This window comes from Populus trichocarpa, chromosome 13 (assembly GCF_000002775.5).
Source record: "Populus trichocarpa isolate Nisqually-1 chromosome 13, P.trichocarpa_v4.1, whole genome shotgun sequence".
NCBI classification, from domain to species: Eukaryota; Viridiplantae; Streptophyta; class Magnoliopsida; order Malpighiales; family Salicaceae; genus Populus; species Populus trichocarpa.
In genome coordinates this window covers 11139546-11427903 of record NC_037297.2, presented here as the reverse complement: position 1 = coordinate 11427903, position 288358 = coordinate 11139546, and the positions used below count along the sequence as shown (strand labels likewise).

Genomic DNA, 288358 nt, shown 5'->3' with positions numbered 1-288358 from the left:
AAATGGCTAAACTTTCTGAATTGGACTAAAGTTGAAAGTTTCAAACTTCGAAAGTTAGTTTTCCGTAGAAGTTTAAATTGGGCAAAGAAGTCTGGAATTGTTGAATTGTCTACAACTCGTCACCTTCTTTCTATGATTGTTCTCTGAGGTCATATAAAACATGACCCGACAGTGTTTCTTTGGTGCGGATGAAGATTCAATACTGGTGCTAATCTTTATAGATAATTTTGTGACTCAGGTGAGCTTGATAGACAATTTTTCAAACAAGAAAGGAATGACAAGTCACTGCTACAGGATTGCTTACCGATCCATGGAACGTTCACTTACTGATGAGGAGATCAATGATTTGCAGGTATTTATTTTTAAAGGAAATTCATCCTTTTGTATTTCATTTTCCTGTGGGATATAGTTCATGATTGAAAACATATTTGCTATTGTGAATGCAGATGTCTGTGAGAGAACAGGTGCAAAGCAAGCTAAATGTCGTGCTAAGATGAGAGTTTCTTGCGCTACTAACCAAACGAGACATCTTGAAAGATGTATATTTCTCTGTGAACACAGCAACACTCGAATTTTTTTCTCTGTAAACTGTATTACTATGCGTTCCAAATTGTTGTTGCAGGAACCTACTCCGCTCACATGTAAAGCACTTCCTACATTTGGGTGTATTTATAAATCATAAAAAATTGTCATTTTGTGGTTTAATAAATCTATGTTAGTATCGTTCTTGATTCTATTAGTAGACGCATATGGATATTCAGCAGCCAATTATAACTTGTAGATGTAAAATCACGAAGCTCAGCGATGATGGACCTGTATCAGCTGATTCTTCGATTTTTGTTTGAATAGATTTGTTGTCTAATCCGAAGGCGTTCTACTACAATTTATTGATTTTCTTCTGATAGTCCAGCTTTCACATTCCTATTATCATAGGAATGAATGGCGATGAGTTTTTTTCTCTGTATACTGTATTAGTATGCGTTCCAAATTCTTGTTGCAGGAACCTACTCCCTCCCATGTACAGCACACTTCTTACTTCATTTGGGTATTTACTATATTAAGCGAAGCTGCGGGTAAGTTGTTTTTTTTTTAATATAAAAAAAATCATCCAATAATTGCAGTGTTTTTTTTAGTTGAAAAAATTTAAACAGTGACATTCACTTAATATGATTTGTTTTGTTTGACTTGATTGTCTTAGTTTCTTTCATAGCTGTATATCCCTTAATTATCTCTAAGATTTTTATTATTGTTATATATATTCTTACTGTTTCTATAATAGGCTTAGGATTAAGGGATCTTATTATGTTTATTAGACCCTAAAATTAAGGGATTTGATCATTCTTTATATATATATATATATTATATTGTAACTCTCTTAGTGAAAGATACACAACATTTCAGAAATTCTCTTGTATTATCTTGTCATGGTATCAGATCCAAAACTTTAAAATCAATTCATCTTGTGTCTAGTTCCTTGTCTGGTTCTTCTATTCTGTTTTTCTTGGACTTGATTTCTTAGTTCTTGTTTTTGGTTAAATCATATCTCTGGAACGATCTGAACATTTTTCTATTCGATTTAATGGCAAGAACTATTCTGCCTGGGCATTTCAATTTTAGATTTTTTTCAAGGGAAAGGAATTATGGGGTCATATTGCTGGGATAGATCCTGCACCTAACAACGAGAAGGAGAAGGAGAAATATGTGAAATGGGAGGTGAAGGATGCTCGGATTATGTCTTGGATATTTGGAAGTATGGAACCCTCCATGCTTCTCAATCTCAAGCCTTACAAATCCTTTAGAGAAACGTGGGATTACCTAAAGAAAGTTTACAACCAAAGCAATACAGTACGAAGGTTCCAATTGAAACTCGAGTTGGGTCAACTCAGTCAAGGCAGTATGTCAATACACGAGCTTTATCCCAACTCAATCAAGGCAGTATGTCAATACAAGAGTTTTATTCTTTCTTTGCAAATCTTTGGGTTGAGTACACAAATATTGTGTATGCAAGTGTACCTCTTGAAGGACTCATTGCTATCCAAAGTGTGCATGAGACTAGCAAGTGTGATCAGTTTTTAATGAAGTTAAGGGGAGATTTTAAAGCAATCAGGTCTAACCTGATGAATAGAGAATTAGTTCCTTTATTGGATATTTGTGGGAGAGCTTCTTAGGGAAGAACAACAGATCATTACATAAGCTGTCTTGGAGCAGAAAACTCAAAATTCTACTCCAATTCCTTCTACTCCAATTCCTATTGCCTACGCTGCTCAAGGGAGATCTAAAGGAGGCAGAGATATGTCTAATGTCCGATGCTATAGTTGCAGAGGATTTGGGCACATTGCCACTAATTGTACTAAAAAATTCTGCAATTATTGTAAGAAAACAGGGCATATCATCAAAGATTCTTCCATCTGGCCTCCAAAGAAATCTGAAACTGCTTATAATGTCTCAGTTGGTCCCTCAAATGCTCCTAGTCCTGGTCAGTCTTCTATTACTCCTGAAATGGTCCAACAAATGATAGTTTCTGCCCTTTCTGCTTTAGGCCTTTTAGGTAACAGAAAATTCTACACAATCTACTCTTAATTTGACTGCATATAGTGATGTAGATTGGACTGGCTGCCCAGATACTAGGAAGTCTACCACAGGCTGGTGTATTTTTCTTGGAGATGCCTTAATTTCTTGGAAGTGTAAGAAGCATGATTGTGTCTCTAAATCTTCTACAGAGGCTGAGTATAGAGCCATGTCTGCAGCTTGTTCTGAAATTGTGTGGTTACGTGGTCTTATTTCTGAACTTGGATTTCCTTCAACTGACCATACTCCACTTCATGGTGATAATACTAATGCCATTCAAATAGCTGTGAATCTGGTATATCATGAATGCACAAAGCACATAAAGGTGGACTGTCATTACATTAGGGAGGCCTTTACTCGAGGTGTTATCACTCTTCCTCATCTTACTACTAATCTTCAAATAGCTAATGTCTTTACAAAAGCTTTGACACGCCAACGACACAAGTTTCTCAGTAGCAAATTGATTCTGCTAGACTTACCCGCAGCAATTTGAGGGGGGATGTCAATATATTCTTCTTTCCTTATTTAGTTTCTTTCATAGCTGTATATCCCTTGATTATCTCTCTAAGATTTTTATTATTGGTCTGTATATTCTTATTGTAATCCTTCCTACAATAAGCCTAGGATTAAGGGATCTAATTATGTTTATTAGACCCTAGAATTAAGGGATTTGATCATTCTTGATGTGTGTTTGATGTGTGTGTGTGTGTGTGTGTGTATTGTAACTCTCTTAGTGAAAGATACACAAAACATTTCAGAAATTCTCTTGTATTATCTTGTCATTGATAGTCTAACGATCACCTGAAAAAGTGGTAAAAATTATATGAGTGGTAAAAATATAATTTGATTATAAAACAATTCTAGATGATATATATATATATATTAAGACAACAACATGGTGGGTTGATTAGAGTCAATTTGGGTTAATCTGTCATATCCGCGATTCAGGTCATGAGATCATGATAATCTCACATAAAACAAATTATGAAACTCAATTCCCAATCAACTGAATATTGAAAGATGAAATCGAAAAAAATATATTAAAAAAAAGATAAAAATTGACCCGAGTCTACCTGCCAAACCAAAAACTTGGGTTATAGGACCAGATAACCACATAGAAAATAAACCGAGATAAATTATGAAATCTAATTCCTAATCACCTTAATGTTGAATGATAAAATTAAAAAGAAATCAATTAAAAAAACACAAAAAACCCGAATAAACCTATATTAACATGTTAAATTCATGACCCAAGTCATGAGTTTGAGATAAACTCATAGAAAATAAATTGAAAAAATAACTCGAATCAATTGGTGTTAACATGCCAAACCTGTGACTCAGGTCATGAAATTATGATAATCCCGTAAAAAGCAAATTGAAATAAATTAATCATAAAAATATCGTCCATAATTCTACATCTGCTGTTACATATTTTAATTAACACTAACAACTCAAAGTCAATTCTTTACATAGTTATGCACATCTTCAACTAATCCATATTAATCATCTTTTCACCCAAGCAATCCTTTACAATCGCTACAACCCCAACACTTCAATTAATTCTTAACAATCTAGTTATCCCCTTATGAATTTTAATAATCCAAAAATTTCCTATCCCCTCTAATTAAATCTGGTAATTCATATAATTGCTGCTAATCTAGCTATTCTCTCATGAATACCAATAAATCCAATAATTTATAAAATTTCAAACAATAATTCCAGCAATTCATACAATTATCATCAATATATATCCTCTCATTTCTCATTGATATCTATCCCTTGAAGATGCTAATAAATTCAATAACATCTCTTCGTTACCAATATTTCTTATTGTTATTTTTCTCTTTAATTCTTTATCTCCATTTTCTTTTACACACACACACACACACACACACACACACACACACACACACACACACATATATATATATATATATATATATATATATATATGTAGGTATGTATGTCTATGTGTGTCCTACCTTTATGCCTTTTTAAATAATATTATATATTTATTAAAATATCAAAATTTTCATCTTTAAACTTGATTAGAACAAAAAAACCAAGTTGAAAACACAAACATCCTTGCATGCTAGCTTAATAATTAATGATTTTAAGGTAATTTTGTCATTTTACTATGTATAAAAATTGAAAAGATGAAGAAACTCCTAGATGACAATTTAATATTTTTTTGCTTTTAAAGGTAATTAAGTAATTTTTTTATGCTAAAAAAGGTGAGAATACCAATTTGTCTCAATTAAATCGCTAATGAGCAACAAGTCACGTGGAGAAGACGATATTACCCCCATCAACAAGGCCATTAGTTTATGTTAAGAAGGACAAGAAAATGAAAATATTGTTTCAATTTATATAGTGTTTTGTTTCTTGGTTTAGAGTGAATTCCCAAACTCTTTTAATTGTTTGGATAATAATATGGTGCATAAATAAAAAAACATTTAATGAAAAGATGTGATTAATCTATATATTTTAGGATCTACTAGATCATTGGCTTGGACTACGTCGCGGGTCTGATTAATTTTTTTTAACTTGAAAAAAAATATCTAAACATTGATAATGTTTTTTTTAGTAAAAAGAAATTAAAAGCATGTGGGAATTAACCTAATATGACCTGATAGCCTTAACGGGTTCAAAGGCAACCCAAATAACCGATATATACAAATATAATTTGAATGAAAATAAATATTTAAGATGATATTTTTTTTATAAATAATGAAACGATAACATATTAGATCAATTCGGGTTAATTGCCAATTCACATGCCAAGTCATAAAACCATGATAATCCCATAATAAGCAAATAAAAAAATTTATGAAAACCAATTTTCAATAAACTCAATGTTGAAGGATGAATTGAAAAAAAAAATCAATAAAAAAAATTAAAAAAATGACTCAAGTCAACCCAGGTTAACTTATCCGGGTCATGAGATTAAGATAACTCAATATAAAGCAAAATGAAATAAATTATGAAGCTTAGTTTCTAATCAACCTAGTATTGAAAGATAAAATTGAAAGAAAAAATCAATTAAAAAAGACACAAAAAAATAACTCGATTTAACTTAGGTTAACTCTCTAAACATCTGATCGAGTCATGAGATAGAGATAACTCCATAGAAAAAAAACCAAAACAAATCTCAAAGCCTGATTACTAATAAATCCAATGTTGAAGGATGCAATTGAGAGAAAAGTGAATTAGAAAAAGAAAAAAAAAACTTGAGTCAACTTATCAAACCCATGATATTTCGGGTTATGAGACTGAGATAATCTCATAAAAAAATTAATTGAAAAAATTATGAAATTTAATCCCCAATAAATTTAATGTTAAATGATGTAATTGAAATTGAAAAAAAAAAACTAAAAGAGCAAAAAAACACTATTATAGTGAATAATATTTTTTTGAAGATGAGTAAAGTAAAATCCCTTTCTTTTTTTTTAAATTTTAAAAGCCACCTATTTTTTTTTAAAAAAAAAATCATATTTTTTACTAACGAACATGAGTATTAGTTGTATATTACGATGTTATTAATATTGTATTAAAGATTTTTCAGAAACGAAAATTTATATTAAGAATATAATAATTAATTGAAAGTTTTTAACGCTTTTATATAATTTTATATATAGTAATAGATTATAAAGTATAGATTTGCTCACAAACAATATCTGCCCTGTCAAGTATCAAATTGTAAACAATAACGGTGGCGATAAATATTTATAATTTACCCAAAGGTAAAAAAAAACACACACACGAGAAAGGGCTACGATGATATTTGAAAATAGGATAAATATTGTTTTTTAAAATATTTTATTTAAAAATATATTAAAATAATATATTTTTTATTTTTTAAAATTTATTGGGTGTATTATACAATAGATGCTTATACTATATTATAAATGTCTAAAACAAAGGGATGAGTACGGAGTCACATAATTTATATATCTTGCTACAGCTCAACTCATCATTTCCTTTACTTACGCCACAAGTTTCTTCACGCTAGCAAGCAAGCAAGATCCCTTTTTTGACTGCTGCCTCCTAAAATATCAGATGGCGATGCATAATTGGTTATTTGTTACTCTCTCAGTCAAACACAGTGGAGGAGCCGCCCAAATTCTATGTGAAACCGATCTGACGTGCGACACTATACCCTCTCCTCTGCCGTCTCTTCCTCTCACCAACATCTTGTTTCAGCTTACAACTGTGCACTACTTTCATTTTCTTTGTTCGCCGGCATCTTCCGTTAAAATCGAACGAGCCTATATTTTAATATCCAGAGAGGCACTCGAGCTACAAAAACAATGGCAAAGGCAAACCTCCTTACTGCTAGGGTTAAACCCTTTAATTATTTTATTAATTTGGCGGAAATACAACAACCCTTACCTCTTTATTTTATTTTATATATATTTATATATATAAAGCTGTTCTACTATATATATATATTTAAAGGGAAGTTCCCAAACTAAGCTTACACTTGATTTCCGTATGTGCATGCCTTGCCACAAATACTTATAGAAAGTGACGTACGGCTCTTGCCGCCATTGTTGTATTCTTAACGAGAGATCATATATAGTTCTTCTCTCCAACAGAGAAAGTAAAGATTTTTGGGTAGCGATCAGTACTATATATATAGATGAGGAGGGTATTGTTTTTAGTGGCGGCTGTTTTAGCAGTTATTGGCAGTGGTAGTGCCGTTCGTGGCGGAGATGTAACTTACGATGGCAGATCTCTGATCATTGATGGGCAACGGAAGATTGTTTTCTCTGGTTCTATTCACTATCCTCGAAGCACCCCAGAGGTACTTTAGCTTACAAACCCTTCTATGCATGCCATAATTGTTTTCGTTTTGGAAGAAGAACAAGCTTGCCAGCGAGCTGATCACTGTATTTCAATGCAGTGCGTAGTTGTTCTCGTTGAAGATTAGAATGAAGAAATCATGAATATTGAAAGTTAACTTGTTATAGTGATCTAGTTAGTTCGATATCAATCACTTGGATAATTTCATTTCATTATAAGTTCACTAACTTGGAAAATCATAGTCAGTAGTCTAGAACAAAGGATTATCATCAAGTGACAGCAGAGCAATTTAGAACCGAACTAGTAGCTTAATTGATAATAGTCAAATTATAAAAAATTAATTAAAAAAAAACATTTTTTATCTGAATTTTATCACTTACATTTCTCAACCCCCATATAAGTGTATTATTGACTGAAAACCTCGAGTTTGCAGTCTCCCCCATCATTTAGATCAAGTGTTGGAACTCCTAGTTATGTTTTTTAGTTTATTTAAAAGCCTGTTTAATATATATTATAGTTTTCAAAGTACTTTTTATTTATAAATATATATAAATAATATTTTTTTATTTTTTAAAATTTATTTTTAATATCAGCACGGCAAACAAATTTCACGCATCCATTACATTATATGTTCTCACACAAACATTATATAGTTTAACAAAAGAAATCCAACACAGCTCACCAAGAACAAGATGTGTAGGGTTTTATTGCATTTGTACGCAAATGTTGTAGTATACATAGCAGTTGACTTTCTTTTCTTTCTCGAGTATATATTTTCTTAGTGTTGTTGGATCTCCATGAGAAATGCCCCTCTTTCACTCTTCCTAATCCATCCATCTATATCTTTTTTCCTGCACTTGAAAGCTCATCTGGGTAACATAGAAAGAGATCCCTCGAGATTCTCGTTGAGGCTAGCTGTTCTCCTTTTTTTTTTCTTTTTTTTTTATTAGCACACAAGGAAATCTGTCCTGCTGTGTGTAGCCATGTAAATCTACATTTCTAAACATCAGAGTAGTTTTTTTTTTTAATATGGTCGTTTTATTAATCAAATGATTATAAATTCAAATCTTACTAGCTTTATTCTAATTACGTAATATGAGTCTTATACAAGTTGTAAAATCAAGAAATTTTTATTCAGAGAATTTGTTAGAGAGCAATATAAAATTATTCTTGAAACTTCACCTAATAATTTATGATTATTTGTGGAATTTATATATATATTTTTTTAAAAAATAAAAAAATGTAGAAGGCCTGTTTTTCTTTTTTAAGATTTGAATGGAAAATATATGTAAATGAAAATCCCAAGTTTTGATCGCAGATTATCTCTTCAAAAGACAGCATTCAATGGTATTATTTCAACATGGGGGGCATCGTAATATTAATGGCTTGATCCAACGTTATTTAATATTTGAAGATAATTACAAGAAATGCGATGGTAAATTATATTATATATCTTATAATAATAATGTTGACGTTTTAATAAATTAATCATCATAATTGAGAGTTGGATGTAAATGATATTTGGCCGGGGATTTGATCCATGTAGCTGCTACGTACGTACGTTCATCCGAAAATAATTGTATAATCTAATGTTATGTTCCTTACATTTTACTCAAGATCAATTAATTACTCCTTGCAATATTAAAAATAACTAGATATATAATTTCTTGTAACCAGTGTTGACCATTCTCAATTTATTATTTTTTTCTCCAAACCCAATTCTTTTCTTATAATTTTCCCCATCTTACCTGTTTTTCAAAAAAAAATAAAAAAAATGAATGCTGCTAGTTGTGTTACTAACAGTAAATATTTGCAGATGTGGCCATCTCTGATAGCCAAAGCCAAGGAAGGAGGACTGGATGCCATAGAAACCTACGTGTTTTGGAATGTCCATGAACCACAACCTGGTCATGTCTGTAGCTATGATCCCAACTCCTTAATCCTCTCTTAATTACTTTTCGCATTCACTGATCACTTGTTAATCTTTTTGTTTTTTGTTTTTCCTGTGTAATATTGCAAAATATTGCAGTATGACTTCAGTGGAGGGCATGACATAGTGAGGTTCATCAAGGAAGTCCAGGCACAGGGCCTCTATGCGTGTCTTAGGATTGGACCCTTTATTCAAAGTGAATGGTCTTATGGGTAATAATAATAATCATAATAATTAAAAAATATATATATAAAAAATATAAGTTAATAGACGAAAGATTATTATTGTGTTGCAGAGGGCTCCCATTCTGGCTGCATGACATCCCGGGGATTGTTTTTCGATCTGACAATGAACCTTTTAAGGTAATAATTCTTTCCTTGAGATCACTTGTTGTATGTATCTTGGCATGGCATCCTGACATTTATTCCCAAGGACTAGATAGACTAACAGTTTACAGGGTTCAAAGTGTTGACGACAATATTGTAAGAAATACCAGACTGTACTGTGTGTGAGTAAATACAGATGGAAACTTCCGTCGGAAAAACTGTTAAATCTGTGCATGGTAGTGTGTGAATAGCTACAGTATATAAGGGTTTTTTTGTTTTTAAGGCAACTTATTTAATCGATGGCATGGCAGGTATATATGCAAAACTTTACTGCAAAAGTAGTGAGCATGATGCAATCAGAGAATTTGTATGCTTCACAGGGAGGTCCAATCATACTATCACAGGTTCAATTTGCAATGAAACTATGTGAGTGGGTATGTCTGTTGAGGATTATTAGGATCTAATGTTTCTCACTTTTATAGATCGAGAATGAATATGGCACAGTACAGAAGGCTTATGGTCAAGAGGGGCTAGCATATGTCCAATGGGCAGCACAAATGGCTGAGGGACTTCAAACTGGGGTGCCATGGGTTATGTGCAAGCAAAATAATGCTCCTGGTCACGTGGTTAGTCTTCTTTTTCTGCAAACTAGCTTGCAAGTTTCAGGAAACTGTAACTTATAGGGCACAGGTTCTTCTGAATCCCTTCCTTGAACACATACGTACATTTTTATAACTCAGTGTACTCTATATCACAATGAAGAAACATTAATTGAGTGTAGTTTGCAGATAAATTCATGCAATGGAATGAAATGTGGACAGACATTTGTTGGTCCTAACTCACCAAATAAACCATCAATATGGACAGAGAATTGGACAACTCAGTAAGTATATGTTTATGTACTGATGCCTTATTCTTCCCCTTCCTTTGACGAGCACTATAGTTGTTCAACTAGGAAGGTATACAAGAGATTTTCTCCGAACTGATTCCCATGTTTCTCTTTTAGCTATCAAGTATATGGTGAGGATGCACCACTGAGATCTGCAGAGGACATTGCATTTCATGTTACATTATTCATCGCTGCAAAGAAGGGAAGCTTTGTAAACTATTACATGGTATTACAGTCCTCTGATAACTATATATATGTTCACAAGCTATTTCCTCTCACATTTACATGAGTCTCACCCTGCAAGTAATATCAACAAGCATACGAGATGAAATATATGTGCCAGCCTGCTGGAAGAATTGATGATTTGTTCTCGGATGCACTTTAGACCATGAAATAATTTCTGCTAAGGCCTAATTTGCCGTTTCAGTATCATGGTGGAACCAATTTCGGGAGGACAGCCTCTGCATTTGTAACAACTAGTTATTATGATCAAGCCCCACTTGATGAGTATGGTAAGCTTTCGCATGCTTCTATACCTCCTTTCGTAGTATTTTCTGTGTTGTCTAACAGAAAATCTTACCAGGCATATCTTTGATGAAATTTAGGATTGACTACACAACCAAAATGGGGCCATCTCAAGGAGTTGCATGCCGCAATAAAACTATGTTCAACGCCTTTGCTTTCAGGAGTGCAAGTTAATCTCTACCTAGGCCCACAGCAACAAGTAAGGACATCAGAAAGGAATTCTTAGCATTTTTCTTTCTTTTGGATGCAAAACAGAAAAGATTTTGTACTGTTGAAATTGACACATCTGAATAGGTGTATCAAATTTTCGGTGAAATCTCATTGGCAGAATGCCATACGATTCCCATAAATCAGATGGTTCATGAAAAAATTGTGCAGAACAGCACAACTCTACAGAGTAATCAGTATTGTATTGTGCTGCCATATTGTAGGCCTATATCTTTAATGCAGTATCAGGAGAATGTGCTGCTTTTCTCATAAACAATGACTCAAGCAATGCCGCATCTGTTCCCTTTCGAAATGCTTCATACGACTTGCCTCCAATGTCAATTAGCATCTTACCTGACTGCAAGAATGTTTCCTTCAATACTGCAAAGGCAAGACTCATTTCCTGACCCTGATCCGCAACTGAACACCTTTTAGTACTGGCTGAAACGTTTGTAATTGTTAGGCTTAATTCTTGAACCTCTTGAATCTTGAACAGGTCAGTACTCAATACACCACAAGAACTATGGGAAGAGGCGAGGTTTTAGATGCTGCAGATGTGTGGCAGGAATTCACCGAAGCAATCCCTAACTTTGACAGCACCTCAACAAGATCAGAAACGTTATTGGAGCAGATGAATACCACGAAAGATTCATCTGATTATCTCTGGTACACATTCAGGTATACCGCAATCAATTTTACATTAATTATGAACTACGTTCTTTAATTATGAACTACGTTCTTTGACTGAACTTGAAATGCTTGAGAAAAACTATACTGGTCTTGTGATCAACTTTGATTACAATTACCATACACGTTCACATTTTAATCCAACTCAAATGTAGGCCTCTTAATTTAAATCTGAAGTAAATGCTTAACTGAAAAATGTTCACAAATTGTCTTGTTTGGATTACTAATTTTTGGAATTGTTTACATTTTTTCATCAAAAGGTTTCAGCATGAGTCATCTGACACACAAGCCATACTTGATGTGAGCTCTCTTGGCCATGCTTTGCATGCATTTGTCAACGGACAAGCAGTAGGTGAGCTCTATTTCACCTATGCGAAAGAAACGAGTCAGTATTTAGGAATGGCCAAGTATACATTTGTGAAAATAAATTTTATTACCCAAGAAAGATACCAACACATAATTTCTTAACTATTACTGCAGGTACAGAGAATAAATATTGATTAACTTCTTGAATCTGGAGTTTGCTCTTTTATGTGAAATTCTTCCCTCCTTACTGTCCAAAATTTAGCATAACAAGCAACTTATAGATTTGTTGTGTTTCAGGATCTGTTCAAGGAAGCCGTAAGAATCCAAGGTTCAAATTCGAAACAAGTGTTTCTTTGAGTAAAGGGATTAATAATGTCTCCTTACTGAGCGTGATGGTTGGAATGCCGGTAATATTCAAATTCCACCTTCCTCGTACTACCAGATTTTACAGTTAAAGAAATTACTTCTCAACATGCTAAAGAAATTTCAGTGCACCTTGAAATTTATTCCAATGGTGTAAAGGATTCAGGAGCATTTTTGGAGAATAGAGCTGCAGGACTGAGAACCGTGATGATTAGAGATAAACAAGACAATAATGACTTCACCAACTACTCATGGGGATATCAGGTACTGTCTTCTGCTCTTTCCCTGAATTCATTTTTCTTCTTTATTATTCCTGCATGACTTCTTATAATTTAATCATCTTAACTTCAAATAATGATTTTAGACTTGTTCTGCTCTCACCACTCATAACTACTTATCTTTTGATGCAGATAGGATTGCAGGGAGAGACATTACAAATTTACACAGAGCAAGGATCAAGCCAAGTTCAGTGGAAAAAGTTTTCAAATGCTGGAAATCCACTTACATGGTACAAGGTAACCAATTTTTATTTATTTTTTTAAAAATAGAACTTAGTATCTCATTTATATAATGTATAAATGTTTCATGTGATAGTTCTCATTTATTTCTTATCTATTTTGTGGATTGTTTATATGCCAGACTCAGGTTGATGCACCTCCAGGGGATGTCCCAGTTGGCTTAAATCTTGCATCCATGGGAAAGGGTGAAGCTTGGGTTAATGGTCAAAGTATTGGTCGATATTGGCCCTCGTATCGTACCCCGAATGGATCAGCACAGACGTGGTACGTGATTTGTAGTCTCAGATGCTTTTGGTACACTGTCAAAGTTAAATTTACTGCTGAAGATGACATAAAGAGGCAGCCATGGCATTTTACAGCATTTTTTCTGAGTGATCCTAAAGTTCCCAACTCAATTTGTCGAAATAATTGCACACGTACATGTTATAAACACCCTCAGATGTTGTGTCTGAAAATACTCCATGGGAACTTGGTAGCTGAGCTTCCTTGAAGCTAAAAACAACTTGCTGAAAAGATGGTCACCATTAAAATAGCTTGTAGAATTGCTTTTAGAATGTAGATCTCATTTCCCTAAGTGTAAAGCTCCTGAATGTTACCTAATATATATGCCTAACCACTTTTCATCTTAGGTATCATGTGCCAAGATCATTCCTCAAACCTACAGGAAACCTAGTAGTTTTACAGGAAGAGGAGGGTGGGAACCCTCTCCAAGTATCCTTGGACACTGTCTCAATCTCACAAGTGTGCGGTCATGTGACTGCTTCTCATTTGGCTCCAGTATCTTCATGGATAGAACATAACCAAAGATATAAAAATCCTGCGAAGGTCAGTGGAAGAAGACCTAAAGTACTGCTAGCTTGTCCTTCAAAAAGCAAGATTTCACGTATTTCGTTTGCAAGCTATGGAACCCCACTTGGTAACTGTAGAAATTCCATGGCTGTTGGAACTTGCCACTCCCAAAACTCAAAAGCTGTTGTCGAAGAGGTCAGTTATTTCATCACAGTATTTGTTTTCATTATCGCATCAATCAATGCTCAAGAGTTTTAAAAATCAAGCTGTAAGATGTTCGAGACTCTGGTACATGAGCCTTGTGCATTTTATCTTAATATGCCTTCTTGCATTTGATGTTCATGTTAACAACTCAAGCAAGCTTTTTACTTCTCTATGCAACTTTCCAGGCATGTCTAGGGAAGATGAAGTGTTCCATTCCGGTATCAGTTCGGCAGTTCGGTGGCGATCCGTGCCCCGCAAAAGCAAAATCGTTGATGGTTGTTGCAGAATGCCGATGATTGATATTGCCATATCATTTAAAGCTTTGAATGATTCTTATACATAGTTCGTTTTGAAGAAATTTATTTTTTGGTTATCCCATATTAATGTTGATGTGAATAACCGAAGGAAGTGATATCATTTAAAGCTTTGACATTGTTTGAGGCTAACTGTTTATATTTCCTTAATGGTTTTTAATTCATGACTGGTACAATGTTGCTATTGTTGAATGGAAGTGCAGCAATTCATTGATGAACATGGTGATATATCCACTCCTCGTACTTCAACTTTGAGTCTTTTTTTTTTTTTGTAATAACTTTAAGTCCTTCACAAATCACAAACTCGTATTTTTCCCCATGTTTAATAGAAGACAGGATTCAGGAGCATATGTCTTAAGAGCATCAAAAGTGTACCCCATCTGTTCTCGAGAGGCCAAAGCTGCAACATTACCTCCGATTGCCTCAACTTCCCTAGCAATGCACAAATGATTCCTGTTTCTAGTACTCTTGAATGCCATTCTTTCAAGTAAAGCGTGTGGCTCTGCATGAAATGGGCTCTCATAGACAGAACCGCAATCAAGATACAAGCCTATGGAGGCTGCAGGATTCTAATCAACCAAACAAAATAAGCTTCTTTAAAACTGCAAAACAAGAAAATGAAATTATTAATTTCAACTCAGGGAAATTTGGAGTACAGGTGGGAAAAAAGTCACAGCATATACTGATCATGCTTCAAAGTATATCATCAAACAATTTCCAGAACTTTTGATTTAGCTTTCCTGGTTCAACTTGATCAGGGCAATGAAGGTGGGAAGGAAATACCTGCATGCGGTACTTCCAAGGGAGGAACAGACCTAGCCAGTTCTCCAGTCAGCTAGCTTTAGCCTGATGAGGATGCCTCGAACCTACAGTATTTGGAGTATCATACTGGGAAATCCCAAGCCTTACAGATTAAAAATAGCAATTTTCTCAATCATTAAACGAGAATTTTATTTACATTAAAAATCAGTGAAGGCAGCTGAAAAATTAACCCAAAAAAAAAGAAAAAAACTATTTCTAGTCTATAACATTCCAGGGACACCAAGCCTTGCAGATTTCATCGGAGGAAATCCCAAGCCTTGCAATTTCTCGGGTTAGAATCAGTATCCAGAATCCCACAGCTTCCTGTAAGTCAGTTCTACGGTATCAAGAATCTCGTGATTTGAAGTTTGCTTCATTCTTGCTAAAAGAATAGGATGAACTTTATTTCCCCAAGATGCAGTAATACTTGCAATAGTTGAGGCTGCTCTTCTTTGATAGAGAAAATATCATCCATTGAAATTCAGGATCCAATCCCAAACCAATACGGCGCCTTGCCAAAGCATACAGGCAATTGGTCATCACCAAGAAGCAGGTCATCTATATTGCCACAAACAAATTGAGGACCAACTTTGGGGCCATCACGATCATCCTCCTCACCTTAACGGGCTAACAACCCAACCTGTAATAGGATTCTGCTTGCGAACTCTAACTTTTCTATGTGAACCACTTTGCAATCGTGCAAGCACTGAATATGTAATTGAATCAGGGATTAAACCTTGCTGTTTGAGTTTTGCATACAAATCAACAGCTTCAGCAGTCCTTCCACTCCTCTCAAGACAGTCAAGTAAGATGTTGTAAGTTACAATATTAGGATAGCAACCTTCAGCAAGCATCTCATCGAATAACCTGCAAGCCATTTCAACTTTATCTGTTTTTCCAAAGCACTCTATGAGAGTGCTGTATGTCACAACATCAGGATTCAATCCTTTTTCACACATTTCCTTAAACTTCATGTGAGCTTCATCAAGATGACCATTCTTCCCAAGGCAATTTATCAAAGAATTATACGAGCATGTATCAGGTTTATAATCACTATCTTCAAGTTCCTCAAATATTTTAATAGCCTCGTCAACTTTCCCTGCCCTACCAAAGCTTGAGATCAGAATATTGTAGGTGAATGTGTCAGGCAAAGGACCATCTTGCTTCATCTTTTCATAAAGATCATGAAGAGGAGATATTTGTTTTAACTTGCCAAGTGCACTGAATACTGTATTATACATGACTGTATCAACACTTACTCCTTTCTCGTGAATTTTACCCAGCAGGTCAATGGCCTCTGTTGTTTTACCAGCACTGCATAAACACTCCAACATGGACACACATGCATCCCTATCCCCCCTTTCATGGCAGTTCCACATGTTGCAAAACAGCCTGTGAGCTTCACTTGCATGGCCCAATTTTTTCAGAGTCCTTACAAGATATGCATATATTGACCTACTCATATATTTCTTTGACACTTCCACAACCTCATCCAGCTTATGAAGTTTCCTCTCTGTAGCCAGAAGATGGAGGATGACGCTATATGTAAATTCACTAGGCCGGCACTCTTTCTCCACCATCTTCAAGAAAAGAAGAATGGCCTTATCCACCATCCGGGCATTAGCAAGTGCCTGGATCATGGTGTTATAAGCAATTACATTAGGAGAGTAGCCCTTATTCAACATTTCCTCAAAGAGTTCCAATGATTCATCAGGTTTACCAATCTTTCCAGTCATTCTAATCATAATGGTATACGTATATTCATCTGGCTCACAATGCTTCCTTTTCATGTCCTCAAAAACCTTATAAGCATGGTCAACCTGTCGAAATGCTGCATATCAGCTAATCAGCAAACAATCATCAAACAGAGCAGCAATGCTGCAATTCACACAAGCACCGGCCACATGCACAATAAATTAGCTTTATCGATTCAATTTCTCTATGTTAGTTATAGCATTATTCCTTTTCTTTAAAACAAAGAAAAACCCACAAAAATAAATTCACAAAAATCAAACCTCGCTATCTTTGACCAAGGCATCCAAGAGCATATTAAAAGCAAAAATATCAAGCATGTGGCCTTTCTTCTTCATCTCCAAATAAACCGCAAAACCCTTTTCAGTATTGCGTGACCTCAAATAAGCTTGAACCAAGCACTTATAAGTATATCCTGTCATCCTCAATCCCCATTTCTTTATCAGCCCAATACACTTCTGCAGGTCCTCACTATTCTCATAAAAACCAATCAATATATTAACGGTGGAGATTGACCCACGAACCCCATTCCTCTCCATCTCAGATACGATGGACCTGGCGAGGTGGAACCTATCGGGGAGGTTGGATTTGGAGAGGATGAGGATGATGCGAGAGTAGGTGAAGCAGTCGTGGTGGAAATTAGGGGAAAGGGATGGGCAAAAGTGGAAGAACCTGAGAGCGAGAGACGGGGAGTTCAGGGATTTTAGAATCTCGGAGGCTTCGTTGGGAGTGAGGGAAATGGAGAGGGCGGAGAGGTAGTTTTGGAGGCAAAGGAAAGGGTCGGTGGGGTCAAGGAGTTTTTGGGGAGATCGGTGGGTTTGGAGGAGAATTTGGGTGGCTTCGCAGATGAGTTGACGGCGGGGGATTGGGTAGCCACGGGAGTCGGAGGGGAGAGGTTGAGGTGGGGTTACTTGGGCTGAGACTGTTCTTCCCGTTGGTGATGTTGAGGTTATTTTCGCTGTATATTTTGTTCCGTACCGGCGGATGAGTATGGCGGTGGTTGTTGTAGGGAGGAGGATCTGGCCGCGGTAGGTTTTCAATCTCATGGTGGTGTTCCTTAGCGGAGCAGGGAGCAAGGAGCAGGGAGCAGGGACTTGTTAATTATTCAAAAAAATAATGCTCTATAAAGCATAAACCTTGCGGTAGGGTTTTTCAAGCTTATAAATTTTTAGTTTCCTGTGAAGTGATAAAATATTATTAGAAGCTTTTTCTTTAATAAATTATTATAAGTATCGATAATAAAAATTGATAAATTATATGTATAATTATTTTTCATTATCAAGTAAATTCTTTAAAGTTTATCCATCCTTTTGTTAATAATAATTATATTGTGAGTTTTTGGTGTGGCTTAGGCCTATAAGAGCATCTACACTGATGCTCTCAAGTCTCAATTGAAGCTCTTTAGCTGGAAATAGTTTATTTTATTGTAATGTTTTTAAAAAATATATATAAAAATAGATATTAAAAGTATGAGGATTTTTTTAATGTTATTAAACCCAAATAAAAATATAAATTTTTAAATTTCTTAACTTGGATCTTTTTCTAGCATGAGTTTCCATTTAAACTATATAAAAATTAACTCGATGTGAATTGATTTATTTAATAGGTTTAAGGAAACTTTTTAAACTCGTAATCCAGATTATGAGATCGGAAATGTCTTACATGGAAAAGCGATGAAACTCAATTTCCAACAAATCTAACATTAAATGATGAATCATCACTATTATTATTATAACTATTACTAATCTCATCGTTATTATTATCATTACTATTATTATTACTATCATTATAATTATTATCATTATTACTATTATCAATAAGTAATATTATTATTATTATTATTATTTCTGTGATCGCTATCACTATTATTATTATTATCATCGTTCTTATTATTATTGTTAATACTACTGTTATAATAATTATTATTATTACTACTACGATTATTATCACTTTAATAATATTGTTAGTATCGTTATTATCATTATTATCATTACTATTACTATTATTACAACTACAATAATTACTATTATTATTATTATTATTATTATTATTATTATTATAAAAATCATAAACTTGATTTGAAGGATAAAATTAAAAAACCATAAATATTTTGACAAAAGAGTAAAGGAAACAAATAAGAAATTAAAAGAAGAAGGACCAAACTGAAATAAATATTATTACTATTGAAAAAAATCATAAATTGGATTTTAAGGTTAAAATTAAAAATTATAAAAATTTTGACAAAAGAGCCAAAGAAAAAAAAAACACAAAAGTAGAAGGACCGAATCAATAAACATCATATACACAAATTAGAATTGAAGGACTAAATTGAATACAAATAAAACTCTAACAAAAGAGAAAAGGACTAAAATAAATAAATAAAAACTAAGAGGATTGATTCTGAAACACTAACACAAATCAAGGATAAATTTAGTTTTTTGGAGATAGGACAGAAAAAAAAAGGGAAAAAAAAGAAGGAAAGAGTTACCGCTGATAAACTGACTTTTTTTAGATGACATACGCCACCTATAAAGGAAAAGAACATGGTGAAGAACAAAATGATACGGTGAAAATATAATTTTTACCCAGGGGGACTCCATATGCACTCTCATTCCCAAAATACATGGCTCCTCTCACTCACTAACTTGTGCAAGATAACTTTTTCAACTAAAAAAATAATAATAAAATGGTAAATTATGTTATCACCCTCGACAAACCTAACAACTACCAAAAAAAAAAAAACCAAAATGAAAATACAAATATACCCCTGTGACAATGACTTAAAATTTTGTAACTCCAAGGTTAAATTTGTAATTTTACTATATATCAAAATGTGAAATGCCTGAAAAGACCCTTAACCAGAGTTAAATGATTTTTTGTTTTAAGGGTAGAAAAGTAATTTTACTATGTATAAACATGATAAAAGACAATAAAATCTTTGAACAATTATTAAATGATAAATTGACCAAAGAAAAATATTATTTTACCCCTATAAAGACAACATTTTAATAGTTTTTCAATGGTAAAATCATCATTTTACTATTATAATCCATAATAAACAAAGACGCTATGCATTTTAGATTTTCTTTTAATGTATTTTACCAGACCATTGTTGTTCTCTCTCTCTCTCTCTCTCTCTCTCTCTCTCTCTCTCTCTCTCTCTCTCTCTCTCTATATATATATATATATATATATATATATATATTCAAGCTTTGTGAATAGTACAATACAATCAATTTACAGAATTCATAGTAGCGGGAAAAGAGAAGATTATAATGTTGCATGCGTGAAAATAAAAGAATGGAGGGCTTATAGAAGGGCTTTTGTTTGGGGTGAATCAATACACAATAAATCACTCATAAAAAGGCCAAACAAAATGCTTGTTTTGTTTACTCTCTCTTTGAATCTTCTCCATCTTAGACTTCATTCAAGGTAAAAGTTATCAATTTGTTTTTATGTCTTCCTACAACTTTCACTTCTTCATCTTGGTTGGGTGTGAAAATCCAGTCCAATAAAATGAGCCAAGTAATGGCTTTCTTTGTCTCAACCATCATATTCTTCTTTGGGTCTCTCAACTAGTTCCTTTGGTGTTTTTGCTAGATCTACCACCAAGAAATCCATTCATGACTTCTCTGTGAATGTTGTAATTATTTTGAGAAACTTTTTTTATTGGTTTCTGTCCTCAAGATTATAGTGTTTGTGGTTGTAAGATTTGAATTTTTTATTCATAATTGGCTATGAAGTGTAAAGTGTGAAATGACTTTCTATTTACTCAAATTCTACACATATTGACAAACAAAATGGAAGCATTGGAAAGCACATGAGAGATTCCTCTTGTTGATCTCATAATCTTCACTTATAGAATGTAATAACTAAAGTTTTTATTATTGAATGATTTCAATGTCAAGATATTTTCTTTATGCTTTATTATATATTCATATAAAGAAATTCCATATGGATTTTCTTTAAATCGGTTAAAGAAAGCTATTTTTTTTTATTGAGTTGAATTCACCATTCAATACTTTTTATTGGGTTTAGGGTTTGATTAGCTTACGGGTTAGAAATTTTAAAAGGGTTGTTGTATTTTTTTTTTATGATTATGATAGTTGAGGTTTTGGATAACTATTATGACATAGTATGTGTTCTTATTTTTTAAGCACAATCCTCATAGAAATGTTTAGGAGCAACCATTTTTTCTTTGAATTTTAGCTGCTATTGCACTACCTTAATCTTGTAAGATTATCATATATTATGTTTGTGTATCATAGATGAAGTCTTCAAAGTTTGAATGTTTGTAAGATTGGTTCATAGTATTTGAGATAAATAGCTTATATCAGGTTCTCACTTCTCTAATAAAACTAGAATTTTCATAGAAAGTAAATTGGTTCATAGTTTGTAATGATCATATATTTATCTTAGTGGAAAGCATGGTTGATGCTAGTAAAATTAGTGGTAAAGTTGCTCTCTTAAATTAGTGTCTTGTAGAAGTTCATAATAGGCATACTCACAAATCTTGATAGCATGACATTGGATCACATTCATAACACTCTTAAGGTGAGAATGGTTTAGATTCTTAAACATATCTCATTATTTTGGTTGGATATTTTTAAATTAAATCACTTAAAATAACATGTTGGTCCAGATATTTTGCATAGTGAATCCTCCTTACGACAAGTCAATCTAATAGTTCCAATGTTTTGTTTTTATCAAGTTTAGTTTCGGAAGAGAAGTTAAAATTATGAAATGAGGATGTAAAAGTTGGTATTCTTGTAATTCACCCATCAACTCATGAAATAATAAACATTTCTATTCTTGTCTCATTATAGTTTTAGTGTTCAAATGTAAAAGGACCAATAATTCAAGGTGATAAAAGACTCCTTATCATTATTGTGCATAGTTCTTTAACCAGACCATATAATAAGTGTCATGGCCATCTTTTTGTCTACAGTTCTTCAAATATATAGTTGCTTAGTATATCATTAATATCTCTAAGATGAGGAATGTTAATTTTTGAATGAAACTTAAATTCATTGAGATAGAAGATAAAAGTGGCTTAGCACTTGATAGTCTCTTTTTCATGAGGATGTTAGATTTTTATACAATTATCATAGCATGTTAGAGTTCACAAGAGTTTATCAGACTTTCTTTTCAATATTAAGTGCACATTTTATATTAACATATTTCCATGTTCTACATAATTTGAGCCTTAATTGTTCTTCTAGAATAAAAAAACCTAAAATGCATGTGGCGTGTTGATCTCACTCGTAATGGTTCTTTTGTTGACATGGTTCTTTTACCTAGTGGTGGTGTGATGGGAACTTCAGGCACTTTGGTTTAGAACATGTTTGTTTTTGTGTTTTAAAAATATTTTTGATTTTTTTTATTTTTCTTTTTACTTCAAATTAATATTTTTTTTGGTGTTTTTATATCGTTTTGATGTGCCGATATAAAAAATAAATTAAAAAAATATTATCTTAATGCATTTATAAGCGAAAAACACTTTGAAAACACAATCGATAGATAGAAAGGTAACAAAGAAGCAAGTTAAAAAAGTTAATGGTGGCACAAGTTCTTATGTTGGATCAATCTTAGAGGATTACAAAGAATATAAAATGAAAATGAAATGTAAGAATCTGAGAATTTATGGGAAAAAAATGTTTTAAAGAAAGAGAAAGCAAAAGCAAAACATGACATGGCAAAGATAGAACAAGACAAGATTGATATTATGAAAGAAGAATTTTTATTGAAAAAACAACAAGATAAAAAGAGAATAATGTTGATAGACACGAAAAGCATGCCTCAATATTTGGCTGAATATTATAAGATACGTCAAATAGAGATATTAACTAAACGATGTATTAGTAGTTTTAATTAGTATGCATTATTTAAATTTTAATTATTTCTTTAAGTGTATGCATGTCCTTTAAAAAAAACATTATACTATAATAAAAATAATAATTTTCAAAAATGGATGACTAAATAATTAGAATTTTTTAACATAATTTGGAAGAAACTAACAACTTGAAATAACATACACTTGATTTTTCATCTTAGATATAATTTGATTATGAAAAATTAATAATAAAATATTCATGACTCTTTATTTTAAAGAGCATGAATGTGATCATATTATTTAGAGGGCTAGCTAAAATGACTTTTTAGCTATTTTAGCTGAAATCCAGCTAAAAAATAGTCGGTGACAATGTGGATGCTTTAAGTATTGTTACAAGACCCATCTCGGTTCATAATTTGAATTAAGTTTCGAATCATAAGTTAGGTGGGTTAATCCATGGATTGATGGATTAACCTTAATTTATTGGGTTTTTATTAATGAAACAATGTTAATTTAGATAAAAAAAATTAAAATGATATTATTTTAAATAAAAATTAAAAAAGTCATTCAGACCTCACCCATATATATTTTTTTAATCGAGTCACTCGAATTATAGATTGACCCGCTAGGTCACTAGAGTTTGATCGGATCAATTCTTTAAGTTATTCAAAATCAAACCTGACTTAGATCAGACCACTAATCGGAGAGTCACTGGATCAAACCACCAAGCTGAGTTTGATAAGTATACTTATAAGCCGAAACAAAGGAGTTGTTCGGTAATTAAAACATTTTTTTTTTCCATTTCTAGTTTTCTTATCTTTTTCTAGTTTTTCTTTTTATAATGAAGAACCATAAAACATGTCCATTTCTTTAAGTTTTAGAATATTTTTCTAACTTGGAAAATTGGAAAATGTATTCAAACTATATTGTTTTTTGGTTGGAGAAAAATGGCAAAATAAAAATTGTCTTCAAATTTAATATATTTTCCATAACATTCTTTACATTTTATCATACACAAATATATATTTTTTCTCATATTAAAAGTATTGGTTATTATTTATTTATTATTTCTTCTCATGTAGTTGAATTTCCAACCAACATACACAAACAAGAACTTCTGTGTGGTAGGAACAAAACTACCTGTGATGAATAATGAAAAAAAAATGAACTAATTTATGGAGAAGCTTGAAGATTAATCCAATCTAACTAATTTATCTTCTTTTTCAAATCTTCGATTATCACTAATAATGTTACTAATAAAAAAAAAACCATTTTGTATTTAAATATAAAAAAAAAAGTTTAACAAAAATAATTTTTTTTCTCTATAATTTTATTTATTATCTTTTTTGTAAATATTTATTTTTATTTATATATAACTAAATAAAAAAAATTTCCATAAAAAAAATTATTAGTTGAACGGGCTAAATGGTTCAAACCAAAGCATTGTTTTGAAAAAAAAAAATTCTTTTTTTTAAAAAGTTAATGCATGTTCCTAACTGGATATAACTAATGAACTCTTATTTAATTTAATTTAAAATATAATTTACACTAATAATCAAGCAAGTATATTACCAAATTGACCTGCCGGGTCAAGTTTAATTAACACCATCAAGACATTTTACACGGCGGCTCACGGGCAGCTAACTAGTTATGAGTGTACCAAAACTATATTTCCTGCTCCAGCTAGCAATTAGGTGAGAGTGGATATAGTTAAGAAGAGACAGGATTTCCGAATACCGCGTTGGTGATGTCAATTTCGTGCGAGGAAGGAACAATGAATTTCTTCTTTGCTTCCTGTAATAAAACACAAAACAAATAGATCAAAGAAAAACTAATTATTCTTATTATCCGAAAAAAAGAAAAAACTTATTCTTATTATCCGAAAAAAGAAAAAACTTATTCTTATTATCCGAAAAAAGAAAAAACTTATTCTTTGGTACGAAGCTGGTAGAATACTTGCAACGTGCTATTATTATTTTCCTTACTTTACTCCATTTTCACATTTGATTCTTTTTATCCCTTCTTCCCGATGTAATATTCATAAGATATTATTTCTACCAACTTCGAACCTTTATCTAAGATAATAATATAAATTATATTTTAAAATTTTATTTAATAATTTAAATTTAGAAGATTCCTTAATATGGTATTAGAGTTTTGTTAATCAGCTGATTATAAATTCGAATCTCAGCACCTCAATTCTATTTGATAAAAAATAAGCACAAGGTAATGTAATGTAAATATGTTCAAATTCCTAGTTAAAAATCTTTCATTTAAAAAATTATATAACAAAATAATATAAATTAAATTATATATTAATACTTCTCCTAACAATCTTAATTACTAGGTTAGAAGTTTCTTTGAGAATGCCTACCACACAACACACAACCTTTTTACTTTTCGAACCTCTCTCTCAAGCATAGTTTTGAAACTCGGTCCGGCCCGAAGGGTCGATCAGGGACCCAGCCGACCTGGGACATGAACCGGGCCGGGTTGAAGAAAAAAAGGAAAAGAAAACACTCGGTGTGAGCTGGCAAGACCCGGTTGCAAACCCGTTGACTTTTGTTTTTTTTACTAAAATGACGTTGTTTTGATTTAAAAAAAAAAAGAACTGACCCGGTCAAAAACCAGAACCCGGATCTTTGACCGGGCCGGCCACCGGACCGGGTTTTAAAACCATGCTCAGAAGAGTCCAAAAGCCCGAGTCAATTTTTCACGCTATCTTAAGTGGTTTAACAAAAGACTTTTAAGTCAAATTAGATTAAAGATTGAAATAGAATAAATAAAGAATTCAAAATACCATCACGATCGTAAAACTAACTTCTCATTGGCTATAAATAAATAAGCTCATTCTTTGGTAAACTAGGGACAGGAGATGATTGCTAGGGCTAATTAAATCTTTCACTTTTCTGCTCTCTTCCTGGCTTCTTGTAACTACAACGCCTTTGAGTAACCATAACTCTCCTACAATATATTTGCGCGTAGTAATCAGGCCAGGGCGGGTCTAAGCCTATATGGATACAAAATCCTTGCCCAAGCCTGCGTGCTAGTAGTTGAGTCTGGGTTTACCTCTCAGGCTGCCTAGTTCAAATGCATTTTTTTTATTTTTTTTAAATAAGGTAATATTTCATTTTTTTTTAATTTTGGCATTTTTTTCATTTAATTTTATCCTTTTACTTTTGATTATTATTTTTTATTTAGTCCTTTGGAACTTAATTAATTCTAATAGATAAAGTGAAAAAAGTGTCATTGAAAGATAAAAGTAAAAACGCGAGGACCACAATGTAAAGCGTGAAGAGAATTCGTGATCATTCCCCAATTATTGATGTTTTTTTTGTCCAAATATTTATTTTGTTTATTTTTCTATTCTCCATTGAGAGAAAAGAAAAAAAGTTGATGGAAAACAAGAGAAGAAAGAGAAAATTATCGCTTATCAAGATTTCGATGGTAAAAAAAAAAACAACAATCTTGGTATCAATGAGATCCTTTCAAAGAGAGAAGTTTGATGGTGATATTTTTAAAATTTATCTTGTCGAAAAAAATAGATCGAGGTTTGGGGAGTTTTATGATTTTAGATTGTTTTTTCTATTTCTATATGACTTTTTATTATTTTAAAGCCACAAATTAGCTTATTGATGTTTATAGAGTATTTATATGTATTTTTAGATAAAAATAGGTTTTTTTGGTACTAAAGTTGAATAACTAGCTTTCCAAGGAGTTTCTAGCAACTTAAAGTGGACCGAACTAGGGAGCTGGAAGACACATGGTTTGCTATCAGACGACACATTGTTCACTTTGTTTTTTGTTTAAAAACATAAGGGGAGACACTTAGAAAAAAAAAAATACATATAAACAAGGCCAAACGCGTGAGCTTGGCCTTCTTTTGTTTAGGGCAAGATGGATCTAACCCCTTTCTTTTTTCTTTTCTTTTTTTTGCAATCTAAAAAAATCATTTAAAATGATAATTCTCTCCCCCTTCAATTTTGACATGGTTCTTAAATAATATTACAGGTTTTCATTAAAATGTTATCAAATGTTTTTCAATTATTATGTATCTAATATCACTTAAACTCAATATAATATTTTTAAATATATTTTTAGCATGATTCTATTATATTTATTAATTTTTTAGCCTTCAATCCCATACGAAATATGGACACATTGTTTTGATAAATATTTTTAAACTTACTTTGACAACAATTAAATATTTTTTGTTTAATGGTGACTCTAGTTAAAAAATACTTTTACTAAAATAATCAAGAGATATGTTAATAATAAAATTGAATTTAGATTTGAGATAGCTTAGATTTTTAACGAGCCTTTATTTTAAATATTGCTCTCTTTTATTAGAATAGTGTGTTCCTAATAAAAAAAAAACAATACTATTGCTTTTAAGAATATTAAATATTTTTTATATAATGATATTATCGATTGTTTTATGAATAATTATATATTAGCATGATATACGAGATTTTGATAATAATTGTTTAGTAATATTGAATGAGAATAAAAATAAAAATATTTTTATTTATTCTAATTCTTTTTATTTTTTAGCAAATGAAAAAATAGTGAATAAAATATATTTACAAGAAAATGTGGAATTATAATAGATTTTTCTTTTCAATACAGATTAAATTATTTATTTTCTAACAATAATTTTAAAATTCTATAATTAAATTAAAAAAATTAAAGAATTACCCACAATATAAGATCATATATCTTAATATACATTATCATTATCTCAACTTTCCTGTTCAATTATTGATTGAATAAAATAAATTATTGTCAGGCACCTATAATCTTCGCTTTTTTTTATTGAACACAAGTGTCAACTTTTTAATTTGCAATTAAAATTCTTTTTGTGGTAAAAAATAAACATTAGTAACGTCTACTTCTTTTTTCTAAGGAAAAAAATTATTTCATCATGCAGCATGGCATAGAAAATCAAGCTAGTGTAGTTTCAATCATATTAGTTTATAACAATTATCTCATCAAAATAAAATAAAATAAAAAACTATATAACAAGTATTGTGCTTTACTAATATTCTTTTAAAAAAATAATTATTAAATAAATACTTTAAGTTCATGAACATTAATTTAATGGTGAATTGTTCAAGCCTTAGAAACTACATTGATTGGTCGAGGCCATTATAGCCACAAAATTTGAGAAATTTTACATTTTAGTCTTTAATGTTTGTAAATCTTTTAATTGTACCTTTTAATTTCGTATATATGTTATGCTCTATAAGAAAATAAATTATTTTCTTATTCATCCTCCAAATTCAAATTTCTATTTTAACCTCTGGCTTTGATAATGCAATCGGATCATCTCTTTCAACTTCAAAATCAATGGCTTCAATGCAAACTACAACAAACAAGCAATTGAACAACACCTCACCTCATACGAAATTTTTTTTTTAAATCGCTGCTATCTTAATGTTTTTTTTAGATTACATTATTTTTTATTGATCCGAGCTAACCCCCTCAATTCGTCACGCGAGTCATTGACATGATTGGATTTAATAACTTTATTTTTTCAAATCAAGTTTTTACAAACAAGCAATGGAACAATACCCCACCTCATACTAAAACATTTATTTTAAGTCGTTGTTATCTTAATGTTTTTTTTGTTAGATTACATTGTTGTTTTTTATCTGAGCTAATCCCCCCAGTCCGTCACGCGAGTCATTGACATGATTGGATTTAATAACTTTATTTTTTCAAATCAAGTTTTTACAAACAAGCAATGGAACAATACCCCACCTCATACTAAAAAATATATTTTAAGTCGTTGCTATCTTAATGTTTTTTTTGTTAGATTACATTGTTTTTTTTTATCCGAGCTAACCACCCCAGTCCGTCACATGAGTCATTGACATGATTGGATTTAATAATTTTATTTTTTCAAATCAATTTTTTTTCATCTAATTATATGATTAAAAAAAGATATTTGAAGGGAAACAATTGGAAAAAAATTTATGAAAAAAATATACCATGAAAGGTTGCACAAAAAGAGAGTTTATTAATATTAGGAAAAAAAATTTATAATCTAAATCAAAGTAAAAATTGAATTATGCTTCTTGAAATAATATCAATTTTAATGAATTTATTTACATGGCTTTCAATTAACATTTCCAATACCTAGCTTGAACTAAAAAAAATCCAATATTTCAAGAATACGTAGTCTCACCTTAATTTTTTAAAATATTATGATAACAACATTTTGGATTGAAAAGAGTCAGCCTAACTAGCCCATAAAACTCGTGACATGAGTCATTGCCTTGCTCAGGTTTAATAAATGTTTTTAGAATCCACATTTCATTTATTTATATGACGCTAAACGTAGACATTTATAAGAAAAAGTGATAAAACAAAATAAGAGATAAAAAAATAGTTTTATTGAACTTAAATTTAAATCCATGTAAAAAAATATAAATGCTAAAAATAGGCCAAACACTTCAGCCTAGATGGGTCAGCACGCTTGGTCTATGTAATGAATAGGCTACATGTGTAGGCTTGCCTAGACTTTTTCTTCTTTTTTCTCCTAGCTCAAAAGGTGAATGATACGTTGTCTGTTTTTTTTTTTTAAAATCAAACAAAACATCATCTTGAAGCCTAGTTTCCGACCACCACAGAGATTGTCGAAAAATCAAGGCTAATCATTTTTAGACCAAGAAAACAGATTTTCAATCTATTTTCACCTAAAAACACTTTTATAAGGTATAAAAATTAATTTCTCAACTTAAAACACCTCAAAAATTGGTCCACAAATACAAATACAAGTCGGGAAACTTTTTTTTGTCAATTTTGATTTATGTTTTCTTGCCAAATAAAAGGCAAAAAAACAACAAAATAAAAATCTTCTTGTTAAATAGAACTTGTTGACACCAAGAACAACTTGTTTCATGGTTGAAAATTGATCAACTATCAACTTTCTCTCTACTTCATCCATTTTCAATGACTTTCTCTCACATCCCTTATACCCAGGGACTTAAAAATAAATAAAATGATATTTTGAACCCAAATAAAAATTACAAAAATTGAAGGATAAAGATGAAAAATGCCAAAATACTAAAAGGAAAAAAAAAAGGCATATCTTAAACAATAATAAAAATTCAGCGGTTTTACATCTAATATCAAATTTGATCCTTGAATTGAGTGATTTTGACAATTAAGCATAAAAAATCAAGACTTTTTTATGATATATATCTCGAGAATTCCTAATAGAAAAGGCATAAAAAAATAAAAGAGGAGGCATTATTTTGGTGAACAATGCATGTGAAGAAAAATTCGAAGAGTTTTAATTTTTATTTTTACAAGTGTAATGTTCTCAAGCTCTAGAGCAATTGCTAAGCAAAGCAAAGCAACCCAAGGGAGATTGATTGAGTCGCACCACTTATATTGGGCAAGAATGACGTTGGGTTCCCAAGAAAATCTTCCTTGTCGAAATTTGTATGGAAATGGTTAAGATTTTTGTGGCTCTCAATTACACACAACTCAGAAATCATTTTTTAATTTTTTTAAAGGTAAGGTATACTATATTCTTTTATTTTTAGTATATTAAACTTAGGTTCTTCTATTCATGAGTTTAAAGTGTTAAATAACATATTTATTTTGTTTTATTTATTAAGACTAAAATGATATTTTTAATTTAATTTATGTATAAGTTCTTTGTATTTAGATTAAATGTGGTACTTTTTCACAAAATAAACAAAGAAGAATTATAACCTCCTTTTCTTTTGTGTTTGTAATTTCTTTGTGTTAATTGAATTATTTTAACATAAAGGAGATCATTTACACTCAAATCCATTATTTTCAAAAGATTTTTTTTATAATCACTTGTAAGATTTCAAAAATTCATCTCACCTAAAATTTTAAGTTATTAGGTGAGATCGCAAGATATAATTTATATATTTATTTAATATATTCCTTCAAGTGAAAGTCTTTTAAACTTAAAACTTGCACGAACTAATATTATCTTGTACTTATTTTTATCAAATAGAATAGAAATGATGAGATTTGGACTCGTGACCGTTTGATCAATATACAAGGCTCTTATATCATGTCAAATAACTATCTTACTTAAGAATTTAAGTTATTAAATAAGATTACAATATATAATTTATATAATTGTCTCATGATGATAAAACCAAATGTGTTGCTACCATTTATGAGACCAGAAATTAAGCTTCAAATTGGTAATTAAGGCATAAAAAATGTACGAGTTCTTGTTGGTAATTCAGTTACACCATTATAGCCTTCATCTGCACGTCCTAACTAGTGCACATAATACGTGGAAAAGCAGCACCAAACCCTAATCTTCCAAAGACATTTTCCTCTTCACATGAAGTGTCGGATCAATCTCTCAATCAGCACATCAACCATTATTTCAGCTAGAACAACCACATTTCATTTCATCTAGGTTTTTGAAAAACACCAAATTCCCATGTCCCTTGTGAGAAATCCAATTTTTCACTCTTTCACTGCCCTCTTTTTCAAAAGTTAAGAGAAGAAAACAATAATAATAATAATAATAATAATAATTGTTATTACTATCTCTCTTTTCTCTTCTTGTTTCTATGTCTAGATAGACGAAGAAAGTAGAGGCTATAAATAGGGCAGAAGAGTCTTGAAGTCATAATAAGCACTCCCACTTTTTTCAGAAATCTAAACATTTTTCCGAAAGCTGAAGTGGCCGGAGATTAAGCCTGCAGGTCTGTGCTCCTTTCTTCTAAAAATATGCAAATGTTCTTATAAATGCATGGTTTCGTGCATAAATAAGCAAAGATTTTATCATAGATTTTTCTGCCAGTGAAAAAAACTCAAAACAGAATCTTCTTCTTTACCTTACATATGAACACCTCTCTCTCTCTCCCCCCCCTTTCAGTTTTTTCTCTTCTTCTCTTTGCTTCAGTACCCATTCCCTAGATTTGCTTCATTTAACGTTATTCCCTTTTGTTTTCTTTCCCTTTTCTTCTGTACAAAATCCTGTGTTGTTTTGACCTGGTTTCTTCAGCTGACCTTTTTCCCCTTCTGTGTTTCTCTTTTGTACTAAAAAAACATTGAAGAAGCATACAGTTAAGAATGAGAGGGAAGATTCAAGAGAAGGGTTTCTTTCTTTATTTTTTCCATGTGTTTTTGAAGCTCTCTATCTTCAGTTCGACTTCTAGATCAGCTGGTCTTAAGTGATGCGCTTGAGGTTTTATTTTTTGAGGCAATTAATTCATGTCATTTTCACTCCAGCCACATATACAGTCATCATCAACATGGCTGGATAAATACTTGAGATGAGAAACAGAAGTGACAAGAAATGGGATAGGAAAATAATTAGTAACTAAATCTTGTTTAACTCATGCTAGATTCTGCTCTGATTTTCATCAGATGAGGGTGTGCATCCACTTTTCTTGTAGCCCTTCTTCATATTTCTTATTGTGGTTTAAGTCTCTCTGAACCTAGATCTTTTGAGCTCAACCTCTTGCTCGAGATCTCCCGGCCCCGCCTCTATTTCCTCCCCTTTCTTAGTCATTCTTCACAGATCTTCATTAAACACCTTAAGCTTCTAATATATATATAAATTTCTTTGTAGCTCTTTTTGACAATTTCTTAAACATTTTCCCTCACCTCATAGCTTCTTCTTGAAATCAAGTTTCGTTCTTTGTTTTTTTGGGAGATTCTTGTTAGCCTAGCTAACTACTTCATATTTCTTAGTGATTTACATCTTTCTGCACCTAGATCTTTTGAGCTAAAACGCATTGCTCAAACTCTCCCCCGTTCCCTTTTCTTAATCATTTTTACACATCCTTCTGATATTTCTTTCTTTAATTTGCAGTTCTTCTTTGCATTTTTATGGAACATTTTTCCTCGCCCCACCTTCTTAAAATCAAGTTTCTTTCTTTGTTTTTGGGGGACAATATTGTAGTGTGAACTCGTTGATTTATTTCGTCCAAAAAAAAATTCTTTGACTATATTTAGCATAGGAAAAATGCAAGTGAAATTCTTGGAAACAGCTTTGCACTTCCTTAAACTGGAATAATACACTCTCTTTTGTTTTTATTTGCCTAGCTATTCCATGCTTTTTTTGGTAGACATGAAATGTAAAAGTCAGATAAGCTAGCTATTAGGTCAAGAAAATTGCTTGATAAGAGCATATATAATATAGAAGCTTCTTTGGGTTGTGAAAGAATTGATCTTTTGTGTAGACATGGGAAGAGGAAAGATTGAGATCAAGAGGATCGAGAACACTACGAATCGTCAGGTTACTTTCTGCAAGAGAAGAAATGGGCTGTTGAAGAAAGCCTATGAATTATCTGTCCTTTGTGATGCTGAAGTTTCCCTCATCGTCTTCTCTAGCCGTGGCCGTCTCTATGAGTACGCCAACAACAAGTAACTTTACCTTCCCTAAATCTTCATACCATAGGGTTTGTTCTCTCTTTTTTTTTTCGATCCTGAGATTTTCTTTTTTCACAAATCATTAGGTCTTGTTTCTTTTGTAATACTATACGTGCATTTACTTCTTTTATAGAAGAAGAAGAGACAATGAAGGGTGAAATATTAGGAGGGTAGATCCTAAATCATGCAAACTGTCCGTGAGTTTTGGCTTTTCAAGGAGTTGTTTGTCAGATCAGAACATTTGACTAATTAGATCTTAGTTGGCTGGAACTCATATGTTCTTTTCTTCTTTATGCTGATATTATCTCGAGTTTACAGAAAGTTTAGCAGAGGAATGGGAGCATAAAGCCAAGTTTTATTTATAATTCTAATAAGAGGAATGAGAGTATAAAGCCCTTCTTTTTTAATAGAAATGAGAGTATAATTAAAGCCATACCTTTTATATATTATATCAAATAAGAATTTACGATATAAAATATCTAAAAATAATTGATTAGTTCATGATGATTTATGTCCATATTCATATATATACGGTAGACCTCCAAGAGATATTATCTCAGCTAATATGGATTCAACCACATAGTATATTTTATCCTTTAAAAAACATATATTGAGGAAAGAGGAGAATCTCATGCTATATAAGCAACTAAGGCCGTCGTTACTTAGATGTAGAATAGTGGCATCATCACTTTCTTTCTACTCCATTTTGGTGGTATATCTGCAATATCTAAGCGCATGCTTTCGTTTCATGATTTTTTCCGCCTCAAGTTCCTTCAAATTTATCAAATGGGATCTAGTGATAATAAACATTTTGGCTGTTTGTAAACTGTAATCATGATTTTCATATGAAAGGTGCTTCCTAAATTTAGGTTTGCCCTCTGCTATTTTACTATTTATAATGACCATTATGTTCTAAGGATGATAGTGATTTGCATATATAGATGCATTATAGAGGCTTTCCATCTTGGAAATTATGCAAATGTAAGTATGCTAGTTGATTGAGTCCATGACAGGTATTCTCTTTTATTAGTCATCTGCCATGTTTTTTCAATCCACCCTGCTTGTTTAAATGATCAATAAGGGTCTTAAGGTTTCAAAGTTTAATTAGGGCTTCCATGAGCAATTAGTATAGTTATATTATTGAGAATTATAAATTGACTAGATGCTAATTAGTAATTTATAAGATTAATTTAACAGCAAAAACTATGTTTGGTACGTCATTTAAAACATTTGCTACCTCGTTGAAGAAAAGTTAATAACAAATTTATCAACAACACCACATAATACAGTACAATAATAATAATAAAGCATAGTATGATCAGCTGCATGCATGATGAGGCTTTGCCAGGGATGAAAAGAAAGCAACGTTCTTTCTAAAACTCTTCTTCCCATGGATCTAGACCTGGGATTGTAAAGCAAGCCCTCGCTATTGTCTTGATTCTCTTTTCTCCTTTCTGTGCTGCCCTATTAGAGGTTCCATAATGTATAGCAGTACAGACACAGAACTTTGAATGATTAAGCCTGATCCTTTCCCATTCCATTGCTAGTATGGGTTCTCAGTTTTTCATTACCTTCTGTTTCCACTTTGAGCTTTCGCTGACAGCATGCAGCTTAGACTTTTATCTTTTGACAGGACTCTTGTTCATTGTATACGAGAGAGGTTTTATAACAAGTCAGTGAGGACAAACAAAAATGAAAGCTCAAAGTGAAGACTAACCTAGACATATTTTAAAAGTTTCTTTAATGATCCATTCTATCTTTCTTCGCTTAGATTCAATTGTGGGGGTTGAATATGCTCTACCAACCAAATAAAAAAAAAGAACCATATATGGACGAAGTAGAAAGTAGAGCACTTTTAGGTCCTTGTGAAAAGGCACGTGGGGAGATACATTTGCCATTGTCTTTCCTACAAAGAAACCTGAACTGAATTTGATCAGTCCCATGATAACCTTTTTGTTCAATCTCTTTTAGTGTCTTCATTGATCACTCCTCTAAAGTTTAAATACTTAAATCAAAAAACAAGTCGTGGTTTAATTGATTGCAGTCTATGGGCTCTCAAGCTGCTTAAAACCCTCCCTCCAATGACCACAAGAGAGAAATCATTCTTCATCTAAACTCTTCTTTCACTTGCTACAGAACTATCTATCAAAAATAAATTCTTACTTTCAACTCACAACCGGACATGTAACTAAGAAAAAGATGCCAACTAATGCAGTACTGGTTTGGCGTCCAGTTTACGTACAGCTAACTCCTTTCTCTTCCTTCAGGGGTGTAATTGATTACAGTCTTTACTTTTCACAGCACAGTATTTAAGCAAATCTCTGATCGTTTTCCTCTCCCGTTGATTGCAGATCCCATCTCTTTTTGGTCTTCCTGTTTCTATTTTCAGCTTTGAAACTTTCCACATCTTTTGCTTGTTTCCCATGTTTTACTTTCGGTATTCTCCTTGCTTGTCTTCTGTTTTTCCTTTCTTATGTTTGGGTGTAATAAATGAAGCAGAAAAGTAAAAACACTGCTTTTGCTAGGGTTTCTTCATCTTAGTGATAGAAAGTAAGAAGTCAAGGCAAGGTTTTGCAATAGTTAACTGGCACGTCAGGTGCAAGAAACTACAGGAATGGAATAATATATTGTTTCTCTGTGCATATGAACTGAGCTGTCTTGGAAAGTTGACAATAACATTAGCTGATGTTTCACTGCTGTGTGATCTTTATATCTTCTCCACATAGAATGATATACTAGGTTTGGGTCGGTTGACTAGGAAATCCTGTAAAGAAACCTTTCCATGCACTGCTTTTCATTATTATTTTTCATGTGATTTGATTTTCAATTTTAAATTAACAATAGGTCAAGTTGTGTATTTCATGCACGTGAATTAACATGGTGAAAACAAATCAATATGTTCATGATGATCAGTTTGAAACCCTAATGATGCTTCGAAGAATTTGAAACAGTGATGATGTAAAAACTAACCATGCATCTCAGGCCTCTTCTTTTGTGGTTTAAACTTAGAAACTTCTTCGTTTTTGGTAGCAGTATAAGATCAACTATAGATAGGTACAAGAAGGTCAGTTCAGATAGTTCAAATACTGCCTCTATCACAGAAATCAATGCCCAGGTATGCTTTTTGTTCCTCCTCTATTCTAATGTTTATCAATTTTTCCAAGTCCTTGAATTTTTGCTCAATTCATTTCCTGACTTACTTTTTTCCTGTATTAAATGGATGAAATATAGTATTATCAACAAGAATCAGCAAAGATGCGTCAACAAATTCAGTTGCTACAGAATTCTAACAGGTACAATCTGCACGGTACAAATTTACATTATTAATTGATTCAGTTTTTGTAATAAAAAATTAAAGGTAAACTTTTTAAGGTCTTAACCAATAAAACAGACAACTGTCAAACTAGGGGACAATTGTTTATTCTTGACGTTTTCTTAACGAATATATATATATATATATATATATATATAATACGAGAGATTTATTAATCAACTTCTATAACTATTAAGAGGATTAGTTAGAAAAGTACAAAAAAAACTTAAAAGAGTCAGAAAACGTGCTAATTAACAAAACTAAACCAATAATCAAAATCAAGCATAAAAGACCCTGAATAAAAAAAAATCCAAATAGTTTGTAATATAATTTTTCTTTTTATGAACATCATCAAAACATACAAAAAGAAGCCTATTGCATGCATTAAAAATATCATTGAATTCAGTTTGTAAACGTCAAGGCCACATAACATTTTCTCTTTTAATCCAAGTAATGGCATTGTAAAAATTTGATTCAACAACTCATTGATTTGTAGAAGCATAGTAGCAGTTAATACTTAAAAGCATAGCTTACATAGTTTCATTAAATTTCATATTATTTGTTGAACAAGAAAAAATACAAAGGAATTTTCCTCTATGATCTTTGAGAACACCACTAATTCCTCAAGGTCTTGGTTTATTATTTGAAGACGAATCAACATTCCACTTCAATGTACCTATAGAAGGAGGTAGTCAAGGATAATCATTTCTCATATTTGTCCTTAATTTTATTTTGGATAATCATCAAGAGTATATTGAAAAGGCTATTAAAACAATAGCCAAAGCAAAATACAGGGACAAGATTAAAAAAAAAAAAAGGAACAGACTTAGGAAAAAAAACAAAAAAAAACAAAACTGATCTGCTAACAAAAAACAAAGAGACCACCTAAGATTTCTTATTACACCATAATTTGATGACATCGGAATATCTTAAGAGGTCATTTCCTGTATAAGTGAAGTTTGAATCCAGAATATGCAACCAAATGGTAACCCGATAAAGGATGGTGGAGAAACAACCAAACAAATTTATAGTTCCCTCCTCAAAAACAATTTTGTTCCTCGACAACCAAATACTCCAAGTAGTGCTACTGAAGATTAGTTTCAAGCTAATCTTTGAAATTTACCCTGCACCATTCCAGGCCATTGCAGAAGCAACGAGTCTAGAGTGCTCGACAAACAACATTGAATACCTCACTAATCCAAAACTTTCATCCAAACACTCCTAGAAAAGTTACAGTGTATAAAAAGGTGCTATAAAGTTTTCAAATCTGATTTGCAAAAGACACATAAAGCTTGTGGGGCTGGCAAAACATTCCGGTGATGGAGAAAAGCTTTTGTACTAACTTTGTCCTGAACTGCCAACCAAAGGAACACCTGAACTTTCAAAGGGGCCCCTTTAATCCAGACATTGGCTTCAAAAACTCTGTCATTAGTAGAAGAAGTACTATCAATTAGGGTGCAACAGGACTTAACTGAAAAACTTCCATCAGAATTACATGGCCATATGATTTTGCCTATTAGTTCATAAAAAAAAAAATCATTTGATGAACGAAGTAAATTTGACTCGGTATAACAGAAACTCCCATCATTATATTTTGCTTAAATAAAAACTCGATGAAAAAGAGAATAATACACATCAACCCACTCTGTTTATTTCTTATTAAAAATCAGATTATTATAGTCATTAATTCCAAATAGACCAAACTATACCAAAGAAGAACAAACACCACACCTTTTTTTGCATAGGTTCTTATATTATTCCATTCCATAATAAGAAAAAGTCATCAAAAGATTAAGGTAAGATCAACTGTTGTCTCAACCAATTTATCACCCAAGACCACGACTTCCAAATCATTTTATCGTAAAGTAAAATATGAGTTACAGTTTTAATTTTTTATTTTACAAAAAGAAAAAAAATTAAATCATTACCTTGAAACCTACCTTTTAGATACAAAAAATATTTTGTAAACCTATCTTTTGCGAGCACCAAAGTTTATCTTAAATGAATTTGCACAATATTTTTTTTTTTTTGTGGTAATAGTCAAAAGTTTTATTAAGAAAATGGCTACAAAGATAATATCTTAACTTATATTAGATGAATAAGCAGAGGAAAGGAAACAGAGAAAAGAAAAACATAAAAACTGTTGCATGAAACAGAACGAAAAAAAAACATAAGAAATCAACTCCTCCATACTGAATATTCTTTATATTAAGCTCCAAAGAGCTAGAATCAAGCCTCAGCCATAAAAGCCTCAGCCATAAAGCAACACTTTGACGCACCATGGAGAAACAAATTTGGAGGTTAGGGGCAGTATCATTAAAAATGATGTCATTCCAGCAGAGACAAAGATTTCATACAACACATGAGAAAAGAAGCTACCATGAGAGATTCTATTACTTGCCTTTAACTATGAAAGACCATTGGTAGCACATATCATCAACAGATTTTGGAAAAACACTTCAAAAGCCCCAATTAGAAAGCAGTTTCATCCATATATTCCAAGTGAAATGGCAGTGAATGAAAAGGTGACTTGAAGATTCCAAGCTTTTATTGCATAAAGCGCATCTTGATTCCTAAAAGGTGAGGTAGTCATGCTGAAATAGAAAATCTCTTGTTGTTACTTTGTCTTGGACAAGGAGCCAGAGGAAAAGTTGCACTTTTGGTGGGGTTAGTTTTATCCAAACAGAAGATTGGAATAGTTTAGCACCACCGTAGAGCAGTTGGTCCATCATTTTAGAGGAAGATTTTACACTGAAGAGGTCATCGTTGTTGAGAGTCTAGATTTTCTTATCCATCTTGCGGCAGAACAAAGGGTTGGAATCCAACAAGGATGATAAAAGTGATAGTTGTTCTTGTTCAAAATGAAATAGAGGTCTGCGCCATTGCAGGGACTAGAGCCAGATTTCATTGCTCCATCTACCCATGTCAGCCACCAAAACAGATTTAGAGGAAGACAAAAGATATAGCCTGGGGAAGGCTGTTTTAAGAGGGTAGTCACCAATCTAGTTGTTTAGCCAAAAGGATGTTAAACTGTCATTCCCCACTATGAATTTGCAATGATTCGTGAAGACATGGTGAATGTCGGTGTGAACAATGGACATAATATCCTTCCAGATCTTGAAGGGTTGGTTGCAGAAAATCAGGATCCCATTCTCATAAGCTGGATTGTACATCAAAGAGATAATTATTTTCCATAAACCTATACCTGGGGAAGAGAGTCTCCAAATCCATTTTAGCAGCAGACTCTGTTTTTTGATATAAGGGAGCCTACACCGAGGCCTCCTTGTTTCTTATCGCATACCACTAGTCTCCATTGGATTTTGTAGAAAGATCTCTGCTTGGTACATCTGCACCACAAAAAACGTCTTTGGATGGATGAAAGAAGCTTGCCTACCCCTTTCGGTATCTTGAATACAAACATAAAATATATAGGCAGTGAAGTAAGGACACTTTTAATATGACAAAGATGTCCAGCCATGCTTAATAATCTTTATTTCCACATATGAAGCCTTTTACGAAACTTCTCTATCACTGGCTTCCGTGTGGAGATACGGGATGGATTGGCTCCTGGTGGCATGCCGAGATATTTGTTTGAAAGGGAGTCTGATCTGCAAAAAATAGATGCAGCCAAGCGCAAGCATAACTGATCGTCAACAATGATACCAATAATGGAGCTTTTATGGAAGTTTATGTGAAGGCCTGAACTCATAGCAGACCATTTCAGAATTCTTTTAACTTGAACTAACTGATCAATATCTGTCGGGATGAATATTAGCGTGTTATCTGCATATTGCAGGTAGATTTTCCTGATGTGAATTTGCACAATATTAACTGAACATGTGAATTATGATTCAAAGTTTATAGCTTAAATGAATTTGTCAGGCTATTCCCTTTCCATAATCCGTCCCATTTTAGGTGTAATGATATCCATGGCATTTAGAAAATGTACCAAATGACTTTACCAAGATTTTTGAACCCATACACGGATTAAATGGTCCTTTCATCATTTACACACTTCATCACAGTATGGTGCTGCTCACGCTTTCCCTTTTTTCTTGTAGGCACTTAATGGGAGAAGCCGTGAGTAATCTGTCGGTGAAGGAGCTAAAGCAGCTGGAGAATAGGCTCGAAAGAGGCATGACTAGAATCAGGTCAAAGAAGGTATGAACTTGTACAATTGGAAGCAAATATAGGAACAAATTTCTTGTCATTGTTGCTTAAAATTTTACGTCTTTCCTTTCTTTTTGACATGCACATAATTAACATGTACATCAGTGTATCGGCTTTCTACATATTTTCTGTATCACAGTTTTTTATATGTCCTCAATAGTTTTTGTGCTTTCTACTTGTCTATTGCAACAGCATGAATTGCTGCTAGCTGAAATTGAGTATATGCAGAAAAGGGTAATTCCTATCTTGCTCTCACTTTCATATTTTGGAAACTTTTTTTCTCTGATTTATGTTCAAATTGATTTAAACACCTCTTTTTAGGAGATTGAGCTGGAAAATGAAAGTGCCTATCTTCGAACCAAGGTATGGCAGAAAACTAAATTCTCTCATGTTTCAAATGTAGTTGAGGTTCTGTTGATTTTTGTTTATCCTTGAAAAATATAGCAGCATTTGACTCAAATGGCTAGCTTGTACTTTACTCTTAATAACTTCAGATAGCGGAAGTTGAGAGGCTTCAACAAGCCAACATGGTCACCGGAGAAGAGCTGAATGCAATCCAGGCATTAGCAGCCTCTCGCAATTTCTTTGCTCCTCATTTTCTTGAGGGTGGAACTGCATACCCGCACACTTATAACAAGAAGATTCTCCATCTTGGGTAATCATCCTTTTCCATTTTCTCTTGTCATTGTTTTGCATTCTATGTTATCTATTACTTTTTCACTTATATTTGAATTGAAAAACAGATTTAATTACATGATCAAATGAGAACGTGTTTCACTAGCTGAAAAGCGTGCCTCCTTAAATGGGATGATTAAACGTTGAATGTTGACTTGATATTGTTTTCTGCATTATTCATGCAGGTAAGAAACTGGAGAACTGATGTATTTTGATACATATGTGCAATCCAGAAAATGAAGACAGTACGATATTATCTGATAGTGTGTGCCCTAGTTAAGATCAGTCCTTGAAGTACTGCTGGTCAATGTAAGCTGGATGTGTTCTAGCTAGATAAGATATCAACATTATTAATTGGCACTGCTTTAATTTGTATGGATTTTTTGTATGAACTCTACTAAATCACTGTTGAAAGGCAGTGGTTATGCTAGTTCTAGTCTGAAGGATTTCTATCAGATAAATAAAGTTCATATATAGATATAAACATGCATCGTCTTACTTGCGAAAAGAAAAACCTTTAAAAGGGCACATTATTTTCACGATAACAAATTTTGTTTTGAACTTTATTTATCTCTCATCAAGCTGAATCAGTTCTATTCGTTGCTATTCCTCAAGATTATAACCATTTCTTCGCGTAGCAGATTTTTCTGCAATTTGGTTTTCATTATGCTGTATAAATAGATGGTTTGTTGCTCAATGAAATTAATTAATCCTCTGCAGACTCGAAAATTAGCTCTCTCTCTCGTTATCTTTAAACTCTGGTTAATTTGATAAAAAACCAACATGCACAAACTAAAACTAATCGAAGAATACCACGTAGTCTGAGAAATGAAAGAATATGTAGCATGCACCGACCATTAACTACGAACGAAGATAGGGCAAAAATGGATAGGGATGGAAAACTACCGATCGATATCCACCGGCTCACTGGAAAATGGGGTAACCGAGACTTGCCATGCGAGAGAGCATGAATCCAAACCAATACGTAATGGGAGAGAAATGGAGGGTCCTAAACCGGACCCGGCCCAACTCACTTCCATTGCCATTCAAAAGTACGAGTACAAGAAACTCCACAATGTTCCAAATTAGTTTGATTCGGATGGTAATGCTTTTTTACCATTACATATTTTTTTCTGTAAATTTAAAAAGTTTATTGTAATTATTTAATTAAATAAATTAAGAATTATATGTATTAATAAATAATAATAAATTTATTAATTATAATATAAAAATTAAATGAAAGCTTAGCTAGAAAATATTGAATATTGAAATTAAATCTTAAAAATTTTAATTGGTTTAAATTAATAAAATTTAATTTAATTTAGACAAAACAGGAATTTACTCAAAATCAAAATAACATTAAATAAAATATCAAATTCTAATTAAATTAAAAATAAAAAATTCAAATGACAATAAAATTAAAGAAAAAAAACATTGTTACATTTTCATTATATATTATATAGTTTACCAATTTTTCGAATCCACACTATAATGGTTAAGTGAAAAGTAAGAAAAAAGAGAGACGGAATGAATAAATAAAAAGGGTTAAGAATTGTTAAATAAAAAGCAAAGAAGAAAATACTTGAATGAAAGAAAATAAGATGGTTCACTTTTATATACACAATGTTTCCATCTCAAATATTTTAAAGGTTTTTATATATATATATAAACAGAGAAACTCCACAATATTATATCCACGTCCCACATCCACTAAAGGTGCTTTAACCACCATAAATGAGCTTTAACCACCATGGCAATCTTCAACCATAGTAAAATTCTTAAAATGAGCAGGAAATATATATATATACGATCAATTATATTATATATGTATTACCAATAAAATATTGTTCTTACAGTTAAGGTAATACTATATTCCTATAAAGGTGAGAATACAAGTTCGATCCCTAGAAATCGCTTATTAGGAGGAGTAGTCACGAACCCCAAACGAGACTAGCCTCACTCTTAAAAAAAAAAATGTGAGGATATCCGGATAAAAATCAAAAAAAAAAAAATATGTATGTATTACTTGGAACCGTATCATTTCAGGCATCATGTACTATCACAAAGAAGCATTTGCAGCGAGAGCACTGCATGCATAAACCACAATATAAACACCAAACACAATAGCATTCTCGTACGTTTTCAATCAACTGAACATGGTCTGTCGATTGTGTCAGAGAATGGCACAGCCTCCCTTCTTACGGAGCTCCTCCTGAGCCTTCTCTAGACTCTCTCTTAGCATGCGAATTTCTTCGTTTGATTTCCTTTGCTCTGATTGTGCATTCTCTTCTGCGCGAAGTCGAGCGGCATGCTCTTCTGCCAGCCGCCGCTCAAGATTACCGGTTGCCTCTTTAAGCTTCATCTCAACCTACACGTCAACATAGAAATCAAAAAATAATTGATACACTTGTGCCCAGCCAAAGCCAAAATAGACAAAATCTATGTGATTAGGGGTTTCCTTCTTTTCAAAATGCTTTCAAAATAGCTAATCTAACTTGTAGCCACTTAATTTTCACTGCAGCAAGATTTCATTATCTGTTCACAACAACTGCGTTATTCATTAAAATCATGAGTATCTATATACTCTCTAAATCTTGAGCTATGGTAAGTGCATTGTGAATTAAATCAATGGCAGCATGCAGTTTCCCAGTAACAAGAGTTCATAAAATGTCAGATTGAATAAATCACACACAAGGGTGTACTTCCTCTTTTTTCTATGAAAAGCAGGAGGATTCAAGAATATACTACAAACAAAATTATAATGTTTGTAATCATACAATTACAATCTGAGAATTTGACCAGTACCATTAAACATAGAATAAGGATTTCCTGAGGAATAAATGAATCTTGATTTTGCTGAGAGAGATCTTTTAAAAACATAGGAGGCACATGACCGTTTTAAAGACTAACTAAATCTTCAGATCCTACAAACAAGAGAACATGGGAAGCCTGTGAAAACAAGGGAATCGAGCAATACCATCTCAGTTACTCGTTTCAGCTGTTCTTCATATTGTATTTGCATCTGCTCTTTCAACTCTGATATTTCTCGTATAGAAATGTTCCCTTTCAAGGAATTAACCTCTTCTTGTTGATCACGGAAGTTCATTTCCCCTTTCTATCATATCAATCAAGTTATCCTCCCAAAAATTTTACAATGAAGTACAAAAACATAGCCGAAGTTTACAAAAAACTAACCTGTATTTCAGCAAATAATTCATCACTGTATGGTTGCCCAGCATTCTGTTCTATGACCCTGTTTACAAGGGAGAGAAGCTCCTGCATCTGCTCAGCTCTCTTCAATAAATCTTTAGTTTTGTTATCGAAAAGAACTCGTCGATTCTCACACAACTTGAGAACTTCCTGCAAAAAAAATTTCAATAAATTTTCATGTATTTAAATAAACTACAAAATTTTGCATGAGTTATCCTGCATTTAATCACTATAGGTAAATATCCGGCCATTCACTCAAGTGCAGAAACATTCCATCTCTCACCTGAATAACAATCTTACTTTTGACATTGACAAAATCTGTTGGTAGTATCATCATTATTGTTGACAACAAAGAAAAAAATTAACTTCAAAAGATGCTCATCTGACAGACAATTTTTCAGTAAACTAACTAAACTAGTTCGCTCATTCAACCAAATGTCAGCTATTTCTTAAACTAGTTAATAACATTTTCAAGGTCTTAAAGCATGATCAGCACTCGCCAGCCAAGACTTTTTTGTATAAGGCTGCCCTGCAAATTTTAAGCTTTGCATTTATACTTATTTTCAACTAATAATCATGTCAACAACATAACGTCACACCAGCCTGAGCATTTGGATCTGCACGATTTAGCAATAGCTCAAATCTAGTAAATCCGTCTTATCTCTAACTTCATAACAATTTAAATTAAAACTCAATAGCACTAATAAGCAAGTCGATGATAAGGAATACAATGGAAATAAGTAAGCTTGCGCTAAACTCATTTTCAACCATGTAATAGGCATAAGTTCTTAAGTTGCAATAAAAAATCTTATAACTCAGAAAGGTGGCACACCAACCAAGAGCATTGGGATCTATATGATTTAGCAAAAGTACACATGTTATTTAATTTCAATCAATAACGAGTCAATTCTTGTAGCAACTTTACTGACACTTTTGGAAAACCAAATCAAAAGTATAGATTTAAGTAACAAAAGTAATAAATTTTTGCACAATATTTATTATAGTTCCCACTAACTAAAAGAAAGACACAGAATCATGACTAAATAACACAAGTGAAATGACAGAATGCAGAAAAACAAAAAGAAGAGTGAAGTTAAAGAAAACTCTGGGAAGATATTCAATAAGAAGATAAACCATTTAGTAAAATGAATATATTCCTAGAACTTTTAATTAAAATTCAGAATCTAATAAATTTCCCAGCTTTATAAAGATAGCATCTTTAAATTTTAGTTTGTTGAAGGGCAGCTGTAATGCATAGTAATCTTTAAATTTTGCAAACTTGAACAATAACTCTCTCTGGAGACCAACAAAGAGGGAGAATATGCAAACTTTCACCTCTAATCAACATGGAGTTGTATGCTACAAGCTATCTTCAAATCCAACATACTAAAGACACCATTAATCTTCCAGACAATAAAGAGCTTAAGATCTTGAGATACCATACTTGCACAACTCAAACAATAAGCCAAAGTAACAAATGAAATCATACTAAGTTTCCAATTGATAAATGTAATAGGTGAAAAAATAAAAACAAAAACAAAATGAGTAACCTTTAAAGGTTGTGGACACTCGCGGCCCAAATAATCTTCTAATGTCTCATCATTATCTTCAAGCTCATCTCCCCCAGTGAAGACTACAATCATGTAGTCAAGTATCTTACTTCCAAACAAAGTTTGTAAGCTGCGAAGGGCTGCTTCTTCTTCCTGTGAAAAGCGGGTCCTAACTGAGAAGACTACAAGGACTGCGTGGATCCCATCCTTTGCCATATTAATACATTTGACAATTTCTCTGCCAACAAATTCAGATCCAGCAGAAAAATCAAAGAGTCCTGTAATGGCTAATTTGTTAGTTCTTATGCACCATGAAGCCATATACAAATTATGCGGTACATAACTAACAAATAGGATGAAGTGGAATGATTTGCTAGGACCAAGTTTTTTGGAAAATGTTAAGATTAATTAATCTTAACATTTTCCAGAAAACTTGGTCCTAGCAAAATAGCTTACTGTCCATACCAGGAGTATCAATGACATTGATAATTTGACCATCTCCCAGTACAGTACTCTGCAATTCACAAGTACTGGTAACACCAGATGAGCTAGCTCTTGACTTGAAGGCCTTTTTTCCAAGAATACTGTTACCGGTTGCACTTTTTCCATTGCCTGTGCGTCCAACTAAAACAACTGTTCGAACCCCATTGGATGGTGAAGCAAGCTCCCAATCATCATCTATTGCACTTCCACCCATCATGCCAGATCAGATTACCTACAACATATAAATGTTTACACGGTCTGGTTGGAGAATTTCATGTTTTTTTAAAGTAACAACGCAACTAATCATACAAAGCTTATTCTTAAAACAAGCTTCTTATGTTCCATTACCAAGCAAAACTTATAGGACTATCTATATCCATAAAGTAATTATACTACAAAAGCTGCTCCACAATTACACAGAGACAAGAACAGTACTTTAGCATGCCACTAAGGCTATCAATCCAAACCCCAGGTGACATAAACAGTGCTCGAACCGTGGTTTGTTACACATCAAATTCATAAGCTCTTCCGATAAATTAAACATTAATGACCAAAAATACATAATCACAAAGAGAGTGAGATCTCCATCAATATAGCCCACAAACCCAAAATAAACCAAAGAACCATGTAGACCTGGTTAGGAAATTTCAAATCTCATTTGTGATTTCATAAAAAATAAAACCCAGATAATAAAAGATTCAAACAAGAAAAAGGTAAAGTCTTTTCCTTTTTTCTTATACACTGTTACCTCTGCAACCAAACCAAACGAAGAGAACCCACAAGACAAAGAACTCCAAAGGCAAACATAACAGTGCACCTGTAAGAATAGATTTGAAAACTTTGATCGTCGTATAAGATAAAAGGTAAGGAGATTACTTACTTAGTCAGTAAGCGAAAGGAAGAGACAAGAGAGAAGATAAAGAGTCTTTAATCTAATCTATTGAGCTGTGTATGTAGACAAATTACTAGTCTGTAGAAGACCAAAGACTACAGGGACAAGGAAAATTATTGTTATTTGTTAAGAGTATTTCTCTTTAGTCCCTGGATTTTGGACCTAATTATTTACTACTCCCTTTTATTTGAGATCTTATAACTTGATCCCTTTTCTTAAAACCATAGTTTTTAAACTCAGCCCAGTCCAAGGCCCGAGTTCCAGGTTTTGACCGGGTCATGATTTTTTCTATTTTTTCTTCAACCTGGCCTGGTTCTAGCCCCGGACCGGCTGGGTTCCAGATCGACCCGCCGGACCAAGCCGGATTTCAAAACTATGCTTAAAACATTACTCAATGAGTGTCAAAAGAATTGAAGGTTCTCAAACATAAATGACTAAGCTATAGTTAATTTCAAAATCTAGGGACTAAAAAATAATTTGCTCCATTTGTTAAACATGAAGATATTTTTTTAAACTTGGATAAAATGCTACAATTAATGATTTTTATATAGGATAACCATGACTCATATATATAATATATTTATATTTTATAAATTTTAAGGGGTATAATTTAACTGGTCAGGTTTTAAATTTATTTTCTAGAGATCACTAGTTCGAGTCCTACAAATCTTAGGGCCACTAGAAATTTACATGGTCATTAACCTAAATACCCACGGAATTAATCGAGGTCCGCGCAAGCTGACCTAGACATCTACATTAATAAAAAATATATATATATTTATATCTTACTTATTGAATAATAATAATAATAATAATAATAAACGCTTGATGGTAGCCATTGAATGGAATTTTAAAAAGAAATCATGGTGGACAATATAATAAGAGCGTCTGCTGGTATTATAAAAGTACTATTATAATTTTATTTGAACATAAAATAAAAATCAAATGGCATTTTTAAAAATACAAAAATGACCAGACCTAGAAATCAAGCAAAAATAAAACCTGTGGAATATTATCCTCTCAAGCCGAACCATAAATTTAAATGAAGCCATGGATGAAGAAATTAAGGAATTGGTTTGGACTTTGTCAAGAAGAGGATGAAAGACATATAAATTTTTTAGGGATCTGTTTGGATAATCTTTTTTATAAAAAAAAAAAAAAAAAATGGGAAACGAATGGTGAGGAGACCTGGAAACAAAAAGGACATCATTGCCTGCCATACACCAATGAGTTCCTATCTTCTAAGCCATCTCTTGTTGTTTCATTATACATATTCATTTAAATCTTTGCTCCCTTCTTCATTCTTTTTTTCTTCTTTTTTTTTCACTTCTATCATCCTCTTTTTTTTTTTTTTTTTGCTCTTTTTATCTAATATGTTATATAATATTCCAGGGTTAAATAAAAAAATTAATTTTATAAAATATAATTTTTTTGATGTTCTTTAATATTTATGTTATTCAAAATGAGTATAAAACATAAATTTGATCCCTCAAATTTCTAGAGTCTTTTTTTTAACTTCGATCATTGAATTTGTTTTTTGTCAATTTTAACTTTCCAAGTTATGTTAACATGATTCTATGTGTTAGAATTTATTTTGATTTGCATGCTTTTACTTATCTAATATGTCATAAAATATTACAGAGTTAAATTAAAGATTGATTTTATGAAATATAATTTTTTGTTATTGTTAGAAAAATTACAAGATCATGGACAAAAAATAACATAAAAAACATAGCCCTTTTTTCTCATTTATGTTTTTCAAAATGAGCTTAAAACATAAATTTGGTCCCTCAAATTTCAATCTTTGCTTATTTTATCCCTATTCTCATATGTTTTCATAAATTGATTCTAAACTTTATTTTTTTCATATTTTCATATTGAGAGAGGAGAGATAATTTTTTTGAAAAAAAATAAAGGAGACTATATACTAAATAAGTTGAGCACCTAAACTAATTTAACTATTCACTCCTAAATTCACCACTTTTTTTTTCTTTTAGGTCCTTCAAGTTTTTTTGCACTTCGGTCACTAGACTTTATTTATTTTCAATTTAATTCTTGCAAGTTATGATGGCATAGTTGTATGTGTTGGACATATTTTGATTTGCATTAGGGATGATCATTTTTGTTTCGGTTCGGTTTTGGGCAAAAAAAGACAACCAAACCAAAAATTTAGTTTTTAAAGGTTTTGAACCGAACCGAAAATCGATTCAAACCAACTAGTTTCGGCTTCGTTCGTCTTTTTTGTTTCAAAATCAGTTCAAACCAATATTACTTTTGACTTGGTTTGATTCAATCTTTTTTGTTTCAAAATAGATTCAAACCAATATTACTTCAATTAAGCTTTTTTTTATTGGGCCTCGCTTCTTAGGGTTCTTGTAGGATTTTATTACACTGGACCTAATTTATATTTACTATTTTTGGGTTTTTCAAGGTTTGTTTTGAATTTTTATAATGGGCTTGAGTTATTTTATTACAAAGGCTTGAAAATCTCATAAATAATTATATGAATTTTTACTTTCAGCATGAACATACACAAGTGCTCCAATTCATCCAAATTGATAACAATAAAAATAAATGAAATCTAGAAAATTGCCTTGCATGAAAAGATGACAACAAAAGCTTTCATCCAACTATTAACCATCTCTTTACAAATATCCCTCATAAACATATCATAAGTATAGTTTTTGTCAATTTGTTACACAATCAATGTCCCTTACATGACTTGATGTTAATTTTGCTATTGATGGATAAATAAATAGCAAGACAAAAAAATGTCAACCTTCTATCAATTCTTGCATTTATCATATCAATCATTCCACTAAATCCAAAATATATTTATTATTTACTTATTTCTTTTCTGTACTTGTAACTATTTCAAGCTAGCATTACTGATTTTTAGTTGGGTTTACACTAACAGTTTTTTGTATCATTCTTTATTAACTTTTATTCGTCATTTCCATCATAATTTTTCATTATTATTTTTTCATTCTCAAAACACATTTATTTTAAATCTTTTTTATTCTTCTATTTGTCAAAACTTGTTACTGTTTTCGCCGTTATTATGAGTTGTAAACTAAAGTTCATAATCCTTATTCTAGCTTCAACTACACCTTTAAACTTATTTATGGAGGTCACCCCTTCCATTACATATCAACTTTACTATTATTTTCATCATCAATTCATTTCCTTTTGTTTTGAGTTTTCATTTTTCAAGATCTCGTTACTTTCGATATTATGTTTATGCAGGGGTTTACAGATGTGGTATCTCTTGTCTAGAATAATTGAACAAGCACAAAACATCACCCTTCAAGTATATTTCTAAATCTTTTATTAAAAAACAAATCATCAAGAAAATTATAAAAAGATAAAGAAGATCACTTTAAAGACCCATAATCCATAAAATTTTAGCAAAATTCTTCTTACTACAATAAAAGGCTAGTATTGTAGAGTACAATCACATTTATGAAGATCAAATCCATGTGCAAGAAAAAAAGTAAAATATATGAAGATCTTATCCAACTCATGATCATATAACGACTCTTCAAACAACCGTACAAGTGGTTCAAAAAAAGATTTGGATTTTTTATACCTGTTTGTTTTTTCAAATGAAAATTTACTTCTTATACCTGTTTGTTTTTTCAAATGGGTTTAGTGCTGGTTGAATCAATTTAGTTCAATTGGTTCTAGATTTTTAAAACCAAAACCGAACTAAATTGGATTTTTTTTTGTTTTCTAATCAATTAATTCAATTTTTTCTCTTAGTTTGATTTTTTCAGTTAACTTTATTTTGTTTAATTTGTTTTTTTACTCGCTTAATCTGCATACTCTTGCTTATATAATATGTTATATATATTTTGATGTTAAATTAAAGATTGATTTGAAAAAAATAGTGTGAAAGTTAAGTGTTGTTTGATATTGTAATTAAATATATTTTTGAAAAGTTTTGAATTGTTTTTTAGTTTTAAATTATAAATTGCTTTAATATGTTAATGTAAAAAATAAATTTTAAAAATATTATTTTAATATATTTTTAAATAAAAAATATTATAAAAAATAATTTTTAACACGCGTTCAAACTCCTCGAGTCTCCATGCCGTTACATACTCAAAGAGATGAGCAGTGGAAAAACGATAATAGCAAAACATTTCAGCTGAAGTTTTACACTAGTTTTTGTTTTTTAGGGCATTTATAGCCAACTTCTCCTTCACCTCTATCCCACCTACTCTTCCTCTCAAATATTCCATTAAAAAACAAATTCATTAAAGAATTTCTCTGCTGTGGTAGAGAAGACTATCATTTCTTTATCTTTTTCTTTTTTTGCAGGAAAACATGCTACTTTCCATGAAAATTTCTTGACCCTCTCTGGCTTTCTGTCAAAACTACCTCCAAAGATTTCTGGATTGTTAAAAAACGAGGTTTTGCAATCATGGGTAATTTAATTTGCATGACAAAGAAGGACACTAGAGATAATAATCATGGATCAAAAAGCAAGAGAATGGGTAGGTCTCAAAGGAAGTTGTTGGCAGAGGAGGAGTTCTTGCATAGACAAGCTCTTTCTATGGCACTACAACAGCACCAATTGTCTCAGAGATTTGATGGATCCATGTCCAGGAGGATTGGTTCAACTAGCTCTAGAAGAAGAAATCTCTCTGATCCTTTCTCTAATGGCAAACAGGTTGCTCACTTGCTCTTTGTAAAGACTCTTGTTTGATACTTTTGCTTTTACTTTGTTTCCTTTTCTTCATGTTAAACTGGTGAGTTAATTATTGTTCCTTACATGATTGGATCTAATATGGAAAGTAGATGGTGTAAACATGATTAATTATGGGCACAGTTGAGAAAAAGGTCCCCCAATCATGAGTGCAAGCAACCTTGTCAACAGTCAAGTTTCATGAATGCATTTGTTTAAAAAGACGAAGGGGAAAAGGGATTCTTTTACTTTTGTTTGTTTGATTGATTTCTTTAAAAGTGCATCCGGAAAAGTATGTTTAGTTAATTCCCTGCGCTCTTCAAGGCCAATAAGGAACCAAAAGAGGATTCGACTTTTTCATTTTTTAATAGTTAATGCTAGCTGGGGCTACTGTGTTTTTTTTCTAGTCCACTCTTAGTTACTAAGAGTACAGAATCTTGAACCAGTTAACTATGATCTAAAGCTCTAGTATATCTATTGGGAATGGACTAGACTGTGCAACTTACGCTAATAGGATTAAATGAGATTCTAAATGAATCCGAGTAGTTGGGAAGTTAAGAACTGTAACTTTTAGTTACTAAAGTGAAGCATAAGATATGATAAATGCATAAGCTATGGAAAGAAGCGAAAATTAACGAGGAAATGTATCAATTTCTGAATGTTGTTGTTACAGTTAAGGTCCTTCTGAAAAATTATCGTCACGGCTCCATGTTGTTGTTATCATCACGGCTCCAACATAGAAAAACCTGTCGTGCAGCTTGTGCTTGCACCTGGAGAATTCCTTATTCTGTAAGGAAGGTAAATGAGTTTTTTCCAGGAAAAAAAGGGGATAAAAAGCTGAGTTCTTGTTGATTAGGGTTAAAATTCAACTGCCTAGCTTAAATTATCTTCTATTGTGTGTTCAAGACAAAAATAAGCTTAACTGTGGTGTACTGTTTTTATTGAAACATAAAAAAATTCTATGCAATGCATTTTATAATTCCCAGTACAACATCTGAAATCTATTTTGATGATCCATAAAGTGTTCTCCACAGTTTTTTGCAATTAGCTTTTCTTTTAGCTTCTGTTTGTTATTTCCTCATAAGCAATGTGTCAGATAAATAGCATTCTGATCTGTCATAGTTATTGACCGTCACTGGTGGTCTTCTTATTTTCTTTTCAACTTAACAGGGTGCTGTCAGATAAGTTCTTAATTGTGTTGTAAATTTTTTCCTAGGCACCAGACTTTCTGGAGAATATAAGGTTAAATAAGTTTGTTCTGGTGCATGGAGAAGGTTTTGGAGCATGGTGTTGGTACAAAACTATTGCTTTGTTGGAGGAAGCAGGATTGGTTCCTATTGCCATAGATCTAACAGGATCTGGTATTGATCTGGCAGATACAAACAGTGTCACAACATTGGCAGAGTACTCAAAACCATTGATTAGTTATTTAGAAAACTTGCCTGAGGATGAACAGGTAAGTGATAGGCATCTTATCCCCGTCATTCCTATTTACCTTCCATGTACTTTGCCAGTCTGTTCTTTCCTATATTTTTTTATGTAATACTATTCATGTGCAGGTTATTTTGGTTGGCCATAGTACTGGAGGTGCATGTGTCTCTTATGCACTTGAGCATTGCCCCCAAAAGATCTCGAAAGCTATTTTTCTCTGTGCTACAATGGTGTCTGATGGTCAGAGGCCTTTTGATGTGTTTGCTGAAGAGGTATAGCATCAAAGCTTACTTGCTTAGTCTATGTGAAAATCTATTAAGCTCAATTAAATGCTGGTCCAATTAATAAATCATGATGGTTTGCTACCATGCTTGTCATTGATGAGTCTTGAACTTACTGAGACAAATAGTAATTCTGCCATGCTACTCATGGATTTTGAAGGAGATGGGTTAATCAGAGTTCAATCTTTTTAATAATTGAATGTGAAAAATGAATCTGAATGGGTTCAAATCATTGTATTTGTCTGCAGCTAGAAGAGAAAAAACTATATAGAATCAAGAAAGCCAATTGAAATTTGGCTTCATCCTCGGGTCCTAAGGCCAAAACTGTAAAGCTACCTTTGTTACTGAACTGTTGACTATTCAGGTTTGTTACCCTTACTATGGAAGAGAAAGTTCGGAGATCTTTCATCATTTATGCTTTGTATGCATTTTTGTGGGGTTAGATGTCATACCCTATGGATTTGCATGCGTCCTCTATTTTGTGATGACCAAGATTCTTACATCTGAAACTTAAACTGCAGTTTGACACTATGTTATCTAGCTACCTTTTATCTATCTTAAGTGTCTTATGTGAAGATCCCATCTCAGATAGGAAGCTTCCTAATCTGCTCCTTGAAACTATTACTCAAACCTGACAATTCCAGACTAGTTAAAGGATGGGATTGCACACTCTAATCAGTTCCTAACAGAGCTAAGAGCTTCTATAAAAGGCCTGGAATTGTTGTTCTTGTCCCACTGGAATGCGGTTACGAAAAGGAAAATTGTGACAAAACCTTTTACTTTCTAGCTATCCCAAGACCATTACAGTTGCACCAAGCAATGACACTTTTTTTATATATATTAAAAAAATGATTCTTTTGAACACTTTTTGTTGCTTTCGATTCTGAGTTGGATCTAATAACTATAGAATTTTATTGCAGCTTGGATCTACAGAACGTTTTATGCAAGAATCACAGTTTCTGATTCATGGAAATGGTAAAGACAAGCCTCCTACAGGATTTATGTTTGAGAAACAGCAAATGAAAGGTTTATATTTCAATCAATCACCAACAAAGGTATGTTACAAATCAATCCAATCATATTGCCATTGTTTCTATAATCATCCAGCCACTTTTGCAATGTATTTTATGGAAATCCATTCTGATACCTTGACACAAATAAATATGGGAAATAGTTCTCAACATTGTATGGCATCCATCTGGCCAACGTTTCCAGCTACTTTGGTTTATAACAAGTTGCTCCTTGTTGAGTGGAAGCTTACCATAGTCTGCAAAGAACTTGAATTGTCTCTGCTCTCACTACAATATGTCCATTGCTAGAGCAAGTCAAATTCAATGAGGAATATTGGTTACTTTCAGGATGTTGCGTTGGCCATGGTTTCAATGAGACCCATTCCGCTTGGTCCCGTCATGGAGAAGCTATCATTGTCCCCTGAAAAATATGGAACTGGCCGGCGGTTCTTCATTCAGACACTGGACGATCATGCTCTTTCACCAGATGTCCAAGAAAAGCTAGTGAGGGATAGTCCACCAGAAAGAGTCTTCAAGATTAAAGGAAGTGATCACTGCCCATTCTTTTCAAAGCCTCAGTCCCTTCATAAAATATTGTTGGAAATTGCTCGAATTCCATAGATTATATTTCAGAAAATTGAGTTCCAAGCCTTTTACAATGTGAAGGTCCAGTATAGTAGGTAACACTTGGGCCATATGCCTACTGTTATTTATCTCCTTTTCAGGTATGTTTACAGGAAGGTAAATTTATCAACTTTTTTCTTAGACAAATCTCAGTATCATTTATTTATTATGACTGAAAGGAAGAGGGTTCCTCTTCATATTTTTTGAAGGCTGATTATGGTCATTTTTACTAGTTTGTGAAGGAATTTGGTTTGATCCTCTGTTTGCTCTTTTGCTGGTGGATAAATAAAAAATAAACAAAATAAATAAATAAATAAATAAATAAAGAGTGGACATAACAATAGTTTCCCTCAGAACTAATAGTATAAGCTAGATAGTATGTCCACTCTATGTAGTGAGGTCATTTTCAAAATTTATTTGTATTTAATTATATAGTAATTAAAATATATATTCTTATAGATCTGAAACGAAATTATGGAGAAAAGAATGTATTTTTCAATCAATTTTTTTAATTTATGTATTTTTGTTTTGTTTTGAAGAAAGCATGTTTTATTTATTTATTAATGCCCTAGTTTTTTCAATAAAAAACACAATTAAAATAAATATTTATAAGAATTCAAATTATTTATATTGAGTAGAAAACAAAAGTGTTTCTTTAGTCAAAATTCAAAAACCCCCTTTTATTATTCATGTTTTGTTTTTACAAAAATATATTATTTTACTACTAGCATTATTTTTTAAATAAAAACTTATTATAATATGAAAAACAAGTTATAATAAAAAAAACAAAAACAAATGAATAAATAAATAATTTAAAAAAGTTATATAAAAAATCTATATTAAATAAATAATTTATTCTTATTGAATATTCAGAATTTTCTTTATTCATAATTACCATAAAAGCTCAATAAAAAAAAAAAAAGAAGAGAAAAATGAAGGGCCAAGAGAATCAAATATAGACACACTTGGCTTTTTTTAAAAAGTCAAAATACACCAAGACTTGAAAGGTGAAGCCCACACACCTACCATTAGCAAAAAATGCATTTAGGCTTTAAAGGAAAACATTGGATGACATGTCGTTTGTCTAAGTCATCCTTTACAACAATTTCAAAGGTGGTAATTTATTATTATTTGTTATTACTAGAAAATTAGGGTTTAAGTTTTTTAGCCTACAAAATCTAAATTGACTTATTTTTACCTATAAACACAAAAAAATCTTTCATAAACACATTTTCATTAGTACAACTCATATCAAATTAAGTCAAAATAAATTTTTTATATTTTTTTTATGTGATTAAAAGCTCAAACTATCTTTATTGAAATTTTTTTTTATGATGAATAAAGTGACATCAAGATTAGAATTTTTGGTAGTAGAATATGGCCAATCAAGAGTTTTCTCTCTCCTTCCTCCATTTTCAGGGACTAAAAAGTGATAGAAATAAAGTTTCATTACCAAGTTGTAAGTGCTGAAATTACAAGGACCAAAGTGTGAAATAGTCTCATTAACTACTTTAATAAACCGTGCAATGAATATGAGCACAGAGTAAAGCGTTAACGTTAATTTTCTTTGATTCCATCTGTTGTCAAGTGATGGTAACCAAGACTTGGATGAATGCCTGGGAAGACCTGATGGAGAAGAAAATAGATCGTAACCTTTCTTACCATCAAAACCCTCATAGCGGCTTGAGTATTGCTCCAAGATCAGCGGCGAGAAGCTTTTCTATTAAATCTTACGTTCATATTTATAATTGTAAAGCACAACCAAGTAAAAATGTTCAATTATGTTCTGCAAGTTGAAATCAGCATAAGCATCTGACAATAACCAGGCAGCATTCTTTCTGGCATCCCAGAGCCCGATTGTTGGAAACTGAGGCTCAAAGCAATCAGCTAGGACTCTGTTGTAGCGTGCTTGCAGTTGCAGCAGAAGACAATGAGCACCAAACCAAGATTAGCCCTGAACCTTGCATAGCTGCTTGAATAGCAGAGCAACCACAAGCTGCAGTCTACAGATCAAGGCAGGTGCCAGTATCCAGCCTAACTCATAATCTCTCCAAACAATGAATACATGGAACTGGTAGTTACCATGTAGTGTGCAGCACGCATTGAAATCATGTGGTTCCTTTAGGCAGGAAGTGCTTCTGAACATGTATCCGAGATTGAATCGTCTGATAGAAAGAATTCCAGCCTCATACAGTAACTGCAAACTCCAATAAGGTGTATAGGACTTTGCAATGAACTGTAACATGCTATAAAGGGCTAAAGCCTGTTCCAGGGGATGCAAATGGCAATTCTAGATTACCTGAAAAGTGAGCAATCAGTTTTAATCAAAGGAATCTAAGGTGGACATTACATATCAAGTTATTCAAATGGTAATACAACTCACTGCAACTTATCAAACGTTAAAAACACACACACACACACACACACACACACAATCCCTCGCAAGCTAACTTAAGAAAAAACATTCAGAATACTTTAGAATACTAACAGTGTCTTCTGAGATACACATGGAAATAGAGATCACAATTGCATGAACCATGCAGACTGTTTCATAGTTCCAGTCCAGTAGTCTTGACTGACTACTGGGAACTTTGTATATCAGGGCATTGGTTGTGGGTAGTATCTACATCTGCAGCAACTCAACAAATGTGCATCGCCAGACAACATCAGCGCTTTTGAAATATAATCACCACCACTTTTTTTGAATCTGTAATGCCAATACTTATCATCATTACAAATAAAAATAAATGTTAAGACTATATCTTCCCAGCATTTCGTTTTTTCCTTTCTGAGAGAGTACGTGAAAGTGTCCTCATGTAGAAACTGGAAATACAAAAGGTATATCTTCTTTCATCATTAGTTTTCGACATTTAGCTAGGTGAACAATTTCATTGAACAGTTCAATGCTGTCAAGGCTCTATCTATTCAATAAACTTTCTTGTGCATGTTGTTCAGAGTTCCTCTTTGATTTTCAATAAAAAACTAACAGGTATCTTCTGTATGATAGCTAAAAATGAAACATAAAAATGGTATTCATGAAGTGGATATAGATATAAGCTTACCAGATTTATCCTGATGAGTGATTTTAACAACCTTAGGACTTCTGAACCCATACGTGTTTCTGCAAACCCAAATACATAAATATTCCACCTCTAGATTAGTCAACTCTAAATATCCAGGTTTTGAAATTTCTTCAGGGCCCAGGCAGTTGTTGAAGGAAGAATACTTTTTTATCAGCCTCTCACTAGCTTCATGCCTCTGATACTGTTTAGCAGCAGTAGAAGCAGAACTTCCAACATTAGATGCGAGGCTCAACTGCTGCAACATGCCCTCAGTTTCCTGGGCAATAAAATGCATTATTGCTAGCATCAGGAAAGATGAGACTACATTTTTTATTCAGTCCATCAGAATCGTAGTTTTCAAAAAAAAAAAAAAAAGGAAGTCCATCAGAATCGTCCATGCTGAGTGGTTTGGGTGCGTGCGCGAGCGTGTACATGAGAGCATGGGCATAAGTCACAAGAAGAAAACGAAGATCGTAAATGAATCAACAAAAGAGAAGAGAAAAGTATTTAAAAGATTCCCTTTTCATTTAAAAAGCAGATTTTTTTTTTCCTTTCCGGACTCAGCACCCAGAGAAATTTTAGAAACAGCACCTTCAACTCCAGAAACTGCATATAGAAAACACATACACACTACAGATCCTGAAATTTCTTTCAGACAACAAAGGGCTATATCATTTCCCAGGCAACTTGCTTGAAACAAAGTATCTTGTTTCCTAATAGATTGCGTTCTTTCTTTATTTCCCCTGTCCATTTATTGTTTACAATAAAAGCCAAATCTAATTGTTCACAGGACAAGTTTTATGGAAACGCCATCCCTGATGGGAATAAAAAGAATACTGTTCTTAAGAATTTGGTAAATCACTTAATCCCCCCCTTCCCCCCCTTTTTCAAAATTTTTTATTATATATTTAGCAAAAAAAATTAAAATATTACTCATATTAAACTCAATAGAGACCATAACTTGAGTCGCGTGTTTGACATAATTTTTAAAGAAAGGTTTCATGTTTAATGTTTTTTAAAGCATGAGGTTTATTTTCAACTAATCTTTGTGATATGTTTCATGTTTGTTTTTGTATGATTGATTTGTTCTGATTTATTTTTTACGAGATTATTACGATTCCATGACCTATGTCATCGTAGCGGAGCAAGAATTATGCCATCCACCTGCAATAACAGAGGAGATAATATGAAGTTGCAGAAGAATTATGCCATCTTGACTTAAACTTCAAGATAATTTATTCATTCAGTGTGAAAGCCAACAACTAATCATGCTATCAATCAGTTAACTGCAGACTAAATCATGACAGAAAAACAAGGTACAACAAGCACATTTAATTCCTAACACTGATAACGTTTGCTTGAAACAGATTGTGGCTATAATTCTGGAAAAAACCTTCTTCGTAGCAGAGCCTCGTTTGGTACTACTTGAACCAGAATTGGTCGGAGATGCTGACCCAGCTCTTTTCCCACCCTTAACAACAGCCGAACCCTACAGCTGCCATGGATGTAGAGTTTGTTATGATAACATTGATATAAACCTAAGAGGAAATGGAGATGATTAAGAAAATCGCATTCTATCACTTTCCTTGTAATTTAAGATATCCTGAAATAACAAATTTCACTTCCTTTGAGCATTTATGATCATTACTAGCAGTTGATAGTCAAAACTTAAAATAATAATTTCAAGCTTGCTAGTATCTCCTTAGATGGATAGAATCTTTCACAGATGGATGCATTTATTCATAGTTAGAAGGGAAGATATTGATCATAAGATGTCGTCCAAATTTGAGTCGCATTTCTTATGCAAGGCTTGGTAAGAATATCTGAAAAATGCCTTCCATTTCAGGCTTTATGTAGTTATACTGTAGACGATTTGCAGAATCATCTGATTTTACTAAATAGAAAGAAAGTAGAAGAAAGTACATTTAAAATGCACCTTGTTTCCACCCTTATCAGCTCGTTTCTGACGAACAAATTCCATCAAGGGTGTAGAAATAGAAATAGGAGTTTCTTTTGTAGCCTCTGAGAGCTCTTTAAGCACAAATTTCTTAAGCAAATAAATCCTCGTTGTTAACCAATAGTTAAAGAAATGGAACATTTGGCCACATTTAAAGAAAGCGAGCATTCTCACTGACCAGATTCCTCTGCATCTTGGATTTCAGCACAAGGAAGATTCCGCGCAGGTTTAGCAATAAGTTTGAGGAACTCCAGATAATCAGGATCTGGTTTTAGAGAGAATTATAATTATAATTAACCATAAAAACTCAAGTTGTTTGTATTTTTTTTAATTTTATTCTTCAATATAATTTGAGTGAGAGTTAAATTTTATAATTTATTTCGATTTACTTTTTATAGTGTTATCTCGGATCTATGATCCGGGTCGCGGATTTGACAGGTTAACCTGGATCGATCCAATATGCTTCCATCTTCATATTAAAAAAAAAAGTCATCTAGAAACTTTTTTGGTCAAACTATATTTTTATCAGTCATCTAGATCGTATTTGAACTCGTCAAGTTGATCGGGTCATATTAAATCAACTTTCACATGGTTTAATTTTTTTTCTACTGGAAAACATGTTAGCAATACCTGGAAATATTTTTATGTTAAAAAAATTAATTCGACCCTCAGTATAGCGCAGACCAATGATTTCGTTTAATTTATTTTTCTTTAATTTCATCATTTAACATTGACTTAATTGAAAATTGAGTTTTATATTTATTTTGATTTACTTTTTATGTAGTTATCTCAATCACATAACTCAGGTTGCAGATTTGACAGATTAACTTAGGTTGACTCAAATTGTTTGTATTTTGGTCTTTGTTTTAATTGAATTATTTTTCAATTTCATCATTCAATATTAAGTTGATTAAAAAGGGTGTTTCATTTTCATGATTTGATTCGATTTGTTTTTTATTGGGTTATTCTAGTTCTGTGATTTGGATCGTAGATTTAACAAGTTGACCTGGATCAATCCAATATATTGTCTTTTCAATATTATTCTTTTATATATATATATATATATATATATATATATATATATATATATATATTCTTGATTTTTTTTAATCAAACTATGATTTTAATAATTGTTTGAGTTGTTTTTGGTCTAATTCAGTCAATCAGATCACATCAAATCAATTCTTAAACTATTCAAATTTATTTTTACTAAAAAACAATATAGTAGCAACACTTGAATATATTTTTATATTAAAAAATTCAATCTACAAATTACATGATAATCATCTAGTACACATTAAAAATAGTTGAGTGATAATCATTAATTGAAATGTGTCGTTATATTTGATAATTGTTTTGGCGGCTTTTTATTGAAATACAGATTACGTGTCTTTGTTTATAAAAATGGGATGATGAGAGCACGAAAATAAATTTGATTATTTTTTGTTCCTTCTTCTCTTTTGCTATTTTTTTTTTAATATTTGATGTCTTCTAGAATGATTATTTTCTATAAATAGAATAAATTGTTTGATTTATGATTCTCATATTATTATTTTATTTTTTTTAATATATTTTCCATGAAAAAAAAGTCATGTTTATTTTCGCATTTCAAAAGCATTTTTTTAAAAAAAATTATTTTTTTATTTTCTTCAAATTAATATATTTTTGGTACTTTTAGATCATTTTGATGTGCTGATATCAAAAATAATTTTAAAAAAATAAAAAAAATTATTTTAATATATTTTTAAGTGAAAAGCATTTTGAAAAATAACGACAATCACTTTGCCTGTTTGGAGTGTGGTTGTGGTTGCTTTTCAAATAACTTTTCGTGCCACACTGCATCAAAATAATATTTTTTTTTATTTTTTTTAAATTATTTTTGACATCAGCACATCAAAATAATTTGAAAACACTAAAAACATATTAATTTAAAGTAAATAAAAAAATTTTAAATTTTTTTAAAAACACTTTTGAAATACAGAAACAAACAATTAGCCTCGATTGAGATTGAGTTTTGTGTATCAGACCGATCAAAAAATTAAAAAAAACTAAAAAAAAATTAATTTTTATGATTGAGTTCTTTATATAAATAGGTTGTAGAACTCAACCACAAAAGTTAAAATATAAAGTGTTTGGCTATGCAAATCAATCATATGTTTTTTTGTATAATAAAGTGCAGTATTTCTGGTATGAAAAAAGAAAAAAAGAAAACTGGACTGAAGCAAAGAATGAAAACCCTATACACCCGACGTAGTACAACGCCATGCATTTCTCTCGTTTTACACTGTTGGATGTCTGCGAAGATGGCTGGCAAGAAGACCTTTGAAAAGAGGGCATGCCATCTCCAGATTTTATTTCTTGCTATCTCCTTGCGAGAACAGAGGACTCGAATTGACATGGACAGATGTTTAACAGCAAGTAGTAACAAAATAAATCGAACTGCATTAAAGATATACCCATTCATCACCATTTCCTTGACCTGCTTACAAAAATAATCCTCCTATCTGGTAGAGATTGCATCTATAAATGCCTAAGCATGTCCTTAGGGATCTATCTAGCCATGAAAGCAAGTGCTTCCATTGCCCAGCTAACTTGGTTTAACCTAGAAAAATAATTACACTTTTATTCTTCAAAACTTCAGTGCAAGTTTACTGGTAAGCTTTGTGCAGCTTGAGATCCCAACCGATGACCGGCCGCCTCTTGCATATCACACAAAAATCGTGGGCCTGCTGGCATGTGTCAGAAACAATATTTACATACCATGTCTTTCTTCAAGTGGAAATAGCCTCAGGCCAATACTTCACAGCAACCAACAACTCTGGCATCTGCCCAGCCCAGATGAAAGGACATGGCCTTTTCTTGGACATCACGTCGCCAACACCTGGCCACTTTTTCATCCCTGTTGCCCAGAAATAAGGGAGCAACTGCCAGCCAAAGACTGGCTAGAAAAGTTGAAGTGGAAAGGACGTCAGTTTTTTGTGCCGGTTAACAGAACAGTTCCTGGAAAGACCACATTATGAACTTTGCAAAAACATCAGACTCCAAAAACTCAATATGAGCAGCCCGCCCAATGATTGTGTTCAAATTCCTGCCATAGGCAGAGGTATCAAAGTTTACATCACAGCGCAAGAACAGTCGATGCTCAGATGTTGGTGCTCGCAACTGATCCAAGCAATTATTCAGCATCTGCAGAAACAGCCTACCCTTTTTTGAGTGGTCCATGGAAGCAGCATGGCACAGTTCAATTCTGGCAGAATGATACGGTACATAACCATCCTGAGAAAATGGTAATAAACTAGTCTTTCATCACAACTACCATATGTTAAATTGATATCATACACAAAATGGAGTTTCAAGGTATATTTAAAGCAACTAATACTGTAGAGTGTAGATAAGATTTTGAATGCAGAGGCAAACTTAATGAAGACTGAAGTATGAACCTATGACTCTGATGACACTGTTATTTCAAGAAATAGCCTGTCGACAGGTATGTTTGGGTCGTGCAGAGTCGAGAAAATTCCATTCCTTGTTCAATGCTGTTGCCTTTTGCCAATAACAAAGATTGCAATTCTAAAAGAAATGTGATATTTTGTTGAAATGGAATAAATCACTCCCTTTCTGTAGTATTAGGACTGTTAAATGTAAGTACAATTTCAAATAAAATTAAAAGTGATTAATTTGGAATTGGCAAACCAAACAAGGCCTAAGAATTCTTCACACGGAGCCTGTGCTTTCATTTCCTTTTAACACAAGTCAAATATGTGCTTTCATAGTTATTTCAAACATCTAAGAAATCCAATGTATCTTTCAGTGTTTTTGTTTCTTTCATCCTCAAGCATACATTTAGCCCTTCATACTGCAAAAGAAGACCAATTCATGGTGCCCCTTATTTCCAATTGACCAGTAAATAGATCCCCATTGCAAACAGATTTTAGTGTAAGAACATTTATATATCATGTGCCTATTGTTAGCAAACAAAAGAGAAATGGCTAAACAATTGGAGACCTTCAAGAAGTTTTCTTTTGAGGCATAGCATGACATACCTGGGGTGAAGATAGCAGTACTATATGCCTGAAATTCTCCAATGTCTTCCGCTGAAAGAACAAAATAAACAGTTTTAGAACTCAGTCAAGAAGTAGAAGTCAGCATCTGCTATGATTTCACACACAGAGGCTGCTTGAAGAAATGCAAGTTGTTATTTTTCAGATCCTAATCATCACTTCTTTTTCTTATTCTTTTTATAGTGTAATCTCTCTCTATAATCAATCAAAGAAACAAAATAAGATTCTTAGTACCTCACAGAGTTTGTACAAGAAAGTGTTTTGTAGATTTGGGTCATCTGTGAACATAAGCTGATGAATGCACCGCGTTCCCTTAAGTTTTTTCAAAAGCCACATCCCAGAGTTAAACAAAGAGTTTGAGCTGTAGAGATACCCCAAATGTGGCCCAGATATAGAAACATATGTGTGAAGGTATCTTAGGTATGGTTCCATTATGCTCTCTGTGGCAATACAAATACAAAGCAAGTGTCAAATTACAGATTAATAGAAAAGTATGGCATGACATTGCATTGCATTGATTATATTACCTGCTAATGCTGTTCTTATGATGATATTTCCAAGAGAATGCCCAACAAAGCTAAGCTTGATATCCCTTAAGAAACCAGATCTTGAAACTCTATCCATTTTCTTTTTAAGGAAAGAGATCACTTCCTGTGCCAGCCTTAGTCCCATTTCTCTGAAGTCTCCAGATGTTTTGTCTTCATTTGCCTCTGACATTAGGAACTCCATCTTGGGGTCTATCAAAAGCCACTGATTGCGAACAAGGCGTAAATCCAGATGGTGTCCCTGGTGTGTTGTAGGTGTGACAAACAAAATTAAGCCAATTTATGCATAAAACTAGAACACAGTTCACAAGAGGAATAGAATAGACTTCATTACAGATTGTCCAGGAGCACAGGACAATCAATTGCAAAAACAATGAACGATATAAGATAAAATTTGTTACCCAGTATCTGAATAATATAGAATTCACTTCAAGAACAGCTTGGTTTTTGGTTTCAGAAGGTTACAAATATGTGGATGAAACAGACTCAAACAATCAAATAATTCATGCATGAAACTATAAACCAATAAATTCATGGTAACAGATTCAAATCCTTATGAGAAAAAGATAATCTATTTATAAAGTTTAATCTACAAAAACAATTTTCATCCCATGGTTCCCAATTATCTGAAGGGAAGAAGTGAATCAAATTGTTAGAAATGAACCCAGGCTAAATTTACACTTTCAGATGATGGAAGCCAAGCCATTACTTAATAGTCTAGGTCAAGCATTTAAAATAAAAGTAAAAAGCTCAAGTTTTGGAAATTTTAAATATTTGCCTCGGCTAAAAACTCAATTGACCAATCAAAGGCACTTTTTTATGGTGCCAACAAAAAAGAAGCATTAACTGTACAAAGAAAGGAAGATTCGACCCGAACACACAATCAAAATTCCATAACAATTGCATCCCATTTATCACCTCTATTATGCCAACATCAAAACTCTCTTTTGGAGAATTTATTCAAATACCTGATAAACAAAAAAATTAAGGAAATTCATTCTAAAGAAACAATTTGAAGGTGCAAGCTGCAAAGCGTTAAACTAGTTAATTAGCAATGAAGCAGCTCCTTAGGTGTAGCAAGGATAGAAACAAAATTCAATCAGCAAGTGATAAAAAAACAGGTTTTCAATTATTTGGTAAATGGTGTAAAATCAATTAAAGCACAAGTTTGTACATTGGATTGTAAAGTAGCTAGCTACATGGGTTGGGGGGAAGGACAAAGAGCGAGCCTTGCCTGAAACCCATGCACAAAGATGACAGCCTTCAATTCACGACCATTTTTTGGTAGCACACCGCCAGATTGCTTCTTACCAGCTTCAGCTTCAGCTTCGGCGCCAGGTCCACCGTGCAAGCTATGTGAATCTACCAGTTCCAAATTTCTAAAGTAAGAATTTTCACTGAGAGTACGCCGTGGAGCATTAGCTACACGTTCCACGATCATGATAGGAATTCGTAGTGGATCCCCAAATATGTACATGTCTTGAATTGACCGATTATTAATCTGCATGGAAACAATACCAACCCTGTGTAACACCAAAGAACAAGACGACTGTAACAAATCATTCAAAGTGGGAGTAATACTCACCCTCATTTGGGCAATACTTCGCCGATGAAGGTCAGCACGTGTAGCTGCACTCTGGGCAGGCTGTGTAGAACAGAAAATAAAAATTGTGACTTGGAGACTATGGAATTAAAAAAATAATGGTGTTTATTACTGAAAGTCAAAAAAAGACTAATAGTCTATAGAAGAGAAAAAAAACAGGAAACGAGCAGAAAAATAAAAACATTTACATTCAACACACTTGAAGATCTTCTATGGCCATGATAGAAGGAATCATCAGTTCCACTGCTTATGTACTGATGAGGCATATCGACCTTAGAGTACACCATCCATATTGACCACTCAGCTCGTCGATCTTTAGTCCACACATCACGCAGAAACTCCAGTATTGTTATTTTGTTTGCCCTGGAATGAAGCAAAAAGGTCAGTAGTTAAAAAAGTGCAGATAAAGTTAATGAATCTGAATCAACCAATCATTTTACTAAATGCAACCAACAATAAGCATAAATCAAATCCCTTATAAAGGAAGACCGATAGGTTATCATAAAAATTTAAGAAATCACACCAAAAATAAGAATCACGGTAGTTGCAAGCTTGTCCATCATAAATTTCACAAATTTCATCATAGGAATATACTATCCATTTTAAAAGCACACCAAAAATCAGTGTCTTCACTGTTCTTCAACAAGCAAACTGTACTGTCAGTATTGAAGCATTTAAGAAAATGCAAGGGATGAAGTACTTTTTTTGGTTAAATAGCTACGGTCAGTTGTGATGTACCTAAAAGAAAGGTCACGTCAACAACTTGCTAAATGAATCATATCCTTACTTGGAAGAGGAAAATATAAAAAATTCTAACTCAATGTGTCAATTTGGTGGAAAAGCAAACCTGTGGAACTGCAAAAAAATCTTCCATAAATACGATAGTTGAGCACCCAACGAATGAAAAATGTTTACAACAACAGCCTTCGTTGAAATGTGGGGCAAATTATCACTTTGAAAATCTGCAGTGCCATTTGCTTTCTTTCCAAGAAGAGACAAAAATATTAAGTAAATAAGAAAGCACTCAAACTGATAGTAAAATCAAAATTTGTTAACTATAAAAATTATAGGAAGGACCTCAAGACCATTATGTGGCTTTCCTTGTCCTGAAACTTCACCATCTGCAGTACCCAGATTTTCTTGCATGATAGAATCAAACATCCTCATATCATCCATATTGGAAATAAAATCAGATAAATCAATAGCATGTCCAATGCCTTTGCTGATTTTTTGTAGCTCTTCAAGCAATGCATCACGGGAAACCAACAATGCTTTAACAAGCATGATCTTTTTTGTATCTAAAGAAGCCACTTCACCTAATGCCTGGCCAATCACAAAATTAAAATTTCAATCCATGAAAATATCACAAAAGCTGAATAAAGCTAAAGAACAGGCTCCTCCATACTGGATAACTGCATGTTTCAAATCTAAACATGTGATTGCATCTTCAAACCTTTGGGCTTCAGCCACGCAGAACTTTTAACTTTCTTAAGCTGTATTTTCTTTAAAGCAGAAGTTTTAGAATTTTTCTCTTCAATCATCTTTTGCAGGAAAAAGACTAAACTTAAAAGGAAAAACATGTGTTACATGCTTACAAGTTGCATAATGGTTAACTATCATTTAAGCATCCATTGAGCACCGCTTGTTTCTAGGGGTGTTTCTTATTTGGGTGAATCTAGATGTTTCCTTCTCGTTGCACTTGGGAAGGAATGAACTTGTAAAAAGATCTACAATATCTCACAAAATGCAATTTCTGGATACCTTTGGAAAAAGGAATCGAAGAATACTTTGTCGATGGCAGATAAAGAATTATGAAGTTATTCTAACACATTTCATTATTGAAGCAATTTGGGAGCTCCTATTAGTATTTTTTTAACAAAAACCTAAGGAGTGACAGAAAGCTCTACTCCAAAGTTGAACAGGAAGTTGTCACAGCCAACCCACTCAACCAATTGCTTTTCTGGACAGTACACCAGTTCTAATTAGTAGGACTAAACCCAGGCTAAAGTAAACTGCAAGTTTTGCAGAAAACAGTATGCAAATTTGCACATATGCACATGCATGTATGAACAAAAGTAGTGCATTCACTCAAATATACAGATGCTTGTGCAAAAGTGTTGCAGCAAGTAAATACCGTCATCATAAATCAGATGAAGCAACATCTAGCAATTTAAACAATAAGATAATGCATGAAGGCACAAAGCTAAGTAGAGTGGATAAGAGCATGCAAAAGATTATCCATTGTGTAAGAGCATACTTGGCTGATTCCATCACTAATTTTGCCAGCAACATCTTGACCATAAGAACCACTGCAAGATACAACTCATCAAGTTATATTAGGCAACAAGAGTCAAAATGTGATCATGACCGGGTTGCTTAATTAGATGCCGGAAGTGTGACAAACCTGGGTACCTTCATGAAAGAACCAGCTGTCATTAGACTGGTGTGCACGCTTGCATCAACTAACACATAATGAAATGCATCAAAGTGTACAGGGCAATATGAATGCAATCCCAGAAGAGCTTTAGGAGGAATTCGAAATTCATGGACCGAAACAGAAGAAGCATTCGGATAAGCCATAACCCTGCACAGTGTGCCTATCAATCAGTAGAATATCTTAATTTAATCCAAAAACATTGAGTGGGTAAGATAAAACAACAAATCATTTTATTCAAGAATCAAATAACAAAATCCCTCAACTTACATGTTCTCTGTTATGGGAGCTTGCATAAGCTCAAATTTCAAAATAACAGCAGAGGTGGATGGACCCTGCAAATTGTACACCATATCAGTTTGAAGACCATAAACATCAGCATCAGTAAATTTTAAGCTGGCATGTACAGCACCAAAATTGTAATAAACATATGCAGTGAAGATATTAATGTATTTTCATTAAATCCCAGGTTAAAGGAGTGGTGATGTTTTGAAGAATCAGAAGGAAATAATATTTTTCACCCCTTTTCTGGAACAGCTGATGAAAGTTTTTTGCAAGCAGTTCCTCAATCTTGTTAGTTTTAAGAAATGCAACATTCCAATTCTTTCTGATACAGACAAGTAATCCATGGGTTTTTAAGCCCTGTGATCTCCAATGACCTTCTCAGGAAAGCCACAAGAAAGAAAGGGCAATGATTTCAAAAGACAGAGTGCTAGTCATCATGAAAGCAATGATGCAATATCATAATGTAGGTGGTGGAGTTTTGACATGTACATAGAAGAAACTTTCACAGGAACGATTCTCTGTCACCAGGCCTCTTCATATTGGATGCAGACCAGCTATATATACCAACCTTGATAGGCGGTATCAAAAACACTAAGCAGAGCAGGAGACCATACATAAAGATACTATATTCTGTTATATTATAGTAAATCCTGTTTTCTAGAGCTCTTTGTTTGTCTTCGAGTTGGTTTCACTTCCCTTGACTCAGGCAACATTCAGCTGCATTTTCTACTCTAATTGTAACTATATGAGTTAAGAAGGAAAGCTTATTGTATAAGGCACGTGAGCTTCACGCTCACACACATACTGAGAGATGGAGAGAGAGAGAGGAGTATAGATTACCTCATTTTCACCGAGAGGTAGAGTGAACGAGATCATGATAGATAAACGAATATCTTGTCTTGCATATTTAATCCGAAAAGGCTGTGTCAAGAAACTATTATCTGTATCATCAATCTTCCATATCCCATATATGTTTTCACCACCCAGATCAGGAGCTGTGGCTCAAGTAAATATCATTTCTTTCTTAGCTCATACCATAAACAATGAGCACAGAAAAAACTCACAAAAGCTAATTGCATCTCTAAGCAAGAACAATAAGAACACCAAAGCATATAAAATATGAAAACAAATGACTGTTACATAGACATCCTAAGAAGCTCCTTCTCAAAGTCACTAAATTTGCCCAAATAAACAAGTTTTGTATATTATTGCTCTGTTTATTTTTGCGTTTCAAAAACATTTTAAAAAAATTTAAATTTTTTTTATTTTTTTCTTTATTTTAAATTAATAGTTTTTATATTTTAGATTATTTTAATTCACTAATATTAAAAATAATTTTTAAAAATATTATTTTAAAACATTCACAAATAAAAAAAAAACTTTAAAAAACAACCTCAGGTTTTCATACACCCATGTCAATACATTATGAATGAGAATTGTGGTTGATCAACCAGCAATATAGCAAAAGTTCACACCTTTTTTCTCTAAGTGAAATATTCTATAAATATGGGGAAAAACCCAAAACCCAGAGACACAAAAACAGGGAAATTATGAGTTTATTGAGGTTTGTAACGTGCACAAGAATTGTGGTTGATTAGCAAGAAATGTAGCAAAAGTCCCCACCTTTTTTTGTGACAGGCAAACTTTTTTATACCTACAAAGAAAACCTAGAAACAGAAACGAAGAAAATAGCAGCATGAAGAGTTGAATAAGCTTTACCTTCATATTGAACAACCCTTGCAGGGGTTGCTAAAGACGTATACCCTCTATCTTCCCATCTCATGCTGATCTTTATTTGATACCATCTAAACACCCAAAAAATAAAAGACAGCCCAGAAGAGAGGTTTTTTAAAAAGGAAAAAGAAATATAAGAACATGATTGAGAAGAAATGGAGAGAGCATTATTACCCTTGTTGGAAAAGGTCGAGGTTGTGAAACCTGTGAATGCAAACAGCAATTTCTTGCACAGTTTCAAACATGGCAAATCAAGACAAACAGACTGTTTTCTTTGGCCTCAGCTTATTTAAGATTTAAACCAATTGCAGAGCATTGCTTCTTTTAAGACGAAGAAGAATGTACCATTCCCTTTCTTTGTTTTGTTTTGGTTTTGTTTGTTTGCTGTCCCTGTTTGTATATGTTTTTTTTCTTAAAATCAACTTCCAAAAATGGATCCAAGATGATAATGATAGCATTTTCAAATTCCGAAGAAAAGTACGGATCAATTATTAATTCGAATAACCTAAAGGATATCAATGACTAATACGAAAAAATAAATATATATTAATATTTTAAAAAGATATTCTTTAAATATTTTTTAAAAATTTCAATAATTTTATTTAATAATAAAATAAAAAGTGAATGAGAAATTGATAGTGTCATACAAAAAAAAATGAAAAACATTGGAATCTTAATTACTAGCCAATCAAACATTGAAAAGTTGAATGGAAAAATAAATCATTTAAAAAAATAACTTGAGTCGGCATATTAAATTCATGACTCAATCGTCCCAGATAACCTGTATAAAATAATTAAAAAAACAATGAAGATCAACTATCAAATAAACTAAATGATAAAAGGAAAAAATAAAAAATAATAATAATTTAAGAAAAACATAAAAAAATTAAAAAACAACATATAAAAGAACTGGTGACCTTTTAAAAGACATTAAAAAATTAAGTAAACTCGCTTTTAATTGACTAACTTGAGACTTAAAATTTGAGATTAGAATAACCTCATAAAAAACAAAAAAAATTAACGATGTTCAAGATCTAATAATCTAATGTTGAAAGATGAAATTGAAAGAAAAATCAATTTTAAAAAAAATCTAAAAAAATATTGAAGTTAAATTGGGCTAATATTTAAAACTAGTGACTCGGGTCATGAGACCGAGATTATCCTATAGAAGGAAAACAAGAGAAAATCATGAAAAAAAATTTAATCGTCCAAAATTTAAAAAAAAAATAGTAAACAAAAGATTGAGAACCAAATTGGATACAAAAATTAAGTTAAATTAAATATTAAGGGACAAAATTAAAAATAAAATAAATCAACAAAATGATAAATAAATAAAGTGATCAAATGAATGGAGACCAAATTAGATACGAGAATTAAATGAAATAAAATATTGAAAGAAGAAATTGAAAAAAAAATTAAAAAAACATTAAAAGAAAAACAAGTAATAATAAGAAAAATGAAGACCAAAATTAATACAAATACAAACTAACAACATACATTTAACTTTTGGAAGGGCTAGCGAGAAATCTGAGGCAATGAGAGAGAAAAGATGGAGGAAAAGAAAAAAGTCTATTAAAGCTTGTCGCACCTATGCGGCGTTGCGACAATCATCCTCCTAGATCGGGAAAAGGTCGAGAAATGGTTTGGGAGGAAATGATAAGAAATTCTTGTCATTTATCAGTAGAAAGAGGGAAAGGGAGTTGCCACTTAGTATTTTGATCACTAGGGATCCTAACTGGTATCAGAGTCTGGGAAAAGGAATTAATTGCGTAAAGGAAAGGTATTAGCACTCTAACTGGTTTAGAGAATTTTTGAATTTCTTGAAATTTTAGCGGAAAGCAGATACTTCGATATTGGATCAGTATCTTACAGTATAAGTTCACAATCTCAATATGAAGTATAAAATTAAGAAAAACATGCGAGGTACCCACAAATAAATTCAAAATGGTCCATGAATAAGGGAATTTTCTGAGGTTTTTTAAGGACATGTTTGGCTGAATAGTTTAAAACCAAATGAAAGATATAAGGGTGTGTCTGTCAAACACACCCTTAGCCTAGGGGCTGGGCTGCTTGGGCCTAAAATCCAAACTCAGTCTAGATAGTTGGGCTTGTCGAAGGCCCAACAAAACCTTAATTTTTTTTAGAGGTAAGGCTGGACCCAGCCCAGTCGTGTAGGCTGGGCTGTAGGTCCAACCCAAAAACACCTACCTAGTTACTGGGTTAAGCCAATAATCAGGTTAATTATTTGGCTTGCTGCAGAACGTGAATTAATTCACGTTCTGCATGCAAGTGAGGCAAAGAAGATGACTTGCAGAAAGGAGAAGAAGGTTACATGGAACGAGGAGGCGTTGGTTACTAATGTTGGCAGTAGCTCGCGGTGGTGTTATTGCGGTGGCGACTGGGAGAAATGACAGTGCTTCCAGGTGCTATTTTGAAGCTAGCAGAGTGAGAGAGGGTTGTATGGCTCACGCTTTCAAAAAAAAATGAAGGAGAGAAGCTAGTTTTCTAGCTAAGGTTGTATGCCTTTTTCTTTTCTTTTCTTTTTTTGTTTTCCTTTTTTTTACTCTCTTCTTTTTTTTCTTTTTTGTTTCCTCATTCCCCTATTTTTTTCTTCACCACCTCTCTTCCTAGTGAAATGGGGTATTTATACAGACAAAGGGGAGCTTAGACCACCCTATCCCTGTCCAAAGCACGCCGAAGGGTAGGGTGTATGGGCGGCCACTTTGCAACCACTCGAGGGCCGCCCAAAAGACATGTTTCTCTGCTCCTTTTCGGGCATATTGGTAGGCCATGAAAGGGGCGTAAGTTGTGTTGTGGTGTGGGGACATGAGGAAAGAGAGAGAAAAAGAGAGAGTTTTGAAGCACGCTATAAGGGAGGGCGGAAAAACCCTCATCCCCTGACTATAAAACCAATCTAGAGGAAGAAGATGGTACACAATACCATCAAAAAACATCGTTTTGTTCTTTCTTTTTTATATAATAATAACCAAAACGACGTCGTGTCACACAGAACATGTCATTTCATTTAAATGAAACGATGCCATTTTGGCATTTTAAAAAAAAATTAGCATTTAGAAATCCCTATCTCTAAATTAGTCCTTAATTTTTAATTTAATCAATCAAGTCCTTGATTGAGGTTTTGATTTTAAGAATCAATTTAATTTCATTCCTTCCAAGCTCAAATATCAGTTCTAAAGTTTGCCGCCTTTTTCAATTTGGTTCTTAGTTTTGAATTTGTGCATTTTGACACTCAGTTGATCAACAAACTTTCAATTTCTTCAATTTGACCCTGATTCGATCAATTTCAGCTCCTACATTCATGATTGTTTTTTAATTTGGTCCTTAGTTTTGGATTTCTTCAATTAAGTCCCAATTGTCCATCAAACTTCAATATTTATGCAATTAAGCCCCTGATTTGATCAAATTAACTCTTACCAATTGCAGTTCGACACTTAAACTTTAATTTCTTCTAATTAAAACCTAAATTGACTTTAAAAATCAATTTTTCATGCAATTACACCCTCCATAAATTCAATTAAACCTTTAACAAAATGTAATTGAGTCCTCAAATATCCAATTTTGAATTTCTCTTCCTCAAATTAAATTTTTTTGCCAATAAAGCCTTCATCAGTAAAAAATACGTTGTTCAATTTCAATCTTTGTATTTTTTTTATCCTCCTCAACCAATCTTTGGCTATTTTCTAGGCATTCTGGTATCCTCTTCCCACTTATATATTTTTTGGTTTTCTTCGAATAATTTTTTTATTTTTTTTTTGTATTTTCTCTTTTTCCTTTTTTTTGTGGGGACCCCAAAAATTGTGTAACAACAAAGCTCAACCATTGTTCCACTATGAACACGCGTTTGACCACTGAGGAAAGGATGGTGCGACGCCTTCAACGCCATCATAGATGGTGGAGTTCGGCTGCTAAGAAGAGTCGCATACATTACCTAAAGAGTGTTAATGCCTCCTACTCGTTGTACGCACCAACTACTTTTATAAAAATAGTTTCATTACTTTTAAAAACCTAGATGAACCTACTTTAGCTGGTGAATGGGTCTTGATAGAACTAAAATCAAGAAGTTGAGTAATTTGGTCATATCTTTTATCAATCAGTACAACCTGAATATAGAAGTAGCCCCTGGAATAACCTTATAAAATATAGAGAAAAGAGCTAATAAAATTATTAAAGAATATGTTCAAAGATGGCAATGAATCCTCATTCAAGTTAATCCTTATTTATTTAAAAATGAAATTATCTCCTTCTTTATGAACACTTTTAATGCTTTTTATTTTAGACATATAATTTGCAATACTTCAAAGCAATTCTTGGATATAATGGTCATCGCTAAAAGAGTCAAATGAGCTCTAAAGAAAAGAAAAATCAAAGATATGAGGGCAACACCTACAATTATTAAAGAGAATATGATCCAAAGATTCTATGAGTCAATGACATTTGAGAAAATAGCATAGAAACTTGATCACATCATCCAAATATTTTTCATCATCAAACACCTCAAATTACATCCAATAGTATACCTATTTTAACCTTGTAAAATGCTATATTCTACCATAAAATTCAACACATTCACCATCCTTATTTTAGCATGAGCATCATACTTCTAGAACACATAATATCCAAGTTGTAAAAGAAAATTCTATGAACAATCATCTTCTTTTTTAGTTCCTCTTGTTAACATTTATCAATACCTTATGAAAGCTCATCAAATAGTACTTTTACCACTCAAAACTTTTTAACCATTTTTTTCTAAATGTTATAATAAAAATACTAAATATAAGTATCTTGCAGAAGCTGTGAGTCATTTCATAAACCATTGTCAAGGGTTTAAGAAGTTTATCAACAATTTGATTTAGTATGGATGGTTGTCGTGTAAAGAAAAAATGGTGAGTATATTGAGCTAGTTGAAAAGGAAAATCAGGGTATGATTTTATCTTAATGATAAGCAAATTAAGAAGTTGATTAAATAAAAGAAAAATAGGTAAAATCAAGAAGTTCAAAGTGGCTTTTAATAAAATGAATGAAGATATCATAGCTATCAGGAAATAAAAGCCTAAACTTTTCCAAATATGGTCTCCCTATATGTTCAAAACTTTATTGTTTTGGGACTATATCACATCTTTTAAATTGTGCTCTTTTCTTTTATGTTCAATTATTGTTTTCAAATTAAGAAATGCTATTTTGGCATTTTCATCTATGATTGAGTAAATATAATAATGAATCCATTCAAAGTCTCTTAAAATTAGTCAAGTCCTAAGATATGCCATGTAAATGCTAGAAGGAATCTTTCTTTTATGAATCCTAAGATATCATTTTCCAATCCTAATACACATTAAATGGAAAAATCTTGTTATCTTTATATTTTGAAGCCCAAAATGAGTTGTCCTCTCCCAATAAACATAAAAGAGTAAAGTTTTGCTAATCTCTCATTTAACCCTAAAATTACCTTTTTTGCAATAAACTTTAAGAAAGAAAAATCTTGCTTAAAATAATAATGTTATACCCAAAATAATATCAAATGTTTGGTGACTTAAATAATGATAAATAGTAAGTATTCACGTAATGGTTCAACTTGTCCCACCACTTTTTCCCTCAGAATAATCTCATTGTTTCCTTAATTAATAATAATTCTTAAATAAGGTTAAGATTTATCAATATGAGCATATTTAGTTTTGAGATGAATAAGGATCATATTTGGTATCCTTTTCATACATAAAAATATATCCCTTGTTGTTCCTTTTTTAGCCTTAAATATTTATTAGATAATAATTCATTCTAGGATCACCCCTCATTCTAGGGCATGTTTTAGAATTTCTTAGTCAATGAAATTCTCCAAATAGAAAGAAATGAGAAAAAAGATGAAAAAGTTAAAAAGTGTTAAAAAAAAAGCAATAAAATGACCACAAGTAAAAACAAATGTGAAAAAAAAGGAGAAAAGCTTTGAAAACATTCTTGATGATAATACAAAGCCTGATATTGAAGATAAAATTCAATGACAAAGCATGATAATCAAGATTATAGTGCGATTAGTTGTTAAAATGTCAAAATTAATACGACAAGCCTAAAAGATATCCACATATAATAACTAATCATGTTTTTAAGCTCTTAAACATCATTTAAGCCTCTCTTTCTCTCTCACACACCTCATTCTTTTATAGACTTGAGCTGTAGACCACATTACATGTTTTAAAAAGCCTTTTTGATAAAAAAAAAAAAAAAAACTTGTATATAATGATATTTGCCAGTCTCTAAAAATAAAAGAAATATATTTTTCAAGCAAAATCATGACATGTTTGTGTGCATCATTCTTTATGACATTAATAAATGGGAAATCAATATAACTTAAGCAAAATGCTTCTTTTTTTAAAAGCCAAATCTCACTTTTAAAATCTTAGTTTTTTTTCTTTTTCATAATAGCCTTTCATTTGTCATAGATGTAGCATGTACGTGGCGTCATGATGAACATCCTCCTGGGCCTAAATCTTGGTTGTGAAAGGGTGGAAAGAACAAAAAATTCTTGTTTTTTATAAAAAAAAGGATTGAAGTCATCGCCTAGTATTTTGGTCACTAAGAACCCTAACTGATCTCAAAATCTGGATAAAGAGACTGGTTGTGTATGGGGAGGACGTATCACCCCTAGTGCACCTTACCTAAGGTAAACTGCATTGTTTATTTGTCTGATATAAAGTAAGATATTGTTGTGTTTTCTAATTGTTGGTATTTCTAATGGGTAAAGTCGATCCACCCAATAGAATGGGCCTAAATTTATAAATCAAACCTAGCCATTCTAAAGTTAAAACATATTTTTTGCATCTTTAATACCTGAAATATGTCTTACATTTAAGTTCATAATTCTTGATATTGAAACAAATAAAATAATTTTTTTGAAATGTAGGCCAAGTTCTCATGGATTTTGAGTTTTTTTTTCAAAATTATTTTGGCAAAGAGGTTTTTTACAAATTGGTATGGTCCAAATATTTTGAATAGAGCCATGAAATCAGTCATGAGGGTTAATTTTATGAGTTTCAAAGGAGTTGCCTCTTAGCATTTTGCATGGCACACCTTAGGGTTTGATCATTTCTACCATTACATTTATCCAATCATGAACAAGAATATAATGCCAAGTTATTACTATCACAAAAAAAAAAAATTGATTTCAAAACAACTAAGAGATAGAAAAGATATGTTTCACTAAAAAGATGAGATGCAATCCCTAAACAAAAATGCAGAATAACAAAGTTCCATAACAAAATGATTGAAAATGTAACACCTTTCTTAGATTAGCTTCCCTAATAATATGTCTTATCAGCGTTTAGCTAAAGATGATCCAGTGACAATGTAATATATGACATTATCTTTCACAAACCTAACTTATCCCTTGCTTATAAGCTTACAAACTTGATATTATGAATTTTTTATTAAGTAGCCAAGGATCCCATTAGGATATTCACATTTCTCATTTGGACTATAACACATCAAGAATAATAGTTGTATAGGATATGATGAAATTAGGGTAATACACTCAGTGTTTAGAAGATATTGATGAACATCTTTGAATGGCAAAGGTATATCAGGTTTGACAAAAGTGCATGAGTAGTTGGTGATGTGAAAATAGGCAAATGTCCAAGATGGATGAATGAGATGCTAAGATATGGAATGATTTTGATATATATTTCCTTAATGGAATCCTTTTTTTATTCATCATCTATCATAGCATTGAATCTTATTATCAGATTCCTGATCCTTTCCACTTTCAAGCCTTACTCAACTCTTTCTGTAACAGTCATCATCTTTATGAATAAGTTGATAAGTTACTGATCAAGTAACCAAAGCATTTAAAATGTAATGAAGGTGATAATGAGTACTTTTTCAGCTATAAATGAGTGAATTAGCTATTTTGTGTGACCTTAGAACATATTCTCTAACCGACTCATCCATATTCTATGAAAGTTAGATCTAGTTGTAGCCTTTTTAAAGCGATGCTTAAATTTTTTTAAAAGACGCTTATCATATTTCAAAGCCAATCAATCTTTCATACCAATGAAAAATCAAAAAGCTCAAATTGTTCTTGGCATTTTCTTCTTGGATGATATTCAAGCTAAAAAAAAAATAAGGATGTTTGATATACCTGGTTTGCAGCAACTTACAATGAATTTTGAGGCAAGACAACATAAATCTATGATGAGCTCGGGGTGTTGAGGCTAAAATTTACAAACTTTAATTAACCAGATAAGCATCCTGAACTCTCTTATGAGAAAGGAATATGGAGGGAAAAAGAGGCATGAGATTTTCATTATTGACTTTCATTAATGAGGGCCTCCTTTCAAAATGAATGGTTCATCTCTACAAATTGGTTAATTAGGCCATCTCCCATCTTAGAAATTATCTAGCCTCTATCCAGACCAGACTCTCTTATTTGTCACTTGTAGATCTTAGCAAGGGTTGATGTTTAAGGGTGGGCTTATAGTTTTTTTTGCAAATGAAAGACATGTAACGTTGTAATGTTGTAATGCTAATAAATATAACATGCATGCAAAAAAAATGTAAATTAAATACGGGTTTGCCCTTTAAAGGGTGGCAATGGTCGTTACTTGGTGTTTTAATACACCGACGAGGGAATTCATATTCATTTTAGTCAATTTATAATAATCTAGACTCTTGTAGAATCTATATGATGACTATTTGCAACCCAGAAATCCTAGAATTTAGAATGATAAATGCCGGGCTTTTTTTGATGCAATTTATAGATGGTACATACAGCCTAAGGATAGGTTGTAGTCTTTAAGTGAACATGGATAGGTTTTCTACATGGTCTCAAAAAGGTGTTGTATATACCCAGTTACAGTCTTTGTAAAGATAGTATGGGGGCATTACGATGAATGGTTACAGTACGTATGCACACCATTACAAAGCAGGCACTCATATATGAGTTGGGTGTTTCACGTATATGAACCCTAATCAATAGTCATAGAGCAGGTTATTAATCCCCCACCTAACTTAAAAACTTGTGTGTGCTCTCAAAAAAATTAAAACAAATGATGCATAAAGGAATTAATTACACAATACATGAATAATATGTACAAAAATTAAAGCATATAAACAATATGTACAAATGGCATATTGAAAATAAATATAGACCAAATAATTTAAAACACATCAATCAGACAAACAAACAAAGCTTTGTCCATAGGGGTCCCCAGCGAAGTCGTCATTTTATCACACATATGCAGCAATCATCCTTCTAGGCCAGGGTCTTCATTGTTAAAGGGTGAAAAAAATAAAAAATTCTTGTTTCTTATATAAAAAAAAAAGGGGTTTGACTCGCCACCTAGTATTTTTGTAACTAGGAACCCTAACTGGTCTCAAAGTCTGAATAAGATAACTAGTTGTGTATAAGGAGGTTGTATCCATAGTACACCTTACCTAAGGTAAGCTACATTATTTATTTGTCCGATATAAACTAAGATACTGTTGTGTTTTCTAACCATTGGTTTGTCTAATGGTTAAAGTCAATTCACCCCAATAGAGTGGACATAACTTTATGAGTCAAACATAGTCATTGTAAAGTCAAAACATATTTTTTACATCTTTAATACTAGGAATACGTTATACTTATAAATTCATAATCCTTGATATTGGAACAAGCAAAATATTTTTTTGTGGTATTTTTTAGATGTAGACCAAATTCTAATGAATTTCATAAACTGATTATTAAATTCAAAAATATCTGCAAAGATAAAAGCAAAACTATTTGTTGAGTCTCCAATTCCATCATTCAACGATGTGTTTATTAGGAATTGATATTTATAATTTGTTTCAATTTGTTTTATTTTGTGTTATTATGGTCTCATAACCCGAGTCGCAGATTTAAAAGGTTAACCCGGGTTGATCTAGAGTTGTTGTCTCAATGTTTTTTTTTTTAAGATGTCTTAATTATTTTTACTCAAACTATATTTTTACCAGTCTTCTAGTTTGTTTTTTGTATTATCGAGTTGATTAGGTCACTTCGGGTCAACTCCCACACAGTTTAATTTTTTTTCTACTATAAAAATGTTAGTTATACTTGGATGTTTCTTTCTACATTAAAAAAATTATTTTGACCCGCAGCATAGCACGAGACAACTATCTAGTAGTTACTAGATAATAATATTTAAATTTTAAAATTATATTTAGATACTTAATATTGTGTTTGAAATTTAAATTGTATAATTTTAAAATAATTTATATTTTAATTGGAATTATGCATGTTGAATTAATATTTTTAATTTTATATATATACCTTAAAACAACATGCCAAAGTGCTCCAAAATCAAAATGTATCGTTTTAATAAAGAAAATAAAACTCCAACTAGAACAAAATTGACTAAAATTAATAATGAGAAACGGATAGTGAGAGTTTTTTTTTTTTATCTTTTATCCATTCAAAATTATTGTGAAGCCACTGTTTCTACAAAAGCAATAAATTCAAGTTTTTATTGTGTTTAATAGGGAGATAGTAAATTAATTATTAGGTTTCGTTTGTTTTGTTTCATTGAAAGTGATTTTCTGAAAATTATTTTTCAAAATTTCTCATGTTTTTTTATTATTAAAAAAATTGATAAATAAAAAATATTTTTGAATCAAAGAAGAACTTGACTTTATTTTCAGGAAAATATTTTTTTTTTATCTTTTATCCATTCAAAATTATTGTTAAGCCATTGTTTCTACAAAAGCAATAAATTCATGTTTTTATTGTGTTTAATAGGGAGATAGTAAATTAATTATTAGGTTTCGTTTGTTTCATGGAAAGTGGTTTTCTGAAAATTATTTTTCAAAATTTTTCAAGTTTGTTTATTATTAGAAAAGTTGATAAATGAAAAATATTTTTAAATCAAAGAAGAACTTGACTTTGTTTTCAGGAAAATAGTTTTTTTTTTATTTTGAGCAAAATACACTTTTCAAAAATTATAAAAAATTCAAAACATCATGTCCTTTATTGATTATATTAAATTTGGTTCTTAATATTTTGATTGCTACATATTTTGTTTTAAATCTTTTTTATTATTATTTTTATATTTATTTTTATTTCATCTCTTAGAATTTGATTTAATTTTATTTTTATATCAACTTTGGTCTTATTATTATTTTATTTTCTCTTATCTTTTTTTTAATTGAGATATTTTTATTTATCAAATTTGGTTTCCATTATTTTGGTAGTTATTTATTTTATATGAAATAATTTAAGAAATTAGTTCTTTTTAATTTCATCCTCTTTTAACTTTTTATTTGTTAGGTTTTGCCCCTAATCTTTTTATTGTTATTTCTTTTATTTGAAGTAATTTATGAAATTAAGTTTTTTAATTTCATCGTCTTTTTATCTTTTCATCTATCAATTATAGTCCCTATTCTTTTAATAAATGTAAGAAAAAAAAATATTAATAAGTTATTTTTCAACTTATTTTTCATGGTATAACCAAATACCAAAAAGTTTTTTTCAATTCATATTTCATGAATCTGCCAAACATCTAAAAATAATTTATTTTTTAATAATTTATTTTCTATACAAACTACTTCCTAGATACGAAAGTTTAAAACTAACATGAGAAAAAAGTTACTTTTCCATCAAGATTGGTTTCCATTACGTTATAGTTAGTATTACCACTGCAAGCTACTTTTTTTTATTTGAATTTACTTATTTATTTATTTTTAAAATAAATCACACTTTTTTTAAAAAAAAATAAATAAAGCATGCTCTGGATTGTTAAATTTAATGTTGAAAATTATTATTTTAAAGCAATCTCCCTGTTATAAATTATATATATTATTTACACGGCAACAATAAATAAAAGATTTATTTTTTTATTCAATACTAAGTTCATACTTATTTAAAAACATGATCTTAAAATAATTTTGTTTCTTTTCTTTAATGCAATATATAAATAAACAAGTTCTTTCCTTTGACGAGCAGGAAACAAAAAGAAAGAGGCAAAAAATTCCAGAAAAGAGGGCAACATTATGTCTAAAAGGTATATATTTGCCTTTGACGAGAAGGTATATCTCAATGAGCGCACCCCTTCTTAATCTCTTTTAATTTCCTCCTTGGATATTTATTGCTCATCTCTTATGACTAGTTGTTAATTTTAAGGCCAATATATGTGTTTTGATATATCAAATCATATTTTAAAATAATATGCATTGATTTTTAAATATAGGTTTAAGACAATTTTAGATATATGGTTTGATAATTTAGGAATGTTAATGTGATAAGGATAGCTTGTTTAAATGGTTGCTAAGTATGTTTTGATGTTTAGATTAGCTACTAGATCTGTTTTGATTTTATGTGTTGATATGTAATTTACCAAAACCGTGATGATAAGTTGTTTTTGGTAAGTTGCAAAGTTACAATGAAATAGTGTTTATAGCTAAAGAAAAGCATTTCTAAGATTTTATGGATAATGTGATTTAGTTGTGGCATTGATTCTTATTCTTGTTTTTTTTTTGTTCTTGATGGTTTAAGCAAGTCACGACAAGTATGTTTGAGCTAAAGTTGCTAGGTTTAGGTCATTTTCTGGGGTTTTAGTTATTTTTTGGGTTTGAGCTAGTTCTAGGTTTTTCTAGGTTTTAATTTGAGTGTTTATAGATCTATCTTAAAAAACCAATATTTTGGTCTATCTTGTATGCTTTGGTCAAAGCCTACACCTATACACTCTCATTCTTTGGCTTTAGTTTGTCCATTTCAGGCTTTGCTTTGATCACTCAATCCTTAATACCTTTGACTATCTAGGTTTAGGTTTACAATTGTCGAGTTTGATTCATGCAATTTATGGCCTATTTTTTCCATTTAATGCATCATTATGATTTATTATTCCATGTCCCCTTGATTTGGTGTAATCTAGTCTTTATTTTCAATTGGATTTCTGGGCTCATCCGTGTTATTAGTGTTCTTAAGAGGATTCAACCAACATTTGTCTTCTTCTTCTTCTTTTATCTTCATTGGTTCTTTTTTTAGTGTGGGTTGTGTTTTTGGGTCTTAGATCATGCTAGGAAGTCATGTCCAATGGTTGGGCCGAGCCTTCTAAGGCTTAAGGCTTGTGTTGGCGAGATGAAAATTTACCAAAGAACGTTTTTGGTTCCTTAAGACATGTTTGGTAAACACGCCCTTAAAGCAAATTTTAAGCCTATATTTTTCTGCTAAGGGCATGTTTGGCAAACACGTCCTAACATTTTTGTTTCAACATTGTATTTTTGTGTTTTTATGTGTTTTGCCAATTGCAGCATTAATTTAGTTTTAATTATTTTTTAGATTCTTAAAGGACCATTTTGTATTTAATATTTATAATTGTGAACTTATAAGTAAAATGTTTTTTCAGCATTAAATAAACCGGCTTTTTTTTATAAAAAAAAACAAAAATCCTTCTTTCAAAAATATTTATGTTTTAAAATTGCATCTGGCCAAGTTTCTTCAAAAACAAATCACATTTACATAAAAATAAATAAAAAACAAAAACAAAAAATATAACATTATTTAGCATTAAAATAATTTTTATATTTGCATACATCTTGAATTTAATAACAAGTTTATTGAAGTCATGAAAACATGACCTAAATTTCAAAAACACAAAAAATATTTATTTTTAATATCAAATATTATGAATTTATACGTAAAATGTATTCGATATTCCCGATATTAAAAGAGACAAATATAAAAAATATATTTTAATTTTAGAATGGTTAGACTTGACTTGGAAAGTCATGGTTCACCTTACTGAGATAGAACTGCTTTAACTAATAGACTAACCAGTTATTAGAAAAATATAAGTTTTAATAATACTCGGATAAATAAGTAATGTAATTTATTTTAAGTAAGATTTACCAGAGATGATTATGGTTTCCTTGTTATTTCTCCACATCAACTAAAAATTTTATTCAAGAGTATGATTGTTGCGACCTCCCAGCACGCGATTAATTGATATTATTTGACATGATTAATTGGATGGTGCAGATCATCATCATCATCGCTTGATATTAGTTGACATGATCGTGCGATTTCGTAGAAACAATTGAGGAGAAGTCTAGCCGGCCATACACAATCTCATTTCTTTCATTAATATGTAATTAATCATTAACAACACGGGCCCACTCCCACCAGTACCTTTCATTTGATACAAACGGTGTTGGTGAAGCTTATTCATCATTTCCATTTTCCACCAAATTCAAACAACAAATGCAACGTGCATGGATTATTATTATTATTATTAAGTAACCTTTAATTGATCTAATTATTTTTCTCTTACATTTGTACATTTTCAATTATTTTTATTAACAAATCAGGCTTAACATTTCGAATTCGTTTAGGAACGCGGTTTGCACCGCTTTCTCCAAAAATTCAATTTTTTTTGCTAAAAATTAATTTTTTTGTGTTTTTTGGATCATTTTGATATACTGATCTTAAAAATAATTTTTAAAAAATAAAAAAAAATCATTTTAATGCATTTCAGCACGAAAAGTATTTTAAAAAATAACTGCAACCACATGCTTGAATCCCATATGTGTAGGGTATATGGGACTTTACAATGTGTGGTTTGCTGTTCAGTGTTCATCAAAATGATTGAAATCTAGATTGTTTTTTTCAATTATTAGAAAAAAAGATTAGACATGAAAAAAGACATGTTTTAATGCTTATTAGTAAATTGATGATAGTAAAACGGTAATGGTGAAAATAACAACAAGATAGTGTTATGTTACTAACAAATTAAAGTGGAGTTTACCGTTGTGATTTTGGTAATAATATTAATAAAAAGTTGATGTTAGTAAACATATTATGAGTTGGTAGTTTCATATAAGATTTTTCTATCTTTATATCACTCGAGTAGCCTTTAAATAGGTTTGTAGGTCAAATATGTTTTAATAAAAATACATAAAAGTTTTGCTAATGTGTTTCTTAACATACAAAATTAACTGTAAACTTAAAATTTAATGTATATTAGACCATTCTTTTTATATATTGAAATGTTGACATATTAGATGATACTTTAAAAAAAAATACATTAAGACGGTGACATATCAGATCGATCTAGACCAATCCTGACTAATATACAAAACTTGTGACTTGGATCATAAGATCGTGATAACTCTATAGAAAATAAAACGAAACAAATTAGAAAATTCAATCCTCAATAAACAAAGGTATGAAGAATGAAAATAAAAAAAATATTCAACTTTTAAAAAGAAAAAAAAAACAGCTCGGGTCAACCCAGGTAAACCTTCTAAACCGGTCACTCGAGTAAACTCATTAAACCCGTAACTCGAGTACAAACTAGTGGTATATTGTCATAGGCAACCAAATATAAAGCTTACACTCTTAAAAATATATGTAATAGTGCGAGCAAGGATCTTTTTCATGCAGAGTATCTAACCTAAGTTTATGTCTGTGAACCAGAATGAAAGAGGGGGGTTTGATAATAACGAAAACAATTTTAAAAAAAAACAACTAAGAAACACTCAAATTAAATTATCGAAATCAATCCAAAGAACAAACCTTTGTCTAAGTGAACATCCATCATCAGGTCTTTTATAACTGATCATCAATGCATATATATATATATATATATATATATCAATTTAAACTTTGAATATTCATCATTATAACTATTTTCTTATCTCTCCTTAGTTTTAGTTCATTAGAAAACAAGTAATCTAATTAACCCTAACTACTAAACAACTCAAGACAAGTGCTAAAATTTAATCTAGTAGTAGCCTTAAAACTTAGAGAGATTGATGTAGTTAAACAACACAACCACAAGCAGTTGCATTTAATTTAGTTGAATATTCTTCTTAATAATTAATGATTTTTAATGCAACAAATCATTAAATCTTAGTTGCTTCACATATTAGAGAGATCAAATAGTTACGGATTTGATATCTAACATAACAGTAGATTGCAACAAATAATAAACTAGTAGGTCTCCTTGTAATTAAACGAGACAATCATGAAAAATAGACACCACAAAACATTCAATACTTAAAGCATAAATTGAACAATGAAACCAAATTAGATATCACAGTATTATTGATTCTGAGGCTTCTATTTCCTTCGACCAAATCAAATTTAGTTACATAATACCATCATGAATCACGAAAGAGAAAAAGAAAATAGGGAAGAGAAGAGAAACAAAGAAGGGAGAAGAGAAAGGTTTGATCTCCATTTTCTTCTTTTACATGTTTTTCTTCCTCTATGGAAGCCTACAAAATCTCTTAAAAATAATCTTAACATCATCTTCAACAATAATCACCAAATTTGAATATTTAATGAAATTATTAAATAATAAAATAAAGTCTCAATATAATAAGGAAAATGACATCTTTAATTGGAATTCATGCACCAAGTCTAGATGCTTCTGAAAATAAATCACATTATATTATATTTGCATGCCAAATAATGTTTCAGCATGTTAGCAGTACAGGTGCAATGGCTTTATGCCTAATTTAAACCTCAATTCAGAAAGAATCTCTCAAAACTCAAAATATGAAAGTCATATAGCTATTTCTTATGGTTTTATAGCATTTTGAATCATAGAATAACTTAATAAAAGGAAAATAAAAAAGAAATCATGAAGTTAGATTCCTAACCAACTAAATATCGAAAGTCAAAGTTAAAAAGAATTTTTTTAAAAACCCAAAAAAATAACTTGATTCAACTCAAGCTAACTCTTTAAACCCGCAACTCAGTCGTGAGACCGAGATAATCCTATAGAAAAAAACTAAAAATAATTATGAAGCTCGATTTCAAAACCAGCCTAACATTGAAGGATGAAACTGAAAAAGAAATCATTTAAAAAAAAAACAAGAAACCTAAGTCAACTCACCAAACTTGTGTCTTAAGTCATGAGACCGGGATAACTGCATAGAAAAGAAAGCAAAAGAAAATTATGAAGCCTAATCTCCAACCAACCCAATGTTAAAAGATGAAAGTTTTTTTAAAAATCAATTCTAAGGACCCAAAAAAAGATTGAAGTCAATTTGGGATATTCTTCCAAACTCGTAACCTAGGCCATAAAACTGAGATTACCCCATAAAAGGCAAATAAAAAAAATTCATGAAGGCCAATTCTCTTTCAACCCAATGAAGAGAGATGAAATTGAAAAAAAAATCAATTAAAAAGGAATTAAAAACAATTAGCAATTAAAAGAATAAGAACCAAATTTGACTTATAAAATGATAGGATCCCTTGTTATTTTGGAGAGAATGAACGTGGAAACCAATGAGAGAAGAGAGGAAAACAAGAGGAAAATAGAGGAGGAAAAACAAAGAAAAATGAGCTGCCACATGCCTCCACTAACAACACGCGTCACACCACCAGGATGACCTCACCAAGACGCTTCAATAGTCGCCAGGGATGGAGGCGTTATGACATCAGAGGATATCGCACACGCTGTTAGGATGCAACGAATTCCTTCACATGCAGACACGTACGATGCACACACCACCTCTTTGTCATTACTCGTTTGCCATAGTCCCTGCAATTATTGTCAATCTCAAATTTGGTCCCTAAAGCCTTAATTTTCTTAGATCAATTAAATTAAATTTTATTTTGTAAAATTGAGCATCAACCATTTGTCATAATGTTTTCTTAACATCATCGAATTCTCATTTTTAGGCAACCAAATAAAATTGTTGAGTCTAGTCCCAAATAAACTCAATTTTAAAGGATCAAATTGAAGAAGAAAAAACCTGATTCACCAAAAAAGAAAAAAATAGGCAGATCTTTCTTATGCTTTTGTAATTCAGTCCCTGATTCTTTAAAGAAAAAAAGGGTTAAATATTTGTCTATTGTTAAAATTCAGTCCTTATAACATGAAATTGTTTTAAATCAATAAAACTTCATTTAATTTTGTCAAACCAAGCATTGATCAAGCAACCGATTTTTTTCCTAATGCCTTAAGATCTCATAAGTCAGGTAGTCAAAACAAATTACCAAGTCCAATTCCAAATAAACACAACTTCAAAAGAAAAAAATAAAAATAAAAAAACATTGAGGGATCAAAATAAAAAAAAATACTTTGAGTTATTATTATAATCTACAATGCAATAAGTATATGTGAACAATCGTACTTTAGTTTTTTTCTTAATAAGAAAAACCAAGTTTATAACGCTTATGTTTTGACAAGTCTCCAATTAATAAGTCTTTTCATTAATAATATTTTATTAAATCTAATAGATATATTAATAAAATATTCAAAAAGTCCTTCATCCACTTTACCTAGTGAAGAAAAACATAAAATTAGAATAAAGATTTAAAATGTCTCTTAGATTAATTACAAATTAAACCAACTTTTCATGTCTTTGTTCTTCCAAGTTTTAGATTTTTTGTCATATTATTTTAGAATAGTTTTATTTATTTGTTACACAATTTCAAGGTTTTGTTTTTTAATTGCTTATTCAAGTTTCTTGTGTATCTGTTTTCCATTAATATAGATCGTGAGTGTTTAGGATATTCTATTAAAAGATATGTAAGATTTTGATAAATATGATTTAAGGAAGACCCGAGGCTTGAGAAAAACATATAATTCTATTGGCTTTTTTTTCCCTTCTAGAGGGATCTATTAGAGAGTTTTGCAAATAAAACTAAAACTCATCAATTTATTGTGGATTGTGCACAGTACAATCCATAATAAAATGAATGATGAGCCCTTTAATGAAAAAAAAAATGAACACACACTTAGAGGTAAAATTGTATTTTCACATATTTATTGCATAGTGTAATTACGTTCATTCACTTGAAAAAAAAACCAACACAGCTAATGTTTGAGGGGCGTTTTCACATTTTCACATTTTTTGTGTAGTGTAATTATCGTATAGTCCTAGGAGTTAACTTTTTTTGCCTAAGATCAAGGGGTACTTTTGGCCTTTTAACATTGGTTTTCTTGCAATTATCTCGTGGGGTCAAAGGTGTTCTGATCTTTCTATAATTAAAAAAAAAAAAGTGGTTGACGCTTGCAGAGCACGCGCCTACAAGTGAGAAGCTCCCGTTTTTTTTGGGTGGCGCAAGGGGGACCTCTCAGTGGTCGTTGGTAGCCTTTCGGGGCACTGTCCAAAGTAGCGTGCCCTCTACATGGTGGCCAGCGCATGTCGCCATTCATAGCATAGAGCTTCGGCGACAATTTTTCTCCCTCCCCTTTTCTCTCTCCTCCACCTCGAAAGGTGTGTTGGCCTTGCAAAATTGCAAAGTGGTCTTCAATTTTTTAATTGTATTGAATTTAATTTATTTGTTTTTCAATTTCATCACTTCCCATTTGATTTTTTATGTTTTTTTTTTATCAAATTCGATCTTCATTCTTTTAATTCCTATTTATTTTGTTTTTAATCTTTTTCTGATTGGATTTTATTTTTTGATTTAATCCCCAATCATTTGATTTTAATTCTTTTTTTTTGTTGAATTCGATCCCCATTCTTATAAATACAATTCTTTTTATTTTGAGTTCTCTTGTTGATTAATTGTTTTATGGCAATTTTGTCTCTTATTATTTAATTTTATTTAATTTTCATATCATATTTGATGCTTATTTTTTTTATCATGCTTTGAAAACTTGATCCAAGAGTCAACCCCTGTCATGTCCCAAGTCACGGATCGGGTCAAATAACCGGGGTTACCGGAGTTAATCGTATTTTTTTTATCGTGCAGGAAGTAAAAATGACATTATTTTGATAAAAAAATCAACGGGTGTTGACATGATTTTCCCCTAACTAATCGTTTAATTTTTTATTCAGCTAAAACGTAAAAATATTTTTTTTTTATCTTCTGTATGGTCTCATAATCAAAGTTTCTAGTTTTGAAAATTAACCCGATTTAATTTCGGTCTTTAAAAAAAAAAAATATTTCATCTTTTAATTTTAAACTATTAATCCTTGGGCTTTCTATTTTTCTTTTCTTTTCCTTCCTCTGAAATTATCTCAGATAGTAAATTAATTAAGTTAAGTTCATTCAAACTATAACTATTTGAATATATATTTTTTTTGTTAAAAAAAATGACCCGATCCAGTCCCTGTACTACAACATGAATTCGTCTTTGAACAGAAGAACAAGTTAGGTGAGACAGACATCATCGAATGCAGGCCATTAAATTGTATTTAATTAATTCGACAAAGCCTTCCACTTTCCAACAATGGACACCTGTACTGGGCAAAATATTTGCCGGCCAGAAGAAACATAGAGCATAAAAAACACACAATGTAGCTACTAGCTGGCAATTCATTAAATTGATTTCAATATTAGGGGGGTGGGTGGGTGGCCCACATTATCACAGTGGGGACTTACATTTACACTTGGCCCGCGCGTCATATATTTGATTTCCAAATAAAAAAATTATATACATGGATATTTTCAAAAAATATTGGAATTAAAATTATATATAGAAATATTATCTGAAAATATTTTTTTTATTTTTAAAAATAAAATTCATTTATACAAAAGATTAAAAAAGAATCATAAATAAATAAATAAAACACTAAAAAGTCTAAATGTATAATAAAAAAAATAATTATCATTTAAAAAGGCTTTCTAAACAAAATAAAAGACAAAAAGATATCGATCTAAATATAAATTAAAAAATTTAGAGAAAAAAAGCCATATAAAAAAAGTATTAAGTTTAAAAAATAATTAGAAAAAAAAAACAAAGGTTAAGCTGACAGCCCACCTTACCCGTTTTGTTAAGGCACATGCACATGCCTGTTTTGGCAAGCTCATGTAACTGGGCCTTTGTATTTTTTTATTGCAACTATCATCCGTCCCAAATTTAAAAAAAAAAAATCAAAAAAGGGTCCCAAAAATCAAAATCAAATCAAATTCAGATATGTTTTTTCACGAACTTTAAAGGTAAAAAAAAAACATCTAATATAAACTCCCCTCGTCAAATGGAACAATTTGACACAAATATCAACTATTTTGGTGGCCTAAATCGGTGTCAACGATATTTTTCTCTCTCTACCATCAGAATCATGCGACTTCTCTCTCTCCTCTCTCAACCAGGGACTAAAAAATAACAAAAATAAACTTTTATACAAAAATTGAATATAAAAAAAAATTAAGGCCTAAAATCATATAATTTGTGTTATTTTTAAAGTTAGAGTACCAAAGTGTATCTTTCCTGAAACTTTCAGCACATCACTCATGTTTGGTGTCTTTTTTTATTTCAGTCCATATTCTTTTAATTCCACATTTTACTAAGAAATCAGAAGTAACTAGCCTTAAATTAGGATCAAATCGTTTAAATAAAACTTTGAGGACCAAAATAAATTATTACAAAATAAACATGATCATTCATAATGATTTGTGTGTGCATGAACAATGAAGAATCCTACAGTAACAATCCCACGCGTTTTAGATTATAGGTAATTAGCATTTGCTATCATTAGTCCATGTTCAATAAACTTACTTAAAAAAAAAACCTAAAAGGGACGATAAAAATATGGTTCCCTTATACATATTGCACTATGGATAAAAATAGTGTTTTTGCTGCCTTGCCATTCAAAGAAAAGACCTAATAGGCTAATGGTTAAGGGTAAAACTATCTTTACAATATGATTATTTTGGCATTTTAAAATTGACCAAGAACAAGATAGATATTTTAATTTCTAATTGCATAATAAAATACATTAATGCCCTTAGAAGTGAGAAATTATTAAGTTGTCATAAAGGGTTATTTTTTTTTTATTTTCATATAAAAGTGCATGGTAAAATCACCTTTTATCCTTATGCTAAAAGCAATTTAACTAAGAGAGAGGGATGTCTTCATCTTTTCATTTAGTTAAGCATAATAAAAAGATCTAAATATCATTGAAGTTCAAATTCTTATACCTTAGGTCATAGGGTATTATTGTCATTGCAGTTTTGGATTTTTTTTTTTGTTATTATTGGTTTAGGATAATGATAGTTTGATATTTTAATAAATGAAAAGTATTTTGTTTTAAATTACGCTGATGCATGCTGAGCATATGTCAGCATGTTAGCTGCTCTGTTGTTTTTTAACGTCAAGTGCATGTTATTACAATGGCAAAAAATAATGTTCTAGGACAATGTCTAATTCGTCTTGGCATTTCTTTTATGACTTGATGGCGTGTGCATTGAAAAGAATTCAAAATTAGCGTTGATGACCATTATTTTTTCTCCTTCTTTTTTTTTTCTCTCTTCCTTAGTGTTTGCGCCTTGCCCTTTAATTTTTCAAACTAACCCCTCAACTTCTCTTTCCTTTCGGTCTAGTCCCTATTCTTTTGGCTATTATTTATTTTATTTGAAATAATTTATGAAATTGAAATTTTGTTTTGATTTCATCCTCATTCAATTTTTTCATTCGTCAAATTTAATCCCTTTTCTTTTAATTGCTATTTATGTAATCTGAGATGATTTTTAAAATTGATTTTTTTTTTGGATTTCACCCCTCTATTTTTTTCCTATTAGATTTTATCCTCATTCTTTTGATTGTTGTTTTTATTGTTTTGCCATTTTTTTAGATTGATATGTTTTTTACCCAATTTCATCATTCAACATTAAATTAATTTGGAATTGAGCTTCTTGGTTAAGCCCAATTTAAAATGTTTTTATCGTTTAGGATTTCAGGGGTTGCAAATTTTAGGAATTAACTCAGCTTTAGAAAGTTCGTCCGAGATTGCTTTGTTTTTTTAATCATTTTTTAAGCTAATGTTTTTAAAATTTCATCATTTAATATTATCTTTTATTTTTTTATTTGATTGGGAAATTTCGGGTTTTAAAAAATTCTGCTGAATAGTGAATGCGGTCTCCCAAGCTAAAAGCATTTTGGTAGTGATGAGGCAGTTTACTGTTTAAAACCTTACCTTACTAGATATTTCTGCAGAAAATACTTCTTTTAAATCAAATGTGACAGGCAATATATAGTTAAATATCATGGAAAATAGATAAGAACTTTCAAGGCTTGTAAAAGTCTTCAAGATAATAATATTCAATCTTATCTTCAAGGACTTGGGGGACATTTCAAGCAGGTGTACCTATGCCTGCCTAATAGTCTTTTTTTAATCTCAATCTATATATTTAGCCGAAAAAGATGTAAAAAAAAATGTTCTAACGACTGCATGTTTGTTTGCAGTAAGAAGTTATTTTTTTAAAAAACATATATTAAAAAAATAAAAAAATTAATTTAAAATAAAAAAAATTAAAATTTTTAAAACTCTAGTTGAAATGCCTAGCACTCCCATAAAGCTTTTCCAATATTGATATTGCTTTTGGTAATAATAAGTTAATGGATTAACTTACATGTATTTTAATTAATTTTTAATAATTTTAAAATTTATAATACTCAGAAATTGTTCGGGAACGCGGTGCAAACCGCGTTCCCAAAAAATCTAATTTTTTTTGTTAAAATTTAATATGTTTTGTATATTTTAGATAGTTTTGATGTGCTGATGTTAAAAATAATTTTTAAAAAATAAAAAACATCATTAATATATATTTCAGCATGAAAAATTATTTGAAAAACAACCGACACTACCACATATATTCTCAATGATTTTTTAAAGTAAATTCAAAGTCACCGGTTGAATATTGATCTTGGTTCATCCAATGATTAATTCAGCCGTCAAGTTAGACCTCATTCCATAAACTTACACATAGCTAACTACTGGCGTCCACCACAACCACCACCACCATGAATAAACAATCAAGAAAAAAAGAAAAGAAAAAAAAACCAAGAAAGGCACCACAACCACCCACCACCTGAATAAACAACCAAGAAAGGCATAATAATTAACTCCTTTGCGTAAATTGCATTGCATCATATCTCTCCGGTCAACTCATGCATCACAATGAGAGGCCAATATTTGTGCACAAGCATTATGCAAAACGAGCAAATTAATTTATTATGAAACCAATTATATTAATTGAAGTAAAGTTAAAGGCCAACATTTATTTCATGCTTAAAAATATGGTTGATGTTATTTTTTAAAATATTTTTAATTTAAAAATATATTAAAATAATATATATTTTGTTATTTTTTAAAATATATTTTTAATATTAGCATATTAAAACAATTCAAAAATACTAAAAAATTCTTTAATTTAAAGTAAAATGAAATTCAAAATTTAATAAAAAATCAATTTAACCTCGACCCTAAACGCACATCCATGGAAAAATAAATCTTAAGTTGGTAAAACAATAAATTAAAGTTTCTTTATATAAGTAATTTAACATAAAAATGTTATTGTTTCATTAAACAGTTAAATTAATTATTTAAAATACCTTTTACTTAAAAAAAATATTAAATTAATTATTTTTAAATGTTTTATATGCTAATAAAAAAAATCTAAAAGTTATAATTTTAATATTTTTAAATTAAAAATTACTTATTCAAAAATACTATCCATCACATTACCAAATAATTACTAATAAATCATGATATTTTTTCATCAAGTGGATCAGAACCTGCCTCCACCCTACAGAATCGTGCATAAAAACACACACTAATAATATCCAAACAATCCATCAAAAAATCTCTTTCTGACAAGTGACAAGTCGTTCTCTCTCTCCTCTCTCCCTCTCTCAATTTTTATAATCTTAAAAATTTTCTATTTTATTTTCTGTCTCTATAAAAATCCCACATTAATTCATTCTACTCACTCTCTGTCTCTCTCCCATTACCAAGACCAAATCTTCTGCAACAAGCACTCCTTAACAACCTCTCGAACTCTATTTCCCTTCTTGCTTCAAGGTAAAATCCTCTGTCTCTCTTGCCATAGATGAAATGGGTCTTCTTTCTCTTGGCTTATAGTCAACCATGCCATAGTTTGCTTCTTCTTAACTTGTGTTACTTCCTTCTGTTGTTTGCTGTAGTTCTGAGTTACCAAGGTAATAAGAACGTAGATTTTTATATCATTTGAAGGGCTCAATACACTTTTTTACATATAAAGTACTTGTAGTTTACTGCTTATGACCTGTTTTGCATTCTGGGTTCTTAGGATTTTAATTCTTTGATTACTTGAATTTTATTGTACAAGATCTGACCTTTCATGGTTTGATATTGATGTTTTAGCCATTGTTAGGTAAATGCTTGTTCATTATAGTAAAACTGTTTATTGGATTTAGATCTGCTTGTTAGAGGCTCTGCATTGTGGCTTTTGGAGGAAAATATTATTCAGATCTGATCTGTCCCTCCGTTTAGCTTTTGAGGGGCTAAGATGCTTCAGCTTCTTGTGGTGTCTTCTTCTAATGATGAAATGGTTGTTTAGGATGATTTGATGCTAATCAGGATATTTACCATTAACTTTACTTGCTTGTATTCTCGACATACATTTGGTTGGTTAGGTAGGTAAGATGTGACATGAGTTTAGAAGATGATTTTCTAATGTAGTGGCTCCTCTTTTATGACATGCGATGAAAATGATTCATGGGATATTTGAGTATAGCAAGTTTGGAGATAACTTTTTTGATTTTTTGTTACATTTTTGCATGAAGCTTTAGGGTAGTGGAAACTGAAAACTACAGTTATCTAAGTTGCGATTGGTTACCTTTTCTTTTCTCAAAGAAATGGATTTTTGAATGCTGTGAAATACTATAGTTTCTGCTTTGACTTTTATTGTTCCTTTTATTTAATCATGCCAGGAATTTATCTTCTCCAATGAAAATGGAAGTTAGAGGAGGCTGAGACTTGCTAACTTTTATGGCTGTCACTGGTAGGGTTTGTTTTTTCCCCTTTAAAATTCTAATCTGATAAGTAAATGTTGGTTTTTCAGCTTCATAATATTTTGTATCCTTCTTTTGTAGATATTCAGGCAATGTTTGCAGGAAGAGACTATTTTAGAGGTTTAGAAGGTATCCTGTATAAAACAACTGAAAGGAACTACTTTAAGAGCAGAACATCTAGAATGGAATATGTATCAGACTGGACAAAACACAGAAAATCCTCAGCATTTACTTCTCAAGTGATTTGTGGTGCAACATTTTTCATGCCTTGGTCTCTGAAAATTCCTATAGGTGATGGTTTCCATGAGTTTCTTTAATCAATTATCTTTTTTTCTTTCTAAATCATCTTCCTAGGGAGAGGTAATAGACAAAAAACAAGAATCGTCTGCTTCTCTCTAGATTAGTTGAAAATGCTTGGGATTGTGAGTGGAAAGAAGAGATTCACAGAAGCAAACATGACTTTTTCCACTTTGATCACACAAGATTTCAAGAGTAAACCTCGATTAGCTTCTCAGATCCCCAATGATATTGACAGCCCCATTCTACCCGGGCTGCCAGATGATGTGGCAAAGTATTGCCTTGCACTAGTTCCTCGCTCCCACTTCCCAACCATGGGTTCTGTATGCAAGAAATGGAGGTCTTTTCTTAAAAGCAAAGAACTCATAACCATACGAAAATTAGCTGGTTTGCTAGAGGAATGGCTCTATGTCCTTACTATGGACTCTGAAGCAAAGGAAAGCCACTGGGAGGTTTTTGATTGTTTAGGACACAAACATCAACTTCTACCACCAATGCCTGGTCCAGTTAAGGCTGAGTTTGGGGTAGTGGTTCTAAATGGAAAGCTTCTTGTCATGGCTGGCTACTCAGTGATTGATGGTACTGGCTCTGCCTCTGCAGATGTTTATGAATATGATTCTTGCCTCAACAGGTTTGTTCCTTGTACAAGCATGGGACTCACCCTCCCCCTATTGTTATGAGCTGAATTTATATTTATTTTCTTTTTTTTTTCCCTGTTTGGTTGGAAGTTTGAGATCATATAATTTGATTTAATAATCAAATCAATTTCAAGTCTTCTTGTAACTGGTAACTGATAGCTTAGCCTGTTGATTTGATGGCATTTTGCTGGCAAGAGGGAATAGGTTGGTTTGATGGTTCTGAAATTTTTTTTAGATAAGAGATAATTCTGACATTTTAAATTAGTGGATTTTATGGAACAATTTGCATTTGTTAGTTTGAAGTCTTTATGCTCATTTTTTGAGTTCTATGAACGATCTTTCATGTAAATCAGTATGGAATCAGTTATGTTATTGGCATTTGCTAGTTGTCCGACCAACTGATTAGTTTCTCAATTTAGAGAATCATTTTGTTGGAAAGGACATGTAAAACCCAAGAAAGTATGTCCTTGTTTAGGGTTGCTCTTCTATTATTTTTGCTCTTTGTTACCAATTAGTTATATGCTTGAGATTTTTTTTTGTATACACTGTTTTACTGCATTTTTTTTCATAATTGCAGTTGGAGGAAATTGGCAAGCATGAATGTGGCTCGCTATGAGTTTGCTTGCGCAGAGGTTAATGGCAAAGTTTATGTCGTTGGAGGCAATGGGATGGATGGTGATAGTCTCTCTAGTGTTGAGATGTACAATCCTGACACTGACAAATGGACCTTGATAGAGAGTCTTCGCCGCCCTAGGCGGGGTTGCTTTGCTTGTAGCTTTGAGGGGAAACTTTATGTCATGGGAGGAAGGTCAAGCTTCACTATTGGCAATTCAAAATTTGTTGACGTGTACAATCCTGAAGGACACACTTGGTGTGAAATGAAGAATGGCCGTGTCATGGTTACTGCTCATGCTGTGCTGGGAAAGAAACTCTTCTGTATGGAGTGGAAGAACCAGAGGAAACTAGCTATATTCAGTCCAGAAGACAACTCATGGAAAATGGTACCAGTTCCTTTGACTGGGAGCTCAAGCATCGGGTTTCGGTTTGGGATACTTGATGGAAAACTTTTATTGTTCTCTCAAGAGATGGAGCCAGGTTACCGTACTCTATTGTATGATCCTGATGCATCCCCAGGCTCAGAGTGGCAGACTTCAGAGATAAAGCCGTCTGGATGGTGTTTGTGCAGTGTGACCATCAAGGCATGAATAATGCATTGATTGAGAGCTTGGAATCTTTCATTTGGTATTTTCAATTTTCCAATCTGTTTTGGATCTCTTGGCACATTCATTCTTGCCCCCAAAACAATTCATGCATGGCATGTGGTGGGATTATTAAAACTGGATTGTGTTTTCAATTTTTCATAATTTCGTGGAGTATATTTGTGTTTGGTTCATGAGGGGCTCAGGTTAACTTATGTACCTGGCCAGATCTCTTCCTTTTTTCCCAGCTGAAATGCCCTTCTATACCTTGGACCATTGAGCAGAAAACAATTAATCCCTCCATTAGGGCCTATCCTCCTCAGCAGGTATTCCTTCAAGGGGACATTGATCGTAGTGCAGGGATGATTGGCTTGAAGTTTCTGTGATTCTCGTTAGTTCGATGGTGTTCCCTATGGAAAAGAAAGAGGATCTGCGTAGAATCCTGTAAAGCGTATCCTACCTTGCCATTTATTAGTTATAACCTTTGATACGGAGTTTCAAATTGTTTAGCAAAGAGGCTGATGCTTTGATTGGATGGCAGGTAAGAGTGTTCACAAATCAAAGCAGCTCTCTCTTCAAGGAGTGGAACGGCCAACATGGAATTTAGGGGTTGTTTAAAAGCTTGTAGATTTATTTTTTAAATTGTTTTTTATTTATATTTTTTATTTTTAAAAAAATTATTTTTAATATTAATATATTAAAATGATCTGAAAAAAATAATTTTAATCGAAATAATTTTTCAAAAAATCATAAAATATGGGTTGTACAATAGCCTCTTGATAGATAATAGTTCTATTTCTATTTTAGAAATGACTAAATTCGTGCACCATGCTGTGTTGCAGGCCAACCAAATTCTTTTTCTGACATAAAAAAGAAATGCCAAGGAAAAAAAAAAAAATCTTAGGCTTGAGTTATTGGTTTAATTAGTCATTTAAATAATATGAGTAAAATAACATGATGATAAAAAATAAATTGATAAAAAATTTAATTAAAAAAAAGTAGAAAAGATAAGGTTAGGGTAAAATTGAAAAAAAATTAAATAAAAAAAAAACTCATTTAATCAGGTTAACTTGTAAACTTAATGTCCATGAGTATAAGATTAAGATAATCTTATAGAAAGAAAATTAGAAAAAAAAAATCTGAATACCAATTCATAATAAATCAAATGAGAATATAATAATAAAAAATAGTGGAAAAAAGTCGATCCAAGCCCACTCCACTCAAGTTAAGATGCAAAATCTCTATCACAGTTGTGATACAAGGATAACAGCGTTTGAAAATAAATTAAAAAAAATCATGAAGCTCAATTATCGAACAACTTAATGTTAAATGATAAATGAAAAAAAATAAATTTAATTATAAAAAGCAACGGGAAAAAATCTAAATCAACACAGGTTAACCCGTCAACCCCGCAATCATGTACACAAGATCAGAATAACTCAATAGAAAGGAAAGGAAAAAAAAACATGAAGATTAATTCTCCATAAATCAAATATTGAAATATGAATTTGAGATAAATTAATTTAAAAAAAGAACAAAAAAAAAAGTCAACTCGCATTAATCTTTAAAACCGATGACCTTGATCATAAACCCGAGACTAACTCCATAAAAAACAAATCATAAAAAATAACAAAGCAACACTAAAAAAGGATAAAAAATCAGCTTTAAAAAAGGAAAAAAAACCCAAACAAACTCGGGCGAACTTCTTAAATCTAGTTTAATCTTTAAAACTCGCAACTCGTGAAACCCTTGATCGAGTTCAATCAAAAAACTTAATTTTCAATCAATTTAATTTTGAAGGATGAAATTGTAAAAAAATATCACTTTAAAAAACTTGCCAAAGCAAAAAGGATAGAAAAAAAAATTGAGATCAAATTTGATAGAAAAAAAACCCATTGAGGATGAAACTGATAAAAAAATTCTAAAATAATTTCAAATAAAACAAATAGCAATAAAAAAAATAAGAACCATATTTAAAAGATTAAAAAGTGAAAAGGGTGAAATTGTAAAAAATTATAATTTTATAGATTATTTAAAAAAAAAAATAATAAAAAAAGACAGATCAAATGTGAAGGGAGAAAATTTGAAGGGATTGATTTGAAATTTTGAAGGGGATAACATGAAATTCAAGGAAAGAGAGAAAAAATAATAATAATTGTCAGCACCAAAACAAATATGTGGTAGGCACTAACGATGCCTCATTATAGATAAGACACCGAGACCTTCCAAACACTGTCCTAGAAGGTAGTATTTGATGATCAAACAACCCCTCACGCGCTATCCACTCCCTGACATGTTTTTTTTCATACATATAATATTTATTATATTGTCAAATACAATAATACCCTTGAATAACCTTCAATTTAATAATAAAACAAATATAATAGGATAAAAAGCTACTGAAAGAGTTATTTTAATTTTTATCTTTCAGACAATAAAATAATTTTCCTATTTTGAAATTGTTTTTCCTATTTTGAAAAAAAAAATTAAAAAGAACATAACATCCAAGGCATTCTAATTTTTTAATCGACGGTTAAATTAATAATTTTACTATATAAAAAAAATAAAATTACTAACTTAACGCTGCACAAATTATTAATGACAATATTCTCACAGTAAAAAAACAACCTTGTCCCCGGTCAAAGGTTTTATGACACGAGCAATTTTATCATGAATAGTGTTTTGTTTCTTATGAACAAATGAACAATAATTTCCGGATTCATGTAGGCCCCTTCAACTAGCTTAGAGTTGAGGTTGGAGTCAGTGTGGTTTCTAACACTCACCAAAAGTCATGGTGGGGTTTAACATATAGTTTCTGATAGTGAATTCCCAGAAATTCCTGAAACAACTTAAAATTCAATTTTGCATATTTCGAATTAGGCCATGTGATGGCACTGAAAAACAATGTCAAGAGCTAAATGTTGTCTGATTGTCTACTCAATTTCTAAGAGATTGAGACATTGTCTACTCAATTTTGCATGGTCTAACTCACATTGCATGAAAACAACAGACATTTGAGATGGTTGGCCTACCCGAAAACATCATCAAGTAAGCACATCTTGGATGACCCTTCAGCCATTGAAGATGGGAGATGCATCTCCCTTAATGGAAGTCCAAATTGTGAAGCTGTCTCAAGAGTCAGTTCACAATCTCTATGCCCGTTAAAGGATTTCCTGAATGAAGTTGAAGGGCAACATCTCCAACAACCTGTAGATTTACACAATTAGTAGAGAGAAAAACAGTCCAAATAATCTAAAGAAATCTACATCGAAAAGGGCTATGATAAAAGATTGTGTGTCTGAGAGAAATTAAGCCAAGATTTCATGCTTCATTTAATATTTAAAACACATAACTCCTCAGCTAATTTATTGTACCGGTCATATTGGCACTGTATTAAAAGAAAATGTAATCCTTGATTATAGCAGGTGAGAGAAAAACATTGGGTGCATGGCTCTATTAGAAATATTTGTTGGCATGAAAACTTTTGAGAACCTATAAAGGATTTAAATATTTCTGAAGAGTTAGATGCAATGATCTTAGATTGCATCTATCACTTGCCTAAAGTTGTAACTTAATACCAGATTATTCGTTATCACCTCAAGAATCCGGAGGATCTGTTTAAGGTTCATACCTTAGACATGGATCTGTAAGAGTGTTCTGTAACCCCTGCAACATGAGGACTGATTATAACATTGTTGAATTTGAGAATTGGATCATCAGGATCAAATGGCTCAGTCCAAGCGACATCAATTCCTAAGCCCCCTAAATGTCCAGACTCAAGATGATGCACAACAGCGTTGTAGTCCAAGAGACCTCCTCGAGCAATATTTACCAAAAGGGAACCCTGAAAAACATATATTAAAGTGTGTTGAATGATTACGCAGAGAAGTAAAAAATTAGCTAGACCAGATAAGAAAAAAGCTGACATGCTTTATTTATTGACCATCACCGATACATAATCATTAAGAACAGTAGTTCTAAGCACTCTTGTCTATTGCACCTTCTAAAAAAGAAAACAAATGTGGATCATAAGAGAAAATTCTACAGGAAGAAGATGCATCATAATTTCATGCAAACAAGGAAAGTTTCCAGTGCAAAGGAGTACAAGCAACACAAACCTTTTTCATTGAAGATATGAATGATTTGTTCACAATACCAGCCTGAGAGTGCAATAACCAAAAGTGGTGAGTTAAACAATCAATCTTGTAGCACAGACATACTATTGGATTAGCCAATCAATTATATAAAATAGACATTTGGAGAGAAATACAATACCAAGTATGATGCAAAAAAAATTAAAAAAATACACATCTCAAACAGAAAATGAAAAAGCATAAATATCAGTTGACATTATTTTAGCAAGTTCAAATTAAAAATTAGAATAGGAGAAAAATACAAGGGTTGAATAGAAATATAGGACAATTGTTTTCACATTCAAATTCTTTGTCGCCCAAATTGCTCATTGATATCTTACTTCAAGCAGTTCATTGAATAGACCAATCAGTTAAATCCAAATCTAGACCTCCAAAAGTAAATAAATAAGCTAAAAACGTTACCATTTAACTCATGAACAGAGTATAAAATTAGAAAGAAAAGCATGGCCTTCTTTCATTTGACATATAAAAGGTATGAAACTAATTTCAAGAAGGAAGTACAGAAAGATTTAAAAGACAACAATTAACAAATGATGGAGAGGGAATAAATTGTAAGATTTCTTTCCTTATCTATGCTATATTAACTGAAAATTTTCCTAAAAGGTATGAAACTAATTTCAAGAAGGAAGTACAGAAAGATTTAAAAGACAACAATTAACAAATGATGGAGAGGGAATAAATTGTAAGATTTCTTTCCTTATCTATGCTATATTAACTGAAAATTTTCCTTTTTTGATAGGCTAGAACTTTTCCTTTGATGTAAGAATTTTGGAAAAATACACTGAAAACTAAAAATGTATGAGAACATTTTCCATTATGTAATAAGATTTTTGTTCTAGACAGGAAGGAGGTGGTGAAGCAGAAACGAAGTCAAATAAAGACTTCTTTTTGCCATGCACTCGGGATGAATGCAATTGATCAAGAATTCGTTGTGCTAGCTGGCAACTTGTCCAAATGAGCCAACTCCAAGTCCACTGAGCATCTCCATTTCAATGCAATCCAATAGGAAATCTTTCCAAAGTACACAAAGTACAGAAGAGAGCATAGGCTTACTGTCTCTTTATTCATCCTCAAGCAACAAACAACAATGTCTGACTCTCCAGCAAACTTGTAAATATCTTCATGACTGCCCTTCTCGTCAACCAAATTATCATTGGTACCATTTTCAATTAGGAAACCTGAGCATATGTAATGAATAAATAAAAAGCCTTCAGACCAATTTTGTTATGTTACAGTGAACTCTTGCATACCATTGGATTGAAGAGAACCTTCAGAATGCAGTGCCCAGCTCCTTTTTGTGGCAATAATCTTGACACCGAATGGTCGCAAGCGCTTTGCCAAATCAATCCCTATATTTCCAAACCCCATAATGAATACCTACAGAAGCCAAAAAATACAGCAAGGATATGGGATTTTCAAAAATCAGAGAAGATCACAAAAAGGTAGATGGAAACAAATATAAAGACTTTTGAACTAATTGTTGAATTTTAATAAATAAGTAACCATAAATTCAAGTTCAAATGGTAGAACAGAGGTCTTTTCCAATTAAAATTTTCTCAGTAGACTTTGACTACCACCACTGATGAGTCCTTTCCTCACAGACTGCTTTATTTACTAGAGGAACTCAGACTTGTTACTCGAAAAGAACATAGTTTTTTAAGCTTCTGTCTCACATCCCCAAAGCCTGTAATTTTATAATTCTTGCACTAATAAATGACTAGTGCTCTCACTTTTAAGTGCCCTAAAAAATATTTTGAATTGTAAAAAGAGGCTTATTTGAAGAAAAATGACGGACTTTAATTGGAGCTAGCAATTTATATTTTGTACTGTATGTGTCTGCACACTCGCATAAACACATACACAGTTTTCTATTAGCATAAATACAAACAAGTGCGCATTTGTTTATATACATGTACTGTTCAATCAAACTTTACATAGAGTTATGGCCTTTTATGTCTTCAATTTAGGATTGCCATGCCAACAGCCAGACACCATATCTCCATGTTGACACCAGGAGCTTTGTTATCAAACCATTCATTATATATTTTTGCATAACAGAACTTAATAAACAGAGTTCTCATTTCTTTATTCAATTTGCAGATTGTATCAAGAATTTACATTGTCAACATTCATTCCTCGTGTGTTTTTGTGAAAATCACATAAACATTAAACCGAGGAAAAGAAAATCTATCTGCAAAATATTCATGGAATTTTTAAGAGAAGTAACCAAGAAGAATATTAGATGAGGATGTAAAAAAAAAAGTAAAGATCTATACTCACTGTCTTGCCAAATAGTGTCTCACCAGCTGGTTCTCCAAGCCTTTTCTGCTTTATGGAAATCTGCATCTCATTCTATAGCAGTAACACAAGTTACTCTGATGATATAATAAGTTCACACAGAAAATACATAGCAAAGCAAATAAAATAATCGCAGCATGCTAAAGTGAAGATTCATTAAAAGAGTGCTACCACAGTGCATAGACAAAGCCAATTTTGTTCAAGAGAAAATAAGGACAAAGCCTGCTGCTTTGGGAAGCCAATCAGTTGTTATGAAACCGGTGCTGATGTGCACAGATTTTACAGATACATGACCTCCTAGTAGGGATGACAGTGCTCCCTGAAAAGTAGCCTGACATGGTGATGCATGCAGGATGACAGAGTCATAAAAAATTGGACAACTAAACAACAAATGAACAACAACATCGGAAACGGGCTTAGAATCAGGAATGGGCATAGAACAGAAAATGAGCCTGTTAAGATTGTGCACCTCAATATCTTCATTTGCCAATCAGCAACTTACGTTGTTTGTTATTAAAGGACTCATAAGAAGCATGACATCTTTATAACCATACACTGTATTTTAAAGATGTCACTCAAACGATATCAAGGGAAAGTTAGATACTCTATCGATTCAAGTTACTTTTGATTCATGGATCATATAAAACCATAAGTTAACAGAAAATTCTGTGTTTGAAATAATTTGTCCACTTTAGTCTATAAGTTATTTAGAGATTTTAACTCAAATTTCACTCAAACCTCAGAAATTTGAATTAGATTTTGAATAAAAGATCATCACATCGAAGAAGCACAAAGAGAAATAATTAAAGCACCCATGTCAAAAGAAAAGGATTTTAACATAAAACATAATTATCAAAACTTAAGGAAGTACATTTCAAATGTGACTAAAAAGCCATTTGCTAGTCAAACAAATTATATACTACCTGCCTTTTCTGAACAGCTAGTTCCAGACTCGAAATGATTTGGTATCATAACAGCCCAAAAAGCATTTTGGCCCAAAATAAAGCTCAATAGTGGAAGAGGATCCACATAACTGAGTCAAACTTTGAGATTGAGTCTTAGTTTAGTTGAGCTGAGATTAGAACAGAGTAAGAAAGTTATTTCTAGTAACTAAATAAGCACAGAAACCTGTTTCCGAAGAAGGCCCAACATTAAATATATGGCCATCTCTGCACATGATGCTGCATTTCCAGTAGCATCACCTGGAATTCTGGCGACTTTAATTCCGTACTTTGTAGCAGCATCAATATCAACTCCTTCATGCAAAGATTTATGATAGGCAATCAATTTTGATAGTGATGATGCAACAGGATAAAGAAAATAAGAATGGATCAGGCTGATAGGATACTAGAAACGTCAAAATTATCGTAATTTAGATTGTTACCTTCAATGCCAACACCAAACTGCATAATAAGTTTCATCTGAGTTGCACGGGATATAATGTTTGAAGTTAGCCGCATGTTTTTTACTATGCAAATGTTGTAGTTTGATATAACATCAGGCACGACAGCAAGTGGGACATCATCAACCTACAAGAAGTTAGCAAATAGCAATATAACAACTGAATACATAATGAACAGGTAGTAGAAAAATTATCCAAACAGTAAATATGTTTGAAGTAATTATCTTGTTATTATTTAGGTAAAAAAAGAAGGAATAGAACGTATAGGTTAAGCAAAATGTCACAGGCAACTTTTGGAAAATATCTAATATACTTTCAAGGAATGCATTATGTGGTTAGTAAAAGCAAATAACGCCTCGGAAAGAAATGAATTCTTTCAATCTACAATGCTAAGAATATGTATAAGAATTCAGCCACGGAGAAATAATGCATTCAAGGACATACCTGGATGAAAGGGTACTTCTGCAAGTATTCTTTAGTGTACTGATGAGAAGCAGGGAAATATGGCCCACAAAAGAGAACACGAGTGATGTGCTTGTCACTGTTCCCAACCATTTGCTCCACCTCACTCAATGTACCTGCAATGAACAAACACTAAGCAATGAAAACAGTAAAAGTTATAAATAACTGTTCTTTGTATTATCTACAGGAAAAAAAGAAGAATATTTTTGGTTAATGAATGTGCTTGAAAGGCCAGGTAAATTGCGCAAGGTGCAAATTCCATTTTAGTGAAATCATATGGTGAAACTTCCTCATGAAGGAATATGTGCAATCACTCTTTTTTAAATAAAGGGAACTTACTGCTAGCCTTACTTGAAATAGATTCAAACATAGTCACTGGGAGCGTGCATTTCCAATAAATACAACTAAATTTTATACAAAAAAATGGATTTCACATGAGAATAGTAACATGCTTCAAATGTCATTACTGAATATCCAAATATCAAATAATATACCATTGTCTAATCGGTAAAAACTAGATTCTGCGAGTGGGATTAACAAATCATATACAGCTGGCTTAAATTTGGAGAGTCTGAATTCCAAGGCTACAACCTGTTTAACACTACAACCAAATTGCAGTTATATGGCCTCTCATCTTTACATCTTTAAATAAAAAGAAGGCAAATCAGTGCAACTATATGTGGACTTCCCAACCTCCCCAAGACACAAGCCAAGATTTACTAACCAAAGCGAGCTCAGCCATGCCATCTCTCTCATTAACCAGCTCTCAATCAATACAATAGGTACATCATTTTTATGCTCAGAGTAAAGACATTCATTTTGATGATTAGTTGAAAGATCTAAAAAGTACAAGAATAATAAGGATTCTTTCATTGCTTAATGAAAACTCAATCTTTCACATTCTGATTCATGTTCTCCGCATTTTAAAGACTTCACCTGAACATCATCCATTTCCCCAAATCATATCTCAGGCCAGAGCTGCGCAATCAAGGATAAGTTGACAACAATATGAACTTGCAATTAGACCCTCTTGGCTCCAATGTATATATCCATATTCCAAAGCTAAAGAACATTGATTTTTAAGAATTTCTAGCTTTAAATCAGACTAAATTTGCAGTAATCCAACATCACTGAGCAGCCTCATTCAAAAGGAATGGAATGAATATTAACTAGAAATAATCATTAAGGTCCAAGTTCACAATTATAGCAAGTATAAAGCACACAAAGATGCCACTCATGTCTCACTTCAAATGGCAGGACCAACTCATTAATAAAACTAAAAAAGAAATCAAAACCATTAAGAAATGTTAGAGAAAAAAACTTTAGAACACATAAAACCATCACCAGATTGTCCGAGAAACAAACATACAAGAGAGAATCAGAGATGACATAAAGAAGGGAAAAAGAAAGGAAATTTAGGAAATGGGTTGCTGCTTACCAGTAGAGAAATGGAGAGGTGAGAGATTAGAGAGAGTGAAAGCACAGGGGAGGCCGCAAGTTCTCTTCACAGCACTGATCAGTGTCGTCTTATTAAGACGGTTGCAGAACATCACCACGCTTTGGTTTGTCGTTATAACATCTGAAACCACAGAAGATTCTTTTGCTGGATGGCACAGGGCCGCAGGCACATGCTCATGTCATTTGGTTGTCGAGAAGTGCATTATTGAGAATAAGTATTATTTGGGGACCTCATTGCAACTTTTTTATTTCTAGTAGTTGCTTTTGATATTAATAAAGCTTTAAACTGTGTTGTCTAGAATTGTATTCGAAACCGTATTTCATTAAAATTGATATTTTTTATGTTTTTAAATTTTGATGTATTAATATTAAAAATAATTTTTTAAAAATAAAAAAATATTATTTTAATATATTTCTAAATAAAAAATATTTTAAAAAATAATTATTATTTCACTTTCAAACATCCAATAAAATTAGGCTGCAAAGTTCTAGGTTTCAAATATAAAATGAAAAGATAAATAATTTTTTTGTCGGTGATATTTTTACTGCTAAAAGGGCAACATGTATGTACATATGTGATGTGAGCATGACATAATAGCCATAAAGTAAATTATAAAAATTTAAACTCTATAGCATTTTGTGAATTTTGGTACAATCAATTGACATGACTTGAATTGTCACTATAACTTTGTAAAATTCATTTTATTTTACATTATCAATTTTTAAAATATATTAGATGATGTTCAAATATTTAATAACATAAAATAAAAGGTTATTTAGTATTTGAAATAGTAACTGATTTATACGTAAAGTATTTAGATTTCTTCCCGATCTAAAAAACTTCAAATCCATTAAGATGGTCTTAAATACCTGCAAGAAAAACAATCCCAATTGAGAGAATTTTAAGATTCTCCGATAGTAAAGTCAGCATTTTATAAAATATCAAGGTTGTAGAGAGTTTAAGATCGTGAACCTGAACCTTTTGTCATGAAACCCTCATGGTGTATTTTATAGCCTATAAAAGAAAGGTCTGTAAGGTAATTACTCTGATGGTATTGAATGAGGGATAAATATTCCTTACCTGATAAAAATATAGTGGGTCTATGAAGGACTTTTAAACACCTAAAAAGGTGTAGGGAGATTTAGAGTTTAAAACGTCAAATATAGCTAAACCTATAGAGGCTGAGTTCTTCCCTAATGTTTAGACTCAAAGGAGGTCGGCCACTCCCCTGGACATGCCAAGGGAGGATGGTGATTTTCTGGGACTTGGTTGATTGCCAAGTTCAAATGTCCTAGGTCTGACATGCGTGCCAGACCCACTCTATCATGGGCTTGACACACTGCCAAGCTCAAGTGTCTTGAACTTGGTTGACTGCTAAGTCCAACCGTATTGGGTATGGCATGAGTGTCAGGCCCACACTATCTTGGACTTGGCGCACTACTAAACCCAAGCGCTTTGGACTTGGCTAATTGCCAAGTCCAAACGCATTGGGTCTGACATGCGTGCCAGATGCTACCTTGGACTTGGCGCAATGCCAAGTCTAAGTGTATTGGGTCTGGTATCCGTGCTAGACCCACACCACCTTGTACTTGGCACACTGCCAAGTCCAAGCACCTTGGTAATTATCTTGGACTTGACTGACTGCCAAGACCAAATGCCTTGGGTCTGGTATGCGTGTCAGACCCACGCCACCTTGGACTTGACACATTACCAAGTCCAATCGCCTTACCCATGCTACCTTGGATTTAGCTAATTGCCAAGTCCAAGTATATTGGGTTTGGCAAGCGTGCCAGACTCACGCCATCTTGGATTTGGCTAATTACCAAGTCCAAGTGTATTGGGTCTAACAGGGATGCCAGATCCATGCTACCTTGGACTTGACGTACTACCAAGTCCAAGCGCCTTGAACTTGGCTACTTGCCAAGTCCAAGCGCCTTGGTAATTATCATGGACTTGGCTAACTGCAAAGTTCAAACTCTTTAGGTCTAGCATGCTCACCAGACCCACGCTATGTTGGGCTTGACACACTGCCAAGTCCAAGTGTATTGGGTGTGGCATGCATGTCAGACCCACGCTATCTTGGGCTTGGTGCACTACCAAACCCAATCGTCTTGAACTTGGCTAATTGCCAAGTCCAAGCGCATTGAGTCTGACATGCGTGCCAGACCCACACCATCTTGGACTTGGCTAAATGCCAAGTCCAAATGCTTTGGGTCTGGCATACGTGCCAGACCCACACTACCTTGGACTTGGCTAATCTGCCAAGTCCAAGTGTATTAGGTGTGACAAACGTGCCAGACCCACATTACCTTAGACTTGACGCATTGTCAATTTCAAGTGTATTGGGTCTAGCATGTGTGCAAGACACACGCCACCTTGGACTTGACTAACTACCAAATCCAAGTGTATTGGGTCTAGCATGTGTGCAAGACACACGCCACCTTGGACTTGACTAACTACCAAATCCAAGTATATTGTGTCTGGCATGCGTGTTAGACTCATGCTACCTTGGACTTGGTGCACTACCAAATCTAAGCGCCTTGGTAATTGTCTTGGACTTGACTAACTACCAAGTCCAAACACCTTGGGTCTAACATGTGTGCCAGATTCACGCTATTTTGGGCTTGACACATTGCCAAGCCCAAGAGCCTTGGACTCGGCTGACTACTACGTTCAAGCGTATTGGGTTTGACATTCGTGTAGACCCACGCTACTTTAGACTTGGCGTAAGTCCAAACACATTGGATCTGACATGCGTGCCAGAACCGCACCACCTTGGACTTGGCACACTACCAAGTCCAAATGCCTTGGACTTGGCTAAATGCCATGTTCAAATGCTGCACACTGCCCAGCAAGAGCCTTGGACTCGGCTAATTACCAAGTTCAAGCGTATTGGATTTGACATTCATGTAGATCCACGCCACCTTAGACTTGACGTACTGCCAAGTCCAAACACCTTAGACTTGACTAAATGCCATGTCCAAATGTATTGGGTCTGACATGCGTGTCAGAACCGCACCACCTTAGATTTGGCACAATACCTTAGACTTAGCGCACTGTAAAGTTTAAGTGTCTTGGACTTGGCTAATCTGCCAAGTCCAATCATATTAGGTTTGATATGCATGCCAGACCAACGCTACCTTGGACTTGGTGCACTGCAAAGTCCAAGCACATTAGACTCGACTAACCACCAAACCTAAGTATGTTGGGTCTGACATACTTGCCAGACCCATACATTTAAAAAAAATAAATTAAACACTTAATAAAACTCATCAATACTTTTCTTAATCAACTTTTTATATATATCATAATTAGAATGTTTTTAAAATTACTATCTTTATATAAAAAGTGATTAAATTAAGTTTAAGGAATAAATACTTAACAACAACAACAATAATATTTATTTTTTTAAATTTGTTTGAAGAGTAATGTGTTCTTGAGTCAATTCATGTATTCATTAAGATTTAAGTTTTTTTTTTTGATGATTTTAAGGTTTCAATGTTTAAATTCAAAAACTAAAAAATAAAAAAGAAAGTAAATCTTTTTACTTATTAAGGTAATTATTATAAATAATATAAAATTCAAGAGTTTTTTTTTTTTTGAAACTATAACCTTTTCAAAAAGAAATTGAGAAAGTAGTACATGTAGAAAAAGATTTTGAAAAATAAAATAGCTAAGAGTTGAAAAGAACACTTTTCCAATAATGTTTTCTCTTAAAATACTTTTTTGTAATATAAAAGAAATAGATTTTGAAATAAAGTTTCTGCAAAAATAACAAACTCAAGCATGTTTTTTTTTTTTAACTGTAGAAAAGAATAAACTGTTTTTTAAATAGATTTTGCATTTAACCAAAGCTGTTTTTTTTTTAAATTTATTTTTTAAAAAATTAAATCTTTTTCTTAATAAGAAAACCTTGTAATTAAGAATCCCAATCTAGATAATTTTTTTCTGTTGAATATTTTTTTAATTTTATAAAAAAATAAATATATTTATTTCATTATAAAACAAATATAATTTTTTTTTTTTATAAAACTTGTATGCAAATATTTTTCTAACCTTGATTTCTCAAAATCTATCTTCCTGATTTTTTTTGGAAAATATTCTAGTTTAAAAAAAATAAATAAAAAAATTCAAAAACTAAAATTTTTCTATTTATAAAAAGCTTGTTTGAAATTATAATAATGATGACGGTTTAAAACGCTTTGAATTTAGAAATACATCTATATAAAAGTTTTTTATTTTTTTAAAATTATTTTTGGTATTAGTATATTAAAATAATATAAAAATATATTTTTTTAAAATTTCAAAAATATAATTTATACCTTCTTTTCCAACAAACCAAACCCCAAGTCTTGGAGGAACGACTTCTCCAAAGTCCTCTAAAATACTGACGGACGGACCGAGTGAGTGGCCCTCCGAGACTTAGACATTCAAGTCAACCATTCTTGTCTTTTTTTCCTTCACCTTGGAAGCCACGAAACGTTTTTGTCAGCTGAATGGAGAGTAAAAAGCAAACGAGGAGACAGAGAGTCTACTCACTGGGCTGCCGACACGACCTCCTTATCTTCATCACCAGGTATGAATTAGGATCTCTTGTTTTCCATTTATTTCTTCTCAAAACTGATGTTTTTTTTCTTCTTATTTCCTTTCATGATCTATACATAGCTATGATTTTAATCATAATAACATCTGTTTGATGATTAGAAAGTATTGATTTTTCTGTTTAATCATTCAATATTGGAAGATGGGCCGATGCTAAATTTGACAGGGACTTTATCTATCTGCTGATATTGTGGATCGAGTATCATTCAATATTTTCCCAATGGTTCGTGTTGATTTACCATATTGATCTTCTTGCTGTCTTGAAAAAGAAAACCTAATCCTTTTTATACCTATTCTTTGATGCAAATAGTACTCTATGTCCTTTTTATTCTTCTTTTTGAGAGTGTTATTGGGGATTTAAGCCACACAAGAGGAATACCTTTTTTTCCTCTTTTAATCCCTTTCATCTCTGGTATGCTTGAGATTTTACCCTAGTCACTTGGTACATCGCCAAGTGGAACAAGCTTAATTTGGATGGAATCATCCTGGGAAATCTCCAGGTGTGTTTGGAAGAGAGGAATGGCCAGCAGCGAATTCCAGCTATGTGTGAAGGGTAAGCTGTCATGGAGGGAGGGGGAGGGAGAGAATGCCTTTCTACTCGCCTATTAAGCCAACACGTGTGGCATACACCACATGACACTAATTAGGGGGTGTTCGAGATTGATAGTAGTGGTTGTTGTTTTTCAAAATGGTTTTCATTTTGAAATGTATTAAAATAATATATTTTGTTTTTTTAAAATTATTTTTGATATCAGCACATTAAAATAATTTGAAAATATTAAAAAAAATTAATTTGAAACAAAGAAAAAAATAAAATTTTTTTAATTTTTTTCAAACAAACACTTTTAAAACGCAATAACAAACTGCCTCTAAAAAAAAATAAAAAAAAATGAAATGCTACGTTTTACAATCCATAAACACCAAATCACACGACATGGGGTGTGGGTGGAACGGTCATATGAATTTGAATTAACTCTTCCCCAATTCCTCCTTTCAATCTGCCATCATCCCCTCCCCAGAATAAACTTGTGACACCAAGCAACTGTACATAAATTATGTTGTAGTGGTTGATTTGTTTTAGGATTTATTCTACAAGTATTGTTTTTCTTGGTTCATTCTTCTATATATTCATGTATTTTCTCACACTATATACATAGATTATAAGGATGACCCCACCCACCTCTCAAGATGGAATATCAATCACATGCAAAAAAATTCTGAAGTCATTATTTTATTTGCAGTGCCTCATTGTGTATCAAGAAGGCAGAATGGGCAAACCATTGGGGAACAGGAACATGGGGCTATCAAAATCTGTAGAAGAGAGAGCCTTGTCGAAGAAGATGGAGGATGATCAAAAGAAGCTGCCAGCTGGTCCAGCCCCTTATTTTCACAAGGATTGCATATCGAATATCCTTATTTGGCTGCCTCTTGAATCACTTCCAAGTTCAAGATTTGTGTGTAAGCCATGGTACAATATAATTAACAGCCGAACTTTCATCGATTCACATTTCCGTCGCTCTGAATCTGTTTTGATCTTTCTAAAATCAGTCTCAAGAGGAAGATCATACCCTTATTCAAGACCAGACCCTTTTTCTATGACATCAATGCCAGAGGAACAAGGTAATACCTTTTCAGTTGAAGTAGCTTTGCTTCAATCGAACTTAAAAACTGTCCCCATTTTTGGGCCCCATGTCACTGGCAGCTCATCAAAATTCTTTATCCAGTTCATGGAATTTAAAGAAGGAAAGATCAAGGTAGGGAAGTATAATGTTAGCTGCCTGGGAAACATTAGAGCTACATGCAATGGCCTTATTTTGCTTGATAACCATGTGAAGAAAGGACTGATAGTCATGAATCCCGTGACACGGAAGCTCATTACACTTCCTCTTGGTACTTTGTGTAATTATCACAAGGAGTCCTATGGCTTTGCATTGAATCATGTCACCGGAGACTATAAGTTGGTGCACCTTTTTCGGGATGAGTTTGAGTATGTCACCTGTGAGACACTAGATCTTGCGACAAGATCATGGAGGGCAGTGAATGGACCTTCATTTGGCCTATTTAATTGGTTCGGGCATGCACCTGTTTCTGCAATTGGAGCTCTGCATTGGATTCCGCAGCTTGATAATAGTGATTTCATAGTGTCAATGGAAGTGGAGAACGAAAGATTTCATTGCATACCGCTACCCCACCGTTGTACTACTCATGACAGGGTTATGGAGATGGGTGGTCTCTTATGTTTTGTCACACATGAAGACTTGAACATTGATATTTGGAACTTGAAGAGTGTGCCTGAAGGCATTTGGACAAAGCAATATAGCATCACTAAAGGTAGCTTAATTGACATGGTTCCGCTTTTTAGTTTAAGAATCAGTGGAGATGTAATTTTCAGGAGGAAGGAAGATGGCTCATTCCATGCTTATGACTTTAAATCTGAAGTGATGAGAGAGTTTGAGATGGACAAAGAACGCAACCTATCATCTGGCGCATACCTGCCTCATGTAAACAGCCTTCTCTCATGGACACCAAGTCATCATGTGTCTGATTGACTTCCCTGTTGGCTGGTACCAGTAAAGGGAGTGACGATGACATATATATATCATCTAATCATATAGCTATATAGTTTGTGGGTTACTTCTCCGTTTCTGCGCTTTTATTTTGTGTATACTACTGATGGAAGAACTATATATATATACATACACACACACCCTGGGATGTGAAATATGTAGTACAATGTTGATGAAATGTAATTGAGCACTCCTCCTGCAATCAGGTATCTGTATGCAAGGGTTTTTTTCTTATTGTATTTTCCATTTTCGTTCTTGTTGTTATTTGGTTAGCTTGTGTCTTACCTTTCTTGGGATGGTTGCAGCGTCCTGTCAACTGGATGTAGGTCGAACCAGCTCATATCCTAGTCTAAAAGCAGAAGGTTGGATCAAAGTTTAATGGGTTCTATCTGATGTGGTGACTGGTGATGATGAGAATCGATCAAAAACTGCTGAAATGAACGTGTATTCACACACCTGACAGTAACATTTGTCGTAAACAATTTCAGGAACTTTATGTGAACGATGGACACTCTATATGTATCAAGTAAAGAAAACAAGTTGAGAAGGCGAATGCCCCTTCAAGGTCTACCCAATCCACCAAGCAGGCGTGAATCAAAGAAAGTTAAATCTATTTTATAGACTATTAATCACAATTAAGATTTTGTGCTCAATAATTTATCAATTTAATAGGCGTGGCTTTATTTTTTTCTATAAAATAAGTTTGATTTTTTTTTTTATATTAAAAATACTAAGATAATCATATTCATTACCCTACATTCTTAATACTAGCTACCCAATATATATTTTTAGGTTTAAATATTTAAATGATATGATCTTTCCATTTATATGAGCAATTGTTGAGGCAAAAAATAAAATAAAAAATAAAATAAAAAATCAAATTGAGTTAAAACTGGAGCACAATTGGCAGTGGACATGCTGCTGTCCAGACCACTGCCCAGCCCCCGAGTTGTGCCTGGTCTGCTGCCAGTTGTTTGGCTGCCAGTCTGCAGCAGATTGGCCCTTGTTCTGGTGAATGTAGCGGTTGCTGTTGGGAGGCCAATTACCTTGAGAACGACCCCTGTTGCAGCTAAAGTTTGAGCTGTGATGAGACATAACAAGATGAGCAGAAGGCTGTGGTGTTGGCAGCAATGGTGGTTGCTGCGGCAGAGAAGAAGACAACATAGAGGGAGCGACATCCATGGAATGAAAGGAGTTCTTGTGTAGAAATTCATGGGTAAGAAGGTGGCTATGAAGATCATCATATGACAACGGTTTTGCCTTGGTTATGAGACTCGTTACCAAGTCTTTGAACTCACCACGAAGGCCACAAAACATATAGAGATTGAAGTCTTCAAGGGACATGGGGCGACCGGCAGCAGCCAAGTCAAATAACGATTTGGCTTACTGCATATACATACTAACCGATGAGTTGCCTTGCCGAAGATCCAGAAAAGAGCCATGAAGTTGCATGATGCGAGAGTTAGATGGAGATGCAAGTGCTTTCTCAAGAGTGCGCCAAACACAATGCGAGGTAGAACAATCTACCACGAGACGCAACACATCCACGGAGAGGGATGAGAGTAATGCACTCAAAATAAGTTGATCCTGTTGCTTCTAACGAAGAAAAGAAGGGTTGATTGTAGAGGAAGAACTAGCAGAACTGTCAGAAACATAAGATGGAGGACACGACACTGAGCCGTCAACGAAGTGAAAAATACCTTGACCAAGGAGATAGGGCTTCATCTGCATTCGCCAATAGAGATAATTTGTGTTCGTAAGTTTCAATGAAACAACTTGGTGGGTGTTTGAGAGAGCAACGATAGCTGGAGTTTGTGTTCTCATAATGTGCAGAGGAACGACAGAAACTTGCGAGAAGGAGTCATTGACTTGTTCTGAAAGGGAAGGCTGTTGCTGTGGAGGAAGAACACCATCGGCAACAGCTTGTAGATGGCTGGCCGGTGGGGCTTTACCACCAGTGGTGAGGGAGAAATCGGCTCCAGCGGCTGTAGAGTCCATTTAGGAGAGGAGGAGAGAAGGGCGGCTGCAAAGGGGAGAGGGAGAGAAGAGTTCCGACGACAGAAGACTCTGATACCAAGTTGAGAATAATTAGGAGGCTTGACCTATTGGTTAGCCAACCTTCTCTATATATATATATGTAGGACAATATACAATAGTAATGGTGGAGGTTACCACACAAGAGTATGATTACAACATTTTCTATATAGGTACATTCTATAATAAAAATAAATGCCAAAGTAATTTTTTAATTAAATTAAAGCATTTTAATACACATTAATAAAGAGTCTAAACTATAGAAACATGTTAGTGGTATCAAGTGGCTGAAGGATATGATGAAGTTAAAAATCTAAAGAACAAGTACCACAATTACTTGTTGGTCTGTCTGATGTAGAATTTAGAATAATTAGTCAATTAAAGGAAATAGGACTTCCCGACAACAATCCAGTGCAAGGCTCACTAGTGAATCACAGATACACAAAGGCACCACTGACAGAACTGAGGCAGAGGACCACAGCCTTCATACCCACATATCTTGAACTCCAGAAAATGACAAGGAAAGCGAAAAAACATAAAGAAGATTTCATGTGATAAACATGATACGTGAACAATGATAATTATACTAGAATTGTAGTATTCATTTTCACTTTCAAAGCTGACAAAAATGTCAGAAATTGTATTATTATGGTGAGATTCATTAATAATTTTCATAGGAGGTCCCATGATTTGTGCGAGCGCAGAGTGCAGGTCTTTTCATGCCTAAGAATTTCTTTGCCGCCCTAAATACGTAGCCCCCCCCCCCCATGTTTAAAGTACCTTAGAGTTACATTAACAGCCTCAAACAGAGATATCTAAGAATTTCTGTTATGATTGCAAGTAACTATGTACGTATTATATTGTATATTTATATAAACTAAACATTTTTTTTTTGTCTAATTTTATTTGCTAATTTTAAACAACACACCTTTCTCTTAAAACTAAAAAAAAAAAAAGCATCTCCCCCAAAAAGAGCTTTCTTAAAACTCCGGTCTTGGATCGTGGAAAGAGGAACCATAGTTTTGAAATCCGGACCGACCAGGTGGGTCGACTCGGGACCTAGCCAACCCGGGCCTGGGACCAGTCCGGGTCTAAGTAAAAACCCGCTGGGGAGTTGACCCGGCAAAACCCGGCTGAGACCCGACCTCTTTATATATATATATATATAAACACACACAAACAGATGTGAAATGACATCGTTTTGGCCTTTTAAAAAGCCAAAACGATGAAGATGAATGATATAGAATTGCAGACAGAGAGAAAACCTAATTAAAGAAAAAGCAATTTCAATCGTGAAGAGCAGAAGACTCTTGATCACTGTTTCAAATCTGCGAATAAGGTTAGACTCTTGTTTCTCTTCACGAATCTTCCTTCTTTCACTCTCTCTTTTCTTTATTCTTTGCCTTTTTTTGAACTTGCAGTTCTTGATCTGGCATCGATTCACAGTTCTTGATCTCTGCATCGATTCATTCGCAGTTCACATCCACATGTATGTTTCTCTGTTCTTTTCTTTTCTGCAACTTAATAAAGCCTCTGCCTTATTTTTCTTGATTTATTTAAGTTATTTCTTCGTAAGCTGTATATTAGTTAAGCTACATATTAGAAACTCCTCAATACTGCTTCATAGTCTATTGAAGCAATGAAGACGCGTAGAAAATGGATTATGAAGTAGTGAAGAAACTGACAAACAAATAAGAGAACATGTTTCTTGTGAGAAATTAAGACGCCTGAAAGAAGCTCGTAATGAATACCGTGAAGAAGTAATAGATTGTGCATGGTATGATGTCCCTGAACTATATTTGTCTTGTTTTGTTTTGGAACAATATTTATCTTGATCTCAACCATATGAAACATTGAATGAATGTGTGAAGCCTGATGCACCCTTTTGCCTTCCTTTTCTATGGTTAGCATAGCTTTGAAACCCGGCCCGACTCGGCGGGTCAACCCGGGACCCAGCCGACCTGGTTGACTCAGCAAGACTCAGTAAAAAACCCGATTGCAACCCGTTGACTTTTGTTTTTTTTTTCTAAAATGATGTCGTTTTGATTTAAAAAAAAAGAATTGTCCCGGGCGACCCGGTCAAAACCAGTTGACCTGGTCAAAACCCGAAACCCGGGCCTTGGACTGGGTCTGAAAACTATGATGGTTAGAATGAGAAATGGATATCCCAGATGGAGTGGTTGGATAGGCAGTCTTAACAAGCAAGATGCATAATTGTAACATTGCTTTATGAAATTAGGTTACTTGTTATTGGCAACTTATGCACTTTGCAACGATAATGACTATTTAAATTTGTTTTATGATATTTATCTATTTCTGCATTTCTTTAAATATGTTTATAGTTCTTCCTTGCTGTGTCCTTAATTGTCTAGTGGCCTGAACTTTAAGCACCTGCAATTATTGATTTTTGCCCAGTTGCCCAAGCTTGGCTTCCAAATTAAATGCCTATGGAAATATATCTGGCACAAAATGTCACAGAATATCTTTTTCTTATATGATAAGAATAAATTGCTATGATTTTCTGATAGAAACAAGGAGAGTGAGAAGGCTGTTTTCCCAAATCTTTAGAATAAATTATCTTATAGTTCTAACTGTTGGATATGTTTCTTTTATCATAGTATATTTATTTATTGTAGTCAGATGCGGCTTTCTATTTTGTTAGGTTCGTTATGGTTCTGTGTTTATAAATTATGTCAAGTCCTTAAAATGTCTTCACATGATGGTAGTACTCCAAGTAGTGATCCTTCAACGGCCCAATCATCTCAACCTTCAATTTCCATGTCAAGTGGTAGTAGAGGAAGAACAGATTTGGCATGAGGTCATTGTAGAGAAGCTCCTGAACTTGGTGTTGGATGTAAAAAAACTAAATTAGTATGTTTATATTGTGCTAAAGTATTTGCGGGTGGTGACATTATTCGATTTAAGCAACATTTAGCTGGAGCTAAAGGAGAAGTTGAATAATGTCGCAAATGTCTTCTTGATGTTCGACATCAAATGCTTTTGAATCTTAAAGGAAATGTTGAAACAAAAAAAAAGAGTTAGAGAAATGCAAGCAGATTTCAATCCATTTAATGCACAACAAAGGGAGCATGAACACTACCAGAAAACCGGAGAAAAGCAACGGAATTACCTACGGAAATATTCCGTCGGTAATTAATACCGACGGACATAATTCCGTCTCAAAATCGGTCGGTATATACCGACGGAATCATTCCGTCGGTAATGCCGTCGGTATATACCGACAGAATATTTCCGTCGGTATATACCGTCGACTTCACCGACGGAATATACATTTCGTCTGGAAATACGCAACGGCATGGTGACGTCAGGCTATTTTACCGACGGAAAGTACCGAGGGATTCAAACTGTGATAGCCGTACAGTGACGTGGCGATGTCACCGACGGCATCACCGACGAAATCACCGACGGAATTAATCCGTCGGTGAGTCCGTCGGAAAAAGCCATTATATGCACCCACCTACCGACACTCTCATCCTCTGTTTCTCCTTCTTCTTCTTTCCCATCCCACCTCTCCCCTCCTAAACTCCTCCCAAACTGCAGCCAAACACCCATCCCAAACTCTCCACTATTCTCAACACGAGCACTCAAGTTTCTTATATCTTGTACGTGGTCACAATACCCGTTTCTTGTAGATTTTATCATTTTTTTGTAAGTAAATCTATCCTTTTTAATTAGTTTTAATATTTAATTGTGAATTTTATTGTTTTAGTATATGTATTTTGTTAACGTTTGTACTTGTTTAATTGTTATTTGTCAAAGAAACTTGTAGTATGAATGTATAATTTTGTAGTTGTTATAGGTTGTTTTAGATTTTGTCAAATTATATTTGTTTGTAAATTGTTGAAATTTTGTTTGAATTACACCGAATTAAATGTGTCGTTGTGATGAAATAAATAATTAATAGCTTATTTAAGTGTCTTGTTTAATTATTATCAATTATATTTCGAAGTTGTGAGTAATTCTGTAAATTTATATATGTATAAATTTGTATGTATGAACGTTGATAGTTGATAATTGATAATGAATATTTAACATAAGTGTTGTTTTAGTTTGTTGGATAATGTCGGGGAAAACCAATATTTTTGTTATGTTTTATAGAGGTTCAATAGAAGTCATGGATGATCGTTTATGGATGTATCGGAACTCACCCCAAGGATTGCGGAGGATGGATTATTGTAACGGTGTCCAGGGTTTTATTAATTTCGCAACATCTATTCCGAGGAATTTTACTGATGGCGGTATTAGGTGTCCATGCAGGAAGTGTAAAAATTTAAAGTTTCTGCATCAAGATGTTGTAACGATGCATCTTCTAACCAAAGGGTTCATGGAAGATTACCTGTGTTGGTATGCTCACGGAGAACTATTTGTTCCTGATGAGAGCATGGAAGAACAGGTGGTTGGGTCAACTTCTAGTGCTAGTAACATGCATGAAGTTGGAAATGAGAACAGTAATCCTTACAGGAATATGGTTATGGATGCAATGAGAATGAGTGAAGATAATGTCAGGGGATGTCCAATCGTAGAAGAAGAACCTAATGCAGATGCAGCAAGGTTTTTTGATCTGTTGAGAGATTCTGACGAACCATTATGGGATGGCTGCACGAACCACAGTAAATTATCAGCCGTAGCACAAGTGTTCACCATAAAGTCAGATCACGGGTTGAGTGAGGCCGGTTATGACAAGATTATTGAATGGGCGAGAAGCATTTTACCTGAAGGGAACAGGCTGAAAGAGAACTTCTATGCTGCCAAGTCCATGATGAAACCCCTCGGTTTAGGATACCAGAAAATTGATATATGCCCTAACTTCTGCATGTTATACTACCTTGAAAATGCCGAGATGACCGAGTGCATGACGTGCGGGCATTCCCGTTACAAACCCAGAACTGGTAGAGGGAAGACTCTCGTGGCATATAAAAAACTTAGATACTTCCCAATCACACCTAGACTGCAGAGGTTATTCATGTCACCAAGGACTGCTGAGCACATGACATGGCACCAATCACACCATGCGGTTGATGGAGTGATGGTTCATCCTTCTGACGGTGAAGCCTGGAAACACTTTAACAGTATGCATCCTCCCTTTTCAGCTGAATCAAGGAACGTGCGTCTTGGGTTGTGTACAGACGGATTCAATCCATTCGGGTCATTTGCTGCTCCTTATTCTTGTTGGCCGGTCATACTGACGGTTTATAACTTGCCACCGGGGATGTGTATGAGGCCGGAGTTCATGTTTTTATCTATGGTCATACCAGGTCCGAGCAGTCCGGGGCGGAATATAGATGTTTGTCTTCGTCCGTTGATTGATGAGTTGACGCAGTTGTGGTCCTCTGGAGCTTTGACTTATGACATCTCGAGGAAACAAAATTTTGTTATGAGAGCGGCTTTGATGTGGACTATCAATGATTTCCCAGCTTATGGAATGGTTTCTGGTTGGAGCACGCATGGAAAGCTAGCATGTCCATATTGTATGGAGAACAACAAGGCATTCACGCTAACAAACGGGGGTAAAGCTTCTTTTTTTGACTGTCACCGTCGTTTCTTGCCACATAACCACAGGTACAGAAAGAACAGAAAGGATTTCTTTGTTGGCAGGGTTGAAAATGATGTTGCACCCCCGCGTCTTTCCGGTGAAGAATTGTTTGATGTTGTGTCAGAGTACGGTGAAATTGTGTTTGGTCTCCAATCAGGTAAGCAGAAGTTTCCTGGTTTTGGTTTGACCCATAATTGGGTGAAGCGAAGTATATTTTGGGAGCTTCCTTATTGGAAGACCAATCTTCTCCGCCATAACCTTGACGTCATGCACATTGAAAAGAACGTGTTTGAGAACATTTTCAACACCGTCATGGATGTGAAGGGGAAGACAAAGGACAACATCAAGGCTAGATTGGATGTAGCGCTGTTCTGTAACCGTAAAAATATGGAGTTGGTTTGTGATGGGTCACGGGTCGCAAAACCAAGAGCAAGCTTCGTGCTAGAGAAAAACGCACAACTACTAGTCTACAAATGGCTTAAGAGTCTGCGTTTCCCCGATGGACATGCCTCGAACATATCAAGGCTGGTTAATACGGAGGAATGCAGATTATATGGAATGAAGAGTCATGACTGCCATGTGTTTATGCAAACACTCATCCCATTAGCTTTTCGTGATTTGTTGCCAAAGGGGATATGGGATGCACTAACGGAGATTAGTCATTTCTTCAGAGATATATGCTCCAGCAAGTTGAATGTTGATCACATTGAGAGGCTTGAAAAGAATATCGTCGAGACAATATGCAAACTTGAGATGATATTCCCTCCATCATTTTTTGACTCAATGGAGCATCTACCCGTACATTTACCGTTTGAGGTAAAAGTTGGAGGACCGGTCCAGTACAGATGGATGTATCCATTCGAGAGGTTAGATATTACAGTTGCTATGACATTTATAATTAAATGTTTTTATTTTAATGTTTTTAATTGATATATATATATATATATATATATATATATATATATATATATATATATATATATATGCAGGTACTTGTTCAATCTTAAAAAAAAGGTTAAGAACAAGGCGCATGTTGAGGCGTCAATATGTGAGGCGTATATTGTTGAGGAGATCTCAACATTTATCTCATACTATTTCGAACCTCATTTGAGAACGAGGATAAACCGTGTTCCACGGCATGATGATGGTGGTGAAGTGCATTCAAGTGGGAACTTGTCAATATTCTCCAATCCTGGACGACCCACACCTAAAAATGCCGTGAGGGGAAGATATTTGTCTGAAATAGAGTTCAGACAAGCACACAATTATGTCCTATTTAACTGTGATGAGCTGAGACCTTTTATTAAGTAAGTAGATGTTCGACTTAAACTTTGTCAAGAGTGTACTATTTATGTTTTGTGATACCATACACTCATATACTTTGGAACAACCTTGCAGGCAACATCGACGATACTTACTGTCCAATAACTCAAAGCTGACCGAATCCCAGATCTTTCAATTACAAGATGAACAATTTGCCACATGGTTTAGAACACATGTAAGTCCTAGCACAAACTCATTATCTCTTGCAATGTAATTAATTGTAGTCAATGTTACATAATATCCGTTTATTGATTATTGTTGTATTTAATTTACGAGCTAGGTTTATCAAATGGGAGGTAGTGCTGCTATTTCACTGTCTTTACTATGTCTGGGCCCTGAAAGAAAAGTCAAGTGCTATAATGGATATTTTGTCAATGGATATGTCTTTCATACTGAAGAATACGGGCATGGAAGAAAGACATACAACAGCGGTGTTTGTATTAAGGGATCGACTTCTAGTGAGTTTGAAGTTGACTACTACGGTAGATTGGAAGAGGTCATCGAACTGCAATATCATAGCGAGCAAAATAGAGTGTTTTTATTCAAATGTTATTGGTATGACACAACTGACAGAGGAATCAGAGTAGATCCTCACTATGGTCTCGTTGAAATCAATTCAAAAGCTAGACACCGCAACGTAAACGACGTCTTTGTTTTCGCAAAGCAATGCCAACAAGTTTATTACACATACACCCCTTCCTTTAGAAAGGACCGATCAAGAGTTGATTGGTTATCCGTTTTAAAAACAAAACCCAAGGGTCGTGTCGAGGTTGTTCAGGATGAGAACGAAGACACAAGTGTGATAGATGAAGTCTTTCAAGCTAGTGAGTTGGTTGAACCATACCGAGTTGCTCCGTCGATTGACTTAGAAGAAAATTCGAATTTTCGCGTTTTCAACGATAGTCTTGTTGATGTTGACGCAGAGGAGTTGAATGTTGTTCTGAGCTCCACTAGTGGAAAAAAGAATGTTGTTGAAGAAGATGATAACGAAATTGAAGAGTGCGATGAAGCTGATGATAACAATTCAATGGAGGACGAAGATGAAAATTCCGACTAACTAAACATGTTATAAAGTTTTATTTTTATAATGTAATAATTTGAAACATGAAATATTTATTCTTCTTTAAGGGTCAGCCGATGTTATTATGTTGTGTGTGTTTTTTAGTTAGCAATTCAAGATTTTTTGAGAGGGTTACATATAAAAAATAAGAAAAATTTACCTTTTCACCGACGTATATACCGACGGACTATAACCCGTCGGTATTTCACAGAGAGTTGCAAAAAAATTACGGGATTTTGCCACATTCACCGACGGATATACCGACGGAATATAACCCGTCGGTATTTCACAGAGAGTTGGAAAAAAATTACGGGATTTTGCCACATTCACCGACGGATTTCCGACAGCTTTTCCGACGCCAATACCGACGGCATCACCGACAGAATTGTCCGCACGCATGTCTGACACGTGTCCGTCTGCACCATCACCGACGACATTTCCGACGGATTACCGACGGATCGAAAAGTTTGGCGGGATTTTCGAACTTTTTTGGTGCGCATTTCAATTAATTTCCGACGGAAGTACCGACGGAAATTAATTGCACCGACAGCAATTAAGGGCCGTCGGTAATTCCGTCGGAATTTCCCTATATATACCGCCCCCCCCACCCCCTCCCGCACCGTCTCCTCCTTCCCCTCCTCTCCCCCCCCTCGTCTGCCCCTCCCTCTCCCCCTCCTCTCCCCCGTCGTCTCCCCCTCCCTCTCCCCGTCGTCTCCCCTGTCGTCTCCCCCTCTTCTCCTCTTCTCCCTCTCTCTTCTCCTCTTCTCCCCCTCTTCTCCTTTCACTTCTCTTCTCCTCTTCTCCCTTTCTCTTCTCCTCTTCTCAAGTGTGATCTTCTTCTCTCATTTAGTTTCAAAAGGTATGTATTTTTTTTTCTTTATCTTTGTATTTTTTTATTTTAATTATGATTATTTTTTTTGGTGTTCTTTGTTTTGTATATTGTTTGTAGATAAAATCTTAAATTCAACACATTATTAAGGTAAGCATTTTTTATTCCCAAATTTATTTTGAATTGATATAATGTTTTTTAATTTTGTGTGTTGTGTAGTGTTTTTTAGTTTTTTAATTTTATTTATTAATTTTAGTTTTTTAGTTTTGATATTATTGTTTTGTATTGTTTATAATTGTTATTGTTGAATTTATGTTAAAAATGTTAGTTTATAAATATAATTGTTATTGTTGATTTATTTTAAAATGTTAGTTTATAATATAATTGTTATTGATGATTATTTTTAAAAATGTTACTTTATATATATAGAATTGCATTAATTATTAGTGTATCTTAATTTAGGATATTATTGTTGTATTGCTATAATTGTTATTGTTGAATTTAATGTTAAAAATGTTAGTTTATAAATATAATTGTTATTGTTGATTTATTTTAAAAATGTTAGTTTATAAATATAATTGTTATGTTGATTTATTTTAAAAATGTTAATTTATATATATAGAATTGCATTTAATTATTAGTGTATCTTAATTAGGATATTATTGTTTGTATTGCTATAATTTTATTGTTGAATTTATGTTAAAATGTTAGTTTATTAAATATAATTGTTATTGTTGATTTATTTTAAAAATGTTAGTTTATATATATAGAATTGCATTTAATTATTAGTTTATCTTAATTTAGGATAAAATAATTAAATGAATGTTCATAGTTGTAATTCTATATGATGTTATTGAATAAAATGTTGTGTTGATGATGATGAGTTGGGTTGAGATCCAGGATGATTGGATCGGGATGTGAAATAAAATTGGAAGTGTAATATGATTTTGTCGACAACTTGGGACCCCCCAGTACAGGGGAGACTCTGTCGAATTTTTTTTTTAAATAATCGAAGTTAATTATTCGTATACATGTGTGTAGATGCGTAGAATGAAATCGACAGCACGTCGTCAGAAGACGGTTGCAGCTAGTTCTTCTAGCAGCGAGGAGGACGTATCCTTAGGTGCTGATCACGGCGAGGAATCTACGCCAACTTGTGATGCTGCCTCTTCTAGCGCGGTTTCACAGCGCAGAAGCGGTGTGCCTTCACAGCGGGGTCAATTCACCCGCAAGTACCAGGCACAATGGAAGGATGACCTCTCAATGTAAGTTTGTTTAGGTTTTAGTTTTTTTTTTTATATACTTATAACATAATTTATGAACAACTAATTAATATTAATTACTACTTTTATTTAATTTCAGGTTTACAAACATTGAGGCTGCAAGGACTATAACATTGGCGTTTAAATCGTCGATGGAGATTCCATTGTTTCAATGGAGCCAGGTTTCCAAACATCCTGAGTGGAAACCTAATATCGATGCATGGTTTAAGCGATTTCAGGTCGGTGTTAATTTTTAATTTCCAGCTTATTTTTAATAAATGATTTTTATAATTTTATATCTTGTACTATTTTTATTTTATATGAATTATTTATATACACAGAACAAATTTGAGTGGGATAGGGCGGACAACAATGTTATGAGGAGGGTATGGGAGAATCACGCGGCAACTAGGTAACATCAAAAATAATATTTATTTTTGTTTTATAATTTAATGTTTTAAATTCTAATTTGTTACTATGGAAGTAGGTTGCGTGATTTTTGGTATGACACCCAAAAAAAATCAAAAAAACATGCGAGGGATAACGGTCTTGAAGGATGGAATGAGGTGGCGGTTTGGCAGGAATTCAAACCGCCATTCATCTCGGGGGAAATATGGACGGCATATATTGAGCACGTGACCTCAGAGCGGTTCTCACGGCGCTCACAGTCTGGCGCCGACAACCGGAACCGGCAAATTTATGGTTCGGTGACCACGCACACTGGCGGATCCGTCCCATTCAGCGCACATGCAAAGCGGATGGTAAGATTAATTTTATTGAAATATATCGATAATTAATTTGTCGTTCCTTATAATATATTTAACTTTCAACCTATTTTTTCCTTACAGGCTGCGTCTCTTGGACGTGAACCGAGTCCAATGGAGCTGTTTCTAGAGACGCATGTGCGGAGTCAAGACCGCCAAAAAGGGGTGCAGCAGTTCGTGGACAACCGTGCTCAGCACTTCGTGGTATGTTCGTTCATTCATTTTATTTTGTAAGTTATTATTTTCTTGAATTGCATCTTGAATTGCATTTGATGATTTTTTTACCGATGGAATTTTCAGGAGACCTATAATAGCCGGTTGAGGGAGAGATATGGGGACAATCCGTCGACCCATCCAGATTTCGATCCAGATTTGTGGATGGAGGCGGGATCGTCTGGTGGACCCGATAAAAACAGGGTCTACGGGCTCTCCAACACTACGGCTGACAACTTGCGTTCGACTCGTAGTGTCTCAACTGTTGGAAGCTCTCCATCAGTATCGAACACCCAGTCTGAGGAGTTCATTGCGTTGAAACAACAATATCAACAACTCTCGACGAATTATGATGAGCTCCGTCAAATAGTCATGGAGATGAGATCAAAGATGGGTGACGATACTTGTGCAGCTTCTTTTTGGCTGTTTGGTCCCGGGAACAACCAGCCTCCTCCTCCTCCGCCTCCTCCTCCAGCTCCGCCGCTATTCTAGTTTAATTTTGTTTTTTAAACACATTAAACTTGTAATGAATATTATTACTTTTACATTTTTTATGTTTAATGCATTTTTATTTGTTTATTAATGTTTTTTACAATTAATAAATTATTTTTTTTATATATTTCAAATATTTACCGACGGATATACCGACGGATAATATCCGTCGGTATTTAACAGAGAGTTGACGAACAATTACCATCCATGCCATCGTTACCGACGGCATCACCGACGGATACTATCCGTCGGTGATTAACGACGGCCATACCGACGGCTAAAATCCGTCGGTATTAGATAGAGAGTTGCAACAAAATTACAAGCCATGCCATAAATACCGACGGAAACCCCGTCGGTAATTACCCTTAAAAGTACCGATGGATTGGCCGTCGGTAATGTTCCCGCGAGGAATTTTTTTTTGGCGCGCTTATCCGTCTGTATTACCGTCGATGTGTCCGTCGGTGAATGGTTTTTTTTATTTGCGACAGAATTAGCGACGGAAATGGGATTTACCGACGACTGTTTTACCGACGGACGTGATCCGTCGGTGAATCCGTCGGTATTGTTTTCACCGACGGAGTTCATTGCTATCACCGACGGAATTAATCCGTCGGTAAAACTGGATAATGTTGTAGTGGAAGAGATGATGATTAGGCAATTAGAAGATGATGATGATGGTGATGATGATGAGGATGATGAGGATGTCAATACTAAAAAAAACATATGTTACCACCGAAGGTTGCAAAAAAGAAAAAGATTCAAAGCACTAGCACTGTAAAACAATCAACTACAAGTTATGAAAAGCAGAAGAAATCTGCAATATTAGGGACATATTTCATACCAAGAACAACTCCTGGTGCTCAAAAGTCTCTGCACAATTGTTGGCAAAGGAAGGAAGCAGTTGAACGGTGTGATCTTGCTTTAGCGAAGTGGATGACTGATGCATGTGTGCCATTTAATGTTGTTAACTCTGTGTATTATTAGCATGCCATAAATGCTGTAACAGCCATGAATCCTGGTTATAAAAGACCAAACTTGCATGCTATTCATGGTTATTACTTGGCAAAAGCGGTTGATGAAGTGAAGATTTATGTTGAGAGTTATTGAGAAATTTGGAAGAAGACTGGTTGCACATTAATAGCTGATAGATGGACAAATCAGAAAAGGAGGATTTTAATTAACTTCTTAGTCGAGTATTAATAATAATGGCCTCGGCCTCACAACCTGACCTTTTAGATTAGATGTCTGTATATCTGCCGACAAACAAGAAAACGAATTCAAGACATGGAAATCACAGATCATAAAACTCATTCAAAAGCAGCAGCTGCAGGATCTGGAGGGCTAGTGAGAAAAATATCAAGAAGTTGATCGATTGTTCTAAATTCCAGGTCTGGATATAGCCCAGAAGCCTCCAAGTCATCCTCTCCCAGTTCAAACCCCATCATGTCACCCTTCACGAACAGACTGTGAAGAATAGAAACTGGAATATTTTGTGGATGTAGAAGGGCTGCAGCAGATGTTAGCAAGAAGTCAAATCCTTTTAAAAGGTGAAAAGAATCTCACAAACAAATTGAGTGGACCTTTGTCTGGCATGGGATGGGAAATTTAACTCTTTAATTATACATAAAATAATAATAATAATAATTATATTCATTGCACTAACTTAGCTAGCTAAGAAATCACCTGACAAAGTAGTTTGGGATAAAAAAAAGATTATATATGACATTTTTTCTAACAAAACATAATATATATATATATATATATATATATATATATATATATATATATATATATATATATATATATATATATATATATATAGAACAGATGAATCCCATTAATCAAATGAAAAGGGCAAGAAGCCAAATTACATCAAATATTAAAAAATAGCGAGTCAACAAAAATTTCTTACTTTCAGAGAGCTTCACTATTTCATCCTCAGGGACGTGAATCCTATTAAAAGTCTTTCCAGTCTTCTTCTCCCAAAGGGAAATAAGTTCAAGCTGAGATACAATGTTCTTCTGCGGCCGATAGATTAAAACTCGATTGTATGTTTCGGGGTCATCAGCTATTTTGATGGTGTACATGGCTATATCTTCTTCATAGTTTATCACCACTGTTAAACATAATATATAGATAATATTGATGTAGTGTATGTGTACAGTGAATTTGGATTTTGATTTACACAATAACGATAATGAATGTATGGAATAGATGTTTTCGTACCCATAGCTTCACCAGAGCCATAAACAGAGATATCTTGAGGTTGGAATTCCGTACATGTAATTAATAGACACTTGAACAATGGAATTCCTTCACCACACAATCTTCTCCTGCTAAAATAGGCATCCACAAGGAATTCCAAGCCATACGGGTCACCATTGTTCAAGTATATATTGAATAATCTTACCCCATTGTTCAAGTGTCTATTAATTACATGTACGTGTTCAAAAGAATGACGTTATATAACTAAACAGTTTTCAAGTGTTGCAGGGAGAATTATCGTTATTGTGAACAGTTCTAGCTATTAATCTACCTCACCCGCTAGATTATTTATAGAGCAGAAAATTGACCTCAGGTTACTGTCATCATACACCCTTCTGCTCTTAATTTTGTGCTGAAAAGATCCAAAGTCTTTTTGTCATTTTATTTTACAATAATTTTCATAGGAGGTCCCATGATTTGTCCGAGGGCAGAGTGCAAGTCTTTACATGCCTAAGAATTTCTTTGCCACCCTAAATACATAGCAGATTTGAGTTGTTTTGTTTAAAAATCGGATATACTGATTGAATCCGATAAATACAAACCCTAATAAAAAAAGATTTCAGATTTGAATTTGAATGGAAAAGTGAGTAGTTAGTTTTTTTTCCCCTTCATTTATTATTATTTAATGCCATTTTTCATCAGACCTCAAATTTTTAAGGCTTGATGGCTTGAGAATTCAAAAGGTGGAAGGTGTAACCAAATATCCTCCTATATTTGCTTTGTTTTGTAGCATTTGGATGGAATTGCAATTTAGAATATTTAAATAAAGGATGTTTTCCTTTGCCATAATTGTTTTTCCAGCTTTCCTTTGTTTCTCTGCTACAACTTTTATGAGGTAGATTCGCAGTGAGATTGAAGAGCTGAGCTTTCTTAGTGTTTTATTCTGTTTATATTCTTTCACACACACACACAAAGGAACTCTCTTCCTCCTCTACTGCACTGTTCATCTTCCCCTGATATTCCAATGAAACTTCTCATTCTATGAAAAAGAAAACGAGAACTGTTAGCTAACTTTTGGATTTGTATTTAGCACCATTTATATATTTTCTTTAATTTGTCATTTTTGGGTCCAATATTCACAACTAAATCAAATAATGATGGGGTTGAATCAAATAACCCTGAGGGGTGTAGTTCAATTGGTTAGGTTCTAAGTTTGCTTCCTAGAGGTCACCAGTTCGAGTCCCACAAACCTCAGGGCCACTGAAGGCTTACATGGTCGTTAACTTCAGGGCCGTGAGATTAGTCGAGGTGCGCGCAAGCTGACCCGGACACTCACGTTAATTAAAAAAAAATGAAACTGTCTCTTCTTTTGAATCTTTGGTTTGGTAAAAAGTAATTAAAGTTGAAATTGATTCACTTTTACAAAATCAAACTTGGAAGATTGTTGATTTGCTCATAGGTGCAATACCTATTGGTTGCAAATGGATGTTTAAAAAAATTCCTAATAATTCTTTAGATAAATACAAAGCAAGATTAGTTGCAAAAAGTTTTATTCAAAAACAAAATATGAATTATTTTGATACATTTTCTCTTGTAACTAGAATTCTTTAATTCATATTTTAAATGCTTTAGTTTATATCCACACTGAAATGCGACGGTCGCATGAAACGCTCGAACGTCACGTGCTGGATGTAATTTGCCCATACAACCTCCAAGAAATGTGGTGGTCTGAAATCCCTCAAAACTGCTATGTCTCTCCAGTTTGGATAACCTCTTTCCTTAGCATATTTGTTTTTGCTATTTTTTTACGCCTCATACAAAAAATCACGCAACTTCTATTGTAGAAATTAAGTATCGGTTAAGATAATGAAAAATACAATTTTAACATTTAAATAAAAAGAGAAATTTAATTACACTAGAAGAAGCATCTTGTCCTTTCTGTGGCACTAGAGTATAAATCTCATGGCTATAAATCTTGGAAATTATGGCAACATTTTATAAACTGGATCGGTACCAGTTGGTGTATGCCAAACACTACGGATAAAGATTGGAATTCCATCTTTGATCTCATTCTTCAGAGGCTCAGAACTCTAGACTCTAATTTCACCTACAGTGGGGATGATCTGCTAAGAGGTCCCCAAGGCATATATTCTACTCTGGTCTAATTAATGCTGACTTGTGTATAGTTTTTGCTCTTGTTTTCCTGCCATCTTTTTTTCTCTCTGGGTCCGAACTCTTCTCCCCTACCAACTAGATTTACATTAACTTATTGGTAATCTGGTCCTCTTTTAATAGCATCTCGAGTACTAAAAACAAAAAAAAGTCACACAATCTTGAACCCGAGAAAATGATAAGGAAAGCAAAAAAAAAAAAAAAAAAGAAGAAACTTTCATGTGATAAACATGATGCGTGAACAAGTAATCCAACACAATACGAACGTAGACCAGAGTAACCTGACCTTTTAGATGTCCGCCTATCTGCGGACGTTACAAACAAGAAAACAAATTCAAGACATGGAAATCACAGATCATAAAACTCATTCAAAAGCAGCAGCTGCAGGATCTGGAGGGCTAGTGAGAAAAATATCAAGAAGTTGATCGATTGTTCTAAATTCCAGGTCTGGATATAGCCCAGAAGCCTCCAAGTCATCCTCTCCCAGTTCAAACCCCATCATGTCACCCTTCACGAACAAACTGTGAAGAATAGAAACTGGAATATTTTGTGGATGTGGAAGGGCTGCAACAGATGTTAGCAAGAAGTCAAATGCTTTTAAAAGGTGAAAAGAAATCACCTGACAATGTAGTTTGGGATAAAAAAAAATTATATAGGACATTTTTTCTAACAACACATATTTTATATATATATAGAATGGAAGAATCCCATTAATCAAATGAAAAGGGCAAGAAGCCAAAATATATCAAATATTAAAAAATAACGAGTCAACAGAAATTTCTTACTCTCAGAGAGCTTCACTATCTCATCCTCAGGGACGTAAATCCTATTAAATGTCTTTCCAGTCTTCTTCTCCCAAAGGGAAATAAGTTCAAGCTGAGTTACAATGTTCTTCTGCGGCCGATAGATTACAACTCGATTGCATGTTTCGGGGTCATCAGCTATTTTGATGGTGTACATGGCTATATCTTCTTCATAGTTTATCACCGCTGTTAAACATAATATATAGATACTGATGTAGTGTACGTGTACAGTAAATTTGGATTTTTATTTACACAATGACGATAATGAATGAATGGAATGGATGTTTTCGTACCCTTAGCTTCACCAGAGCCATAGACAGAGATATCTTGAGGTTGCTCATGTGGACGGAGCAAGTAATTGACAAAATATGCACCAAAGCAATTTGCTGACACAAAAGTGTAAGGGATTCCGGCTTCCTCTGTGGCCCTTCTAATCTTCCTCTTCTTCTCAAGGAAAGCTTCAAATGGGGGCAAGGGAGTCACTCTGTCCTCTTCAACTCCAAAGTCTGACGGAAAGAACCTCTAGTATGCACAGAAAATTACATGAATAAGCTTAGCTAGCCCACCACACATGCACATAACTATATATTACATTCTCCAAATTGTTATACTTTAACAAGAGGATATATACCTTTATATTACCAGCAACTTTTATGGCTTCTATGATTTTGAGCTGGTCGAGAACCTGAGGATAAGCTACTGTGGAGATTACTACATCCACATGACGAAGAACCGATACAATTTTCTCCTGCTCATCGAATTCTCCCTGCAACACTTGAAAACTATTTAGTTATATAACGTCATTCTTTTGAACACGTACATGTAGAGTTAAAGGTTAATCAAGATGAATGTTGGTAAATTAGAAAACGAAGGGGTAATTAGATTAATCAATAGATACTTGAACAATGGTGACCCCCATGGCTTGGAATTCCTTGTGGATGCCTATTTTAGCAGGAGAAGATTGCGTGGTGATGGAACGAGCATATACGTAAGTTTTGTGACCCATTGAAACACTTGCTTTCACCATATACTTGCCTATGTAGCCAGTTCCCCCAAATATGAGGATCTTGCTCATCTCATTCTCCATTGCTTCCTCTCTTAGCAACCACAACTAGCTAGATAATTTATAGAGCAGAAAATTGACCTCAGGTTGGTGTCATCGTACACCCCTCTGCTCTTAATTTTGTGTTGAAAAGATCCACAAAGTCTTTTTGTCATTTTATTTTACAATAAATATCATCTTGCCCCGAACAATTAAGTTATTATTAAAAACAAATAGTAAACTATCAAATAGTAAACCTTGTCAAAATTATCAAAATAAGTATATGTTATTGTTAAAAAAATCATTAATATCATAATAATATCAAGAATAATCATAATAAATAATCCAATTCAATAAAATCATCAAGAAGTTAAAGGAATAATGACTATTATTTTGAGATAGAATTTATCCTATAATACCATAAATTTGCTATGAATTTTTTTTCCTTCTTTTATTTTATTTTTTATCTCAACTGTTTTTAGGTTAAAAGCAAAGGAAATAGTTTTTTTTAAAAGAAAGAAAATAAAAGAAAAATTATCATTATAGATGTATGATAGTGGATATACCTATTTAAATTCACTTAACTCTCACTTTATTCATCAACACATTTAACTTATTAGATTAATTTTAATCAAGTTTACAATTTGACAAGTAGGGACTCAATTAGGAAAATTAAGTCAAGGACTGAATTATATTTACTCTAAGATATGATGACTAAAAAACAATAAATTCAAAGATTTTTTTATATGAAAAAAATAAAATATAAAGGCCAAAGGATTTTTTTTAATTAAATTCAAGCATTAAAATATACATTAATAAAAAATCTAAACTATAGAAACATGACACATGCCAATTTTTATGACGTTAGTGGTATCAAGCGGCTGAAGGATATTATGATGTTAAAAATTTAAAATACATGATATTAAGACAAAAAAGAAAAGTAGAATAACCTTTTAAATTCAAGGAAAAAAATGAATTGAAGGATATAAAAAAAGAATAAACTTGTTAAATTTCATTACCAGAAAATCGATAAATACAAATGGAACTACCGATGGAATCTTTCTATCAGTAACTTTCTGACGGATTTTACCAACGACAATATTCCCTTGGTATATACCGAGGGAATTACAGTGAGAAAAAAAATTAAAATAAAGTAAAAAAAACTATGACGTGATGATTTTACCAATGGAATTACCGACGGAATAAATTTCCACTATAAACACTGTTCGTTGGTAAACTGTGAACATTGTTCATCATGTCAATTACAAAGGGAATTACCAATGAAAAATTCAAGCGGCACGCTACATTGTTTCCACTTTTACAAAGCAGAGAGGGCAAACATGTCGACAGAAATACAGGCTTTAAAAGACCCTACTGAACTCTTTTACTCCTCCAAGATCTGCTTAGGACATACCACTGATCTACATGCTCTTTACCAAGACGTTACACTTGAAGATTTTTACATTTTACCAACAAATAATTCCATTGCTATTTAGACACTAATTTAGTAAATGTAGAAGGAGAAATAATATAAGAAGCATGAGAAAAGTGTGTAGAAAAAGAAGCAGGAGCAATATATGTTGTGAATGAGTTTTACTTGTCTGGCTTTGCTCGAGTGTTTTACTCGATGACTAGAGATATTTATCGACCTTGTTGATGTTAAATAACCTAAAGTAATATCGAGAATAATATTGCAGATACCTCATGACATGTAAAATAATAATAGAGAGCGAATCATGGTGAGTGCAAATAAATGAATAGCATTGTGAGGAGGTTGATGCTCGATATTCGGGTTAACATTTTAATACACATTAATTAATAAAGAGTCTAAATTAACTATAGAAACGTGTTAGTGATATCAAGTGGCTGAAGGATACGATGAAGTTAAAAATCTAAATAACAAGTACCACAGTTACTTGTTGGTCTGTCTGATGTAGAATTTAGAGTATCGAGTCAATTAAAATCTTAAAAATCACTTCCAAAACACGTTTAATTTAATTAGTCGCCCATGTGTAGTTTGCTGTTGGCAGAGTAAACAAAATTTAAATTAAAGATTTTAAATTAAAAAAATTTACAAATTTATTCACCAACCAAACCCTTGGAATTACATTAACAGCATCAAACCTCGAAAGCAAAACTATTTTTGGAAATGAACTGGGCAAAAATCTGGAAAAGTAAAAGATGATCAAGGGCGGGTTCTGGATGGGTCAAGCCCGAGTCAGAGTCAACCCACCATCCAAAAAACCACTCCCGCTCAGGTCCCTCTTCCTTTAACAAGGAATTGCAGTTTTGAGTTGTTTGGTTTAAAAATCGGATATGTTGATTGAATCCCATAAATACAAACCCTAATAAAAAAGATTTCAGATTTGAATTTGAATCAATTCAAATACACGATGGTTTCCTTGAATGGAAAAGTGAGTAGTTAGTTCTTTTTCCCCTTCATTTATTATTATTTAATGCCAGTTTTCATCAGACCTCAAATTTTTAAGGCTTGATGGCTTGAGAATTCCAAAGGTGGAAGGTGTAACCAAATATCCTCCTATGTTTGCTTTGTTTTGTAACTTTTGGATGGAATTTCAATTTAGAATATTTAAATAAAGGATGTTTTCCTTTGCCATAGTTGTTTTTCCAGCTTTCCTTTGTTTCTCTGTTACAACTTTGATAAGGTAGATTCGCAGTGAGATTGAAGAGCTGAGCTTTCTTAGTGTTTTATTCTGTTTGGATTCTTTCACACACACACAAAGGAACTCTCTTCCTCCTCTACTGCACTGTTCTTCTTCCCCTGATATTCCAATGAAACTTCTCTTTCTATGAAAAAGAAAACGAGAACTGTTAGCTAACTTTTGGATATGTATTTAGCACCATTTATTTCTTTAATTTGTCTTTTATGGAACCAACATTCACAACTAAATCAAATAATAATGCGATTGAATTAAATAACACTGAGGAGTATAACTTAACTGGTCAGGTTCTAGATTTGTTATGTAGAGATTACCAGTTCGAGTCCTATAAATTTCAAGATCACTAGAGATTTATATGATTGTTAAATTCAAAACCCGTGAAATTAGTCAAGTTGCTCGTAAGCTGGCTCAGACGGTTGAATCCGACATGTCTTTTCTAGTTCCACAAATGGCTTCTCTGAATAAATAGTTCCTTAGCCTTTGCTTAGAGCATCTCCGGGATATTTTGAAGTCCCAAAATGTTAATTTGGTATTTTTTTTTTTGTACTTTAATAGAAAAGAATTATTTGAAGAGCCTTCTCACTTGTACGAGGAGGAAGCATTTATTTTTTATTCATATAGATTAAAGTGTGTGGGTGTGTGTGTGTGTATATATATATATATATAAGAAAATAACTAAAATGACAATATTTTTTTACTTTAACTTCTCCTTTACCTCCTTTGTTAGAAATAGGGGTGTTCACGGTTCGGTTCGGTTTAGACTCAAAAAACCAACCGAACCGAATTACATTAATTTTGGAAAATATTAACCGGACCGGACCGAAAACCAGTTCAAACTGAACCGGTCCTGTTCGGTTAAATCCGGTTTTTTTGCCTAATCTCATCATTTAGACTCCCCCAAATCCCCTCCTCCCAGCTCTGAAAACCCGAACCCTGACCCGCCAACCCAAAACTCCACCTGGTCCTTTGATTCTCTCATCCAAATCTTAGCAACCAAATCTGAATCCGTCATCGAAATCTACAAGAAAGACCTGGAAGAACTTGAATCCAGCGCTGCCATGATCTCCCCGCTTCCTTCGAGGCCAGCGCTGCCGTCGCTCAAGAGTCCGTTGGACAAGCCATCGGTGGTATTGGATCCTTCATGTGGAAAATCATTGTCCCATATGGCTAGAAAATAGAAACTATTTCAATCTTTCAGTGGAATTGATCAAATATGTGCCAACTGCCAAGTTTCCAGATACTTGAGATAAAGATGACTTCAAGCCTTTAAATGTCCATCGCCAATCTTGCAAACGACAAACAGTACAAGCAAAAGGAGATTTATACACATAGGGCATTTGATCTCTTTTATGGCTGCCCCACTACTTTTCGTATGTATACAGTTGCTTATCTATGTCAAGAAATTGGGAAAGATGGGAATTAATTGAGAGGAAGATTGAGAATTTCTCAGGGCAAGGAGGCGACTTTTTGTGAGAGCCAAAGGCAGGAAGGTTATGTTAATTGTTAGGGTTAGCCAGTTAGGTTGCTATTTATATTTTATACCATAAATTGTTGTTAATTATTTAGTGGGTCCATTTAGTCCGGTTTCTGGTTCAAAACCGAAACCGAACCGGACCTGTTAAAATTTATGGTTTTGAAAATCAGTTTAATCGGTTTTTTATTTCGGTTCGATTTTTTCGGTTAATTTTTCTTCGGTTTTCTCGGTTAATCGGTTATTTTGAACACCCCTGGTTAGAAATGCCCTTACAATGATTATGGACTAGTAAATATCATAGTTATTAAACTTGGCTCGAGGTTGATCCGGTCAAGAGATCGGATCCCGGGTTTCATGGGTCAACCTGGAAAAATTTAAAATTTTAATATTTTATATAAAAAAATTAAGAAAAAATCCATGTAAATATAGGTTATACATATTGTAAATAATGAAGTTTAAAAGAATATTTAAAAAAAAAATTATCCCACATTGAAAAAACATAATACTGATGGGTTTCAAATCTTATTTTTGAAAAAACAACACACCTGGTCTCGCCCGAGTCATGGGTTGACCTGCCGGGTCGACCAGGTTTGGCCTGGTCATTGCACCAGCCGGTTTTTTGACAAACCCGGATCGGTCCATCCCCCGGGTTAACCGGGTCCCGGGTCGACCCGCCGGGTTTAATAACTATGGTAAATACTAGACTATTTCTTGCCTTATCATTGTTTTTGATATTATTATTAAACTTAGTATAATAGATTAAATTTAAAAATTCTCAATTTAACTTTTTATTTAACCTAACTTTAAATTAAATTATATAAAAATTACTCTAACATAATCTTATCAACCGACAAATTCAAAAAAAAATAATCATTCTACTATTCCCAATGCGATGGCAAGCAACTCACTTCACATCTTCTTCCTGTCTTCATCACTTGTTTTTCCCATGTCTATCTGCTTTAGAAACAAAAGCAGGTGAAGTGAAGGATTTGATATCAGGTGCTAAAGACTCAAAAAGCAAAGAGAAAAATATGGTTACCAAACAACCACATTACCTTTCAAAACTAAGAAACTAATAGACTTGTTGATGCAGGCTAGAACGGAACTCACACGCGTTCCAACACACAAGGGTTTCTTCGATCTGTAATTCCGCAGAAAAATAGAGAAAAGAGAGATTTTTGAGTTAACTACTCAAAGAAGTTTTTTTATCTTTATTTTATCATCCTGTCGCAAAGCGATTACCATCAAATAAATAGAGGAACTGACCTCTTAGACTTCTAAAAACAACTCCCTTAGATCAGGAAACAATCCTGCATTAACTAGGAAATAAAAGCTGAATGGAGAAACGGAAAGAAAATTAAACTCTTAGACTCCTAAAGCAAACAACCCCAAATTAATTAGGGAAATAAAAGCTACATGAGGAAACGGGAATGAAACTCCAATCGTTCCATAAGAAACTTAAAGTGCCCAGTTGTGAAATTTATGACTCAGTAATGTCAAGCCTTTTTGTTGTTTTGGGTGTCTTAAATATGAGGCTTGCTATCCGGTCTGCATCATCTTCCCCATGCTGAGAAGAATTCGGCCACGAATTCAGGAAATCTGCATCCTCTGACGACGAGTCCCCGTGGAAAGGGACCAAGTGCTTGACATTAAATACATCTGTTGTGCGAATATGACTAGGCAGCTTGAGGCGATAAGCATTTGAATTAATTTTCTCAATAATCTCCACTGGACCAATTTTTCGTGGTGACAGTTTATTGTACTCACCTATAGGAAAACGATCCTTGGTTAGCACCACCCAGACAAAGTCACCCACTTCAAAATCGACAAGTCGCCGCTTTTGGTCCGCATCTCGTTTGAATTTGGCAACAGATTCCAGCAAGTTCTGTCGAGTAAGGTTGTGAACGTCCTGCAGCTGGGTGACAAAGTCCTCTGCTTTGTGATTAATTTTGGTGTTGCTTGGTAGATTAGCCAGATCAAGTGGACACCGTGGGAGAAACCCATACACAATTTCAAAGGGGCTGAGCTTGGTGCTACGATTGACTGCATGGTTATGAGCAAACTCTGCTTGGCCAAGTTTCTTGTCCCAAGATTTTAACTGATCACCTACCAAACTGCGAAGGAGATTTCCCAACGACCTGTTCACTACCTCGGTTTGCCCATCTGATTGAGGGTGATAAGCACTACTAAAATTCAAGCGAGTATTGACCATCTTCCAAAGACTCCGCCAGAAATGGCTTAGGAAACGAGTGTCCCTATCTGATACGATTGACTCTGGCAGCCCATGCAACCGATAAACTTCTCGAAAGAACAACTCAGCCACATTAACAGCATCTGTCGTTTTCTTACACGGGATAAAATGAGCCATTTTTGAAAACCTGTCTACTACCACGAAAATAGAGTCAAATCCCCGTTGGGTACGCGGGAGACCTAAAACAAAATCCATGCTGATGTCGGACCATGGCCGTATTGGAACAGAAAGTGGCATGTACAAACCGGCATTGGTAGCTCCCCCTTTGGCAACTTGACAGACCTGACATCGCGCAACAAAACGCCCAACCTCTTTACGCAGTGATGGCCAGAAATAGGACGCAGCCACCAGCAAATAAGTTCGGTCTCTTCCCACATGCCCTTCTCCGTGCAACTCTTGTATGATCTTGGTCCGTAGACTACAGTCAGGTATACACAATTGGGTGCCCTTGAAAAGAAACCCGTCTTGCAGGACAAAATCACTTTGTTGGTTGTTCTGAATTTTCTCTATCACAACAGCAAAGAAAGGGTCAGAGACATACAACTTTTGAAAGGAATCAAAACCCAATACCTTAACACGCATGTCAACCAGCAAATTTTTTCGACGACTGAGGGCATCAGCCACTCGATTCTGTATGCCCGCCTTATGTTTAATGACAAAAGTGAATTGTTGTAAGTATGCAGCCCAAGATGCATGTCGAGATGAAATCTTATCTTGACTCCCCATGTGTTTAAGGGCATCATGATCAGTGAATAAAACGAACTCCTGAAGAAACAGATAATGCCGCCAATGCCTTACTGCTTGAACCACTGCATAGAATTAAATGTCATAGGTGTTGTACCGTGACTTTGCCCCTGAGAGTTTCTCACTGAAGAAGGCGACAGGCCTGCCATTTTGGCTCAGAACCGCCCCGATTCCTAGCTTTGAGGCGTCACAGTGTAGCTCAAAAGGATTTGAAAAGTCTGGTAGGACAAGTATTGGGGCAGTGGTCAGTCGTTGCTTGATTTCTTGGAAGGCTATCTCGGCCTCAGTTGTCCATGTAAACTTGCCATTGCTCCTCATACAATCAGTCACTGGGGCCATTATGCCACTGAAGTGTGGAATGAAACGACGATAGAACGAGGCCAACCCATGGAAGCTTCGGACATCAGTCACATTTTGCGGCTGTGGCCACTGTTTAATGGCTTCAATTTTTGAATTGTCTACTGAGAGCCCTTTAGAAGAAATGATATAACCCAAGAACAAGACCCGGTCAGTTAAGAACACACACTTTGTTTTTGCTGCGAAAAACTGCTCCCTGCGTAACACACCCAAAACTTCCCGAAGATGTTGTAGATGCATCCTAGGATCAGCACTGTAAATTAAAATATCATCAAAATATACCACCACGCTTTTACCAATGTAGGGCCGCAGGGCTTGATTCATCACCCGCATGAATGTGCTTGGGGCATTAGACAACCCGAACGGCATGACCATCTACTCAAAAAGTCCTTCTCGAGTCTTGAAGGCTGTTTTCCATTCATCTCCCGGTCAAATACGAATCTGGTGATATCCGCTCTTCAGGTCCAACTTCGTGAATATGGTGGCCCCACTCAACTGATCCAGCAAGTCATCTAACCGTGGGATTGGAAACCTGTAACGAACCGTAATTTTATTGATGGCCCTGCTGTCAACACACATTCGCCATGTCCCATCTTTCTTTGGGGTCAGAAGGGCAGGTACTGCGCAAGGACTAAGGCTCTCTCGAATATGTCCTTTCGCTAGCAATTCTTCTACTTGGCGCCGTAATTCTTCATGCTCCTTCGGACTCATCCGATAATGTGGTCTGTTGGGCAAATTGGCACCCGGCACCAGATCAATGTGGTGCTGAATGTCCCTTAATGGGGGTAGGCTTTCAGGAAGCTCAGCTGGAAATACATCTCCAAACTCCTGCAATAATGGTTCAACGCTGTCTGGAATAATGCTATCTTCAACTTCCATTCTTCCGATCAGTATGTAAACCATTCCAGATTCCTTAATTTCCGCTTCAAACTTAGCCATTGTCAATAAATTGTTGTTTTCTCCTTTTGGAATGCCGCCTGTAACTTCCCTTGTTGGTACCAACACAACCCTGATTGAATTAAACATGAAAGTGCATGTCCAAAAATAGTCCCCTCCGTGGTCCTTTCTTACATTCTGCGAATCTGTGACCTGGCTCTCCACAGTTAAAACAACGAAAACCTGTGGTCGGTGCCGTTGTGTGAGTGGGCACAGTGGGTTTGGTGATAGTAGATGGTGGAATGGTTGCTCGTCCGCTGCTACTGCTACTTGCACCACCTGTACTGGAACCCCCGAAACTCATGTTCCCTGTTCGTCCGTTGTTATTGCTCGTACCTGCACCCGAACCTCCAAAATTTATGCCCCCCGTATTTCTACGCACCTGTTGTTTTTCTAACTGCACTGCTCTCTGGTGAGCATCAGACACACTCAACACATCAAACATATTAAGGACATCTTGGAATTGAATCCGCAATCCCCCAATATAGCGCGCCACCCGCGACTCCTCATCCTCTGCAATCGCATCTCGTGAAACTAATTGGTAGAACTCCGTAGTGTAGTCATCAACTGATCGGTTGCCCTGTCTTAGATTTTGTAACCGTTGGTAAAGCGTCCGTGTGTAATTGTATGGTAAAAACGCAGAACGCATGTGTTTTTTCATCTTGTCCCAACACGTGATCTTTCCTTTCCCCTGTAGAGCCCTTGTTTTCTTTACCTGTTGCCACCAAGCTCCAGCCCGACCTCTGAGCCTTGTTGCAACTAGGGCCACCCGTCTGTCTTCTGGAACTTGCTTAAATTCCAAAACTTCATCTACGGTATTGATCCAGTCGAGGTATTCATCCGTTTGCAAACCACCATGGAACTCTGGTATGTCGATTTTGAGGCCTATCTCCCAACGCCTTGATTCATCATTCGCTGGTCTCCTCTGTGCTAGTTGAGGGGCGAATGGATTTTCATCACTTTCGGACTCCTCTTCCACGTTTTGTGGATTCTGATCCTGATGTTGAGCCATCGACGCTGCTAACTGCCGCGTTAACGTCTCGACTTGCTGTTGTAATCGTGCAATCTCATCGCGCTCGTAGACTTCATCCAACGGTTGTTCACGAAGGTTCGGCAGGTTCGCACGTCTCTTTGGTGCCATAACGATGATAGCTGACCGAGCTCTGATACCAAACTGATGCAGGCTAGAACGGAACTCACACGCGTTCCAACACACAAGGGTTTCTTCGATTTGTAATTCCGCATAAAAACAAAGAAAAGAGAGATTTTTGAGTTAACTACTCAAAGAAGTTTTTTTATCTTTATTTTATCATCCTGTCGCAAAGCGATTACCATCAAATAAATAGAGGAACTGACCTCTTAGACTTCTAAAAACAACTCCCTTAGATCAGGAAACAATCCTGCATTAACTAGGAAATAAAAGCTGAATGGAGAAACGGAAAGAAAATTAAACTCTTAGACTCCTAAAGCAAACAACCCCAAATTAATTAGGGAAATAAAAGCTACATGAGGAAACGGGAATGAAACTCCAATCGTTCCATAAGAAACTTAAAGTGCCCAGTTGTGAAATTTATGACTCAGTAATGTCAAGCCTTTTTGTTGTTTTGGGTGTCTTAAATATGAGGCTTGCTATCCGGTCTGCATCACTTGTTGTTCCTGTTTCTCAGCTAAATGCAATCTGAAATGAGACGAAATAAATAAAACTTTTTGCCAGATATCATGAAATCTTGAATGGGAAATACTTCTTGAATCCATGGTGTTTTGATGGCCTCTTCTAGTTTTTTTTAACTAGATAAGCAGCGTTCTGCTGCGGGCTGTTTCTCCAAGAGCATCGATGGAGTTTTGTTAAGAAAAAACAGTGTAAAATGACGCATCTTAACTCGATGAACCAGAATGCTAAGATCCAAGTCAAGCAAAGAGGATCGCAAGTTAACATGTTGTAATTTGATATGAGATAGTAACTACCAGTGGATTCCCGTGTATAAAATTGATTTGAGTAAAAAAAAATCTTTGATTGGCCTTTTTATGCGCAAGACAATGCCTATATTTTCTGAAATTTTTATCTCCAATAATATTTTTTTTTTTTTGCTTTTAAACAGAAACAACAATTTTCAAGCAATTTTAAATTAATTTTTCTAACAATCATATAACAATAACAATTTTTAAACACCCTGCATTATTTTTCTTAAAGTCATAATAACTATTTTTCAAACAACTTTTTTTATTAAAAAAAAAACTATTGAAATAGCTACAAATACTATTTATTTCTTTTTATTTTCTTCTTTATTGTTACATGTTAATAGCCTATATAAGAACCGTGCACTCTCTATGAATAACAAAAAATAAGAACCTGGGCCAAAATGTTTTGCACTTGAGCTTGTTGGTTTTCATTTCACTCCTTCTCTCGCTATTTTTGTGTCCCTCATTATTATTATTTGAGGAATAAAAGGAATTCCAAAACAATAGATTTGAGAAAAGTACACGTTTTCTTATTATTAAAAGTTCTGTGTAGATACAACTTATATAACATTACATTCACAAAGGAATTCTAACGAAAATATTTATTCAAGCTGGTAACAACTATGCAATTTAATATGATAAGATTACATGATCGTATCTTCCTCAATTTAGGCTCCAGATATGTTGTTGTGATATGATAAACATTCTTTTGTTGTTGCATTCACGGAGGACCTCATTATCATGATTGCTTGTTGTGATCCCTTGGAACTTCAGTTGCTGCATTCACAGGTTGATCAAGTTCCTGATCTTCATCTTTGATTTCAGTAACCATAACTTGATTCTCTACACGCCCCTTCAATCTGGAGGGTAGATCATGGACATTCAAATTGAGTTGAACTTGTCTGAATTTTATTGGCGGCAATAGTTTGGTATGTGCATCGGCTAACTGATCTTTGCTGGAGATAAATTGAACCACGAGTTCGTTGTTGCAAACTTGATCGAGGACAAAGTGAAAATGAATTTCGATGTGTTTGGTTCTTGCATGAAATATAGGATTGGATGTGAGATAGGTAGTGCCAATATTATCACACCATAAAATTGGGCTATGCAGTGGTGGCAAACCAAGTTCATGAAGTATTGACTTGAACCAAGTGAGTTTTGCGGCTGCATTTGCAATTGCTTTATACTTGGTTTTTATACTGCTTCTGGCCATTGTAGGTTGTTGTTTGCAACTCCAAGAAATCAAGTTGAAACCCATGTAAATGTAGTAAGCACTAACTGATCTACGATATCTACGGCCGAGTCAGAATCCAAGTATGCTTGCAGTTTGAAATCAACATTTCTGGTTATGAACAAACTTGTCAAAACTGAGTGCTTGGGGTAGCGCAATAACGTTTGACAGTAAGCCAATGAGTGTCAAGTGGATTATGCATAAATTTGCTAACTTTATGAACAACAAATGCCAAATCAAGTCTTGTAAAGGCCAGATATTGGATGCTACTAACTATATTGCGGTAGAGGCTGATATCTGCAAAAGGATTGTCATCCGTAGAAGTAAGATGACAATTTGAGGCCATTAGACTGGTGCAGGGCCTGACATTATCCATCTTGCTTCTTTTAAGCAAATCAACAATATATTTGCACTGAGTCAAATAAATTTCTTCTAAGCACCGAAGTGCTTCGACGCCAAGAAAGTAATTCAGATTTCCAAAGTCTTTGACAACAAAGGTGGGTTGTAAGGAATTAATAATGTTGTTGATGACAGATGGCACTTGAGCCTAGTATTCATATATCATCAACATATATAAGAATGTATATAACAGAGTTAGATGTCTGAAACACAAAGAGAGACGTATCAGCCTTACTTTCATGAAACCCGAGAGACCTGAGTTTTGTTGAAAGTTTTGAGAACCAAGAGCGGGGAGCTTGCTGTAAGCCATAAAGTGATTTCTGTAATTTACACACATGATTTGGATATTGAGGATGAACATATCCTTGTGGCTGAGTCATAAACACAGTTTCGTGCAAATCACCGTGCAAAAATGCATTTTGCACATCTAACTGTTTGATAGGCCAATTATACGATACTGCAATAGAGATTACTAACTGAATAGTCGCATGCTTAATGATTGGACTGAATGTTTCAGAGAAATCAACTCCTTCTTACTGGTGAAATCTGTTAGCCACTAATCGAGCTTTGTAACACTCAATGGTCCCATCAGCCTTCTTTTTTTATTTTGTATATCCATCAACATCCAACAATATTGGTTGTTGTTGGAGGTGATACCAAGGACCAAATGTCATAGTGTAGTAACGCTGAAAATTCTTTATTCATGGCCTCTTGCCAATGAAGTGATTTTAAGGCTTGGCTGTATGATGTGGGTTTTGCCTCTGTGGGAACGTTTTCTGCTATTAATGCTCTCAGTAATGGATAGCGAATAAAGTCATCACTTGATTGTCGAGGTCGATGAATATTATTCTTGGAACATGTGACCATCGAGTGAACATTGGTAGGGGCTGACTGTGAATCAGCATGTTGTGGTGGAACAACAGCATGAGAAATTTCTGGAGATACACAAAAGGTGCAACTTGTATGCATGTAGAAATATAGGTAGGTTGCAAATTCATGGGACATAAGGATGGCAGCACTCTTATGTGGTGGGGAAGGGAAACACACTCAGAAGAGGGGTTTTTATTGATCATAGAGACAAGCTTTTTTGATTAAGGGAAGAGTGTTTCATCGAAGATAACGTGTCTAGAAACATAGATTTTACCTGTAGAGAGATCTAGACACTTGTATCTTTGATGACAAAGACTATAACCAATGAAAATGCAGGTTTTCGATCTGAAATTGAGTTTATTTTGTTATATGGTCTTAAGTTCGGCCAGCAGGCACAACCAAACACACATAAAATGATAGTTAGAGAGTCTATGATAGAGGATTTCGAAAGTGGACTTGTTATGCCACTAGTGGAGAGGTTGGTACTTCTGTTTTGTACAGAGAAATTGAAAACATTAAAATCATTTTGTAAAAAAAAGACCAATATCAATTCGGTTTAACATTTCATACCCGTAACCCAGGTTATCAGACCGGGATCATTGCACCATAAAAAAATACGAAGTTCAATTCACAACCAACCAATGTTAAATGATTAAATTGAAAAAAAAATCAATTTAAAAAAAAAGAGAGAAAAAATAGTAATTAAAAAAATATAGACCAAATTTGACATAAAAATAAAATGATGAGAGAAGAAATTTTTTAAAAAAACTTAATTAAGAAAAGAATATATATAATACCAATTCAAAGAATAAAGACCAAATTTGATGTATAAATCAAATAAAAATGAATGCTAATAGATAAAATTGAAAAAAAAACATTAATAAAAAAATCAAAAGAAATAAAAAGCAATAAAAAGAATGAGGACCACAATTGAAATAAAAATAAAAATAAGGACAACTTTAAATTTTGGTTGGGCTAGTGCTATTCCCGAGGAGAGGAGAGAGAAAAGAGGAGGGGAAATTCAATTGTCACCAAACTACCTCAAATCACCATACATGCGCTACCACTTGACTCTCTGGATGACATGGTGGTTGGCCCTCTTTGGTTGTCAAGAGGTGCTTCACACACTGCTCGAAGAGTGTAATCGCCTTCCACATGTTTGTGCGTACCACATACGCACTAATAACTTTTATTTTAAAATAATATTTTACATTTTTTAAAATATTGAATTGCCTCTAAGTCAGGTTCCATGATAGGCTCCATGTACTCAATTGGGTTCAACAAAAAAAAAATTATATAATTTGTTTTATCTAAAATGTACACTTGTAAAATTATAAACCAACCAAATATCAGAGTGTTTGTTTGATATCATGATAAATAAAAAAATATTAAACTGAAACAAATAATGTTATCCAATAAATACTCATCAAAATATTAAATAATAAAACTAGAAAAATTAATAAAGATCAAATTGTGATGGATTAAATTTGAAAAAAAAACGAATAAAAAATACAAAAAATAAAAATAAAAAAAGGGAAAAAGGCCCATACGCTTGGTTTGGTTGGACCAGTGCGTCTAGGCCTAAGAAAAGATCAGGAGGGCGGTCCTGGAGTAGCCTACACAACTGGGCCTCTTTATTTTATTTATTTAAGGGGTGGATAGCAAGTCATCCCCTATTAATTTTTTAAAAAAAGAATAGAGGTGTTGCATCACATGCTTTACCCCTATTTTGGTGACCTCTGGTCGCTAAAAAGTCATGGTTGTAATTTTTCAAACAAATATAATAATTCATTCTCAAACGTATTTTAACCTAAAAATATCATAAAACACCATAAATACCTTGAAAATCATTTGCATAGCCTCAAACAACCTAAACATTTTCATCGAAAACCACAATAAACTTGAAACTGATTTTTTCTAGCTCATGTTCACCCTCTCATGTAAGGTCAAGGGAAAATAACACATATGATAAACTATACTCATCAAAAGAAATCCATTGACATCAAAATTATATTTTTTCATGGCCATAATTTTTTTCAACTTAGACTTTCTCTCTTTACTATTAAAATCCGACAACTTTATCTTTTCTCTCTCAAACAAAAAAAAAATAAAGTTTAAGATCAAAATTGAACTTATATAAATTTGAAAAGTTTGAGGACTAAAATGGATATTTCACTTCAAGTTTAAAACAACCACTCCTTTGGCTGTCTTTTTAAGTTTGGTTCCCTATCTTTGAATCTTGCCGTTCATCAATAAATGCAATTTAATTGGCCATCAATTTGGGTTCATGATCGTGTAATTGAAAAAAAAAAACAAATAAATCAATGCAACAATACATAATGATTTGTCTATACATGAACAGTGGTGTTTTTAGTATTTTGTATAAAATGTATAATAATAATAATAATATGCACGCATGTATTCTTATGAGAATTTAGATGCCTAAAAGGCATTAAAGACCAACGAAGATCTCTATATTTTGTCCCACCTTCAATATGATATTGTCCTAGACACAACAATATTAATTGCAAAGATCCCTCCAGAGGCAATACAACCAAAGTACATAGAGAAAGGACTCCGATTATTAATGATAATGGCCTCGGCCGAAAGGACTCCGATTATTAATGATAATGGCCTCGGCCGAACAACCTGACCTTTTAGATGTTCAAGGCATGGAAATCATTCAAAAGCAGCAGCTGCAGGATCTGGAGGGCTAGTGAGAAAAATATCAAGAAGTTGATCGATCGTTCTAAATTCCAGGTCTGGATATAGCCCAGAAGCCTCCAAGTCATCCTCTCCCAGTTCAAACCCCATCATGTCACCCTTCACGAACAAACTGTGAAGAATAGAAACTGGAATATTTTGTGGATGTGGAAGGGCTGCAACAGATGTTAGCAAGAAGTCAAATCCTTTTAAGAGGTGAAAAGAATCTCACAAACAAATTGAGTGGACCTTTGTCTGGCATGGGATGGGAAATTTAACTCTTTATACATCAAATAATAATAATTATATTCATTGCACTAACTTAGCTAGCTAAGAAATCACCTGACAAAGTAGTTTGGGATAAAAAAAAGATTATATATGACATTTTTTCTAACAAAACATATATATATAACGGAAGTATCCCATTAATCAAATAAAAAGGGAAAGAAGCCAAAGTACATCAAATATTAAAAAATAGCGAGTCAACAGAAATTTCTTACTCTCAGAGAGCTTCACTATCTCATCCTCAGGGACGTAAATCCTATTAAATGTCTTTCCAGTCTTCTTCTCCCAAAGGGAAATAAGTTCAAGCTGAGATACAATGTTCTTCTGCGGCCGATAGATTACAACTCGATTGCATGTTTCGGGGTCATCAGCCATTTTGATGGTGTACATGGCTATATCTTCTTCATAGTTCATCACCGCTGTTAAACATAATATATAGATATTAATTGATGTAGTGTACGTGTACAGTAAATTTGCATTTTTATTTACACAATGACGATAATGAATGAATGGAATAGATGTTTTCGTACCCTTAGCTTCACCAGAGCCATAGACAGGGATATCTTGAGGTTGCTCATGTGGACGGAGCAAGACATTGACAAAATATGCACCAAAGCAATTTGCTGACACAAAAGTGTAAGGGATTCCAGCTTCCTCTGTGGCCCTCCTAATCTTCCTCTTCTTGTCGAGGAAAGCTTCAAATGGGGGCAAGGGAGTCACTCTGTCCTCTTCAACTCCAAAGTCTGACGGAAAGAACCTCTAGTATGCACAGAAAATTACATGCACAAGCTTAGCTATCCCACCACCATACATGTACATAACTATATATAACATTCTCCAAATTGTTATACTTTAACAAGAGGATATATACCTTTATATTACCAGCAACTTTTATGGCTTCTATGATTTTAAGTTGGTCGAGAACCTGAGGATAAGCTACTGTGGAGATTACTACATCCACATGACGAAGAACCGATACAATTTTCTCCTGCTCATCGAATTCTCCCTGCAACACTTGAAAACTATTTAGTTATATAACGTCATTCTTTTGAACACGTACATGTAGAGTGAAGGGTAATTAATCATGATGAATGCTGGTAAATTAGAAAACGAAGGGGTAATTAGATTAATCAATAGATACTTGAACAATGGTGACCCCCATGGCTTGGAATTCCTTGTGGATGCCTATTTTAGCAGGAGAAGATTGCGTGGTGATGGGACGAGCATATACGTAAGTTTTGTGACCCATTGAAACACTTGCTTTCACCATATACTTGCCTATGTAGCCAGTTCCCCCAAATATGAGGATCTTGCTCATCTCATTCTCCATTGCTTGCTCTCTTAGCAACCACAACTAGCTAGCTAGATAATTTATAGAGCAGAAAATTGACCTCAGGTTGATGTCATCATACACCCCTCAGCTCTTAATTAATTTTGTGTTGAAAAGATCCAAAGTCTTTTTTGTCATTTTATTTTACAATCACTATCATCTTGTGATTCCTAACAATTAAGTTACTATTAAAAACAAATATCAAATAGTAAACTTTGTCAAAATTATCAAAATAAATAAATGTTATTATTAAAAAATCATTAATATTATAATAATATCAGGAATGATCATAATAAATAATCACATTCATGATCAATTAATCCAGTCCAATAAAATTATCAACAAGTTCAAGGAGTGAGTATTATTTTGGGATAGATTTTATACCTATAATACCATAAATTTGCTACGAATTGTTTTTCCTTCTTTTATTTTATTTTTATCTCAACTGTTTTTAGGTTAAAAGCAAGGAAATAGTTTTTTTTTTTTTAAGAGAAAGAAGATAAAGAAAAATTATCATAATGGATATATATACCTATTTAAATTCACTTAACTCTTACCTTATTCATCAACACATTTAATAAATTACATTAATTTTAATCAAGTAGGGACTCAATTAAGAAAATTAAATCAAGGACTAAATAATATTTACTCTAAAATACGATGACTAAAAAACAATAAATTCAAAACTCTTTTTTATATGAAGAAATAAAAAATAAAAGCCAGAGTAATTTTTTTAATTAAATTCAAGCATTTTAATACACATTAATAAAGAGTCTAAACTATAGAAACATGTTAGTGGTATATATCAAGTGGCTGAAGGATATGATGAAGTTAAAAATCTAAAGAACAAGTACCACAATTACTTGTTGGTCTGTCTGATGTAGAATTTAGAATAATTAGTCAATTAAATTTTTTTTAAAAAGGAAACAAAATTCTTTATTCACCAACCAAACCCTTGGAATTATATTAACAGCATCAAACCTCCAAAGCAAACCTATTTTTGGAAATGAACTTGGCAAAAATCTGGAAAAGTAAAAGATGATCAAGGGCGGGTTTTGGATGGGTCAAGCCCGAGTCAGAGGACCACAGCCTTCATACCCACATATCTTGAACTCGAGAAAATGACATGATGCTTTCATGTGATAAACATGATGCGTGAACAAATAATCCAAAACATGATAGTTATACTTTCAAAGCTGACAAAAATGTCAGAAATTGTATTATTATGGTGAGATTCATTAATAATTTTCATAGGAGGTCCCATGATTTGTGCGAGGGCAGGGTGCAAGTCTTTACACGCCGAAGAATTTCCTTGCCACCCTAAATACTTAGTTTTTTTTATCCAATGTTTAATATATTAAAAAAAATTGATTAAACCAAGAAAATTAAAATAAATTCATCATAAAAAAACTGATTAAACTAATTAGAATATTTAAAAATCTTATGCATGCGAACTCGTTACCCTTTCCTTGTTGGTTACCATTTTATAAGCCCGAAACCAAAAAATTTCAACCGAACCAAACCGATTTAGTATAAACTAAACCGAATCGAAAAATAAAAAAGCCAAACAAAAAAAACCAAACCGAATTGAAATCAAGCCTATCAGAAAGTTCAAAATAACCTCAAAAAACAATATTATTTTTGAATTTTAATATAAAATAACCAAAACAAAACCAAAACTGGTCGATTGGGTTTCGGTTTTTAATATAATATAACGAACCAAAACCGGTCAGTTGGAACCGGTTTCGGTTCGGTTTTAGTTTTATTTTTTGTATTTTTTAAAGTTTTAGTTTGGTTGTTTTTATAAATGAAAACCAGACCGAACTGAAAATGATCATTCCTAGTTAAAAGTATCTTCCATGTATATTTTAAACATCAATCCAGAGTAATTTTATTACTTTTTTTTTCTTTTTTCTTTTTTTATCTAAAGATGTATCTTTTGAGATCTATGTATTTAGATGAATTTAATAGTTGATGGCCCTAAAATTTAAATTTAAATATTAAAAAAAAAAAGAAACAAAATTCTTTAATCACCAACCAAACCCTTAGAATTACATTAACAGCCTCAAACCTCCAAAGCAAACCTATTTTTGGAAATGAAATGGGAAAAAATCTGGAAAAGTAAAAGATGAGCAAGGGCGGGTAGTTTTGGATGGTTCAAGCCCGAGTCAGAGTCAACCCATTATCCAAAAAATCACTCCCGCTCAGGCCCCTCTGCCTTTAACAAGGAATTGCAGTTTTGAGTTGTTTCGTTTAAAAATCAGATATATTGATTGAATCCCATAAATACAAACCCTAATAAAAGAGATTTTAGATTTGAATTTGAATCAATTCAAATACACGATGGTTTCCTTGAATGGAAAAGTGAGTAGATATTTTTTTTTCGCTTCATTTATTATTATTTAATGCAATTTTTCATCAGACCTCAAATTTTTAAGGGTTGATGGCTTGAGAATTCAAAAGGTGGAAGGTGTAACCAAATATCCTCCTATGTTTGCTTTGTTTTGTAACATTTGGATGGAATTTCAATTTAGAATATTTAAATAAAGGATGTTTTCCTTCGCCATAATTGTTTTTCCAGCTTTCCTTTGTTTCTCTGTTACAACTTTTATAAGAGCTGTGCTTTCTTAGTGTTTCTTTCTGTTCATATTCTTTCTCACACACACACACACACACACAAAAGAACTCTCTTCCTCCTCTACTGCACTGTTCTATGAAAAAGAAAACGAGAACTGTTAGCTAACTTTTGGATTTGTATTTAGCACCATTTATTTTCTTTTATTTGTCATTTTTGGGTACAATATTCACAACTAAATCAAATAATGATGGGGTTGAATTAAATAACTCTGAAGGGTGTAGTTTAACTGGTCAGACTATAGGTTTATTCTCTAGAGGTTACCAGTTCGAGTCCTACAAATCTCAGGACCACTGGAGACTTACATGGTCGTTAAATTCAGGGTCTCTAGAATTAGTCGAGTTGCGCGTAAGCTGACCCGGACACCCATATTAATAAAATAAAATAAAATAAAATGATGGGGATGAATCCTACATGTCTTTTCTAGTTCCATAAATGACTTATCTGAATAAATAATGAAGTTTAAAAGAATATTTTAAAAAACAATTATCCCACATTAAAAAGATATTATGTTGAGTTTTTAAGTTGAAGTATTTAAATCAAAAAAGTTTTTTATCCCACATTGAAAAAACAAACTTTTTTCTTGGGAACATAGAGTATATATACTAATAGGTTTCAAATCCCACATTGAAAAAAGATAATTTTTTTCCTAGGAGCATAGAGTATATATACTAATGGGCTTTAAATCCCACATTGAAAAAAGATAACTTTTTTCATGGGAACATAAAATATATATACTAATGGATTTCAATTTTCACATTAAAAAGATATTATGTTATCTTTCTAAGTTGAAGTATTTAAACCAAAAAAATTTTTTATCCCACCTTGAAAAAACATAATTTTTTTTATTGGGAACATAAAGTATATATACTGATGGGTTTCAAATCTTATATTTGAAAAAACAAAAAAAAAACACATCGGGTCTTGCCCGAGTCACGGGTTGACCCACCGGGTCAACCAGGTTTGGCCGGGTCGTTGCACCGGCAAGTCTTTTGACAAACCCGGACTGGTCCAGCCTCCGGGTCGACCTGCCAGGCCGGTCCGGGTTTAATAACTATGGTAAATACTAGATTATTTCTTGCCTTATCATTGTTTTTGATATTATTATTAAACTTAGTATAATAGATTAAATTTAAAAATTCTCAATCTAACTTTTTATTTATTCTTAACTTTAAATTAAATTATATAAAAATTACTCTAAATGACAAATTCAAAAAAATAATCATTCTACTATTCCCAATGCGATGGCAAGCAACTCACTTCACATCTTCTTCCTGTCTTCATCACTTGTTTTTCCCATGTCCATCTGCTTTAGAAACAAAAGCAGGTGAAGTGAAGGATTTGATATCAGGTGCTAAAGACTCAAAAAGCAAAGAGAAAAATATGGTTACCAAACAACCACATTACCTTTCAAAACTAAGAAACTAATAGACTTGTTGTTCCTGTTTCTCAGCTAAATGCAATCTGAAATGAGACGAAATAAATAAAACTTTTTGCCAGATATCATGAAATCTTGTATGGGAAATACTTCTTGAATCCATGGTGTTTTGATGGCCTCTTCTAGTTTTTTTTAACTAGATAAGCAGCGTTCTGCTGCGGGCTGTTTCTCCAAGAGCCCTGCATATTTTTAACAATCATATAACAATAACAATTTTTAATTTTTCTAACAATCATATAACAATAACAATTTTTAAACACCCTCCATTATTTTTCTTAAAGTCATACTAACTATTTTTCAAACAACTTTTTTTATTAAAAAAAAAACTATTGTAATAGCTACAAATACTATTTTTTTTTTATTTTCTTCTTTATTGTTACATGTTAATAGCCTATGTAAGAACCATGCACTCTATGAATAACAAAAAATAAGAACCTGGGCCAAAATGTTTTGCACTTGAGCTTGTTGGTTTTCATTTCACTCCTTCTCTTGCTATTTTTGTGTCCCTCATTATTATTTGAGGAATAAAAGGAATTCCAAAACTATGGATTTGAGAAAAGTACACGTTTTCTTATCATTAAAAGTTCTGTGTACATACAGCTTAATTATATAGCATTACAGCAACAAAGAAATTTGATTCACTTCTACAAAATCAAACTTGAAAGATTGTTGATTTGCCACCGGGTGCAATACCTATTGGTTACAAATGAAGGTTTAAAAAAATTCCTAATAGTTCTATAGATAAATACAAAGCAAGATTAGTTGTAAAAAGTTTTACTTAAAAACAAAATATGGATTATTTTGATATCTTTTCATTTGTAATTAGAATTTTTTCGATTCGTATTTTAATTGCTTTAGCTTATATTCATAACCTTTTAAGACATCAAATGGATGTTAAAACTGCTTTTCTAAATGGTAATCTAGAAGAAGAGATAAATATGTTACAACCTTAAGGTTGTACACTTTTTAGACAAAAAAATAAAGTTTGTAAGTTGAAAAATTATTATACAGCTTAAAGAAAGCTCCTAAACTATGGCATGAGAAATTTGATCAAGTTATTTTAAATGATGGTTTTTCTCCAATTAGTGTGAATAAATATATGTATACTAAGTCTATTGATAATGAATACATAATGATTAGTTTATATGTAGATGATATGCTTATTTTTTGTACTAGCATGAATGTCATGCATAACACTAAACATTTCTTAACCTTTAAATTTAATATGAAAGATATGGATGAAATTAGTGTAATATTGGATATTAAAATTATAAGGAGAGACAATGGTATAATGTTAACACAAAAACATTATGTAGAGAAACTTTTCAAAAAGTTTGGTCACTTTAATATGACACTTATGAGTACTCCTTATGATGCTAGCACTTAATTAAAGAAAAACAAAGGTAAAGTTATTACTTGGCTTAAGTAGATATACACACAATCTCAATCATGAGCATTGAACGGAAATAGTCCAACTAATAAAATATTTGAGAGGTATCATGGACTATGATATTATAGATATTGGATTTCTCATTGTACTAGAAGTATACAACGATACTAACTTTATTTTAGATTCAGATGAGATTAAATCCACTAGTTGTTATATCTTTATTCTTGGTGGTGGTGCAAGGTCTTGAAAATCATCCAAGCAAAATTTAATCGTTTGATCTACCATAAAGTCAAAATTTATAGCTTCAGAATAAGTAGGAAATGAAGCTGATTGGTTGAGGAACTTTTTAACTGAAATTCCATTGGAAATAAAACCAACACCTTCTATATCAATGAATTGTGATTGCTAAGCAACAATATCCATTGCTAAGAATAAATCTTTCAACGGTAAAAATCAACATTTTCAATTAAGACATGATGTGTAAAGCAGCTGCTAAAAGATGGAATTACTTCAATTGATTATGTAAAGTCAGAAATGAATTTGGTCAATCCTCTAACTAAACCACTTTGTAGAAAAATGATATTAGAAACATCGAGAGGAATTGGACTAATGCTTAAATGAGAAATCAAAATGATGGTAACTCAACCTATATGATTAGAGACCTCATAAATTAGATTCATATGGGTAATAACAAAGTCATTTGTGATTTTGTAGCATTATAAAACAAGTCTTTTTCTATGATGTGAGAATAGTGCTAGTTTACAATTAAAAAGAGGATGAACTAAAAAGTTCTTAATGAGTTCCATATTTCTTATGGATAGCGTTCAAATTGCAGTGAACACTTAATAAAATCACCTATATGAGTGTGGAGTGGGTCGCTCCTATGAAATACTATCAAAATCTCTAGAGCACTCATGAACAATCAGGCGCGCGCATGGCCTTTTAAGCACAAAACCAAGTCAAACAACAAGAAATTGTGGGGGTATAATGTGATTAGTGAGATACCTAACTTACAATATGAATTTTTGGTTCATATAAGTTAAAAATTTCACCAATAATTTTATAAGTTAAATCTCATTCTTTATATGATCTGGTTCATAGTCCAAAAGACACTAGGTTAGATGCATTACACTCAATAGATAGAATTTCAGCAAGTTTTTTTTCTTATTCCAAAAATCTTTTGAAATATATAGGGGATTGTTGTAAATAATGAAGACTGTTTCAAAAGTTATTATCCCACATTAAAAAAACACAATTGTTTTCTTATGAGAATAAAGTATACATAGGGCTTCTTATCTCATATTGAAAAAATAAAACATTCAACTAGCGTTTATATAGTAAATTTTGATATGGGATAGTAACCAATGAGAAAATGGTAGTGGACTCGCACGCATAATGTTGAGCCGAGCAAGAGGAAAACCGATTATTGCCCCCTTGCACGTGAGGCAGTACCTATACATTTTAAACCTTTTATCTCCAGGAATAATTTGTTCTTTGACCCTTAAACTGAAACAATAATTTTCTAGGAATTAATTTTTGTAAAAGTCATATAACAACCATAATTTTTAAACACTATGCATTAATTTTTATTATTGTTATATAACAACTATTTTTCTAACAATTCTTTTATTTTAAAAAAAATTGTTCTTTACAAATGCTCTTTAATTCTGTTATTTATTTTCTTCTTTGCTATTACAAGCTAACAACCTATATAAGGACCATACACTCTATGAATAACAAAAAATAAGAACCTGAGCCAGAATTTTTTACACTTGAACTTGTTGGTTTTCATTTCACTTCTTCTCTTGCTATTTCTGCATCCCTCATTATTTTTTAAGGAAGAACCTATTAAATCTTAGGGGATAACCTTTTCTTGAGGAAATATCCTTAAGGACAGTATCTATACACGTCTCGAGTTTTGTTTGCTATTTTATTTTTTTATGTTCTTCGTTCCTGATTTTAATTCTAACAATTATTGTTCACAATTTCATAGATCACTATGGATTGGTGCAGTAATTATTTTTAAAAAAATTCAATTTGATTCTCGAACTTTTATTTTGAATCATTTAGTCCTTTTGAGCCCAAATTAGCTCTCAATTATATTTTTTTTTTTAGGGAAGGTTGAATTCAAAGACATATGACTTAAGTTAAGAAACAAATAGGTGAAACAAGTGGCATGGAAGCTTTGAAATTTGTCGTAAAAGCTCATTTTTTCACTCCATCTTTTAGCTCTTAGGTAACTGATTCCTTTAGTTTTCAAAAATTCAATTTTTGTACCAAACTTTATTTTTTTTATTTTTTCAATTTTTTTTGTGGGAGGAGACAGAAGGACTCGCTGGATTCCAGTGTTGCGAGAGAAAGTTATCATTGGTAACGATTCTGATCACTAAAATGGTCGATTTGTATGTCAAATGATACCATATGATGAGAGGAGTTCAAACTAGGTGTGGTTTTTTTTTTTTTTGTACTTTGAAAGTGCGTCTAAAAAACATATCGAAACTTTGGGAAGATTTTTTTGTTTCAAGTTGATTTTGGGTTTTGAGTTGTTTTTTGGCTTTTTTTTTTAGGTAATAGATTGGTTTAACAAGGTTTTTGGAATGCTTTCATATTGTTTTAGTCAAAATGAGTTGAAAATGGATTTCTGGGTGAAAACAACATGAACACTATTTTTCTGACCACCACAATAAATGAAAACCTAAGAATCCAAATGACGCATTATCTATGATTTTTCAAAAGAAATTGGGCTCCCTATTGACTTAAAAAATAAAAATAAAAGGCCCTTGTGTGAGACATTTCTTGATGGGTCAAGCGCTTGGCCTGGCTTACCGGGCCAAGTAGCACCTAACCTCATTCTTTTCTGTTTTTTTTTTAATTAATATTTTTTGATATGTTTTTTTTTTTACATAATTTTTAAGTTTATGTTTTAATTAATACCCTTTCTTTGTGATTTTTTTGACTTATTTAGATTTTTTTTGAATGGCGATAAATTTTTTATTATATTGGGTATATTTAATTTTTAAAGATGTCAATATGATTCATATATAATTTTTTTATTTTATATAGATTAAATTTATTTTTTAAAATTAAACATGTTTTATTTTTTTCTCATATTTTTAATATGTGCAGCCTTAGATAGTATTTTTTTTTTTCCTTTGATTTTATTCAATAAATTTCATAGTATTTTTTCCTTTTATTTTACACAATCAGGTAAATGATCCGTATTGAATATCTTTATCTACATTTGTCTCTCAATTTTATTTAGTTTTGTTTTATTTATCGTCACTTTTTTTTCCTATTAAATTATCCTGATCTCATGATATAGGAAGCATGATAGACATGACCTGGACATATCTTATGTCGAGGTCACGAGTTTCACGTGATAGCTCAGCTTTGTCTAGGGCAATTTTTTTTATTTGTTGTTGTTACCATATTTTTTATTGTATTATTAAATTCATCAAGATTTAACCTAGTTATCGAATTTCTCTAACTTCTTTAAAAACATAATTGTCTCGTAATTTTTTTTGTTAAAAAAAAATTAGTTTGACCTACAACATTGCGCGAGCCACCAATCTAATATTATAAACTAAAAGAGATAGAGGTTTTACTGTAGCGTTTTTATTGTCCATCGTCATCCCCTCTTATATCATTGTAGTGAATTTTTACTGTAGTAAATTTTTTGAAAATTTTCAATTTGGTCCTCTAACATTTATTATGAACAATTAAGCCCTATTCAGCCCAAATTAAAACCCAATTGCATTTATGTTTTTTTTTTTTTTTGGAAGGAAGGTTGAAAATTTGAATTGAAAGACAGTGGACTGAAGTGAAAAAAAATGAGTAAAATAGGTGGCGTCTTTTAAATTTGCAAATTTCATTTTAGTCCCCCATCTTTTAGTATCAAACTTCATTTTCCTTTTTTTTTAGTTTTTTTAGGACAAAGAGTGGGTCGACAGATTCTAGTGTAGAGGGAGAAATTTGTTGTTAGCAATGATTTTGGCCACTAAAACATATGATGAGGGGAGTTAAAATTAGGTGTTGTTTTACCTTGAAAACACCTAAAAATAGTTTTGAGGTCAGGAAGATTTTTTGTTTCGGGTTGATTTCAGGTTTTAGGGTTATTTTTGTGTTTTTAGAGACAAAAAGTGGGTCGACAGATTCTAGTGTAGAGGGAGAAATTTGTTGTTAGCAATGATTTTGGCCACTAAAACATATGATGAGGGGAGTTAAAATTAGGTGTTGTTTTACCTTGAAAACACCTGAAAATAGTTTTGAGGTCAGGAAGATTTTTTGTTTTGGGTTGATTTCAGGTTTTAGGGTTATTTTTGTGTTTTTAGAGACCATAAATTGGCTCAACAATGTTTCTACGGTGTCCTAGATATTTTAAGTAAAAAATGGATTGAAATGAGTTTTTAGGTCAAAAGAACAACAACCTTGTTTTTTTGGCCACCCAGTTGCCAGATTGTAGGATGTGTCGTATTTTTTTTTCGAACAATTAGGGCAGACGAGCAAATAGACAAACGACATGTTGTCTGTCCCATTAACTTAAGAAAAAAATTTAAAGGCCCGCGCACAAGCCTTTTCTTGCTCTACCAAACGCTTGGCCTGGCTTACCATGCCTAGTAACGACCTCATTCCTTCTTTTTTTAATTTTGAATTCTTTTAATTAATGCTTTTTTATGTATTTTTTAAAATAATTTTTAAATTTATGTTTTAATTAATACTCATTCTCTATAAATTTTTGGTCTTATTTAGCCTTCTTTAAATAATGATTATATATTTTATTATATTTAGTGTATTTAGTTTTTAAAATTGATGATATGATTCATCTGTAATTTTTATATATTTTTTATATAGATTAGATATTTATTTTTTATAATATTTTTAATATATGCAACCTTGCATAACATTTTTTTTATTCAATAAATTTTATGTGTGTCTATTTCTATTACAAATTGATTTAAATAAAAATAGTTTTTTAACACAATCACGTAAATGACTCATGTTGTGATATTAAATACCTTAATCTACATTTGTCTCTCAATTTTTCCATTATATTTTTATTTATCATTAATAACATTTTTCATTTATTTACACAATGGTTTGTGATTTATATAATTTGATGCTTGCATAAGTTTTTTTATTTTTATTTATGATTTTTTAATGTAAAAAGCTGTTGAAAAATTCTACATATTTAATTTTTATCACGTATTGGTTTTTTTAGTTTCACGTTTCAATCCAAGTTAATAATGCATTGTTTTTTTTTTATTTTAATCCTCATTCTTTTGATTTTTTGACTTTTTCTTAATAGACTATTGAATATTATTTTAAAGACTACTCAACACAACTACATGCTGATGGAAGGTAGCATGGGTGGGATTATGGGAACCAAATTAATGGACGATTGCATGGATCCTCATCTTCCTTTCAGAAAATTTTGCCGCACTTATGAAATTATCCTTCTCAAAATATTTTCTTCATTGCCACACTTAATGGTGTTTCTGGAATAAATGTACTTGATTGATCATTTTTCAGAAATATATGAGAACTCAAACAGAAAAAATGGAAATATAATAACTCAAGTGGAAATCCGACAAAATACGTGCACTGCATTGGTCTAATATATTTTGCAATATTCAAGATCGGGATCAAGATCAACCACAAGAATTTCAACTCTAGACCATAAAAAAAAGCCTGGCTTGCTATCTTCAGGTGAAGGGAAAATATAGCAATGTATACGAGTGAAAGCATCTTCAAGGCTAAATTGTTAATAGCTTGCTAGCTTTTTTAGGAATATATATATAGAAATAGCTTTTACGGGAGAGAGGAGGTATTTTGGCTATGCTTTTACCTCCTGAGTTGGAGATGTCCTGACATATCAGTCACGAGATCAAAAGATAACATGTTATCGGCAAACATTTATGATAACTGTCTCAAATTTTGATTAGAAAACATTGGCAAAAACAAATGTCAAACAAGTGCCAGCACCAACAAAGGGATTGCTGCCTTATATCTCAATATGGAACAGTCTTGCCTTCTTAAGAAACTCTACCATACCTGCAACTGAACCAATTCCAGAGACGACAGTTACAATCAAGCACACGAACCCTAAGGCTTGGAGACCAAACCAATGGCAGCTTCCTCTCTTGATCTTGGCCTGCACTATGTACATGCTTATCGGAAAGTAGACTGTTAATGGCCAGAAGGAAACTGAGCCGAGAAGACCGAGAATTGCATTGAAAAATGGAAACATCATTGCAACTGCAGTTGTGATAACAACGAAGATTGGGCGTAGAAACAACCTGTTTATAGTCAAGTGAAGGGAACCTTTTCTCGAGCATGGGAATCTGATGGTGTAGATTTTGTTGAAAGATGATGTTGGCCATCTTGACCCAATCCATTTTTCATTGATAGCAAAAAGTGGTTGAGCATACACCTGCGAAGAGCAATGACAACAAAATTTGGACTGAAATCAAACATCATGCGAGGTGGCAAGTTTAATAATCCATTCAAAGAAAATGAAAGAAACCAAAGTACTTGAATATTCAGGATGACTGGCGTACATAAATTTCTCAATAATTTTCATGAAAATGGATCTTTCTACAATTGTCAGAATGGACAGAGAGCATGTACCGAATATCCAAATATAAAAACCATATGGTGTCATTTCATGAAATTATTGATTTCAAGTAAATCCATGTTAAATAAGTTTTCAAGAATCTGTTCAGAAATGATTAACTGCGATCAAAATTTACCAGCTTTACGGTTTCAGCTGATATTGAAAACACATGCACCTAGAAAGGAAATTTTCAATCCATTATCAAAAAGATACAAAGTATAGTCAAGTATCCTTCATACCATGTATGTAAAAGTGCAACTTTCAGAACAGAACGGATCCAGTTCAGACATGAAATTCAGCTAAGAGAAGAAATATGTAGCCAATAATTAGATGGTGTAAATTAAGGCGTCGTCGCAATGCTGGAAATCCAGTGACTTTAAGCAATTTGCTTCCTTGTAATTTTGAAAATATCTCAAAGTTGTTCACTATACCCACAAGTGCATTGGACAAAAACTAATATTAAGAAAGGCTAGCATAGACTTTAACAGGCTTAAGGCTTAAGGCTACCTTAGTTAGCAGCAAAGCTTCAAATCAATAACAGAGATAAATTTGTTGCATCAAGCATGGGATATTTTGTGCATTACAACATAATTTTAGCCACTTGGATCCTACAAATTATAGCAGAATAATTGTAAAGAAAACAGTCTGCCTCTATATACAAAAAATAGATCATTGATGCAAGAAAATAACTAAAATGCTAATTTTTATTTATAAATAATTCTGTTTGGTGCATTAGGAGAACTTAAAATTAATAACCAAATTGTGCAACTACATGTCACTGCGTAGAATGTGATAACATCAGCTTTACATTCAATCAACCTAGATGCAATTGAAGTCTTGACACTTGAATGTGAATAGCCTCCACCAGTAACTTGCATAATAAAGAGGGAAAGTACTATTGAATTTCAACGAAATGTGAAGCATCATAACTGCAAAGGCCAATTCGTGTAGTTGTTTTGCAAGCAAGTGTGAGCACATATACATGACAAGGAGGGATTGAGCACGGATATACCTGATAGGCCCCAATTAGATGTATAATTACAGCAATGTTGGCCATGTCAACAAGCCAAAATGGTTCATAAAATCCGGAGAGAATATTTCCAGGAACATCATTTCCAAATGCGGCATAACCAATGCATCCCAGAGAAATGTAAAAGAATGCTGTCCCAACAACAACATACATTGATACTCTCTTCATCACTTTATTTTCTGGTGGAACTGACTTCAGGGTATCCTTTAGGAAATTGGTTTATATAATCAGGATGGGTAATTGTTGAAAATGACTATAAGAAATGAAAAACAATTTTAGGTTAAAGTGCAAAACCTGAATTTCTAGGAGTAGCATGCAGTAAGTATAGGCCAAAGCAATGTTTCCAAGAGCTTGAAAAGCTTGCCAAAATCTTTCTGACGTAGCTTCAGTATTTACCACCATCGCTACCATGAGACTTCCTTTAAACTCATGGTTTGAGGATAGTTTAGCAGTAGATAGACATAATGCTATGAGCGCATATGCAAATGATGTGACTGATGCAATTACTGAAAGGATTGCCACTTTTTCCAAGTTTGGGCATTGAGATAGAAATATTTCTATTGCTCCGTATATAAGCATATAGAGATTTCCTGACACTCCACATTTTGCATTATGTCCCTTGTCATGAAAACAAGTTGACCTCTTTACAGACCTATTCAGAAGATGAAACAGAAGCATTAGCTACAACATCTTAAGCACTTGCACACAGTTGAATAAGAAGGAATGTCTTATGCTCAATTCATGGGTATCACATACACGTGAAACTTTTAAGATTGTGATGTTCAGAAATAAATTGTTTAGGCTTATGCAGCAAAGCTGTAGATGCACTAGAAGAGAGTTCAAGAACTACAATATACCAACACACAATCAAGAATAAATTGCAACAGATCAATGTATTTTATCAAAAACGTTTTTTGAAGCAACTCACGCTATGCTAATGGCAGTTGTAACTGTGTAGCCAATCATTGTTCCCCATAATATTGAATACTGCAATATTCCACAAATAAGTTCACTCTTAGGACCTGCACAAACCGAAAGTAATTACTGTTTGACATATAATACATGACAAGCCATGATTTCAGGTGGAAAGTATAGAACCCTGATATTTTGTGAAACTTTTACTTTGTGCCTTGTATTACTGTGGTTATTGTGGTCCACTCAAGTCTTCTACAGGTTATGGACAATAAGAATGGAAATAAACAGAAAATCGAAGTGATTTATATTAATTACATTTTATAAAAAGGAATATATGCATATAAAACAATTTATTTTGGGAATCATTATAACAATGCACATTAAAAGGATAGATACATACCTAAAAGTTCTCTCACAGCATGAATGTACGTATAGTTTCTTTTTCCAGTTACTGGATCTGGTGTTCTATAGCAATCACATAGAAGAGAGGCAATATAGTATGTAACAATGGCAAAGAAGACGAGGACGAAGGGGCCAAGGATCCAACCCAATTGAGCAACACTCCAAGGCAATGCTAATATGCCAGCACCAACAACAGCCGTAAAAGCATGGGCTGTAGCAGTCCACAAGGTACCTAAATCACAATGAAACACGGTAAGTGATTGTCATAACCTGAACATTATATAAGAAATAGAGAATGTGAAAAGGTAAAAGTATATGCATTTTTTTGTTAGCCGCGTGTCATATAAATGAGCATATTTCTAGGTCAGCCCTCATTGAAGTATCATCTCATGTGTCTCAAGTGTCTGAAGGTTCTCTTAATTTGGGTCAGCCTATTATTTTGTGCGAATATGATTCTAGTTGTTATTCATCAAATGAAGCCACTAGTACGTGCTCTTACTAGTTGCAGGTTAATCCTGATTATACTATATTCTATGACATGTTACCTGATTACACTAGCCAAAACAAGTGGGCATCATTTGCAGAAATTAACATGTTATTACCGCAAAACAAGAAGTCATTGATCCCAGATGACGTTTCTAACATGGAACATAAGTAAAATTACATGATAAATCATGAAGTGGAGATGATGTTCGACTGATACGGGATGCTTATTTTTTTATGTTCACATTGACATGATATTCAATTAATATACGATCCTCAAAATTTGGGAAGCGAATAGGTGGAGCAAATATCAAATTCTCACTCCATATGGACTATATCTTGATCTACCAAGACAAATGGTGCTTGTATCCTGTAGTTGGATCAACATAATCCATTGCTGTGGACCAAATTCCCATAGTTTCTCAAGTGACCATTCATTGCTTCCAGCAACTTGTATAGCTCTTTAACTTTTGGATGTGCTTTTTCACCCTTGCGGAATTCATGAACCAGACCATCAACTTCAATTGAACTACACCCTGGAGTCTTTTTTATGTTTCTTTCTTTCATGGCCTTTCTCCATTTCAAAGCATCTCTCCATCTATTTGCAGAGGAATACATGTTCGACATGAGTGTATATGCACCATCTTTCCGGGGCTCCACCTCTAGGAGTTTTTCCATTACACTTTCCCCAAGCTCAACCTTCGCATGCATCTTGCAAGCTCCTAGTAGTGCCCCCCAAACAAAAGCATCAGGAGCAATTGGCATATTCTGTATGAACTCTTGTGCCTCACTTATTAGTCCAGCACGACCCAAAAGGTCAACCATACAACCATAGTGCTCTGCTTGAGGTTCTAGGTTGTAGACCTTGGACATGTCCTCAAAATATCTCCGTCCTTCTTTCACCAACCCTGCATGACTACACGCGGAAAGAACACCCACGAATGTTACTTCATCAGGTTTTATGCCTGTTCTGGGCATTTCAGAGAAGATAGATAGCGCACTCTCTACTTCCCCGTGCATTGCCAAGCCTACAATCATTGCAGTATACGAATAAACATCTCTTAATTTCATGGCTTGGAACACTCTCAAGGCTTGATCGATGCTTCCACTCTTTGCATACATATCCACAAGAGCGTTCCCAATAAACCCATCTGCCCTTAGGTGACTTTTATCTATATAAGCATGAACCCACTTTCCAAGATCAAGCATTCCAAGATTTGCACAAGAATTCAACACAGCAACCAAAGTGACATCATCTGGTTTCAATCCCACCTTTTGCATCCGCCTAAATACATCCAATGCCTCTTTAAATTGTCCTTGCTGAGCTAGACCAGATATCATTGAATTCCAAGAAACTACATTTTTAACAGGCATCTTATCAAACATGTGCCTAGCAAAACCAGCTTCCCCACATTTTAAGTACATGTCCACCAATGCATTGCCAAGGAAAACATCCGAATCAACATTCACCTTAAGGTGAACCATATATTCATGGATTTTCCTACCCAAACTCAAGTCTCCCAGCTTGGAGCACGCGGAAAGAACAACAACTAAAATCATATTGTCCGGTCTTAAATTTGCTTGGCACATCCGAAAGAAAGCCGAAACGGCATCTATTGGAAATCCCATCTTGAGATATGCTTGAATGAGCGCGGTCCACGAGACCAGGTCCCTAACAGGACCTTGCTCAAACAGCTTCTCGACAACGTCGAGCATTCCGCAGACAGCATAAAGCCTCATAAGAGTGTTATTAACATACACATTTTCCATGAAAAACATTTTAATACAATGAGCATGAATCTGCTGACCTTCCCAAAGAGCCAAAGAATGGGAGCATGCCTTAAGAACAAAGGGGATAGTGTACGTATCAGGAATAATGCCCTTTATCAGCATTTCCTGATACAAGTGAAAAGATTGCATAGAAGTTGATGACATGCGTTGGATTAAGGCATTGTAAGCATAGACATCAGGTTTATCCCATTGCTTAACAAGAGAGTGAGCATAGTTAAGGTTTTTGTCATTTGGGGGGCTAAGGAAATGGTTTAGTTGTAAGAGTGAGTAGATGAGTTTTTTAGCATAAATGTGGTGAGTTTGAGACCTTGGTGTTTTGATGATGAAGGCATGGATTTGTTTGAGCTGTGATACAGATTTACAATAATGGAGTTTAGAAAGAAGAGATAATTCTTGTTGGGAAGAAATAGAATTAGGGTTGTTCTGGGGTTGTGGCGTTTTCGAAGCTGAGTAAATAGTAGTGGTGGTGGTGGGTTGTGACAGTGTTGTTGCAATTCTCATTTTTCCGGGAGCCGAGGAGGCTGTGGCTGCACTTCTTCTTGATAAGATGATATAATGCAATTGCGACCAAGTTTTAATTTTATTTATTTTTTTTTAATTTTAAATTATTTTTATTTTAAATTAATTTTTTTAATAATTTTATTTTATTATATATAAAAAAAAAATCATTTTAATACTTTTTTAAATAAAAAAATCTTAAAAAACAATCGGTACGAAACACCATTTAAAGTCAACTAATTTTGCTGCGGGCCACAAGGCCTGTACTCACTGGATCCTGGCCTATATCTTGTAAGGGGCCTTAAGCCCTGTATGGTGGACTAGTTGGGCCCAGCCTAAGGAGTTAGATCTGAAATCAAAATATACACCAGCCCAATAAGGCAATGATAACTTTATGAGTTAGCACCCGCTCTGAATTTTGTTTATGAAAAAAGAATGATAAAAAAAAAAAATCCAATTTTAAATTTTCGAGTGAGAAAAGCGTGACAACTCTGTAACAGAAATAAAAAGGCAGGGTGAAAAGGGGAAACAGAGAATCTTCCGCTAGGGTTTGTGATGCAGTTCTTCAAAAGGGGAAAACAGTCAAGTCACCAATTTGTCGACATGAAACTGATCTCCTCAGAACGAAGAGAAGAAAAAGGCCAGAACACATGGAAATATCAACCTCTATCCATGAAAATGAGCGATAAGAAAAAAGAACAGAGAAACCACAGGGACATGCGGAGACTACTTGATGAAAATGGTGATGAAAGATGGTGGTACCTGTTCTAACGCGTCCATCATCCCCTGCATCCATCGCCATTTCCATTGAACCAGTCCAGCCACGAACAAGCGAAAGAGGAAGTGAAAGAAGGAAATGAGAGAGATGGGAAGAGTAGAGTGCGTGCAGAAGGGTGCAGGCTTGTTGATGAAATAGCACAGGGAGGGAGAGACTGCGCTGTGGCCTGTGCCTCGTGGCTTGTGGAGGAGGTGTTTTAGAAGTGAATGTTATTTATACATGGAGCCCACGGAAAGAGAGTCGAAGGAGGTCTAGTTAGCAAATAACACCTGCTCACTGTTGCTGAATTTAGGGTTGCAACTCATATTTTTATTTGAAAATATATTAAAATAATATTTTTTATTTTTAAAAAACTATTTTTAATTTCAGTATATTAAAATAATTTAAAAATATTAAGAAAGATATTAATTTGAAATAAATAAAAAAACAAAAATAGCTGCGCTTAATTAGTAAGATACTGTATTTGGTATCTCTCCAATTTATAACACCATGCATAGAAACAATATGCATGCATGGTGATGCCAGGTGGTCGTCGCTGCTCGTTCCTTCTTCCAATTAATTACCACAGCACAGAATTCGAGAGTGTGTTTTTGGTTGTATTATACCCCCAGCCAAACAAGACTGATAGTGTTTCTAAACGTGGTTGTAATTATTTTTTAAAATATTTTTTATTTTAAAATTTATTAAAATAATATTTTTTATTTTTTAAAAATTATTTTTTAAATTAGTACATTAAAATAATTTAAAAACATCAAAAATATATTAATTTAAAATAAAAAAATTCAAAATATTTCAAAAATATTTTCCAAAAGCAGTGCAAACACTGTCTATAAAAGAAAATATGACCATGTTCAATGAACCTAAATTGCTCTGCTCTCTCCCTGTTTTGCTTCCCAATAAAATGCGCTCTCTTTTTCCCATTATCTCCATGCATACTCTCGAGTGTCATTTCTCCTTGTGGAGGTAGTTTTTTGTGCCAGGTTTCTCCCATTAATCCGTGCGGCTCCATGCTAGATGTGCCTCATTCTAAGAAAAAAATTAATAATAAAAATTAATACTTTTGAAATTTCGTGATAGAGTTTTATTTTTAAGATTTCCTTTAGATCCAATACATTTCAAAATATATTTTTTATTATTATTATTAAAATGAATGTTCAGGTCAGTTTGCATCCACATCAACTATTCACGAGCTTTGAAGTTAATAATTATATAACTCTTCAGTGATTATTATATTAACAATTACCGAATGATTATATTAAGTGGATGGGTATTTAAACAAACAGCATTAATTACTCAATTATCATTTCTTCTTAATTAATGCTGGTAAATTTTGAATTCAAAAAATAAGGAAATCTTTTTTATCTTTAACTCTATCTCTATAGGAATAAAGAGAAAATGATAATTTCTTTCCTGGGATTCTTAAATTCATTTTAAATAATTAATTTAATTTTTAAATTGTGAAACTTTTATCAGCTCTAGAGTAGTGATTGTTGAACTTTTATGTTTCATTAAATCAATGTGTTTCATTTATTGGACTGAAATAAAATCCATCACAAAATCAAATCATCTTTTGAAGAAGTATTATCATTAGAAAACAAATTATTAAATAATTAGTTAGTGTTGAAATCTCCAAACTAAATACCCAAGAAATAATTATTTTAAAAATTAAAATCATTGATTATTCAAAGTTCAAACAGAGTTTTTTGTCTTTTTATTTTTTTAATAACAGTGAAATTACTGTATTGCTCTTAAAAAATAAACAATTAGAATTTTTTGTCTAGAGGTCGTCTGGTAATTTCAATTTTATCATGAGCAGTTAAATTACACAGATACCCTTTATCATATAAATTTGTTAGTCTTAGTTTTAGGGACATGATTGTCATTTTCTAATGGTTTTTTTGTATTATTTTTTAGTCCTAAGGGTATTTATGTTTTTCTATAGTTTTATGAACAATTGAATTACTTTATTACCCTTACCCTTTAATATTTTTTTGCCTTGACTCAAGGGCTTGGTTGTAATTTCATAAGGGTTTTTTTTTTGTTATTGTTGTTTAGTCATAGGAGCATTTTTTGTTTTGTGCACATAAAAAAAAAAAAAAAGGTTTGTGCCGCGTGCCTTGGACGCGTCAATTGCTTTGCCGCCTTCGAGCAGCCCATGCTACTGACTACAGTGGTTGAAATCAAGCTTTCACCACATCATTTGATGCGTCCCGACGTCATTTTCCTTTCTGGGTGGTGTGTGTATGGTAGTGAAGTCTAGTTTGATGCTAATTGGCTTTTTTTTCCTCTTTTTTTTCCTTATCTTTCTTCCTCAAATTGCGTGCTACCCATGTAAAAAATTATATTAGCCCTTCAATTTATTTTTTTCTTTTAATTTAGTCCTTCTTCTCTTAATTGCAATTGTTTTATTTACATTGATTGTTTCTAATTGGATTTTATTTTCGGTCTCGTCCCTAGTTGTTTGATCTTGTTAGATTTTTTTTTATTAAATTTTATCTTTATTTTTTTAATTGATATTTTTTTTTTCAATCATTTTCTTGATTTATTTGTTTTTCTTCAATTCCATCCTTAGCATTTCTTTTCATTGAATCTTTATGTCAAGTTTGGTGCAATTCTTTTAAATGTTATTTTTTTAAATCATTTTCTTAATTGATTTGTGTTTTTCAATTCCATCCCTAAACATTTAATTTCATTTAAACTTTCCCTTAACATTTAATTTCAGTTGGTTTTTATTTGAATTTAGTCATAATTATTTTAATTGCTATTTGTTTTGTTTTGCATTGTTTTTTTATTGACTTTTTTCTTTAATTTCATCCATCAATATTTATTTGGTTAAGAATCTTGCTTCTTTGTTTTTTCAGGTTTGTCTTTAACAAGGTCACTCTAATTTCATGACCTGGGTCATAAATCTGAAAGATTAGTCCAGGTTAACTTTGATTTTTTTTTTAAGAATTGTTTTTCAAAAAGAATTCCGGTATTTTTTTTCACTTTTATATTTATAGGGTCATCTCAATTTCATGTCCTAGGTCACCGAAATTGAGACGACCTACGTTAAAAACTAACTTCAGATTTTATATATTTTTATTAATGCATTTGATCTTTATTATCATTTATTATATGTAAGCATTGATTTTGTGATTCATAGTTATATTTTTTACTTGATGTAAAAAAAACACATTAATAATATCAACACATTAGTTATTTTGTGTTGGAGAAAAACTTATTCGACTTACAGCTAAATGAGTTGAATAGATGCGTCAACACTTTGTTTTTTGTATTTATTGATACAAATAGTTTTCATAGGCTATTTAATTTAAAATTAGATTTAAAAAAATTAAAAAGCTTGCATATTTATTTTTTGTTTTATGCCAAAAAAATTCTTAATAGTTCACCTAACTAGTAAGAAATACTAAAACACGTGGGAAAAACATTGTGGACAATCCACAATGTTTTTTCCATTTTTCCCTTCAAAACTAGCCAAACAACTTGTTTTTGGAGATATTTTTGTCATTTCATAAGAGTTTATTAATTTGTCATTGCTATATTAATGGGGTTTTATTTGTCTTTGTGCTTTGTTATATACAGTAAAATAATTTTATTATTCTTAGAATTAAAATTTCAATATTAATAATAAAAAAGTTGCTGGTGAAGAGGGATTTTATTGATATTTCAAATTTTAATGTAAATAAAATTAATTGAATGCTCTCGGGATAAATAAATAAATAAAGCTTCTTGTAGGGCTTTTTCATCTCTTTTTTCGCAACTTGCCATCTACAATCTTGATGAACTGAAGCACCTCTGTTAGTTATCCCTAAGGATATCAATTTCAGCTTCCGTCTTACAATACGCTACATTTCTTTGTTTCATGGCAGTACGTTGTCTTTTGCTCTTTGCCTTTGTGTTCTTGGTTGTTGACACTAACATAATCGAAGAAAAAAAAAAACTTGACAAGAAATTTTGCTGGTATACCTAAACTGATCCAACTTTTTTGGGCTTGCTCCAGAATATAAGAACTCTGTGAAGTAGATCCGAACCTGCTGCATATATAGCACGAGCAACTGCTCTATTGTTTTCTATAAGAAAAAAACCCTCATATTTATGATAAATAAATGACAATTTATTTTCAAAGATTACAATTGCAATAATAACATCACTGCAAGTTATCTGAAAACGACAAGGATCTACACCATCTAAAGGTTAATATGAAATAGCTGGGCATGCTTAAGATGCTCTAGCATGCCAGCCACAGAACCAATAACAGAAACCAGTGAGACAACCAAGCACAATAAGCTCAGAACTTGAAACATTATCCATGTAGAATCTCCTCTCTTGATGTTTGCTTGAACCATGTACATGTTCAAGGGGAAGTAGACAGTTAATGGCCAGAAAGAAATGGAGCCCAGAAGACCCAAAATGGCATTGAAGAATGGGAACATCATTGCTACCAAAGTTGTAAAAATAACAAAACCTGTCCTTAGAAGAAGCCTGCTTGGTGTAAACTGAAATGAATAATCTTGTTTGCATTGCAACCTTACGGTATAAATCTTATTGAAGAAAGAACCGTGAGCTTGCCATCTTGTTGCAAGCGACTTCTCATTCATTGCAAAAATTGTTTGGGCAAACACCTGATCGTAAAGCAAGAACACATGGTCAGAACATCGAAAATGAAGGAACGTAAACTCCCACAAAATCAAGATTAGGGTACAGACTACCTGATATCCAACAATCAGATGTATGATCACAGCAAGATTTGCAATATCAACAAGCCAAAGTGGTTTGTAAAACCCAGTGAGATAATTTCCAGGAACATCAGCTCCAAAAGCAGCATACCCCATGCATCCCAAGGAAGTGTAGAACAGTGCAGTTCCACCAATGGCATATAATGTAACCCTCTTCATTGCCTTGTTTTCTGCCTGTGGCGACTTTAAGGTGTCCTTCACAGAAATTTATTAATTTTATTTTTTAAATAATGTCCATCAAAAAATTTGTTTATCAATTGAAAGGGAATTTTAGGGAGAGAGCAAAGGGGAATTTTAGGGGAGAGAGCAAAACCTGAATTTCGAGTAGCAGCATGGAATAGGTGTAGGAAAATGCAATATTACCAAGAGCTTGAAAGACCTGCCAGATTTTGGTGGATGTAGCCAAGTCCTCGCCGGCCATGGCAACCTTTATAGTCCCTTTAGCCTCATGTTGGATGGAGAATTTTGCAATGGATAGACACAGAGCAATGAGTGCATATGCAAGTGAGGTCAGTGTTGAAATTACTGAGAGAAATGTTACTTTTTCCAAGTTTGGAAATTGAGATAGAAGAATTTCCAACGCCCCAAAAGCAAGCATGTATGAATTTCCGGACACCTTACATTTTGCGTTAGCGCCTTTCTCATGGAAACAGGCTGACCTCTTGATTGTCCTAATAAATTCAAACCCAAATGGTAAAAACAATAGGAACAAAAAACACTAATCAGCTCATCAATTTTTGAAGCTGTAAATTGAAACAGCGAGAATTTTCGAGGAAGTGTCTCACGCTGTACTAATGGCAGTTGTTATTGTGAAGCCAATCATTATTCCCCATAGCATAGAATATTGCATTATACCACTGATCAGTACATGTTTTGGACCTGCACCAGTAAGATCTGCAAATTAGATCATTTAAAAACTCTAATCATACTGTTGCTTCCTTATCAAATACCAAAAAGGAGTGTAGAGAGAGCAAATTAGAAGAAGAAAGAAGAGCAAGAACCTAATAGTGCTCTGACAGCATCCATATACGTGTAGTTCCTCCTTCCTTTAACAGGGTCAGGAGTTCTATAGCAGTCACATAAAAGGATAGCTATATAATATGTAACAGCAGCAAAGAAAACCAGAAAAAATGGTCCGAGGATCCAACCCAGTTGAGCAACACTCCATGGCAGTGCCAATATTCCAGAACCGACAATAGCTGTGAAGGCATGGGCAGTTGCAGTCCACACAGTCCCTGTACACGCATGATAAATATTAGTCAGAGCATGTTATGGCTTGACGAGTCCAAAGAATCAACACGAAGATGGGTTTAAAATCTTTAACTTGGTCTCACTTTCTGCAATAGAGATGAGGTATTTCAAGTTTTTGAAAAATCAAGGTTCTTCAAACTTTACACCCACTTTTCTATGGACAGGGAGTGTTGCTTTCTTTCGAAATCTTGTGTGATATGTGTGTATGCGGAGAGAATGGGATAACGGTTGTGGTTTAAAGTGTTTTTTTTTAATATATTAAAATAATAATTATTTTTATTTTTAAAAATTATTTTTCACATCAGCACATCAAAATAATTTAAAAATATATATATAAAAAATTAATTTAAAACAAAAAAGTTTCAACCGTATTCTCAAAGATATTTTTACGTAATCATATGAAGTGAATGTCTATTTTTTTCAATTTCATTACTGATTTTGTTTTATCAAAATAATATTTTTTTTATTTTAAAAATATTATTTTTAATATCAATCACATTAAAACAATCTAAAAATATAAAAAAATAAAAAAAACTTATTTTCTTTCAAAAATATTTTTAAACATCAAAACAAACGAATTCTTAGTATTTAATCCATATATTAATTCTCAAATAAGCCTCCAGCGTATTTTATTTATCAATTAGGTCTCCTATTCTAAATCCGGTAAAGTTTTCCATCTAAAGTACCTGCTTTATGCAATCAAACGACTTCGTTTTTGGAAAGATTTTTTTTGGGGGTAAAACACTACAAAGAATTTAGACGGATGACTCGATTGACGATTTTTTATACGGTGGGGATCCAATTGACAAAAAGTAGATTGAGACCTAATCCGAGGAATAAGTAATAAATTGGGAGTAATATGAGGTTACTCATATATTACAGGTAGGATTTTAAATATAAGAGAATGAAACAAATGTATTTTTATATATCATATTTTTTTTATTGAAAAATAAAAAGATATTGTTTATTATTTATAAAATAAATTAAAAATATATGAATTGATAAATAAATTAAAAATATATGAATTGATAAATAAATAAAAAGTTGTTAATACTAATTACAACAAAAACTAAAGGGTGTGGGGAAATCACTATTACTCCACGCCCATAAATATTGTGGATTACAATAGTAATTCATTCTCTCTTTTTTTTTTTTTGATCATTTTTTCTTTGGTTTTTGATATTTTTTTTATCAATTTAGTCCTAACATTATATGTTTATTGGGATTTAAAATTGATGATTTATATTAATTTGCATTGTATATGGTTATCACGGATTGACGGGGTACCTTTTTTTTAATTGAACTAAAAAAATATTTTTAGAAAAAATCATGTTATTAAACTTTAAAAAACTCATAAACTTATTTGTGGATTAGACAGGTTAACCAGGTTCGTGGATTTAACGAGTTTTTTTTTATTTTATCCTTCAATATTGGCTTGATTCTGAATTGACTTTCATAATTTGTTTTGTTTATCTTTTTATAAGGTTATTGTGATCTAAAAACAAGTTTCGGTATTGTTGGTGTTTGATTTTACAATCGTCTATTTTTGTTATCATATAATTAAATAAAAAAATAACTTAAAAAACAAACAATTAATCCCAGTGATGTCCATGAACTTGTTCGCAGTTTGATATGTTGACCTAGATTATTCCATTCATAGGTTGGACGGTTTACCCACCAAACCCTATATGGGTTTTTTTTTTTGTTCCTTTAATTTTTTTAATTGATTTTTTATTTCATCTTTAAATATTAGATTGGTTGGAAAATAAACTTCATGATTTATTTTTATTTGTTTTTTATATAGTTATCACGATCTCAAACAAACATCTATTTTCGGGTTGATGGTCGATATCGTGAGCATCTATTTTTATCATATAAGCAAAATATTTTAAATAAAACAGAGTATGATTCAAAATGTTATCGTCACTATGTAGAATTCATGATCCGGGTCGCAAGGTGAACAATGTTTATTCAATATGACATTGTTTCAATATTTAAAAAATTAGCATCTTTAAGTTTTTTTAAAGGTAAGTCATGTTTTTACTAGTTATTCGAGTTGTGTTTAGACTTGTGAAATCGACTAATTCACATCAGGTCAACTCCGATTCGATTTAATTAGAAACTCAAGCTAGACAAGTAGCCAGGTCGGGAGGTTTTAAGATTAACTTGTTTGCCCAAGTTTAATGATATTTTCAAATAATCCCCACGATCTTGACATTCATTGCTAATAACAAAGAAATTTTATTTTATAAAAAACAGAAAACAAATACAACTAATTTGAGATAAAATGTAAAAGGAAAAAATATTTAAACCAAATTAAACTAATCTCTTCAGAACATTATAAAATAAAAAATAAATAAAAAGGTCAATAACTAGTTAAAAATTAAATTTAAACCAAACATTTAAAAAGAAGATAGAGAAGGTATCCGTCATTATTTAAATAAAAAAAATCAATGTAAAGAAATAAAAAACACTCACAAAAAAACAAAAAAAATCCAGCATTGTTAGGCATAAGAATTAGGCCCGCACACTTAGTTTTTAATAAAAAAAGCTCGGCGCGCTAGGCGTGGAAGCCCAAGTCCACGCCTAGCATGTTTTTAATTCCTTCTCAAGAACTGATGTCATTCTTTCCAATTTTTTTTAAAACAACGTGACAAGTTGCCTATTTGATAGTTTTTTTGTCATCTACGGTGATGAGAAAAAAATCGGGATGTCAAGTTTTGGACCCTTAAAACTTCATTTTCAGCTTATGCCTCGGTAATATTGATAAATTAATTTTCAATCCTAAAATATCTTCAAAAAAACAAATTTTAAATTCATAGAAAAACTAAAGAATTCTGATATTTTTTTTATAATATAGTTATAAAATAACATCACCTCCATTAAACTCTTATCAGGAAGATAAAATTTATCGACATGAAGATTGATCTTTTTTACTGTTATAATGCGACTATTAAAGCATTTTCTCTATTCTAAAAATGTAAAGAAAATAAAGTTTGGTAAAGAAATATGAATTTTCAAAACAACGAGAACCAAAAGATCAGAAATCTAAAATTTAAAAGATTAAACTGAGATTTTTGTGTTAAAATCTATATGGGGCATTTTTTTTCTTTTGTCAAATGTGTTCTTTCAATTTTGATTTTCAATCCCACATGAATCTTAATTTTACAAGATCAAAGGTTAATTCGTCATCATCGAACACCTCTTAAAACTCATAAACATGGTAGTAAAACAAAATAATATCATATGATCATATGAATGCCTACAACAAACTAAACTGAAAGAAATAAAAGGAGAAGGTGAAAAGGAAACGAAGATGGTGAAAGATTTCTATGAATATTATAGCATATCAAGTTCACTAACTTCAAAATCACCAGATTTCCAGAGGAGAAAAAACAGTTTATACTAGCAGATTAAGATGATATCCTGGCACTTGGTTACCTGTTCTGATGCGCCCATCATCAGCACTACTCGCATCCATCTCCATTGACTCGAGAGAGGCAGAAGGAAGAGCAAAAGTGAAAGAAATGAAAAGGGAGAGAATTAGATATGTGGCTGTTAGACAAAGATTGAAATCCCACACTTGAGGTTGAAGCTGCAGCTGCATGGCCACCAGCGCTGGCCATTATTTGTAGCAAGTCGTAAGAGCTCCCTGTTCTTGGCAAATGGCAACGCTGTTACATATGCCTCTTTGCTTGCTGCTAACGTCGTTTATGTAGTCAAAGATTCCATTCATCAATCTAATTATTGTTCCGGATTGAACGACCTCACTTTTTTTCTTTTTTGGGAGTACGTACGTTCTGCCGTTCTGGCTAGGGAAGGAATATGCCCACCACCACCTGTTGAACAGCTATCCATTTATGATTTAAATTTGTCAAAGAAAAACAAAATTCGAAGAAAGATGATCTAAACATACGGGAGCCCACATGGTAACTCTAAAATTTATGTCAAAAGGAATTTTAATTCAAAAGTTTATTTTATTTATTTTCTAGTGTTTGTACTTAGAGAGAAGAGCGAACCTCACTGAAAAACTATGAATAAAAAGAATGTTGTCAATTGATCTCATTTTGACAATAAAATAGAAAGAACATGGTGTTATCGAATTCTGTTTGACGAGAGTTCATTTAGATGTTTTTAATCTTAAACTTGCTAGTAAAAAAAGTTGTCGATTGAGATTGAGGAGGATTTGTTTTTTCAGATTTGATTTTATGTTCTTCGTCCATTTTAGGGTGTTTTGAGTTGATAAATTAGTTCATTTACACTATAAAAAAGTTTATTAGGTGTTGTTTAGTGCAAAAGAAATTGAAAAATAAATACATGTCTTAAAAAACCCTTGCTTGATTGTCTAACTACCAATCCGATAGTCGAAAACTTGGTTTGTAGATAACAGGTCATCTACTTCTTCTTTTTCATCCGCTCCTTGTAGCCAAATAAAAACAATTAAATCAGCTCAAGCGCATCTAGGCTCTTAAGATGGTGAAGCGCGCAAGTTTGGATTGTTAGCCCAACAACACCTAGTATTTTTTTAATTTTGATTTTTTAAAACCTTTATTTAACACCCTTCATCTTTTTATTTATTTATTTTTTACTTTTCATAAGTTGTTTTATTTAAATTTTAATTCATACTCCTTCCTTTTTTATTATTTAGTTCATCTTTTTTAAATATTTTTTTATTTTTATTTGTTTTCCTTTGCATTAGATTTTTTAAAATTCTCATTAATACCCTTTCTCATATATATATATATATATATATATATATTTTGAAATTTTTTGGTTCACATTTTTTCAATAGTAGTTAATTTTTTAGGAAAAATTACCCCTAACATCCTATAAAATAGATTGAATTGAAGTTGTCTATCGAGTTTTTTAAAATTACACTTTTCAACCTTGGTCAACCCAAATTTTTAAAATTTATAAAAAAAAAACTAAAATAACCCCATATATAATATAAACAAAAAACACACACTAATAATTAGGTCACCTCTCTCTCTCTCTCTCTCTCTCTCTCTCTCTCTCTCTCTCTCTCTCTCTCTCTCTCTCTCTCTCTCTCTCTCTCTCTCTCTCTCTCTCTCTCTCTCTCTCTCTCTCTCTCTCTCTCTCTCTCTCTCTCTCTCTCTCCAATTAAAAAACAATAAAGAACTTTTTGATTCTCCAAAATTGAAGAACAAAAACTTCAACTTTAATTAATTTAATCAAACATCTTTTGTTCACAAATGAGTATTTAACAAGTATGTTTTAAGCTTTTTTTCTCTCCAAATTATGGTTTAGAAATCAATGATAATGCATTATGTGTGCTGTAAAAGAGTGATTATTAAATTGTTTATTATCTTTGTACATTAAAAAAAACCTCGATTTTGTTATTTTGCAACTTCAATCCTAAAAAGGCTATAAATTCCTACAAAATTGACTTATTCTTCTTGAATCGACATAATCAACATAAAATACCTGATTTGATTATTGGGTACCTTTATTATTGTTTAATTGAACACTTAAAAAAAACTCTAATTTTCATTTGAATTGGTCACTATTCCTGAAAACCCTAATTGATTAATCTTTCTTAAAACATGGATTATTGTGCAATAAACACTTCTATTATGTTAAACCATTATTGAAAATATTTAGTAATTTTTTTGTGCAAAGCTTAAAAAAAAACCCTATTGTTTTATGCTGGATTGATGTAATTAACCTTCTATTAACTATGATTTACTATTGTTTAACATAATTAGCAAAAACAAAAATAACAATGTTATGGAAAACATGGTTATCACTTTAAGAAGTATATTAATCAGTGGGAAATTATCAATGGTGCTTTAGATTCAAAAGATGAATGAAAAGTTAGCAGTGATGATGATGTTATTGAAGTTTTTGAAAAGTTTGATAGTGATAGTAGTGATGAGTTTGTTGATGAGGACACTATTAGTAGGGGTAAAAAAACTTAGAAAGATGAAGATTGACCATATCAATGTGATAAGTTTAAGGTTGGAGTTAATGGTTTCATTGAGTTTAAAGAGTGTTAGGTATTCAATAATGTCAATGAATTTAGAAATGTGCTTAGAAATTATGAAATGAGACATAGTTATCACTTGAAGAAGTATATTAATAAGAAATAAAAGGTTGTGAAAAAATGTACGGGTGAAAGTTGTTCTTGGAGAATATACGATTCTCTCATTCCCAGTTCAAATACATTCATGGTTAAGTCCTTAAAGGAGAAATATAGTTGTATTAGCCCAACAACTATCAAAGTTGTTAATACAAAATAAATTACAAATAAGTTGTTACCTATAATTAGTGTTAATCCAAATATCTCAAATGAAGCACTCGATATCATTCTAGAAGATAAGTTTGGTATTGAACCAATGACATTGCAATTATGCTGAACAAAAACCAAGGCAAAAATTTTCATTGAGGGTAGTCACAAATAATCTTTTAAGAGAATTTCTTGATATATACTAATGCTTAAACAATATATTCTAAAGTCAAATGTGTTTTTAGGGTTTGACCCTAATTATAACTTGAAAGTGCATTCATCAAGAAAGTTTCAAAGAGTTTATATCTAATTGAAAGAGATGAAAGAGGGGTTTATAAATGGATGGAGACCATTCATTGGTATAAATGGTTGTCATCTCAAGGTTCCTTATGAAGGAGTGCTTTTGTTTGTGGTGGCATTGGATGAAAACAATGGTTTGTTTCTTATTGCTATGGTGTTATTGAGTTTTAAAATAATGACACATGAAAATGATTTCTATAATATAGATCTATTAATCATGGCATACATTAGAAGCCTTTTTACATAATGTCAACATATAAAAGGTAATTTATGTTTTTAATAAAATTTATGTGTGATCTTTATAGTGTATTTTAGTGTCTAACTATACTTTATTTTTTAATGGGTTGCAGAGTCTACTTAAAGCAGTTGTAGAGATATTTTCCGAGACCTCACATATTTTTAATGTATAAGGTATATTTATGTCGATTTAAAGAAAAAAAAGATTTAAAGATTTAAAACTCAATACTGGATTTTGGGATGTATCCAAAGTTTACACAGCTTGGTTTTGGAAATTATACGAAGGATATTGGGGTTATTGATGCTAGTGATTTGAATTTGTTAAATAAGATGATTGAGTTTGAGGATGTTTATCATGCATGCTATAGTGTAGAAATCTTTAGAAATGCATATTCTGAGATTGTGCATCCATTGCTTGAAACTGATCTATGTAATTCTTCTCCCCAACTTGAAAAGGTCTGTTGGTAGATTAAGAAACAATCAAAGAAGGGAAAAATGATAGGATCAACATGATATGATAATGAAAAGGGTTTTAACACTTAGATGTAACAATTACACTTAGAACTTACTAAAAGGACAATGCTAAATATATTTTAGGTTAAAGTAGTGGTAAAGTTGACAAACCTGAAAGGGGATCAATACTAGTGTTAGGAAAGGCTCAACATTAGAATTTTTTTGTTTTAAGAAAAAAATAGCATATGAACATTTCTTTTATTTTTAGGTGGAAAAATAGCGTTTTATTATAGAATATAATTAGTGTTAACAACTCTTTCTTGGTTTATTGATTCATATATATATTTTTTTAATTTTTCTATTAAATGTAAATAATATATTTGTGTCTTAATTGAAAAAAATCATGATATTTAAAAATGCATCCACAATATAAACATGTTCTTTTATTTTATTCAAAATTATTGTAGAATTCTACCTGTAGCATAGTGTGTACTATAAAACTGGTAATATAAGAAATTGTGTCAGTGCCAAATGGATAAAAATAAAGGAGTAGATTCCCATCTAAAATTAATGAAATTAAGGAGTAAGTATTTAGTTAAAATCCTCCAAACTACAATTTATTTTTTCATTTTCTTGCCAATTTTATCACTTTCAATGGTTCTATCTGATTTCGAATAGATTTATTGGTATAAATCATGAATCCCAGTTGCAGAGTGCCTGAACAAAGCATGCTATTTTGGGACGTATAAGAGTATAGCGGTTGTTTTTTAAAATATTTTTATTTTTAGAAATATATTAAAATAATATATTTTTTTATTTTTTAAAAAATTATTTTTGACATAACATTAAAAAAAATTAAAAAATTATTTTTAAAAAATTAAATTTAAATTTTATTGAAATTCCAGTATAAACGCATCCTCAGGCAATGTTTTTAAATGTGAAATGCGAGTGAATGCTAACAGTTTGATTAATTAAACGGATTTGATTTGAGATTCGAAGACGAAATTGTGGATTTTATGCTCCATGATCATGGCACCAGGTTCCTTGATGAATTTGCCATCGTAATGCAGATGAACCGAATCAACTTGTACTGCTTAGCTTTCAATCCACGAAAAAATCTGCAGCATCCAGAAAAGTTGAAGAACTGAATCATTTGACCAGAACAGCTCAAAGAGGAACATAACAATAATATACAATTATTTATTTATTTATTTATTTTTTTAAAAATCAATCCCACAAGATTATAGATGTTGTTTTTCCAAGCCCCTTCCTTTAGATTATCTATAGTATATAGACAATAAAGCCAATTACAGTGAAAGACCATGTAATTACTGAAAATAGGATTTAATCATTCATTGCTTCTTTTATTATTTTAAATATTAGGCTAAAAATATTTAGCTTCAATAAATATTGAGCTAAAAATATTTTTAATTCTGATATTGATAAATACTAATATTCCCGACTCTAACGTCCATTAATATTGGTCCAATAATATTTTTAATTTTGATATTATTAAATATTATTTAAAATTTAATATTTTTAACTTTAACATCAATAAATATATTTTATTTATTTTCTTTTTAATGTTTCATGAAATGGAACGTTATGAATCTGCTAACATTAAAAATTGAAATTAAGGATCAAAATGTTTTTGTTCTGATTAATGAAAATAAAAAAACAAGGCTGAGTTATTATAATTCTTATAAACTTTATAAACTTGATATAAAATTTAAAAATGCATGCCAAATTGTTTTTATAAAATGATTAAAACATGCAAGAAAATATCTTTTACCTTTTTTTTTTTTGGCGTGTAAAAAAATATACTAAAACGATAGCTTTTTTGTAGAATGTTAAAAACATGCAAGAATAAATTTATTATTATTATTATTATTATTTTACATGGACGTGGCCATGATTATTTTGCTGATGATATTTGGGAACGTTTTGTTTTATAATAATAAAAAAAATGTGTGGGCTCTCATAAATCAAAAGCCAAAATGATGTGATCTTCGAAAAACAAGAGGAAGGCCCGAAGCCCGAAATCAGCCCGTTTGGCTAAGCGTTTTCGGCTGTATTTATTATGTAACAGTGGTAATATATCATTTGGTTATAAAATCAGCCGTGGTGATATTTATATTTGGATCCTACTATTATTTGTATTGAAAACGCTATTTTGTTGAAGCTGAAATGTGTGTTTGGTATTGTGGTAGTTGTTGTGGTTGTGGTTTGAAAAAAATTGTTTTATAAAAAGTACTTTTAATTGAGGTTGATTTGAAAAAATAGGTGTTTGGTTAAAACTGTGGTTGAAATTGAGGTTGAAAAAAAGTAGTTTAATGTGTTTGGTTAATAATGCTTTTGAAATTGAGGTTATAAAATAATTTTAAAAAATATATATTAATATTGATAGTTTTTAATTTAAATATTGTAGATTTAACTTTTGTTATTACATCATGAAATAAATAATACTTTATATAAAATATTTTTTATTGTTCCATTAAAATATCTACAATTCCATCACGTATGAAATACATCAGACAAGGACTACAGTTTTTTTGGTTTTTTAAGCGCGCAATAACATCAGGTAAAATATAATCAAGAACGAAATTGGGATTGCGATCAAATTCTGCAAATGCTACTTTATCAAGTGATCTCTGTCTAATTTATGTAGTGTTATTAAATAAAGTTAAACACTAGTTTTTCAAATAAAAAACAATTAAAAAATTAAAAATAATTTTTATTTTACTGGGTTGGACCTGGTTCAATGTATTTTAAACTTTGAACCGGAACCGGTTTAGCCTGAACTGGTCCGACCGGAACTGTATGCATGTTACACTGTTCATGCTAATTTATTAGCATGAACAGTGTAACATGCATACAGTGTACAGTGTATGCAAGTTACACGTACAGTGTATGCAAGTTACATTGTTCATGCTAATTAATTAGCATGCAGTGCGTAAATATATTGTCCTTGTTTACTGTTGAAACAAAAGCAGCCGGATGCTACTTCGCGATTACTAAGTTTGCAACGCCGTAAAAAATAGGATCCATGAACAATTAACAACGTTTTTTTCTGTAACCAAATATATATTTGTTTGCTGCGTTTTATTTCAACTGCAGCCGCAGCCGCGTAGAAAAACAGAACCTTTGCATGCTGCTTGTTGTGTTCCTACCTCTCTCTTTATCTGCTTAATGCGTGGGCCCTACCATTATATCTTCTGACTGACATTCCACATAATTTTGCAGAGCTATATTATTTGTTTTCTTTCCTTTTTATTTATTAATCCTTGCAAATCTTAAATCTCGAACCATTTAGATGTTCTTGCTTGCCTTCCCATCTCATCTCTAGATTTTATTTTCGTCTCCTGTTCAAGGTATTTGATCTCCATCTTTGTTCCCTTCCAGCTCTACTATAATTATATATTATTTTTTGTACCATGATTTTGGTTTTTAAGTCTTTGGATTTTTCCGGCCGGACTGGGTCTGGTCCAAAGCTAAATACATTGAACCCGATCCGACCTAGTAAAAAAAAATTCAATATTTATTTTATTTTTAATTGTGTTTTATTCGAAAAATTAGAAGGAGATCGCTTGATGACGTAGCATTTGCAGAATTTGATCGCAATTCTAATTTTGAACCTGATGATATTTTACCTGATGATGTTTCGCGCTTAAGAAACCAAGAAAACTGTAGTCTTTGTCGGATGGATTTCATACATGGTAAAATTGTAGATAGTTTAATGGAACAATAAAAAATATTTGATATAAGTAATATTTATTTCATGATGTAATAACAATACTTAAATCTATAATATTTAAATTAAAAACCATCAATATATATATATATATATATATATATAACCTCAATTTGAAAATGAATTTTTTAACCAAACACATTAAATTACTTTTTGTTCAACCTCAATTTCAACCACAGTTTTAACCAAACATATATAAATATCAAACCAACCTCAACTAAAAATAATTTTTATAAAATAATTTTTTTCAAACCATAGCCTACAAACTAACACAAAACCATTTTACAAAACGACAATAATCAAATAGGCTCTCCATTGCCTCCTTCCAATGCCAAGTTCTTCACAATCAATACCCACTTTATTAAAACTCAGACAAGTATAAAACAAACATGTAAACAACAGTTACAACCGAAGGTGTTGGTTTTATGGCTAAAAAAGGAAAGGGTCCCGACTGCCACTGCAAACAGCTAAAATGCCCTTATCAAAGAAGAAAAGGAGAAACTTAGCATACAAAAGGGAAGGTGCAACCTGCTTCAGCAGCTAAAAAAAAATACAGAAGAAGAAACCGATTTCTGCCACATGACTTAAACCTTTACAGTAAAACCTCATGTTTGAAAATGGAAAGGGGACTACATGTACCTTCATCTTAAGGAAACCACAGCCCGACGATCCAATCTCCCTAGTAACCCAAAGGTTATTGTCATGACTGAAACGAATGAAAGTTGTCTCCTTTCTCAACATAAACTTACTACCTAGCAGATCATCTTGTTCTGGGGATCTCTTAAAAATTCCTCCCCTCAGTGTTAGCTCCCTCTAATTCCGCCCCTGAGTGTTAGTGTCCAGTGGGTATGGGAGATTTGGAAAGATGAGCTTCTAGAGGTTGAAAGATGATGGCTGCTAGGGTCTTTGGAACTAAAAGGTACTAATTTTTTTTTGCTTCATGTCAACAGTCGTCCCCTTCTAAGGTTTTGTAGCTGTTTGGTAATACAGTTGCGTGTTAGGTTGAGAATAAACTATAGAAATATGTGTTTGATTAAATTAAAATTTAATTTTGTTTTGATAGGACCATCATAAATTGAGGTTGCACAAGAGATTTAACAAAATAAAAAAGTTGAGCTTTGTAAACAACAATTCACCTCAATTTTTCAATTATTCACCGACAAACCAGTTTAGCCACAAAACACATATTTTTGAAGAGAAAAGAAACCCGTTGGAGGAATATCAAACTTCTCAGAATCTCAACGATTCCTCTAGAAAGTAGAAGAGAAAGAGAGAAGGAAAAAGAACAGAATAGAAACAGAGGAAAAATAAGAAGGATCGCCGTCCAACTGCCAAGCAGCTCCCTCAGTTCACCACTGGCCTCCACCGTTTCGATCGCCAGCCAGACATCGCCGCCACGCAGGTTAGCCTGCTCTTCCTCTTCTTCTTCTTCTTCTTCTTCTGCATTTCTCTGTCTCTACTGTTCTGCAAAGTGAACTGTGGAGAGTGAATAATTCACTCTCCATTGTTCACATGAAATAGTGGAGAGCATCTCCATTGTTCATGGACTGGACCGGGTCCGGCCCAAACGTATGCATTTGACCGAGTCCAATCTAATAAATAAAAAAAACCAAAAACATTTCTCAAATATTGTGTTTTATTCGAAAAACTAGTGTTTAACATTATTCAATGGCACTACATAATTACATTAGAAAAAGATCGCATGATGACGTAGCATTTGCAGAATTTGATCGCAATCCTAATTTTATTCCTGATGATATTTTACTTGATGTTATTGCACACTCGGGAAGCCATAGAAACTGTAGTCCTTGTCGGATGGATTTCGTACGTGATGGAATTGCAGATAGTTTAATGGAACAATAAAAAATACTTTATATAAAGTATTGTTTATTTCATGATGTAATAGCAATAGTTAAATCTACAATATTTCAATTAAAAACCATCAATATTAATATATGTCTTTTTTAGTTATTTTATAACTTCAATTTGAAAAGCATTCTTAACCAAACACATTAAATTACTTTTTGTTCAACCTCAATTTCAACCATAGTTTTAATCAAATATATATTTTACCAAACCAACTTCAACTAAAAGTGCTTTTTATAAAACAATTTTTTTCAAACCACAATTATAAAAGTTATCACAATACAAAATATACCCTTTATATCTAGGTTTTAATAGATATGTGACTCGAGTTTTGACGTGGGCAGACTGAATTTTTGTACCAGAAAAAAATGATATTTAAAATGATGTCATTGTATTTTAAAAAAATAAAAATAAATCCACAACTTAACATTGCAAGAAAAAAAATAACGATTGTAAATCTCTAAAAATCTAAGTATAAAGGTATGAAATTAAAAAAAACAAAGAATAAGTGAAAAAAAGAAGTTTTTTAAAAACAAATAACCCGTAGATTTAGGTAGAAAAATTATGCATACGACTTTTTGTTTTTTTAAATTTCAAAATATAAATAAAAAACTTTTTATTTTGCATTCTAAATAAAAAAAAGTAGGCAAGGATGACAATTTAACCAAGCTCTAGATAGATACCTATATGAGCCAACTCAAATGAATAATTTTTTTTAATAATTACTGTTTTAAATTAGATATGATTATTCAAAATTCTTTCGAGATGAATGATAGTTAGGATATAAATATTATTAACCAGATCTAATATATATATATATATATATATATATATATATATATATATATATATATATATTTGAGTGTCTCTCCCTTTTTATCTTGCTACTCAACTGGTGAAAACATTAACCATTAACTAATGAATTAAAAAACTTATATTAATAAATTATTGAGACTTGAGACACTTAAATAAAAAAACAAAAATTATAGATAAGTAAAAATAAAAATAAGAATAAAAATACTGAATTAGAAAAAAAAAACTAAAAATTTGTGCACACTTGGTAGCTGTGTCATCATATCACGTGTTAATTTTATTTCCACCTCATATTTTAATAGAAACCTAATGAGAATATTTGATTAAAAAATAGAGGCGCTTGGATAAAAAAAATTGTATGGATCCATGCTTCTTAAAATATGGGCAGCTGTAAGAGCCCAACAAATTGAGGGCCCAGCAACAACCCCTAACCAAGAGAGAAAAAAACATAAAATAAAATACCATCGCTCTGTAGCGTTGTCGTTTATCAAAACGACCACCACCATTTCTCCTTCCAACCCTCCAAGAATATCCAACTCGACAGACACAGGAAGACACTGAGAGAGAGCTGTTGAGAGGACAAAGAAATGGCTGCTACTAGCTCCTGCAGTTTGAATCTGGGAGTGAAAGGAAAAGGGAAACCAGAACAGCCTTTTTCTTCCTCTAAATCCTCTCAGCTTCTCTTCTCTTCAAACTTGTCTTTTGCTTACAATAACACCAAATATTGCCTTTCTCTTCATTCCCATCAAACCCTTTTGTCCGCTTGTTTAACCAAAACCAAGAACTCAGCTTTTGTAAGAGAAAACATCTCATTTCTCTTATTGGGTTTTGAATTTCACCATGTTTTATTTGTTTCTGTTTGAGAACCATAGGGTTTTATTTCTGTTATATGAATTTGTTTGTCTTCTTTTCTTTTCAATAATTTTTATGTGTATGTGGTTATGTGAAGGTTGTGGCATCATCAAAGCCAGAGCATTTGAAGATAATGATATCCGGTGCTCCTGCTTCTGGTAAAGGTACTCAATGTGAGCTCATCACTAAGAAAGTAAGCCCTGTTTTTCTTCAAGTTTCTTTTAATCTTTTGTAATGCCACCTGTCACTAAATTTTCCCAAATCTTTTCTTTGGGAAGCAACTTTTTCATTTTCCCATTTGTTAGTTATGTTTATTGTTCTGCATATGAAAATATTGTTTCTTGAAGCAATTTTTTTCACATTGTAATGATTGTATCATGCTGAGATTTATTTGGATTTTTATCTAGTGAAGGTTTCAAACATCTGAATAAGACATTATAGTTTTTATGAATGGCATTATGTTTTGTGATTTGAATATATATTGAGTTTGTTAACAGTGAGGTCGTCTATATCTTGTTATCTGGTGTGCTTCAATTAAATAGCTGAGCATTTTCTCCATGGGTAATATTCGCCCTCCTTACATAGTTTTCCACAAAAGGAAAACACAACTATTGCTACTTTGACATGCAGGGCTCTAAGAGAACCAAGCTCGGATGAACAGCTTGGCTTAGTTGCTCGTGCTTAGTCAAGTCCAGTATCACTTAAGAAAAGGATGTTCAACATTAGTTAGTGAGATCTGTCAACCTTTTGAAATTATATGGACTCAGTCTCTATGCTAATCTAACTTGATCTCAAACTTTACTTTATGTAATATGGTATTTTCTTCATTTGAAAACTCAGTTTTGTTGGAGAGTTGCTTGATAGTTTCACTAGTCCCAATGATTGGTATATTTCTGTTTCACAGAAACACAATTAAACCAATTTGATAGATCTTCTAGTTGAAACTTTAAAATCAATTCCCTCTTAACTTCCTTAGCCAGGGCATAATTCCAAAGCAAGTTGAAGTATTTGTGTATGAGCAGATTATGTAGTCACTATCATCAATATGTTGGCTTGCTTGCCACAATAGTTAGGCTATCTGTGATAAGAATCACCTATTTTTCTTTGACGCAGTTGTCAGTAGTTGTTCATATGATACACTTAATTGGCTAGTTGTAGTAAACTCAATTATGGCATGGAGGACTATGCCATACTTAATTTCTGCTAAAGCTCGGATTAATGTGCAAGCAGCTTGATCACGCAATCAGATAAGCCAATTGCAAGCTGAGCTCAAGCAGTTGAAATTGTCGCACCGTGTCATTGGTGATTACTTAGATAAACAAGACAATTCTTTGAAATTCTGCTTTGAGATTGGATATGGTTTTTGCTTCCCATTGGTTTTATGGGGATTTTCTGATAGAAGTTAAAGCATTTTCTGCTTGATTTCTCAATTTGCAATTGCTGGTGAGGAAAAAACAGATTCAACAAGTCATCCTCATAAATGCAGTATGGTTTGGTGCATATTGCTGCTGGAGACCTGCTGAGGGCAGAAATTGCTTCAGGGAGTGAAAATGGGAAGCGAGCAAAGGAATACATGGAGAAAGGACAGTTGGTCCCAAATGAAATAGTTGTCATGGTAGGGTAGGCATGGTGTAAACACCCCCCTTCCTCCTCCTTCGCTTCCCTTCCTTTCAAGGCATTCATATTGTTCATTCAATCATCTGATCTTGTAGATGGTGAAGGACCGTCTGCTGCAGCCAGACTCTCAAGAAAATGGTTGGCTTTTGGATGGATACCCAAGGAGCTTATCGCAGGCAACTGCTCTGAAAGAATTTGGCTTCCAACCTGATCTTTTTATTGTCCTAGAAGTAAGAATTCTTGTTGCTGCTGGCATGTTATCTGTTACATTCCATTATCTTGCTAGGAAGAGGAGAATGTGAACTTGCATGCTGATATTCTTCTCAGTGGCTACTTTGTTGATTTTCGTGTAACTTTAAAATAATATAGGATACTTTATGGAAGTCAAACTAAAAGAAGATGATCATGAAGAAGAAAGAATTGATTTATCAATTTAATGGCCCTGATGTATCCTGACATTCTTGGGTAGATTTCAAACTCTTAATATTAAGATTGAGTTTTTCCCTTCAGCCAATCTCATGAATACTGATTTGCAGGTCAACGAAGAGATTCTTGTTGAAAGAGTGGTTGGACGTAGATTAGACCCTGTTACAGGGAAGATATACCACCTGAAGTATTCCCCCCCTGAGACTGAAGAAATTGCTGCCAGGCTCACCCAACGATTTGATGACACCGAAGAAAAGGCATGTTCAGAACTAATCTGTGTACCTATGATTCTTATTACTTCAGAGGATTCTGTCTTCTTTGTGGCTTCAGTAAGCGCTTTGGATCAATATCGCCAAGTGATGATATTTGTTTCCCTTTTCATATGGCTTTATTTAGGTGAAGTTGCGCTTGCAAACTCATCATCAAAATGTGGAGGCAGTACTTTCAATGTATGAAGACATTACACTCAAGGCATGTGACAAAATCTCTCTCTCTCTCTCTCTCTCTCTATATATATATATATATATATATATATATATATATTATTTCTGTGCGTGGGTTCAATTGACTACTCTACCATTTCATCCCAGCTATCCTAATGATATCAGTTGTCACTATTTTGTGAATAATTCATTGTGTTGAACAGCTCATGATAAGTTGATGCTGAGACTACTAGGAAACACCCAACAAGTATACGATAGTGTTGGTAGATATTAGTGCTAGTGTTCTAGTGTAACCATATTTTTACTGCCACTAATTTGATGCCAGCAATAATAGCTGGGCTTCTTTTCTGCTTTTTTTGTGCTAAATAACAATATGAAATAAAAAGTAAAATGAAAAGAGTTGTTCTGTATTATTTTGAGTTATGCTCAAGCAATTTGTCTTGCATGTCCTTGATGAGGGAGGGATATCTGCTTATTGAGTGATTAGATTATCATCAATAAAGAGAAAAAAAGAAGGGAAGAACTGGTGTGTGATTTGGTGGATCATGCAACTGGTATAATACTATTATTAAATCCTTGAGGGCCATTTTATTGATTTCAGGTTAATGGAAATGTTCCCAAAGAAGATGTGTTTGCACAAATTGATGATGCTCTCACAAAACTATTTGAGGATCAGAAGTTGACTTCCGGATCTCTGGCTGCATAGATGGAGGGAAGAGCTGGTGTATAACCAATAGCCAGGAATCAGGAATTGTGAAAACTGGTATAGTTGTTCAGCCCTTGTTTTTTTCAGCCCATTCTGTCAGGTTTATATACCTCAACCTCAAGAAATGCTCAAGTAGCAAGGCTTAGAAAAACATCAATTTGACGCTTTTCTACCAGAAAAAATGTGGTTTCAACCAAGTAGCCAAACGCGGACTAAGTGCCCTTATTTTGTCTTTCCTAGAGCTACCACATGCTTGACTACTCTATTTGGTTATTATTATTAAATTATTCTTTGAAGTGTAACTTTTGGATTTCATTTGTATGGAAACCAATAGAACTGTGCAAAAACTTGTGTTTTAGTCGCTAAAATACAGTGGGAAAAAATTAAACAACTTCATGAAGCTGCTCTTCAAGCAATTCTTTCCCAAGGACGAATAATTTACTTACGCTGGTAAGCAAGGCGTTGCATATGTTGGTCTCCGTTTCTGTGTCTACGGGTAACGTATCCTTGTGCTTACAAATAATGACACGTGTTCATTTTGCCCCGTCGAAACTTGTTTGAATTTTCTGGAGTAAAGAATGTTCTAGGAAAGATAGCTCTATTCTGGATGATAGCTTCATGGATGTTGATGGGTGCCTGTACTTGCCCATCTTTACATTAAGTCAGCAAGTCCTCATAGTGTAGTCTTCTTTGACCCACAAGGCTAGTATCAGCGTTTCCATTATTATAACCTAGCTATATTTTGTAGAAAACCCTTTTGATTACGTCTAAATAATTCAGCTGGGCAAAGAAAACAGGGTTGAAATCGCCCACCCCTTGGCGGGGTTATGGCACGTTGGAAAAAGTTGACTATTCTTTTGTGCATCATGTGTTGATTCTTCAATTTTAGAATTTTCCTCTCGGACCTCGCAACGAGGAAGTAAATTCAAAAGCTGAAGGTTGAAAGAATCCTTGAAGGAAAGAAACTGTAATGATTTTGCGTTACGTACATCACCATACACTTTTTGCCTCAATCGATCAACAAATAAGAGTAAAAAATCCATGTGTTTGAAAGAAATGGCTTAGACCAGTACTATACACAAAAGTAGAGGGACTATTTCATGGCAGGTTCTTGATGCCGGGCACTTGTTATATACGTGATCAAAGCTTTCGGTTTTAGTCTCTCATATCGAAGACCCGGTTGTGGACCGCGAAAGCGAAGATTGGTGCGGCAAGCACGCAGCCAGTGCTCTATCTAGGCTACTTGCAACATAAGTCATGGATGGCCGATCTCGACCTTCAAGTGTAACACAGTCTGCCGCTAAGTGCCCTGTGCGTATCACTGCCTCTATTTCAAATGGTGTTGGTGGCGGCACTCTCGAGTCTAAAACTCGATGGATTTCTTCTTGGACAATGTAGGGAACAACAAGATCAACCACATTCCTATGCACCCCATTCTCGTTCTTGTGTATAGCCTTGTACCCCGACAGTATCTCCATCAACACCACTCCAAAACTGTACACATCGCTCTTCGTGCTCAGCTGCTGGAGTATATAATATTCTGGGTCCATATAACCCACCGTGCCGGCTGCGAGAAGCGATAGGTGTGACTTTTCATCTTCAGGACCCATCAAAGATAGACCGAAATCAGACACCTTGGCAGTCCACGTGGAGTCAAGCAATATGTTTGATGATTTGATATCTCGGTGGATTATTGGTGGCACTGCGTACCTGTGAAGGTACTCTACGCCTCGGGCTGCATCTAGCGCAACCTTGATGCGTGCAGTCCATGACATTAAGGGTGAACTTTCAAGCTTATGGAGATGGTCATGGAGGGTGCCATTGTTCATATACTCGTAGACTAGTACCAGCTCATTACTGTCTTCGCAGAATCCCAACAACTCGACAAGATTCTTGTGATGAAGTCTTGAAAGGGATTCAAGCTCATTGATAAATGCAACGTCCCTGTCCTCTTGACGCCTTGTTCCAACAGAGTATGAGTAAGTGTTTGATATTTCAGCTCGTTTGATAGCTACTTCGCACCCATCATCTAATGTGCCCTGATAAACTGAACCAAAGCTTCCCGTGCCAATTTTTTTATCCCGTGAGAAATTGTTGGTGGCTTTAAGTAGAACTTGGAAAGAGAATACCTCCAAGTGACCTGCATTTCCCATGCTAGCCAACTCGCTTAGCCGCTTCTCTAAGACTGGTGATGCTTGTTCAGTTCGAGGGGCTTGAGGTCGGCTTGGAGCACCACCCTGTTCAACATGGGCTCCTGTCCCGGCACCATCCAAGCGGCCGGAATCATGGATCCTGCAGCCTCTACACTTGCAATACTTGAAGAGGAAGAATCCAATGACTAGCAATAGAACGAGGGATCCACCACATCCCACCACAAAAAAAGCTATTATTTTGTCGCTCCATTTATTACACCTCCTTCGCCTCTCTTGACGGGGTTCTGGCGTTGGAGGCGGTACGGCCGGAGGTGGAGTACAATTGCTATTGCTCTTAGAATGCGGGAAAATATTTTGGCATTGGGGGCACGATCCGCCAGATCGTTCTAAGATAGCATCAGGACAATCATTTCTACGGGGGCCTGGCAACACTTTCTCAAATACCAGTAAATTGGAGTTGAAAATCTCATTACCCCAACAATACAAGGACCAATTTGATCTCTCAACTCCACAGAAAACATTTATCTTTGCTTCAATAGCAATAAAACAAGTCTCCTTTAACCTCTCCGGCAAACTAAAATTATCTTGCCCCCAACAAACTATTGTTGCATCAGTCCGCAGAGCGCAACCACGGTTCTCCCCCAAGGCCATTGATATGAACTCACCTTCCGGCTTCTCGCCAGCCATACTTCCCCAGCACTCTATCCCATGATGGGAATTTATAGCACAAGCATGCCTAAACCCGGCAGCAATAGCACAATACTTCTCCTTAAGGCAAGCGAAAGCATTATTAATACTTCCTCCACAAGTAATACTCCCGGATTCCGATATCCCACACACGAAATCCTCTCCAACAGCAATACTTGATAATCCCTGAGCAATACTGCTAGAGTTGAACTTTCGCCGCGGCCAGCATTCGAGGCGATTAGTGACATTAATTAGGCCACAGGCAAAAGATTTTCCTGCTTCCAGTTGACTGAGAGCCAGGTCATGATAAACTCTCTTGTAGGACATGTTAGTACCATTAACTAAGAATCTCCAACAAACCAAAGTTGAACTAGTAGGAGACCGAGGCAAGGATATTAGACCACAGAGGAATCCCTCTCCACCAACTATAGCTGAAAAAGAAGTACTAGGATTCGAGGGGATTTGGATTCCACCAGGAAAACTTGAACAGTTTAGAAAAGAGTGCTGTTTGGTATCACGGGCAGGTGTTAATGCACACACCAATGTTTGGTTAGAAACTTCAGATATTGACACGGTTGAGAGTGAAAAAACGAATGGAATGAACGAAGAAAGAAATATGAGGTAGGAAAAGAGATGAAGGTTAAACAAATCACAAGCCATAGAAAAAACGGTTTGTGGGATGGTACGATACTACTTTCATGGTGGTACAAATGATGTTTAGAGGTGGATTATTGTAGCTAGTGAGTGATGGTTTTTGGCCATTTTTAAGGGGTTTGGGAGGAGGAGGAGGAGGAGGAGGTAGCTACAGTTAGAGAGAATAGAAACGCGGTTTTATAGAGTTTGTAATGGAGGGCCAAAGACCTGGTCATTGCAAAGAAAAGTTTATTGCAAGTCTATATAAGCAGAAATTTAGAGATATAGAGAGAGCGTGTGGGAAATGGTTGAAACTCGTAATACGAACGAGCAAAATAATTGGAATGTCAAAAACAATACTAATAACTAGTCCACATTTTCTATGCTATATATTGTGCTAAATGTATATAAGACTTTGGCCCTTTCATCACTCAAAACGAGTAAATTTAATTAGTAGATATGTCATGAAGACGAAAGCAACACAAAAAAAAATGATGTAAGTATAAGAATACAAAATTTTGTTAAAAAATTATAAAATAATTCTAATTCAAAATTTTATTATTGAACATTTTATTTTTAGAAGTTTATCCAAACATTGACCACTGACTTCTAGATATTATTGAAGATCATAAACGAGTTCCATTCTAAATAAGAAAATGAATCTTAAATCAACTAAAAAAATAAAACAAATTTTGACTAGTAATTTGACATTATTGAAAGGTCTTTCCAAACATCAATTGCTATGAAATTTCAATCTTTTAGAAAACAAGGCATTTAAAGTAAAATTTTTGTCTGATTTAATGGTTGAATAATAAACTATGCTCAATAACATAAGTCTATGCATTAGGAAAAAATTAATCTCCTCCATTAGTTTTCTTGGGCTAGAAAAAACTTGTCATTGAGTTTAAATTGCCTCCATCTCATGGATGTCCAATAAATACTTTCCAACCTTTTTTTTTCCTTTCTATTTAAGTATATAATAATTTTAGACATCAAACTTGAGTACTTTAATCTTAAAATCTGTATAAAAATTAACATTTGGCATATATATATATTTTTTTTGTTGGCTTCTAGAGTAATAAATTGCAAACCTCAAATTTTTTTCATCAGCATTTGTTGTTTCCATATAACCTTTAACACATCTACATTTGTAATAACATTAACCTTGTAATTAAAAGGATCAATATAATTTAAATCATCAAACTTCTTTGGTTAAGCACTTTCTATGTTTTCTTTGCATTCAGCCTTTATCTTATCAACAAAGATACCATCAATGATATCATCACTACCAATACTATCATTATGTATGATATCATCATCAACATAATTATCATCAAAATGAACATCATAAATTGGTAGAGAATACCAATCTACATCCATCTCATCAACATGATAGTCATCTCGATTAAAAAGCTACCTTTTTTACTCATGATTTTGAAATGTGTTTTCAAAAGTAGCTATGGATTTGTGATCACTCTTCTCATAATTCCATGAGCTCCTCATCTCCACCAACTGATGGGTTAATTTTGCTATTTGTATCTACATGTCTTTCACCACCTCTTGAATATTTCTCTTTTAAGGTAGAACCTCCTTTTTTACCTGAACACGTTTGGCTTTGTGACCTCTTCTAGTCATAGTTATTTAGTTGCATAAAGCAAACAAAACAATATGGGATTGCAACACACAACATAACCTGAGATGGTTAGACTCTGATACTAATTGATGCAAACAAAAGCAACATAAAAAAGACAACAAACACAAGAACATAAAATTCAGATGAAAAAGGGATCACATAGAAACCCTAATAAAAAAAAATTATTACTTAATATTTTCTATTTAGATAATCTATCTCTTTAGGAGGTTTATAACTCTTTAAATCAACCTACATACTTACCTAAACCAATAAGGAAAATCTAAAAATAAAGGAAAAGTAATATAAGTCGTAAACAAACTTCGATAGATAATATTAAATGAAGATAAAGAAATAATAATAAAAGAGTTCTAATCTAAATAGAAAAAAGAGTTCTAGAATAACTAGGAAAATAAAAAAAAATCTTGACTAGTAATTTATAGGTATTACTAGAAGGCCTTACCAAACTCCTATTATTATAAAATTTTAACCATATACAAAACAAGGCCTCTAGATTTTTCTAGTTAAATTTTAGCACAATCCAATAGTCAAATAAAAAACTATATGTAATAATATAAGACTACAAATTAGGAAAAAAAATCTCATGCTTCAATCTTCCCGGGTAAAAAAAGAAGTAATCATCGAGTTCAAATTGCCTAGATCTTATGGATATCCAATAAAAAACTCTTCAGCTCTTTTCTTTCTTCTCTTCAAGTATATAATAATTTTAGATATCAATTCTAGTCTCTTCATCTTAAAATTTATATAAAAAAACAACAATTGACATATTATTTCTTTTTCATTGGCTTATAAAGTAATAAATTGCAAACCTTAAAATTGCTTCATCAATATATATTGTGTCCATATAACCCTTTAACACATCTACCTTTGTGATAACATTAACCTTGTATTAAAAAAAGATCAATGTAGTTTAAATCAACAAATTTATTTTGTTAAGCACTTTTCATATTTTATTTGCACTCACCTATATCTTATCAATAAGAACATCATCAATGATATTATCACTACTATTATTGTCATTATTTATGATATCATTAGAAAACATAACCATCATCAAAATAAACATCATAAATTGATGGAGAATATCAATCTACATCTATCTCGTTATAAACAAGATTATCAAAATATCCATGATACTCATATTGATCAAGAAGCAGTCTCTTCTGCTTATGCTTTTGAAACGGGTTTTCCAAACCAGTTTTAGATCTACAATTAGTCCTCTCAAGATCCCTTAGACTTCTCATGTCTGCCAACTAATAGATTAATTTTGCAATTTATCTCTACATGTCTTATATCACCATATCCATCTATCACCATATTTATATCTACATGTCTTTTATCACCAACTTTTGGATTAAACTCTCCTAAGAGGGAACCTCCTCATTCCCTCTTACCTTAACATGTTCTAATTCATAACCTCTTCCAGCCATGGTTATTTTATAACACAAAGCAAATAAATTAACATGGGATTGCAACACACAATAAGTAATAACTTGAGATTATTAGGCTCCGATACCAACTGATGCAGATGAAACAATATAAGAAAGACAACAAGCACAAGAACATATAATTCTATCAAAAAAGAGATCACATAGAAACCCTAATTTAAGATTTTATTACTTAATATTTTTTATTACCAAATTTATATTTTCAAACAAAGTTTATTTTAAAAAACAAATTACTTGAAATAATAATACAAGAAAGAAATGCTAATTACCTAAACACTCTAAAAGAACTAGGGTTTCTTATGGTGCTTAAATGCTTAAATAAATAGTGAGAAACCTTAATATATTTTTTTAATCGTTTAATAAAAATTGTGATAGACAATATTTTTTTTTTCAAAAAATAAGGCGCAGACGACATGTCATCCATCCCTTTGATAAAAAGAAATTCAAGTTAGGCCAAACATGTGAGTCTAACTCGCTATGCACACAAGGACCAAGCTCTAGACCTGACCGTTTGTTTACTTGTTTATTTTCCTTTCTTCTTTGGTTTTTTTATACTTCAAAAACAATTTACTAGATTCACTTACTATTCAATTTTGACATGAATTTTAAATACTATTATAATTTTTGTATTTGATTTTTAACAATTTTTTTCAATTATTATGTAACTCATATAAAAATAATAATACTAATAATAAATTCTTTTTGAGAATTTGATTGAAATTGTTTTTTATTATTAAAATGTTTAAATAAATTTTAAACATGGTTTTATCATATTTATGATTTTTTTTTAACTTTCAATCATACAAAATATAAACACATCCTATTTTCAAATTTTATGTTAACTTGCTTTAACAATCATAAAATATATTTTTAAATAGAAATAATGCTTCTAGTTAAAAACATTGTGTTATATAACATAAACATGAGATATCTTAATACAAAAATTTATCTTTATGAAAAAAAATTGGAAACGAGTGTATTTTTTTGGTTTAATAACAATGTCAAAAAAATTTCTGAGACCTAAAAACAATTATGATTTAAAAACTTTAGGTACCCCACAATGTAGCATGAGCTTATAAACTAATATTGTCTAAGATGATATATATGAGATTAAGGTTGTTATAATACAACTAATAATTATAGAATATGCTTAAACCTAAAAGATTTATGTAATTGTGTATATAAGATTATTTTTTTTAAAAAAATATTTTTCTTAGTTATTATTATTTTCTATATAGTAAGAAAATATTTTCCTTTATGATGTTTTATTATTATTTTAGTCTACTTAGTTTATAAAATCAAATATTAGAATTGATAATTTTTTTTCCTTTCTAGTTTAGGAATCCTTAAAATAATTCAACAATTATTGATTGAGATTTTTTTTCTCTTCAAGGTAAACTCTAGACTAGTATAAATAGGGTCGTTTAGCTTATATTTCACCTGAACATAACAAAATTGTATTCCTAAAAATAAAATTCAAAATTAGGATTTTGTGTGACAACTCTAATAGGCTTCAATTTGAACTTCTTGTGTTCTTGTTTGTGTTTCTATTAACATTAGTTAGTATCAAAGCCTAAAAATCCCATTTGTTATTTGGTTGGGTGTCGGAATAAGAGGTATTAGAACATGATGCACTCATGTAGGTAAGGATGAAGAGATTTCCTCTCAAGAAAGAGACATTCAAAAACTGGTAATAGAAAACATGTAGAGACAGATTATAAAATTGAAAAGAGATGTTCAAGAACTGGTAATAAAAGACATGCATGCACATATTGCAAAATTAACCCATTAGTTGATGGAGGTGAGGAGCCCAGGGATCGAGTGATCATAGATCGATGACTAATGTCGAGAACCCGTTTCAGAGACATGAGTAGAGGAAGCAACTTCTTGATCTAGATGAAATTGGTGTTCAAACTGAAAGTTTTTATAATTCTATTTTCTTTGTGGATTTGAATCAACCATCAAAATTTAAAGAGGATTATGAAGATAATGCTAAAGTAGAATATTTAGATGTAAAATTATTGGTTTGTGATGATTATGAGAAGAGAACCAAATTAGATGTGGTTCTAGAGGTGATTTTTGACGAAGCACATTGTAAAGGACATATATCACATGTGTTTTAGGAGAATTTTAGAATTGATAGGGTTAAAGTTAATGTTCTTGTATTTTAGATAAAAGTTGTGAAGCAGACTTCTAAATCTTCTCGTAACTTTAAGATTTGTTTTATTATTAGGAAGATCAAGCATGTTGTTGATATAATGAAAAGGTTGAGCATGTAAAGAGTTAGAAATTTTTTATTGGATATTCACAAGATTGAAATTAAAATAATTAAAATATATTAAAATTTTATTTTTAAAAATAAAATTATAAATTAAAGTTATGTATAATAACCCTATTTAACTTAAATTTTGTTTTTCTAACTTGCTATTTTTTTATCTGTGTTTCCGTCATCATGAATAACCCATCATGAATTGTCATAGTCTATCAAATGAACTAATTCATTGTATACAACAAAACCATAATCATAAAATATATATTTAATTCACTCTCTACAATCCCAACTAATGCAATCCCGGTATAGGTGTTCTCAAATGGCCTACGTCCACTTACAAGAATTATCAATGGATTCCGGTAGAATGTACAGCAAACAAAACAACCAATTTAGCGAACCAAATGGTCTAAATTATGGTATTATACAATAAGAGAGACACGAGACGATTGGGATTTCAGACATTTTTCTTTGTAGCTAAACAAACTCAGTTCATTCTCAAACACCCAGAAGCTCTTCACCGAGAATCTTTAAGCTCAAAGTCATTTCAATCTCAAGCATCCCTTGTGAATTGCGAACAAGCTTCTTAAATCTCGACCCTCACCCATCAGGCTTGCCCATCTCCAAGGATGACTCAGTCATAGGTGTATTTACGTGGGAAATTTCCCATGGTGCCAAAAGTCCTACGGACCCCACGCATGGAATCTCTCAAAAAACCTAAATCAAGGAAGCCAACCGTGCTCAGTGGATATGAACCTACTCTTACAAGAGTAACAAGGAACGTTCTTGCGTATCCAATGCAGTCCAGTCTTGCATTAGGCCCGTAATTGGACAATTAGCGCCCAAGAATAGTCAGTGTTATCCCCACTTCATTCCATATGACTGCTCCGCGTAGTCAAAATTCATGTGTTTGAGAGGCTGGGACACAGTATGTTGGTGGCACAATAACGTGAGGGGCCAGCTTGCCCGATGCTGGAAGAGATTCAAATCTTAGATTCCACTGTGTAGTATATAATTGGATAACTTCTTGTGATGGCGCGTGCAATCCTCTCTCCATAGAACCGAAAACAAAAAAAATGGCAGCACAAGTGCAGAACCAAAGCTTGTTTATGTTGGTGGAGTTGCTTGCTGGGCTGGTTAACAATATAGGGTCCATTTACAGCTAAATTGTGTTTGAAGCAGTCTCGGGCTTACAGATCTTACCTGTTCTCCAATTCATGAGTAGATCTTGTGAATGCAATAATCATGTTCATGTGGTAACATAACTGTGTCCAGCAGAGAGATGGATGCAATTCACACCGAAAACAAGCAAAAGTTAGAGCAAATGATAATTAAAAATTACTTAAGCTTCCAAATACCTATGGATTAGATCACAAAATAACAACTCCAAGCGCTCAATTAGACAACATCAAAATGCTTTTCATAAACCAGCATCATCTAGCACTACAAATATATTTTCTCCAAATTTGGCCACAGTTGATGAAGACCTGGAGATATACCGCTGCTAAAAAAGGGAAATTACTGGAGAAAAGCTTGTCATTTTTGTCAAAACTGTTATCAGGAGACCTGTAAGCACAAGAATCAGCATCAACGAGCATCTTCAATACCAGCTTGGTCGTGCAAAGGTCAGCAATCTTCAAGACTTTGATCATGTCTTCTTGGACAGAATCGGAAGCCATTTCCTCACCGAGAACCTTAAGGACATTTTCACGGTCATGGACATGAGTTAAACCCAGTAGACAATGTATCCCCCTTCTCCATATTCCTTGTCGATGGGCTTTAGTAGTACAACACCAAAACTATATACATCACTCTTTTCAGTGACTTTAATCGTGTATGCCATCTCTGCATTAAGGTATCAGTGCATGGATTAGAACACTTCATTTAAAGGAATGCAATTGCCAAAACAGAATTGAGCATCATAATATGTTAAATAAGTTTGCAGCTCTTAAAGGAAGAACATAATAGCAGCATCATAAGATTTCACAAAAGAAATTAGCAGTAATTATCAACATAGGGTAAGAAAATATGATATTTCCATGAGATAGTATTGATATCAAGCAACAGTCTTGCAGAAAAAGTAGTTTCAGACTCTCCAGGAACAATATAGCCATGAGTGCCAGCAAATGAGCTACTATCACACCCCTTAAGGGACATTTCTGCAAGTTTCGCAATCCCAAAGTCAGCAATTTTTGGTTCATATCCTCATCAAGTAAAATGTCGCTCGACTTGATATCTCTATGAATAATAGGTGGGGAACCATCATCGTGCAGATATGCAATTCCTTTTGCGTCTCCCAGAGCAATCTTTTACCTCTGATACAAATCTTTGATCCGTCTGTGAAGTGCTTGAAATAAGTTACCATTTGGCATGTACTTGAACACCAGAAAACTCGATCCTCCTTTGAGTAAACTAGCATAAAGCTTCAGGATATTCCTATGCCTGATTTTCCTCAAAATCTCCTTTTCTGCCGCAAAAAACTTCAAACCATCTCCCTTCCATGGTTGCTTTACAGCTACTGTACCACAGTTTCTCTTCTAATCCAAGCGATTCACTTTTCCTGTGTCCCCACTCCCAATCAAATTGTCTTCTTCCAGATTACACATTTCATCTGCATCAATATTTAAATGGTGGAATGAAGTAATTTTCCATTTCGGATCTCCTTCTTAACTTTCAAGTCATTTTTCATCTCATCTTGAGGACACTTGAAGTTTCGCTAGTAGCATACCAATTAAAACAAGAACCAACACAGATGCTATTATTGAGAACAAGAACAGCTCATCTCCAAACTTTTCTTGACCTTGTCTTCCCAAGCAAACTTTTATCCTTGAATATAATGGTTTTGGAAGTTTCATCGTCACAGAATTCCTTGTTCCCAATAAATGCTCTGTCTCCGCCCATTGTCAAAAGAACAGATTGAACTCTTCCTGACAACTGGTTTACAGACAAATCAATAGAACTTGGATTTTTCTAAACTTTCTGGGATCAAACCAGTAAGTTTGTTTCGTGAAATATTCAGAGAGTTTAAAGAGCTCGTTAATAATAATAATAATAATAAGAAAGTAATTGGGATACGACCACTCAGAGAATTTGAAGTATGATTCAAGTCTCCCAGCCTTACACAACCCCCCAGTTATGATGGTATGGATCCTGTCAACGAATTCTCTTCCAAATGCAATGATGGTAACTGCTGGCTGTTAGACAACCTAATATGAGGAGATACCTTACCAGTGAAGTCATTATTACTGAAATCAATTATACTGGTAAGTAGCAATGCCCAAACCCCCTCTGGAATCTTCCCTGACAACTGATTCTTATTTATCCTGAACCTTCACGAAGATTTGCACTCAGCATAAGAATCCAGTTACTCTCCAGAAAAACGGTTTCCCAGAGCAAATATTGATTCGGCAAAAAATTCACTGGAAACTCCCCTGAAAAATTGTTTCTCAGGGATTTCTCCTGAAAAGTATATATATATATATATAACTGATGAAACATCAAATTCCTGCATAAGTGTAAGGCTGGCTAGCTTCGATGGGATTCCCCAGTCAAATTATTTGCAAAGAGCTCAATTTTAATAAGCTTTTGCTACTTGGATATTGCTCAGAGATCTTGTTCCGAGAAATATCCAATGTCTGCAAATTCTCCAGTTACAAATATGGATTCTGGAATCTCTGATCGCAAATGGGAATCTGCTAGACAGAGCCATGTCATGTGACCGGTGGTTGATTTGCAGCCAGCTCTGCAATCTCCATAGACCTTATATCATTCTTTACAGTCAATTAAAAATGTACTTGAAAGAATTATGGTCAGAACAATAGTTTAAATTCATTAAATTCCAACCCTTGAGATCAATTGCATAATAATTTTCTTAAAAGAAGAGCTATGGGTGATTTTGATCCTAACAAAACTTCTCCGATTGTCGCCCACTACGTTGGAAGCAGCTATGCAAGTAAGCAACAATCATAAAGACGTAAACAAAAAAAATGTAAAGATGATGAACTAAAACACTCTAAAAAGAGAGAATAATGCAAGTTCTTTTCACTACATTGTAGTACATGACTCCCCATATCACATATTTATAAAATATAACTTAAATCAAGTGAATATAACTTAATTCAAGTGAAAGATCCAAACAATCCCAAAGCGTTACATCACATGCTAGTATTGGTGTTGGTGTCACAAAAAGACCACAGCAAAAAAAAGAAAAAGAAAGGGAAGACCAATCACAGACAAAATTTAGAGAATTTAAATAGCAATTATGGAGAAAACTATGCTTTGAAACTAATAGTACAGGTAGAACCTAATCACTTGAAGCATTTGGCATCCAATAGAGGCTCCCCCTCAAAAGCTCATGGTCTTCGATCATCTGACTCACTCGCTCCTTCTGTTCCTCGTCTGTGATGTCAACCTTCTTCCACTCATATAGCTCCATGTCATAACACTCATCTATCCCAAACTGGGGAATCTCTTGTCCACGGAAGAGCCACGACCCCTTCACCTTGAAGGGTGGTCCTGAGCCAATCGCCAGCATCTTCCCAAAAGCATACTTAGGAGCCAAGTCCATTAATTCGCTCTACCTTGTTCAGTGTACCAAATGATACATGAGTCATAGGCTTGATTTATCTTTGTCACCCTCGGCTATTATCTTCCGATAATAATTAATGCATTAACATGTTTATGAATAGGTACCCTTGATCATGACATGTGACCATTAATCTATGAAGTCATATCAATAAATTATCAATAGATTTATATTGGACTCATTTACCTTAAATACTAAGAGTGAATAACAAAAAATTCTTAACATGATTTGTAAGAAAACAATGATGAGGTTTTTATGGGTTTAGAATATTGGCCCAATAGGTCTTTTAATGTGGGTCAAACCCTTAATGTGTTTTGTAAACAAGTTATAAAATCTAATGCAAATTTATGTACTAATGAGTATTGGTTTTCTATTATTTAGGATGAAAAGACCATGTCAATAGATATTATTTAATATATCAATGTTTATACATAAAGAAAAACAACATGTTGCAACGCTAAGTATTCTCATAACCCAATTTTCAGGTTTCCCCAATAATTATCATTTTTTTAATTGAAAAGTAAAAAAAAGATTAGTAACATGGCAAGAGCAGGCTGACAAGGGTTTCAAATGCATGAAAGAACCAAGCTGGAGTTTTGGAAAAAAATTGAAAGCCCAATTGTACCCTTTTATATCAAAAACTAAAAGACAATACAGATTCAAGGTCAAACTAAATGATTATTGGATGAATCTACATAAAAATTAAGTTCAAGGGCTTAATTAGACTTTTAATAGGCCATTGTGATTTAATAATGGGCCTAATTAAAGGATTGATTAAGTTTAAGAATTAATCTAGGTCAAATTAAAAGATTTAATTAAGTGCAAGGATTTAATTATACTTTTAATGGGTCAAATTAATTTAACAGGGACTTGATTAGTGAAAAATTAACTTTGAAAGCTTAATTGAGAAGATTGAAATTTTAGAAGACTATATTTAATTTTTACAAACTCAATTGGGTGAAATCAGGGACAAAATTGCAAGAAAATCAAAGTTTAGAGGTCAATTAAGGAGCAAATTTAAGAAATTTAGAACCAAGGATCAACTTGTAAAATGCACGAGACTTCAGGGATTGAAATCAACGTAATCAGGGGCCAAATTAAAGAAAATTAAGATTTAAATGGTTAATTGAGGATGGATTTGCATAAATTAAAAACCAATGACCAAAATAGAAAAGGTGCTGAACTTCGGGGTTGATGCTTCAGTTTGGTAGAGATAAAATTGCATAAAATTAAAAGTTATAAGGTAATTACAGGTGCATTAAAAGAAGTCAAGAGATCGGGGACTAATTTTATTTTTGGTCAAATCCCAATTTTAGAACCCTAAGTAACCAAGGCACCTTTTCATTTAAATGAAACAGTGCGTTTTGGTTCAAAACCATGTTGTTTTGATCAGTCCAAAAAAAATAAAAAAAATGCCTAGAAAACTGTCGTCTGGCCACTGTAGATCTTCTTCTTCCCTAAAAAACCTGAGAAGGTTGGTTTTGTTGCCACCTTCCAAACCGGAAATCACCTTTATCTCTTCCCCCAATAAGACAATAAGCACACCCCCTCACACCATACATGTGTACTCCTACCTAGACAAATAAAAGCTCTTTTGCAGCCCTGAAGGCGTTGCTACAAGAAGCCAAAACTCACGCCCTAACCAGTCATACTTGCTAGTGCACCCTTTCTATCAGCTCTGCAACACTACAAAGCCTGACCCTTAGCCTTAATAAATGGCTTGGATTGATTCTTCTACATTAATAGAAGAGAATGGTCTAGCTCATAGCCCCTGAAGGACCCCAATTGACATTTAAAAATCATGCAAAAAGCTATGATAAGTGGAGAAAAAGGGAAATGAGAGAAAAAAGTAAGAAGGACATCAACCTTTCAACCACTCATCCTCACCACGATTACTAGCTCTCTACCCACTCTTAGACACACAACTACACTGTCATACACCATCTCAACTTAAAGAAAAAGACCAAGGAGGCAACACGATTAGATAAGGCAAGCTTTCATTTTTGATAAGGGGGTATAGCTTAATGAGCACGCCCCCTCCCTTTCAATTTTATTTTCATTCTTATCTTTTGCATTGAACGTCCATTACCATAGATGTTCCTGATAACACTGCAGGTGATGAATATTTTTAGTAAGATCGTGGACTTATAACAGTATATGTTTTAAGGTTGGTTGTTGTTTTGTTTTTCATGTTCTTAGACTATTGTTAGTGTTTTGTTGGGCTTACTTAGGCCAAATGCATGTTGTTTATGGTTAGGAATGTGAAAGATAATCAATGTAACAATACTTATGCATAGATATAGGTGTTTTGGGAGCCTAAGATGTGTTTATTGTTTTCCTTTTAATCTTTTTTTTTTGTCAGATAGTTTAAGGCAATTATAGGAACATGTTTAAACCTTGGTTGCTAGGTTGAGGTTGTTATTTTTAGTTTTAGTGTTATTTCTTGGTTGAAGTCTTTTATAAGTTTTTCCTGAGTTTTCTGCATTTTTCTGGGCAGTGTTCTTGGGAAGAACATTGTCTTGGCTCCATGACTTGGACTAATTTTGGTCCAGTTCTTTACACTAAACACTTCACATGACACCTTTAGCCAATAATCTAGTTTTCTTTTGCATCAATAACATATTTTTTTAATATTTTAATCTTAAAGTTTTGGTTTTTGAACTGAAACATTCTCTAATCAAATTGTAATGATTCAGTGATAATCGAAATGAATTGATGTTAAATTTTTAATCATTGCATGATTTTAAACCTCTCTATACCTTTGGATTTTTCATATATGGTTTGGTTTAGAACTCATGTTTCTATGTTTCTAATGGTGTTCTTCGTTGTTATTCATCTAATTCAAGGAAAAAAAAAACTCTTGTTTGATATTTGCTCGTGTTGTTTTTGTTATGAGTTATGTTTGTGGGCTTGGGTTTCAGGTCAAGCCCATTCCAGTGCTATAAAAGGCATGTTTGGTTTGTCAAGTTTTTACCAAAGAAAAAAAAATGTTTTTTTTGTGTTCTTAAGGTGTATTTGCCTAACACAGCCTTAAAATAATTTTTGTGCCTCTGATTTTTAGTTAAGGGCATGTTTGGCAAATAAGCCCCAATGATTTTCCAGGAAGATTTACTTTCCTCTTTTTTTTGTGCTTTTGCCCCAAATTGTTTTCTGAAAATTCTAAAAACAATCAAGGATCATTTTAGAATTTATTTATGGGTCCTTCAGGCTTTTTTTTTTCCAATTATTTCACTTAATATCAGAGTTGTAGACTTATACTATAAAATACTAACTTATTATTAAATATACCTGATTTTGGCCAAATTTTAAAAAAAAACATTTAGAATTTCAAAAAAAATCCTTTATTTCAAAAAATACAAAAAAACATGTTTTTTATTTGTGTGCATACGACTAAATTCTAAAATTTTCATGCATGTTTTTTTAAAAAAATAAAAATTTCATTTTTATCATGGTTTGAAAAATACAAAAATCAGTCAATGAGTATCATAAATAATTTATGATTATCCATTAGAACTTACCCTATTTTTCAAAAACACCCCAAAAGTTTTGTTTATGTTAATATATGGGATTATGAATTGCTATGTAATATGTATTTTCAATATTGAATAAAAAGACAATTCCTTTTATTTTTATGTTTTGATATTAGAATGATTATGTTTTAACTTGTTAAGAGAATGATCTCCTTACTAGGAAGAATTTTTCTTAAACCTTAGATAAATCAATAATTAGAAACACGATAGTATCTTAATTTATATCAGATAAATAAACAATGCAGCTTACCTTAGGTAGAGAGCATTGGAGATGATACATTTTCCCCTTGCATAACTAGTCCTCTTACCTAGACTCTCGCTGAAAAATAGGTTTCGTAATAACCAAAATACTAAGTGGCAACTTCTATTCCCATATTTTGCTTATAAAAGACAAGAATTCCTTGTCATTTCCACCCACATCACCATGATAATTCCGAATCGAAAGGATGATCGTCGTAATGCCGCATACATGCGACAATGATAATGATGAAATGACCAAGGACGTGAAAGGAAACAATATGCAAAATTAAAGGATTCGTCCAAATACATTCAAACACAAATATCAATCCAATAAACATTTTTCAATCCCAAAATCTCATCACAAAACACATCAAAATAAACAATGCAACAAGATGTAAGATGAAGGGACTTGGCCAACATCATTCACACACAAATATTAATCCGATAAACATTGTACAATCCTAAAATCTCATCATAAAACGCATCAAAATCAACAATAAAATAAGTTAATTATTCCAAAGAGATTTAGGGTTATAAATGGAACATCTAAAGCTAGACGAGGAGGACTAAAAGGGGCTAGAATAATGGAAAAATATTACTAGAATAAGAGATGCGGTGTTGGCACATTACAGTTCTAGGAGCTGTCATGTTTGGAGCGTCATTCGATGCACCATCGACATCTGATATATGCTTGGATAGGCTCATAGGGTATGTCATGCTTTGCTTCTCCTTTTTATAGCGACAATGTATATCACCACTAGCCAATGAGGGAGATCTAACGCTTTAAGTGTCTAGTAGTTAGGGTTCCCTCACTACTGTCTTGGTTTTCTATCTCTAGCTACTCACATAGAGGTTGTTGGGTTATAGAGCTTATATGACTATGTAGTTCTCATCAAAGGAAGAAGAATAATGATGGTTTCGTCTTGTTTGAAGGTTGAAGGAGAGAGAAATCGAAGATAAAATTTTCGACGGTTGTTCTCTCTTTCTTTTTTATTGATGATGATGCAAGGGTTATTGATTGTAATTGATTAAGGGATTTTATAGAGGGCTTCAAGAAGAAGAGAATGGTGGTGGTTTCGTTAAAAATAGATTTAAGAGGTAAGAGAAATCAAGGGGAGAAGTTTCGACTTTCAAAGACAAGGCTAGGGTTCTTTTTGGAAGAAATGTATGAGAAGATGAATAATGCTCTTCTAATGTTTATTTCAGCTCATATTCTCTAAAACATTTTCATGGTGGCTCTTTTCTATGATAGCTAGGGTTTTTTGTTAGGGTTTTAGTGGAAAAAATGATTAATAGTGTTTTTTGTGTGATAACCCCCTTTTCTTTAAAATTCACTCATTTATTTATAGCCCATAAATTTTATCATCTTCTTTTTAGTTATTTTATCCCCGAGTAACTCAATTTTGTTTTGGTCTCTCATTTGTTTTATTTTACACTTTAGCCCATTTAACTTTTGTCATTTTCTGTTTTAATTACTTGTTCCCTAAGCAACTCCATTTTATCCTAATCCTTTATTTTTATTGTTTTGCAATTCAGCCCTTTGTCCACTTAGCCCCAATTTTTCTTTTTTTGATTTTCTTTTTCTTAGAAACAATGCTAAAATCAATTTGATAAGAAATGCAATTAAGAAATACAAAATGGATGCGAAAGGAGATGAAGATTGGTTTATGAGAAACCCTTAAATCCTTCATGGAAAAAAAAAACACAGTTGAGAATTAGTGAAGATCTTAAAAAACATGATGATGAAAAGGAGATGAAGAATTAGGAAAACAATCAATACATATACTAAGACTGCTCTAATCGAGGTTGTTTGCTACTTCTCACCCTTTACTTCTCACTATAAGTCTTTAAAGGGGATCGAAATTCCTTACTCTCTTTGTCTCAATCTATTCCCTTTTTGGGTTACTTGGTTCCTCTCATCTTATCTCCTCTCTCTATTCCGTATCCATAAAAAAGAAAGAAAAAAATAGACGTGGTTGCAACTCAATCAGGGAAAAAAAATTCAATTAGGAGCAATAATGTATAAAAAACCTAAAAAGGGTTCCAAAACAACTAATCCTTCCGGTAAAATAAAAAAAAAAACCATAAATACATTATTAAAATTCACAATGCAATAAGTCTATAACCATAGTAAAAACACCACACCTTTTAGTTTTTTTGTTAACTAACCCAACATGTTTGTGTCAAGAACCTTTGTGTTGATAATGTTGGAGATTTTGATAAATCAACTATGGATCTATTATATTTGAAATGCATGTATAGCCTAGCAAATACATTTTTGGACTAGATGGACTTATCCGAACCAAAAAAAAAGGTTTGACCAAACTAAATGACCGATCTGACATAAACATATATAATTTTTTATCTAACCATTGGATCAAGCTCAAAGTTTTTCATAAGGTTCTATAAGCCTAGTTATATTTTGGATTGACTTATTAAAACTAGAAAGACATTCAAATTAGGCTTAGAAAATGCTATTTTTTTCAGTTTTATTATTTTCCTATTCAGTTTTTGGAAATTTCAGTCTTAATTTTTATTGTTGTTTTTATTTCTTCTATCTAATTAGAGATTCTAATTTTCCTTCCTAGTAAGGGGTTTTTTATTGACCTATAAAAGAAGTTACAGTTCTGTTGCAAGAGACAAACTGTTATATAAAAAAATATTCAATAATAAAATCATAATTAAAATTCTTTGTATTGAAACCTTTTTTAGAAATTCTATTATTTTTATTCTTTAATTCCTTATCTACTTATAAAGGATGTAAAATAAGAATCGCTGGTTGTGAAGGAGATGATGGGAAAGAAAGAATATTATATCCATTTGATGCAATCCTCTTGCAAGGTATTTGTTGAGTGTTTTTGCAAATTTAAGCCAAAATCTATAATCTTCACAAGGTAATCAACTTTTTTTTACTACATTCACATATTTAATGTATTGAATAAGATGTCATAATTTTATAATGGACTAAATTTTTTTCATGTTAACAATATGAGAGACAATATACATATTTAATAATGCTTAAACATAAGTCATTTCAAACTTAAATACAAAATTTCACTATTTTCTCTCCATATTCTAATCTCATGTTATCCATATCAACATCATGCATTTATCATTACTATTCTTTAGTTACATTCAGACTTCCAACTATGATACTCATTCATTTCATTTGTTTTCACCCAAAGACAAACCTTACTACTTTTATTTATCTTCGTCCAAAAGGGTAGATTTCACAATCCTCATTAGTCTTCGTTCAAAACAACAGACTTTAACATTTCATTAGTCTCCGTCCAAAATGGTAGACTATAATGTTTCATTTCAATCTTATATAACATTTTCTAGTATCCTTTTTCTTATTTATAACATAACAATGCACATACCCAAAATTAAAAGAATTTAATATAGAAATTTAAAAGGAACAAGTGTCAGACACCTACCTAATACTTCAGTTTCATGGGATGCTCCTCTTAACATTTTCAAGAGGTATCCTTATTAGTATGCAAACAACATATTTCAAGAAATTTATACCATTCATCAACATTTGCCACCTATATTTTTCATAATTCTACATACATTAACTTTCAAATTCTCACAAAATCATTAACTCAAAGTGTAATTTCTCTAACTTGCCTTCTTAGTTTAACTCAATCATATTTAGAATTTCTTTCGCACAATAACCTTTAAGAAAAAATATCAAAGTAATTCAATTTAATTGTAGTTTATTTCTCAAGTCCTCTCAAATTCCTTAAAACTAAGAAGTTAACCAATTTTTAGAAAGACTTACAATCTTGCCATATATCCCTCCAATTTATTATTCAAATATGTTAGATATCAATATCATCATTAATACGCATTCCTAATTTTAACATAATAACTTTATGACAACTTTTACTTGTACACACTCATAATTTTAGGTATGATGGTCAATCATTTCATGCATTTATGGTTGTTTTCATAGTCCATATTTAAACACCTTTGGCTGTCATTGCAGCCCTTAATCTCACATGTTTGTGGCTGCCATGACAACCCATACCCGTACCATTTTAGATCATCAAAACAACCCTTGCACCCATAAATTCACAGTTGTCACAACAACCTTTGTTCATGCACATTTCGGCCATCAAAACAACCCCTACACATATAAATTCATGGCTATCACAACAACCTTTATTCATATAATTTTTTAACATCAAAAGAACCCTTACACATACAAATTCATGAATGTCACAACAACCTTTCTTCATATAATTATTTACCATTAAAAAACCTTTACACACACAAATTCATAGTTGTCAAAACAACCTTTGTTCATGCATATTTAGGTAGTCAAAACAACCCTTACACTTATAAATTCACAAGAAATTCAAACATTTTTATTTCAATAACCTTCATAATCTTACTCTATTTAGTACTTAATCCATGTTAGTTTAAAATATTAACATCAAAATAGTTATTTTCCCCAATTCCCTTTAAAAAAAATAGGCGTTAAAAACAAGAAGAATTAATCTAGCAGGAACCTTACCAATCTAGTTTAAAGCTATTTAATCCCTTTTTTGGTGTTCTTCCTCAAATTTTTCATCCCTCTCAAAACCTTCTTGTGCTTCTCTATAACCTTTAACTTTTCAAATCTTCAACTTTTTTTTTAATTTTTAGTTTAAGATGTCTCTCCCATACTGCTTTCACTAGCTATCATCCTAAACTCTCTCTTTATAGTGAAGGTTACAGGTAACAAAAAAAAAGAAGAAAACTTTGTCTTCTCTAATGGTTGTCAGCTTGGATAGGCGAAGAAAAGAAATATTATACAAATTATAAAGATACCCCCCATTTATATATCCCATGGTTTTGTTCTTCAATCTACCATTGACACACACACACACACACACACACACACACTATAATGCTCCTAAGTACTAAATATATATATATTGTAGTCAAGTGGTAAGTAGTTAATAAATGAACAATCTTTTGGTGTTCTTCCTCAAATTTTTCATTCCTCTCCAAAGCTTCTTGTGCTTCTCTATAGCCTTCAACTATTCAAATCTTTAACCTTTTTTTATATTTTATTTTCAATTTAAGATGTCTCGTCCTTATTTATTTCACCAACTACCATCCTAAACTCTCTTTATAGTGAAGGTTGCAGGTAACAAAGAAGAAGAAAACTTTGGTCTTCTCTAATGGTTATTGGCTTGAATAGGCGAAGAGAAGAAATTTTTTACAAATTATAAAAAAGCCCCCCATTTATATATCATATGGTTTTGTTCTTCAATCTACCAATTTTACACACACACATACTATAATGCTCTTAAGTACTAAATATATATTGTAGTCAAGTGGTAAGTAGTTAATAAATGAACTATCTTGTCTTAGGTTTAAATCCATCTAATAACAACCTCTAAATATTATTTAAGTTTTTTAGATAATAAAATTTGAGAGTACAAGGAATCAAACCTTGATCTTAGCTTAAGAAATATTAAATTGGTGTCACAGACCACTCAACTACACTAACCTCTTAGTAGATGTTATGTCTATATGATTATATATTGTAAAGCTCGGAATTTCATATCATTTCATGATCTGATGTCTATTCATAATACTACGAAAATGAAAGAATTATATATATATATATTCATCAGGACCATTTATACTTTCCATAATAGTATTTATAGATCAAATCTAAGAGTATTATTAATCGATATGGCAAAATGCTCGTATAATCACATGATTCAACATCTTAATAGAAAAGAATACGCAATACAATGCATTCATATCATTATGTCTTCATATTTATAAGTCCACATCCCTGTTTCTAGATAGTTGTCATTACAAGTCTTTTACAAAAGTGTCAATCGGTAAATACCTAGTCATTATATTGTTATACAAAATGCAGATCACCTAAATACATGATTATATAATTTATAACAAAACACGTAGAATAAAGTCCTATACACCTTAGCTGTGTGACGTCCTTGTTACAATTCAATTACAATATAAGAATGATTTTTGAAATAGTAGTAATAATAATGAACATCATAACATGATTGAACATTTTACTATTAACTTGGATAGATAAATTCTTATTGTGAACTTTATAGAGCAAGGTCATTAATGACTCCGTCATCTAATATTAATCTTATACGTGCATCTCAACCATTCAACTTGTGGTCTAAAGTCTGAGGTTAACATTTTCCCCGATCTCCCTCAATTCGCAAACCTGAATACTATTAACCAAATTTAAACCCAATATTTTATTCTGATTATCCGATATAGGTTTTATTAGCCGAAGCTAATCACATTGTTCAATCTCGGTTATCCGTCATGGATACCATTAGCAAAAGTTAATCACATTCTTTAATCCTGGTTATCCATCGTAGATACTATTAACCAGAGCTAATCATATTGTTCAATCTTGGTTATCTGTCATGGATACCATTAGCCAAAGCTAATCACATTCTTCAATCTCAGTTATCCATCATGGATACCATTAGTCGAAGCTAATCATATTATTCAGTCAATTATATCATGAGTAATCTCACACAACCATGTTGGAGTAGTAACAATATGTATAAAATCCATTGTAAAGATTTAACATAAATACGAATAATGGTGAAGACCACCTACCTGCTCCTCCCGTTGGGTGTCCCCATCCGGTTGAAGGTCCAATCCTGATCATACCACCTGATACATCAAATGATCACTAATCAGTATATTCGCATTCAGTAATCGCATAAACCAATACCATACATTTCTTAAGAATACACATGTTCACATTCAAGTGTTCCACATATCATATAATCATACAATGAAAGTCATCATATCCAGACATTTTTCTCAATTTTAAATGTAGGTTACCCACAGAAATCCTAGTGTTTAATTCTTGAGTCTCGTAATAGGGTTAGGCCAAACTGATGATGGAATCGTCAATGAGGACTAGATCATTTCTGGCATGAAATTTCATCAACAAAAACTAAGTCATTACTGACATAAAAATTATCAGCGAAAACTGAGTCACTACTAACATAGAAAATCATCAATGAAAACAGAGTCACTACTAACCTAGAAAATCATCAGTGAAAACAAGTTGTTGCTGACATAGAAAATCGTCAGTGAAAACTAAGTCACTGCTGACCTAGAAAATCATTAGTAAAAACTAAGTCACTCATGACACAAAAATCATCAACAAAAATAGAGTCACTGCTGACCCAAAAATCATTAACGAAAACTAAGTCATTTATGACACTAGTTTTCCCTAGGTTGCGTATAAGGTCTACGCCAAGCTTTCCTCCCCATAACATACTTCAACTTTAACCTAGTTTGGACATAGTCCATAACCAAATCACATAGAAATTTACAAAATAAAAGTGATAAGTAATGTTCTTATCCCATGACGATAACTTGCATTCATCAACATTAATAAAGACAACCTTTTAACTAACACCACTCACTAAGATGACCAAAACTCTTATTATTTCCTTTTTTGGCATACTACGTTTCTCCCAAATGTTAACATCAACTCTTATTCGTCGTAACATGGTAAAATAAGTTCTGTGCACTCAAGTTTACTACGTACTACCTAACTTATTTTATCAAAAAAGCAAGGATCTCATTCATCCAACAATCTCATCAAGTTTATCACAAGGTTATCAAACAATACACAACCAAGTCTCAATATGTACATTTTCTAAAGGTTCTCCTAACCATTATTCCAAGACTGAAACATAATTTTCTCAACAATCATCCATTCCATATTTTTAATTGTATTATCCCTATCCATCAACATAATTAATAGCAAATCTATATCACATAAAAGTTTTTTTTTATTTTTACATCTTGTTTCCCTAAAGGTGTTCATCAAGCAAGGTTTCCTTCATGTTTCATCCTCTTGGCCGAACATAGTAATCCATCTCTTTCAAAATGTCATATGCATTTTATCAATTCTACTGCAAATATGTTCCCAGCAATATGTTATATCACACATTCATACATTTGATTCATAATCACATAAATTCTTCAATAATATATGCAAATTCATGACAATAACATAACATAAGTTTTGTTTTAGCTCAAACATGTTGTAAGAGTCTAACAAGATTACAATTCATGCATTTCATCACTTTATTTCACATTCTATCCATCCTTTCAATTTGGTCAGCCCTCTTTTAGGTTTATGCACTCAAAATCATTCATAATCATTCATATTTCTTTTGTAAGGGTCTGCACTTGTGTCCTTTCATTTCTTATTCTACTTAAATCTTCTCATTTAGTTGTTTAATCTTGAGTTAAAGTGTAAGAACCCTAAATCTTTCATTTTGAGTTTTCTCCCTCTCCTTTGTTCGAAATCATGAAGTAACAACTAGCTAAGGAAGTGATACTACTCTTATATCACAATTTTAAACAATTCTACGAAAGGTTTTGGTGATTTTCCTCTTCTTTTCCTCTCAGTTTTCTTCTCCCCTTCTCCTATTGTTCCATCTGGCCCTCTATGCTCTTTTTTCTTCCATGTTTTCGGTCATCACTCTTTTCTCTAACTCTCTATTCACTCAAACACTCAAGGAAGATGACATGCATAATGATTTAGGTAGGTTTTTCTTTGAAAAAGAGGGGCTGCTGCAGCTAAGGCTGCTGTCGGTTTTGGGGGAGAGGAAAAGTCAACACTTTTTCCTCCCCTTATATTTATACCCCTCTTAAATGAGATGGGGGTGTTTGGGGGTTGGTTATCCTTATACTTATTCCACTTTTTTGTTAACTTAGGGTCGGTTTCGCCCCCCACAATCCCTACCAAGGTTAGACCAGTTTTCCCCCCTCACAATTTCTACATAGAATAGGTCGGCCTATACTATTTAATTGTTTTGGTTTTTACATATATTGTACTATATTAGGTGTCACAAATGTTTATTTCCATCAAAACTTCACTTACATTACTACTACTACTACTACTACTACTACTACTACTACTACTACTACTTAGGGTTTTTAGAAAGTTTACTCAATTTATTATTAGTTAACATTTGATGTACCGATTTTATTAATTTATTTCATCTAAAATTTAAGTTAAATTACTAAGAGTTTTTATTCTACTCTATAAGAATTTTCCATCTTAATTTTCATCATTTTTATTTTTTTAATTAAGAATTTTGCTATTAACACTGGTTTTCTGATTTTTCTTATCAGGGTCTACAAAGATATCCTATAAATCAAGAATTTTCATATTTGAGTTGTCGAATCCAAGATTTGATGAAAACCCTATTTTTTACAGCTAAACCCTATTTTTTCCCTTTTTTATGATTTCTTTGATCTTTCTTCCTTTTTTTTTTTTTTTTGAATTGTAAACAACTAGATCATAAGTAATCTACCTTTTTAATATTGTTTTGCTGCAACTAAGGTTCTAGATGACACAAACAAAGAAATAATAATGAAACTAAAAGATAAAGGGATATAACCTGATTTTAGAGTATTGCTCTAATACCAACTAATTTGAGCCTCATGAATATATAGATCTAAAAACTCACAGTTAAATCAACCATTCCCAAGAAAGCTAAATTCAGGATTATGATTGAGCTTAACTCAACGATAACTTGTACCAAGACATCAAGATAATAGACTCGAATGAGAAGTATAAAAGACACCATAAAACTTGGTTAATTCTTCAATAATTTAGAGTAGTTCAATGAAGAACCAAAATATAAGAATCCACTCAAAAACACATAATAAGGTTATTCTAAAATCAAAGTCTTTTTTTAAAAAAACCTAAATAAAAGATAAATAACATTATTTATAATAGGTAAAAAATTTCTAAACAAGGCTAGAAAAATAATTAGAGAGTTCAAAATAAATAAATAAAAACAATCATAAATCAACTACCAAACTAATACAAATCCTTTACAGTAGCTTTGGGACCTTATCATAAGGTTTTACTAATTTTTTATTGCCATGCCATTTTAATCCAATATAAAAAAGATATCTAAAAACCTTTAGTAAAAATTCATCCCGATCTAACGGTCAAATAGAAATTTATGTTTGTTAAAGTGAAGCTGTGCATAAAAAAATAAGCCCAAAACTTTCTTTAAAGCCAAAATTAATTAGCTCATGAAATAGATGAATTTGACCCCTCTTGTATATGTATTAAATTTACTAAGGTCTGATTATATCTTGTTGAAGGAGTAACCTTAGCCCAAATACTTTAAATAAGCCCATTGAGTACATCTTTGAGCTTCTTTACTCTTGACCCATCTAGAACTTCGATTATATCCTTTGATATAGTTTGGATCACATCAAGAAAAGGGTTTAAAATGGCTAAAAATTAAAAATTAAAAAGTTGTTGACTGAATTAGAAAGGATGCCTATATTAAAGGACTATTTTAATACAATCAGCGATGAAATTGAGAAGAAATATTGAGAAAAGGGTTGAAATTTACCAAAAATTAAAAATCCAAGGACCGAATTTGAAAAGGTAGGAAAATTAAGAGACCTATTTTTAAAAATTAAAATTATATTAAAAAAAATGATGCATTTTGATCAAACCAATATCATTTCACAACAAATAACAAAAAGAAAAAAATGCATCGAAACAACATCATTTTGGTGTATAGATGAATAATACCTTTTTTTTCCTATAACAACTTGCAATTCTTATTTTTTAGTTTTGGCATGAGTTTGGCCACTTGTTTTCTCTCTCCATGTATACTACATTCCCTCATATACATGTGTACTACATTCTCAACCAAAATACATGTTTTGACTTTCTAAGTCCGCTACAAAACTAGTGCAAAAATGTCAACTTGAGCATGCTTAACCAAAGTGTACAATTATGGAGAAGAGTTGAGATTAGCCTAAGGAAACTAGTGACAACAATCAAGCTACCAAGAATCAAGCTACCAAGAAGGTTCTAGGATCTTCATTCTTACCTAGGGAAAAGCAAGAAACAAAAAGAGCAAAGCTAGAGAAAGAAAATGTCAAGTTAGAGAGAGAGAAGAAAATGAGAATTTGAGCTAATAAAAATGAATTTAATCTAAGCCAAATGGTATTAGATGAAAGAAGAAGAAGAAGAAAATAAAGAGAAAAGAAACCTTAAACTTGAAAAAAAATAAAAAAAAAAAAAAAAAAAAAAAAAGAAAAAAGAAACCTAAAAAAAAAAAAAAAAAAAAAAAAGAGTTTGAGGTTGAAAATAGAGGTAAATATAGGTGCTCTGAACTAACTAGTAGCAAAAGGGAAAGAATGAGAAGAAAGAAATAAAAAAATAAAAACAAAGAAAAAGGCAAAAACCTAACAAAAAAAAAACCTGAAGTAGAGAAAAAAACCACTCAAGAACCACACCATTGCTGACACACCACCGTTATTGTCACCAAAGAAACTCCTTCCTCATTTAGAACAAGCCTCAAGGTAAGTCAGGTCCTTCTTATTTAGTATTCACAAATGCAAATAATACACATGTTGTTATTCATGCATGATCACTATTCATCAATACATTTTTATTTTATTTTGATTTGATTTTTTTCATGTTGATGTTATTTAATTTTATAAAATTGCATTTTTTTTCTTTTTACGTATATATGAGCATATAAATATTTGTTAAAAAATTAAAAATGATGTCGATGAGTAAAGTCATGTTTTTTTAATGAAATTTGGGTCCTAATAACCAGATCGATGTGTCTTCTAATTTTTAGAGATCGATATAGACCTAACATGATATTTTTAACCTGAAAACAAGTTTAATAATGAGTTAATGAGTTTTGGTCAAGTTAGCATCAAGTTTTAATTAAGCTTAAATTTAGATTTTAATGGTTAGGTTGACATGTCTTTAAGTTTTAAGGGTCAACATGGGCATAACATGATGTTTTAAACCAATAATAAGGTCAATAATAAGTCCACAAGTATCCTTTGAGTAGGGTCCGATGCGGAATAAGCGTAGTATTCTTTTCAACTTTGTTTTGTAATAAAATAAATAATAAATAATGATGATAAAAAAATCAAGAAATATATATATTAAAACACTAAAATAAATCATCAAATTACGAGACTTATGATTTATGGTTCAACATTAACTTGATGAGCATCCATAAAACTAAATGATATGCGAATAAACTGAAAATATAATTTAGACAGTAAATGACATATAAAATTAATATATGAGAAACATATAGTTAATGTAATATTTTCTCAGAAATAATGTGATAAGGGTGATTTTTATCTTTCTTTAAATATAACCAATATCTTTCTTAAGTTTTCTTAAAGAACTAGGTTGTAACTCCATGTTTTATATTTTCCATTAATTTTCAAAGGTCTCATTTTTATTAAATGAAACAAAATTATTCAACTATTTTAACCTAAGATTCAATTGCAATGTCAATTTCTCTGTTTAATCCATGTTGCAATTGTTAATCGAGTATCACTTAATTTTGTTTTTCATTTGTTTAGTTCATGTAGTTTTAAGAGTTTGCATCTTGGTCTTGAAACTTTATTTTTTATATATTTTAATCTCTAGATATTAAAAAATAAGAGAAAAAGTTACTTGATAAAAGGGCAAGGAGAGAAACTTTTCAACTACCCAAATTCTAGTTAAAAAACAAATTCTAGTTACTAATAAGGTTTATCTTTAATGTAAATGGATTCACTTTGGAGAGAAAAATTCGATGAAAGTTGTTTTCTCCTTTAAATAAATTATAAAAAGTATATTGATGCTCATAAAAGTTTTTTATTTGTTTTGATTTTTTATTCTAAATTGATTAAAGGGTATTTTATGGTTGAAATTGAGTTTTTTTTTTGGTGTTTTCATGTTAAAATAAATTTCAAATTGAATTTTTAAAATTTTAAAAATTAAATCTTAATTTTCCGATTCGTAATATAAAAATAAATAGTTGGTGACACATTGTTTGTCCAATTGTATAATGTGTTTTTCATTCTATGTAAAAAAAAAAAAACCTCAACCACGTATTGTTTCCCTATTAAAAAGAAATAAAGAAATTAAAGTCCACTTATATTTTTTTTTTCTATTAGGCTAGTCGTGTAAATTTGTCCTTCGAAGCCCAAGTACCTAACCTCGTTTTAAATGACTCTTTAATTTTTTTGTAATTATTTATTTTAATTTAGCATAAAGTTCACTATAAATAAAATTATTAAAATTGTATTTAAAAAATTATCTAACTATTAGATTTTTTATGGTAATATAAATTAATTTTTTTAAAATATACTCATGAATATTTAAAGGAAATAAATATTTATTTTTTTAATATTTTATATAATTTCATTACATTAATTACTCTATTTGTTTTATACAAGTATAAAAATTATTGAGTCAAGACTATTTTTTGTTTTTTTTAATGAAATGTGATAAAAAAAAATTAAAAAAAACTATAACTCTAATAAAAAATACATTTTTGTCAAAAAAAAAAGAACAAATACATGAATATAGAAAGAGTTTTGATTGAAAAGATACGAATCAAAAAGCAAAATTTGGATAAAAAATACAATTTTTTTCTTTATAACTTAAATTTTTATCTTTGTTACAAATATCTATTCTAATTAAAAACTGGATTACTTCATGGTATCTAATGCAATCTGTAACGTGTATTGCTGACCAAATGCTGGTATTCAAACTGCTTTTATTATAGATTTATTATTATTTTAAGCTATGTTTATTTTCTATCAGCTTTTGTATTTACGATGAAACAAATGTAATAAGATGTGTTTTATACTGTAATATCCACTAAAAATTTAAGTTTAAAATGTAGTTTTTATACAGCAATTCTTACATGTTTTTTTAATTGAGTTTCATAAAAATTCTTAAAACCATGTTTGTTTTTGCGTTTCAAAAGCACTTTTAAAAAAAATTAAAATTTTTTTCTTTGCTTCAAATTAATATTTTGTTGGTGTTTTCAAATCATTTTGATGCGCTGATATCAAAAATAATTTTTTAAAAATAAAAATAATAATTTTTTAAAAATAAAAAATATATTTTTTTAATTCATTTCCAAGTAAAAAACAATTTGAAAAGCAACCGCAACCACACTCTCAAATATAACTGGTAACATTTTATATATGTTTTTTGCTACATATAAATTTTAATTATAATTTTTATGAAACATGTATTTAAATCCAACTAATCATAACTAATTATATTTTTTTAAAAATTTACTTTTATCATATCACAGTCACAAAACTTACCTCAAAAACAAAAACAAACTTAGAACAGGATGCACCTTACGCACTCCTCCTTAATGGTTTACAAAACATTTAAACTCATAGAAACAATAATTGAAAGCAATTAGACGACAACAACAAAAATACCTAGAGAATACTTAGAGACATGAACCAAGTTTGTGACTCAAAACCCTACGCAGTGTCTTCAAGGAAAGGATAATCAGTGTAACCAACAACAGGATCATGTGTGTAAAATGTTTCTCTGTTGTACTTGTTGAGAGGAGCATGAAGTTCAAATCTCCTCGGCAAATCTGGATTTGCCAAGAACAAGCGACCATAAGCGACAAGGTCTGCACGGTTCTCTTCAAGAGCTTTGTTTCCATCTTCCCTGTCATAACCACCAGCAACAATGAATGTATTGTTGAAAGCCTTCCTCATAGGCAGCAGACTTTCAGAGAATTTTGTATTCCCTGCGCCTATCTTCATTCTTGGCTCAACCATGTGGCAGTAAGCAATACCGTATTTATTCAAGGATTTAACCATGTGGAGCCCTAGTGCTTCAGGATCTGAGTCTTCTGATTCCATAAAGTTTACATGAGGAGATAGTCTTATTCCAACTTTATCTGATCCTATCTCATTCGCTATAGCCTCAACTATTTCCAAAGGGAATCGGCAGCGGTTCTCTAGTGATCCACCATATTGGTCTGTTCTGTTGTTTACTTGATCTTTCATAAACTGGTCAATTAGATATCCGTGAGCCCCATGGATCTCAACTCCATCAAAACCTATAAAAAGCGCAGAACAAGCTTTAAGTGATGGTGTATATTATTTATGAAACCCAATTTGCAGATGTTCTAACTTCATTTCCAACACAAAAACTTTACATTTTTGTTTCGGGTGGCATGAAGCTAAAGTTTCTAAAATGCTGTGCAATCACGTATTGTTCAGCTTGTTAAAATCCTGTAAGAAAATTCAGAGTTTCCAGAATATCTGAGATAGAAAGTTTACCAGCTTCTATTGCGTTCCTTGCAGCAATTCTGAAATCATTGACTATTTGAGGGATTTCATCAGTCCTTAGACGCCTCGGAGGTGTGAACTCCGTGCCTTCACGTTGAGAAGATAATGGCTTGTCTGTAGAAGAGACCGGAGCTTGCCCATCTGGCTGGAAAACTGCAAATGCCAATAATATAGAAAAATTAATTAGTAACCATATTAATCTTTTCATTTTTTGAAAATGACTTTGCTAATCATGTTAACTGACAAGAAAGTATGGCCCATGAACACCAAGCAGCATTAATCATTGTTACAGATCTGGAAACAGAACTTTAACATCCTAGTAACAAAATTAAAATTTATGCATCAATGAGATTAAAGGCAATAACTCACCGCTTTTTGACACCCTCCCAACATGCCAAATTTGACAGAAGAAAATACCTCCTTTGGCATGGACAGCATCCACAATGGGTTTCCATGCTTCCACTTGCTCTCTGGTCCAAATGCCTGGAGTATGTAGGTACCTATATATATTCAAATGTAAGATTATGAACACACTGAAGTGTCAGTGTAACAAAATCAAATATTGAATTTACGTTGCTCTGTTCCAGTAATCGCAACAAAAAGTCGCCAGTATGTAAGATTATGAACACACTGAAGTGTCAGTGTAACAAAATCAAATATTGAATTTACGTTGCTCTGTTCCAGTAATCGCAACAAAAAGTCGCCAGTTAGATTGAGTATGGCATCAGGCATGGGTGATGGAATTACCCTTGTGCTGTGTCAGAAACTCCAGTGGCTTCAGATATGAGAAGACCCCCCTTTGTGGCTCTCTGGGAGTAGTATAGGACGGCATGCGGCTGAGGAACATTATCGTAAGATCTCTGTCTAGTCAATGGTGCCAGGACAATTCTGAAAAAAACATGAAATCACCGAAGTAGTTATAATTAAAATGATATTCAAAGAAAGCAGTATATCCACTGCATTAACTATTTATTAAACCTGGGAATTTACATGATTATATTTCCCGGCCATGAGTTGGTGATGAAAACCAGGAAATCAAAGAACAAACAACTATGATAAGGGTAAATTACCTAAAGCTTGACCCAATAGCCAAAAAGTTTTGGATGATCTTATAACAAATTCATTACCCAACATATCAAATGAAACAGAAAAATCAAGAAGGAAAAAGGAAAGGTCATATACTAATTTCTTCGTGTCATACATATCGATTTTTAATGATCAACAAGACTTCACGGAAGAATTCTGAATACAAAAGCATTTTGCTGCTGAAAACAGAAAAGCAAACTGAGATCACAGCGTGTCATCTACATCAAACCATGCAAATTCAAGGAAATGGATAATACATGAAACCATACTGTACATTAAAGAAAGGGGAGATAACTTAAGTAATCAAGTACCTGTGAGAAAGATTAAACTTGCCCATCTTGTATGGGGTGAAAAGAGGCATCGTGGGAGTCACAGCATCCATTCTTTCTTGCATTTGATTAATTGTTATTGTGGTGGTTCACTAAGAACTTGTAGGAGTGGTTATGGAGAGAACCAGGTTAGCGTAGTGGGCTATTTATAGTTTTATTTATATGCTTATTTTGACTTGGAAAGAAAAAGTGATGACGTTTGAAGGTACGTAATTACAGAGGAGGGAACAAATTTGAACGCTGCAGTCATTGATGATGTTGAATTCATGGTCTTTAAAATTAAAAAATTAAAAATATTTTTTTTAATTAATATTATTTTATATTTTTAAATTATTTTGATGTGATAGGTTAAAAATATTATTTTAAAAATAAAAAATATAATTTTAAATAAAAAATAATTTAAAATACAATCATTATAATACTTCCAAACACTAAAATCCAAAAAAAAATTCCTTTAATTAATTGTTATTATAATTATATTGAAGGGTATTATTGAATTTGAACCTGAACGCAGAAATAGAAGAATTCCGATTGTGGTCCTTCAGGCCACAGATGAGTTGCTACTGTTCTAATACAAAGGTCGTTAGTTGCAAATGTGGTCCTTGTACTATTCAAGTTTGATTAATTGAGTCCCCCAACTATTAATTTCATGCATTGTCTGTCCCTCTACTATCTATTCCAATTCCAATTTGGGTCCTCCGTTTGAGATCCCATTAGCTGAGAATGGTGGAATTGTCTCAATAAACTCATCTTCGTTTTCAAAAAAGAATTTGTAACATGAAAATAAAAATCAGATTTAAATAATTTCACAATTAAGAAAAATTCAAAGGAATTAAAAATGATTGAGAATTCCAAAAACACAAAATCAATTAATCAAAGCCATTAAAACAATATTTTTTAATTTTATAAATCAATTACTTTTTTGTTTTTATTAAGTTCTTTCATATATTTCTCATTATGATTTTAAATTTTTCCTCCTCATTTTACTTCCTTCTCAACGTGACTTATGAAGTTTTAGTTTATTTCTTTTTTTCATAATTTCTCAAATTTCTTTTGATTTTTAAAATGAATTTGTTATTAGTTTTAAATCATTTTTTTATTTTTTTAATAATATATATTTTCTTTTATTTACTTGTTACTAATTTATTTTTTCAAGAAAATAAAGATCATGTTAAAACACGGATAAATTAAGACGTGTGTCACTCATCCAACATATCATCCACGTCTCAAACTGAGGGCTCTAATTATGAACGAAATAGATATCACGGGGACTCAATAAATCAAATGAATAGTAAAAGAACTTAATTGATCAAATGATAAAGTTCTAGGGGCATATATGTAACTAGACCAGTTGTCTGCAATAACTAGTAGGGTTTAAGCAAATCCCTTGAAGAAGCCCTAAGGCATAGTAGTATATAAAGGAGTGCAAAATAAGTATCGTGAGTCATGAAGGAGATGGTCGGGAAAGACGATAATGCCCATGGAGGAGATTGTTGACGAAGACAAAATCCAGATTGAAAAGGACGGCATTTGTTGAGAGTTTTGACAAGTTTAAGGTCAAATCAACGGTTTTGACAAATTTAATCAAATTCATTTATTAGATTCACATGTTGAATGTATTTAGTAATGTTTCAGACGGTTTTATATTTTTACAATTTATTAAAAAACATGTATTAATTAAAAAAAAAAAAAACTAAAAGAAGAGGGGGATTGTAATATAGTACTTTCTCATTATAAAATACTATTTACTAGAATAATTTTTTTTTTGAGATTTTTTTTCAATTTTTTTATTTTAATTACATCGTTCAATATTATATTTATTGGGGATTGAACTTTATAATTTTTTTAATTTAATTTTTATGAAATTATCTCAGTTTCATCACCTGAATTATATAAGTTCGATAAGTTAACTCGAGTTTTTTTCCCCTTTTCCTTAATAATGTTTTTCTACAAGTTTATCCTTCAACATTGGGTAGATTGCAAATTAGTTTTCTTGATTTATTTTGATTTTCTTTCTATGAGGTTATCATCGTTTCATGAATCGGGTCACAGGTTTGGCGGGTAAACCCGGTTTGACTTAAGTCGTTTTTTGTGTTTTTTTTTTAATTGATTTTTCAATTTAGATTCCATTCTTCAAAATATAGGGGGATGGACTTCATATTGTTTTTGAAATTTAATTTTTTTTAAGGTTATCCTAGTCTTATGACCCATACTGCGAGTTTAATGAGTTAACTCAGTTGACTCGAGTTTTTTTACCCTTTTTCTAATTGACTTTGTTTTTAAATTTTATCCTTACGCAATGGGTTCATTGATAATTAGGCTTTATTATTTTTTTTTAATTTTTTTTTATGAGGTTATCCTCGTTTCTTGACTCGGGTCACGAGTTTGGCGTGTTAACTCAAGTTGACTTGATTCATTTTTTATATTTATTTTTTAATTGAATCTTTATTCAATTTTATTTTGCAACATTTGGTTGATTGATAATTAAATTTAATAATTTGTTTTAGTTTGCTTTCTATTGGGTTATCGGTCTCATGACCTAGGTTATGAGTTTGGTTGGTTAACCTGAGTTGACTCGAGTCATTTTTTTTATATTTTTTTAATTGATTTATTTTTCAATTTCATCCTTCAATAGTGAATTTATTGAAAATTGAGCTTCATAATTTATTTTGATTTTTTTATGAGGTTATTATGGTCTCTTGACCCGACATGAGAATTAACAAGTTAACCCGAGTTGATTCGAATCGATCCTAAATGTTTTAATCTCAATATTTAAAAATAAAATCTTATCTTGAATATTTATTTTTAGTCAAATTATATTTTTATTAACCAGCCTTTAAATCCACCAAGTTAATTAGATGATGTCATGTCAATCCTCACATATTTAATTTTTGTTTTCAAATGAAAATATTTTACCTCGTCATCATTTCAATTTTCATTTGTACCATTCTCAGCTAGCTAATGGTATCTCAAACGGAGGACTCAAATTCAAATTGGAATTGGAATAGATAGTAGAGGGACAGACAATGCATGAAAGTAACAGCTGGGGGACTGAATTAATCAAACAGAAATAGTACAAGGACCACATGTGCTTTGTATTAGAACAGTAGCAACTCATCCGTGGGCTGAATGACCACAATCTGAATTCTTCTATTTCTGCGTTCAAAATAATTATAATAAAGATGGATTCTACCTTTCAAATTTGTTCCCTCCTCTGTAATACGTACCTGCAAACGTCATCACTTTTTTGTTTCCAAGTCAAAAGAAGCATTTAAAACTATAAATAGCACACTACGCTCACCTGGTTCTCTCCAATCTCCATAACTAGCTACTCCTACAAGTTCTTAGTGAACCACCACAATAACAATTAATCAACTGCAAGAAAGAATGGTTGCTGTGACTCCGACGTTGCCTCTTCTCACCCCATACAAGATGGGCAAGTTTAATCTTTCTCACAGGTACTTGATTACTCACGTTATCTCCCTTTTCTTTAATGTACAGTATGGTTTCGTGTATACCCATTTCCTTGAGTTTGCATGGTTTGATGTAGATGACACGCTGTGATCTCAGTTTGCTTTTCTGTTTTCAGCAGCAAAATGCTGCTTTTGTATTCAGAATTCTTCTGTGAAGTCTTGTTGATCATTAAAAATCGATTTCCTGGTTTCATTTGATATGCTGGGTAGTGAATTTGTTATAAGATCATCCAAAACTTTTTGTATTAGGCTGCTTTTGATTCACGAAAAGTGAGTTTTGGTACAAATTTTTTTATGTTTGTTTGTTATTAGAAAAGTTAATCAACGAAAAATACAACCGATTAATTACATGTTTTTTTCAGAATTGTCCTGGCACCACTGACTAGACAGAGATCTTACGATAATGTTCCTCAGCCGCATGCCGTTCTATACTACTCCCAGAGAGCCACAAAGGGGGCTCTTCTCATATCTGAAGCCACTGGAGTTTCTGACACAGCACAAGGGTAATTCCATCAGCCATGCCTGATTCCATACTCAATCTAACTGGCGACTTTTTGTTGCGATTACTGGAAGAGAGCAACGTAAATTCAATATTTGGTTTTGTTACACTGACACTTCAGTGTGTTCATAATCTTACATATGAATATGTATAGGTTCCTACATGCTCCAAGTATTTGGACCAGAGAGCAAGTGGAAGCATGGAAACCCATTGTGGATGCTGTCCATGCCAAAGGAGGTATTTTCTTCTGTCAAATTTGGCATGCTGGGAGGGTGTCAAATAGCGGTGAGTTATTGCCTTTAATCTCATTGATGCATAAATTTTAATTTTGTTCCTAGCATGTTAAAGTTCTGTTTCCAGATCTGTAACAATGATTAATGCTGCTTTTTGTTCATGGGCCATACTTTCTTGTCAGTTAACATGATTAGCAAAGTCATTTTCAAAAAATGAAAAGATTAATATGGTTACTAATTAATTTTTCTATATTATTGGCATTTGCAGGTTTCCAGCCAGATGGGCAAGCTCCGGTCTCTTCTACAGACAAGCCAATATCTTCTCAAGTTGAAGGCATGGAGTTCACACCTCCGAGGCGTCTAAGGACAGATGAAATCCCTCAAATAGTCAATGATTTCAGAATTGCTGCGAGGAACGCAATAGAAGCTGGTAAACTTTCTATCTCAGATATTCTGGAAACTCTGAATTTTCTTACAGGATTTTAACAAGCTGAACAATACACGATTGCACAGCATTTTAGAAACTTTAGCTTCATCCCACCCGAAACAAAAATGTAAAGTTTTTGTGTTGGAAATGAAGTTAGAACATCTGCAAATTGGGTTTCATAAATAATATACACCATCACTTAAAGCTTGTTCTGCGCTTTTTATAGGTTTTGATGGAGTTGAGATCCATGGGGCTCACGGATTTCTAATTGACCAGTTTATGAAAGATCAAGTAAACAACAGAACAGACCAATATGGTGGATCACTAGAGAACCGCTGCCGATTCCCTTTGGAAATAGTTGAGGCTATAGCGAATGAGATAGGATCAGATAAACTTGGAATAAGACTGTCTCCTCATGTAAACTATATGGAATCAGGAGACTCGGATCCGGAAGCACTAGGGCTCTACATGGTTAAATCCTTGAATAAATACGGTATTGCTTACTGCCACATGGTTGAGCCAAGAATGAAGATAGGCGCAGGGAATCCAAAATTCTCTGAAAGTCTGCTGCCTATGAGGAAGGCTTTCAACAGTACATTCATTGTTGCTGGTGGTTATGACAGGGAAGATGGAAACAAAGCTGTTGAAGAGAACCGTGGAGACCTTGTCGCTTATGGTCGCTTGTTCTTGGCAAATCCGGATTTGCCGAGGAGATTTGAACTTCATGCTCCTCTCAACAAGTACAACAGAGAAACATTTTATACACATGATCCTGTTGTTGGTTACACTGATTATCCTTTCCTTGAAGACACTGCGTAGGGTTTTGAGTCACCATAGTTGAAACTTGTGTTCTCTAAGTATTTTTATTGTTGTCGTCTAATTGCTCTCAATTATTGTTTCTATGAGTTTAAATGTTTTGTAAACCATTAAAATAGTTATAATTCAATAATAAAAGCAGATTGTAGACCAGCATCTGGTCACCAATACACATTTCAGATTGAACTAGATACTATGAAGTAATTCAGTTTTCAATTACAATAGATATTTGTAAGAAAGATAAAAATTTAAGTTATAAAGAAAAAAATTGTATTTTTTTCCAAATTTTCCTTTTTGATTCATGTATTTTTTTATTTTGACAAAAATATATCTTTTTTTATTAGTAATATGTTTTTATAAATAAAAATTAAAGGCAATTAAAATAAAAATATATAAAAATCTTAATAATTTAAACTAAGAAAAAATATGTATCTTTTCAATCATAACTCTTTCTATATTCATGTATTTGTTTTTTTTTTTTTTTACAAAAATGTGTTTTTTATTTGTGGTATAATTTTTTTTTTTTAAAAAAAAAACAATCATGACTCAATAATGTTTATATATGTATAAAACAAATAGAGTAATTAATGTGATGAAATTATATAAAATATTTAAAATAAAAAATAAATATTTTATTCTCTTTAAATATTCGTGAGTATATAAAATAAAACAATTTAATGGCATGATCTCTCTCTACTTCGGGTTTTTATTTCTCTTAGATTTTTACATTTTGTTTGTTTTGTTTTTATTTTTATTTTTCTTTTCTTTTCATTCTTTCCCCTTTTCTACTAGTTGTTTCATAGCATCTCTATTTACCTCTATTTTCAACTCAGAACTCTCTTTTTCTCTTGCTATCTTTTTTTTTTTTTCAAATTTAAGGTTTCTTATTTTTTTTCTTCTTCTTCTTCTTTTACCTCTAATACCATTTGGCTTAGATTAAATTCATTTTTATCGCTCAAACTCTTATTTATCGATAGACTTGAATCCGTCAGTAATTCTGTCTATAAAAATGATACATCATCATATTTATTAGATTTATTTATTTTTTTACTGTAATTCTCTCAGTATATATCAAGATAATATTTATGTATGTGTTTACTGATAGATACGGCAATAATATATTCAATCGAAAAAATTTATCGTAGTATATCAATAAAAATATTTTATTGATATATCTATTTATATTTGCTAATTTTCTAGTATATTTTGTTTACCAATGATGATGACGTTTAATAATTCAGATGACAAATAAAACCCTCTATATTTTTTTAAAATTTGAGTTGTCTATACAGGAGTTGATTACATCTCGAACATATAGAATCATCGATGAAAGATCCAAAATCATTAAATATTATGAATCTTCTCTATCAAGCTAGAAACAACCGTTGGACTTTAATCTAAAATTAGACAACCCCTGCTATTACTTAGTTAACATATCTAAATACAAAGTCTAGCTAGATCTATAAACACATAATAATAATAATAATAATAATAATAATAATAAAAACCACATAATTTAAAACCATGAATAAGGATAAAAAAAAGAAGATGTTATATATCGCTAGTGATTCGCTAAATGACTGCTTTAGCAAAGAATAGGTTGTAAGATTTGATTTTTTCAAGAGATAGAGAGAAGGGGGAGAGGCATATATATAAATTTAATTAGCTATTGTTGATTTTTTTTAAATATAGAATCGTCTAAAAGTGTTGACATTATTTAAAAATGTCAAAACAACTAACATACTAATTAATATATCTATTCAAATAAAAACTAAAATTACAAAAAGGTTTAAGAGATTATTTCAAAAGATTTTTTATCCTACGTCGAAAAAAAAAACTTTTTTCATATGAATATAGAGTATATGTACTAAAAAACTTCAAATTTCATATTGAAAAAATAATTATTTTCTTGTAAACATAAAATATATATACTAAAGGGTTTCAAATCTCATATTTAAAAATTAAAACATTCTTCTAATATTTATATAGTGAACTTTGAAAAGGGTTACTAATTAACTAAAAATATATATATATAGAAAAGGAGTCTCTATCTAAGAAAAAAAACACATTTGAAAAAAAAAACCGGGTCTCAACCAGGTTTTGTTGAGTCGCCTGGGTCACGGGTCAACCTAGTTTTTTCGGGTTTTTGCTCATCCCGATCTTTTGTCTTACCCGGATCGGTCCAATCACCGAGTTGACCGAGTCCCAGATCGATCTGCCGGGTCGATCCGGGTTTAATAACTAAGATTGAGAGAAGGATAGGTGGAGATAGGGGAATAGGAGAAGGAGAAGAAATTAATATTTCATATATATAGTTTATAAAATGTAACGATATATATAATATTAATATTTTAAATATTTATTGTTACATTAAATTAAATTAAAAAATAACTAAGATGTTTGTTATTTTAACAGGCCAGTTCTAAAAATAAATATATGTACTTCTAGACTAAATAAGCAAATTTGTAAGAGAATTTGGAAAAGAAAGTGATATTTTGCAGCATTGGATTTTTTTTTCAAGTATAATTTAGATGGATCTTTTATTTTTTTTTATTTTTTTCAATTAATAGCTACTGTATATATTACTATTTTAACATTTATAGAAAGGCTAATTTTGTTCTAAACCATGACATGACGTGGGGCCTGTTATCTGATTATGATACTATATTATATAAAAAAAGATCTCATCATTTTTTATGCAATCGAATTAACAATATTCGGATCTTCCTCTTTTAACATTTGATAGTCAAATGACATTTCTCCTCACCTCCGCCCAAAATAATCCAAGGCGGCTGAATGATCTCGGAACATAACATTTATGCATTTTTAATTTCTTTTATTAGAGAATATTTTTCCTATTCAATGTTATTAAAGTTTTTTAGTTTTTTTTATATAAAAAATTATAATAACTTTTTGACAAGTGGAGACAATGATGAATAAAAATTAAATATTTTAGTTGTCTTCCTATACTCATGATGTTTTTAGTATTTGATGGTTTTGACATGTAACAAACTTTTTTATCCTTCATTCTCGTTTGCATCAATTGATTTTAAAGCTTCACAATCCTTGATGATTATTTTTCTTTGTTTTGTGTTGTAGAACAACCATGACCGAAAGATGTTGTAGAACATGACATGTTGTGTAGGAGGGAATAAGAAGGTTCTCTCTCGAGAAAAAAATGTCTAGGAACTAGCGCGTTGTTTCTGTTTGCATCAATTACTGTTATTTAAAATCTAAGTGGTGGGATCTATGATGAGACGGCCTACACAAAGGTGTTGTGTTAAAAATTCATAATGAAACGACTCATACAAATATGTTGTGTTTGAGATCCATGATAAGATGGTCCGCATAAAGTGTTAGGGATTTAAGATAGGATGATTAATACACAAAATATGTTTTTGATAGAGGACAATTTCTAATTGAAAACTGAACTCGATAATAAGTTCAATCCAACTCAAGAAAACTGATTCATGAACTTTTTTAGGAAAATAAATATTTTCCTCGGTTAATTTAATTTCTTTCAGACAATGCATGAAATTAATAGTTGGGGGACTCAATTAATCAAACTGAAATAGTACAAGGACCATATGTGCAATTAACCCGTGACCTTTGTATTAGAACAGTAGCAACTCATCCGTGGGCTGAAGCCTGAATGACGACAATCTGAATTCTTCTATTTCTGCGTCCAGGTTCAAATTCTATAATACCCTTCAAAATAATTATAATAAAGATGGATTCTACCTTTCAAATTTGTTCCCTCCTCTGTAATACGTACCTTCAAACGTCATCACTTATTTTTTTCCAAGGCAAAAGAAGCATTTAAAACTATAAATAGCCCACCACGCTTACCTGGTTCTCTCATACCTACTCCTACAAGTTCTTAGTGAACCACCACAATAACAATTAATCAACTGCAAGAAAGAATGGTTGCTGAGACTCCCACGTTGCCTCTTCTCACCCCATACAAGATGGGCAAGTTTAATCTTTCTCACAGGTACCTGATTACTCACGCTATCTCCCTTTTCTTTAATGTACAGTATGGTTTCGTGTATATCCATTTCCTTGAGTTTGCATGGTTCGATGTAGATGACTTGCTGTGATCTCAGTTAGCTTTTCTGTTTTCAGCAGCAAAATGCTGCTTCTGTGTTCAGAATTCTTCTGTGAAGTCTTGTTGATCATTAAAAATCGATATGTATGACTCGAAGAAGAAATTAGTAGATGACCTTTCCTTTTTCTTTCTTCTTGATTTTTCTGTTTCCTTTGATATGTTGGGTAATGAATTTGTTATAAGATCATCCAAAACTTTTTTACTATTGTTGGGTAATGCTTTAGGTAATTTACCCGTATCGTAGTTGTTTGTTCTTTGATTTCCTGGTTTTCATCACCCACTCATGCCCGGGAAATATAATCATGTAAATTCCCAGGTTTAATAAATAGTTAATGCGATGGATATACTGCTTTCTTTGACTATCATTTTAATTATAATTACTTCAGTGATTAATTACATGTTTTTTTTCAGAATTGTCCTGGCACCATTGACTAGACAGAGATCTTACGATAATGTTCCTCGGCCGCATGCCGTTCTATACTACTCCCAGAGAGCCACAAAGGGGGGTCTTCTCATATCCGAAGCCACCGGAGTTTCTGACACAGCACAAGGGTAATTCCATCAGCCATGCCTGATACTCAATCTAACTTTCTACTTTTTGTTGCGATTACTGGAATAGAGCAACGTAAATTCAATATTTGGTTTTGTTACACTGACACTTCAGTGTGTTCATAATCTTACATTTGAATATATATAGGTACCTGCACGCTCCAGGTATTTGGACCAGAGAGCAAGTCGAAGCATGGAAGCCCATCGTGGATGCTGTCCATGCCAAAGGAGGTATTTTCTTCTGTCAAATTTGGCATGTTGGGAGGGTGTCAAATAGCGGTGAGTTATTGCCTTTTATCTCATTGATGCATAGATTTTAATTTTGTTCCTAGCATGTTAAAGTTCTGTTTCCAGTATCTGTAACAATGATTAGTGTTGCTTTGTGTTCATGGGCCATACTTTCTTGTCAGTTAATATGATTAGCAAAGTCATTTTCAAAAAATGAAAAGATTAATATGGTTACTAATTAATTTTTCTATATTATTGGCATTTGCAGGTTTCCAGCCAGATGGGCAAGCTCCAGTCTCTTCTACAGACAAGCCAATATCTTCTCAAGTTGAAGGCATGGAGTTCACACCTCCGAGGCGTCTAAGGACAGATGAAATCCCTCAAATAGTCAATGATTTCAGAATTGCTGCAAGGAACGCAATAGAAGCTGGTAAACTTTCTCTCTCAGATATTTTGGAAACTCTGAATTTTCTTACAGGACTTTAACAAGCTGAACAATACATGATTGCACGGCATTTTAGAAACTTTAGCTTCATCCCACTCAAAACAAAAATGTAAAGTTTTTGTGTTGGAAACATCTGCAAATTGGGTTTCATAAATAATATATACCATCACTTAAAGCTTGTTCTGTGCTTTTTATAGGTTTTGATGGAGTTGAGATCCATGGGGCTCACGGATATCTAATTGACCAGTTTATGAAAGATCAAGTAAACAACAGAACAGACCAATATGGTGGATCACTAGAGAACCGCTGCCGATTCCCTTTGGAAATAGTTGAGGCTATAGCGAATGAGATAGGATCAGATAAAGTTGGAATAAGACTATCTCCTCATGTAAACTATATGGAATCAGAAGACTCAGATCCCGAAGCACTAGGACTCCACATGGTTAAATCCTTGAATAAATATGGTATTGCTTACTGCCACATGGTTGAGCCAAGAATGAAGATAGGCGCAGGGAATGCAAAATTCTCTGAAAGTCTGCTGCCTATGAGGAAGGCTTTCAACAGTACATTCATTGTTGCTGGTGGTTATGACAGGGAAGATGGAAACAAAGCTGTTGAAGAGAACCGTGGAGACCTTGTCGCTTATGGTCGCTTGTTCTTGGCAAATCCAGATTTGCCAAGGAGGTTTGAACTTCATGCTCCTCTCAACAAGTACAACAGAGAAACATTTTATACACATGATCCTGTTGTTGGTTACACTGATTATCCTTTCCTTGAAGACACTGCGTAGGGTTTTGAGTCACCATAGTTGAAACTTGTATTCTCTTAAGTACTTTTATTGTTGTCGTCTAATTGCATTCAATTATTGTTTCTACGAGTTGAAATGTTTTGTAAACCAATAAAATAGTTGTAATTCAATAATAAAAAGCAGATTGTAGACCAGCATCTGGTCAGCAATACACATTTCTGATTGAATTAGATACTATGAAGTAATTCAGTTTTCAATTAAAATAGATATTTGAAAGAAAGATAAAAATTTAAGTTAAAAAGAAAAAAATTGTATTTTTTATCCAAATTTTCCTTTTTGATTCATGTATTTTTTTATTTTGACAAAAATATATCTTTTTTTTATTAGTAATATGTTTTTATAAATAAAAATTAAAGGCAATTAAAATAAAAATGTATAAAAATCTTAATAATTTAAACTAAGAAAAAAAAATGTATCTTTTCAATCATAACTCTTTCTATATTCATGTATTTGTTTTTTTTTTTTTACAAAAATGTGTTTTTTATTTGTGGTATAGTTTTTATAAAAAAAAAAACATTTATCATATTTCATTAAAAAAACAAAAAAACAATCATGACTCAATAATATTTATATATGTATAAAACAAATAGAGTAATTAATGTGATGAAATTATATAAAATATTTTAAAAAAAATAAATATTTTATTCTCTTTAAATATTCATGAGTATATCAAAAAAACAATTGAATGGCACGGTCTCTCTCTACTTCGGGTTTTTATTTCTCTTAGATTTTTGCTTTTTATTTTTTTGTTCTATTTTTATTTTTTTTCTTTTTTTCTTTTTATGCTTTTCCCTTTTCTACTAGTTGGTTCAGAGCATCTCTATTTACCTCTATTTTCAACTCAGAACTCTCTTTTTCTCTTGCTATCTCTTTTTTTAAAAAAAAAATTTACGGTTTCCTTTTCTCTTTATTTTCTTCTTCTTCTTCTTTTACCTCTAATACCATTTGGCTTGGATTAAATTCATTTTTATCGCTCAAACTCTTATTTTTTCTAGTTCAAACTCTTATTTATCAATGGACTTGCGTCAGTAATTCTGTCTATAAAAATGACACATCATCATACTTGTTAGATTTATTTTTTTCTTTTCTCACCGTAATTCTTCCAGTATATATCAAGATAATATTTTTGTCTGTGTTTACCGATGGATACGGCAAGAGTATATTCAATCGAAAAAATTTGTCGTAGTATACCAACAGAAATATTTTGTTGATATTTCCATTTGTATTTGCTAATTTTCTGATATATTTTGTTTACCGATAATGATGACGACGACGATAATAATAACAAAAAACTACACCTTTCAATAATTCAGATGACAAATAAAACCCTCTACATTTTTTTAAAATTTGAGTTGACTATACAGGAGTTGATTACATCTTGAACATATAGAATCGTCGATGAAAGATCCAAAATCATTAAATACTAGTTATATGCCCCGCGCGATGCCGCGGGTCAATTATTTTTTGTATTTTAAAAATAGCCAAGATCTAAAAGTGTTAGGTTTTTTTGCAAAATTATACCCAAGAGTCTCAGGTTTGGTTGCAACGCCTGACCCAAGAGTAATGTTTATAATATTAATAATAACATTAAACTTGGGTTAACCCTTAGCATAAAAGTGTCTAGACTGCAATACCAGACCCAATAGCATTGGACGTAGGTCTGACTGCAAGGTCGTGTCATAAAAGTGTGATAATTAAATAGATTAGTTAAAAAGAAAAAAATTAATGAAAAAAAGAAAAAAAAAATATGAATTAATTGGGTTAACCCTTCAAACCAGGTTAACCCGTCATACCTTGAATTCGCATCGTGAAAGTTTAATTAAAAAGAAAAAAAATCCAGATTAACTCGTCAAACCATGTTAACCTGTTAACCCAGTATTTGTGTCATGAAAGTCTGATAACTAAATAAAAAAAATTAACATTAACAAACTAAATTAAACAAAAATATTTATGAAAATAATAATAATAAAAAATTGACGGGTCAACCCGGAATTAACTGGGTTCACCCGTGAAACCAGGTTAACCCGTGAAACTCGGGATATGTGTCATGAAAGTCTAATAACTAAATAGAAAGAAATTTAATATTAACAAACTAAACTAAAAGAAAAAAATTAATTAAAAAAAAAAGAAAGAAGCAAAAAAAAATCCCAAAAAGCATAAAAAAAACAGCTAAAAAAACTTAGACAACTTAAAAAAAAAAACGCCTAAGGAATCAGTGTTTTACTGTGGACTGCACTGTGGAGTCCACAGTAAAACACTGATTCCTTTTAGCTATTTACCAGAAAAAAATCCGGGTTAACTCGTCAAACCCGGAACCCGTGTCATGAAAGTTTGATAACTAAATAGAAAAAAATTTAACATCAACAAAAAAAAATTCATTAAAAAAAACAAAGAAAAAGACAGCTTAAAAAAACAAAGTAAAAAAAAAAAACAGCTCAGCGTTTCACTTTGGACTACACTCGAAAAAATAATTAATTAAAAAGTAAATCAGAAAAAAAAATTTGGGTTAACCCGTCAAACCCGGAACTCATATCATGAAAGTTTGATAACTAAATAGAAAAAAATTTAACATTAACAAAAACAAATTGAACAAAAAAAATCTTTAAAAAAATAAAAAAAAAACAGCTTAAAAAAAATAAAACAAAACAACTTAAAAAAAAAGTAAAAAAAAAAAAAAGGGAAAGCAGCTGCTCAGCGTTTAACTGTGGATTTACACAGTGAAACACTGAGCAGTTTTAGTTTATTCTTAATTATGAATCTTCTCTATCAAGCTAGAAACAACCGTTGGACTTTAATCTAAAATTAGACAACCCCTGGTAAGTAAGAAAAATACATAGTTAACATATCTAAATACAAAGTCTAGCTAGATCTATAAACACATAATAATAATAATAATAATAATAACAATAAAAACCACATAATTTAAAACCATGAATAAGGATAAAAAAAGAAGATGTTATCGCTAGTGATTCGCTAAATGACTGCTTTAGAAAAAAATAGGTTTTAAGATTTCTTTTTTTCAAGAGATAGAGAGAAGGGGGAGAGGCATATAAATTTAAAAAGTATTTTTAAAATAAAATAAACTATTTAATTAGCTATTGTTGAATTTTTTTTTAAAATATAGAATCGTCTAAAAGTGATGACATTATTTAAAAATGTCAAAACAACTAACATACTAATATATATATTCAAATAACTAAAAGATAAAAACTAGAATTACAATAGAACAACACTAAAAATACATATTTAAACTAATAAAAATATATTCATTCCAATTAGTATAAATGTTGATCATAAATTTCAGCCCAAAATTACTATTATAGTTGTTGAATATATATACATTGTGCTTATAAAAAAAAATAGTTGAGGTTTAGAGTTGTTTTCCATTGTCTATAGTCATCACAAGTGTTATATAACATTTTATTATAACTTATAACTTCAAAATACAATAAAGAAATCAATGAAAGAACTTTAATATTTTGATTAAATATTTAACTTCTTGTTCTAAGATTAAGACAACAATATATAGGAGGTGAATTAATTAGGGGTTTCAAAGATTTAAATTTTAAAATAAAAAAGCTTTAAAATTTACGTTCCAAAATTAAAAAGATTTGAAATTTAGATGGATCTTTTTTTTTTTTTTCAATCAATAGCTACTGTATATATTACTATTTTAACATTTATGGAATCACAATGATACCCAAGGTTTATCTATTTAATTGGGGGTGCATGAAAATGAAATTTAATATTTTTCATAAACAAATTTGCACTTGAAACTTATGGAGAAAAGGGAGGACAACGAAAAATTTTATGGTGCTCAGAGAGTATTTAGTGGCATTCTTGTAGTTATTCCATGGACTCACCTTAAAAATAAAAAAGAGAAATATAAAGAAGAGAGAGAAAATAAAACTTATAATCACAAAAAATGATAAGAATATCTTTATCTAAAATTTATCTCTCCTATTTGTTCATTTAAAGTATGTTTAGAGAGTAACTAATTAGATATCACTAGTTACTTTTTAAGCAGCATAAAATTTATTGGACAACAATTATATTATATTCTCATTTAAGTTATTTTGTTTATTAACATATTAAATTAAATTGTAATGGCATTTGATAGCGCACTAACAAATATACTATAAGAATTGATTTTTTTTCCCCGGCTACTTCGTTGTTCATATAAATAGGGAAGCTCTTTTCTCTTTTTTTATTTTTTATTTTCATCCTTTTTTTTCACAAATTTCATCCTCGAAAGTTTTCTTTTGATTTAATCCTTTTATAGCCTAATTCCATGAGATAAAGTTTTTGATTTACACTTATACTTTTTATTATGAAAAAAAAAATATCAGAATAGTCAGAATAGTAAAAAAAAAATTACGACCCACCACGCAACACAAATCAAGTCGTATTATTAGTTGCCCTCTAATTAATGTTATGTTTTTTCACCCTTATTTTTTAAATCATTTTGTGTAATTGATTTTTTTTCTTGATTTTATCTTTCGACTTTTGATTTGTTAGAGATTCAGCTTCATACAATCTTATTACTCTGCATTTGTTTTTTTTTTTTCTTGAAAAAATATTGGTTTTGTAATTATCTTCAATTTCTTTTCTATAAATTTATCTCTATCTTATAATTCAGATCACGAGTTTTGCATGCCATTATATAAGTTTTTTTAGAGTTGTTTTGTTTGTGTTAGATTTTTCAAGATGTTATGTTAATTCATCTAGAATTGTTTTCGGGTTTTATACAAATGAGGTTTGTTTTTCAAAATAAAAAATATTTATTTTTAAATAATATTGTTGGTGTGTTTGGTCTTGCATAGTATTTGTTTAGGGCATGAATTTATTTTGTTAATTTCATTTGTGTTTATCTTTTAAGTCATAAGTTTTTAGGTTGAGGATTTATTTTTTATTGATTTTAATAAATAAATTCAGTAAATACAATCAGGTGAATGTCTCATTTTGTGTAGTTGAATATCTTTATTTATATTCATCTCTTAATTTTATCAATTTGTTTTTTGGTTATTGTTAAAGATTTTTTTTATTTATTAACATAAATAATTATTAATTTATTTAATGAGATACTTGCATAGGTTTTTTAATTTATATTTTGAAATTTTTTTATGTTAAAAAACCACATTAAAGCAGCCTATATAGCAAGTATTTTTTTTTATAAAATAAAAATACGACCAGGGGTGACGCGTGAATTAAATGGCTAATTTTGTTCTAAACCATGACATGACGTGGGGCCTGTTATTTGATTATGATACTATATATTATATAAAAAAAGATCTCATCATTTTTTGTGCAATCGAATTAACAATACTCAGATCTTCCTCTTTTAACATAACAAATTATCATCGTTTTGATAGTCAAATGACATTTCTCCTCACCTCCGCCCCAAATAATCCAAGGCGGCTGAATGATCTCGGAACATAACATTTATGCATTTTTAATTTCTTTTATTAGAGAATATTTTTCCTATTCAATGTTATTAAAGTTTTTTAGTTTTTTCTATATAAAAAATTATAATAGCTTTTTGACAAGTGGACATAAATGAATAAAAATTTAATATTTTGATTGTCTCCCTATACTCGTGATATTTTTGGTATTTGAGAGTTTTAACATGTAACAAACTCTTTTATCCTTTCACAATCCTTCATGATTATTTTTCTTTGTTTTGTATCGTAAAACAACCATGACCAAAAAATGTTGTAGAACATGACATATTGTGTAGGAGGGAATGAGAAGGTTCTCTTACCAAAAAAAAAAATGTTCAGGAACTAGCGTGTTGTTTTTATTTGCATCAATTACTATTATTCAAAATCTTAGTGGTGGGATCCATGATGAGACGACCTGTATAAAGGTGTTGTGTTAAAGATTCATAATGAAACGACTCATACAAATATGTTGTGTTTGAGACTCATAATAAGGTGGTCCGCATAAAGTGTTAGGAACTTAAAATAGGATGATTAACACACAAAATATGTTTTCGATGAAAAACAATTTCTAATTGAAAACTAAACTCATATTAAGTTCAATCCAACTCAAGAAAACTGATTCATGAACTTTTTTAGGAAAATAAATATTTTCCTCGGTTAATTTAATTTCTTTCAGACAATGCATGAAATTAATAGTTGGGGGACTCAATTAATCAAACTGAAATAGTACAAGGACCATATGTGCAATTAACTCGTGACCTTTGTATTAGAACAGTAGCAACTCATCTGTGGGCTGAAGCCTGAATGACGACAATCTGAATTCTTCTATTTCTGCGTCCAGGTTCAAATTCAATAATACCCTTCAAAATAATTATAATAAAGATGGATTCTACCTTTCAAATTTGTTCCCTCCTCTGTAATACGTACCTGCAAACGTCATCACTTTTTTTTTCCAAGTCAAAAGAAGCATTTAAAACTATAAATAGCCCACCACGCTTACCTGGTTCTCTCATACCTACTCCTACAAGTTCTTAGTGAACCACCACAATAACAATTAATCAACTGCAAGAAAGAATGGTTGCTGAGACTCCCACGTTGCCTCTTCTCACCCCATACAAGATGGGCAAGTTTAATCTTTCTCACAGGTACCTGATTACTCACGCTATCTCCCTTTTCTTTAATGTACAGTATGGTTTCGTGTATATCCATTTCCTTGAATTTGCATGGTTCGATGTAGATGACTTGCTGTGATCTCAGTTAGCTTTTCTGTTTTCAGCAGCAAAATGCTGCTTCTGTGTTCAGAATTCTTCTGTGAAGTCTTGTTGATCATTAAAAATCGATATGTATGACTTGAAGAAGAAATTAGTATATGACCTTTCCTTTTTCTTTCTTCTTGATTTTTCTGTTTCCTTTGATATGTTGGGTAATGAATTTGTTATAAGATCATCCAAAACTTTTTTACTATTGTTGGGTAATGCTTTAGGTAATTTACCCGTATCGTAGTTGTTTGTTCTTTGATTTCCTGGTTTTCATCACCAACTCATGCCCGGGAAATATAATCATGTAAATTCCCAGGTTTAATAAATAGTTAATGCGATGGATATACTGCTTTCTTTGACTATCATTTTTATTATATTTACTTCAGTGATTAATTACATGTTTTTTTCAGAATTGTCCTGGCACCATTGACTAGACAGAGATCTTACGATAATGTTCCTCAGCCGCATGCCGTTCTATACTACTCCCAGAGAGCCACGAAGGGGGGTCTTCTCATATCTGAAGCCACTGGAGTTTCTGACACAGCACAAGGGTAATTCCATCAGCCATGCCTGATGCCATACTCAATCTAACTTTCTACTTTTTGTTGCGATTACTGGAACAGAGCAACGTAAATTCAATATTTGATTTTGTTACACTGACACTTCAGTGTGTTCATAATCTTACATTTGAATATATATAGGTACCTGCATGCTCCAGGTATTTGGACCAGAGAGCAAGTCGAAGCATGGAAGCCCATCGTGGATGCTGTCCATGCCAAAGGAGGTATTTTCTTCTGTCAAATTTGGCATGTTGGGAGGGTGTCAAATAGCGGTGAGTTATTGCCTTTAATCTCATTGATGCATAGATTTTAATTTTGTTCCTAGCATGTTAAAGTTCTGTTTCCAGTATCTGTAACAATGATTAATGTTGCTTTGTGTTTATGGGCCATACTTTCTTGTCAGTTAATATGATTAGCAAAGTCATTTTCAAAAAATGAAAAGATTAATATGGTTACTAATTAATTTTTCTATATTATTGGCATTTGCAGGTTTCCAGCCAGATGGGCAGGCTCCGGTCTCTTCTACAGACAAGCCAATATCTTCTCAAGTTGAAGGCATGGAGTTCACACCTCCGAGGCGTCTAAGGACAGATGAAATCCCTCAAATAGTCAATGATTTCAGAATTGCTGCAAGGAACGCAATAGAAGCTGGTAAAACTTTCTATCTCAGATATTTTGGAAACTCTGAATTTTCTTACAGGACTTCAACAAGCTGAACAATACATGATTGCACGGCATTTTAGAAACTTTAGCTTCATCCCACTCAAAACAAAAATGTAAAGTTTTTTTGTTGGAAACATCTGCAAATTGGGTTTCATAAATAATATACACCATCACTTAAAGCTTGTTCTGTGCTTTTTATAGGTTTTGATGGAGTTGAGATCCATGGGGCTCACGGATATCTAATTGACCAGTTTATGAAAGATCAAGTAAACAACAGAACAGACCAATATGGTGGATCACTGGAGAACCGCTGCCGATTCCCTTTGGAAATAGTTGAGGCTATAGCGAATGAGATAGGATCAGATAAACTTGGAATAAGACTGTCTCCTCATGTAAACTATATGGAATCAGGAGACTCAGATCCTGAAGCACTAGGGCTCTACATGGTTAAATCCTTGAATAAATACGGTATTGCTTACTGCCACATGGTTGAGCCAAGAATGAAGATAGGCGCAGGGAATACAAAATTCTCTGAAAGTCTGCTGCCTATGAGGAAGGCTTTCAACAGTACATTCATTGTTGCTGGTGGTTATGACAGGGAAGATGGAAACAAAGCTGTTGAAGAGAACCGTGGAGACCTTGTCGCCTATGGTCGCTTGTTCTTGGCAAATCCAGATTTGCCAAGGAGATTTGAACTTCATGCTCCTCTCAACAAGTACAACAGAGAAACATTTTATACACATGATCCTGTTGTTGGTTACACTGATTATCCTTTCCTTGAAGACACTGCGTAGGGTTTTGAGTCACCATAGTTGAAGCTTGTATTCTCTGAGTATTTTTATTGTTGTCGTCTAATTGCTTTCAGTTATTGTTTCTATGAATGTTTTGTAAACCATTAAAATAGTTATAATTCAATAATAAAAGCAGACTGTAGATATTTGTAAGAAAGATAAAATTTAAGTTATAAAGAAAAAAATTGTATTTTTTATCCAAATTTTCCTTTTTGATTCATGAATTTTTTTATTTTGACAAAAATATATCTTTTTTTTATAAATAAAAATTAAAGGCAATTAAAATAAAAATGTATTAAAAAATCTTAATAATTTAAATTACGAAAAAATGTGTATTTTTCAATCAAAACTCTTCCTATATTCATGTATTTGTTTTTTGTTTTTGACAAAAATGTGTTTTTTTAAAAAAGCAAATGATCATATTTCATTAAAAAAAACAAAAAGCAATCATGACTCAATAATTTTTATACTTGTATAAAACAAATAGAGTAATTAATGTGATGAAATTATATAAAATATTTAAAATAAAAAATAAATATTTTATTTCCTTTTAAATATTCATTAGTATATTAAAAACAATTTGCGTATTAGGTTTATATAGTAATTTATATTCCCATAAAAGATCTAATAGTTAGATAATTTTTTAAGTTCAATTTTAATAATTGTTTTTATAGTGAACTTTATGCTAAATTAAAATAAATAATTACAAAAAAAGTTAAATAGCCTTTTAAATAGAGGCTAGGGTCTTGGGCTTAAAAGGACAAATCCACACAACTAGCCTAAAAAAAATCATAGGTGAGCTTGAATTTCTTTATTTGTTTTTAATAGGAAAACAATATATTATTGAGGGCTATTTTAAATAAAATAAAAAACACATCATATAATTGGGTAAATAATGTATTGTCAACTATTTACTTTTATGTTACCTTCAATGATAAAAAATTAAGGTTTAAATTTTTAGATTTTAAAAATCCAATTTTAAACTTTTTTTAACCTAAAAATACCCCCAAAAACATTAAAAGATTCTTAGTAAACCCATCAAGATGACCATAAAATACCCTTTAATCAATTTAGAATAAAAAATCAATGCAAATAAAAAACTTTTATGTTCATCGATATACTTTTTATAATTATTTAAAGGAAAAAACAAATTTCATCAAATTTTTCTCTTCAAAGTGAATCCATTGACATTAAAAATAGTCTTATTAATTATTAGAATGTGGATAGCTGAAAATTTTCTCTTTTTTTTTTTATTAAGTGAATTTCTCTCTTATTTCTTAACATTTTGTGATTAAAATATAAGAAAAATAAAGTTTAAAAACCAAGATGCAAACTCTTGAAACTACATAACTAAATAAATGGAAAAACAAATTCAGCAATACTCGATTAACAATTGCAACATGGATTGAATAGAGAAATCCACATCACAATTGAGTCTTAGGTTATAATAGTTAAGCAATTTTGTTTCATCTGATAAAAATAAAACCTTTGAAAATTAATAGAAAATATAAAACATGGAGTTACAACGTAATTCTTTTAAAAAACTAAGAATCTTAAAATATAGATTGGTTCCAAAAATCTAAAAAAAAAAATTGGTTATACTTAAGAGAAGATAAAAATCATCTTTATCACATCATTTCTGAGAAAATATTACTTTAACTATGTGTTTTTTCTATATTAATTTTAAATATCATTTATTGTCTAAATTATATTTCCAGCTTATTCACAAATCATTTAGTTTTTATAGATGCTCATAAAGTTAATGTCAGACCATAAATCATGAGTCTTGCAACTTGATTATTTTTTTAGTTTTTATTTATTTATATATATTTCTTGACTTTTTTTATCATCACTATCTATTATTTATTTTATTACAAATCAAAGTTGAAAAGAATACTATGCTTGTTCCGCGTTGGACCCTACTCAAAGGATACTTGTGGACCATAGTTTTTAGACCCGGCCCGGTCCAAGGCTCGGGTTCCGGGTTTTGACTGGGTCTCCCGGGTCAAATTTTTTTTAAAAAAAAATAACGTCGTTTTAGTAAAAAAAACAAAAGTCAACGGGTTGCAACCAGGTTTTTGATCGGGTCTTGTCGGGTCAACCTGTCGGGTCAGCCGGGTCACACCGGGTTTTTCCTTCCCCTATTTTTTCTTCAACTTGGCCTGGTTCCAGTCCTGGATCGACCCGCCAGGCAGGGCCGGTTTTAAAACTATGTTGTGGACTTACTATTGACCTTGTTATTAGTTTAAAACATCATGATAGGCCCACGTCGACCCTAAAACTTGAAGACACGTCAACTTAACCATTAAAATCCAAATTTAAGCTTAATAAAAACTTGACGCTAACTTGACCAAAACTCATCAACCTATTATTGAACTTGTTTTAAGATTAAAAATATCGTGTTAGCTCTATATTGGTCTCTAAAAACTAGAAGACACATCATTGATCTGGCTGTTAGGAGTCAAATTTAATAAAAAAAAACATGACTCTACTCATCGACATTATTTTTATTTTTTTAACAAATATTTATATGCTCATATATATGTAAAAAGAAAAAAAAAGATGCAATTTTATAAAATTAAATAACATCAACGTGAAAAAAAAAGACAAGAAAGCTAATCCGCTTTGTCCTCTCTTTCTGAAAGTTCCCTTTGAGGGTCTGACCCTCCCTACCTAATATTCCCAACTAACCGAATTCATTAGTCTATAAGGCTTGTTAGTCACTGTGGTCTCTCTCATCTCGTCCCTTGACCACTACACCTTCTTTCTTATTTCTTCCTACGTTGGAAAAGATCCAAGCAATAAGAATTGTTATCTCTAAAAGAGAATAAATCCATCTGTCTCCTCATGGGTCTCAGCATTAACAGTAGTACTGCTCATTTCCTTCCACATAGGAAGGCGATAATCTGGGTAGGTCGGGAGAGGCTGACCTTCTGTGATCGGCAATGCCGTCAAATGGTCGGTAAAATAAAATAAAATAAAATAAAATAAAATAACATGTATATTATTTGCATTTGTGAATAGTAAATAAGAAGGAAGAAATGAGAAAGAAGAAGTTGCTTTGCATTAAGGACTTGACTTACCTTGAGGCTAGTTCTAAATGAGGAAGGAGTTTCTTTGGTGACAATAATGGTGTGTGTCAGCAATGGTGTGGTACTCGTTCTCGAGTGGTTTTCTCTGTCTATTTCAGGTTTCAATTTCTCTTAGGTTTTTGCTTTTTTTCTTTGTTTTTTCTTCTTCTTCTCATTCTTTCCCCCTTGCTACTAGCCGATTGAGAGCACCTCTATTTGCCTTTATTTTCAACCCAAAACTCTCTCTCTCTCTCTCTCTCTCTCTCTCTTCAAGTTTAAGCTTTCTTTTCTCTCTATTTTCTTCTTCTTCTTTTTCCTCTAATACCATTTTTGGCTTAGATTAAATTCTTTTTTATTAGCTCAAACTCTCATTTATCGATAGACTTAAATTCGTTGGTAATTCTATATATAAAAATAACATGTCATCGTACTTATTAGTTTTTTTTTCACTGTAATTTTCTCGATATATACTAAGGAAATATTTATGTTGATATTTACCGATGGATACAACGAGGGCATATTCAATTGGAAAAATTTGCCGCGGTATACCGACACAAATATTTCGTAGTGTGTCTTTATGTATTTGATAATTTTCTAATAGTGTATTCAAAGAATTATATAGCTTGTTTTGATGATGATGATAATGAAAAACTACACCTTTCCATGATTCAAAATAAAACTCTTTATTCTTTTTTTAATTTGAGTTGTCTATATAGAAGTTGATTACATCTCTAGCATATAGATAAATCCAATTCTTTGTATTAATATCGTTTTCTAGTTTATTTTTTAAAATAAAAGGTTGTAATAACTTTTTTTTTAAGTTGTTACATAAATGAAGAAATATTGATTGTTTTAGTTGTTCCTCCATGTAGTTACGATGTTTTTTATTTTTTAAAATTTTGACATGTAATAAACTCCTTTATTCTTTATTCTCATTTAAGAATTTTGTGATTTTATTTTTTGTTTACTAGAACTCAAAAAACTTCTTTATTCATAAAATTCTTACATCTATCCTCGTCTATCCTCGTGCCTGTGTTAAATCCATATTCTCTATTTCTCTAACAATTGACAAAAAAAAAAAAAACAAAAAAAAACTACCAGTGCTCTCACATTCATCGAAAAATATTCAATCTGTAAATAAATATTCAAATCTTGGTTCAACATTTATTTAATAATTTTGTTCATGGTTAAGGACACAAAGGATATGGATTTAAATAAAAAATGAAAAATTTGAGTTATAAAAATCATTAAAACAAATTCAAACTTGAATGATAACGAGTGCACCCAAGATAGTTATCTTATAATTAAAGTACAGGAGCTTGTTTCTGTAATTTAAAAATATTTTAAAAAAAATTAATTTTTTTATTTATTTATTTAAATTATTTTTTTAGCGTTTTTAAATTATTTCAAACTTGAATGATTACGAGTACACCCAAGATATTTATCTCATAATTAAAATTGTTTTTATATTTTTAAATTTTTTTTAAAATTAAATGTTTTTTATGTGATTAAATTTTTTTATGTTTTTAAATTGTTTTGATGTACTGATATTAAAAATAAATTTTAAAAAATAAAAAAAAATATTATTTTAATATATTTTCAAGTTAAAAAACACTTGGAATAAACTATGAACTAGATTTCTATATATCTTCAAATTTTACTTATAAAAATCATATATATATATATATATATATAAAAACGCTTAAAATGTGACCGAACAATAACATATCCCTTAGATGGCAAATTGGAAACCATGTTCCTTAATGTCAAAGTAGGAGACTAATATTGTAGGTTTTTTATTTTTCCAGAAAATTCGCTCCTGCAGCCTCTTCAAAAACTTGAAACTTTGAATGATATTCCATGTATTAAACTAGTGCTTATTTGATATTATATTGAGGGTTCTTTTTAAAAATATTTTTGAATTAGAGATATATAAAAATAATTTTTTATTTATCTTTTTAAAATTTATTTTTAATATCAGTACAACAAAATAATTTAAAAATATAAATAAAAATATTAATTTAAAATAAAAAAATTATTTTTAAAAAAATACTTTTACATCGCAAAAACAAATCGAGAGCTAATCATAATCATAGGAAATGTTGATGCTCTGTAAAGATCCCTGGTTAAAAATAGGGGGTCAAAGTAGCATTTCCATTTATCCATTTAGAAGTGGTTTGTTTTTATTATAGTAGAATGATAAAATTAAAAAACAGAGAATCACAATATAAAATAACAAAAAATATTTAGTTAATTTTAAATTTTAACAAATTTTATTTTGGTTTAAAAATTTATTTTATTTATTTTTAGTCCCTGTGTTAAGAAAAGGAAGAGAAACTCACTAAAAAAACAACGAAGTTATCGACTGACCATAATCTAGCCACCAAAATAGAGAATTTTTATATCAATGAGTTCTTTTTTCTTGAGAGGAGTTCAATGAATGTGGTTTTTCTCTCTAAACATGGCAAAAAAAAGTAGGTCAAGTTCTATTTAATTATTTTAATTTAGTTGATTTTTATTTTTTAGACTTATTTTAGAATATTTTTTGGGTTGGTAAATGATTTATGGAGATTTTTATGGTATTAGGTGTTTTTGGGTGAAAATAGACTGACAAACCCACGCCTGTATTTTTTTCCCTTAGAAATAGACAACCTATTTTGTCTTAAAACGGGTAACCTATCGTCAACTGAGCTACCTATCCAGAATCCAGCCACCACTATGGTGACCAAAAAATTAAGGGAGAAGAGGTTTGGTGGGTCTAAGCTGCCAGGCCCATATGCCTTTTTTTTAAGAGATCAGAGTGTTGGTTTACCTAGGCATGTGCGTTTGGCTCTTGTTTTCCCTTTAATTTCTTTATTTATTTATTTTTTTAATTTTATCTTTCAACATTAGGTTTTCTTGAATTTTTTTCTTGGCTTTTCTCTTTGAATATTTGGATGATTTTGAATCGGTTTTTATAATCTGTTTCGGTGTCCGTTCTATAAGGTTATTACAATCTCAAACAAACATCCTTGCATTTAGTTAGTGCTCAATTTTGCGATAATCTATTTTTTATCATATAATTAAATAAAAAGTAGCTTCAGAAAAAATAAAGTTATTAAATCTAGTAGAGTCTATGACCTAGGTTACAAGTTAAGCTATGAAATCCGAGTCAATCCAATATGTCGTCATCTTAATATTTAAAAGAAAGATGTTATCTTGAGTTTTTGTTTTAAATCAAACTATGTTTTTACCAGTTGTTCGAGTTGTCTTTAAACCTGTTAGTCAACTGAGTCATGTCGTGACAACTCTCACACGATTCAATTTAAAATTCGAGCTAAATAAAAAGTTAAATCAAGAGCTTTCAAAATTTCTTAGCAAGAAAAAGGTCTCATAATAATGTCAAAAAAAATGTGACTTAAGTATGTTTTTTATGTTTAAATTTAACAAAACTCTAAAACATGTGGTGAATTCATTATAGTAATAGACATAGTTTATTGTGGATCGCTACAATGAATTCATCTTCGTGCCCCTCGGTGGAAAAGTTGGAAGGCTAGGATATGAGGTATTTTGGTCCTTTACGCTAACTCATTAGTCATTAAAAGATTGAACAGGGATATTATTATCTTTACAAATTATTTTGTACAATAAAAATACTATTCTACCCCCAAGGTCAATGAAATTTAAACTTTCTGACCAAGGGTTTTTTTTTTCACTTCACACAAACTTTAAATTAAGTAAAATACTTCTTTGCCCTAAGATAAGACAAAATAACTTATATGCATTCAGAGGTGTTTTGATACTTTTACATTGGTTTATTTGTTATTTCTAAAGTTATGGGGGGCTTTTTAGTATTTTAATATTAAATTCAGAAAAGCTGTTGGCGCGTGTTATTCACGCGCCCGCGTGTTGGTGGTGTCCACGCTCTTTTGATTGTGCATGTGACACCACTGTTTGTTAGAAAATGGCCTTTCACAGTGTCACTAGAAGCACCACCACATGCTCTTCCTCCTGGTGTGGCGCATGTCGATGGTGAACCGCCGGTTTGTTGTTGGTGGTCGTTTCTTCTTTCTTCTTCCTACTTTTCTCTCTCTTCCAGTTAAGTACATGTTTGTCCTCTTTCCTTTTTGTTTTTCAATTTTGGTCTTTATGTTTTTTATTGTTTATTTTTGTCCTTGGCCTTTTTAGAAAAGTTTTTTTGTATTTTCAATTCAGTCTTTAAATTATAATTTGTCATATATTGTTTTCTCCAAGTCGGTTCTTATTCTTTTGATTTGTCATTTTAACCCTCGGATCTTTTGTTAAAGTTTTATTAGTATTCAATTTCACATTCAATCACAGTTTATGTTGTTTTTTTTTTAAAATTTAACCCTCATTCTTTTGATTTCTTTTTTCCTTTTGTTAATTGTTATTTTCCTTTTGATTTAACCCTTCAATTTAATTTTTTAAATGCCCTCAAATTTATTTTTTTATTTTGGTTTCCACCCTTATTTTTTAATTAAAGTTTTTTATGTGGTTGATTTTTCCCCCGCTAACATCCTTTGGTGTTTGATTTATTTGGGATTGGGTTTCACGGTTTTTCTATTTGTCATGCTTCTAATTTAATGACATGGGTCACAATTTTTAAGTGTTAATATAGTTAGGGATTTTTTTCCTCATTTTGTTTTGCGATTTTATCATTCTACATTGTTTTTAAAAATTTATTTTGTGGATACCTTCATATTCTTTTCCACTGATTTATCTTGATCTCATTACCTAAACCATAGGTTTTGCAAAGCTATTTTTGGAAAAAAAAGGTTTTTTTAAAAAAAACTGTTTTGTTTTTTGTTTTTTATTTTTATTTTTTATTTTACTTTATACAAGTAGGTTTTGTTTTGTACAAAAAATAGTTATTTTGAAATAATATTTCTAATATATTTGGCCATGCATACTTTTTTTTTCGTTTTATTTTATTCACTCTGTTTCATATGTGTTTTTATTTCTATTATCTTTTATAGATTTTAATGAACAAATTTAATGGACACAAACGAGTAAATGTCTTATTTTGCGAGATCAAATATCTTGATCTACGTCAATTTCTCAATTTTTCCAAATTCTCTTTTAGTTATTATTAATAAATTTTTTATTTATTTACACAGATGATTATTAGATTTTTGGATAAACATTTTGATTTACATTTATAGATTTTATTATGAAAAAAACATATAAAAATAGTCTGTATACTCAAGTTTTTTTTTTTGAGAAAAACAAAATTACAACTGGTTACGAAGCGCGGATCAAATCAAATTATTAGTTGCCCTCTAATTATTGTTTTTTTTTCACCCTTATTTTTTTAGATCTTTTTGTGTAATTGATTTTTTTTTCTTGATTTCATCTTTCGATTTTTGATTTGTTAGAGATTCAGCTTCATACGATCTGATCACTCTACATTTGTTTTTTTTTTCTTAGAAAAAATTAGTTTTGTAATTATCTTTAATTTCTTTTCTATAAGTTTATCTCGATATTATAATTTAGGTCACGAGTTTTGCATGCTATTTTTTAATATAAGTTTTTTTAGAGTTGTTTTGTTTGTGTTTGATTTTTCAAGATGTTATGCTAATTCATCAAGAATTGTTTTTGGGTTTTATACATATGAGGTTTGTTTTTCAAAATAAAAAGATATTCATTTTTAAATAATATTGTTGGTGCGTTTGGTCTTGCATAATATTTTTTAGGAAAAAAGTTTATTTAGTTAGTTTCATTTGTGTTTATCTTTCAAGTCATGAGTTTTTAGGTTGTGGGTTTATCTTTAATTGATTTTAATAAGCAAGTTCAGTAAACATAATTAGATGAATGTCTTATTTTGTGTAGTTGAATATTTTGATTTACATTAATTTCTTAATTTTATTAATTTCTCTTTTAGTTATTATTAATAATTTTTTTATTTATTTACATAAATGATTATTAATTTATTTAATGAGATACTTGTATAGGTTTTTTAATTTATATTTTTAATTTTTTTATGTTAAAAAAATACATTGAAGCAACTTACATAGCCGATATTTTTATAAAAAATAAAATTATGACACGTTACGAAATACGGATTAAATGGTTAGTTTTGTTCTCAACCGGGACATAGTATATGGGGCCTGTTATCGAATTAACAATATCTGGATCTTCTTCTTTAGCATAACAAATTATCATTGTTTTGATATTCATATAGGTGAATAGGGAAAATATTTATAACGTTTTCAAATTCATCAAATACCATATAATTATTCTGTTCAACAATATTATTGAATTCCTCTTAGTTATTAGGATAGAGCAAAAACTATGATAAAGTTTTGGCTTGTAATTTTTTTAGGAAAAAAAAAGATATTTTTAATTAATTTTTTTAATTGTTTTGATATACTGATATTAGAAATAAATTTTAAAAAATAAAAAATATAATTTTAATATATTTTTAAGTAAAAATACATGTTTTTATTACAAATATCCGGCAGCCTACATGCATGGAACATGGACATTACAAATGTCCAGACCAGCTTGCGCGCACCTCGACTAATCCCACGGGCTCTGAAGTTAACGACCATATAAGCCTCTAGTAGCCATCATATGAGCAACCACATGGCTCGAACCTGAGACCACAGAGAGAGCAAACCTCTTGATCCCAAGTTCTTACCACTGGGCCACCACCTAGATGGTTAAAAACTATGATAAAGTTTTGGCTTGTACCGTGGTGATGCAGTAGTTTTTTTAGGAAAAAAAAAGATATTTTTAATTAATTTTTTTTTTAATTTTATTAAATTGTTTTGATATACGGATATTAGAAAAAAATTTTAAAAAATAAAAAACATCATTTTAATATATTTTCAAATAAAAATACATGTTTTTATTACAAATATCCGGCAGCCTACATGCATCGAACATGGACATTGCAGTCTGAAATCAAAGAGTTTAATTAGACCATGAACAATCAACATTAACGAATGATTATGATAGCACTTAAATTCAGCGGCGAGCTAACATAGAGAAAAGTTGCTTGTAAACTTCATAACTAGTGGAGGAGTATCTAACATTAAACTGCGATCCAATGAGCTAGACGAGCGGGAATATTTGGGAACACGGCTGTTGTTGTGTTTTCAAAAAATTTAAATTTTTTTTTATTAAAATTTAATATGGTTTGTATGTTTTGGATCGTTTTGATGTGCTGATATAAAAAATGATTTTTAAAAAATAAAAAAAATCATTAACATGCATTTTATCATGAAAAGTTATTTGAAAAACATCCACAACCATACTATCAAAAACACTTCTCGTTGGGGGTGTGTGTCCTGGAAGAATCTGGATTGCAAACATCACATCATCTCAAATCTTGATCAACAAGATTCGTTGTGGGTTGGCTGGCGTGACCTTGTTTTTTATCATTAATTTTCTGACGGTGCATTTTGTCCAGCCTAACAAATGAACAATTCTCTGTTTCTTTTCCTGTCATTAATTTTGATGCTACCCTCACCAGAAAAAGACATTGCTAGGTTACCTACCTTTTCTTTTCACCGCTAGAGTATATTGACTAATATATATATATATATATTTTCAAAAATTTATTTTATTTATTTTTAATCCCTATATCAAAAAAAAAAAAAAAAGACTCACTGAAAAAACTACTGAAGATATCGACTGATTATAATCCAGCTATAAAAAAAAGAATTTTTATGTCAATGAATTCTATTTAATTATTTTAATTCAGTTGATTTTTATGTTTTAGATTTATTTTAAAGTATTTTTAGGGTTGATAAGTGATTTATAGAAATTTTTATGATAATAAATTGATAAACCCGTGTTTATTCATAATCTAATCACTATTATGGTAGTAAAAAAAAAAAAAAAAAAGGAGAGAAGGGGTTTGGTGGGTCCAGGCTGCCAGGCGCACGTGCCTTTTTATTTAAAACCACAACGCTTAAAATGTGACCGAACAATAATATATCTCGTAGATGGCAAATTGGAAACCATGTTCCTTAATGCCAAAGTAGGAGACTAATATTGTAGCTTTTGTATTTGTCCAGAAAATTCTCTCTTGCAGCCTCTTCAAAAACTTGAAACTTTGAATGATATTCCATGTATTAAAATTAGAATTTATTTGATATTATTATAACAGTTGTTTTTTTAAAATATTTTTATATATTAAATAATTTTTTTATTTATTTTTAATATCAATATAACAAATACAATCTAAAATTATATAAAAAAATTTAAAATAAAATAAATTAATTTTTTTAAAAATTAATTTTGCATAAAAAACAAACCTAGAGTTAATCATAATCATAGGAAATGTTGCTGCTTTGTAAAGATCCCTGCAAAAAAATGGGGAGTCAAAGTAGCGTTTTCTTTATCTATATGTGGTATTTTTATTTTTTTATTTTAAAAGTATTTTAAAAATTTTAATTTTTTTATATTTTTGAAAATAATATTTTTTTATATTTTTATGTACTAATTTTAAAAATAATTTTTTAAAAATAAAAATAAAATTTTTTAATATATTTTTAAATAAAAAACATTTAACAAAACAGCCACCACCACCCACTGCAGTTCCGTAAAAATCCTTTTCTAGACGTCACGAATGATGCCACGTACAAATATCCAGTCGAACCACCTTCTTGTCATATTTTGAGACTGTGGGAGTATAAATATCCAGTCTATTAATAGAGGTGTTCATCAACAAATCATTCCGTCCTTCAATTTTCTGATTCTTGTTTAAACAGTAGTCTAAGGCGTAGCTGACACCGGATATGGAAACCAAAATGCATCAAGAAGAAGAGAAGTCCAACAATCATGCAGTGGCTGCTCCTCTTCTCACCCCTTACAAAATGGGAAAGTTCAATCTTTCTCATAGGTACGTGTGTATAGTATACCACACTCTCTTAGTTTTTTTTTTTAATTTCCACAATTTTTATGTTCTTGAATTTTTGTCATTTATGATTTATATGATACACCTTTCTTTTAGCATCTACCTTTCCTAAATCACTTGTTTAGTTTTTATGTGATAAAAACTATCGAAGGCTATACAAAGAGTAGTATCAAATTATTTTATATGATGTATTTTGAATGAATAATCTCTTATGGTTTGTTTAGGTTGAGCCTGGCTCTCTTTTATCCATTCTTTAGTCTCCTTTCCTTTGTTGTTGTGATTTGAATTTTCACATTTTCTTCGCTTCCTTCCTCCTCCTCCTCCTCCCTGGTATGATTCCTTTTTAACTATTCCATTCCAAACAGGAAAGTTCACATCTTTTTTTCCATTTTTGTTCACTTTGTTTGACATGGTATGATGTGATGTTGCCATGTTGTTGGTGGGGTTCAAATCTTGGTTCTAATTGTTGGCTTTTTGAATTTTTATTGGAAAAACTTTGCATTTTCTTTTCCTTTTTAGCTTGAATGGACAAAAAATTTAGAAGGAACAGGTGTTTGTAGAAAACCCCAGTTGGCATTTTTCTTTTCCAGTTTGAACACTTCTTTTGAGCAATAAATCGTCAGATTCAAGAAATGTCTATTTTCAACGTTGTTGCTTTTCTTTTTTTCAATTTAAAATGTGTTATTGAGAAATAAAAATTAAGTTTTGATATGTTTTCAATGTGTAAATAGATGAATGAATTTACCAGTGAAGCTTGGTAAAATTAATTTATGATCTGCTGTCCATTTGCAGAATAGTACTGGCACCATTGACTAGACAGAGATCATATAACAATGTTCCCCAGCCGCATGCAATCTTGTATTATTCTCAGAGAACCACCGAAGGAGGTCTTCTCATAGCTGAAGCTACCGGAGTTTCTGACACAGCTCAAGGGTATTTTTTATTTTTATTTTTTATCGTCAGTAGCCTATCTATCTATGTATCTATCTATTTTTATGTTACATAATTTCAATGATATTTTGATTTGAACTTATGATTTCTTGTTAAATTACAGGTATCCAAATACTCCTGGTATTTGGACTAAAGAGCAAGTTGAGGCATGGAAACCCATTGTAGATGCTGTTCATGCCAAAGGTGGCATATTCTTTTGTCAACTTTGGCATGTTGGAAGGGTTTCAAATCGAGGTGAGTTGAATTGAATCTCCCATATGGATTATCTTCTATCCAGAATAACCTGAGCTTGCATTGAGTTGAAAAGAATTTGAATCCAAAACATGCCTCTCAAGCAGAGTATTTATTTTCCCCTTTCAAAACTTTTCATGATTGATGCAATGCTCCTAAGTAAATCCCCCTCTCTGGCTCGAATAAAGGGCTCATGAGTTTGGTTCAAAGTGGATGCCAGGATGCCATGATCCAACCTATGCATGTTGAAATGGACCAGGCTGTTAAGGCTTCCTATTTAGATAGACCACTTGTGTAGATAAAGGGTAAATGAAACCATGGATGTCATTCTTGTTAATTACTGTTATAGATGCTGCTGAGATATTTGAGTTATAGTTATGGTTTTGTTACCTTTGGATGAACTTGATATGAGAAGGCTTCTACCATTGGTTCAGCCTCAGCCAGTGTGTCTGGTTCTTTTGTAATAGTGATGCGTCCAACTTTTTTCTTAGATGAGTTGACAGAAATTGCTTTGTTTGAAGAGAGTTAAATTGGAATACAGAGTTAAATTCTAGTTCTACTGCTGTTGAATTCACTAAAAGCAGCACGTTATCACTGTGTGTGTTAGTCAAAAGCATTAAGCGTATATGATGCAGGAGATTTTCCTCAAAAGTGTAGTCTTATATTAATAAATATAATTTTTGATTCAACTGTTGGATCATGCTGAAATTTTGTTAGGCAATTCTAGAGAGCTTGTTTCCTAAAGAATTGAAATTTCATAGCAATTAGAGATCATGAAAGTTTTTAGATAAGGTCCAAAAGTTACTGTTCAAGATTTGCAATATTTTCTTAATAGATTTAAGATTCTTTTTTCTATTTGGTGTATAACTCTTTTATTATTTTTTCAATTTTATTTAGGATGTTTTTACTAGTATAAATAGTGTTATTTAGCTTGTATTTTAGGCTGTGTCACTTATATTGAACCTTTCAACTTTCTCAAGGGCCATATTTACCTCTTGTTAATGCAAGAAACTCACCATGCAATTTGTTCTGGAGGGGTCCACAGTTTAGGTTTTGCAGAATGAGCATAGGGTCATCAGTATTCTACTTTTGTTTGAAGATTTTTTCCTGGTTTTTTACGAAGGAATATTCTGTTCAAAGTATCTATGAAGATCATCACCTAGTTTTTTTTTTGTTTCTCATTGTTTCTAATTCTGTTCATCAATTTGTGTGATTGAATCATCTTTTCATGAAAGCTTCTATTTGGTGTGATTTTTTTTTGGCCTCTATTATTTGCCTATACAGATTTCCAGCCAAATGGGCAAGCTCCAATCTCATGCACAGACAAGCCACTAGCCCCTCAAATTCGAGCTAATGGAATTGATGCTGTAGATTTCACCACTCCAAGGCGACTAAGAACAGATGAAATTCCTCATGTTGTCAATGACTTTAGAATTGCTGCAAGGAATGCTATGGAAGCTGGTATGCTTTATTTTCCAAAGTGGAAGACAGAATGTGAAATTTATCTTTACTTTCAACAAGATAAATCATATAAGAATACTTAACTCTCTAGGCTTTTCAATTGAGAAATTCAGTTAGAAAACTTGCAGAAGTAGTTCTATGAACAAGAGAATAAAAAACAAGAAGATGAAAATAAAAGAATACTGCAGTTCATATTTTTGTGCAATTAAGGATTGTTATTTCATCACAATTCATCTCGCTGTGTTTGAGAACCATTTAAAAATGATTGTTTGCCAGTATTCTTTGTTTGGGGAAAGTAACAGGTGTAAGCAGTTGCCCTGTTTCTAGCCAAGCTGCTTCATTTGAAAACCACCACTTTATTGCTTCTTAGAAATCTGGAATTGATCATGAATCATCCATCTCCTGGTCATATAAATTTGATACTGGTTCAAATCAATCTTTCTTCTTCTTATTCAAGTTTCAGGATTTTAAACGTTTGTATTCAAAGTCATTATTTGAATTCTTTGGTAACATTAATAACGATCTGGCTTTTTAGGTTTTGATGGAGTTGAGATCCATGGGGCTCATGGTTACTTAATTGACCAGTTCATGAAGGATCAAGTTAACGATCGAACCGACCAATATGGTGGATCTCTAGAGAACCGCTGCCGATTTGCCTTAGAAGTGGTTGGAGCTGTAGTCGATGAGATAGGAGCTGATAGAGTTGGAATAAGACTGTCTCCCTATGCAAATTACGGACAAGCAGGAGACTCAAATCCAGGAGCTTTGGGTCTGTATATGGTTGAATCCTTGAATAAATATGGGATTCTCTTCTGCCATATGGTTGAGCCAAGAATGAAGACGGTGGGGGAAAGAGTTGAATCCCCGCACAGTCTTCTACCCATGAGAAAGGCTTTCAATGGCACTTTCATTGTTGCTGGAGGCTATGATAGGGAAGAAGGAAACAAAGCTGTTGCAGAGAACTATTCAGATCTTGTTGCTTATGGCCGTGTGTTCTTGGCCAATCCAGATTTGCCGAGAAGATTTGAGCTTGATGCACCACTAAACAAGTACGATCGCGGCACATTCTATACAACAGATCCTGTCATTGGTTATACTGATTATCCCTTTCTTGAATCCACTGCTTAATTCTCTCGCAGATTAGAATTGGATCTTAAATTGCTCAATCATTACAAAATTTGATATTTGCATTATATTTAAGCTGCTTGACTGCTTTACAATAACAATTATATTTAAGCTCCTTGGTGAAATCTAAGGACATTTGTCATACTTGTTAAGTTGAATATGCATAATTTGGAGTCTCTTCTTGTAACTTTAAGTAGACACAGTCCCAACGCATTTCAGGGGGCAGTACTGCTTTCAGGCGAACTGGCTGAAGAGAAATCAGTTTTCTGCAAGTTATGCGAGGAATGTGTATATATTTCATACATATTTTGCATTACATTTACAATCAAACGCATGCATAATAGGGAAAAGAAACAAATAATGTATTAAAAATTAAAAAATAATTTAAATAATACTTATTAAACAAATAATCTTCTAAATCATTCGAAAAAAATCAAAGAAAAAAAATTAAAATATTAAAAAAACCTTTTTTTAGAGAAAAATCTTCTAAATATAGTTTGGATTACAATCAGGCAATAATTTAAGTTATCCCTGGTCAGAAAATAATTTGAGCATTCAATTAAATGTTTAATTGAAGAGAAATGGGGGAAAAGGGTGAAATTAGTCATGATTGAAGTAATTGAAAGACTAAGAATAATAATAAAAAAAAGTGGCACTCTTTGGAAGGACAATTCACTCAATTAGGGGTCTAATTGAAGAATGAATAAAAAATTAGAACCAATTTGACCAAAAATAAAAGAATTAAAGGTTAAAGGACTAAAATGAAAAGGCGTTGGAATTAGGAGGGAACTTTTGGTTTTAATTAGGGACCTAACTGAAAAAGAATATTGAACTAAAGAATCAATTTGGCTGAAATTGGATAATTTGAAAAGAAAAGTGATATCGTTTTGAAAGCTATGAATAGAGCCTTCTTCTTCCTCATGAACTTAGTCATAAATGAGAAGGGTTTAACTTTTATGGGGGACCATTTTCTTCCCCAATTTTACCGTTGTTTTCCCTTCATTTAGGACAAATAACACGCATAACTCATACTCTGACACAATACCCTCAATCCCAGCATGAATTACTTTTTTTTTTCAGCTTCATAATCCCGACAACACCCGACAAGAACCCTTACCCAAACCAGCTAAGAACCTGCAAGAAATAAAAACATGGAAGTACCCAACTTTGCTGGCCTGTAAGTCAGGCAAAGACATGCATGAACTTTGACCAACAATGGTAATTTCTTCACAAGGATTAATGGTGATGTAAACATTGAGAATAGGAACCAACAACCCATAATCAAATTTGGGTCATAACTCAAGAAAATCAAAATTAGATTTGATGAGTGATTACCTGAATAAAAAAACAAAGTTATAAATGTTGAACGCCATACAGAAAGAATCTATAATAAGTTGTGAATAATTCAATGAAATGAAAAATCAAGAGCAAAACAAATATTCTCCAATAATATTTTGAAAATCAATAAGTTATAGCAAGTTATAAACCAAAGAAAGTATTTATAGTTCAACATAATAAACTCTACTATAATTTAAGATGAAGTTAAAATTCAAATATAAACTAGTTTAAGAGTACTTTAAAATAAAATAAAAAAAGCACAATTCTCAATAAATAAAGTCCAATCCATATAGTAATTTTTGGACTTTATTAAAATTTTTTTTTATGTTTGATCGTTATGAAATTTTAACCTTATTTAAAAATAATCTTTTAAAGTTGTGTAGTCAAACTCTATTACATGTTAAACAACACTATCTGTTTCTTGGATCACATTAATGAAGCTTGATCCTTCCTTAAATTTAACTTCATGCTTGACTCTACCTTAGAAGTAATTCTATAAGCTTGCTCTTGAATTAGCCTATTGAATACCTCTATGATTTTTTTGGCAATTATAAATATAATTACTTCAATCAACACAGAATCATGTGGTGTTGCTTGTTGATTTTCATGATTTACTTTTTATTTTAAAGGATTTGATTTTGAATCGTAACCTATATAAAAAAGACAAAGAACATAAACATTGAATGTAATATTAATATTATACTAACTTGGAAGATCAAACTTATATGTGTTATTGTTGACCTGTTCAAGAACTTGAAATGAACCATCCCCTCTAGAATACAACTTAGATCTTTTATAGCATGAAAATACTTCATTCCTTATATGCACTCAAACCTAATCATCAGGTTAAAAATAACTCACCTACGACCTTTATTAGATTTAGAGAGTGTTTGTCTACGTTGTTGCGTCTGCGTTTTGCTTCAACGCAGATGCAACAATGTTTGGTAACAAAAAAAAACATAAAATACTATTCATGGGTCCCACCCAATTTCACGTTTGAAACACTGAAAAATAAAAGTAGGTTCTACGTGCTTCTTGTTGCTGCACCATGCAGCATCCCTCCACATTGTTCACTTTAATGAACAGTGCGCGCGCACTGTTCACTAAAGTGAACAGTGTTTTTTTTTAAATCTTTTTTTTTTCAAAAAATCAGCATGTACACTTTCATAGAATTTATTCACCATTTTTATACCTTGCACTAATAATATAGCTAAGAAAAAAAATCTCTATCCATACAAAAAGTACTATTCTTTGTGAACCAAGATATCATCAAAATAGACTACCATAAATCTGCCTATAAATACATGCAGTAAATGATTCATCAATCTCATAAACATGCTCAGTGCATTAGTGAGACCAAACAACATAACCAACCATTCATATAGACCATGTTTAGTTTTAAAAATAGTTTTTCATTCATCATTTTTTTTCATTTTAATTTGATGATAACCACATTTCAATTCAATTTTCATGAGGATATATGAACAATGCAATTTATCTAACATGTCATATATTCTAAGAATTAGATGTCTATACTTTACTGTAATATTGTTCACATCCTCGCAATCCACACACATCCTCGCAATCCACACATATCCTCTAAGACATTTTTTTTTGGCACAAGAAACACTGGTACCATAAATGTTCTCATACTCTCCCTCAAGTACCCCTTAGCTATCAGCTCATCTACTTGCATTTAAAGCTCATTTGTCTCATTCAGATTACTTATATAGGCTGATCGATTGAGAATTATAGCTTTAGAAACGATATCAATTTGATGTTTTATTTCTCTTAATTGTAGTAAACCACTAAGAACATAATTGGGGAATACATTTTAATATTCACGTAATAAAGAAACATCAACATTAAGAAGAGAATGATCAATATCATTAGTATTAAAACATGTCTCTTTTTACAAAAATACAAACATAGGCTGATTAATATAAAATGCACTTTTAATATCTCTCTCTTTTGTATAAAAACTTATTTGCCTTTTTGTTTTTTCCTCAAAACTCTTATTTCCTTTTTTTTAATGGTCGTTCTCTCTTTTCTCTCATCTCACTACTTTTTTTTCCACTCTTATTAGCCACCTTTTGTTTTCTCCCCTCTTATCACTCTCGACCAATTATTGTTTTTCACTATCCTTGGTTGAAACTCTCATTTCACTCGTCTTAACCTCACTCTTTCTTTTCAATTCCCATTGTTCTTTGTACACTTGTCTTGGAGTTAAGGGTACAAGGGTGGTGGATTTTCCATATTTTATAAATAAATACCTACCTATCATCAATAACCTTCTTATCAAACTACTATGGCTTACCTAATAATATGTGACTCATATGCATAAGAACAACATCACACAATACCTAATCATTATACCTTCCAATCAAGAAAAATACCAATATTTATTTATTCACTTCACTACCCCACACTCATTCAATCACTACAACTTATATAGTATACGATGTTATGTAAGTGGAAAATTTAACTTTTCCATAAGAGTAATGCTACATTAGCATAACTTTCTCCATCTATAATCATATTACATATCTTATTACTGATATGGTATCTTGTATAGAAAATATTCTCTCTTTTCCGCTCTAAATCATCTTTTTTGACTTGAACACTTAATGCACTCCTAACCACAAGTGACTCACCCTGAACCAAATACTTTACCTCATCCTCACTAGAATCCTTAAGTGATAACATTTTCTCATCATCGCTATCACTTTTAGTTTCCACCCTTCATGGTCACGCAAGATCATAACTATTTTATTTGGACATTAAGAAGTTATGTGACATATTCCTAAACAACGTAAACATTTAATATCACGATTACATAGTGGTTATGAATGAGATTTACCTCTGATATTAGCGTAGCTTCTTTGTTGCCCTTAGGTGCTTTGGTTTTACTAGTAACACTCAGCTTAGTTTGGATAACTCCTTTTTTCTTCTAATTCGGCCTTTATAATGAAAAATAACCTGAATTTTTTAACTTGTCGTGAACTACTCTTTCTTTTGAGTTTTTATTCCATCTTTGTAGCCATATACACAATGTCTTCTAACTCTATGTAGTGTTGTAACTCTATAATATCCACTATCTTATGGTTCAAACCATTCTAGAATCTAGTCATTGTAACTTCTTCATCCTCGTTTATATAGCTACTACCTCCATGTCTTTATAGTAGTTCTTTATACTTTTAGAATTTTGAGTTAAGCTTTGTAATTTCTGATACAAATCCCAATAATAATGACTAGGAATAAATTTTCTCCTCATGATTGCTTTCATCTCATCCTAAGTATCAATAGACCTCTCATGATTTTTTTTCTTACTCAAAACAAGCTTATCCCACCAAATAATAGCATAATTAGTAAAATCAATCACAACTAATTTTACCTTTTTCTCCCCCGAATAGTTATGACAATAAAGAATCAACTTTACTTTCTTTTTCCACTTTAAGTAAGCTTTTAGATCATTCATTCATTGGAAAGTAGGAATCTTTGTCCTAATATTCTCACGATTTCTATCCAAACCATCACGAAACTCAATATCTCTCATAAATCCTTTATGATTGAAATCCCTATGATGCCAAAATCTCTTGTCACAAAAACACAATGTTGCTGAATTCTACCTTATTGGTTGAATAAAGCCTTATCAAATTCATATAAATTGTCATCCTATTCTCATTAATAAACTAATCTACAAGTGTGATAAACATCTCTCTAGTCTTCTGACATTAAGAACCCTTTGAGATGACTTTTTTTTGCAAATTAGCAATCATGGCATCCTATTTATTCATTCAATTATTTACCTAGCTAAACAACATATCCATCTTGTCAAACTATTATTGCATGACCTTTAAAACAAAGAAAGTGTTCTCATTCTTCTTCTTAGGTGATGATTCGTATTTGGAAGACATCATCAAATCTAAAACATTATGCTAATAAATAATCCTCTCCATTAATTTTTACTCTTAAAGATGTGTTATTCCACTTAGGTTTCACTTGTAATTTTGCTTTTCACGATAATTTTCTCATACTTTTTACCTTTTACCCCTCTTTAGTTCTATATGGAACTAAACAAAAAAAAGAGAGATTATAACGTTCTACCAATGGTTTAAAAAACACAACAAAGAAGAAAACATTAAGAAAACTAGGAATAAGGAAAACTCAACAAACAAACCTAAATAAATAATAAAAATTGAATTCAATAACAACATGAATTTAATTTAGAAGCAGACCAGACAAATTGATTGCCAATTAAAAAGAACTTAAAAACTTGAAATAAATATAGATTCAATCAACTCGAAATCAACTTGGAACTTTCAATTCAAACCAATCTCAATTCCACAATCTTGACAACAAACTGATTTTTCATAGCTATGATTTACAATTTCTTTATTTTTTTAGTAATTTCTAGCAGAAACTAAATAGCATATAACTTTTTTACCTTTTTATTTATATATATATTTTGACAGAATACTAGTTTAATAAATAACCTTTTTATAAATGAAATCGCAAATTAGAAATTTAAAATAAAGCTAAAATCAAGAACATAAAGAAATTATAAGGTCAGAATAAAGAAATCAAGTAAACTATAAAGCCAAAATAAAAAACACAAAGAAACTATAAAGCCAAAACTAAAAAGAGAAAGAAACTAGGGTTCAATAATCTTGAGAGAAAACTAAGCCTAACAAAGAAAATAAGACTCAAATCATGAACAAAATTAAATTTAAAGATAAATAAATGAAACTTGATTTTAGAGTCAAGCTCTAATATAAACAAATGTGAATCCCAAAGGTAATAACCCTAAAACCCATAAGCATGATTGAATCCTAACCCAAGAAAGCTAAAATCATATTTGATGAAATCCAACCTAGTGATTACCTAAATCAAATAACCAAAGTTATAAAGGTTGAACACCATAAAGAAAGATTATTTGATAAGTTCTAAGCAATTTCATAAATAACCAAAGAGCAAGAGAAATCATTTCAAATAATATTTTTGAAAATCAATAAGTTATGACAACTTACAAACAAAAACAAAGTATTTATAGTTCATGTCGCACCCTCGCGAGCGGAGCGCAGCGTCACGGCGATCCTCGATTGATTTCGGGGTCTTTTTGTGTAAAGGAGTCGCCACCTAGTATTATGGTCACTAGGAAACCTAACTGGTCTTTCAGAGATTCTAAGGCAAGGGACTGGTTGCGTAAAGGGAAGGTATTAGCACCCCTAGTACGCCATACCTAAGGTAAGCTGCTTAGTTTTTGGTTTGTCTTATAATTGCTATGGTGTTGCTGTTTTCTAATCCCATCAGTTTTCTAGGTTTTGATTCAAACTAAATTTATTAGGATAGAAACCCAAGGAAGTTCCATGTTCTTTAAAAGCTCATTTTCCCCTTAGTTTTTCAAGGGTTTGCGACTCGTAAATCACAAGGAGGAGGGACAAAAATTTAGAAATCTAGGGTGCTTTAAAAACCTATTTTTTTTGTCTTAGTGTTTTAACTCTCACAGCTCGTAAATCGTGGAATAAAAAAAATTGAAATGTCCTCGATTATAATCGAGGCTTCTTTCAAGGATGTGTGCGGATTTATTACTCCCAATAATATTTTGGATATTCGTCCTTTAAGGATTTCTTTATCCAAACATTAGCGGTGAATAATAGATGAATTCCCCCAAAAATAAGATTTTTATATTTTTTTTGGAATATTGGCCAATACCCTTTGGAGTTTTACAAACATGTTGTAAAATCCAGAAATGCAAGAAAAACAATTTTGGTGTTTAAGAAATCCATGCGAAAACACATTTTCGAAACTTCCAATGTTTTTTTTGTATATAAAAAAAGAGCGTTCAAAACATGTTAGGGTATTAGCCGTATGCAACACACAAGAAAATATTTTTTTTTATTTTTTTGTCAAAACGCAAACATCATAATTAGACATACACCAAAATGGAAAGTAGCAAGCCATCATTCATATTACAAGAAACTTGAAACAATTCGTAACAAAAATCGTTCAAAGCCAAATCAGCTTAAAATTCTGTACACTGGAAAGGACTAAGCACGTATGGATGAGGGAGCCGAAGTTTTGAAACTGAAATTTTTAAATCAAAATCCTACTGCATAAGACCATGACTCATGACCTATTTTCTTTTTAACAATCCAAGAGAAAAAAGTAAATTGCCATGCTAGTTTCATACAAAAAAAAAAAAAAAAGAAGCTTGGGACGGCATGCTTTCATAACACATATATATCATAGACTAGAAACCAAAACAACGCTATTTCAATAAAATGGAAGGACACGAACAGAAAAGGGAGCTGCTGATGAAGAAAACAAAAGCCCCCTTCCCCGGTTCCTTAATTCTGTCATGCTAGTTTCATACAAAAAAGAAAAGCTTGGGACGACATGCTTTTATAACACATATATATATCATACACTATGAAACCAAAGCAAGACCTGGCCGACTATTTCAATAAAATGGAAGGACACGAACAGAAAAGGGAGCTGCTGATGAAGAAAACAAAAGCCCCCTTCCCCGGTTCCTTAATTCTGTCAACAGCGAAAGACAGGAGATAAAAAAACAGCGGCTAGCCAAAGCTTAACATAGTCACCTATCCAAAACTCAAAACCACGGCAGGAACAACACAAAGCAAACGGGTATTGTACAGTCTAAAATTGAAAACGAATGTGCAAAAACAAAAAAAAACAAAACAGATACAAAAGATTTAAAGGCAGCGAAGGAGGAGAAAATTAAGACTTACCTGCAGGTCTCACTATTTTCTTTTCTGCAAAGGATGAAATAAAACCAAGCAAACGTTGCTGTCAAGGTTTAGTAACAAAGCTCCCTCTCCGTCTTGTTTTTTTTCTTTTCTTCCCTCACGGTGACACTGGAATGCAAACAAGAAACTCCCTCTATTCTGCGTTTTTTTTTTACTCTGCCTCTCTTGCGTTTTTCTTTTATTTTTCTGCTCTCTTTTTGCTATTTTTTTGCTCTCCTTTTTTGCCGCCCCTTGCTAGGTCATTAGAGGGGTTTATATATAGTCTAGAATATCTCTATTTAGGAAAGATTTAATGCATTAATTCTAGGACGTAAATCCCTACTGATTTGCAGTAAAAAAACGCAAAAGGAAGCTGCAATATTCTGATTTTGTGCTGGTGCTTTACGTCTGATTTCTTTCCAGTTTTAGAGGAGGGTGTGGCTATTTTCTTTCCTTCCATAGGGCCAGCTGCTCCCTTTCAAATGAGGCAAGAAAAAACGTGGTTGCAGCTCCAAAATTCAGGCATGATGATAAAGGAAAAACAGCAAGAATTTGCAGCGAAAAAAAGGAAAGAAATCAGATGGAGGGTGCAGCTGCAAAGTCTCATTTTCCTTATTCGGTGTGGAAAACAATCCTGTCATTTATGATGATCCAGCCCCCTCTCCAGCTTTCAATATCCTTCTTCAATTCAATCCCTCATTTTAACAATTTTTGATTCAGTCCTTGGTCCAAAAAAAATCCTTCGAATCAGCCCCGCGAACTTGGGCTATATCCTTCCCGCGGCAGAATTTTCTACCCTCACGTTAGATATTCAAATGGGAATATCTTGAGCTTCTGATATCGAAATCAAGTGATTCAAAAACCCAAATTCATCTACGCGTCTAGGACTAAAACTTTAATGAAGAAGTCGAAGTGAGATAAAATCTTTTTACAGAACAGAAACTGGCAGTAATCTAGTTGGTCAAAAGGAATCTCCGGGTCTAACTCAAAAACTAACGAATGCCGAGAATCCTGATATGACTGAGAGTATGAACTAAGAACGAACATCACAAAACTAGGCCAAAAATAGAGTTTCTTTAGTGCAGACTCGGGTCAATATCCTTCTCGAGGCAGAATTCTTTGCCTTCACGTTAGATATTCAAATGGGAACATCTTGAGCCTCTGATATTGAAATCAAGTGATTCAAAAGCTCAAATTCATCTACGCGTCTAGGACTACAACTTTGATGAAGGAGTCGAAGTGAGATAAAATCTTTTTACAGAACAGAAACTAGTAGTAATCTAGTTGGTCAAAAAGGTTCTTGATCTGACAATAGTGAGCATCCAAATCTAAATGAGAATCTGCTCTAAGAACAATGATCCCAAGGACCTAATAAAGGTGTACGTCAATTTTTCAATATGTAATGAGTGACAGGATATACCTAGGATGGTCAAATATCGTACGAAACTGAGTCAGAATCAGAGCCTAAGTTGGAACCAAAAAATTGCGACAGCAGCAGAACTATTTTTTTAGTGCAAATTCTGAGGGATTTATTCAACCTTAAAGACCAGATAAAAAAGAACGAATTTAGCATTATGAAGACTCCTGATCAACCTAAGAAAACCTGATGATTTTGGTAGTAAAGGGGAAGGATAAAAAGAGCAGAAAACAGCTTAACCAAGGTTTCAAAAAAAAACAAAATATTTCTTTCTGTGTTTTTGTCAATCTTTTGGCGAATATGAGCTAAACTCCTACACTCTGTTCAAAAGAGGTATACACCGTCTCCAGCACGTGGGGTCCAAAATTGAGTAACAACAGTTGCCCCCTCTTTACAATGCTTACGAAGCAAAACTTGTCAAGCGCTTCGCGTAGTAAGTGTTGTAAAGATAAACCATCTGATCCTGCTAAATCTCACTGCTTTCCCTAAACAATGGTCTCCCTATCAGATGACCTGCCTATTTAAGATTTCTAGTAAAAGTCCATGTTTTTTTTTTGAAATGGTCCAATTAGTGGGTGACCTGCTCATCCTAAAATTCTTAGAAAACTCCAGGCTTTTCTTAGAAATGGTCTCAATAATAGGTGACCGGCACATCTTAAAATTCTTAGAAAACTCCACGCTTTTCTAAGAAACAGTTTCAATAATAGGTGATCGGCCCATCTTAAAATTCTTAGAAAACTCCACGCTTTTCTAAGAAACGGTTTCAATATCAGGTAACCGGCCCCTCTTAAAATTCTTTAGAAAACTCCACGCTTTTCTAAGGAATGATCTCAATATCGGGTGACCTGCCCATCTTAAGATTCTTAGAAAACTCCACGCTTTTCTAAGAAACGGTCTCAATATCAGGTGACCGGCCCCTCTTAAAATTCTTAGAAAACTCCACGCTTTTCTAAGGAATGGTCTCAATATCGGGTGACCTGCCCATCTTAAGATTCTTAGAAAACTCCACGCTTTTCTAAGAAACGGTCTCAATATCAGGTGACCGGCCCATCTTAAAATTCTTAGAAAACTCCACGCTTTTCTAAGAAACGGTGTCAATATCAGGTAACCGGCCCCTCTTAAAATTCTTTAGAAAACTCCACGCTTTTCTAAGGAATGGTCTCAATATCGGGTGACCTGCCCATCTTAAGATTCTTAGAAAACTCCACGCTTTTCTAAGAAACGGTCTCAATATCAGGTGACCGACCCATCTTAAAATTCTTAGAAAACTCCACGCTTTTCTAAGAAACGGTGTCAATATCAGGTAACCGGCCCATCTTAAAATTCTTAGAAAACTCCACGCTTTTCTAAGAAACGATTTCAATATCAGGTAACCGGCCCCTCTTAAAATTCTTTAGAAAACTCCACACTTTTCTAAGGAATGGTCTCAATATCAGGTGACCTGCCCATCTTAAGATTCTTAGAAAACTCCACGCTTTTCTAAGAAACGGTCTCAATATCAGGTGACCGGCCCATCTTAAAATTCTTAGAAAACTCCACGCTTTTCTAAGAAACGGTTTCCATATTAGGTAACCGGCCCCTCTTAAAATTCTTTAGAAAACTCCACGCTTTTCTAAGGAATGGTCTCAATATCGGGTGACCTGCCCATCTAAAACTTCAAAAGAAAACATCTTACCTCGAGGAAATAAAGCAGTGCTGGTTCATAATTCCTATCCTTTTTCGTAGTTCCGTTGACCTGAGATTTTGGACCTCAGCGGTTTTCCCAAAAACTTGGAACTATTTTGGCCTTCGTCACACCTTCTCCTGCCAGGTTAGTGTTATGACAATATAGCATGCATGTTTTTTTTTTTGTTACCTATTTTGGAAACATAGGTCCCCCTTTCTATTGTAGACTTATTGAGCTCTTGTTTCCATTTGTTTGTCTGACTCGTCCTCTTGAAACAGAATATGCTCCACGCGCTATATTTCCTAATCTTCTTATGTTTGGTGAAGAGATCTCTAGTTCCTTATGGGGCCCTTCCTTGCTCCATTGAACGTTGCTTTGTAGTATACTTTTGTCGATGTTTTAATTGCCTTTTTCATTTTTGAGAAATTATTTTTAATAGGAAAACTAAAACAAATTTGGTTTTGTTCATGAAAACTTTCAATGCAATCATTTCTCATAAAGGTGCTTCAGAGGTTTTTTTATGATGATATCCCTTTAAGGTTGGGCTTTGATTCACTATGTTCCCCTATGTGCACTTCTTGCCCCCAGTGTGGTGTGCAATACCTATCAGGTTTAAATTTGGTTTGGATCCCTCGAATTTGAGAATTGATGGAGTCATCTCCTTAGTCATGTGTAAAAACAGTAAAAGATTTTGAATGCTATGAGATCATGCGTTTTACGAAGAAAAGGTTCTTTACAGAGAAAATTCATGGTCAAACTTTACATTATTGATCGGGAAGCATAGTATTTTTTATAGAGTCAGCATTCACAGGTCTAACTAGATCTTCTCCATCCATTCTAGATAAAAATAAAGCTCCTCCCGAGAATGCTTTCTTTACCACGTAAGGGCCCTCATTGTTTGGCACCCATTTACTCTGATCTTCTTATGGTAAAGGCTATATTTTCTCCAGTACAAGATCCCCTTTGTGGAATCCTCGAGGTCAAACCTTCTTATCATATGGTTTGGCCATCTTTGATGACGACAGATTGCAGCTATCCTCTTTTCACTGATCAGATTCAACTATTCATATCTAACTTTTACCCACTCTACCTCTTCTAGCTTTGAGTCTATCAATACTCTTAATGAGGGGATTTCAACTTTTAAAGGCATCACCGCCTCCATTCCATATACCAACATATACGGGGTGGCTCCTATTGAGGTTCAGACTTCGGTGCAATACGTGTGAAGGGCCAATGGCAACATCTCATGCCAATCCTTGGAGGTGAATATCATCTTCTGAATAATCTTTTTGACATTCTTGTTAGCAACTTCTACCGCACCATTCATTTTTGGCCTATATGGCGAGGAATTGGAATGCTTGATTTTCCATCTAGCATAGAGTTCTATTATCATCTTGCCATTAAAGTTCTGGGCATTTATTAGGTATAATCTTTTCTAGTCGACCATATCGACAGATCAAATCTTTTTTCATAAACCACTTCACCACTTTTTGCCTCTAAACATCTCAACAAAAATCTCGTTAGATGATTTTTTTACACAAAGTTTCCCCATCAAGACAGAAATCTCTTGCCAACCTCCTTAAAGCCTTCTTGTTGATTGTGGATGCCCCCATGAGATATGTCTGGTTTTTGGATGAAATTCTTGATATCATAGTACCAAGGGTTTCCATCTATTTCTCTCTCAACTAAGCAACAATGAGTTGGGTTATTTCTTATATCAATGTGTACCGACTGTACCTTGTGCCCAAAATTCTAGCGATAGAAGCTAACGTGACCAAAGCGTCAGCAAAATGGTTTCCTTCCCTTCCTAGATGGGTGAACTTTATTTCCTCAAATTCTCTAGCCAATTTAGACAGTTATTCTTGGTAAGGTCTCAACTTCTCATCCTTGATTTGCCATTTTCCTTTCACTAATCAAAATCGAGTCTCCATACATATCTATCTTTCTAATATTCAACTCCAATGCCGCCTCTAAAACAAGAATGCAAGCTTTATACTCCTATGTTGTTATTGCACCCAAACTGCAACTTAACTAAAATCGAATACTACTTTTTATTAGGAGAGATTATCATTGTATCAGCTCTATTACCACATACATTTACAGCACCATCAAAGTACATAGTCCACCAATCTAATTTTCCTTCCTCAACTGAAAACACATCTTCATCAAAAGGTACTGCTTGATTTTCTCAAAAGCTTCTTCACACTCTTATTCCAAATTCCGAGATTCTTCTTCCTTAACAATCAAAGATTGGGTCACAAGTCATGGTTAATTGGGATATAAACCGAGCAATGTAATTCAACCTTTCTAAGAACTTTTTTACATCCTTCTCATCCTTGGGAGTTGGCATAGATTGAATAGCCTTTACTTAACCAAGGTCCACTTCTATCCTTTTGTCACTCATCCTAAATCCCAACAACTTCCCAGATTTCACCCCGAATGAACACCTTGCATGGTTAAGCCTCAACTTGTACTTCCTTGGTCTTTCAAACAATTCCTTCAATATTTGGACATGATTCTCTCCCTTCCTAGATTTAGCAATCATGTCATCCATGTATACTTCACTATTTATGCATCATGTCGTGAAATAGAGTTACCATGGCCCTTTGGTAGGTGGCCCCAACATTCTTCGACCCAAATGGCATGACCTTGTAACAAAAGGTTCCTCATGGTGTTACAAATGTTGTTTTCTTCTTATCCTCTTACGCCATTTTTATCTGATTGTAGCTCGAAAATCCGTCCATAAAAGAATATGTGGAGATACATGCTGCATTTGTCAAACATATCTATGTGTGGTAGACAAACTCTAATTTTATCTTCCTTTTTTGGTACAACCACTATGTTGGACACCCGTTGTGGATATTTGACTACTTCTAGAAAATCGGTGTTCCACTGCTTTTCAATTTCTACCTTTACTTTGATCAAGACATCCGAATGGATTCTTCTCAACTTTTCCTTAACCGATTTGCATCCTTCTACCAGCAGTACCCTTTGTACTACAATATTCGTATTTAAGCCAGACATATCCTCATAGGACCAAGCAAAAACATTTATATAATCTTGAAGTAACCAACTCTTCTCTTTCTTTAGGAGTGATCAAAATCCCTATCTTTAGATCTCTCTTGATTTCTTCATTACCCACATTTATGGTTTCAAGTTCCTTTTTAGCGGGTCTCCAAGCTTGTTCATGTTGTCCTATTTTTATCCCATTCTTCCTCTTCTACAGCTACTATGTATTCTTTAAAGTTTGGCCATTCATTCTCAGTATAAAGTTCAGGTGTTTGTTTTGGAAGATCCACTATGAAAACGGAAAGTGATGTGTAAAAACATCAAGATGAACTTTTGAAATGCATGATCTCATTAAAGGGAAAAAGTTGTCTCAAAACATTTGTTCGAGCAAACCGATTAGGTGTGCATCATCATTCCAAATTCCTTCAAGCTCTTTTTGGCACTAGGTATGACCTTTCATCATTTTCCTTAGTCAATTGTTATGGATTCTAGAAGGGGACCTATGTTTCTAGGTCTGCATATGCGTGTATAGATGTATAAGAAAATGCATGATATAATGCATGATTGTGATAAGAATGCATTTGTATATTGGGTATGGATGCAGCCTTCTTGTGAACGAATAATAGCCACCATCTTATAAACAGAAACATAGATTCTCTTGTCACATTGCTAGGAGTACTGCCTTTCAAGTCGTTTGCTTGAATCATATTCATCAAGAGACAGATTTTGCATAAGAAGATGGGTCAACGCCCTTTTCATTAATGCTTGATAAGTTTATTACATTTATAAATGAAAAAGGAAATACAACATATTAATCCCTTTCCTCCACAAACTCTCTAGCCAAAGGTAAAAAGGCAAAGCCGCGGTTCTCAATCTTCCCTAGAAAGGCATCGGTTTCAGCTAGGCTTCGGCGATAGCGAATGATGTCCCCTCCCACATTTCATGCATTGATTCTAATAATCCGAGCATGTGCAGCAGCTTCGTCCATTTGCTCATCTGTCTTGGTCATCTTTTCTATGAGCAACATATTGGTTCTGTTTAAAGCAGCGTTGTTGGCGTCGATTTGATCCTTGTGTTTTTCCATTGCTGCTAGCTTCTCGTCCAAATACTTCACCTTTTCACGTTCCTTGTCAAGTTTTATCCTCATAAATTTTATCTCATTCTTCTTAATGGCTAATTCTGTTTCAATAGCCTCATAACCTTTCCTTTTACTTTCTTCTTTTGCAATCCCCATCGAATGGCTTTCCAACTCCATATATTTCTTGTTCAAATCCTCATACTTCCCAATTCTATCCATCAGTTCGAACTGGACTTGTGCAAATTTTTCTTGGAAATATTCTGCACTTCCTTGGCAATCGTTAAAGTCAATCTCTATTGCTTCAAGTTCAGAGCAACTTTGCATCCTATCCAAACTCATCCCTCTTAGCTCCTTCTCACTCCTTTCCCTAGTAATCTTCTCCTCACCCAGCTTTAACTCAAGCTTTGTTATTCGCGCATCTCTAGATTGTATTTGCTCATCTAGAAATGCTCCTTTTATCTTCTTTTAGCATCATTTCTTCCAACATTGCCTTGTCTTTTCTGCTTTTGCTCAACTCTATCCGAAGTTTTTCCACTTGTCTTCTCAACTCCTCTTCATTATTGACCCTTTTCCTCTTAACAGACTCTTCTATAGTTTGGGGAGATTTGGCCTCTACACAAGGCGTGGCTAAAGCAGCTAAGTCTCTCCATCTTGCATATCCTTCGCTTGCACTTGAATCCTTTAAACTTTCTATCTCAACCAAAACCAGATGCTTCCAATCTTGTTTGATGATCTCCAAAACTTCTTGTGCAATGGGATCTTTGAACAAACCAAAGAATTGAGCAATTCCCATAGTCCTTGGAACAAACTGCATGCCCCCAAGTTGCCTTACCACCAGGGCAGGAGCATAACTCACATAACCTGTAATCCCTACCAATGGTACCCAACGTCTTTGTCCACAACTCATTAGGACTTTCACTGTCGTTACCCATGGGGCTCTCCACTTATAATCAATATTAGGCAAACCTTCTAATTTGTCAACCCAACCTTGGTTGTCTAGATCTCCTCATTCTTCTTCTTCTACTAACTTCAGGGGTCTTTGGGTGAACCACCAAAAATTATTGAAGACAGGTTTTTTTGTTTCGATATGGCTAACCATCCAGATATACAACAACTGCGTGTAGCATCTCATTGCCCCTTTTCCGGTCCTCCTACAATGATTAAGCGTCAAGATGGTTTCAGCTAAAATAGCAGCCACTGGATTGATTTGTGTATTCTCATACTCTACATAAGCAGCAGCGGCCTCCAAACTCACTAAACCCGTCTGACTTGGGAACAACACAAGGCCAAATATGCCCAAGGCAATCAATCTCTCCTTTTCTAATCCTGACTTCTTCTCTAGTTCAATTTCTAGCATCCTCCATTTCAGACCGGTAGCATTCTTTTCCAAAAACTTTTTCAAGTTGGAGATTCTGAGCAGTTTTGACAGTTCGGGGATGATCTTGTCAGATCTCAAAGGCAAATAAATCCGATATAGATTGTTTGGAAACTCAGTCAACATCCCATATTCCTCCATAGTGGGACATAGGTCTATGCTTCCAAAAGAAAAACACGGTAGTCTGGATCCCAAAAATGAACTATGGCTCGCACAGCTGGGTTTAAAACTTCTACCCTTGCAATTTCCATCAAACATCCGTATTTATTAAAAAATGCATCCTTATCCACATTCTGAAAGTGAGTCGTTAACTTCACCTCATTCATAATGCAATTCAGGTTCTTGATTGGTGACAGTTTCTTAGCATCGCTTCTAAGGCAGTCTCCTTCAGTCAATTGTGACAGTTCAGAATTTTTCCCATATTCTATGATGGAAAATTTAGCAATGGTGGCCATTTCGTTCACAAGTCCTGCAATTCAAAATGCCTTGGGGGTTAAACTTGTTTTGATGCAAAAGATATTATGGATCATACACCCTAAGGATAGGTTCTAGTTCCTTTACGTGAGACATAGGGTAGGTTTACTACTTGGTCTCTAAAAAAGGGTCTCTTGCTGTCCCAGTGATCACCCTCGTAAAGGCAATATGGGGGTTCAGTAGATAGTGGGATGGCACATGTACCAATCACTATCAGTCTAAACACTCAGCAAAGAGTTGGGGTTTACACAAACTTAAACCTTGACTCAAGTCATAAGGCAAGCTGCTAGTTCCCCACTTAACTTAAAGTTTAATGTCTGTGCCCTCAAAACGATAATAATAATAAAGTGATGCATGATTATACCAAGTATGACAGAATGTGAAGATGCATGCTAAAGCTTTGAAACAAAATATCATTCATAGAAAAAAAAAAACAACACATAGCATAATAAAAAAAACAATTACCAAGCTTAGTCCTAAGGTCCCCAGCGGAGTCGCCATCCTGTCGCACCCTCGCGAGCGGAGCGCGGCGTCACGGCGATCCTCGATTGATTTCAGGGTCTTTTTGTGTAAAGGAGTCGCCACCTAGTATTATGGTCACTAGGAAACCTAACTGGTCTTTCAGAGATTCTAAGGCAAGGGACTGGTTGCGTAAAGGGAAGGTATTAGCACCCCTAGTACGCCATACCTAAGGTAAGCTGCTTAGTTTTTGGTTTGTCTTATAATTGCTATGGTGTTGCTGTTTTCTAATCCCATCAGTTTTCTAGGTTTTGATTCAAACTAAATTTATTAGGATAGAAACCCAAGGAAGTTCTATGTTCTTTAAAAGCTCATTTTCCCCTTAGTTTTTCAAGGGTTTGCGACTCGTAAATCACAAGGAGGAGGGACAAAAATTTAGAAATCTAGGGTGCTTTAAAAACCTATTTTTTTTTGTCTTAGTGTTTTAACTCTCACAGCTCGTAAATCGTGGAATAAAAAAAATTGAAATGTCCTCGATTATAATCGAGGCTTCTTTCAAGGATGTGTGCGGATTTATTACTCCCAATAATATTTTGAATATTCGTCCTTTAAGGATTTCTTTATCCAAACATTAGCGGTGAATAATAGATAAATTCCCCCAAAAATAAGATTTTTATATTTTTTTTGGAATATTGGCCAATACCCTTTGGAGTTTTACAAACATGTTGTAAAATCCAGAAATGCAAGAAAAACAATTTTGGTGTTTAAGAAATCCATGCAAAAACACATTTTCGAAACTTCCAATGTTTTTTTTTGTATATAAAAAAAGAGCGTTCAAAACATGTTAGGGTATTGGCCGTATGCAACACACAAGAAAATATTTTTTTTTATTTTTTTGTCAAAACGCAAACATCATAATTAGACATACACCAAAATGGAAAGTAGCAAGCCATCATTCATATTACAAGAAACTTGAAACAATTCGTAACAAAAATCGTTCAAAGCCAAATCAGCTTAAAATTCTGTACACTGGAAAGGACTAAGCACGTATGGATGAGGGAGCCGAAGTTTTGAAACTGAAATTTTTAAATCAAAATCCTACTGCATAAGACCATGACTCATGACCTATTTTCTTTTTAACAATCTAAGAGAAAAAAGTAAACTGCCATGCTAGTTTCATACAAAACAACAAAAAAAAAAAAAGCTTGGGACGACATGCTTTCATAACACATATATATCATAGACTAGAAACCAAAACAACGCTATTTCAATAAAATGGAAGGACATGAACAGAAAAGGGAGCTGCTGATGAAGAAAACAAAAGCCCCCTTCCCCGGTTCCTTAATTCTGTCATGCTAGTTTCATACAAAAAAGAAAAGCTTGGGACGACATGCTTTTATAACACATATATATATCATACACTATGAAACCAAAGCAAGACCTGGCCGACTATTTCAATAAAATGGAAGGACACGAACAGAAAAGGGAGCTGCTGATGAAGAAAACAAAAGCCCCCTTCCCCGGTTCCTTAATTCTGTCAACAGCGAAAGACAGGAGATAAAAAAACAGCGGCTAGCCAAAGCTTAACATAGTCACCTATCCAAAACTCAAAACCACGGCAGGAACAACACAAAGCAAACGGGTATTGTACAGTCTAAAATTGAAAACGAATGTGCAAAAACAAAAAAAAAACAAAACAGATACAAAAGATTTAAAGGCAGCGAAGGAGGAGAAAATTAAGACTTACCTGCAGGTCTCACTATTTTCTTTTCTGCAAAGGATGAAATAAAACCAAGCAAACGTTGCTGTCAAGGTTTAGTAACAAAGCTCCCTCTCCGTCTTGTTTTTTTTTCTTTTCTTCCCTCACGATGACACTGGAATGCAAACAAGAAACTCCCTCTATTCTGCGTTTTTTTTTACTCTGCCTCTCTTGCGTTTTTCTTTTATTTTTCTGCTCTCTTTTTGCTATTTTTCTGCTCTCCTTTTTTGCCGCCCCTTGCTAGGTCATTAGAGGGGTTTATATATAGTCTAGAATATCTCTATTTAGGAAAGATTTAATGCATTAATTCTAGGACGTAAATCCCTACTGATTTGCAGTAAAAAAACACAAAAGGAAGCTGCAATATTCTGATTTTGTGCTGGTGCTTTACGTCTGATTTCTTTCCAGTTTTAGAGGAGGGTGTGGCTATTTTCTTTCCTTCCATAGGGCCAGCTGCTCCCTTTCAAATGAGGCAAGAAAAAACGTGGTTGCAGCTCCAAAATTCAGGCATGATGATAAAGGAAAAACAGCAGGAATTTGCAGCGAAAAAAAGGAAAGAAATCAGATGGAGGGTGCAGCTGCAAAGTCTCATTTTCCTTATTCGGTGTGGAAAACAATCCTGTCATTTATGATGATCCAGCCCCCTCTCCAGCTTTCAATATCCTTCTTCAATTCAATCCCTCATTTTAACAATTTTTGATTCAGTCCTTGGTCCAAAAAAAATCCTTCGAATCAGCCCCGCGAACTTGGGCTATATCCTTCCCGCGGCAGAATTTTCTGCCCTCACGTTAGATATTCAAATGGGAATATCTTGAGCTTCTGATATCGAAATCAAGTGATTCAAAAGCCCAAATTCATCTACGCGTCTAGGACTAAAACTTTAATGAAGAAGTCGAAGTGAGATAAAATCTTTTTACAGAACAGAAACTGGCAGTAATCTAGTTGGTCAAAAGGAATCTCCGGGTCTAACTCAAAAACTAACGAATGCCGAGAATCCTGATATGACTGAGAGTATGAACTAAGAACGAACATCACAAAACTAGGCCAAAAATAGAGTTTCTTTAGTGCAGACTCGGGTCAATATCCTTCTCGCGGCAGAATTCTTTGCCTTCACGTTAGATATTCAAATGGGAACATCTTGAGCCTCTGATATTGAAATCAAGTGATTCAAAAGCTCAAATTCATCTACGCGTCTAGGACTACAACTTTGATGAAGGAGTCGAAGTGAGATAAAATCTTTTTACAGAACAGAAACTAGTAGTAATCTAGTTGGTCAAAAAGGTTCTTGATCTGACAATACTGAGCATCCAAATCTAAATGAGAATCTGCTCTAAGAACAATGATCCCAAGGACCTAATAAAGGTGTACGTCAATTTTTCAATATGTAATGAGTGACAGGATATACCTAGGATGGTCAGATATCGTACGAAACTGAGTCAGAATCAGAGCCTAAGTTGGAACCAAAAAATTGCGACAGCAGCAGAACTATTTTTTTAGTGCAAATTCTGAGGGATTTATTCAACCTTAAAGACCAGATAAAAAAGAACGAATTTAGCATTATGAAGACTCCTGATCAACCTAAGAAAACCTGATGATTTTGGTAGTAAAGGGGAAGGATAAAAAGAGCAGAAAACAGCTTAACCAAGGTTTCAAAAAAACAAAATATTTCTTTCTGTGCTTTTGTCAATCTTTTGGCGAATATGAGCTAAACTCCTACACTCTGTTCAAAAGAGGTATACACCGTCTCCAGCACGTGGGGTCCAAAATTGAGTAACAACTGTTCAACAAAATAAACCCTACTAGAAAATTAGGCTAAATATAAACTAGTTTAATAATAGTTTAAAATAAAATAACAAAACCCAAGTTTTAATAAATAAATCCCGATTCGCAAATGTAGACCTTATTAGAATGCCTTCCCATTCTTCAATTGCGATGACAGTTTAAGCTTATATGAAACAAGTCATTTAAAAGCTTCTATCAAAACGTGAGCTTGATTCAATGATTAGATTAAAAGTTATAACCGTTAATATAAAGTTATGTAGTCAAGCTTTAATATTTATTAAATAGTCCTATCTTTCCCTTGAATCACCTTTATCAAAGCTTGATCCTCATTTAAACTCAACTTCATGCTTGTATCCACCTTAAAAGTAATTTTCAAAGCTTGCTTGGCCTAAATATATTGAATCAGCCCATTAAATGCCTCTTTGATCCTTTTAGCTCTTACTCTTGTAATTGACCCAATCAATAAATGCAAAGGATAATGTTGTGTTGCTTGTTGATTTTCATAAAATGGTCTTGATCGTTTTAGATGAAGACCTTCAAAACCTCATTCTTTTTCAATAAATAGCCCTATAAATCACACTCTAGAGAAATAAGAGGAAAAGGAAAGAAAAAAAAATAAAAATAAAAGAGAAAAAAGAGGAGTAGAAAGAATGAATGAAAGAAAAAAAAAGGAAAAGAGAAGAGTGGAAAGAAAAAAAGAAAGAAAAAGAAAGGAAAGGTTGAAGAAATAACATTAAAGAAAACCCTTGAAAAACCTACCTTTTGCAACTATGGAATTCCACCTACCACAACCCTTCTGACCTTTTTTGAGATAATTATAGACTTCAAAGACATGTTTATAAAAACCTAATATTATCTCAATACGACCACTATAGCTCCAGGAAGGGGTGTGATTAGTACTTAAAAGTGCATTTTTATCAAGGTTTTATATCATCATTTTGCACTTGAAGTATCAATAACTCCTTAACTAAAGCATGTTTTATAATAACATATCTAATAATATAAGATACCTTTAATTTATGGTAAATGTTCATCTTAAATGCAGGCCTATCACATAGATGAAAGAATTGATTGATGAGTTGAAGTACTGAAATTGAAAGGACAAAGAGATGGCCAAACTTAGAAAAGAGATGCTGGTGCAGTCCAAACTGGAACACTGTTCGGTAATTGCGTCATATCTGGAGCTGTAGATCTTGGATTTAGGTCCATTTTATATGGATGGAAAGATAAGACATAGGCCTACAACTTTCATGTGGAGCCCAAGATTTAAAAAGGCCGTTTTCAAGTCCAAATTGCAGCAACAACAAAGAAGTCCGAATCTGTCCTGCAGCCCAGACACTGTTTAGTGTTCAGCCCATATCTCGAGTTCTAGAAATCCAAATGATCTCAAATTTTTACCCTGGAAAGATGAGACAATTCTCTAGAACTTTCATGATTGAAGTTTGTTCAGATTATGACGTCATCAATGACGTTTTTGGCAGACAAGAAGATAAGAATTGTCACCAAGTCAAGATGTGGCCACCCACTCATCAATTAGTCAACAAATCAATAGTTCCGAATTTTGGCCTATAAAAGGAGGCATTTGCCATGTATTTAGGCATCTTGGTGTTCAGATCAAGATCATGCTCTTGCTCTCTCTTTATATTTTGTAATGCTTAAGTTTTGCTTATATTAATTTCTTGCTTATGCTTTTCATTTCCTTTCCTTGTTTATTTATGTTTCTTTCTTTCATTATGTGTTGCTAAGTTAATTATGTCAAGGTGAAAAGGGTACACTAATGGTGTAAGAATAAGTATAATATAAACTTAACATGGACCTTAATGTTGGATACTAACATGCTTTATATTTGTTATCTTGTTCACTTTTAATACTTTGCTTGTTAAATGGTTAATCTAGATTTATGTTGTATAACACTTGGTACAACAAATACTTGGCACTTTCATAGCCCATATTGTATGGTATAACCGACACCTGAGCTATGAAAGGAACTTGATTTGTTGTTAACATAAGTTATAATCATGAATGCCTGACAACATTTACAAGTATTAGCATTATTCGAATAAGATAACTAATGTAATCATGTTAACAATTTATAATCCGATTGGAACCTCCTTTGTGTGTGGTTTCCAGTTGAGTAATAAAAAGAGTTTATACTATACTTGTTTGAAATACCATTAGTGGATCCTCTAACCTTGAAATCTGTTTTTTTATCATTGTTTAATTCTCATATTGATCTCCATCTCAAAGCTCTCTGTATTATTACTATTGTTGTTGTATTATTGTTGTTTATAATTTATACAATTAACCTCCCTGTGGTTCGACCCCGGTCTTGCCGGGTTATTTATTACTTCGACACTCCTGCACTTGGGAGAAGACATCAATCTTTTGGTCGTGTCAAGTTTTTGGCGCCGTTGCCGGGGAGGTAAATTCTTGTACAAATTATAGTGTTTATTTTATTTTCTCTTTTTACTTTTCTTGTATTTAACTTTGTTTCTTTTGTGTTGTTTCTTTTTCTATTGTTTTTCTTTTCTTTCTTTTATTCTCTTCCTGCACGTGCATGAGAGTGTGGTCACGTACGTTAAGTGGTAGACTTTGTAGGGTATCCTCATCATTTTCAGAAAATATGGCCGAAGAAGATAATCAGTCGCTTCATAATGAGAATAATAAGAATATTCGGGTTAGAACTCTTAGAGACCACATGAATCCCACAAGAACAAGTGCACCCTCATGCATAGTTTTTCCACCTGATGCATCTCATTTTAATTTTAAGCCAGGCATTATTCAACTTTTACCTTCTTTTCATGGCTTAGATTTAGAAAATCCATATTTGCATTTAAG

The 288358-nt window shown here is 32.6% G+C and overlaps 24 protein-coding genes and 1 long non-coding RNA gene across 39 annotated transcripts in view; 13 read left to right on the top strand and 12 right to left on the bottom strand.

The window, feature by feature from the left end:
- Positions 1–723, top strand: part of LOC18104387 (phenylalanine--tRNA ligase, chloroplastic/mitochondrial) — a 4579-nt gene extending 3856 nt beyond the window's left edge. Inside the window, exons 9-10 of the mRNA XM_006376150.3 lie at positions 239–352; positions 447–723. Of these exons, the coding sequence (XP_006376212.2) occupies positions 239–352; positions 447–497 (165 nt within the window). The 3' untranslated portion in view covers positions 498–723. The remainder of the gene's footprint in view (positions 1–238; positions 353–446) is intronic.
- A 6333-nt stretch (positions 724–7056) lies between these two features.
- Positions 7057–14661, top strand: LOC18104386 (beta-galactosidase 16). The gene is made up of 19 exons (XM_024583004.2): positions 7057–7375; positions 9191–9286; positions 9404–9516; positions 9600–9666; positions 9942–10034; positions 10113–10256; positions 10419–10513; positions 10637–10745; positions 10947–11031; positions 11125–11243; positions 11476–11640; positions 11748–11929; positions 12199–12290; positions 12542–12651; positions 12767–12871; positions 13018–13122; positions 13247–13389; positions 13755–14109; positions 14304–14661. Exons 1-19 carry the CDS (start codon positions 7211–7213, stop codon positions 14412–14414), a joined length of 2454 nt encoding a protein of 817 aa, XP_024438772.2. The 5' UTR covers positions 7057–7210; the 3' UTR covers positions 14415–14661.
- Positions 14662–15344: 683 nt separating this feature from the next.
- On the bottom strand, positions 15345–18118 carry LOC18104298 (pentatricopeptide repeat-containing protein At1g51965, mitochondrial). Its single transcript, XM_052446688.1, has 2 exons — positions 17249–18118; positions 15345–17053 (listed from the first exon to the last, which is right to left on the bottom strand). Exons 1-2 carry the CDS (start codon positions 18029–18031, stop codon positions 15848–15850), a joined length of 1989 nt encoding a protein of 662 aa, XP_052302648.1. The 5' UTR covers positions 18032–18118; the 3' UTR covers positions 15345–15847.
- A 13116-nt stretch (positions 18119–31234) lies between these two features.
- On the top strand, positions 31235–41849 carry LOC18104299 (agamous-like MADS-box protein AGL11). 2 transcript variants are annotated; one of them, XM_024583549.2, is made up of 9 exons: positions 31235–31532; positions 33018–33201; positions 36238–36322; positions 36439–36500; positions 40582–40681; positions 40883–40924; positions 41012–41053; positions 41185–41345; positions 41551–41849. In XM_024583549.2, the coding sequence occupies exons 2-9, from the start codon at positions 33020–33022 to the stop codon at positions 41552–41554; spliced, it is 678 nt and encodes a 225-aa protein (XP_024439317.2). In that variant the 5' UTR covers positions 31235–31532; positions 33018–33019; the 3' UTR covers positions 41555–41849. The 2 variants fall into 2 exon arrangements, with proteins under 2 accessions (XP_024439317.2, XP_006376118.2); XM_006376056.3 differs by having other exon boundaries at positions 31240–31532; positions 36241–36322.
- Positions 41850–43356: 1507 nt separating this feature from the next.
- LOC18104300 (immune-associated nucleotide-binding protein 9) lies at positions 43357–47637 on the bottom strand. 2 transcript variants are annotated; one of them, XM_006376058.3, is made up of 6 exons: positions 47489–47637; positions 46591–46840; positions 46126–46403; positions 44561–44725; positions 44343–44480; positions 43357–43733 (listed from the first exon to the last, which is right to left on the bottom strand). In XM_006376058.3, the coding sequence occupies exons 2-6, from the start codon at positions 46823–46825 to the stop codon at positions 43539–43541; spliced, it is 1011 nt and encodes a 336-aa protein (XP_006376120.2). In that variant the 5' UTR covers positions 46826–46840; positions 47489–47637; the 3' UTR covers positions 43357–43538. The 2 variants fall into 2 exon arrangements, with proteins under 2 accessions (XP_006376120.2, XP_006376119.2); XM_006376057.3 differs by having other exon boundaries at positions 47357–47525.
- Positions 47638–51638: 4001 nt separating this feature from the next.
- Positions 51639–55768, top strand: LOC18104301 (putative methylesterase 14, chloroplastic). Its single transcript, XM_006376059.3, has 5 exons — positions 51639–52175; positions 53407–53646; positions 53750–53893; positions 54823–54957; positions 55261–55768. Exons 1-5 carry the CDS (start codon positions 51927–51929, stop codon positions 55531–55533), a joined length of 1041 nt encoding a protein of 346 aa, XP_006376121.2. The 5' UTR covers positions 51639–51926; the 3' UTR covers positions 55534–55768.
- A 7209-nt stretch (positions 55769–62977) lies between these two features.
- On the bottom strand, positions 62978–71639 carry LOC18104304 (uncharacterized). Of its 5 annotated transcripts, XM_024582968.2 has the most exons (15): positions 71392–71637; positions 71203–71288; positions 70324–70478; positions 69469–69533; positions 69169–69348; positions 69022–69073; positions 67842–68087; positions 67612–67745; positions 66953–67127; positions 66747–66806; positions 66396–66662; positions 65144–65402; positions 64851–65056; positions 64599–64649; positions 62978–63831 (listed from the first exon to the last, which is right to left on the bottom strand). In XM_024582968.2, exons 1-15 carry the CDS (start codon positions 71460–71462, stop codon positions 63541–63543), a joined length of 2298 nt encoding a protein of 765 aa, XP_024438736.2. In that variant the 5' UTR covers positions 71463–71637; the 3' UTR covers positions 62978–63540. The 5 variants fall into 5 exon arrangements, with proteins under 5 accessions (XP_024438736.2, XP_024438737.2, XP_024438735.2 ...); XM_024582969.2 differs by having other exon boundaries at positions 62978–63741; positions 66396–66806; positions 71392–71639; XM_024582967.2 differs by having other exon boundaries at positions 66396–66806; positions 71392–71638.
- Positions 71640–95742: 24103 nt separating this feature from the next.
- On the top strand, positions 95743–99248 carry LOC18104305 (F-box/kelch-repeat protein At1g67480). Its single transcript, XM_006376063.3, has 4 exons — positions 95743–95949; positions 96840–96910; positions 97002–97848; positions 98433–99248. The coding sequence occupies exons 3-4, from the start codon at positions 97331–97333 to the stop codon at positions 99058–99060; spliced, it is 1146 nt and encodes a 381-aa protein (XP_006376125.1). The 5' UTR covers positions 95743–95949; positions 96840–96910; positions 97002–97330; the 3' UTR covers positions 99061–99248.
- Positions 99249–101890: 2642 nt separating this feature from the next.
- LOC7479038 (uncharacterized) lies at positions 101891–108995 on the bottom strand. 2 transcript variants are annotated; one of them, XM_002319303.4, is made up of 10 exons: positions 108809–108995; positions 107353–107486; positions 106891–107035; positions 106635–106762; positions 105489–105560; positions 104459–104585; positions 104262–104386; positions 103173–103214; positions 102686–102898; positions 101891–102261 (listed from the first exon to the last, which is right to left on the bottom strand). In XM_002319303.4, exons 1-10 carry the CDS (start codon positions 108918–108920, stop codon positions 102193–102195), a joined length of 1167 nt encoding a protein of 388 aa, XP_002319339.3. In that variant the 5' UTR covers positions 108921–108995; the 3' UTR covers positions 101891–102192. The 2 variants fall into 2 exon arrangements, with proteins under 2 accessions (XP_002319339.3, XP_024438793.2); XM_024583025.2 differs by having other exon boundaries at positions 107353–107502; positions 108809–108960.
- Positions 108996–113231: 4236 nt separating this feature from the next.
- Positions 113232–116699, top strand: LOC18104306 (uncharacterized). Of its 4 annotated transcripts, XR_008057143.1 has the most exons (4): positions 113232–113405; positions 114673–114889; positions 114980–116204; positions 116304–116699. XR_008057143.1 is itself a non-coding variant. In XM_052446626.1 (3 exons), exons 2-3 carry the CDS (start codon positions 114700–114702, stop codon positions 115978–115980), a joined length of 1191 nt encoding a protein of 396 aa, XP_052302586.1. In that variant the 5' UTR covers positions 113232–113405; positions 114673–114699; the 3' UTR covers positions 115981–116232. The 4 variants fall into 4 exon arrangements, 2 of the variants coding, with proteins under 2 accessions (XP_052302586.1, XP_052302585.1); XM_052446626.1 differs by lacking the exon at positions 116304–116699 and having other exon boundaries at positions 114980–116232; XR_008057142.1 differs by having other exon boundaries at positions 113235–113405; positions 114673–116204.
- Positions 116700–124583: 7884 nt separating this feature from the next.
- Positions 124584–126010, top strand: LOC127904226 (uncharacterized). The gene is made up of 3 exons (XM_052446659.1): positions 124584–124893; positions 124985–125084; positions 125190–126010. Exon 3 carries the CDS (start codon positions 125199–125201, stop codon positions 125964–125966), a length of 768 nt encoding a protein of 255 aa, XP_052302619.1. The 5' UTR covers positions 124584–124893; positions 124985–125084; positions 125190–125198; the 3' UTR covers positions 125967–126010.
- A 1649-nt stretch (positions 126011–127659) lies between these two features.
- Positions 127660–128328, top strand: LOC127904153 (uncharacterized). The gene is made up of 2 exons (XM_052446217.1): positions 127660–128063; positions 128161–128328. Exons 1-2 carry the CDS (start codon positions 127840–127842, stop codon positions 128315–128317), a joined length of 381 nt encoding a protein of 126 aa, XP_052302177.1. The 5' UTR covers positions 127660–127839; the 3' UTR covers positions 128318–128328.
- A 2350-nt stretch (positions 128329–130678) lies between these two features.
- Positions 130679–131774, bottom strand: LOC18104308 (isoeugenol synthase 1). The gene is made up of 3 exons (XM_052446216.1): positions 131756–131774; positions 131442–131645; positions 130679–131036 (listed from the first exon to the last, which is right to left on the bottom strand). The coding sequence occupies exons 1-3, from the start codon at positions 131757–131759 to the stop codon at positions 130837–130839; spliced, it is 408 nt and encodes a 135-aa protein (XP_052302176.1). The 5' UTR covers positions 131760–131774; the 3' UTR covers positions 130679–130836.
- A 2329-nt stretch (positions 131775–134103) lies between these two features.
- LOC18104309 (eugenol synthase 1) lies at positions 134104–135826 on the bottom strand. Its single transcript, XM_052446215.1, has 5 exons — positions 135608–135826; positions 135341–135475; positions 135003–135231; positions 134692–134895; positions 134104–134470 (listed from the first exon to the last, which is right to left on the bottom strand). The coding sequence occupies exons 1-5, from the start codon at positions 135794–135796 to the stop codon at positions 134271–134273; spliced, it is 957 nt and encodes a 318-aa protein (XP_052302175.1). The 5' UTR covers positions 135797–135826; the 3' UTR covers positions 134104–134270.
- A 15248-nt stretch (positions 135827–151074) lies between these two features.
- LOC18109921 (eugenol synthase 1) lies at positions 151075–152999 on the bottom strand. 2 transcript variants are annotated; one of them, XM_052446214.1, is made up of 6 exons: positions 152783–152999; positions 152513–152647; positions 152172–152400; positions 151857–152060; positions 151289–151532; positions 151075–151251 (listed from the first exon to the last, which is right to left on the bottom strand). In XM_052446214.1, exons 1-5 carry the CDS (start codon positions 152969–152971, stop codon positions 151333–151335), a joined length of 957 nt encoding a protein of 318 aa, XP_052302174.1. In that variant the 5' UTR covers positions 152972–152999; the 3' UTR covers positions 151075–151251; positions 151289–151332. The 2 variants fall into 2 exon arrangements, with proteins under 2 accessions (XP_052302174.1, XP_052302173.1); XM_052446213.1 differs by having other exon boundaries at positions 151075–151532.
- Positions 153000–164346: 11347 nt separating this feature from the next.
- Positions 164347–171138, bottom strand: LOC18104311 (amino acid permease 8). Of its 3 annotated transcripts, none has more exons than XM_024583192.2 (6): positions 170929–171138; positions 167393–167626; positions 167006–167099; positions 166372–166729; positions 166060–166281; positions 164347–164864 (listed from the first exon to the last, which is right to left on the bottom strand). In XM_024583192.2, the coding sequence occupies exons 1-6, from the start codon at positions 170972–170974 to the stop codon at positions 164436–164438; spliced, it is 1383 nt and encodes a 460-aa protein (XP_024438960.1). In that variant the 5' UTR covers positions 170975–171138; the 3' UTR covers positions 164347–164435. The 3 variants fall into 3 exon arrangements, 2 of the variants coding, with proteins under 2 accessions (XP_024438960.1, XP_024438959.1); XM_024583191.2 differs by lacking the exon at positions 170929–171138 and adding an exon at positions 169686–170206; XR_002977249.2 differs by lacking the exons at positions 164347–164864; positions 166060–166281; positions 166372–166729; positions 167006–167099; positions 170929–171138 and adding an exon at positions 168200–170206 and having other exon boundaries at positions 167479–167626.
- A 3872-nt stretch (positions 171139–175010) lies between these two features.
- On the bottom strand, positions 175011–180731 carry LOC18104312 (amino acid permease 4). The gene is made up of 6 exons (XM_052446284.1): positions 180376–180731; positions 176685–176918; positions 176469–176562; positions 175997–176354; positions 175657–175878; positions 175011–175569 (listed from the first exon to the last, which is right to left on the bottom strand). The coding sequence occupies exons 1-6, from the start codon at positions 180539–180541 to the stop codon at positions 175135–175137; spliced, it is 1509 nt and encodes a 502-aa protein (XP_052302244.1). The 5' UTR covers positions 180542–180731; the 3' UTR covers positions 175011–175134.
- Positions 180732–191073: 10342 nt separating this feature from the next.
- On the top strand, positions 191074–194947 carry LOC18104313 (adenylate kinase, chloroplastic). The gene is made up of 7 exons (XM_024584098.2): positions 191074–191395; positions 191551–191646; positions 192940–193068; positions 193166–193300; positions 193607–193753; positions 193893–193967; positions 194541–194947. The coding sequence occupies exons 1-7, from the start codon at positions 191189–191191 to the stop codon at positions 194643–194645; spliced, it is 894 nt and encodes a 297-aa protein (XP_024439866.2). The 5' UTR covers positions 191074–191188; the 3' UTR covers positions 194646–194947.
- Positions 194948–195596: 649 nt separating this feature from the next.
- LOC18104314 (serine/threonine-protein kinase-like protein CCR4) lies at positions 195597–198433 on the bottom strand. Its single transcript, XM_024584097.2, has one exon. It carries the CDS (start codon positions 198143–198145, stop codon positions 195809–195811), a length of 2337 nt encoding a protein of 778 aa, XP_024439865.2. The 5' UTR covers positions 198146–198433; the 3' UTR covers positions 195597–195808.
- A 6384-nt stretch (positions 198434–204817) lies between these two features.
- LOC127904169 (uncharacterized) lies at positions 204818–208052 on the bottom strand. The gene is made up of 2 exons (XR_008057058.1): positions 207790–208052; positions 204818–205331 (listed from the first exon to the last, which is right to left on the bottom strand). It is a non-coding gene; the product is annotated as an uncharacterized LOC127904169 (long non-coding RNA).
- A 17870-nt stretch (positions 208053–225922) lies between these two features.
- LOC18104316 (putative 12-oxophytodienoate reductase 11) lies at positions 225923–228545 on the bottom strand. Its single transcript, XM_006376077.3, has 5 exons — positions 228389–228545; positions 227739–227879; positions 227361–227491; positions 226983–227144; positions 225923–226759 (listed from the first exon to the last, which is right to left on the bottom strand). Exons 1-5 carry the CDS (start codon positions 228469–228471, stop codon positions 226167–226169), a joined length of 1110 nt encoding a protein of 369 aa, XP_006376139.3. The 5' UTR covers positions 228472–228545; the 3' UTR covers positions 225923–226166.
- Positions 228546–231702: 3157 nt separating this feature from the next.
- LOC18104317 (12-oxophytodienoate reductase 2) lies at positions 231703–234033 on the top strand. The gene is made up of 5 exons (XM_006376078.3): positions 231703–231864; positions 232242–232382; positions 232533–232663; positions 232880–233041; positions 233265–234033. Exons 1-5 carry the CDS (start codon positions 231794–231796, stop codon positions 233855–233857), a joined length of 1098 nt encoding a protein of 365 aa, XP_006376140.1. The 5' UTR covers positions 231703–231793; the 3' UTR covers positions 233858–234033.
- Positions 232394–248852, top strand: LOC127904172 (12-oxophytodienoate reductase 2-like). 2 transcript variants are annotated; one of them, XM_052446331.1, is made up of 5 exons: positions 246357–246578; positions 247103–247243; positions 247394–247524; positions 247742–247903; positions 248117–248852. In XM_052446331.1, the coding sequence occupies exons 1-5, from the start codon at positions 246508–246510 to the stop codon at positions 248707–248709; spliced, it is 1098 nt and encodes a 365-aa protein (XP_052302291.1). In that variant the 5' UTR covers positions 246357–246507; the 3' UTR covers positions 248710–248852. The 2 variants fall into 2 exon arrangements, with proteins under 2 accessions (XP_052302292.1, XP_052302291.1); XM_052446332.1 differs by lacking the exons at positions 246357–246578; positions 247103–247243 and adding an exon at positions 232394–232532.
- LOC18104318 (12-oxophytodienoate reductase 2) lies at positions 237623–240162 on the top strand. Its single transcript, XM_006376079.3, has 5 exons — positions 237623–237848; positions 238374–238514; positions 238660–238790; positions 239008–239169; positions 239382–240162. Exons 1-5 carry the CDS (start codon positions 237778–237780, stop codon positions 239972–239974), a joined length of 1098 nt encoding a protein of 365 aa, XP_006376141.3. The 5' UTR covers positions 237623–237777; the 3' UTR covers positions 239975–240162.
- An 11557-nt stretch (positions 248853–260409) lies between the features above and the next one.
- Positions 260410–264553, top strand: LOC18104319 (putative 12-oxophytodienoate reductase 11). The gene is made up of 5 exons (XM_006376080.3): positions 260410–260628; positions 261436–261576; positions 261698–261828; positions 263110–263286; positions 263822–264553. The coding sequence occupies exons 1-5, from the start codon at positions 260525–260527 to the stop codon at positions 264412–264414; spliced, it is 1146 nt and encodes a 381-aa protein (XP_006376142.1). The 5' UTR covers positions 260410–260524; the 3' UTR covers positions 264415–264553.
- The last annotated feature ends 23805 nt before the right edge of the window (positions 264554–288358 follow it).

Coding starts and splice junctions, on each gene's coding strand:
- LOC18104386 (XM_024583004.2), top strand. CDS start 7,211: ATGAGGAGGGTATTGTTTTTAGTGGCGGCTGTTTTAGCAGTTATTGGC. Junction 11,244..11,475: donor ACCTAGGCCCACAGCAACAA/GTAAGGACATCA, acceptor GCCATATTGTAG/GCCTATATCTTTAATGCAGT. Junction 12,652..12,766: donor GCGTGATGGTTGGAATGCCG/GTAATATTCAAA, acceptor AATGGTGTAAAG/GATTCAGGAGCATTTTTGGA.
- LOC18104298 (XM_052446688.1), bottom strand. CDS start 18,031: ATGAGATTGAAAACCTACCGCGGCCAGATCCTCCTCCCTACAACAACC. Junction 17,054..17,248: donor CCTTGGTCAAAGATAGCGAG/GTTTGATTTTTG, acceptor GCATTTCGACAG/GTTGACCATGCTTATAAGGT.
- LOC18104299 (XM_024583549.2), top strand. CDS start 33,020: ATGGGAAGAGGAAAGATTGAGATCAAGAGGATCGAGAACACTACGAAT. Junction 36,501..40,581: donor TTGCTACAGAATTCTAACAG/GTACAATCTGCA, acceptor TTTTTCTTGTAG/GCACTTAATGGGAGAAGCCG. Junction 40,925..41,011: donor TTGAGTATATGCAGAAAAGG/GTAATTCCTATC, acceptor ACCTCTTTTTAG/GAGATTGAGCTGGAAAATGA.
- LOC18104300 (XM_006376058.3), bottom strand. CDS start 46,825: ATGATGGGTGGAAGTGCAATAGATGATGATTGGGAGCTTGCTTCACCA. Junction 44,726..46,125: donor AGTGTCCACAACCTTTAAAG/GTTACTCATTTT, acceptor TTTTTTTTGCAG/GAAGTTCTCAAGTTGTGTGA. Junction 43,734..44,342: donor TGAAACGAGTAACTGAGATG/GTATTGCTCGAT, acceptor GTTGACGTGTAG/GTTGAGATGAAGCTTAAAGA.
- LOC18104301 (XM_006376059.3), top strand. CDS start 51,927: ATGGGTAATTTAATTTGCATGACAAAGAAGGACACTAGAGATAATAAT. Junction 52,176..53,406: donor CTTTCTCTAATGGCAAACAG/GTTGCTCACTTG, acceptor ATTTTTTCCTAG/GCACCAGACTTTCTGGAGAA. Junction 53,894..54,822: donor TTGATGTGTTTGCTGAAGAG/GTATAGCATCAA, acceptor ATTTTATTGCAG/CTTGGATCTACAGAACGTTT.
- LOC18104304 (XM_024582967.2), bottom strand. CDS start 71,462: ATGTTTGAAACTGTGCAAGAAATTGCTGTTTGCATTCACAGGTTTCAC. Junction 69,074..69,168: donor TCTTTCATGAAGGTACCCAG/GTTTGTCACACT, acceptor TGTATCTTGCAG/TGGTTCTTATGGTCAAGATG. Junction 65,057..65,143: donor CATAAGAACAGCATTAGCAG/GTAATATAATCA, acceptor GTATTGCCACAG/AGAGCATAATGGAACCATAC.
- LOC18104305 (XM_006376063.3), top strand. CDS start 97,331: ATGCTTGGGATTGTGAGTGGAAAGAAGAGATTCACAGAAGCAAACATG. Junction 97,849..98,432: donor TATGATTCTTGCCTCAACAG/GTTTGTTCCTTG, acceptor TCATAATTGCAG/TTGGAGGAAATTGGCAAGCA.
- LOC7479038 (XM_002319303.4), bottom strand. CDS start 108,920: ATGTTCTGCAACCGTCTTAATAAGACGACACTGATCAGTGCTGTGAAG. Junction 107,036..107,352: donor AGAAGTACCCTTTCATCCAG/GTATGTCCTTGA, acceptor AACTTCTTGTAG/GTTGATGATGTCCCACTTGC. Junction 102,899..103,172: donor TCATATCTTCAATGAAAAAG/GTTTGTGTTGCT, acceptor TATGTTTTTCAG/GGTTCCCTTTTGGTAAATAT.
- LOC18104306 (XM_052446625.1), top strand. CDS start 114,700: ATGGGCAAACCATTGGGGAACAGGAACATGGGGCTATCAAAATCTGTA.
- LOC127904226 (XM_052446659.1), top strand. CDS start 125,199: ATGGGAGGTAGTGCTGCTATTTCACTGTCTTTACTATGTCTGGGCCCT.
- LOC127904153 (XM_052446217.1), top strand. CDS start 127,840: ATGCGTAGAATGAAATCGACAGCACGTCGTCAGAAGACGGTTGCAGCT. Junction 128,064..128,160: donor TGGAAGGATGACCTCTCAAT/GTAAGTTTGTTT, acceptor ATTTAATTTCAG/GTTTACAAACATTGAGGCTG.
- LOC18104308 (XM_052446216.1), bottom strand. Junction 131,037..131,441: donor AATAGTGAAGCTCTCTGAAA/GTAAGAAATTTT, acceptor CATCTGCTGCAG/CCCTTCTACATCCACAAAAT.
- LOC18104309 (XM_052446215.1), bottom strand. CDS start 135,796: ATGGAGAATGAGATGAGCAAGATCCTCATATTTGGGGGAACTGGCTAC. Junction 135,476..135,607: donor TGGGGGTCACCATTGTTCAA/GTATCTATTGAT, acceptor CAAGTGTTGCAG/GGAGAATTCGATGAGCAGGA. Junction 134,471..134,691: donor GATAGTGAAGCTCTCTGAGA/GTAAGAAATTTC, acceptor CATCTGTTGCAG/CCCTTCCACATCCACAAAAT.
- LOC18109921 (XM_052446213.1), bottom strand. CDS start 152,971: ATGGAGAATGAGATGAGCAAGATCCTCATATTTGGGGGAACTGGCTAC. Junction 152,648..152,782: donor TGGGGGTCACCATTGTTCAA/GTATCTATTGAT, acceptor CAAGTGTTGCAG/GGAGAATTCGATGAGCAGGA. Junction 152,061..152,171: donor TGGCTCTGGTGAAGCTAAGG/GTACGAAAACAT, acceptor TATGTTTAACAG/CGGTGATGAACTATGAAGAA.
- LOC18104311 (XM_024583191.2), bottom strand. CDS start 170,169: ATGAGAATTGCAACAACACTGTCACAACCCACCACCACCACTACTATT. Junction 167,100..167,392: donor TGCTGTGAGAGAACTTTTAG/GTATGTATCTAT, acceptor CGGTTTGTGCAG/GTCCTAAGAGTGAACTTATT. Junction 166,730..167,005: donor ACAACTGCCATTAGCATAGC/GTGAGTTGCTTC, acceptor TCTTCTGAATAG/GTCTGTAAAGAGGTCAACTT.
- LOC18104312 (XM_052446284.1), bottom strand. CDS start 180,541: ATGCAGCTGCAGCTTCAACCTCAAGTGTGGGATTTCAATCTTTGTCTA. Junction 176,563..176,684: donor TGCTGTCAGAGCACTATTAG/GTTCTTGCTCTT, acceptor TTACTGGTGCAG/GTCCAAAACATGTACTGATC. Junction 176,355..176,468: donor ACAACTGCCATTAGTACAGC/GTGAGACACTTC, acceptor TGAATTTATTAG/GACAATCAAGAGGTCAGCCT.
- LOC18104313 (XM_024584098.2), top strand. CDS start 191,189: ATGGCTGCTACTAGCTCCTGCAGTTTGAATCTGGGAGTGAAAGGAAAA. Junction 193,301..193,606: donor ATCTTTTTATTGTCCTAGAA/GTAAGAATTCTT, acceptor ACTGATTTGCAG/GTCAACGAAGAGATTCTTGT. Junction 193,754..193,892: donor TTGATGACACCGAAGAAAAG/GCATGTTCAGAA, acceptor GGCTTTATTTAG/GTGAAGTTGCGCTTGCAAAC.
- LOC18104314 (XM_024584097.2), bottom strand. CDS start 198,145: ATGGCTTGTGATTTGTTTAACCTTCATCTCTTTTCCTACCTCATATTT.
- LOC18104316 (XM_006376077.3), bottom strand. CDS start 228,471: ATGCAAGAAAGAATGGATGCTGTGACTCCCACGATGCCTCTTTTCACC. Junction 227,880..228,388: donor AAGTTTAATCTTTCTCACAG/GTACTTGATTAC, acceptor TGTTTTTTTCAG/AATTGTCCTGGCACCATTGA. Junction 227,492..227,738: donor GTTTCTGACACAGCACAAGG/GTAATTCCATCA, acceptor GAATATATATAG/GTACCTACATACTCCAGGCA.
- LOC18104317 (XM_006376078.3), top strand. CDS start 231,794: ATGGTTGCTGTGACTCCGACGTTGCCTCTTCTCACCCCATACAAGATG. Junction 232,383..232,532: donor GTTTCTGACACAGCACAAGG/GTAATTCCATCA, acceptor GAATATGTATAG/GTTCCTACATGCTCCAAGTA. Junction 233,042..233,264: donor GAGGAACGCAATAGAAGCTG/GTAAACTTTCTA, acceptor CGCTTTTTATAG/GTTTTGATGGAGTTGAGATC.
- LOC18104318 (XM_006376079.3), top strand. CDS start 237,778: ATGGTTGCTGAGACTCCCACGTTGCCTCTTCTCACCCCATACAAGATG. Junction 238,515..238,659: donor GTTTCTGACACAGCACAAGG/GTAATTCCATCA, acceptor GAATATATATAG/GTACCTGCACGCTCCAGGTA. Junction 239,170..239,381: donor AAGGAACGCAATAGAAGCTG/GTAAACTTTCTC, acceptor TGCTTTTTATAG/GTTTTGATGGAGTTGAGATC.
- LOC127904172 (XM_052446331.1), top strand. CDS start 246,508: ATGGTTGCTGAGACTCCCACGTTGCCTCTTCTCACCCCATACAAGATG. Junction 247,244..247,393: donor GTTTCTGACACAGCACAAGG/GTAATTCCATCA, acceptor GAATATATATAG/GTACCTGCATGCTCCAGGTA. Junction 247,525..247,741: donor TGGGAGGGTGTCAAATAGCG/GTGAGTTATTGC, acceptor TGGCATTTGCAG/GTTTCCAGCCAGATGGGCAG.
- LOC18104319 (XM_006376080.3), top strand. CDS start 260,525: ATGGAAACCAAAATGCATCAAGAAGAAGAGAAGTCCAACAATCATGCA. Junction 260,629..261,435: donor AAGTTCAATCTTTCTCATAG/GTACGTGTGTAT, acceptor GTCCATTTGCAG/AATAGTACTGGCACCATTGA. Junction 263,287..263,821: donor AAGGAATGCTATGGAAGCTG/GTATGCTTTATT, acceptor CTGGCTTTTTAG/GTTTTGATGGAGTTGAGATC.